This window comes from Delphinapterus leucas, chromosome 7 (assembly GCF_059928025.1).
Source record: "Delphinapterus leucas isolate spDelLeu-1000000601 "Yukka" chromosome 7, BTC_Dleu_Yukka2, whole genome shotgun sequence".
Lineage (NCBI taxonomy): Eukaryota > Metazoa > Chordata > Mammalia > Artiodactyla > Monodontidae > Delphinapterus > Delphinapterus leucas.
In genome coordinates this window covers 6,387,987-6,629,101 of record NC_143135.1, presented here as the reverse complement: position 1 = coordinate 6,629,101, position 241,115 = coordinate 6,387,987, and the positions used below count along the sequence as shown (strand labels likewise).

Here is a 241,115-nt window from a genome sequence, read left to right as displayed (position 1 = left end):
TCCCAGCGATGAAAGCCCTCAAAGGGCTCAGTGTCTGTCACCAGTAGCAGACAAGGCAAAAGTTTGTGATAGGACTACTAATTGTTCCACAAATCCATTCTCCTCCTCTTCCTGGCACGTGGCCTCCCAGCTAGAGATGACATTTCCCAGTGTGCCTTGCACCTAGGCGTGGCCAAAGGGTGAGAGCAGAAGTAATGTGAGAACTTCCAGGTCTTGGGTTTAAAGCACTGGGCCGGGAACCTCTGTTTCCCACCGTTCCTATAGGCTAGAGCGTGGATCAACAAGCAGACAGGATCGATATTCTAGGGCAGAGATTTCTGCGTTCTGCAAAACCACGGAATTAGCCTTGAGATCTTTCTAGTTTACGGATTCTGTCTTGCGACGAGAAAAAAAAACACCTCAGCATTATTTTTGAAACTCATGTGCTGTGTGATGCCAGCACTTTCAGTGAGGGACAGTAATCGAGCAGCCTTGGAAACCATTTGTGAAACGTTGTTCAGCCCCGTCTGCAGTGCTCATTGGGTGGGGCCTTGCTCAGTTTTCAGCGTGAGATCAGGAAGTCTGTCGATCATGTGTGAACACGGTATTGCCCGGATAGGCGGTGGTAAAGAAGGTGACCTCAGCCTCGCCCTCCTGGTTACCTCCCTCCACCTCCCCTTAGGCGCAAATGACTGACTCACACTCTTTCTGGTGTGATGGAAAATCAGAGGAAATTTTTCTTCTAAGGAAATCATTTTTGCCTCGACGTAGCGGCCTCCCTGCCACTTTGCTGTTGATGCGAACACTATAAAACATGAATTATGCAGGTTAGAAGTGAATTTCAGCATGATTTCATATCTTGTTGCAAGTTTCCTGTTTAGTTATATATGATGCCCTTCTATTGTATGTCTTATTAGTGTTTGTGTTTTACAAATGTGTCTAGCGATTCCACGTGATGCTGTTTTATCATCAGGTGTGAAGTGAAAGAGGAGGAGCTTAGGACTGTGGACAGATCTGGTAGGGTTAGCGATGAAGAATTACAATTTACAAGTGTAGCAATGGCTTCAGGAAAATTGAAGAGAACTAAATTACAAATTACAGCCGTTTGACAAATAAATGTGCTAATTTTTAACCTATCGTATCTCAAAACAAACAGGGTAAGGCTTTTATAGGCTACATTTAGTACAAAGGCTCAAAGAGCAAGTTATTTGTAACAGACCAATTGTCCAGAAAAAGAACCCAATAATGCTGGCATGTAAAATTATATGAGTGACGTGTTAGCGCAAGATGCTCAACAAAAGAGTAAGCATTCTACTCTCAGAGAGAGTGACAACACAACGCATTGATGTCACGTGATGCTGAAGAACCTTTTTTTTTTTTTTTCTTGGTAATTAGCTGAAAAATAACAGATTCTTTATCCAGGCTGGTGAGTCAACAGATTTCACTGATAAATGCCACTTCTAAGATTTGTAAATGATGCTGGTAATCAAGACTTTTTTTTTTCTGTGGCAAACAGCTTTTACATAGAAACAGCCAAGATATGATTAATGTTTTCTTCATATCTAGAATCAAAAGGTCTGTCCTGGAAGAACTGTCTTGGCATTTGAACTGATGGTGTTTCCATCAAAAGTTGGCTCCAAAAGAGTTTTCACTGCTGTTATGAAAAAACAAAACCAGGACTTCCCCGGCGGTCCAGTGGTTAAGACTTCACACTTCCACTACAGGCGGGGGTTCAGGTTCGATCCCTGGTTGGGGAAGATCTTGAACGCCCCGTGGTGTGACCAAAAAAGAAAAAAGAAGAAAAATACCAAAACCAACCAAAACCCAACAAACAAAAACCTGTTGTTGCCACATACACTACTTTCCTTACAGGGAGGAACAGGTGTCACAAACTCCTGGAGATGAAAAAAAGAATGATGCTGCAAAATGGTTAACTTGATGCAACAAAGACTTAACTTGAGCATGTTTAAAAAACTGTGGGCTTCCCTGGTGGTGCAGTGGTTAAGAATCCACCTGCCAATACAGGGAACACGAGCTCAAGCCCTGGGCTGGGAAGATCCCACATGCCGTGGAGCAACTAAGCCCGTGCGCCACGACTACTGAGCCTGCACTCCACAGCCCGCGAGCCACAACTACTGAGCCTGCGTGCCACGACTACTGAAGCCCACGCGCCTAGAGTCCATGCTCCGCAACAAAAGAAACCACCGCAATGGGAAGCCCGCGCACCACAATGAAGAGTAGCCCCCACTCGCTGCAACCAGAGAAAGCCCGCGCACAGCAACAAAGACCCAATGCAGCCAAAAAAAAATTTTTTTAATAAAAAAACCCAAAAAACAAAAATCTGTGATTATGGGGAATTCCCTGGCAGTCCAGTGGTTAAGACTCCACACTCTCAGTGCTGAGGGAGTGGGTTCCATCCCTGGTCAAGGAACTAAGATCCTGCAAGCCACGTGGTGTGACGTACGTGGCCAAACCACTCCCCCAAACCAAAAAAACCCCTGTGATTATGATCCAACAAGTCCACTTCTGGGTATGCACCAAAAGAATTGAAAGCAGGGATTCAAACAGGTATTCATACACCCCTGTTTGTAACAGCATTATCCACAACAGCCAAGAGGTGGAAACAACCCAAATGTCCATGGACAGATGGAGAGATAAGACAAATGTGGTCCATAGATAAAATGGAATATTACTGAGCCTTAAAAGGAAGGAACTACTGACAACATACCACAACATGGATGAACCCTGAAGACACTATGCTAAGTGAAATAAGCCAGACACAAAAGAACAAATATCATATGGTTCCACTCAAATGGGGTACCCAGAATAGGCACATTTATAGACACAGAAGGTTAAATAACGGTTACCAGAGGCTGTGGGAAGGGGATGATGGAAAGTTCTGCAGATGGACCGCGGTGAGTGTTACACAACAGTGCGAGTGTACTCAGTGCCCCTGAATTGTACATTAAAAATGGTTAACATGGCAAATTTTATGTTAATGAATATTTTACCACAATAAATTTTTTCTTAGTTAAAAAAAAAAAAAACTGTGTGAAAACCTGGACGAAGAACACAGACATCTCCTATACAGACATATAGAAATCTGGTGGCTTCCCACTTTGTGATCGGTCCATTGAAAAAGCACCAATTTAGTTAAGGAAAGAGGCTGGCTGAATCTATAGAATGGGTCATCTCATCCAATTAGTGAGGACTCCTGCACTGATTACCTTACATTGCATTTACATGGGACATGAGTAACTTCCCATTTTGTGAGCATTTTAAGAAGCCATCCACAGACCTCTTCCCTAGACCATCATGTCGTCAAGTTCCCAGTTGTGTTCTTTCCAAGTCTCTGTAAATGACCAGCCCATCAGATATTGCTCAAGAGCCCATATGAATCTGCACCTTAGCCCCTCTTTCCTTCCACACAAAGTGGATAATATATGTATTGCCCAAAGTTCTGCCTACGGGGAGGATTTTTCTTCACCACCGTCTTTCAGGGTGAACTCTGAATGGGGCTGTCGTGCAGCAACTGTCCACTTCTGGCTGTCGCTGGCTTACTGTACAAAGTCTTCCATAAACCAGGCCTGTCCTTTTTCCTCCTCCCCTTGAAGTCTTTGAGTGTAAACAGAGGGAAAGGAGATGAAGCATTAGAAACAGACATCACGGTAGGCTGAAACACCTGCTCATGTAATTCATTTGTGTCTTCTGGGTCAGACCTCCCTTGCTATACAGGAGGTCCATGTTGATTACCTCTTTTATATGTATTAGCGTGTATTTGTTAATCCCAAACTGCTAATTTATACCTTACCCCCAGTATCATATATACCACTTCAATTTCTAATGGGATGCAACTGTGAAAATCTAATTTCATGATTCTGTGGGTCAGATAACACCCAGTTTATGATGAACATTTGGGTCTGATAATCACTAGGTGTTCCATAAATCAGTCATTCAGTCTTCACCAGGGCCCAGAGGCAAGCCAGAGGCTGCTTTTGAGAGGATAGAATAGTCGTTGGCAGAGGATAGCATGACAAAAATTCCATGGGTCTTAGCTGTGGTCCTCCTATTGGGGCTTGCTAGAGATGTCACATGGCATCTTTGGCTGACACCTAAGTCAGGCACCTGGATCTACTAGGCATAATGCCCAAGTGGTAGGGCAGCTTGCACCACAAGCTGGACTTTTGAAGAGCTTTTTTTAGATCCAGATCGAACATTGTCAGATTTACAGGTTACCCAGAAAATGAGTCAAAGCAGTTTGCCCCAATGGGACCTACGTTGGCTCCAAAATCCAAAAGTCACACCGTACATTGCTCCTGTTTCTTCATGACATGTAGTGTTAAGTGGCAGCAACTTGTCTCTCACTTTATTTATTTTTTATATTTTATTTATTTATTTATTTTGGACGTGCCACGTGGCATGTGGGATCCTAGTTCCCTGACCAGTGATCGAACACACGCCCCCTGCAGGGGAAGCAAGGATTCTTAAGCACTGGACTGCCAGTGAGGTCCCTGTCTCTCACTTTAGAAGAGACATGCAACATTCCCCAGACCTCTGGACCCCTGGAAACTTTCCTGATGTGGCAGGCAATTTGAACTTCCATGGGGTTCATCTCCAGCTCTCTGGCACACATATGTTTAATGCTTGCTGTTTCCTGATCATAGTGTCCAGTTAGCATAATAGCTTCAATTGTGTGTCAAGATGGTATTCTCTGTGTTGTCAAGACTGTCAACGTCCCTTTGGACCTTGCAGTTTGCTGGAAGATGGCATAATCCAGGGACAAGACAGTAAAGGTATACTGTTATCCTTGCTATGTAAATGCAAACAGTGTAAATTCCCATATTCATGGGGATGTAAGAGAAAGCATTTACTAGCTCAATAGCCACATAACAGTTGCTGGGGTTTATACTGAGTTTCTCCAGTAAAGATCTCAAATCTAGAATTGCAGCTGTGATTGGCATTGCCACATCACTAAGCTTGCTTTTCCACCTGCAAATAAGAAGGGGATATGCCTGGAATCACCACGTTTGCATCTCTCAAACCCCTAAAGGTGGCACTAAGCTCTGCAGGTTCTTCAGGTTGTCGTATCACTTGATTTATAACTTCGCAGGGGTGGGGGGACAATTCCAGAGGTTTCCACTTGGTCCTTTTACCATAATCGTCCACACTACAGGGGAAGGGAAGCAACGTGAGAGTCTGCCAGCTACTGAGTACTAATCTCAGAATCAATTCTGGAATGGTGGAACTAACCACAGCGTGAATCTGAGGGCCTCAGGAATGTGACCTTTCATCTCTAAAGGCCTTTAGTGCTAACTGGTCTCCATGGGTAATAATATTCGAATTAACATCTGAAACTGCAACGAATTTGTAGTGTCATTTTAGCTAAGCTGGAACTGCTTCCCAGAATTCCCTTCTCTGCATAGTTCTCTTTAGTGTGGGCCACGAGTGACATTTTGTGTAAGATTTGGGAAGTAGAAGTGAAACAGGAGTTGTATCCTTTTTCCACTAGGAAGGTTGGTGCAGGGGCTCCAGAAGGAGTTGCATCTCCCTCACAATGACCCTCATTTGCTAGCTCACCTTTTTAGCATCGAGCAGTACCTGGGTCCACAGCTTCTCCAGCTTCTGCTACTCTTTTTTCAGGTGCATGTTTAGCTCCCTGGTGGAGTGCCAGCTTCTCCTGTGGGTCATCTTCTTCATTAAAGTTGGAAGCTTAGACGCAGTGAGAGACTGATACAGGTTCTGGTCCATCCTGTGGGTACTAGCTTATTCTCACAGGTGCAAGTTCATTCTTGCCTCCCTCAGCTCACATCACATTCATTCCAGCTCTCTGCCTGCCATCTTTTAGCTCCAGCACCAGAAACAAAGACGGCAGTCTTATATGATCAGCCCTCACAATTATGTAGGGTCTTATCCATATGATACATCTTTACTGCCTATAATCGCTCCCAGTAATTTTGTTTCTCTGATTAAATCCTGGCTGATACAGTAACTTTATTTTTTGAGTGTTTTTTGTTTTGCTGGTGGTGGGCTTTTTTTGTTTTTGTTTTTGTTTTTTTTTTGGCTGTGCCATGTGGCTTGTGGGATCTTGGTTCCCCCCACCAGGGATTGAACATCCTCAGCAGTGAAAGCACAGAGTCATAACCACTGGACCACCAGGGAATTCCCCAGTAACTTAAAAAATACACAAATTGCCATTTTCTGTGTCTAAAGAAACTTACAGCTCGTCTCTTGTCCCTTTGTGCACAAAGGTAAATAAATCAATGTTTCCGGTATCTTCCTTATTGTAACAAAGTGCTTATGACGGGCTGGGTTTTGTTTTGCTTCTTAGGAGTGCTGGATGAAAACAGAATCAGGAGTAAGCTCCTTCGCTTGAAGAAAGAGGGGAAGGTAGTATGATAGGCTGAACGTAAAAATAACCCCAGTTCTCTCCTGCTTCTATCCATAATGCCCCATGAAATGTGACTTTGAAACATCGACTTTCCCACCCCTTAAATCTGAACAGGTTTGGCTAATGAAATGGGGCAGAGGTGATGGAGTGTCTCTTGAAAGCCTCAAAAGAGCTTGCCCGTTTTTTGTTGTTCTCTTGGACCCGCACTTGGGCGATGAGAACAAGCCCAGTCTCCTCTGCTGAAGATAAGAGAGACCATATGGAGCACAGCTGAGTCATATGGGCTGAGGCCATCACAGACTAACTAGCCCCTCCCCGCCCTGCAGTTGATCCTGCACCGCGAGTGAGCACAACTGAGATCAGTCAAGCCCAGCCCAGATCAGCAGAACCACCCAGACGACCCATACTCTAATGAGAAACAATGCATTTTTATTTATTTTTTATGATTAATTAATTAATTAATGGCTGCATTGGGTCTTTGTTGCTGCACGCGGGCTTTCTCTAATTGCACTGAGTGGGGGCTACTCTTCTTTGCAGTGCGTGGGCTTCTTACTGTGGTGGCTTCTCTTGTTGCAGAGCATGGGCTCTAGGCACACAGGCTTCAGTAGTTGTGGCACGTGGGCTCAGTAGTTGTGGCATGCAGGCTTCAGTAGTTGTGGCTCACAGGCTCTAGAGCTCAGGCTCAGTAGTTGTGGTGCACAGGCTTAGTTGCTCCACGGCATGTGGGATCTTCCCGGACCAGGGCTCGAGCCCGTGTTCCCTGCATTGGCAGGTGGATTCTTAACCACTGTACCACCAGGGAAGTCCATAGAATGCATTTTTAAAAGCCATTAGATTTTGGGGTGGTTTGTTACACAGCACATTGGTAACTAATACAGAAGCATGGGAAAATGGACATTTTGAAGAATGGTGAGGAACTTTACAGGTGGATCAGAAAAGAAAAGGCACTACGGGCAAAGAGAAGATCATGTGCCAAGAACAGAGGTGTGAATTGTCCTGACACCTTCAGGCAGTGGTGTGCTGGGAAGCGTTTGACACCTATCTCTCCATGGGTAGTTCTGATGTGAATTTTGGTTGCCATTTTTTGGTTTTGTTAATGAGTAACAGACTTTTTCCATGAAGGACCAAGAGGTAAATGTTTTAGGCTTTCAGGGCCACACAGTCTCTATTGCAATGACTCAGCTCTGCTATTGTAGTACAGAAACAGCCACAGAACAATAAGGAAAAGAATAGATGTGGCTGGGTTCCAATAAAACTTTATTTACACAAACAGGTGGTGGGCCAGATTTGGCCTGTAGTTTGCTTATCCCTGGTCTAGACGATTAACAAAACAATAAATCGATCTGATTTATAGTGTCTGTTGATTTGCAGTGTAACTGCTTGCACCATGGCTGATTTCACGCTACCAGTGTAACGTCGCTGAACAATGTCTGGAAGAAATGGACAATACGGAGCATCCTATCCTCTAGGATTTCCACCAGGCAGATACAATAGACCTACATAACCTTAAGAGCAGAAGTAATAGTAAAATCTAGTAAACGAATTAGGAAGTAGTGAGTTGTATTTATTACCTTTGTTCTTAATATAATTTATTTAATAGTAAGTTTATGTAATCTAATTAAATTTTTAATTTAATTTTTAATAAAATTTAATTGTGTTCAACAACCAGCTGGCAAAATTCAGCATTCTAGATCCAGTAAGAGCCAGACCTGGCATACCACTGCATCCAGGGAATGGTGTGTAATCCAGAGTGACTGGAGTAAGATGGGGGGTGGAGATAGAGGGGCAATGGGAGGTACAGATGAAAGGTTTTTGGAGGGTCAGAGTAGGCTGGGCCTTGTGGGCTGGTAAGGGAGGTGGCATTTCAAACAGTGATGAGATCAGATCAGATGGCTCTAAGAAGGATGCTTGCACACAGAGAGGAGTCTGTTTGCTGTGGGGATCCTGAGGCCGGTGGGTCAGTTAGGAAGCTGTTGGCATGACCAGCAGAGAAACTCTGATGGCTGGGACTACAGGAGATGTTGGGAAAGAGAGGTGGGTTGATGCCAGTTATTCAGGCGCCTGGATCTACAGGATACAATGATGGATAGGTGGTGCTGGGGAAAGGGTGAGGGACACATGAAGGGGACATCAAGGATTGGGGCTTGAGCATCCTCAAGAACTGGGGCGCAGGTCCCTGAAACTGAGAGCGCTGGAGAAGGAGCTGGTTTGGCAGAAGATGAGCATTCGGTTTGCACATAGTGAGTTTGACGATCCCGGGAACACTCAGGAGGGGAGCCCTGGACTGGAGGCCAAGTTGGGAAAGAGGACCCAGGACCTTGCCTCCTGGGGCTCCGGTGGCAGGACACTCATGGGAGTGTCCCCACTCCTGACTCTGCCCTGGCTCCAGGCCGCCTCTGAGCCACGTTCCCTCTCGGGGACTCAGTCTCCCCATCCGTAGTGGGGGGTTAGGGTCTGACTCCTGCACTTCTGTTGCCTGGCTTTTGTGAAAATCCCACGAGATCGGGGTGCGGGTTGAGAGGGCGGTGGAGGACGCTGTTCCTGTCCTGTCCTCGGCCCGCTGGAGGGTGCTGGGGGACTCCTGGGAAGGAGACGATGGCCAGCCAGATTCCTGAGGCCTGGCTGGGTCAGAAGAGCCCAGCTCAGGTCCCCCCATCACCTCCCTTCTGCCCTGCATCCCCCTCTCTGGATGGCCTGGGGGCCTGTCCCCTCTCCTCAGGTTCTATTGCCCTGCAGCCCCTCTCCACTCCTCCCGCACAGGCCCAGACGCCGCCAGCTAATTGCGCTGGCAGATCCCTGCTTTCCTCACCTCCAACACCCAAAGTGTCTCCCTGCCCCTCCCTCCCACTCGAGCCGCTCTCAGGGGGCTTTTATAAAGAGGCTCTTTAACAAGGAGCCTGCATTCTGGTTTCGGTCCTTGCTCAGGCTCTCCCTGAGTGGGTGGGTGAGCCTGGGCACATCACCTTTTTGTACCTCAGTTTCCCCTTCTGTGAAAAGAAGATAAGAATAACATCTGCCTCACGGGGTTGTTGTTAAGAAGCACATAAGTTAAAATGCAGAAAGCATGGAGAAAATCGCCCAGCACGTAGCAAGTGCTCGATAAATGTTAGCTGGTGCCACGTCCCTCCTTACCGTGCCTTCTCCCTGCAGCACCTGCAGCTTATTAAAGGCCTTTCTCTTGCTTCCCTCAGTGGCTCCATCATCTATAACAGAGCTCTCTACCTGGTGCCCTGCTGTGCCAGGAATGGGCTACAGACGGGCTGAGACGGTGACTCCCTCCCCTCTGGGGACAGCACAGCACCCCCTGCTGGTCATCTCTGGCCATTCCATTTACTCCAGTGTCCGGTGCAGAACAAGCCGGACTTCTAAGCGTGAGATTCAAGGCCTTTCCTAACAGGATACTGGCATGCTTCTCCCCACACTGGTAGCCCAGCATTCTCTACCTGGAGCACCCTTCCCTGTCCCTGTTCTCAGCTTTGAAACTGCCAGGTGATGCCTCAGGGAACTCCAAGGGTCTCCGGTTCTTTATGTCTCAGCACAGAAAGAATTCAGTGAGAGGCAAAGTGATAGATAAAGTGATTAATTAGAATAGGACGCTTGTGAGGCTTACAAGCGGGCAGGTGAGCATCCCGCTGCATTGCCCCAAGTACTTAGTGGGTTACATTTTTATAATCAAAGGAAAAGAGGGGTGGGGGAGAAGACCACCTTCTTCCTCGTTCTCCTTTGAGTCTTCCATCATTAACTCCTCCGACATGTCAGGTGGGGTGTTTTTTTGACCCTATATGGCCGATCTGGGACTGTCATGGCACTATGGAAAAATTATTTCGGGTCTCAGTATAATGAGGGTCTTTCACTTTGAAATGTCACCTTTCCCTAAATTATTGTTTTTTATGAGTGCAGAGAGTATGCCCTAGAGGTCATTATCTTGTTGACGTCACTGGGCAGGATGTAGGCATTATTTTTCTACTATTGTTTTATTGTCTTGAGGCATGATTTGTGCCTCCATTGCTTAGCGTTGTTGTTAAGCACCTTGCTCTGCTTCGTGAGTCAAGCAAGCCCACATTGTTTCAGGATTTTCCCATTGCTTTCCTCAGTGATCATTAACTTACTGTGGTCTCCCAAAGCCCCCTAAAGTTCCCTGTCTATCTACAGTCCCCTAGTGGGATTTCTAAACTAACTATTTGATTATCCTACTCTATCCCTATCACCTTCTCCAGGGCGCCTCTCCAGACGGCTCAGGCAGACACTCCTGTCCTCCTCTGCTCCCCATGAAACTGAGCAGGACCCTGTGGGTCTCCTGGCACAGAAGCCTTTCCATGTCCCCCATTTCTTCTCGTAGGGAACAGACTCCAGCCTCCATGACCTTCCCTGAGTTCCAAAGGTCAGATTCAAACAGTTGCTAATCAGGGAAGGGAGGGGATGCGGAGACAAGGGAGGAGGAACCAAGAGCAATAGTGGAGCCTTGGGGCAGGATCTTGGTTCCGCCTCAAGGGACACACATAACAACTTATTTGAGCTCTTTACAGAACTAAAACCCCCAACAACTGCAGTCAGCATTCTTCATTCCAGAGAAGACCACCTGAGACCAGATTCAAGGAACCGGAGAAGCTCATCAAGAGATTACCTGAGGGCTTCCCTGGTGGCGCAGTGGTTGAGAGTCCGCCTGCCGATGCAGAGGACATGGGTTCGTGCCCCGGTCCGGGAGGATCCCACGTGCCGCGGAGCGGCTGGGCCCGTGAGCCATGGCTGCTGAGCCTGCGCGTCCGGAGCCTGTGCTCCGCAACGGGAGAGGCCGCAGCGTTGAGAGGCCCGCTTACCGCAAAAAAAAAAAGAGATTACCTGAGGGCTTCCCTTGTGGCACAGTGGTTAAGAATCCGCCTGCCAATGCAGGGAACACGAGCTCAAGCCCTGGTCCGGAGCAACATGACGCGGAGCAACTAAGCCCGTGAGCCACAGCTACTGAGCCTGCGTGCTGCAACTACTGAAGCCTGTGCGCCTAGAGCCTGTGCTCCGCAAGAGAAGCCACCGCAATGAGAAGCCCACGCACAGCAACAGAGTAGCCCCCCTCACCGCAACTAGAGAAAGCCCACGCACAGCAAGGAAGACCCAACACAGCCAATAAATAAATAAATAAATTGATTTAAAACAAAAAGAGAGAGAGAGAGATTACTTGAGACCAGATTAAAGGAGGGCAGGGCCTGCACACACACTAATCTTATCAGCAACCCCACCCTTCAACCGTTGCTATAAAACTCCTTACCAAATCCTCCCTATAAAACTCCTTACCAAATCCTCCCTATAAAACTCCTTACCAAATCCTCCCTATAAAACTCCTTACCAAATCCTCCCTATAAAACTCCTTACCAAATCATCCCGGGTTGGGACACACAGCTTTCTTTTTTTTATATATATAAATTTTATTTATTAATTAATTAATTTATTTATTTATTTATTTTTGGCTGCCTTGGGTCTTCGTTGCTGTGCACGGGCTTTCTCTAGTTGTGGCAAGCGGGGGCTATTCTTTGTTGTTAGTTGTGGCGAGCGGGGGCTACTCTTCATTGCGGTGCTCAGGCTTCTCATTGCAGTATCTTCTCTTGCTGCGGAGCACAGGCTCTAGGCACGTGGGCTTCAGTAGTTGTGGCACACAGGCTCAGTAGCTATGGCTTGCAGGTTCTAGAGCGCAGGCTCAGTAGCTGTGCCACACGGGCTTAGTTGCTCCAAGGCATGTGGGATCTTCCCGGACCAGGGCTCGAGCCCATGTCCCCTGCATTGGCAGGCAGATTCTTAACCACTGCGCCACCAGGGAAGCCCAAGGGACACACATTTTTCGAGGCAGGAGACCGCTGTGTCCCCTTTGCCTGGTAAAGCAATAAAGCTATTCTTTTCTACTTCACCCCAAACTCTGTCTCCAAGATTTTATTAGGCACAGATGCACAGAGGCCGTCTTTTTGGCATCACCCACATGCTTTGCACATCCTTCTATAATCATAAAAGTCAAAGTTGCTGCTCGTCCATACAGTGCCTTTGAGCAAAAAGCCACCCTTACCTCAAAGTGCTTTCTCCCATCTGCTGGAAAACTCTTGGAGTAGATGTGCCAACCTATAACATCTACAGCGTGAAGGGTGTGTGTCTCGAAGGAGCCCTGACGATGCCAGAGCGGCCACTTTGGGGACATTTCCATGTGTCGGGCACCGCGCTAAGTGCCTTATCTCAACCACTGTTCACAAAGCTCTGGAGGGTTCATTTCACAGATGAGGAAAGTGAGGCTCAAATGCTAAGACCAAGGTCATGTAACCAGTAAGTGGCAGAGCCAGGGTTTGAATTCCAAAGCACTGATGGAGGTAGTTGCTTCTGTCAAGTCACTGTCACCCAGGTTGCTGCTTACATATCTGTCCCAGACCTGAGTGTGAGCTTCTCAAGGAGGAGACATGTACAAAGGGCACAGATGGAAGGAGGCTCTCTGCAGGGCACCGGGGTCCCAGGGGTCGGGGCCTGTTCCTCTGGGTTGTGGCTGAAGCTGGAGATGTTCAGACCAGAGTCTCAGCCACTGAAGGCTAATCTTTGATTCAGTGTCTGCTTAGGATCTGCCCTTGCTCCTACCTCAAACAGAGAAACCCTCTCCTATGGCCTGATAATTCCAGATGACTCCAGTTAGTCCCTGAATCCAGATTTTTCTGAGTCCAGAGTTGTGCTCTTCGCTGAAGTGGGGCAAGGTCTATAAAAGAGGCCCACCTGCCTGAGGATGAGGGAAGGCAGGAGAGGCCTATGAAGGCAAACCTTAAAGGCATGTATGAGTTTTCCAGGAGGATACAGGGCACGGTGAAGGATGTTCCTGGCAAAGGTATGACCAGAGGCTAGGGCTGGGGGGAGCAGGGGCAGGGGACAGTAGTGGACAGACATCTTCTTGGCCTGAGGGCCATAGCATGTCTGTCTGATTGTTTCTGGATAGATGGCTTTGAGTCTTGTACAATGCTTTTTTTTTTTTTTTTTTTTTTGCGGTACACGGGCCTCTCACTGCTGTGGCCTCTCCCGTTGCGGAGCACAGGCTCCGGATGCGCAGGCCCAGCGGCCATGGCTCTCGGGCCCAGCCGCTCCGCGGCATGTCGGATCTTCCCGGACCGGGGCATGAACCCGTGTCCCCTGCATCGGCAGGCGGACGCCCAACCATTGTGCCACCAGGGAAGCCCAAGTCTAGTACAATTCTTTAAAGCTGCTTAACACCAGAAACCTAATTATGTCTTTGCAGGTCTCTAATTATTGTCTTTTGCCTTTTCCAGAGTGCCACTGTAAAAAGTGCTGTGTTTTCAAGCCCAGGGAGAGTCATATAACCTGCCAACTAAACCTTGCAATCTCCATTGCCCAACCAGGCCAACGATTGTCTCTGTGAAAGATAAAATGAAGAGGAGCTGACAGCCATGTCTTGGTTTCTTCACTTATCATTCTTTTGGGGAAGATCCTGGGCATCAGCCTAGCCTGGGGAGTGGGAACTTCTTTATTCTAGTGGCAGTGTGAGAGCACTTAGGACTAACTATCAGTCTGGGTTCAAACTCTAGCTGTGTGACCCTGAGCATCACTTAACCTCTCCCAGTTTCAATTCCCTCATCCATAAAATGGTACCTATCTCATTAATTAATACACGTGAAGCCCTTCAACAGCAGCTGGCACATGTTAGCTTTTTGTGTGTGTGTGTGGTACGCGGGCTTCTCACTGCTGTGGCCTCTCCCGTTGCGGAGCACAGGCTCCTGATGCGCAGGCTCAGAGGTCACGGCTCACGGGCACAGCCGCTCCGCGGCATGTGGGATCCTCCCGGACCGGGGCACGAACCCGCGTCCCCTGCATCGGCAGGCGGACCCTCAGCCACTGCACCACCAGGGAAGCCCAAGCTATTGTTTTTATTGCTTGTCCAGATGTGTCAATGTAGCACTGAAGAAAGTAACAGAAAAAGTCCTGATCCTCTGCTGGTCTTAGCCGAGGTTCCGTTTGAAAGTGCTGGGTGTATTACTGCGCTAAAGGACATTGGAGGCAGGGAGTGGTCCTCATCTGAGTCAATGTTGTCTTCTTGTGGGGAAGGAAGCCTCTCCTGACCTGAAACGATCCTCCTTCCAGCCTCTGCTCTGCCCAAGGAGGGGTTGTCAGTGTTTTCCCATGAGGATAAAGGTCCTATCTGCCTTGTTCCCCTTTGTCCCTAAGTTAGGGGGATGACGCTCAATACATGGTGCTGAAATGAATGAAAAGGCATGATTTAGATCTTCTCAAAGAAAAGTGAGTGGGGCTGGGGTGGCCAGTCTGGTGAATCCAGTCAATCAAGGGCTTGATGAGTGTCGTGAGCCTCTGGGAAGGGCAGTGATTGAGCCTGGTGATGCCGAACACTCAGCCTCCGTGCACTGGTGCCTAATCGAATCTTGGAGACAGAGTTTTGGGGGAAGTAGAAAAGAATAACTTTATTGCTTTGCCAGGCAAAGGGGGACACAGCAGGCTCCTGCCCTCGAAAACTGTGTCCCACCTGGGAGGATCTGGTGAGGAGTTTTATAGCAATGATTCAAGGGCGCGGTTGCTGGTAAGTGTGTGTGCAGGGCCTGCACTCCTTTAATCTGGTCTCAGGTAATCTCTTGATGAGCTTCTCTTGTTCCTTCTAGCCTCAGGCAGTCTTCTCTGGAATGGAGAATGCTGACATCTTCCATTTATTGGGGGTTTTAGTTCTATAAAGCTCAAAAGATATTGTTATGTGTGTCCCTTGAGGTGAACCAGGACCTGCCCCAAGGCTGCACTATTGTTCTTGGCTCTCCTCCCTTGTCTCCGCATCCCCTCCTTTCCCTGATTAGCAACTGTTCGAATCTGCCCTTTGGAACTCAGGGAAGGTCATGGAGGTGGGAGTCTGCATCCCCTACAAACAAGAAATGGGGGACATGAAAAGGCTTCTGTGCCAGGAGCCCTACAGGGTCCTGCTTGGTTTCACTGGGCCCCCATCCTCATGGTAACAGCCACACCTATTCTTGGGCATCTGCCTCATCCTCAAAGGTGGGGAATCTGGCTTTTAATGAGTGACATGCAATCTGTACATTTTAAAATGTTTTATTAAAAACAAGGAAAACCAAACAAACAAAAAGCTCAACCCAAGAACTCTGGGTTCTGGGGGTCTGGGAGCAGCTTAGGTCTGCGGGAAGGGTGGAACCTGGAAGACGGACAGTGTGGGGGGCCTCTGACCCCTGGCAGGAAGAGCAAGAGCCGGGGAGGCTGACAGGCAGCGCAGCCTTCCCCAGGGCTCAGCCCCTTTCTGTGGCATGGGCTCATCCACTTGGGGAAGACAGGTGGGGGTCCTCAATCCCCATAAAAAGGCAGGGTGGGCGGTTCTGCACGGGTCTCAGACCTCTTGGCAAAGCCACCAACCAGTTAGGACAGAGGAGAGGGTGGCCCGGGGCTCGATCGGGCCTAACAGCACCCTCCCCGAAGGCGGGGTTCAGCTCCCCCTCGGGAGATGGGCTCAGACAGGACGCTGCGCCCCCAAGTACTGCTGCAGCCCCTCTCAGGAGAAAGGGCTCCGATGGGGTGGGACCTGAAGGCAGCCCTAGGCAAGATCCTGGTGGGCAGGGCAGGGTCCAGACTCCCATCCGGAGCTCAGTGGCCCCGGGGCAGCGCCCGGATGGGCCGAGGAGGGGGATTGTCCAGGACCGGTTCGGGCCGGGGGCGCACGCCACCTCGGCGCTTCTGCTTGCGCAGCAGGTAGCTCGAGTACTGCACCTCGGGCATGGCTAGCTTGAGGCAGGCCTCGGTGGCCGGGCCGGCGCGGCCGCTGGGCAGGTCGTAGCCCATGATGTCCACCTTGCGGCTGGGCTGCCAGGGTTGCAGCTGCTTGGTGCGGATCTGCGCCGCAGGCCGCAGCACAGGTTCCTCACCAAAGCAGCGCCGCAGCAGGCGCTCTCGGGCCTCTCGCAACTCGCGCGCCTCGCGCTCCACGCAGGCGCGACCGGCGAGCGCCACGCGGCGCCAGAAGGTGGCGTTGAAGTGGTCGTAGAGGCCGGCGTCGAGCGCGTTCCAGGCGCGCGCGGCCCGCGCGAGAGCCGCGGGGATGGCGGCGAGGCGCGAGCTAGCGGCGCGCGCGTTGAGCCTGGCGTAGAGCACGTCGTCTAGGTCCCAGGCCAGCAGGCGCCGCAGCAGCACGAGCGACTCGTCGAAGTACTCGGCGATCATGACGAGCGAGAAGACCTCCTCCACCTGGCGGATGAGGCCCGCCAGGTAGGCGGCGTCGTCGCGCGGGCTGCGCTCGTTGTCGCCGCCCAGGTCGTAGGCCAGCGTGTTGTGCGCGAACATGGCGAAGTGCTCGCCCGCGCGGTAGTAGGCCTCGGGCGCGCTCAGGAAGGCCTCGAGCGACGCGTTGGGCACGCGCCGGAAGGCGGGGCAGTACTGGTTGTAGTAGCTGAAGAGCGACTCGAACATGGCGGCCGGCTCGCGCAGGATGGTGACGTAGACGGTGCCCGGGGGCATGAGGCGTTGCAGCTCCGAGCGGTCGAAGCGCAGGTGGCTGGCCAGCACGTGCGGTGGCCGCGTGGCCGGGTGCACGAAGTGCGCCGAGAAGTTGCGCGGGTAGCAGAACTGGTGCTCGCAGCTCGGGTGTGGCAGGGCCACGGTCAGGTTGTGGCGCTCGGCGAAGCGGAACAGGATGTTCTGCACTGTCGTGCCCGCAGTCTTGTGCGTCTTCAGAAAGGCTACGGTCATGTGCTTGGGGCGTGGCGGAGAGTCCTGCAGAGGCGGGCAGCTCTGAGGGAACAGCTTGGGGTACCTGCAGGGTTCAGGGGGTGTGCAGGGAGGAGGAAGTGAGAAGGGTGCGGCTTGATCCTGTTTCTCCCCAAGGATGGTGGGGATGGGCCAGGGCCCATCCTGGGCTTTACCCACAGAACAGTAGAGGCGTGTGGTGGGCAGCCTCTAAGATGACCCCCAGTGATCCCTGCTGACCTCCTGGCATTCACACTCTTGTGTATTTCCCTTCTCTTGAATATGAGTGGGACTTATTGATGCCTCTTAGGGAGTAGAACAGGGCGGAAATAGTGGGATGTCACTTGTGAGATTACATTATAAAAAGATTATGTTTTCTGTCTTGGTATCTTTCACTCTCTCTAGGGCAGCTCATGCAGGGGACAAGGAGGTACCAGGTGGGAACAGGCCCCAAGGAACGAGGCCCTCAGTCCATCAGCCTGCTTGAAGAGCTGAAGGCTCCGCCACCAACCACTTGAATGGACTTATAAGTGGAGCCCTTCCAGTCAAGCCTTCAGATGAGACTGCATCCCCAGCAGCCAACTTGATTGCAACTCCATGAAAGACCTTGAGCCAGAGGTATGCAGCTAGGGCACACCTGGGTTCCTGACCCACAGGAGTGAGATAATAAATGTTTAATGTTTTCAGCTGCTAAGTTTTGAGGTAACTTCGTTACACATAAAAGATAACACAAGGACAAAGGCCCTTGGAGATCCTTGAGGAATTCCACTTCACAGATGTACAAACTGAGGAACAGAAGGAGAAGAATCATTTCTATAAGTTTGGCAACTCAGATTAAGTCACCAAATCCTCTTGCTCTCTGTCTTCTTTCCACTGGCTACTCACATTGTAGGTGAGTGGCATGGGCTTTGAAGCAACCTGTTGTTATGTGATTCTATTAAGTCCTCTGGAACCTTATTCATTTATTCAAGTAGTTTTTTTTTTAAGCATCTACTATGTGCCAGGTACCGTTCTAGGCTCAAGAAATATGATAGTATAAAAAACATAATAATCCTAGCCTTCATGAAGCTTTCATTTCTGTTTCCTCATTCCTGAAACAAGGGCCTTCGGGATTACAGGTGACCTATGAGTTCCCTTCAGACTTTGAGTCACTCTTCTGTTTCTTTTCTGCCATCCTAAGCGTCATGTAACAAGGACAACTCGAAGCAGCTTTGAGAATACCATTGACACTTCCTATCAGTGGCTGGTTTGGGTTCAGGATAACGTCTACATGGATGCTCCTGAAGACCAGCAAATCATCTGGCAAGAGGGATGGGGCCCATTCACACTGTTCTCATGGGCAGACCATGTAGCAAATGGCGAAATTGAGGCCCTGAGGGGGTGCAAGGATTCATTGGGTTCACAGTGAGCCAGGAGCAGGGTCAGGGTTGCTACTAGTCATCACATGGTATCCTGTATCAGGGTGACTGGCTGGGTCACACATACATCATTCCCATTTTATAGATGAGCAAATGGGCTCAGAGAAGTGAGGAGGCTTGGCCAACACTAGTGAGAAGTTGTTTGCAGTTCTCTAGGAGTGTGTGGCTGAAACACACTGTCTCCATCTTGTCAGCTCCATCGTAGGGCCACAGTCCTACCCCCTCCCCTTTCTGCGAAACTGAGCTTTAGTCTACGAACAAGGGGTGCGTCCAAGCCCGATAAGTTCCCTGCCAACCTTTACGCTTGCCTTCATCCCACGTGAAAACTGCAAGAGTGTCTTTTGCTGATGCAGATGGTTAATGGCCATGAGACCCACCCCCCGGGGGCGGGGAGGAACCCCGTCCTTCCCATCCACGCGGATGTCCTTCTCCCTAATAGTCAGATTCTGTTTTTAGCTCTGGCCCCTTTAAACCCCCCTGTACCCCTTTTGGTGCCGCGGCGAATGCGGCGGAGGCCTCTGGATTGACTGTCCAATCGTTCTTTCCTGCCTGTATGTAAGTTACCCACAATAAACTTCATAGTTGCAGTTTATGGAGTCGCCCACTTCATGTTTTGGTCTTAAAGTTCCTTCTCACTTTGGAGAATATTATTCAACATCTCTGCCTTCTGACAGGGAGGCACTCAGAAGGAGATGCCGAGGGAAGACTCGAGCTGGAATAGAATCCCAGATTACTCACTCAACCCTTTCAGTGAAGTCCCTGCCCAGGGAGGTTGTGTGAATCTAAAGAGAATGTATGGAAAGTGCTTTCAGAACAGAGGGAAGGATCAAAGCCCATCAGAAGATGGACTCTTCTGGCAGCTTTAAGGAACGAGGAGAGCTCCCGTCTGCTAACGCTAACCAGGCAGCTGACTTCTAGAGGAACCCAACTGCCGAGCCCCGCCCCCTCACCGAGGCCCCGCCCCCTTACCAGCTGAGCTGCGCCCCCTGGTGGATGAGGAGGCTTAAGGTGCTGCATCCTAGCACCAGCAGCAGGATTTTCCTGCGGCTCATCTTGGTGGCCTGCTGCAGGCGCTGGAGGATGGGTGGCATGATGGGGTACCCACCCCTGGACCAGCCAGGGCCTCACTATCCAGGACTCCCTTCGCCGGCACTCATGGGGGCTCCTGGGGCTCTGGTAGCAGGGCCAGTGTTCCTGTGAGGCCTGGCAGGAGAAGGAGGCAAACAGGTTTGTAGCAGGCAGAGAAGATGGGCTCCGAGCCCCAACAGGACTGCTGCAAAGGAGAGCTGCAAAGGGTGGGGTGACCAGAGAGGCCAGGGAAGATCAGATTCCTACCTCCTGTTACCATGACCCTATCTCCACACTGCTCCAGATAACTTAGTCTTGGGTGGAATTACACGCTCTGGGGTCTGGCCAGCCCTTCAGGCTGTAGCCACTCCCTTCCTTGAGCCCTGTCTCTGCTTTTCTGCCTGCCCCTAATTGTCTTTGTCTCATGGCCATTTGTGTCTGTCTCCCCTGTAGATGTGCCTTAGCACCAGCACTTGGCTCAGGGCACAGAAGTCTCAATTCGGGGTTTCCTCTCCTCTAGGACTCCCTGCCTCATTGCCTCAGCCAACGGTTGGTCTTGACTCCCCAGACGCTGAGCTCCTCAGAAACACTGACCAGGTGTTCATTTTCTTGAGTCTCTGACGTGAGGAAGAGGCTTTCTCTACATATTATACTACCACACACTTAATCCCATTTAATCCTCGCTGCAAGCCTAACATAGGTATTCCCATTTCACAGACAAGGAAACTGAGGCTCTAAGAGATGATGTCACTTGTCCGTGGTCATGCAGGTGGTATTAGCAGAATCTGGATTCAGATCTGTTCCTTCTTTCTCCAAAGTCCATGCCCTCAGACAGTATGTGTGCTGCTTCTACAGAGAACTGATTTCCCCATCCCTGCCCTGGACTCTGGCAATCCTGCATGCTTCTGAGCCCCGAGGGCCCAAGACCAATAAATCCACGAGGGAAAGAAAGGAGGACTTGAAATCCTGGAACCCTATCTGGATTCCATCCCCAGACACCTGAAACCCTGGCCACCTCATCAGACGATTGCAGTGAGAGGTGCCTGGCCAAGGGAGGGGGGAGGGGAATACAGAGCTTGCCCTGCTGAGACTCTCCAGGAGAGGTGGGCCTCTATCCCAGCTGAGCGGCAGCAGTGAGAGGCAGGAGAAGGGCCTGGTTTCTGGTCAGTCACCCATCCCCACATGAATGTCTTGGCTCAAGGGCAGCTCCAGGGGAAAGTCAGCTTCAGTAGCAATGACTACCCCCCAGTTAGGGTGGGCTCTCTGTCTCAGCAGCCTCAGTCTCCAGGTTCAGGTTTGGCTTCATCCTCGCACACACCCGTCTCCAAAGGGGAGGGGGAGCCTGGAACCTTATGGGCATGTGCATGTGTGTGGAACTAGGACACCTCAGTCCCAGGAGGGTTGAGGTAATGTTAAAACTCTTTTGACCATGACCTTCCCCTAGGCCCCTGCACTTGGCTTCCAATCCTTCTCCTTTAGCCCCCCCTTCCCCCAATTAATCCTGGATTACATTTAAACCTGTTTGGGTGGAAAGGTGTACTGGTTACGCCTTTCCCTTCTCTCCAGTTCCCATCACCTGATTTCCTCCACCCCTGCAGATAGCCTTAATCCTCCCGGAGCCAAGGGGTATGAAAGGTCCAGCCACAGAGGGCAACCAAGCTAAGGTCCCTCTGTCTTCAAGGATGGCTAGGGCAGAGGAGGGCTGGCGCTGCCCACGTGAGGCTGCCGGCAGGAGGGAGCCACAGCCAAGGCCCTCTCAAGATGCACACCTTCTTTCCCTGTCACTTATCCTGCCTAGAGGACTTGGTGACCAGGCAGGAGTTTCCCAAGGGGGCCAAGTGGAGGGCCAGCCTATTCCCATCTTTGCTCAACTCACTGAAACCACCCTATTTTTCACTGGACTCTGGTTCAGCCAAGGAGAGGTCAAGCCTGGAGAGAGCTGCAGTGGGACTTTCCCTGGGAGACGCTTCAACCAGGCCATATAGAGAAGGGTGATGGGGTGCTTGGTAGCCCCCTCCATCCCACTCCCCTCCATGGCTTAGCCCTGGGCAGCCAGCCAGACCCCAGTCTGAGGCCCACTGGGTACAGGGTATCATCACCACAAGAATCCCCTGGACACCAGCCCTCCAAGGTGGGCACCAGCTTCTGTGTGTTCCTGGTCAATGACTGGATGCTCACCGCCTTCAGATACAGCCTGGTCCGTTTCTGAGCAGCCTTGGCTGTTCAGAAGTTCTCTCTGGGACAGCTGGGATCAGCCTGCCACTGGCGGCGCCCTCCTCCCCTTGTCCCCTTCCACCTCCCACTCTCATGGTTGCTAGTACTGCCCTGCTACACCACACGAACCGTTTTTTCTCCATGACAGACCTTCAGGTATTTCAAAGCAGTAACCCTGTCTCCTCTGGGTGGGCACTCTGCCAGGCTAAACATTCCAGGTCCCGAGAGAGGGTGCTGCTCGGACACTGGAGGAGGCCTCCCTTCCCTTGGCAAGTTCACTCCGCGATGCCTATTCTGGAGATGGAGTCAGGTCACTGGCACCCAGGAAGGGGGCCACCTGGGGCTGGGTTTCTCTTTGTAACCTCCGGGGTGGTGTGGGGTGGGCGGCAGTCTGCTGGGGCCAGAATTTAGAGCAACAGCCCTGGCTCCTGCCCCTCACATGTTTCAGACTACTCCCTGGCATCCCCGGTGCCTTCTCTGTGGAGACAGAGTTTCCCTCAGTCGTCCGAGACAAGTCAGGGTGCCCAGCCTCATCAGAAAATCAGTGCTAATTTTACTCAGAACAATCAACCTCAGGCTGCTGCCTGGTTTTGCAAATTGCTTTCCTTTCTCCAGGGAACCAAAGAAGAAATGGTTTAGCTAGCCAAAGCTTTGAAAACCGGCCTGGATGCCCACTCACTCCCACATAAGCCCTTTGCTCTCTCCCTGTAAGCTCTAGGGCTGATATTGGTGCCTTTGGAGGAGGGGAGGGGCACCCTGGCCTGGACCACCCGCATCTGACCGTCGGATGACCTGGAGACTCTATCCTTACCTGAGGATGGCACAGCCCACTGTGTAGGGCAACTGCCCAGTGCACTAAAGAGGAAAGGGCCAAGGGCTGAGCGGGCTGCAAATTAGTGGCCCAGGAGATCAAATATTTTTCAACCTTCCTCTTTTCCTTCCTTTCTTCCCCCCCAACCCCCGGCCTGCGCCAGGTCAGCCCCCCGACTCCAGTCCCCTCTCCGTGTCATCCACCCCCACGTCATCCCTGCCTCTGAATTCCCTTCATCCTCCTCTCTCCATCACTACTGCCCACCCTCCCAGCCCCCATTCCCTCAATTGCATCCCAGCCTCCCCCAGGGATCGGTCACTGGGATCTGGTCCCCATAAGGGATAGGCCAGATTCTCTCTCTCACCCGCGTCCTCTCCTGCTCTGCAGGGGGCCAAGAGCCCGCCTCCTCATGCTCTTCGGGGACTGGCCCCCACGGCACCCTCCCGCCCAGCCGGCATCCCCCATCCTGGTCCGGTCCACCCCCGCGCCTCCAGCCCCAGGCCGTCCCGCTGCAGTACTCACGCTGAGCGAGCTCTGCTTTGACCCGGGTTGAGGGTGGTCGCCCCTACCTCCCAACCTTGGCCGCGAAATCCGCTGAGGGTCCGAGGGCGCTGGGGGCCCTGCGAGCAGAGTGCTGGTCGCTCGCCTCTCCGCGCCTGGATGGGATCAGGTGGCAGCGTCAGCTCAGCTCCGCTGCTCTTGGCTCTGCCCGCCGCCCGCCCCCCATCGCACACCGGAGGCGGAGGCGGGGCGGGGGCGGGGGCCGGCGAGCAGGGGAGGGGGAGGGGAAGAGGAGTGGGAAGGGGAGGGGGCAGCCCTGACTCGCAGGCTCCCCGAGAACACTCTCCGAGTGGCGTCTTCGCATGCGGGCATCTTCCCTGGGCAGCCTTTGCAGAGTCTGGACACCAAGGTGGCCAGCTGCTTGCCCTCACTCTACAGAAGGGGAAACTGAGGCCTGGACGGTATCTGGATACTCCGGCTTTGCTGGGCCCCACTGGTCACCCTTGGGCGGGGTAGGCCCTGGGAGAGTTAGAGACACAGGTACATGTACAAGTACCTACATGGTTTCCCCCCACCCCCTTCTCCTCTTTCCACCTCCAGCAGAGAAATACCCTCCAGCCGGGGATCTGGTCCCATCTGTCCTCACACCCCTAGGGACCCTTTCCTTTCCAGCCCCTGCTGCTGACCCACTCCTACTCTGCACCGGGAGTCCAGATCCACTCACTTTTGGGCAGAACTGTAGTGGGCCCGGGACCCCTGCCTAGGCACTTGTGTGCTGGGAATCAGAGAACCCAAGTTCAACCCGGGTTGAACTTAAGTTCCGGAGTCAAGAGGCAACTTCCTGGGCCTGGATGCTTCCAGCTCTACAATAGGGAGCTGTTCTTGGAGCTGTTCTCAGGCTGCAGAGATGATACATGTGAAGGCTCTGTGTGAACTCTGTGTGAGGATCCTGAATTTTCTACTGCCTTCTTTGTCCTTAGCTCCAGCCACCTGGGAGCCAAGCAGCAGCAGCTCCCAAAGTCGTACCAGACACCAAGAGCCCCAGCCACACATTTAGTTATGTGGTTCTCAGGAACCCCTGCTTTCTCCTGCCTTCCTGGCCTGGTATGGCAAGGATCCTGGAGCTGGGGTAGCCACCCAAAACTGGGACCTTGCCTGGTATGGGAATGAGGGGACTGGATTCCGTGCTAGACCCACACAGATAGGTATCGTGTGAGGGTCCTTGTTAAGGAGAAGGGAATGGGGACTCTCAGAGTCAAGAGAACTGCTTGTGGTCCCAGTTTGACCCCTTGGGGACATCAGTGTCTCTCTGCCCCTCAGTCTTCCCTTCCGCACAACTGGAGGAGGGTCATATCCTGCCTGGGTCCCAGGGCTGTTGGGAGAAAATGAGGCCCCAATTGGCCTGTCCTTTTCTGGCCCTGGCTACATTGCACCCTCACCCATCGGCCCTTAGTTTATCCTGCCTCAGAGACCCCCAACCTCTTCCCTAGCACATACACATGCTTTGGGGCCTTTGGCCTCAGATGACGTGCAGTGGCTCTCCAGTTACAGGGAGCAGAAAGACACTTCCTCTGGGTCAGGAATGGTGCTGCCTGAGTGGGCTGACAAGCTGGAGGGGAGGGCACTGCTGTTCGTTCTTCTGTCCTTTCTGGGTTTGGCTTCTCTGGGAGTGTCAGGAGACTGGGATGGTGGTAGTGATGAAAAGGGGAAGGTCCAGGTTTGGGTGGGAGCAAAGAGAATTTCCTAGCCTGGGTTAGGATGTGAGCAACCTTCCTGGTCCAGTCCTTTTCTTTGTCTCTCCCAAATCTCACCTTCCCTGGACCTGACATCCCATTCTTTTTTCCCTGCTCCCAGTACTCCTCTGTTGGGGGTGGTTGGTGAAATAGAGCATGCTAGAGAGAAGATCTGAAAGATGTGGGTGTCAGGGGGAAAGGAGACCGTTCTGAGGTTCCCAGCTCTCTCACCCAACACACACACACTCACACAGGACGGGAGCCTGGCTGTCAGTGAGAGAGCAGAGCTAGAATGGGAGAGGGACCTCACAGCTAGTGGCAGAGGGGGGAAGGTTAACTGAATTGACTGGTCAGGACAGGGAGAAGTAGAAGGTGGGCAAGCATGGGGCACCCGCCCATCCCTCCCTCAGGGGCACAGGCCATTGGTGAGGTAGGGGAGCAGCAGACAGGGTCAGCTGCAATGGTAGGCTGGTGGGGATGAGGGAAGAAAAGGTCCTGAGTTTATTTTCTTTATTTTTTTTGGCTGCGCCGTGAGGCCTGTGGGGTCTTAGTTCCCTGACCAGGGATGGAACCCCGGCTCCACAGTGAAAGCACTGAGTCCTAGCCACTGGACAGCCAGGGAATCCCCTGAGTTATTTTCAAGACTAAAAAAGACCCAAATCCTGTAGCCAGAAAGACTGTTACATTTGTTTTTTGTTTTTTTTTCAGTAATCATTTATTGATCGCCTCCTTAACGCCAGGTACTGCGAGCCAGTAAAAACTCCTGTCTTGGGGTTGGAAGTGCGGAGAAAGGGCAAGAAAGAATTCAAAACAAATGGTGGAGGGTTCGACGTGTTACGGGCACTCCAGGGTAGGAAAGGCGGGAGACAGCTTAGAGGAGATGACATTTGAGCCGGCCAGGAAGGTGGAAAAAGGGGCTTTAGTGTGGCCCTTCCCCCAGGTCGGCAGCTGGAGCTCAGCCGGGAGGGCCCACTTCGCTCCCGGCTCCGATCCCCTTTCAGCCCATTCATCCATGCCTGGGCCGGGGGTGGGCGGGCAGACAATCAGACACTGTTTTATCACAGGCATCGGCTGCAACCTCCCGCTTGGCGCCCACAGCGCGCGGCCGCCGGGGGAACGAGTCCCCCCGGAACGTAAGCGTCCGGGCCTCTCACGCCCGTCCAGGGAGTCGAGCCGGAAGGCGGGAGGTCAGTGCTGCGGCCCGTGAGACGATGAAAGCACACCCTCCGGGCAGGTCCATCTTTCCCCGCAGCCCCGCCCCGGCTCCGGCCCCCAGTGTTCCCGGTGCCGTGGCCGGCCACTGTTCTCCCCTCCCGGCTTTTGACCCTCTGAGACAGTGACCTGCGCACTACAACTCCCAGAAGGCTTCGCGACCAGGCCGCTTAGCACCATTGGAGAACGGCAGGGGTGGGCCCTAATCGGAAAGGCCTAATAACCCTCGAGCGCTGCCGGAAGTTCCGGAAAGTGGGCTGGGAGGCTGGCCCGAGCTTCCGGGTTGGTCGCGCGCCTTCCTGCGGCTAAGATGGCGGCCGAGCATCCCGAACCCCCTAAAGGGGAGTTGCAGCTGCCGCCGCCGCCGCCCCCTGGGCACTATGGTGCCTGGGCTGCCCAGGAGCTTCAGGCCAAATTAGCAGAGATCGGAGCTCCGATCCAGGGTGAGGAGCACGGGAGGTCAAGAGCGGGAAAGTGCAGGCCTGCGGGGAAGCGGAGCTGGTTACCCCGGAGACTCGGGGGCGGGGGTGGAGGCTGGCCGCGGGGGCCTGACTTGGGCCTGCTCCGCCTGACCTACCCCATTGATCCTGTGCTTTGCCCAGCAGGGACTCGCGAGGAGCTGGTGGAGCGGCTGCAGACCTACACCCGCCAGGTAAGTGTTGGTGGCGGGACGTCAGGGTAGGCCGAGCTTTTCGAGGAGGCATTAATGATCCCTCACAACTCGGTCTTCGTTCTTAACGTATCTCCGTACAGCAAGTGGGGTCTTGCTCTTTTTGCCTCTTCTTGCCTGCTCAGATATATCGGTCTTCCTGAGAGCCCAGTCCGAGCTCTGGCAGACAGGCTCTGGGTAAATTTTGTTGAACAGAGCGAATGTTTTTCAGTGGAAGAACTCCTTTTGGGCTGACTCAGAGTCCTTCTCTTTCTCAGACTGGCATCGTCCTGAATCGGCCCGTTCTGAGAGGTGAAGATGGGGACAAAGCTGCTCCCCCTCCTATGTCAGCTCAGGTAAGGAGATTGTCCGGCTTGATAAGATCCGTTTCTACTCACAGTAGCCCATCCTCTCACATGGAATGTACGGGAGGGATGCAACTAGCCGATTGGGCAGGGAGGTACTGTGATGACAGTATTGGGAACTCTTCAATTCTCCCTTGGTCCTGATCCTTGCCTCTTTCCTCGGTGTCAGCTCCTCCAAATACTACATGTCATTTAAGATTCAGCTTAAATATCCGGAAGCCTGATTTACTCCTCCCCCAGTGGAACGTAATCACCCTCTTCTCTGCCCTCCCAGCACACAGTTGCCATATTATTCAGTGAGAAACTGGGGCTTACTCCCTGATTTGATTTCATACTCTCTATATTTAGTGAGTCCTTGGGGGCACAGTGGCTCCAGCTCCTCTCAACTTCCATGTCTTTTCTGATCCAGGATTTGACTCTCTTTCTTTAGAGCAGTGGCTCTGACTTGAGGTCCAGGGACTTCTACGTGTGGGATGAGAAGTTCTTAGATGGCCTTTTGAGGTGTCCCTGAATCTCCTGAAATTGTATGCAAAGTCTGTGTTTGTGATATTTTTCTGGAGAGTGAGTTGATAGCTTCCATTAGTTGCTGCCCCAGAGTTAACATTGCTATAGAGTATTCTTGATATCCTTGATATTGTTGTAGAGTATTCTTTTCTTGAGTGCAAGAATTATGCGTCATTTGACTTCACATCCCAGCACCTGGCTTATAGCGGTTCCCCAGCAAATGTCTGCAGTTAGATAAATGCTGCCTAGTTAACGGTCTTATTTTCCCCACAGCTCTCTGGGATTCCCATGCCACCCCCCCCCATGGGACTCCCTCCTCTGCAACCTCCTCCGCCACCCCCACCACCCCCACCCGGCCTTGGTCTTGGCTTTCCTATGGCAGTTGGACCCCGCCCACCAAACCTGGGGCCCCCTCCTCCTCTCCGGGTGGGCGAGCCCGTGGCGCTGTCAGAGGAAGAGCGGCTAAAGCTGGCGCAGCAGCAGGCGGCGTTGCTGATGCAGCAGGAGGAGCGTGCCAAGCAGGTAGGGCAGGTGGCGGCCTGAGCCTGGATCTCATCAGGGTCCCGAAAGGGGAGTGGAGCCTCAGAGAGAGCCGGATCCTGGGGCCAAGGCTTCTGGGAAGGTCTGAACCAAAGACTTGGGCCCTAGGCTGGAAGAGGACGCCAGGAAGCAGAGTTGTGGCAGACTGGCCTGTGGGGTATTGGTGCCGGTATGAGCTTGTTTTCTTTTTTAAGCAGGGAGATCATTCACTGAAGGAACATGAACTTTTGGAGCAGCAGAAGCGGGTAATGCCTCCCTCATCCTAACCTTTGACCTCAGGGTCCAATTCGTTGTCTGTCACTTCTAGTGCTTAGTGTCTAAAACGAGAAGTACCATTCAAGTTCTCCATGGAGGGAATTCCCTGGTGGTCCAGTGGTTAGGACTCTGCGCTTCCACTGCTGGGGGCCTGGGTTCGATCCCTGGTGAGGGAACTAAGATCCTGCAAGCCGCATGGTATGGCCACAAAAAAAAAAAAAAAAAATGTTTTCCGTGGAGGTTATCTCATCCTCATCTAAGTTCCAGTATCTCCTAAATAATTCTCTCTTTCATGTAGCCCAAGGGTTGGTAAACTGTGGAGTACAGCCTGTTTTTGTATGGCCTGTGATGTGAGAATGGTCTTTATATTTTTGAAGGATCGTTTAAAAAAACACAACAAAAAACAAACGGAGAATACACAACAGAGTCTGTACAGACAGCCTGAAAAGGCTAAAATATTTACTGACTGGCCCATTACAGAAAAGGTTTCCTGACCCCTACTAGTCTTACATGATATCATTTGAGGTACATTGGAGAGAACTCTGGGCTAATTTAGTTGTTTGTATCAGATTTAGTTTAAACGTGATGGCTCTGAGTTAGGGAATGATACATAAGACATTCAGCCACAGAGATGCATTATATCAGTTGTTACCCCATACGTTACTCAGGAGTATTAGAAAATAAGCATTAACAGCAACAAATATGGAAATATTTACAGAGTCCTGTCTTTGCCCAGATTGTGCTAGATCTTGAGGGGTAGGTACAAGAAAAGAATTCAGTGTTCCTTAGAAATAACTTAATCTCTTGGGGAAGAAAAGTCTTGTTAAAAAACAGAAGGTAGTGTTTATTAAGTATCAAATTCTCTATTAGGAACCAGAAGTTTCTCAGGGTTTTTATTGGTGTAATTTCCAGGGGTTTTCTTTTGTGGTGAGAGGGCTCCTTCACTTGGATCAATAGCCTGGAAGTGTGGGTGTGGCGAGGATGTCAGGACACGGGTGGTACCTGATTCATCAGTTCTCCTTGGGCCAGTTTCCTGGCTGAAAGGCTGCATTTGCCAGGTGCTGCCTGCCCAGTGGATTTCCAAAGCAGTGTCTCCAACTCCTACTTCCCTCTCATAGGCAGCTGTGTTACTGGAGCAGGAACGGCAGCAGGAGATTGCCAAGATGGGCACGCCAGTCCCTCGGCCCCCACAAGACATGGGCCAAATTGGTGTTCGCACTCCTCTGGGTCCTCGAGGTAAGACCGTGGAAATGGAAGGGAAGGGCAAGGAAGATGATGACAATTTTTAACTTAAGTATGTATCACATAAAAAGGTGCACATATTGTAAGCGTACAGTTCAGTGAATTTTCACAAACTGAATACATCCATACAACTAGCACTTGGACCAAGAACCAAAACTACCAGCACCCTAGAAGCCCTGCACCCTTCTAGCCACCCCCTCTCCCAAGGGTAACCATTACCCTGACTTTGAAGCAAGGAAGGTAATTTTTATGTTTTGATTTTTTTTTTCAAATCATTCTTTTTAAAAAAATTTAGTTATTTTATTTATTTTATTTTTGGCTGCATTGGGCCTTCATTGCTGTGCACGGGCTTTCTCTAGTTGCGGCGAGCGGGGGCTACTCTTCTTTGCGGTGCGCAGGCTTCTCATTACGTTGGCTTCTCTTTGTTGTGGAGCATGGGCTCTAGGCATGTGGGCTTCAGTAGTTGTGGCACGTGGGCTTAGTAGTTGTGGTTTGCAGGCTCTAGGGCACAGGCTCAGTAGTTGTGGCACACAGGCTTACTTGCTCTGCGGCACGTGGGATCTTCCTGGACCAGGACTCGAACCCATGTCCCCTGCATTGGCAGGCGGATTCCCAACCACTGAGCCGCCAGGGAAGCCCCAAGGAAGGTAATTTTTAAAATGTGTGATTTGTCTTTGCTGACTTGAGATTTTGTTTTTTCTCCTCTCAGTGGCTGCTCCAGTGGGTCCCACTCCCACTGTCCTGCCTATGGGGGCCCCTGTTCCTCGGCCTCGTGGTCCCCCACCACCTCCTGGAGATGAGAACAGAGAGGTGAGATTGCTGATTTCCTCCTAGGGACAGGAGAGTGTGTTTTAGAAGGGGACTGTTTCTAGATTTTTTGAGAAGGATTCCAGAGAAGATGGGAGAACTTCTGGGGGTGGGGTTGGGTGGGGGGAGCCATATTTACTTAAAACATACTTAGGTAGGGCAGGAAGTAGGGTCTGGGAGACGTTTCTGGGGTAGGGTTCTGGGCTTCACTTTGAGGGATGCTGAGGGATGGTTGAATTCAGTTGGTGTTGTCCCCTATCTGCTGTTCCCAACACCTGGCCAGCAGGCTTTCGAGTACAAGAGGTAGGAGTCGGAGGAAAAAAGGCACTGTGATCATCCCCTCTGCCTGGGTTGTCTCTGGCAGATGGATGACCCCTCTGTGGGCCCCAAGATCCCCCAGGCTTTGGAAAAGATCCTTCAGCTAAAGGAGAGCCGCCAGGAAGAGATGAACTCTCAGCAGGGTGAGTGTGTCACCGTGTCCCAAGGGCTGCAGGGACAGAGCCTGCAGAGGTGAAGCCAAGTTTGCTTCCCTCCTCCCTCCCCCGAGGAGGATTTGAGAGAGAAACTGGCTCTTGGTAAAGAGGGGTTACCGTGAAGAGACTGATGGCCTCCTTCCTCCCTTACAGACGAAGAGGAAATGGAGACAGATACTCGCTCGTCCCTGGGCCACTCGGCGTCAGAGACTGAGGAGGACACAGTGTCCATATCTAAAAAAGAGGTATGGATGGAGCTGGATCTGGAAGGGATGTCAGAGGGTTTGGGCCCTAAAATAACCCCTATTCTAAGTGTTCAATAAGCAGTAGCTGCCGTCTCTTGCCAGTTCTTTGTCCAAAGCATCTTACAGGTATTTTTTACTCAATTGGCTAAATCCTTTGAGTTCTGAGTGTGATGCCTGCCTCCATTTTAGAGCTGAAATAACTGAGGTTCTGAGAGATGCAGTAATGTACTGAGAGGCACACAGCTTGAGAGGGGCAGAACTTTGTGGTCTGACTTCAAGGCCTCTTTTCTCAGTCACTTGGGGAAATTGGGTGAGATTGGCGGTTGGGAGGCAAGCATGGTGCTTGGATTCCCTGACCCAGTTGGTTTTCCATGTTTTGGCAGAAAAACCGGAAGCGTCGGAACCGAAAGAAGAAGAAAAAGCCCCAGCGGGTGCGGGGGGCATCATCTGAGAGCTCTGGGGACCGAGACAAAGAGTCAGGCCGCTCCCGCGGCTCTGACTCCCCAGCGGCTGATGTGGAAATTGAGTACGTGACTGAAGAGCCTGAAATTTATGAGCCCAACTTCATCTTCTTCAAGAGGATTTTTGAGGCTTTCAAGGTACAAGGAGGAGCGCCCTCGGAAGGGGCAGAGCTAGCAGAGTAGGGGGCAGGGATGGGGCAGGACGAGGTGAGGAGGGCACCTCTTCAGTGCCAGCTTCAGGAACTGGGGAGGGGCCCAGGGCTGGGGTTTCCATGCTGTCTGCCTCCTCAGCTCACTGATGACGTGAAGAAGGAGAAGGAGAAGGAGCCAGAGAAACTTGACAAACTGGAGAACTCTGCGGCCCCCAAGAAGAAGGGCTTTGAGGAGGAGCACAAGGACAGCGATGATGATAGCAGTGATGACGAGCAGGTGAGGCCCACGCTCTCCTGTTGGGGAAACAAGGGCTCTGGGAACGAGTAGCTGAGATGCATCCAGCGAGGGACCATGGGGAACCCTTGCAGGGGAGAAGTCCTTTGGTGGCTTTAGTTTCAGGGTAAGCTGGGCGGTCTGATGCACACCTAAGAATCCTGCTCACAAGAGATGATTGTTCTGGGACTTCCCTGGTGGTCCAGTGGTTAGGACTCCACACGTCCACTGCAGGGGGCATGGGTTCAATCCCAGATTGGGGAAGTAAGATCCCGCAAGCCGTGCAGTGAGGCCAAGAAAAAGAAAAAATGTCCTGTTCTAGGAAAAGAAGCCAGAAGCCCCCAAGCTGTCCAAGAAGAAGCTGCGCCGAATGAATCGCTTCACTGTGGCTGAACTCAAGCAGGTGAGAGCTGAGACGCTCCATCAAGGCCTGGAGCCCAGCTGGGAGAGCACACGAGGAACTCCCGGAACCTCTCAGGGGGTTTGCTCTCGGGGTGGGGAGGAGGGCTTTGAAGGAGGCCCGGGACGGGCCCTTTGAGGAAGAGCAAGCAAGCAAGCTTTAGATCTGAGAAGTTCAGGCTTTCCAGAGGGGTGCTGCTGTGTTTTCCAGCTTGTGGCTCGGCCCGACGTTGTGGAGATGCATGACGTGACTGCGCAGGACCCCAAGCTCTTGGTTCACCTCAAGGCCACTCGGAATTCTGTGCCCGTGCCTCGCCACTGGTGTTTTAAGCGCAAGTACCTGCAGGGCAAACGAGGCATCGAGAAGCCCCCCTTCGAGCTACCCGACTTCATCAAACGCACAGGCATCCAGGAGATGCGGGAGGCCCTGCAGGAGAAGGTGAGGGCCTGGCTGGGGTTCAGATCTGCCCTGGGGGATCCACGTCCTTAGCAGCAACCGGCTTCAAAATTGCAGCTGGCTCCCAAAACCCACCTACACATTAATTGTCTGATTATTTATTCTTCAGTTTAGAAGTCAGCACTGCATGTCACACATGGCAGGGAGGGCAGGAGGGGAAGGACATCTCACGAAAGGCAGACCTCACCTGTATGCTCAGAGCTCGCTCTCTTGCCCCCGCCAAGACTTCCGGTTCTGTGCGGTTCGGTTTGCCCCTTTGTCTTCTTGTCCCCCTGCCCGCACTTTGCCAACTCTCTCATTTGCACACGGTGACTCCTCCCTCTGCAGGTTGCTGTGTCTGTAGTTCTCTGCCCCCTGTGTGAACCTGATGCACTTGTGGCTAAAAATGTATGGTGGTTGTGTAACTTCTTGAATTTAAAATTTTTAATTAAATACTCTCATTAGGTAATAGTTGCGTGTAGTGCAGAAATTAAGGAGGCACCAAAGCACATGGTGAAAACTGCCTCCCGGTTAGATTCTAGTCACCTAGCTCTCTGCAGAGGCAGCTGATGAGCTCAGCCTCTTGATCAGACGGCTTAAAAACAATTGACCTAGACAGCTGAGGCGGATTTCATATGTTACATCTGTTTTGTTCGGCGTGGATCATGTAATTTTGAGGGGCTTGAGCAGGAAGGGTTTTGGTGACTTTCGGAATGAGCCAGATGAGGTTTCCCTCTATCTCTTTTGGGAGTGGGGATTTAGACCTACCAAGAGTTGAACTTGGTGAATACCTTTTACGGTGTGTCTTCTGCCATGCCCCACAGGAAGAACAGAAAACCATGAAGTCAAAAATGCGCGAGAAGGTTCGGCCCAAGATGGGGAAGATCGACATTGACTACCAGAAACTGCATGACGCCTTCTTCAAGTGGCAGACCAAGCCAAAGCTGACCATCCACGGGGACCTGTACTACGAGGTCCGGGAGGGGGCGGGGAGGCAAGGCTGGGCCTTTGGTCATGGCTGTGTAACTCTTGGTCAAAAGGGGTTTGGAAGCTGGAAGCGGGTACCGGGCCCCTCCCCTCAGCCTTAGAGTTTGGAATGAGGTAGTTTTCTGAAAGAGAGATGCAGACTATGTCTTTGAGGTGATCATTGTTTATTGTGGGTGGTTCAGGAACAGAGGGGCCAAGGGCAGATGCTTTTAGGAAACGTTTAGTATTGAGGGTAGGAGAAAAGTATTTTTTTTCTGATGCTTGAAATAATTAATCACCATGATACCGTGCAGTTTTTGAAGTGGAAGGACCTTGGAGATCATCTTCTCGAACGTCCTCATTTAGCAGATGAGAAAGCCTGTCCTTAGATTTGGCCACGCTCTCACAGTGGGTTAGTGATTGCACTGGGAGTCTTGCCTTTCTCCCTACTTCCTGGCCTTTATTCCTTTCCCTACTCTAGCCAGGGAAAGAAGTGATGAGAATCAGAGTGGGAACTGGGTAGCCCTCAGTGGGACTTTGTGTCTGATGTGGATTGGGACATCTCGTCTTTGTTCTCATGTCCTCTTGCAATTGACCTCCCAGCGTGTGTCTGGTGTCCACAATACAGCATGCTTGGCTTTTTCCTCAGGGGAAGGAGTTTGAGACACGACTGAAGGAGAAGAAGCCAGGAGATCTGTCTGATGAGCTGAGGATTTCCTTGGGGATGCCAGTAGGACCAGTGAGTGCCAGTTATCTGACTGGGAAAGCAGAGAAGGGGTTGGGAATTGGGGCAGGAGAGAGACAAGGGGATAGGGTTGGGCAGATGGTATCCTGTCCTCTTTTTCCTGCAGAATGCCCACAAGGTCCCTCCCCCGTGGCTGATTGCCATGCAGCGATATGGACCACCCCCGTCGTACCCCAACCTGAAAATCCCTGGGCTGAACTCGCCTATCCCCGAGGTGAGTACTGTCCTTTCTTTCATTCTTAGCTGGCTCTACATTTTTTTTTTTTTTTTTTTTTTTTGCGGTACGCGGGCCTCTCACTATTGTGGCCTCTCCCGTTGCGGAGCACAGGCTCCGGACGCGCAGGCTCAGCGGCCATGGCTCACGGGCCCAGCCACTCCACGGCATGTGGGATCTTCCCGGACCGGGGCACGAACCCGTGTCCCCTGCATTGGCAGGCGGACTCTCAACCACTGCGCCACCAGGGAAGCCCTGGCTCTACTTTTTAACTAGAGGATGATTTTCTTTTCCCTTTTCTCATTCTACCATGTGTCCTTTTTTTTTTTTTTTTTAAAGGAGTAATAATGGTTTTTGTTTTAAAAAAGAATCTGAGATGCTTGTCATAAAGTGGTCAATCAGAATTGACAAGTATAAAGATGAAGACACATCACCCACATTTCACCACTCAGAAATAACCAAATTTAATATCTGGTGAATGTGTTTCCAGATAATCTCTCTGATATTATCAGAGAGATAGACAGATATAATTTTATCTCAGGAATGGCAATGAACTTATTTTTATTTTTAAAATTTTTTTAAGGAAAGATTTATTAAAGTGAAAAAGAAGTAATTGTTAAACTTCAGATAAAAATTTCTGTCCCTTAAGAGTAATAGATTCTAAAAGCTTACCAAAGTTAGGAAAAATCAGTAAGAAGTTGGAGTCATGTTTTTTAAAGTGTATGTTTCAGTTTCAGATAGCATGGACTCTGCCACAAAGGCTGAAATTATTAGCATGCTTTCTGCTCCCATCTCCCCATCCTATTACCTCCAGATTTTTATTGTTTACTACTTTTGCTTTGTAATGCTTTATAAGATTTAATTCTTCTCTGAAATCATAATTCCAGAGTTCCCAAGTGTTAGTTCTGTACTTTGGAGCATGACTTTTCTTTAGGGCTTCAGTGTTTCTTTTGGAGCATAGGAGTGGAACTGACTTGCTTTTCCTGTCTTGCAGAGCTGTTCCTTTGGGTACCATGCTGGTGGCTGGGGCAAACCCCCAGTAGATGAGACCGGGAAACCCCTCTATGGGGATGTGTTTGGAACCAATGCTGCTGAATTTCAGGTATGGGCCATGGCTGGCAAGCTTCGTCTTAGTTAAGGTTATGAAGTTCAGAGATAGTTGGTTTATAGCTTCATTAGCAGAGAGCTGTGTGTTCTGAAGTTTCAAAGTCTGAAAAAGGGACATATGTTTTCCTGAGATGTAATGCAAGCTCCCCACTAGCATATGAGCTCTTTGTCGGTAGTGATTATTGTCTATTTGTTTACTCTCATATCCCTCTGTTTACAACCGCTTGACACATAATAGGTATATAGTAAACATTTGTTGAATGAATGAGTGATGTCTTTCAGACCAAGACTGAGGAAGAAGAGATTGATCGGACCCCTTGGGGGGAGCTGGAGCCATCTGATGAAGAGTCTTCAGAAGAAGAGGAAGAGGAAGAAAGTGATGAAGATAAGCCCGATGAGACGGGCTTCATTACCCCTGCAGACAGGTGGGGGAAGCAGAGAGTCTGCCTCTCTGAAGTGGTATGTCTGTCTTTGGGGGCCTTGTCTTTACTCCAGAGCTTGTTCCTCTCTTCACAGTGGCCTCATCACTCCTGGAGGGTTCTCATCAGTGCCAGCTGGAATGGAGACCCCTGAACTCATTGAACTGAGGAAGAAGAAGATTGAGGAGGCGATGGATGGGTGAGCGAACAAGGGAGGGCTGAGAGGGGAGGATTTTCAGCCCCTAGGTGGGCTGGCTGACTTTTTCTCCCGCCCCCCCCCCTTTTTCTTTTTAAACAATTATTGAACACTAGCTCTGTGCCAGGCACTGCTCTAGGCACTGGGACATCTGCAGTGAAAAAGTCAGGCGAGGTAAACAAGTGATCAGAGAACAAGATAATTTCAGATGTGGATAAGACGTGTAGCAAAGGAAACTGAGTAATAGGATGTAGAGGGATTTGGGTGGTGGGGAGGCCTTTGGGAAGGCTTGTGGAGGAAGAGGTATTTGGGCTGAGAGCTGGGGCAGAAAGAACTGTAAGAGTAAAAGAACACTGGAAATGATAATAGACAATTCTTATTATTTAAATCTCTCTAAAAGATAATTGACCATTTAAACAAAAATGATAACCATGTAGTAGCCTTCCTTTTTGAAAGATACGGGATTCTAGGTCGACAGTGATTTTTTTTCTTTCATTACTTTAAAGATGTTGATTCAGTGTCTTCTTTCTTGCATCATTTCTGACAGGAAATCTCATCATCCTTCCTTTGTTCCTCTGCATTTGTGCCGGTTTTCTCTGGCTGCTTTTAAGATGCTCTTTATCACTGTTTTGAACAGATTGTGACGTGCAGTGCAGTGCAGCGTAGTAGTGTAGTTTTCTTCGTATTTCTTTCTTTTGTTAAAATGGTTTGGTGGGGGGTTTTTTCCCTTCTTTTTCTGGCCATGCTGCATGGCTTGCAGGATCTTAGTTCCCCAACCTGGTGAAAGCCAGGAGTGAAAGCAGTGAAAGTGGCGAGTCCTAACCACTGGACTGCCAGGGAAGTCCCATCTTTTGTTTCTTTACTTGGGGTTTGTTAAGCATCTGGAATCTGTGCCTTTATAGTTTTTATTAATTTTGGAAAAATTCTGGCCATTATTTCTCCAAATATTCTTTCCTGTTCCCTTCTCTTTCTCCTCTCCTTTGGGAACTCCAATTATACATCTATTAGATTTCTTGAAGTTGACCTACAGCTCACCGATGCTCTGTTCATTTAAAAAATTTCTCATTTCTCGTTTTATTTCATTTTAGAAGTTTTCTATTCCTATGTCTTCAAGTTTGCTAATATTTTTTTCCACTATTTCTAATCTGACATTAATCCCATCCAGTGTAGTTTTCATCTCTAGAAGTGCGATTTGGGTCTTTTTATATCTCCTGTGTCTCTTATTTGACTTTTGAACATATGGAATCCAATTATAATAACATTTTAATGTACTTGCCTGCTAATGCTAACATCTGTGCCAGTTCTGGGTTGATTTAAGTGGATTGATTGTTTTCCTCATTGAAGATTGTATTTTCATGCTTCTTTGCATGTCTGGTAATTTTTGATTGGATGCCAGACTTTGTGAAATGTACCTTGTCAGGTCCAGAATACTTTCATAGTCCTATAAATCTTCTTTAGTTTTGTTCAAGGTTACAGTTAAGGTACTTGGAAACAGTTTGATCCTTTCAGGTCTTGCTTTTCAGGTTCATTAGGCAGGACTGAAGCAGTGCTCAGTCTTCTTCACTATTGAGGCACAAGACCCTATACTCTATCCAATATCCTGTTAATCAGGAGGTTTTTCAGTCTGGCTAGTGGGACTAGGCACTATTCCCAGTCCCGTGTGAAGAGCAGGCATGTATGATACCACTAATGCTTCCGGGTGGTTCTTTCCCTGGCCTTGGTAGTCTCCTCCCACACAGTACTCACCTGAGAACTTGAGGGGATTCTCTGTAGGTCTCTTGAGTTCTCGAGTCTCTGTGCTGCTTTCTCTTCTCCAGTTCTCTGTCCTGTGATCTCTAGTCACCGTAGTCTCGCTGCATTTTCAGCTTCATCCTTTCAACTCCTAGAGTCCTCTGGGCTCTACAGGAGTTCCCCTCTTTATTCTGTAGCCTGGAAACTCTCAGTGCAGTAGGATGGACAATTGAAGGAATCACCTCATTTGTTTCCTGTCTCTCAGGAGTCACTGTCCTTCGTTGCTTCGTGTCCAGTGACTTGAAAACCACTGTTCCATATATTTTGCCCATTTTTTGACAGTTTCAGGTGGGAGGGTAAATCTGGTCCCTGTTACTCCTTATCCAGAAGCAGAAGTCTCAAGTTTTGAGGAAGAAAAAGAAAGAAGGGTATTGGGGCTAGACTGTAGTGAGCAGGGATTAAGTACGGGACCAGATGATGAACCCTATAGGTCATGGTAAAGAGTTTGGGTTTATTCAAACAATGATCAGAAGCCTCAAAGGGTTTTGAGCAAAGGAGTGACAGGATGTGAATTCGGTTTTTCCTTCTGGCTGCTTTGTGAGAATAGATTTTCACCTCTTCCAGGGGGAGGGGTGGGGATGAAGTCATGGTCTGGGTTGGTATTGGTAGATTTGCTGTTGTATTTCGAGTAGCATTCTTTAAACAGGTGGCACTTCTTCCTCCCATGGGTCTCCATGACTTGCAGAGGCAGCTTGGGCAGAATTTTTCCCCTGGGTATCTTGGAACCTCGCTGGGGAGCTCTGTGGGGATGCTGCCCTTAACTCCTTTTGCTGTCCCTCCTGGAGACCCTTTTATCCTTTCCTTTTTGGGCTTGACCCCCTCGTCCTTTGCAGAAGTGAGACGCCTCAGCTGTTCACCGTGTTGCCAGAGAAGAGAACGGCCACTGTTGGGGGCGCCATGATGGGATCAACCCACATCTATGACATGTCCACGGTGAGCACTTGGAGGATACCGCTTTTGGGGGCTGGGAAGGGGGTCAGGAGCTAGGGCTTCCGAGCTTCCCCTTTGGAGATGACAAGGCTCTGATTCCTCTTCCAGGTTATGAGCCGGAAGGGCCCGGCCCCCGAGCTACAAGGTGTAGAAGTGGCCCTGGCACCCGAAGAGCTGGAGCTGGATCCCATGGCCATGACCCAGAAGTATGAGGAGCATGTGCGGGAGCAGCAGGCACAAGTGGAGAAAGAAGACTTCAGTGACATGGTGGCTGAGCACGCGGCCAAGCAGAAGGTGGGCGCGCACACAGGAGCCTGGCTTCGTGAGCGCCAGGGACCAGGGCCGCCTTTCTCAGTGGGCTGGTGTCCTCTAGTGGTGAGAGGGAGGGAGGACGCAGTGCCTGCTGCCCTGAGCTTCCTTGGGGTTGGGAACCTAGAATCCTCCAGTGGGCTGCCCTCTTTAAGGATGATGAAACAGGCACAGGGAGGGGAGGGAACTCATCCAAGTCTGAGAATTCCAGTTTCAGTACTTTTTCCACAGACGTATGTGGCTCTGTCAGGCTGCCCACTCTTTGTTTTGGGGATCAGCCGGTTGTTTAACCTGTTGTAACCTGTTTCGTTCTCTCCTACAGCAAAAGAAACGGAAAGCTCAGCCCCAGGACAGCCGTGGGGGCAGCAAGAAATACAAGGAGTTCAAATTTTAGGTCCCCTCACACACCTGGCCCTCCTTTCGGCCCTTTGCCTGGACACCTGGGCTTCTTCACATGTGGGTCCCCAAGAGCCAGCTCTCCTGCTCTTCCCAGGGGCTTGTTATTTCATGTTCTTATTTTAGACCTGTTTTGTAAATAAAGCTGTTTCCCAAGGAAAGAGATGAATATGTAACACTGCTCATCCTCCTTCATCTTGTTTTAGTCCCCTCCTGCAAAAGAACGGAAACAGCCATTTTCTACAACCTGAAGTTGCTCCAGTGGCTGGGGGCAGGCACTTGGATCAGATGTTGCAGTTGAGACTGGTGATGAAGCTATTTACACACTGAGATTGTGTGTTTTACCACTGCCTGCTTTTGTAGGAAGGCTCTGGGGGAAGGACCTCCAGGTCTGGTTTGACCTTACTGGTGTGTCCTTGGGGACTAAAAATAGCCAGCTTAGCGCCCTGGCTGGGCTGAGGAAGTACAGTGGGCTTGGGAAGTAGGCCAGGTCAGGCCTTCCTAATAGACCTTGCAGCCAAGAGTCCAAGTCCTTACGTGGGAGAGAGCACAGCTCAAAGTCTGTATAGGTTGTCCTGAGTCCATGTGAGCCCCTGGGTGGTTTCATCAACAAGTCTCCAGGTTTTGGTGGGCGGGGGCTGCTTTCCCAGGTTCTAGTCCCCCTGCCCTGGGAGGTCTTTCTGACAGGCTAGACTACGTTGGACCAATGGTTCCAACAGGCATTTGCCAAGCACTGGGGAGGGAAGTCGCATACTGCTGCTGTACCACTGATGCTGGTCCAAGTCCACCATCTGGGGTGCCGGCATGCAGGAGGCTTCGAGATGGTTTCTGGAGCCGGGAGTGTGGGTGACTCCAGGGAGGATGAGGCAGTTGAGTAAGGCCTCGGGAGGAATAGGATTTTAGAAATTTAGTAAGTGACGAAGCAGAAAAACATCCCAAGTAGAAGAAATTGAGGGTAGAGATGGCTTGGGACTGTGATGGTTCTTTGTGGGAGGGGGACATTAGGGGCAGAAAATAGGTGGTTGGCTCCAGATGGGTCAGGGCTTAACTTCAGATTCACCCGTGCCAAAGGCCTTCTGAACTCTAGGTCCTTGAGCCCTTGCCCACACTGGGGAAAAGCGGGGCGGAAACTGCCCGGCCCACAGGCGCCCAGCCGGCCGCTGGGTCTCCATCGCTCCCTTCGCTGGTCGTGACGGCGAAGAAGCCCCGGAGCCGCAGGGTGGGGGCCAGGGCGGCGGTCGGAAAGCGGGCTTGGGTGGGCAGCGGGTTGGGCCTCTGGTCCACAGACCCAAGAGGGCCGAGGCGCGCTCCCGCGGTAGCCCCCTCCGGTCCGGGGCCGCGCCCCGGAAAAGCGAGGTTTCCGCTGGCTCGGCTGCAGCCGCCCCCGTGGAAAGGACGACGCGAGAGAAGAGGGGGGGGTCAGCTGGCTGCCGCCGGGCCGCGAACTTAAGGAGAGGATCCGGCCGAGGCGCGAACAGCCGACCCCTCTCCTGAAGGGCGAGGGGCGCGCACGCCCACAGGCCCGCCCGGGGCGCGGGCGCGAGCGCGGCCCCGGCCCCGCCCCTCGGCGCTGGGTGGGGCGGGCGCGGGCCGGGCCTCCCCGCCCCCATCCCCGGACACGCCCACCCAGTACTTTGGCGGCGCGAGCCGCAACTGGCAGCGGCGGGCGAGCGCGAGGACCGCGCGCCGCGAGGCCCCGCGCGTGCGTGCAGTCTTTCGCTCGCGCGCTCTGGCGGGCGGTCTGAGCAGAAGAGTCGAGCCCCCGCCGCCGCCGCCGCCGCCGCCGGAGAAGCCTCGGCGTCCGCTCGGCGTCGCCTGATTCCCGTAACCCCTGTGCCTCCCTATCCCCGGCCGGGCCATGGCGGAACGTGGAGGGGCGGGCGGTGGTCCCGGAGGCGCCGGGGGCGGCAGTGGCCAGCGGGGCTCTGGGGTCGCCCAGTCTCCGCCGCAGCAGCCACCGCCGCAGCAGCTGCCGCAGCAGCCGACGCCCCCCAAGCTGGCCCAGGCCACCTCGTCGTCCTCGTCCACCTCGGCGGCGGCCGCCTCCTCCTCGTCCTCGTCCACCTCCACCTCCATGGCCGTCGCGGTGGCCTCGGGCTCTGCGACTCCCGGCGGCCCGGGGCCAGGCCGCACCCCCGCCCCCGTGCAGATGAACCTGTACGCCACCTGGGAGGTGGACCGGAGCTCGTCCAGCTGCGTGCCCAGGTGAGCGGCGGGTGGGGGGGACCGGGCCTTCGGGGGTCGCCCAGCCGGGTCTGTGGCAGGCCCCCGCCTTCCCATTCCTCCCCGTCCCATCGCCCAAGGGGGCACCCCGACCCTAGATTCCCTCTGGCTGCTTTGCCGCCCGGCCTGGCTCCTGCCCGGCCTTCCGGGACTCCTCCCGAATGGACCCCGCCCTCTCCTGGCATCCCCACCTTCTGTCTGGGGCCGGGGCCACCCTCTTCCCCTCTCTGAGCTGGGCCTTCTGGACTCTCAGCCCTGGGCCTTCTCTTGTTGATCTGACCGAATCCGGCCTTCCTGTCAGTTTCCCTGTGAAAGTCACAGACTCTTTTCCCGGCCTTGCCAGCTCCCGTGGGCTGTACATATGTTACATAGATGTGGTATGGATCTGTTTAGATATTATTTCCCAATATACTTGGCACGTGTCAAACTCGGTTGTCACCTTCTGCCAGGTAAAGCCGGTATAGTAACCCTTGGCGCTTCTAGTTTGTCTTCAACACACATGTTCATTTGTACTCCAAAGACACACATTGTGTCCCGGCCTCTACGTCTTGTAGAAGTCCTATTAAATGTGTCTTCAAGTGTATTTTTCATCCTCTCCTCCCTCCTCACCCCCCAGTAACTGGTCACAACTTCTAGCCCTGCAGGGCTACATAAAATTACCGCCTGTTCCTAAATTCAATCCATTCCTCTGTCTGTTGGAACCATCTGGGGACTTTCGTTCCATTGGTAAAATATACCTGAGTTTGGGATATTTTCTGTTTCTGTATTGGCAAGGCAGTCTTTCTCAAACTCTTTGGGGACAGTGTGCAACATCCTACAGTTTACCCCTTGAATAGACACTGTGAAGCTGGTTTCACCCAGGAAGCCCAGAGAAGTGCCTGGAGGTGGTCTTTTTTGTCACCTGTAAACTGAGTTGATTCTGTTGGCTTGGAGGCTGGCTGGCTCCTTACTCTGCCAGCCCTGTCTTGGGCAGATGGACGTGTAAGTGGGGTTGGGGAGCATTGTCTGGTTACATCTTCAACTCTTTATTTTTCTCCATGCCTCCCCCTTTATTCTGAATTGTTTCATGCATGCAAAATTATATATGTCCTAGAAAGGAATGTAAATAAAAATGACAAGAAGTACATCTCTGTACTTGACTCAGCTTGAGAAAGAGCATTACAATTGTGTTGAAGCCCTCGGGGTGCCACTTCCTGATCACATCCCCTTCTTCCCCCTACAAAGGTAGACATTATTCTGAATTGTGTGTCTATCATTTCCCTGTCTTATAAAATTAGTTTTACTGACATATGTGCATCTCTAAGCTATGTTTTTTAGTTGTGGATGTTTTTGGAAGTTTATATAAATGCTATCATACTGTATGTGTTCTGTGGCCTGTTTGTGTGTGTGTGTGTGTGTTTAAACTCAACATTAAGTTCGTGAGAATCATCAGTGTTGTATGGTGGCTCTAAATATTTTCACTAATGGGTAGAATTTCATTGTGTGAATGTATCATAAAGCTCCTTTTGATGAACATTTGGGTTGTTTCCTGTTTGTTAATACAAACAGTAATGCTGTAAATATTTTTGTCCAGGACTCTTGGTGCTCCTTGCAAAAGTTTCTTTAGGATGTCTTTATACGTAGGGGTGGAATTGCTATTTGAGAGATATACGTCTGGAACATTTTTAGATAATGCTGAATTGTTTTCCATTAGCCCCTCTCTACTCTTCGTGTCCCTTGTGTTTCAGGGTTCACTTCACTGATTTATACTTTCTTTTTTCTCTGTCCTTTCTTCAGGGTAATCAGGAGCCACATTAGTTTAGTTAGGTTTGGCCAGTACCTTAACACACACCAGACGCAACTGGGAGTTTAGTATGTGGTGGTTTTCCTCTCTTGGTCCTAAGCAGGCCTGCCTTTCTCTTTCTGTACAGGCCCATCTATAGTTGAAGTATTCTCATCTACTTCTTTCAAACATAAAAGCACTGGGTCCTTTCCTCCATGGGTCCAGTGTTAGTAATGCATGCTTGCCTGTTCTTCCGTCACATCTATCACTGTCTGACTGGTGACATTTGGACAGCTGCCTTCTCTAGCTTGTTAGATCAGAAAGGCGTGAGCCTACTGGCAAGAAGCTGCTGTGCAACCGAGGGGGATAAATAAAAACACTGATTGCTGTTGATTTGCAGTCTGTCCCTATTGGTCACTGAAAGGTCCACACAATAAATTATTAGCCAAAGAAACAGCCAGGCATCCTGATCAAATCAGTAATTGTTATGTTGACTTGGCGTGAGAGCCTTAGACTGTCTTGTTGTTTTCACCTGCAGGGAGCATGCAGTTCTGTCATGTCTACCAACCAATCTTTGGGATTGTCAGCTGTCCTGCTCTGACTTTTTTTTTAACCGGCACCCTTGTGCCTCCCAGCTCTTTGTGGAACACTTGTGCTCTTTGGAGCAGGCTGTTTTATCTGCAGGATGGAAAATAACACCCTGTGGGGAGAAAATGGCCTGCTATTGGCCCTTCCAGTGATTAGAGTCATCCAGTTAATTTGAAGTCTCCTTGGTATGCTTGTTCACATTGTTTGGAATGTATTGGCAGCGAGCACTCTGTATACAGCACGCTGAATATCGTCTAGGATTAACATTCTTGTCTTGTGTAACTCAAATGAGACACAAATGTATGATTTATATGCACTTGAGAAATGCACGCATGATTGTATGATCTAAGGTTGGATGTGTATAAAATGTCCTGGGATTCAGTCTTGTGAAATTGTCATCCTCTTCCTAGTGCAGAGAAGCGAGTTGAAAAGTCGAGTGTTAGGAAGGTCATGCTCCTTTTGTTGATCCCTGTAGGAATATAATTTACTTTTGGGAAAAAAAAAACCAAACTTTTTCCTTTATTAGATGTTTAAATAAAGTTGTTGTTTCTCAGGTATGTACTCTGCTCTGACTTAACAGCTACTAAATTCTCTCAGAATCCGTAGTATTTTTTTTTTTTACTTTTTATGAATGAAGAGCATACCTATAGTTGGCTTTAAAATAACTAAATTGTTCTTTTCATTGCCATTTTTACCAGCATTTTTTAAAATAAAAAGATGGTTTTTTTCCTGATAGTAGATTTTTATTCTCACAAGGAATTTCAAAATTTTAACTGAAATATAGTTGACATACAATATTATGTTGGTTTAATTTGCATTTGATTTGACATTTGCATACATTATGAAATGATCACCACGATAAGTCTAGTAACCGTCTGTCCCCACGCAAAGTTATTACAGTACTATTGACCATATTCCTTATGCTGTACGTTACATCCCAGTGGCTTAAAATAAAAAGATCAATACACGTCCATGATTAGAAATTCAAGCAGTACAGAAAGATGGAAATGGTAAAGGAAGGCCCCAGCCCTGTGTCTCTTCTCACTCCCCAGAGGTAATCATTGTGAAATACAGTTGACTGTTGAGATTCTGTCACCAGCAGGTAGGTCTGTTACAGTTCCATTATGAAATTCACAGCTTTGGAAGTGGACGCTGTTTTCCCTCCACACTAAGGAGTGCTCCCTGGTCTGTGGTCCAGAGTATGGACAGTGGTGTGGCGCTGTCGTAGGTACCAGGTGGCAAGATGCTTGACATTGAAGGCAGGGCTTTAGAGTCTCATTGACCCTTTCTCTTTGGTCTTTGTATGGTGACATTTCCCCTGATGTGCTTTTCTCTTTTTGAGTTGCTTAAGTAGGAGAGACTGAAATATTATTCAATTTCCTAGGTGTACAAAATTTCCTCAGGAGTGTAAAACTGACTGTCAGGAGACAAAATGTGCTCTGCTCTATCACCCACTAACTGTATCACATTTGTCTTTGAGTACAGAGCACATTTGCCTATCCTTATCTGTGTGCTTAGGGAAGGAGTTCAGTGGTTATCAGTCACATTTCTCCTTTAGACCACATTTGGAAAAAAAAAAAAAAAAGAAAAGGGGAGGTGGCCATGGCCAAGTTTGTGTGACTGTCCTGCAATAGAAGTGTTAATTTCATGAAGATACTTGAGGCCAGTTACCCCTCTAACCATGAAAGCACTGGGCAAGCCAGGATGTATTGCTGTATGTGCTTCCTGTGTGCTAGGGCAAACTCTCCCACACCTTAGCATTTTCATCCATTGATTGGGAATACTTTTACTTACTATCCATTTCAAGATGTGGGTGAAATAAATATAAAATAGGACCTATAGATCCACAGGAGAAAGTACTTCTTAAATGATAGATATAAAGTAAATGTAATCGATCAAATAAGAGAGAGCTGTTGAACTTTCTTTTATTTCCCTAGCGTTAAAAGTCTTGGAAGCAGGGCTTCCCTGGTGGCGCAGTGGTTGAGAGTCCGCCTGCCGATGCAGGCGACACGGGTTCTTGCCCCGGTCCGGGAAGATCCCACATGCCGCGGAGCGGCTGGGCCCGTGAGCCATGGCCGCTGAGCCTGCGCGTCCGGAGCCTGTGCTCCGCAACGGGAGAGGCCACAACAGTGAGAGGCCCGCGTACCATAAAAAAAAAAAAAAAAAAGTCTTGGAAGCATATTTGTATCTTAGAAGATTTGAATTTCACATTGTGAGTGTTGTAATAGAATATGCTCTCTATCGGAGTAATATAATCCACCGTCCCTGTGGAAGCTCAGATTCCTTAAGTCAGAAAGAGAATGACTTTCACAGAGTCTGTCTTACATGTATTGATTTACAGATCTTTTGGACACATTAGTGGTTATGTGATTTCCTTTTAAGCTAGATTTCCAATTTCTTAGCTGAGCCAATGAGCTGCCACTGTTATTAAGGTTGGTGCCGTCTCTGTGTGCGCCAGGGAGGTGCAAGCCAGAAAGTGTTTGGGCTGTGTCTTTTCACTGCTTCACCCTAAGAGGCTTGTCCTGTTTTGGCCCGGACTTGAAGACTCAGTGGGTCCTCCGAAATTTGGAGTCGGCTTGGCTTGGACCTGTGGTGTCACATTCTGGGAGTACTTTGGGAATCCAGGGAAGCTGTGGGAATGATTGCAAGAGTTGGTCTTTTTCCAGTGTGAGTTCGGAGTGGTATTAAGGGCTCTTGAGAAAAGACAGAGTTTGAAGTTGGCCTTAAAATGTCTTTCAGAGCCCACTGGGCTGGAATTGGGCAAGGCGGTTTGGTTCTAGATTGGCGAGCCCTGACGCAGTCCTCCCTTCTCCAGGCCTAATTAAAGGAATAACCAGCATAACTTCAGAGGACTTCAGGGAACCAATGTGTGTGCCTGGGCACCAACTCTGGAGTCATTCACAGGGCAGTTATCTGATTAGAAAGCCTGCTGGACCTGCTTTCCCTTTTATGTTATTACAAACCAGAGAATAGCTGTAGTCACAGCTTAGGGGGCTGCTTAGGCAGACACGTGCCTGGCCTCTACCTTGGGTAGCGCAGTAGAGAAGGCCAGTAAATGATGATGTATTGTTGCTGAGCTTTTATAACTTCTAGAAAACGGTTACTTAAAACATTTTCTTTGACATTCAATTATGTCTTAAGATCATAGGCTATTTCATCTTTAAAGCTGTGCTGTTCAATACAGTAGCCACTAGCCACACGTGGCTGTTTAAATATTAATTAAAATTGAATGAAATTTAAAATTCTCTTCCTTAGTTGCACTGGCCACATTTCATTTCACACCAGTCACGTGTGGCTGGTGGCTGCCATATTGGACAGGGCAGATCTAGAACATTTCCAGGACCACAGAAAGTTCTGTTAGATAACACTGTTTTAGAGAGAAAACTGCCTAAGTATGGGCATTTCTGGTATTAATATTTATGGCTTCTCCTTATTTGTTTAATTAGACTGAGTACTCAGTCTGTCCTCTTCCAAGTTATTTTAAAATGTCCCCTTTCTTCGCTATTCCAAGGGCCCATTAGTTTTCTTTTGTTAGTTTTCCCCCTTTAAGTGTTGTTACCGTCTAGTCTGTTCACTTTCTCCTGGAGGGAATTAGCTTCCTGGTGCTTCCCTGTCATTTTTTTCTCACAATTTTAGGTCTTAGTCAATATCTACAGAGAAAACTGTCTGGAGGCATTAACTCCAAAATGGTTTTGGTTGGTAGGATTATGCGTGATACTAATTTTTGTCCTTGTGTATTTTTTGGTGATTTCCAGACTTTCTATGACAGACACGTATTACAGAAAAGACCAGTAAATGTTGTTTTAAAAATATATATTTAGGGACTTCCCTGGTGGCGCAGTTGTTAAGACTCTACCCTCCCAATGCAGGGAGCCTGGGTTCGATCCTTGGTCAGGAAACTAGATCTCACATGCATCCCACCTGCTGCAACTAAGACCCAGTGCAACCAAATAAATGAGTAAATATTAATATATATATATATATTTAAAGATGCATATCAGCTCTTCTCGGTTGTATACGTACCTCAAAGGAGGGAACCTTACAAATTTTATATCGCTATAAAGATGTAAAATATAGGATTTATTGAATGGATGAAGACGTTGGGGGGAGCTGAGGTTTCACTCCACTCACCTTCCTTTCTTGGTTCTAGAGTTGCTTGTTCATCTTTATTGACAGCAAAAATGGTGACTGGAGAATGCTCTAGCCTGCTGCCCACCTCATGGTGTGTGGATGGTGGGGCACAGGTGAGGAGGGGGGCATTGATAGAGGCACATTAGTTATTTGATGTTCGTGTAGCTTCTTTTATTTTATTTTTATTTTTTGTTTTTGGCCACACCGTGCTGCATGCAGGATCTTAGTTCCCTGACCAGGGATCGAACCTGCGCCCCCTGCATTGGGTGCGCTGAGTCTTAACCACTGGACCGCCAGGAAAGTCCCATGTAGCTTCTTTCAGATTGTAAAGTTTTAAAATACATTAAAGGTCAGAATATCTGAGTTTAGTTCTAGCTTCACCAATTTTTCTGACCCCGAGTACTGTTCTTCCTCTTTTCTCCTTGGAAGTAATGATCCTCCACGACTCTCAGATGAACCTGTGTTTCATTCATGCTTTCAGCACTTGCAGTTCGTTCTGTAAACAGAGGCACTAGGTAATATCCAGAGCCTATTTTGGCAAAAAAATTTTTTCGAACTGTGACAGACCTCTTAGCAGTTACACCCTGAGTGGTTTACCCTGTATGTTTTTTTAGTGACCTGGTGCAGGTATAGGTAGGCGTGAAAGGAGTGATGTTTTAAAACTTGGTTCCTATTACAGCACCTGCTCCTGTCTTCTTAGTCTGCAGACTCCTCCGAATGGCAGTCTGCCTCTCAGAGCAGTATTCTGAGCAAGACTCCCCCCAGGTAACAGTTTGGGTGTGGTAAGTGGAATGTTAATTGTCCCTGAGGAAATTCAGCCTGGTTATTGTGCTTAGATGCAGGAAGGTGTTTTTTCTTTACAGTTTTTCTCCAAAACTCTGTGTGTGTGTGTGTGTGTGTGTGTGTGTGTGTGTGTGTGTGTGTGTGTGTATGTCTGTCTGGCTTTGAGCTTCCCTTTGTTCCTTTTTTTATAAGCGAGACAGAGACTCTTTGTAGTGTTTTTTTGTTTTTGTTTTTATAACAGTTTAGGAGAACACAAAAGGCTTAGAACATCAGTTGTCATTTATTTGGTCCCTCCTCCCAGACCTTTTCCTGTCTGTTGTTTAGAAACACCAGTGGCTTCAGGGGTTAGATAGTAGCTTTTTCCTCCCATGTCTGTGATTTACGGTGCCTGGAAAGCACATCGCACTGCCTCATGTGTAATTCTACCCATCCTCTGTGACCCTGATCTCCTCCCAGAAGGTAACCACTAGTAGCAGTTCAGAGTGATATGTTAAAATGAAAATCAGATCATGTCACTCCCCTGTTCATAATCTTCCCAATTAACTCATTTAGCAAATGCTTGTAGACCAGCCGTCATGTGCCACAAACAAAATCCTTGATCTCATAAAGTATACATTCTGTTGGGTGAAGATAAGAGACCCTATCAAATAACTTTTCATCACACTTAGAGTAAAACCCTTTTTATGACCTAGGAGATACTTCGTGGTGGGACTCTTCCTGTGGCTTCCACCTCATTGCTGCCATTCTCCCCATGCACACCTGGCTCTGGGCAAGTTGGGCCCGGGCACGGTCACCCTGCCTTTGGGCTTTTGCACTTGCTGTTCCCTCTACCCGGAATGCTGTGTCCCCAGGTCATTGTGTGGCTGGCTCCTGGGTATCATTCAGGTCTCAGCTGACCTGCTACCTTGGAAAGCTTCTCTCACCTGCCCATTCCATTCTGGGAGTTTATAAATCTTCTTCACACCAGTTACCATCATCTGAAATAATCCTGTTCATTACTTCACATGGCAGTTACTTTATAGGTGCTTGATGGATACATTTGTCAATGAACAGTGCCTGTTTATTTGTAAAGTTTATTGAATGAAAATCTATCCTACACAATTCTTTCATTCAACAAATATTTTTTGAGTATTTCTATATGCCAAACACTGCTCCAGGTGCTGGGGAACCAGCAGCAAACTGGTTGACAAAGTCCATTCTCTCCTAGAGTGAACATTCTTGTGGGGGGAGACAGATAATAAACACGTAATTAGGTCTATAGTGAAGAGTCAGGTGGTGAGTAGTGCCATGATGAAAAACAAAGTGGAGTGTGGACTTGAGAGGGTTGGGTAGTGTGGTCAGAGAAGGCCTCTGGTGAGGTGCTGTTTGGGCTGATGCCTGGGTGAGGTGAACCAGACTGCTGAGCGTTTGCTATGTGCACAGCACCTCCGCAGGAAGGGAAGTCGAGGCCCAGGGAGGTGAAGGCAGTTCTGCAGGGCTCCCCAGTTTAGAATTAGGTGGAGGACTTCCCTGGTGGTGAAGTGGTTAAGAATCCGCTTGCCATTGTGGGGGACACAGGTTTGAGCCCTGGTCTGGGAAGATCCCACGTGCCGTGGAGCAGCTAAGCCCGTGTGCCACAACTACTGAGCATGCGCTCTAGAGCCCGTGAGCCACAACTACTGAAGCCCGCGCGCCTAGAGCCCGTGCTCCGCAACAAGAGAAGCCCCCTGCTTGCTGCAACTAGAGAAAGCCCATGCACAGCAATGAATACCCAACACAGCCAAAAATAAAATAAATAAATAAATTTTAAAAAAAACCAAAACTTGGTGTCCCCTGAGCTCTGTCTGGTTCTCATGGTTGACAAATAATATTTAATGCTTTATACTTTCTAATGTTGGGATTACAGAATGCTGCTTTATTACCAAATTGTTGACAGTGAGAGGCTTTGTAGCACAGTGGCTACAGGTGTCATTTCTGGAGCCAGTTAGCCAGGATTTTAATCCTGACTCTGTTGTTTACTGTTTGAGTGACTTGGCCAAATTACTTAACCTCTCTAATGCTTCATTTTTCTCATCTTGTAAAATGGGCATAGTAATTGCCCCTACTGTTCATTTATTATGAGGATTAAATGAGATTAATACACTTTAAGTGCTTATGTGGCACATAGAAAACACTTAAAAATGTTACTGTTACTCTTGCTGTCTTTATTGCCAGCCTAGCTTCTCTGTCTCTCCCCCACACCCCTCGAAAAACTGCTTTCTGTCTAGAATCAGGGCAACCTTGTTTATATTCTGATTTCCTCAGGGGGACCATTACAAGGTCTTGGGTTCACTTTGGCCACAGATCCTGCCAAACCCCAAGCTTAATAGACTAGAAAGTCAAAGGAAAATATTTTGGTTCTCTGAAGCAGTGGCTGGGTCGGGATCCTGTTTCTACATCCTGCCAGCTTATATGAACGGAAGAGATGGTTCAGGCCCGGCCTGCAAACCACAACTTTGTTTTGAGCCAACTTGACTTGACAGCTTCCCTATTCTACCTGCTGACTTCTTTAGCTCCGCTTTGGCAGCCAGAAGAGCAACTAAACCGGTTTACAGCTAGCCATTTATCACCAGTAAAAGCTGAGCGACTCCTAGGAAAATCAGGATTTAAACGGAGTTGATCTTTTTCTCTTTTCTCCTTAAGCTTTCCTTTTTATGTCTCAAACTATAGAAAAACTGTATTCTACTTTTGTAGGAGAACCTGATAATACATTTAAGGCCTATTGTGAAACATTTGGATCTTGGTATACATGTCAGTTTTCTCCTTTAATAAGCACCAAGACTTTTTATCTTCCCATTTTGGTTAGAAACCCACAAATACATTTATGTGTTTCTGGTTCTTCCTTGAGAATATATAAAACACAGATTTACCGCTTCTCAAGTGCAGATGGTCATGATGAATGGGACCCTCATGGCGAACATCAGGGCTTGAAATGAAGAGTGTGGACCGGTACGTGGTGCGTAACTGTTTTTAAAGTCATATGTTTGCTTTTTTAGTTTTGTTTTTGTCTTCTCTTCTCCCTGTTGCTATCAATATGCCTTCTTTCTGCTTTGTTGCTTCTAATATTCCATGAGCTGAAGGATCATATAGTCAAATATGTTAAGAAGGAATGGGCTCTGAATGTGAGGCTGAGAGTAATGGGCAGTGTAATCTGAGAGCGTGAGATCCACAGTGGGGCTGTTTTGCTCACCTCTCGGTCCAGTTTGTGCTCTAGAGGTAGGCTTGCTGGTGAGTTGAGGGTGAGGGTTTAATCTTCTATTTAACTATTTAATCTTCTATTACTATTATGGATTAGTCAGTAAAGCCCTATATCTAGTGCTTAGTTCAATCTATTTTGATTACCTTTGGGCAAGTCACTTTTTCTCCTGATTTTTTTTACAAGTGGGGATACCCTTTTTGGCCTTGTTGATTTGTTATGCAGAGAAACAAAATATTCGTAAAATGTTTGAGCATCTGTATTCATAGAAATCATTACCTTAACATCTTTGGGTAATGGCAGTGAAACTATGAATATGATGGTATAGTATTTGTAAGCCTGATCTACATCAGTCATCATTTACATTGTCTCTGCGAGTAGGTTTTTGTTTCGCACTTTCAGGTCGTATCCAATAGAATGTGGCAGCGTAACCTACCCTAAGTCTGTTGTTTAATAAAATTGTCTCCTCAAAATTAAAATATGTGGAAAGTAGACTACAGCATTCAGTCATCCATGCCATGTACTGTTTTTGCTGTGGATGAAAACGAATAAGCAACTCTGGAAACCAGCGTCCTCTGGGAACATAAAAGCTCAGTAGCTATTAATGGATTTAATTGTATTTCCACTCTGCCACCAAGATGTGCAATAAATTGTTTATGCCCTTATCTTTAATGGGGAGAATTGTTCATTAACTGTATATGATATCATTATCCCTTTGTTTTTATTACTTGTGGATAATCCCCTCTATCTTTCCTTTCTTTTAAAAAAAAACTTATGAAAAGGAGCAGCTAAACTGTTATTAAACATTGCCCATTAATCTTTTTGGTTGACTTTTCTCTCCGTGGAGGAAAAGGAAAGTGTCATCTCACTGGGAAAACAAATGCTTGGGTTGGAAATGGGACATGACCTGAACTAAGATTTGGCATAGGATTGGTTTGGTGTGCTTTGGACTTAGGCCAGCGATGTGTCTGCTTATGTTCCAGGAGGGCCTCGTTCTCAGGCAGCCTCACTGATGAATGAGTGCCGTGTCTCCGTGTGCTGAGGCGTCGTCTGGTTGGAGTCCATTTAAGAGAACGTTTTACAGAACGTTTGTGATGATGGCTTTATTTGGGTTTGGGTTTTGTTTTGTTTCGCTTTGTTTTGTTTGATGCTCATTCAGGTATTTCCTCCTATTCTTATAACATATCTGGAGGAAAAAAGTCAGCAAGTTGCTATCATCTCTTTAAAACCACGTGCCAAAAATGCTTTGGCTCTAGAATCTGGTTTCTTATTTGGCTTTACCTCACCATGTGGGTTTGCATAAGTCTCTGTGAGTCCTCTCCCTAATAGTAACTTCATTTAGTTGGCAGGTACTCACCGTGCAGAAACCATATGCCTAGTCACCATTTTAGACACCGAGGAGAGAGTGCTTAATAAAACAGGCAAAATCAAGCTCTCCTGGAGGTTACCTTCTAGGGGCAGAGGGGGCAGCAGGCAATAAACAAATGAGTGAGCAAATGTTAGGGTATGTCAGATGGGGAAAATTAAAGCAGGAAAGGGGTATACGTGAGGCAGAGAGTGTTACTTTTTTAAATAAGGTAGTTTAGAAGACCCCAGAGAAGGTGAGTCATCATGTGGAGCACACACTTAGGCAAGTCATTAGAGGGAACAGTAAGTACTAGTAGGTTCCAGGAATATCCAGGAGGCCAGTGGACTGGAGCCAAGTGAACAAGGTGGAGAGTAGTGGGAGAGAAAGTCAGAGAAGTGAAGGGACCAGATCTCGTAGGCCAATGTCGGACTCTGGCTTTGACCTTGAGTGAGATGAGGAAGCCATTGGGGATTTCGAGCCAGAGAAGAGGCATGGTCATGACTTACATATTAAAATAACCACTGGCCCTTGTGTGTAGCATAGCCCATAGGGAAGGGCAAGGGTGAAAGCAGGGAGTCCAGTTAGGAGTATGAAGATGATGTACTGGGAGCTGATGTTGCCTTCGGCCAGGGTGGTAGAGAAGATGAGAAGTCATCAGAGTCGGATATAGTCTTTTCAAGCCTAAAGGACTTGCTTATGGATTACATTTGGGATATGACAAAAGAAAAGGATTCAAGGACAACTTCAAGATTTCATTTAACCTCCTTGTGTCAGTTTTTCACTAAAAAAATGATAGTGATTGTCATCTGTTTATCATAAGTGACATATGAGAATGCGATCTGTGTAACAGAACTATTCAGAGCTCTTGAGGAAGGTTGTTTGTTTCTATTTTTGCCATTTGTGATTAACTGGGAATAAATTTCCTTGGGGATTTACTGGGTGATGGAATAATCCATAGGTTGGCAACTGATTGTGTTAAAAATCTAGATAAATTCTTTTTATGCTGTAGGCCATGGTGAAGGTGTTGGAGCAGCAGAGTCCCAATGTCCCTAATTATTCTGCTGTCACGTTTGCTTGGTCTGATATCTCCTCTGTGATCTTTACCTATTTGATGGCTTTTGGTGAGGGAGCTCTATTGCAGAGGCCATTAACAGCCATAGCACCTACCCTTTGTCACTGACCCAGTGGAACTGAAAAATAAAAAACATCTGTTTTTTTGTTTTTTTTTTTTAAATGACTGGTTTGCTACAGCCGACAGCCTGTCTGTGCTTCCTAGGAGCTGCTCTATAAGGAGGAATCCTGCTGCAGAATGATCTAATTTGTGTAATCTTGAAGGTGGAGCTATTTTTGAAAGAGAACAGAAAAATAATGGAACCCCTTTGCTTGTGAATGCCAAGCTGGATCTTACTGACTTAAAAGGAAAAGGGCTCAGTTAGATCTTGTAGTTTGAACTCTAGTTTCCCTCTTGTCCTGCTCACCAGGTCTAGGCAAAATTTATAATAGATATATTTAGGTAATTGCTCTTGAAAACGGTAGCTGGGTTTTTCTTTTCTTTTTTTCAAAAACATTTTAGATAAATATATTACTTGTGATTTGGATAATGTGAGTAGCATAAAAGAGCATTTACCAAATTCAAGAATTAGAATTCTCTTTACAGGTATTTGATAGACTGATGGTTTGTAACTGGTTCTCAAAACTATCAGATTTTATGGCCCCTTTTCTATCCTGAAATGAAATTCCCAGATAATCAGATTTACCAGCATGTCTACAATGTCTTTTTTTTTTTTTTTTTTTTTTTGCGGTACGCAGGCCTCTCACTGTTGTGGCGTCTCCCATTGCGGAGCACAGGCTCCGGCCGCGCAGGCTCAGCGGCCATGGCTTACGGGCCCAGCTGCTCCGCGGCATGTGGGATCTTCCCGGACCGGGGCACGAACCCGTGTCCCCTGCATCGGCAGGCGGACTCTCAACCACTGCGCCACCAGGGAAGCCCTCTACAATGTCTTAACTGCACTATAAAGGAAGAATAAAAGGAAAGCTGTTTGTAATACAGTATGTGTTTCTATATGTAAATTCTCAGAAGACATGTGTAAGTGTTCACAGCACATTAGAAACCATAGCTGTCAGGTGCTTGCAGGTACACATCGCCTTATCTCTGTGGATATGGCTCCCATAAATAGAGACTGATACAGGTGTACTGCATGAGTGCCTCATGATATGAGGCAGTGCCATCGGTGATACAGTTTTCTAAAATGGTGGATAAATCTTCATCAAATTCTACACAAAACAGAATATAGTCTTTTCTCTGTTTACTGTAGTTACATTCCTGGAAAATCCAGTGTATATTGACTGGTGAAAAAATCAATTAAGTTTCTGTGTAAAATCTATTTAAATCTAGGCTTAAAACATTATAAGCTGCTTTTTATTTACATACGTTTGTGTCTGGCAAGACCAAGGCAAATTTATTAGGAAGCTAATGAAACTTAAGTTTCAAGGTCCTTTATTTGCCTTAAATTCAAAGCAAATTTATTATGAAGCTAATGAAACTTAAGTTTCAGGCTACTTCCATGGCCCTATACCTAATTTTTTTTTAAACTTTTTATTCAAAAAGTATAATATATAGTACTTAGAAAAGGACACATATAATAAGTACAATTGATGACTCTTTACAAACTGAACAAAACTAGCACCCATATCAGGAAACAACACATTACCAACACCCCAAAACATTACCTTGTCTGCTTCTAATCACTGCCTCTGCCCCCACCAAAGATGACTAGCATCCTAACATGTAAGAGCGTAAGTTAGCTCTGCCTTCTTTGGTACTTCATACCGTGTATACTCTTGTATCTGACTTCTTTTGGTCAACATGATGTTTGTGTGAATCAGCCATGTTGTTGCATATGGTTGCAGCTCATATATTCTTGTTGCTGTACGGTATTCCATGTGCGCATGTATCACAAGTTATTTAATCACTGGGCTGGCGGTGGTCATATAGGAGATTTCCCATATTGTGAATAGGGCTGCCATGGACATTCTCACCCGTCTGTCGGAGGTCACAAGCACTCTCGTACAGTTCATTTCGTTTCTCTTGAGAGGACAGCCAGGAGTGCAATTGCTGGGTTGTGTGAGAGTTCCGCTTGGGTCAGATCGCTACCATCAGTTGGGATTGTCTTTTGCGTTTCAGTTATTCTGAGTGGAGGTGAAATGGCTGCTCCAGTGGTGTTAATCTGCATTTCCCTCATGATGTTGGGAACCTTTTCATAAGCTTAGCAGCCATCCGATATCCTCTTTTATGAATTGTCTCTTCAGGTAGTTTTTCTACTGGGTTGTCTGTTTTCATTGAATTGTAGGAGTTCTTTTTCTTCCAAATATCTTCTCATACTCTGTGGGCTTCCTTTTTACTCTTTCAATGGTGTTGTTTGTTGAACACAAATTCTTAAATCTGTCCAGTTTATCCATCTCCCCGTTTATATTTAGTGTCTTTTATGTCCTGTTTAAGAAATCTTAGTCCATTCAAGATCATGAAGAGGTTCTCTAATATTTTCTTCTCAAGCTGTATTATTTTTCTTTCACATTTAGATCTATAGTCCATCTGGAATTGATATTTGTGTGTGGAATGGAGGGTTAAGATACATTCCCCCCACATGGATCTTCCATTACCCCTGTACCATTTACTTAAAAGATCATCTTTTTTGATGGAAATAAATGTTCTGTGTTTTGATTGTGATGGTGCTTACGCCATTTGTCAAAACTCATAAAACTGTACTCTCAAAATAGGTGAATTTTACTGTATATACATTAGACTAAAATTGAAAATAAAACAGAACAAAACTAAAAAAAAAAAAAGATCATCTTTTTCCACTGCTCTGCACGTCACCTTGATTGTAAATCACATGACATTTTACATGTGGGTCTATTTTTAGACTTTCTGTCTGTACCGTTGGTCAGGTTGTCCATGCTTGTACCAGTGTTCCCCCTGCTCTACTCCTTTATCTTTCCTTTATCTTTATAATAGTCCTATTACCTGGTGGTGTAAGTCTTCAACTTTGTGCCTTCATGATTGCCTTGACTTGTTTTTGCTCTTTCATTTCTTTTTTTTGCGGTACGCGGGCCTCTCACTGTTGTGGCCTCTCCCGTTGCGGAGCACAGGCTCCGGACGCGCAGGCTCAGCCGCCATGGGTCACGGGTCTAGCCGCTCGGCGGCATGTGGGATCTTCCCGGACTGGGGCACGAACCCATGTCCCCTGCATCGGCAGGCGGACTCTCAACCACTGTGCCACCAGGGAAGCCCTGATCTTTCATTTCCTTAAAAATTTTAGAATCAGTTTTTCAATTTCCTTAAAAGTTTTTTGAGAATTTTATTAGGATTGCATTGACTCTGTGGATTAATAGGGAGAGAATTGAAATGTTTAAAGTATCGGGTCTTTCAGTCCATGGATGTGTTATGTCCCTCCATTTATTTAGATCTTCTTTCACTGATTTTGCACTTTTAGCATAGAAGTATTGTAAATCTTTCTTTAGATTTATTCTTATATATTTGATATTTTAAAATCCTAGACCTAATTTTGTAACTGTAATTTTGCATGCTTCTCCTATAGAGGACCCTCCAGCTTGTAAAAGCTTTAGGCCCTACAAGACCTGGTTCTGCCCCTGGTCAGAACGTTTCCACTTACGTGAATGTTGGAAATTGTGCAGGAAGCTAGTCATTTCTTAAGTGTGAGGGGCTCAGAGGAATTGTGGGTTGTAGGAGGTCTGGCTTTCTTGTTTTTTCCACCACTGAATGTCAGTGAAGTCTCTAGTCACTGTGACAATCCAGAAAGCCCCCTGGAGGCGTTAGCACCACCATTATATTCCAGTTATGATAGTTACATCCAGATGATATAAGTGTGCTTGAGTATCTTCCAGTGTGTTTGGCTTTTTGTTTGTTTTAGGAAGAGACCTAAAGTAGACCAGCAATTTCAAATGTTGTCATCCCTAATCTGGACCTTAAAAACTAGCAAATGATTAATCTTCACAGACTTCTGTTTGCACAGATAGACTGGTAGAGTGGATTGAACACTGGACTTGGAGCCAGAAGAGTTAAATCCTTCCTTGAACAAAAACTGTGATTTGGGGTTGGTTACCTTTTGAGCCTCCGTCTCATCAGAATGGAAAGAAATAAAAAAGACTGTCCAGCTGACTACCCAGGGTTGTTGGGAAGAACAGATGAAATAATTTATAGATGCCGTCTTAAGTCTTAGAGTACTATAGAAAAGCCATTGATTGAGTCGGTCTATGAGTTTGCTAACTTCAGTTTTTGCTGGAGCTGTAGGCAGAATTACCAAGACGACGTCTCCTAAACGGTATGGATCTGCCCAGTCCGGGGTTCTTTGAGTTTGGTCACTTTAGAGATAACTTATTCATGGAAAGTGGTGTCTGCTTTTTAAAAGCTGTGTGTTTATAGGAAGGCAACAAGAGCACTACTCTGTTGGGGTTCCTGTGTCTTAATTCAAATTCTGGTTTTCAACATGAAAGTAGGCAAACCACTCACTTTCCATTTCCTTCGTCATCTTACTGCTTAGAAGTGCTTTGAGGATTCTGGTAAAATTTAAGCAAATTTTATGTTCCTCAGTGAAAGTTTCCATGTGAATATAGGTGTTACATTATTATAATTGAATTCTCATTCATATTAATTCACTGTAACCCTGGCCTTCCAGCCAGTGGATTGAGAAATCCCTGGCCTCTTACTGGATGAAAAGGTGATAAGATTTTGGAATGTAAGTTGTGAGAGAGGAAGGATACTGTCTCTGCAGTTTTAACATGGAATATACTTAATACTCATATGAAACTGAATTACAATGTGAGCTCCTCACCCCCTCCCATAACTAAGTCTCCGTAGTACCTCTGGAATGCACCTTCTCATACAGACTGATGCTCGTTTGAACTGCATTTTGGTTTCATTTGAAGTTTCAACATTTGGTTATTTTCCATCCTGGTTTTATTTTTTTTACTAGTCCACTTCCCCTTAATAGTTTTCTTCCCCTTGTTGTTGTATTTATTTCTAGTCAAAGTTGTACATATATTTTAAAGAGTCAAGTAGTTCTACAAGGCTCCTTTCAAAAACAATCTTTGGATAGTATCCGGTGAATTCCAAATGTGGAAGATTGTTTGGCTTTTTCACCATCACCTCATTCTCCCAATAAAATTGTAATTTTGGTTGTATTATTATTCAGGACTTTTATTATTATGACCGTAGAAAGGCAAGTCACTGTTGAGCCATGTAGCCAACTATGATTTTCCTTTCCTGGCCAATTTTTAGTTTTTCCAAGCATCCATAATCATCTTTTTAGTTTTGTTTGATTAATAGCTAATGTTAACTGAATACATAATATGTACTAGGTGCTGCTCTAATTGCTGTCCACGTGTTAATTCATTTGATTATCAGATAGGTAGAGGTGTGCAAAGGGGTTAGGTAACTTGCTGAAGAAAGCTGCATTGCCAGAGTTCGGACCCTGGCAGTCTGGCCTCAGGATCTATGCTCTTAACTACTGTGCTACACTTTTTTCACCATCTATTAATATGCACTTAAAACATTTTTTTAACTGAGGTAAAATTTGAATGCAGTGAAATGCACAGATCTTGGGGTTATAGTTGGATGAGTTTTGACAAACATATACATTCATGTAACCAACACCTTAATCAAGAATGTTTTTGTCACTTCCAGTCATTCCCCACCTGTCATAGGCAGTTACTGTTCTGGTTTATATGGTCATAGATTACGTTTGTCTGTTCTTGAGCCTCATATAAATGGAATCATATATATTCTTGTGTTGACCTTCTTTTGCCAGATTCATCCATGTTGTGTGTTAGTGGTTCATTATTTTTTATTGCCAACAAATACTACAATTTTTTTATCTATTCTCCTGCTGATGGACATATGGGTTGTGTACAGTTTTGGGCTTTTCTTTATAAGGCTGCTATGAATGCTCTTGTACAAGCCTTTTGTGGACTTACATTTTCGTTTCTTTGGGGATAAATATGTAGGATTGGAATGGTAGGACTTAGTGTAGGTTTATGCTTAACTTTATTTTTTATAGTATTTATTTAATTTATTTTTATTTTTGGCTGCGTCAGTTCTTAGTTGCAGCATGCGGGATCTTCGTTGAGGCATGTGGGATCTTTTCTCGTTGCGGCGTGTGGGCTTCTCTCTAGTTGTGGCGTGCGGGTTTTCTCTTCTCTAGTTGTGACGTGCAGGCTCCAGGGCGCGTGGGCTCTGTAGTTTGTGGCACGAGGGCTTAGTCGCCCCGCGGGCAGGTGGGATCTTATTTCCCTGACCAGGAATCAAACCCGCGTCCCCGCATTGCGAGGCGGATTCTTTACCACTGGACCACCAGGATGTCTCTATGCTTAACTTTATAAGGTGGTTGTGTCAGTTTACATTCTCACTTCCTGTGGCAGATTCTAAGGTGGCCCCCATGATCCCTGTCCCCTCACATTTATGCTTTAGTGTAATCCCCTCCCTTTGAGCGTGGGCGGGACCTGTGACTTGCTCCTTCCTAACAGAAGATGTCAGAGGTGATGGGATGTACGTGATTATGTTGCATCAGACTGTAGTGCCCACCCTGTGAGGAGACTCCCTTGCTGGCTTTGGAGAAACAAGTTACCATGCCGTGAGCTGCCTATGGAGAGGGCCATGTGGCAGGGAGCTGGGGGCGGCTTCAAGTCCACAGCCAGAAGGAAACGTGGCCCTCGGTCCAGTAGCCCACGAAGAACTGAATGCTGCCAACAAGGAGGTGAGCTTGGACACGGATCCTACCCAACGCAAGCCGCGCGTGAGACCACAGCCCCAGCCGACACCTTAATTGGAACCTTGTGGAGGACCCAGCCCAGCCACGCCTGGGCTTCTAACCCGCTTAAGCTGGGAGATGATTAACATGTGTTACTGTGAGCTGCTCAGTTTGTGGTGAAATGGTTGTGCAGCAGTAGATAACTAATACCAGCAGTATACAAAAGGGCCTGTTGCTCCGCATTGCCACCAACATTTAATTTTGTCAGTCTTTTTAATTTTAGCCATGTGAATGGGTATGGAACGTTCACTCCTTGTGCTTTTAATTTGCATTTCCCTAATTAATAATGACATTGAATATCTGCTGATTGGCCACTTTGGATATCTTCCTTCGTGAGGTATCTATTCAAGTCTTGCCTGTTTTATAAATTGGTATGTTTGTCTTTTAATAATTTATTTGTAGCAGTTCTTTATATATTACAGGTAAGTCCTTTCCGATGTAGGTCTGTGCATGTGACTCTGCGTGTGTGTGTGTGTGTGTGTGTGTCTCTGGTAGATATTATTTTCTTCCAGTCTGTGACTGGGAGGAACTCCCACATCCCTCTCACCTCACCCATGTTCCCAAACTTTTTACATTTTTCCACATTTACTCTACTATGCTAGCTTTCTCTAAATTAGTTTTTCTGAGCCATTTGAGACCAAGTTATGTACATGATGCCCTACCACCCCCAAATAATTCCCTCGAATCAAGTGCACTCTTAAATAACTAGTACACGCCCTCTAAGTCAGGTAATTAGCACCGATAAAACCCTTTTCTCCAATCCATAGACCCCAATCACATTTTGCCAGCTGCCCAGCAATACCTCCTTTTGGTTTTGCTCCAGGATCCCACCAAGGAGCATGCATTGGATTTAGTTGTCATGTCTTTTCTTTTTTCTTCTTTAATATTTCATTTCATTTATTTATTTGGTTGCTCCGGGTCCTAGTTGTGGCAGGCGGGCTCCTTAGTTGCAGCTCGCTGGCTCCTTAGTTGTGGCATGCGAACTCTTAGTTGCGGCATGCATGTGGGATCTAGTTCCCTGACCAGTGATTGAACCCAGGCCCCCTGCATTAGGAGCGCGGAGTCTTACCCACTGCGCCACCAGGGAAGTCCCCTGTCATGTCTTTTTGTGTCCTCCAACCTGGGATAACCTCTTAGTCTTTTCCTGTCATTCATGTCCTCAGCTCGTCGTATGTTCAGTAGGATGATCTGCAAGCTGAATCTATTCGTATTTCCTTGTGACCAGGTTGTGATTTCTTGCCAAAAATATCACAGAAATGATGCTGTGAATATTCTCAGTACATCACATCAAGGAACACATGGTGTTAACCAGTCCCATTACCGGTGATGTTAACCTTGATCATCTGGTCATGTTGGTGTCTGTGACGTATCTCTGCTTTTCTGCAGTGTAAAGTCATTGCTTTTCTTTTTGTAACTGATGGGTATTTTGTGTGGAGACAGTTTGAGATTATGCCAATATTCTGTTCCTCATCACACTTCGAACTTACCAGCATTAGTGTCTTCCCTAAATCAGCAAGCACTATGTGTTTGCCAAATGGTGATTTTTTTTTGTTTCCATTATTCCTTCTACATTTATAAATTGTTCTATTGTAAAGATGAGCCTTTATCATCTCCTTCCTCCCTTCCTCCCTCGCTCCTTTTCTTCCTTTCAGTATGGACTTACGGATTTGTGATTTATTCATGGTGTTGTAATTTACTAGTGTTATTATTTATTTTGATGCTCAAAGTACTCCAGATTTGGTCAGTGAGAGCTCTTCCGAGCTGTTTCCCTTTTATATGTTCTTTGCATTCTTTGAACACTTGTAATTTTCTAGAACAAGATGTTCCAGGCTTATCTTGTGTTTTCTCTGCCCTGGCCCTGGAATCAGCCATTTCTCTAAAGAGTCCTGGTTCTTTTAGTGGAGGATGGTATTTAGAAGCCAAGATTGGAGGTTTGTTGTGCTCATTGTTACAGGATGTCATTACTTCTAGGTGTTCTCAGAAAACAGAGCCTGGGGCTTCCCTGGTGACACAGTGGTTAAGAATCCGCCTGCCAATGCAGGGGACATGGGTTAGAGCCCTGGTCTGGGAAAATCCCACATGCCGTAGAGCAACTAAGCCCATGCGCCACAACTACTGAGCCTGCACTCTAGAGCCCATGAGCCACAACTGCTGAGCCCGCGTGCTAAACTACTGAAGCCCGCGCACCTAGAGCCTGTGCTCCGCAACAAGAGAAACCACTGCAGCGAGAAGCCCGTGCACTGCAACAAAGAGTAGCCCCCGCTCGTCACAACTAGAGAAAGCCCGCGTGCAGCAACAAAGACCCAATGCAGCCAAAAATAAATAAATAAAATAAATAAATTTATTAAAAAAGAAAAAAGAGAACAGAGCCTGGAAATGTAAGTATGTATCTATAGCACATACCCGCCTTCCCCTCCCCCGCCAAAAACACACACACACTCTCTATTTCTGCAGAGAAACCATCTGTTTTTTTTAAAACTGTAAAAGACCCAGGAGTTCAAACTAACACCTTCATTTCCAGTATAATACCTCAAGGTTCTCTCCAGCCCTACCCTTTTCCATGTTTGTTAGTACCTTTTCCAATTTCAAAAATATACCAAAGTAGAGAAAATGTGTAATGAATCCCCGTGAACTCATCACCCAGCTTCATTATCAGCTGGTTGTTTCATCTGTATCCCTACCTCCTACCCTGACTTTCACTCCCAGATAATTGAAGCAAATCCCAGATGTCGTAGGATTTCTTCTATAACAATTTCAACATATACCTCTAAGAGGTAAGGACACGTTTTAAGAGTATATAACGCAATACCTTTATCCCTCCTAAAATAATTTACGTTTTAAGAGTATATAACAGCGATACCTTTATCCCGCCTAAAATAATTAAGTCCTTAATATTAACTACTTACAGCCAGTTGAGCTGAACTTCACAGAGAGAAGATTTAATAGTGGGAGGAAGAGAATTCAGGTTGAGGGAAATGTGGGTAAGTGACAGGGGTTACGAGTCTGGTTTAGGGCTGCGGCAATGGAAGTGGAAAGGAAATGGCAGATATGAGTCATTGTGGAGGAAAAGTCAATGGAATTGTCGCATTGCAGACAGCAGGCGTCTCTTCCCTCTGTTTCTGGTTAACAGTGTTTGAGTGGGCGTTTTGAGCCGTATAGAACAGGGTCAGCAGACAGAGTCCTACTGTCAGCCAGCGTTTGCAAGTAAAGTTTTCGGGCACACGGCCACATCCATTGGTGCACACCTTGTCTACAGCTGCTCTCGCCCTGCAGAGTTGAGTGACTGCAGCAGGTACCCCATGACCTGTGAAGCCCCAGATATTTACTGCCTAGCCCTTTATAGAAAAAGTTTGCTGACCCCTGATCCAGAGGAAACTGGGTCCTGGGTCTAGGGCTGTCAGAAGGCTGTGTTGAATGTACTGGTAAGGAGCAGCCGTGTGTGTGATGTATAGGAGTGAGAAGGCTGGGAGTTTGCTTTGTTCTGTCTTGATCATTCACTCTGTAGCCTGAGAAAGCAAGTTTCTCTAAGAATTTCTCTGCCTGTTTGCCTGTTATCTTATTTATTGTCTTTCTCTCCCACTAGTCAGGGATTTTTTCATATTTTGTTCACTACTCTATCCCCAGAGCCTGGATTAGCGCCAGACACTTAGCAGGCCCTCAGTAAACAATTATTGAATAAACAAGTCAGTGCATTAGTGTTTCTGCTCCTCTTCTGCATTAGACACATTTGGAGCTTCTTGGGGGATAAGAATGATGTATTTTTAGGTGACAATGATGCTATTATGTAAATCCATTATAATTTTCCCCCAACAAAGTTTAGAAAAGTGTTCATCAATACAATGGAGTGTTAAGCAGCAACTAAAACTAGTAATTATGAAGATTGTAGAAATGTGGGAACATGTTTATAATGGGTCAAAATCTTATGCACACTGCCTCTCTAAAATATATATGAATGTGGGCAAAGGCTAGAAGAAAATGCAAAAATGAAATCATTGTTTTAAGACAGTGGATTTTTGGGGTGGTTTTTCTCTCCAGATTTTTCTTTAATACTGTTGTTTTCTCATATTTTCAATAATGATTTTAAAAATATATAATTTTTCTGTACCTCTCCGCCCGCCCCATACATGTACCTCTGCACCATGTCCAGAAATATAACCTTTAGCTTGGGTCACAAATAATGCAATAATCAGAAATTAGAGTTAGTATTGGAAAGGTTGGTGGGCATTATGGCTGAATGGTCCACTTTATCCCATGGTAAACTGCTACAGTATACTTCCCAGCAGGACATGCCTGTAAGCATTCTTGGTTAGAGCCTGATTTGGGTTTATATGTAAGCTTACATTTAGACAAAAGCCCTTTTATTTGAAATGGAACATGAACAGGCATGGTGGGAAGGAGTGGTCTGGGTGAGAATGTCTTATGTTTGCGTTTTCTCAAAGCAATACTTCCGCCTTCCTCTTATTCTGAGATGCACGTTCTGCCTGGCTTTTCTTTTTTCCATAGAAAGGCAGCATTTTCTCGGGGATGCAGTCATTTGGAGCAGTCATGTGGTTTTCTTCCCATTTCATGTTTAGGCTGCCTTTAAAAACATGGATAAATCCTTTCTTTGTACCTCAGTTTCTCTACGTGCAAAATTGTTGTTCGCTATACATCTTCCAAGGATGTGGTGAGTTTATAGCCGTTTTATTTAAATAGGTGTTTGTGTTTGTTCTACCTAACTACGTTTCTAGGTTATATATAGTTGGTGTTCCAGCCGTTGCCTCTAGGCTTCGTCTGAGTGTCTTGTCAGGGGCTGGAATTCTGCACTGCAAAACAAAATACAGAAAGATCCCACGATTTCAGCCTGCTCTTTAAGGGAATATTACCTCTCAGGTTTAGCAAATGGGAAGATGATAAAGTATCTTAGTTAATTCAAGGTAAAACCCAGAGTCCTTCCAGCGGTCTACAAGAGCCTATGTGATATGGCTGTCTGCCCCTCTTACTAATCTGACCACCTGCCACTTCCCCGTAGGTCACTCCATTCTCAGTGGGCCTCTTGCGCTTCCTTGAAAATGTCACGTGACCTGCCTCTTTGCACTGCCTCTGCCGGTAGATACATGTTTCATTCTCGTTCTTCTTCTAAGTGTTTACTCAAGAGTCACCTTCCCAGTGAAGTCTGCCCCAAGCCCTCCTTCCCCCATGTTGTTCCTGCTTCTTTTTGTCGATAGCAGTTGTCAACCTCTAACACACTATATAATTTTCTTATATATTATGTTTGTTGTTTACTGTCTCCTCCCTGCTCTTAACTAGAATGGACGCTCTGTGAGGACAAGGATTTTCGCTGGTTTGGTTCACTGTTGCATCCCTAGTGGTTAGATTCGGGTCAGCTGTATAGTAAGCGCTTGGTAAATATTTGTTGAATATTTACAGTGATTGGGACACTGACTTTCACTTTCCACTTGGAATCTTACTTATGTGGTTGTTACTACCATACCCTCTTGACCCCAGGGATACTCTGTTCCCCTTTAATGAGCAAAGGTGAAAACATCTCTTGGTTCTGCTTTGGCATAATTGAGATAGCCTGGAGAGTTCAAGGAAATGTTTTTGTTTTTGTTTTCATTAGGGGGTGTTCATTTTATTTATTTATTTATCTATTTTTATTTTTGGCTGTGCCGGGTCTTAGTTGTGGCATGCATGCGGGATCTAGTTCCCTGACCAGGGATCGAACCCGGGCCCCCTGCACTGGGAGCACAGAGTCTTACCCACTGGACCACCAGGGATGTCCCCAGGGAAACGTTTTGAGTGTTAAGAACAATGGAGAAATGAGTACAGAAAATGCAAGAAGTGTAATAGTCTAGCTTATAGTGTATGACTCTTGAATCTGCCTTAGCTAGCTGGCTCTGGTATCTTGCATGCCCTATCCTAGTCTACCCATTTATGAGAAACCTAATCTTAGCTTCCAAGGACTAGTACTGACCTTGCCTTGATGTCCTTGCATGTGGCTCCATCTCATAATCTGCTACTGAGGAGCTTCCCCCCCTTACATCTTCACAACTATCAATGAGACCAACAGAACATTCATTTTCTAGTTTGAGTATCAGTCAGCTTGGGCTGCCATAACAAAATACCACAGACCGAGTAGCTTAAACAACAGACATTTGTTTTCTCGCAGTTCTGGAGACTGGAAGTCCAAGATCAAGGTGCCGTCAGAGTTGGTTTCTGGTAAGACCTGTCTTCCTGACTTGTAGATAGCCACCTTCACATGGCCTTTCTTCTGTGTACACTTAGAGAGAGAGATCTCCGGTATCTCTTACTCTTCTTATAAGGACACCAGTCCTATTGGATTAGAGCCCCACCCTTATGACCTCATTTAACCTTAATTATTTCCCTAAAGGCCCTGTCTCAAAACACAGTCACATTGGAGGTTAGGGCTTCAACATATGAATTGGGGGTGGGAGTTGGGGAGAGGAGACACAGTTCAGTCCGTAAGTGTCATCTCTTTTACTGGAACGAATAACATTATGCTTCAGCTGAGATAGCACACAGGTGGCATGGCCTTCATTAGCATTTTAGCTGGCATTTACTGAGAGCTAACCATGTCCCAAAATGCGTGCTGGATGCAGGGGATATCTTGTATCCTGCCATCATGAAGCCCACGGCTCAGCAGAGGAGACAGACGAGGGTGACAAGTACTGTGAGGGTGCATCTGTGTGTCAGGGAAAGCATACTTGAGAAGATTGTGTAATATTCTTGCAGATCTGTCAATAAGTATATCCATAGTTACAGCAACGTAGCATATAGTGTACTAATACGGTAATAATACACATATACAGCAACAGGAAGGCAGTTCCTTCCACCTCTAGCCTAAACCCTCTTCCTTGTCTTCCCCTGGCTTTAGTCCTCCAGCCCCTCTCCCCAACCTTGACCCCCGCCCAACATTTTTCCCTTTTATTTTAACAATCCATGACTTTTCTTCTCATTCGCTATAGAAAGATACTGATTTTTTTTTCTCATTACTTTTCCTTAACAAGTTGAGTTGAACATTTAGTTCTCTGTTCTCATCTCAGCTTTCTGCAGAGGCAGTTCCTGATGCTAAGTGAAAACTGTTCCCATCAGAGCCTATTGTTTGCCATTAATAAATGCTAAAGGAAATTGTCAGCCAACATTAACGCTCTGTTCATAAAATTGCAATTACTGATGCAGCATTTTGTGAAGTTCTTACTATATAAATGGTGCAAGTGATTTGATCCGTTACGACTCCTGAGAATTCCACACATAGTAAGCCAACATTTCTTTTTCCTTCTCAGGGGGATACACATAACATTAAATTAAGTTTGTTTTGCTTGCCATACACTTTAAGCTGAGCTGGCTCTCCTGCCTGTGCCCAGGCGCGTTTATGAGAGTGTAACTGATTTCTCTCACAGCATGGACATCGAGGGAGGAGCCTTCTCCTGCCTCAGTCTCATTAATGCTTCATGGTCTTGAAATAATCAAAAAGCACTTACTACTTGCCTTAGTGCTTTATGACCCTGTGATAGACTACCAAAGCTCCTACCAGACACCTCCTTATTTTGATGGCATGGCTTTACCTCATAGCACACTCCATAAAGTACTCAGTCTAATAGATATTATTTGTGGTCCTTCTCTTTTCTGTTGGTTCTGTTCCCAAGTCTTTGTATATAATGTTTCTAGTCCTTGGGTTGTAAACTTCCCCAGACAGGTGACATGCTGATACATAAGTTGAACTTATTTTCAGTAGCTTTTATAATTGTGTAGTAGAGGCTTTTAAAAAAGGTTTCTTAAAAAATCTTTTTTCTTTCCTATTATCCTTTCCTTTTATCTTTCTGTTCCAATTTTGCTTGTTCATTCATCCATCTGTTCTTCTGTCCCTCTACCTGACATTTGTTGAACATTTACTAGGTGATAGTTGTTGTGGAACTTTCTTGGTCCTCTTGACCATAGCCCTGGCCTTCACATACTTCTTTTGGTCTCTGTAACCCATTTTCCTTTTCCATCCTCACATGGAATATTTTCTGATACTCTGATAGCTGTCGGTTGTAATTAGTGAAGTTAATTTCTTCAGTAGATGATTCTCTTTTCTCTTTTATTAGCTTTAGAATTTTACTGGCCTTGTTTTGTAAATAGGTCTATCACAAAGGCTATTATACAAACAGGAAATAAATGTGATTTTCTCTTTTTTTTTCTTTCTCAGTATTACTGTAACTGACTTATGGTACCTTCATAAATGGAGAAACTGTCACTGTCAAGTAGAAATACAGTGTGAGCTGCAAACGTATTTTTTTAAAAAAACAGCTTTATTGAGATGGGATGCACATACCATACAATTCACTTATTTAAAGTGTGCAATCCACTGGTTTTTAGTGTATTCACAGAGACTGTACTTTAAAATTTTCTAATAGCCACGTGAAAAAAGGGAAAAGAAACAGTTGAAATTAATTATGTATTTTATTTAACCCACTGTATCTAAAGCAAGTGTGATCAATGTAAAAGAATTTCCACTGCTTCCGTTTTTAAATTCATTTAAGTTAATTAAAAAATTTTAATGTCATTTCTTAGTCGAACTAGCTTCCTTTTAAGTGCTCAGCAACCACACGTGGTCAGTGGTTATAACCGTATTGGACCATGGAGCTCTAGAAGGACAATCTTGTTGCAAGATGATACTGCCTCAGGCAACTGTAATATTTATTGAAAATGTAAATTTTCTGACTGTTTGGTAATGAGCCTGTTTTGGAACATGAATCAGAGTTATTTGACTGACATGGTTGAGAGACAGTATGGTTATTTGCTGTTGGACAGTGAGAGAGGAGGTAAGTTGCAGAAGAAAGTCTTGCCAACGTGACTCCGAGAGGAGGCAAGAGTTGGCAAAAGATTTCACTTGGGCTACAGCTTTCCCATTCGTACACACTCATCCTCATACACAGATGCACTTAGTTGATATTAAGCACCTCTTTCTCATTTCTCATAAAGAACTATAACTTTGGCTTTTGTATCTAGTTTGCCCCATGAAGCTTTTCAGTGTTTTCAAGGAGCAAAGGTATAGTGTTCTCTTTTTCTAGCCTTTTAATCTGCTATCTCCTACATGTTTACTTTTTCCTACAGACTCTTTACCACCAACTTAAAAATCATTAAACAATTTTAAAGTATGAGAAGTGGTAGTAACTTCAAGTGCTCCAAGATGTTAGTCAGGTAGGTAGTTACTGTCATTTGAATACTTGGAGCTAACTGTATTGACTGGAAAAGTCTGGCAGTTCCTCAAAAGATTAAACAGTTTAACCATAAGACCCAGCAATTCTACTCCTGGATAGATAACTAAAAGAAGTGAAAACACATGTCCGTACAAAAACTTGTACATGAAGGTTCATAGCAGCGTTACTCATAATAGCTAAAAAGTAGAAACAACCCACCTGTCCATCAGTGATGGGTGGATGAATAAAATGTGTTATATCCTTACAGTAGAATATTTTTTGGCAATAAAAGTATGAAGTACTGATTCATTCTACAGCATGGGTGAACTTTGAAGACATTGTGCTAAGGGAAAGAAGCCTATCACATGCCGTATGATTGTATTTATATGAAATGTCCAGAAGAGGAAAATCCATAGAGACAGAAGGCAGATTAGTGATTGCCTAGGGCTTGTGGGGTTGAAAGAAAATGGGGAGTGACTCCTAATGGGTATGGGGTTTCTTTTTGGGGATGATGAAAAGGTACTAAAACGGATTGTGGTGATAGTTGCACAGTTCTGTGAATGCAGTGACAACAACTGAATCGTACACCTAAGTGGATGAATTATATAGCGCATGTGAATTGCATCTCGAAGTTTGTTTAAAAAAGTGCTGACAGGCAAGAGTTCTCAGCAAGTTCTCAGTAAATGGTAGTTCCTGTCCTCTCCACATTGGTTTTACCTTCTTTCCTTTATTTATTCCCCCTGAGATAAAAGTAAAAAGAAATAAAAGCTGAAAGCCTTTCTGGTCTTCCTGTATCTTAAAAAATTTTTTTTTAATTAAGGTAACATTGGTGTATAACTTTATATAAGTTTCATGTGTACAGCGTCATATTTCTACTTCTGTATACACTACAGCGTGCCCACCACCAAAACTTTGGTTTCCATCTGTCGCTGTACAGTTGACCCCCTTTACCCATTTCACCCTTTCCCCACCCCCACCCCTTCCCCAGTGGTGACCACCACTTTGTTCTCTGTATCTACATATTTGTTTTTGTTTGATGTGGTTTGTTCATTTATTTTGTTTGTTTTGCATATTCCACATATGAGTGAAATCATATGGTATTTGTCTTTCTCCATCTGACTTATTTCACTTAGCATAATTCCCTCAAGGTCCATCTATGCTGTTGCAAATGGCAAGATTTCACCTTGTCTTTTCTTCTCTTTTTTTTAAATTAATTTATTTTATTTTTGGCTGCATTGGGTCCTCACTGCTGTGCACGGGCCCCCTCCAGTTGCGGAGAGTGGGAGCCACTCTTCGTTGCAGTGCGCGGGCTTCCCACCGCAGTGGCCCCCGCCGTTGCAGAGCACAGGCTCCAGAGCGCAGGCTCAGTAGTTGTGGCACACAGGCTCAGCTGCTCCGCGGCATGTGGGATCTTCCCGGACCAGGGCTCGAACCCTCGTCCCCTGCATTGGCAGGCGGATTCCTAACCACTGCACCACCAGGGAAGCCCTCATCTTTTCTTATGACTGAATAATATTCCATTGCAAATATGGAATTGCATATACATATACCACAACTTCTTTATCCATTCATCTATTGATGGGCACTTAGGTTGTTTCCATATCTTGGCTGTTATAAATAATGCTGCAGTGGACATTGGGGTACATGTAGCTTTTTGAATTAGTGTTTTCATATTCTTTGGATAAATACACAGAAGTAGAATTGCTGGATAATATGGTAGTTCTAGTTGTAATTTTTTTAGGAATGCCCATACTGTTTTCCATACTGGCCGCACCATTTTACATTCCCACTAACAGTGTGTGGGGTTCCTGTATCAATCTTCTTCAGCCCAGATTTCAGTGCTTTCCCGACCAATCCTACCAACCACATTCAGCGTTTTTCATATGTAACTTATATTATTTTCTTTTGATACTTATGTCTTGTAGATCTTATTATACAGTGAGACCCTGTAGAGAAAAAATATTGGGGCGTGTGTTTAACCAGGGGCTATGCTTAAGCGCCTTGCCTGTATTCTGTCATTTAACCCCTGCAGTGACCCTGTGCCTCCACAGTTAATGAGCAGCACAGGTGGGATGTGAACCGAGGCTCCGAAGTCCACGTGCTAACAGCTGTGCTGCTCTGCCTTCTTGTGAGCCCCACAGCCTCAGGCCCTGGGCTCTAGTCCATATGTTACATGTTTGCTAATTGATTGTTGTGTATTCGGATACTTGTCCAACTTTTTTCCTGAAATACTCCAAGAGATACATGAAGATGTATCGCTAGGCGTCTTGTGGTATAGTCCAAAGGCTGCCAGCCACAAACACAAAATGGCTTTGAAATCTTATGCTTAATCATGAACAATTGTGTAAATCCAGCATTTTAGTCTTTACATGTGTGCATTCAAATATAAAATTCATCCCTCCCTACCCCCTCACCCCCAAATCGCAGTAAAATTGTTCTTGGAGTCCTGTTCATCTGGTGTGATCCAGGTGCACTGAGGTATATGTCAGAATATTTTCAGAAGCACAATTGTAGAATCTGTTTCTCAGTTTCAGATACTATTCTCTAATACTATCAATATACATCCAGCACTGACTTCTCGTCTTAACTTCAAACTCATGTATCCAAGTGCCTATTTGACGTCTGCATTTGGATGTTTAATCAGCATCACAGCTTCATTCTGGTGGCGATGGCTTGGACTACAGGGAGAGCAAAGAAAGATGTGCAGAATACACTAGACTAGACTAGAATAGAACTCTTGATTCTCCCCACAAGTCTAAACCTCTTTTTCCTCCAATTTTCCCCATCTCAGTAAATGGTACTACCATCCACCTAGCTGCCCAAGCCAAACACCTAGAAATTATCCTAGATTCTTCTTTTTTATTCCTACTACATCTAATCCATTAGCAAGAGCTATTGATTCTACTTTTAAGATATCTTGAAATCATCCCCAGCTCTTCTCTTTTCTTTGCTTTCCCTGTTGTCCAAGCCATCACCACCTGCATCATGCAGTAGCTACCTAACTAATCTGCTTCTCCTCTTTCCCTTTACAATTCTTCTCTACACAGCCAGGGTGATGTTTTTAAAATGCAAATCTGATTATTTTACTCCCCTGCTTAATAGCCTCCAGTAAAACCCAGACTTCTTGGCCCATAAGATTATTTGGCTTGGCCTCTGCCCGCCTCTCCAGCCTCATCTTTTACCCTCATTCACTACATTTCTTTCTTTTTTTTTTTTTTAATTGTTATGGTTATTTTTTAAATTTATTTATTTATTTATTTGGCTGCATCAGGTCTTGGTTGCAGCACACGGGATCTTTCGTGGCGGCACATGGCCTTCTCTCTAGTTGTGGCATGTGGGTTTTTTTCTCTCTAGTTGTGGCACGCAGGCTCCAGGACGTGTGGGCTCTGTAGTTTGCGGCACACGGGCTCAGTAGTTGTGGCGCGCGGGCTTAGTTGCCCTGAGGCATGTGGGATCTTAGTTCTCCAACCAGGGATTGAATCCGCATCCATTGGAAAGTGGATTTTTTACCACTGGACTGCCAGGGAAGTCAGTCCCTCGTTCACTACATTTCTATCACACTGGCCTTTCTGCTGCTCCTAGATGAGGAGAAGTTCAGTCTGTCCTTGGGGCCTTTGCACTTGCAGTTCTCTTTGCCTGGGATGCTTTGATCTTAGATAGTCACATGGCCGTCTCCTTGGTGTCATTCAGATCTCAGCTCAGATAGGCCTTCCCTGGCTGCCGGATCTGAATTAGACACCCATGCTTCTAGCCACTTTCTGAATATGTTACTTTTAACTTTTTCTATTTTGTGTCCTCTCTGAAATTTTCTTTTATTTTTGTATATCTCCCCTTCTGCAGTCCCTCCCCTCAAAAAAGATTCTAAGTTTTACAGAAGAGGGATTATACTGTCTTGTTCATTACTGTGTCCCTGGTGCCTGAACAGTCCCTGGCAAACAGTAGATCCTTAATATATGTTTGTTGAGTAAGCGATTGCTTTTCCCATTGCACATAGGGCCAATGTAAGAATGGGACTTGTGGTGAGCTGAGAGTATATGGACAGTGCTGAGGTAGAAAGTGAAAGGAATGAAAAGCTTCTGGTGCCTTGCCTGTTCATCACAGATTTAGTCATAATAATTCAAAACTGGAAACAACCCAAATGTGCATCAACAAATGAGTGGATAAACAAATTGTGGTCCGTACAGTAGAATATTATTTGGCCATAAAAAGGAGTGAAGTACTGATACGTGGTACAACATGGGTGAACCTTGAAGACATTATGCTGAGTGAAAGGAAGCCAGACACAAAAGAGCACTACTTATCCTTTCATTTCTATGAAATTCTAGAAAAGACAGATCTAATCTGGAGTGACAGAAAAGTAGTTAACCCAGGGTGGGAGTGGATTGACTGGAATGGGACGCAAGAAAACCTTTAGGGTTTTGGAAATGTTTTATATCTTCAGTATGGTGGCAATCACACAGGTGTATAGATTTGTCAAAATGTATTGAAACATAAAATTTAAATGGGTCCATTTTATTATATGTAGACTATATCTCAGTAAAGTTGATGAAAAAAACTTGTGGTGCCTGCATTTAAGAGTACTTTGGATTTCTCTTGTCTTGTTTACCTGCCTGTTTCTTGGGCAGATGACTTTTAAATTTCAAGATCCCCTAGTCACCCGCCGACTCATCCTAGACATGCTGGCATTCCAGTTCATGAATCAGTACCAGCATCCTTTGGGTCTCTTGTCCTCTATCTCTAGTTGGCAAAGTATCTTTTTAATTGTAGTGCTGTTGGTTATTTTCAGATATGCTGTTGGAATTTGCCATCGAGGCTAGTTGGATTTCTTTTTTCTTTTTGGGGGGCACACCCCTTGGCTTGTGGGATCTTAGTTCCCTGACCAGGGATTGAACCCAGGCCCTTGGCAGTGAAAGCATGGAGTCCTAACCACTGGACTGCCAGGGAATTCCCTTTCTTCCCTTTAATTCATAGAATCATCTAGTCCCTTTTCTGTTATTAAGTTTTTTTTAATATACAAGCGATATGTGAATGATGTGAAAAATTTCTCCAAACTCCCCCTCTTCTCTCACCCCCCCGGTTGAAATAATTATTAAGAATTTGGCATGTATTCTAGATCTTTTTCCCAAGTATTTAAGTACAGTATGTGTACAGGTTCACGTAAATGGTTTACGTAAGCAGAATCACTATGAGTTGTTCAGTTTGCTCTTTCCCTGTAACAAAGGTGTCTTGGAGATTTTTCCATTTCGTACTTGGAGGTCTCTCTCATTCTTTTTCATGGCTGTGTACTATTCCATAGAATTGACAAAACACAGTTTATTTAACTAATCCCACTAGGTGGATATTTAGTCTGTTTCTGATTTTCACTTTAACAGTCAATGGAATTTAGACTAATGTAAATAATTTGTGTTTTTAAGGTTTTTCATTTCTTTCTTATTCAGTTATGTAATTATCCATACTACATTTTCTAAGCTTATTGGGGTGAGAAATACCTCACTGATGTTGTAAAGTTGGAACGACACTGTTTGAAGACCTTTACTTTGAAAGAAAAGGTTGAATATAAGTTCTCTGTGCTTGTGGGTTTTATTTATCATTGTTTCTTCAGCACTTTCTTTTAAGGTGTGTTTATAAGGCAACAGTAGTTACAAAATTGTATTACAGTTTTTATCTGGCTATTTCAAAAGAAGCATACATCTCTAAGGATCAGATCTAGGACAATACAGGAAGTCAGCAGTTGGTTATAATGGTTGCTCTAGGTTAATATTTTCCCATTGAGCTGGAGTCAAGCCTACGTGAAAAATGTTTTTGTCTCCCTTTTTCTTCCAACTTGAAATCCTGTTAATACACATCATTGCCGTGGAACTTTCTGTCATTGACCAGCTGTTGCTGGTTTATTAGCACTTGAAATATTAAAAACAAACCCACAAAAACCCCTGTCTCTTCCCGTTTTCTTGCCCTGTATGTAAGAAGATACACATATATGGATAATTCTGATGTTTAAGGAGATTTAGGAGGTTATATTTTAAGCAGATGGGTTTGAGTGTCTCAAAACCCTCATGATACAAGCGCATTTCCTCCGCTCTGCTTTTGGGCCAGCGCTGGGGTTGGGGAACAGGCTGACGTTTGCGTGACCACCCAAGAGGGGCCCAGACTGCCTTCCGGTGAGGTTTTGCCTGCTGCCTAGTTATGAAACAGTCTCAGGACACCGTTTCTGTCATATTAACAGACCTTGTTGTTAACCTCATCTTCCCTCCCCACCTTTCTTTTTCTGGTTTCTGGTTTGCCTTTCCAATCTGTTATCACACTACAGCGTGAAGGCGTTGCAGTTGGTAGAAATTATTACATTTCTCTGGAGCTTCGAGTTGTCTTGGCTCTGAGCTTCCTTCCTCTTAGGACTCTGTGAGACAAACAGCATAGGCAGCCTGTCGTGTCTGAGGGTTTACATTCTTGTTAACCTTTTAATTTACTGTGAATAAGATGAATTAAAAAATTTTTCCCTCTATTTAAGAGTTGCCTTGGCAAGAAGCTGGAAACCCTAGAACCTTGTTGCCAAGGAGAGTGTGGCTGTTTGTTGTGAATGAGTTGTCTCTTATCGTTAGCGTGCAGCTAGATACCTTCAGGGAAAGAGACAGAAGGCAACGCAACAAAAGCTTCAGAGGACAAAGGGTAAAGTGAAGGGAGAGTTAATAAGCAGGAGACCTGGCCCATGGATTTTGTTCACTGACTAACCTGGAGGCATTTGACTTCTCTACCTCACCTCCCTTCTTCGCCCTCAGTCAGTAGATATTAAGTTTATTGTGGAGGCATGAAGTTGCCTTTATAAAAGGTTTCCAGCGCTGCTAAGAAGTTAGTAAAAATGAAGTCTTGTGTATTATCTTGCTTAAGGATGACAGATCCTAGTAGAACTGCCTGTGATTCCTCTGAGAGTAATAGCTCGTAGGAGACAAGAGGTTTATTTACTAATTCAGAATATATTTATTGGGCATCTGTTAGCTACCAGGCATTTTGTAGGTTTTGGAAATAGAGTGGTAAACAAAATAGATAAAATTCCCTGCCCTTATGGGAACGAGGTTCTAGTTGGGAAGACATCTACTAAATAAGAGAACAGAAGTAAAATATGCATAGCGTGTTAGATAGTGACAAACGCTAAGCAGAAAAAATAAAGCAGGGAAAGGAGACAGGAAGTGTCGGGGGAGGTAGTGTGGGCTAATTATTATAACTGGTTTCCTTTTTTAAACTACGCATACTGTCTTATGTATTCGAAAACATTGTTCTGAGCAGGGATCTGCTGGCTTCTCCGGACTGCCAGAGGGACCCCCGGCACAGAGAAGGTTAATGATCCAACAGTACAGGGTCATCCACCCCACCATGTGTGATTGAAATATGTTTGTTTCTCTTTTATGCTTTATGTGATAATGATGAGGTAGACTTTTCCATGTTGATTTTCACGTTATATCTGGCAATTGTGGCTTTTCAGGTTTTCTTCAAACGATTTGAAGCCATCATTCATTTTTATTTATTTATTTCATCATTCATTTTTGAGGCTAGTGTTATAGGACAGTAGCTTTTCCATTTGTGTTCTGCAGACCCCCAGGGTACCCCGAGCCTTTCTGGAGACTCAGTGGTCATTTTAAATTTATGCTTGGATCTTTTTCATGCAGATTAGTCTAAACAAGTTAGTCCGATGCCTGGCTTGAGGGAGGTATAAGCATAGAGAATAGATGGAGGGGTTGGTGCATATTTATAGGGCATGAACAACATAGATTGTTAACAGATACAAAAAGTAGCTGAACCACTGATTTAACTCCTTAGGTGTATGTCATGGAACCACTGTCAAGACTTTGTGCTGATATCTAGCGTCTGTATAAAGATAAGAATTTCTGAGCTTATTCCTTTTTATTTTCCTTATCACCCTTACCCCCGCTATTTTTGAGCATCCACATCGGCTAGGAATACAGATTTAAAAACAAGCAAAAGCATATACAAATGATTGATTGAATATATTATGGTAAGTGTTAGGATAGAGATAGACCCAAGTTTCAGTAAGAACACAAAAGTGGGACACCTCCCCCAAGTGCAAGTGGGGGATGGCCCAAGAAGGCCTCCTGAATCAGTGACTCCAGAACTGAGTCAAGAAAAAGGCCGTAGCCTTGCTTTGTTGCAAACTGCTTTTCCTTTGATCACTTCTGCCTTTTACTTCTTTGTTTTAATGCAGGGTCAGCATATGCCCTCTGGCCCACTGCCTGTTTTTCTATAGCCTGAAAGCTGTAGCTTTTTAAGTAGTTGGGAAAAATCAAGAGTAATATTTCACGGCATGTGAAAATTATATGAAATTCAAATTTTTGAGTCCAAAGATTAAACTTTATTGGAACATCACCAGGCTCATCCGTGTATTGTCTGTGGCTGCTTTTTTTCCTCACTAACGTGCTTTTAATGCCCTACTGAAAGGCAGGAGGCTGCAAAAATGATGGTGGTGGAAAGGAATGCATGAAATCCTGTTATCTTCTGTTAGCTGGTTGCAAGTAATGCACAGGAAATGTTTGAGGCGTCTCTTGTCCTGTCTCCCACGAAAACATGATGCATCCATAGCTCAAGGCACAGTGACAGGCATTTACATATATCATTCTTGTTTTGTCTGTTTTATGGGGAAATTTTTAATATTTCTCAAAAAGAATGTATCTGGTATGAGTCAAAATGATTACAGACTGTGATTGCCTCAGAGTAGGAAATCTGGGGTTCACTCCCAGTTGTGCTGTAAACTAGCCAAAGGACCTAAGTAAGGAAAGTCCTTTACCCTCCCTACAGGTCTCTTTAAATGATAGGGTTGATTGGTGAATAAACCAGATAATCTCTAGGCACCTTTCAGCCCAGTAGAGATGATGCTGCTTGGTGGAAGGAGCATGCACTTCGGCATCAGACAGACCTGTGTGTACATCCTGGCTCTGTCACTTCCTACCCAGCTGACCTTGAGCAATTGATCTAAACTCTCTGTGCCTTAGTTAGCTCATCCGAAAGCGAGGCTGTAAGAATGAAGTGAGCACTTGTTCTTAAAACTCCTGGCACTAATAAATGTTTAATCTGGTATAACTATGATAATTATTGTCAGTCTGTGAACAGTTACTGTACATTATGAGACATTTAAAAAAGCAAAGATCTCCCAGCAGTTTGCTTTAATGATTTATTAATAGCCCATCAGCTGTGACTTAGTACATTTGCATTTTTGCTGAACGGCTTCCGAAAAAACTGAGTTCTTTGAACCAAGACTTTCCCTAACCGATAAAATTTCTGCTCCTGTTTTAACTGGAATTGGCACATAGACTGTTTATCTTTGCCTTGTAAACACACTCAGTGACAATTTCTATGCTGAAAGCAAATGATAGTGGGGAAAAGAGATTTCGTGTGTCATATCATCTTGCCTCTGTCTTAGCTACTTTCTTTTCTTTCCACCCATTCTCAATAATTGATTGAGTTGTTTAATTAATAAGTTTAATTCTCCTTAGGAAGGTTAGTTTTGATGAGGCGACTTAGAAGTTCTAGTGTTTGCTTAGCATAATTTTTGATGGTTTAGAGGTAACGTAATTCTAGAGACAGTATTGGAATATCAGTCAAGACACTGCATTTTCTGTCTCTGAATAATTTTCATTTGATCTTCATTTTAAAAAGTCTATTGAAAAGGGCTTCCCTGGTGGCACTGTGGTTAAGAATCTGCCTGCCGATGCAGGGGACACAGGTTCGAGCCCTGGTCCAGGATGATCCCACGTGCCGTGGAGCATTTGGGCCCGTGTGCCACAGCTACTGAGCCTGCGCTCTGGAGCCCGCGCACCACACTACTGAAGCCCGCACGCCTAGAGCCTGTGCTCTGCAACAAGAGAAGCCACCGCAATGAGAAGCCCACGTACCGCAGCAAAGAGTAACCCCTGCTCGCCGCAACTAGAGAAAAGCCCACGTGCAGCAGCGAAGACCCAACACAGCCGGGAAAAGAAAAAAGTCTATTGAACACTAATTATATACTTTATTTTAAACAATCTCAATGTATGAAATATTTGTGTTTATGATTCGCTTAATGAAAAAGACATGGGATTCCTTAAATAGCCAGCTTCCCTAGTAGGATCAAGATAATTATTTGAATTACATACAACTATATAAGATCATGTCAGTGCACAGTGAGCTAGACAAGGATTAGACTGTGGTTAAGAGCACAGGCTTTGGAGTCATGTAATACAGCTGCGGTTCAGAGCCTGGCTTTGCCATTTACTAGCCGTGTGTGATCTTACCTCCTCGTGGGAGTAATAATGCTCAGGGTGGTTGTGAAGATGAAATTATACATATGAGGTACTTAGCGTGGTGCCTGATGTACAGTGAGCGCTTCCATCATATCCATTGTTATTGGATTATTTTAGGGATCTTTACAACGTATTGCTATCTCTGAATATCGAACTGAATCTTGCTGTCTCTCAAGCTTCATTTATCTCTGTCTGATCTCAGACTCCAGCCATAGTGAGCTCGTAGTTCCCCTAAAATTCCATGGCTGTTTTCTTCTCTAAAGATATACCTAATGCTCTGTCCGCCTAGGACACCCTTGTCCTCAGTTCTTTTCCTCCCAACTTCCTTGTCCTTCAGGGCTCTGTTTGGGGGATTCTCCTCCATGAAGCCTCCCCCACCGACCCACTGTCTTGTGCTTCCATAGAGCCCTGTGCACACCTCTGTCCGCCTCCCGCATTGTGTTGGAAGGGACTGGTCATTTGCAGTCTCTCAGACTGTGAGCCTCTTAAGGGCAAGGTGTTCTGCTCAGCTTTGGAAATGCCGTGTGGTGGTGGACAAGAAAGACCTGTTCTCAGGGCATGTACATCCTGTACATTTGGGGAAGACAAATATTTACATAACCGCGAATATACACAGTGCTTCAGTAGAGCATTGCACGTAGTGGAGTGTACAAGGAGCTTGGGACCTTGTCTGGACACATCAAAGAAGCCTTCTTCTAAGGAAGTGATGTTTCTGTTTTGTTTTTTTTAATAAATTTATTTATTTATGGCCACATTGGGTCTCCGTTGCTGCACGTGGGCTTTCTCTAGTTGGGGTGAGCAGGGGCTACTCTTCGTTGCGGTGCGTGGGCTTCTCATTGTGGTGGCTTCTCTTTGTTGCGGAGTGTGGGCTCTAGGCTCGCAGGCTTCAGTAGTTGTGGCATGCGGGCTCAGTAGTTGTGGCGCACGGGCTTAGTTGCTCCGTGGCATGTGGGATCTTCCCGGACCAGGGATTGAACCCATGTCGTCTGCATTGGCAGACGGATTCTTAACCACTGCGCTACCAGGGAAGTCCCGGAAGTGATGTTTATTCGAGTTGGAACCTGGGTGTAGGAGTTAGCGAAGGGCAGAAAGGGGAGAGTTCCAGGTAGAGAAAAATGCAGGGATGGAGTGACTTTGGCCAGTTACTTAGCTTCTCTGTGCTTCAGTTTTCTCATTTGTAAAATAGGAATAGTGTGACTATTCTCAGAGGATTGTTGCACACATAAGTACTGTATGTAAAGTCATCGCCTTCTAATGAATATTTCTGAAATGAAGCACAATCAGTTCATACAGGCCAGTTTCCGGGTCCAAGTTTATTTATTGAATTGTTAAACGTGTGGATTCACTTACTGTATTTTTCCTCGTAACCTTGCTCTTTACCTGTCCCAAAGCCTTTCTCATGTTTTAATGACAAGAATGGGGTATTTCGTTTTGCTTTCTTGTTTTTTTGTGTTAATTATAGAGATCCAGTTCTGCCTTTCATTGCTGCACGTAGCTAGTGGTGTGCAACCTTTTAGGTCAATAAGTGTCATCGGTTGGAATGCTTTTACCTTCAAGAAAAACAGAAGAGCCAACTCAGTGACTTAAACACACAGGCAATATTTCAGATAACAGGAAGTCTGGAGGTAGGGTGACTCCAAAGCTGGTTAATTCAGCAGCTGGGGAGCCACGTTCATTTTTTTTCTTCCTGCCCTGCCATCCCCAGAACACTGGCTTGCCCTGGCTGCTCCCGTGGTGTCAGGTGGTCTGTCGCCATCCCAGGTGTCACAGATAGACACCAGAATATCCAGCTGAGGAAGAGGGGCCGTTGTTTTTCCTTGTCTGTCTCTTTATTGGTGGACTTCTGGGTTGTTTTGGCTATTATGAGTGAAGCTGCTAGAAGAAAGGAAATCAAAACCTAGGTAGGTTGATTTACCAGCTTCACACAGCCGGCTGGTTTGACGCAGCAGTAGTGGCCTGCAGGGGAAAGCACCAGACCAGGAGTGAGAGTTCCTTGTTTGGGCTTTACTTTGCCCTGGACTGCTAGTAATCAGGGTGTTTCCTTCTCCTGAAACACGTTTGTTAGTCACCACAGGGTTCCCAGCAGAGCACTGACTGGAAACAGACTCAGGACATGCAGCCAGGTAATCCCTGAACAAGTAAATCCCAGTGGAACCAGAAAACTGGGTCTTGCTTTCCTTAATTGGAGCCTGACTTAGAATCAGATATTGAACTGGAAAGGCTGTATTAGCCATTAGAAAAAGAATTTAAATTACTGGTCTGTCCATATTTAGAATTTCTTGCAATCATTTCCACTGTATGTAACACTGAAATCCTTTGTGGTTGTCTGCTGCAAAAATGGATCTTTGACCCGGCAGCTTTAAATGTGTTTGACACCGTTGGGAATTTTGAGAATTCTTAATTTAATCTGTGCTTGTCCAGAGGTGGGGGCCAGGATGAGGGAGAACTCGATCCTTTTGTACTGAAGGTTATGCTGTTTGTAAGCAGAGGCCTGTGCTTCTGGAACTTACGTTACCAGGCAGTAGTTACTGGCACAATAATTATCATATTCTAACTTTTACTTCTGGAGGCAGTAAGAACCAGCCCAGCACGGAGATGAGTAGGAGGTGGCTGGCAGTGGAGGGCCCTGTAGCTATTAGTGCAACATCGTGCTGCAGGTGGCTGAGGGTTTATCAGAGTGGGAAAAAGAGAGAGGCCCCAGTCGTCCTGCCAGTGACTCTAACTTCCTCCACATGGCTCAGTAACAGTGGGCCTCTCCCCTGGACTTGGGTGAGGTTGGAATGTAAACTTGCTTTCCTCTTCCCCATCCCAAATGTCCCAGGTTATCTCTTTAATTTAACTGATTCTTATTCTCTTTTGTGATAACTTAGTTCTTGTCAAGCAGGGACTTGCCCTGCCAAAGAGAGCAGGAAGGTCACTTTACCGGGCCCTCTGGTTCCTTGTGTAAACAGCATCCACAGCCCTTTCCCTCAGAGACTCAGATTGTTTAGACTCACGCATCTCCCTGAAGGGAAGGAGGAGGCATTAAAGTAGAAACACATGCAACTCAGCAGGTTTCTCCGAACAACCAGTGATCTGTGATTTCTCATGGTAAACTTCTACCGATTCACTCTTCATATTTCTTCGCTGCACCTCTGTTTTCTGGTTGGTAAAATCTGGATGTCGCTGGCTCTGGAGGAAGGTTGTAAAGAGCTGATGAAGGAGGCTGGACCTCATCAGGGATAGAGAAGGGCCTTTCCTCAGCGGAGAAGCGTATGGCGGTCACTGTTGCCTGGGTGATACCTGTGTGCAGAGCCAGTGTTGAGGGTGGAGGAGAGGCCACCTCTGCACCTCTCCTCTCGGAGATTAGACATGCGCAGAAGACGGACGTGGCAGCGTGTGTTCAGTGTGTGACTTCAAGTAAGTGATAGGTGGATATGATGGATGGAACCATCTGAGACAGTGACTCAAAGCCTATTTTTCCTTTGTAGGAACACCACAGTCCAGAATCAGTCTGTTAAAATGGGGGTCGATGTCCTATACTTTTACACTTTTCTAGATTATATGAATCTTATAAACTATCATAAATGCTTTTCTTTTCAATTAGTTGAGGAAAAGACTATGGTTTTCAAAACGTGAGACAAAGAGAATATGGGACATGATATGTGTCTCCTGATAGAGGTCCACGATACCGCCCATAATGTAGCCTTGCCAGCTATAACAGAACCTGAATTTGTTACAACTTCTAGATCTTATTACAAATTTATAGGGAATACAAGGGACAGAAACTTGGTAAATGTTTTTTAGGGAAGCAGTCAGCAAATTCCAAACTGCAGGTGCTTTATAGGACAAACTAGTTTCTTCAACAAATAAATTATAAGGGGGTGGGGGAGAAAAGATGGAGGGGACACCTATAGATAAGAAGGGACTTAAGAAATGAATGAACCAATAGTAATATATGGATCTGATTCAGACAAACATAATGAAGGAAAAAATGTGAGGCAATCTGGGAAATGCAGGTACTGATTAATTATTTCATGGTATTGAGAAGCTTATTTTTAATTATTTTAAGCGTGAAAATGGTGTTATGGATATGTTTTAAAAGAATATCCTTCAGAGATATATACTGAAGTATTTACATGTGAAGAGAAATAATGTCTGGGATTTTCTTCAAAATAATCCATGCAGGGGCGTGGGCAGGAGTATAGATGAGACAGGATTGGTCATGCATTAAAAATCATTGAAGCTGAGTGTTGGGTAAATCACTTTCATTATACTCTTCTACTGTGTGTGTGTGTGTGTGTGTGTGTGTGTGTGTGTGTTTTAAATTTTCCAAATATTAAGTGAACCTTTTTTTATACTAGAAAAAATATAAAGATGGGTATCTTGACAGAGGGCAATCAGTGGTTGCCTGGAGCCAGGGTGGAGATGTGGACTGATTGCATAGGAGCATGAGGGAACTTTTGAGGTGATGGAAATGTTCTACGTCTCGATTGTAGTGGTAGCTGCATTCATTTAAACTCATCAAACTGTTCATTTAAAAATGGGTGCAGGCAGGACATACTTAAAGTGATGAAAGGGTAAAACCTACAACCAAGATTACTCTACCCAGCAAGGATCTCATTCAGATTCTATGGAGAAATTAAAACCTTTACAGATAAGCAAAAGTTAAGAGAATTCAGCACCACCAAACCAGCTTTACAACAGATGCTAAAGGAACTTCTCTAGGCAGGAAACATAAGAGAAGGAAAAGGCCTACAATAACAAACCCAAAACAATTGAGAAAATGGTAATAGGAACATACATATCGATAATTACCTTAAACGTAAATGGATTAAATGCTCCAACCAAAAGACACAGGCTGGCGGAATGGATACAAAAACAAGACCCGTATATACACTGTCTACAAGAGACCCACTTCATTCAGACCTAAGGACACATACAGACTGAAAGTGAGGGCATGGAAAAAGATATTCCATGCAAATGGAAATCAAAAGAAGGCTGGAGTAGCAATTCTCATATCAGACAAAATAGACTTTAAAATAAAGACTATTACAAGAGACAAAGAAGGACACTACATAATGATCAAGGGATCAATCCAAGAAGAAGATATAACAATTATAAACATATATGCACCCAACATAGGAGCACCTCAGTACGTAAGGCAAATGCTAACAGCCATAAAAGGGGAAACTGACAGTAACATAATCATAGTAGGGGACTTTAACACCCCACTTTCTCCAATGGACGGATCATCCAAAATGAAAATAAATAAGGAAACACAAGCTTTAAATGACACATTAAACAAGATGGACTTAATTGGTATTTATAGGACATTCCATCTGAAAACAACAGAATACACTTTCTTCTCAAGTGCTCATGGAACATTCTCCAAGATAGACCATATCTTGGGTCACAATCAAGCCTTGGTAAATTTAAGAAAATTGAAATCGTATCAAGTATCTTTTCCGACCACAATGCTATGAGACTAGATATCAATTACAGGAAAAAAACTGTAAGAAATACAAACACATGGAGGCTAAACAATATGCTACTAAATAACCAAGAGACCACTGAAGAAATCAAAGAGGAAGGCAAAAAATACCTAGAAACAAATGACAGAGAAAACACGATGACCCAAAACCTGTGGGATGCAGCAAAAGCAGTTCTAAGAGGGAAGTTTATAGCAATACAGTCCTACCTCAAGAAACAAGAAAAATCTCAACAACCTAACCTTACACCTAAAGCAGTTAGAGAAAGAAGAACAAAAAAACCCCAAAGTTAGCAGAAGGAAAGAAATCATAAAGATCAAATCAGAAATAAATGAAAAAGAAATGAAGGAAGCAGTAGCAAAGATCAATAAAACTCAAAGCTGGTTCTTTGAGAAGATAAACAAAATTGATAAACCATTAGACTCATCAAGAAAAACAGGGAGAAAACTCAAATCAACAGAATTAGAAATGAAAAAGGAGAAGTAACAGCTGACACTGCAGAAATACAAAGGATCATGAGAGATTACTACAAGCAACTCTATGCCAATAAAATGGACAACCTGGAAGACATGGACAAATTCTTAGAAAAGCACAACCTTTTGAGACTGAACCAGGAAGAGATAGAAAATATAAACAGACCCATCACAAGCACTGAAATTGAAACTGTGATTAAAAATCTTCCAACAAACAAAAGCCCAGGACCAGACGGCTTCACAGGTGAATTCTGTCAAACATTTAGAGAAGAGCTAACACCTATCCTTCTCAAACTCTTCCAAAATCTAGCAGAGGGGGGAACACTCCCAAACTCATTCTATGAGGCCACCATCACCCTGATACCAAAACCAGATGAAGATGTCACAAAAAAAGAAAACTACAGGCCAATATCTCTGATGAATATAGATGCAAAAATCCTCAGCAGAATACTAGCAAACAGAATCCAACAGCACATTAAAAGGGTCATACACCATGGTCAAGTGGGGTTCATCCCAGGGATGCAAGAATTCTTCAATATATGCAAATCAGTCAATGTGATACACCATATTAACAAATTGAAGGATAAAAACCATGTGATAATCTCAGTAGATGCAGGAAAAGCTTTTGACAAAATTCAACACCTATTTATAATAAAAACTCTCCAGAAAGTAGGAATAGAGGGAACCTACCTCAACATAATAAAGGCCATATACGACAAACCCACAGCCAACATCGTTCTCAATGGTGGAAAACTGAAACCATTTCCTCTAAGATCAGGAACAAGACAAAGTTGCCCACTCTCACCACTATTATTCAACATAGTCTTGGAAGTTTTAGCCACAGCAATCAGAGAAGAAACAGAAATAAAAGGAATCCAAATTGGAAAAGAAGTAAAACTGTCATTGTTTGCAGACATGATACTATACATAGAGAATCCTAAAGATGCTACTAGAGCTAATCAATGAATTTGGTAGAGTAGCAGGATACAAAATTAATGCACAGAAATCTCTTGCATTCCTATACACTAATGATGAAAAATCTGAAAGAGAAATTAAGGAAACACTCCCATTTACCATTCCAACAAAAAGAATAAAATACCTAGGAATAAACCTACCTAAGGAGACAAAAGACCTCTATGCAGAAAACTATAAGACACTGATGAAAGAAATTAAAGGTGATACAAACAGATGGAGAGATACACTATGTTCTTGGATTGGAAGAATCAACGTTGTGAAAATGACTATACTACCCAAAGCAATCTACAGATTCAGTGCAATCCGTATCAAACTACCAATGGCATTTTTCACAGAACTTGAACAAAAAATTGCACAATTTGTGTGGAAACACTAAGGACCCCAAATAGCCAAAGCAACCTTGAGAAAGAAAAATGGAGCTAGAGGAATCAGGCTCTCTGACTTCAGACTATACTAAAAAGCTACAGTAATCAAGACAGTATGGTACTGGCACAAAAACTATGTTGATCTATATTAAAATATAGATCAATGGAACAGGACAGAAAGCCCAGAGATAAACCCATGCACATATGGTCACCTTATCTTTGATAAAGGAGGCAAGCGTGTACAATGGAGAAATGACAGCCTCTTCAGTAAGTGGTGATGGGAAAACTGGACAGCTACATGTAAAAGAATGAAATTAGAACACTTCCTAACACCATACGCAAAAATAAACTCAAAATGGATTAAAGACCTAAATGTAAGGCCAGACACTATAAAACTCTTAAAGGAAAACACAGGCAGAACACTCTATGACATAAATCACAGCAAGATCCTTTTTGACCCACCTCCTAGAGAAATGGAAATAAAAACACAAATAAACAAATGGGACCTAATGAAACTCAAAAGCTTTTGCACAGCAAAGGAAACCATAAACAAGATGAAAAGGCAACCCACAGAGTGGGAGAAAATATTTGCAAACGAAGCAACTGACAAAGGATTAATCTCCAAAATATATAAGCAGCTCATGCAGCTCAATATCAAAAAGACAAACAACCCAATCCAAAAATGGGCAGAAGACCTTGATAGACATTTCTCCAGAGAAGATACACAGATTGCCAACAGACACATGAAAAGATGCTGAGCATCACTAATCATTAGAGAAATGCACATCAAAACTACAATGAGATATCACCTCACACAGGTCAGAATGGCCATCATCAAAAAATCTACAAACAATAAATGCTGGAGAGGGTGTGGAGAAAAGGGAACCCTCTTGCACTGTTGGTGGGAATGTAAATTGATACAGCCACTATGGAGAACGGTATGGAGATTCCTTAAAAAACTAAAAATAGAACTACTATCTGACCCAGCAATCCTACTACCAGACATATACCCTGAGGAAACCATAATTCAAAAAGCGACATGTACCACAATGTTCATTGCAGCACTGTTTACAATAGCCAGGACATGGAAGCAACCTAAGTGTCCATCGACAGATGAATCGATAAAGATGTGGCACATATATACAATGGAATATTACTCAGCCATGTAGTGAGGTGGATGAACTTAGAGTCTGTCATACAGAGTGAAGTAAGTCAGAAAGAGAAAAACAAATACCGTATGCTAACACATATATATGGAATCTTAAAAAAAAAGTTATGAAGAACCTAGGGGCGGGACAGGAGTAAAGATGCAGACGTAGAGAATGGACTTGAGGACACGGGGAGGGGGAAGGGTAAGCTGGGATGAAGTGAGAGAGTGGCATGGACTTATATACGCTACCAAATGTAAAATAGATAGCTAGTGGGAAGCAGCCACATAGCACAGGGAGATCAGCTTGGTGCTTTGTGACCACCTAGAGGGGTGGGATAAGGGGAGGGTGGGAGGGAGATGCAAGAGGGAGGAGATATGGGGATATATGTATATGTATAGCTGATTCACTTTCTTATAAAGCAGAAACTAACACACCATTGTAAAACAATTATACTCCAATAAAGATGTTAAAAATGTTTTTTAAACATAAAAAGATGCGCTGAAAAAAAAAAATGGGTGCGTTTCGGGAATTCCCTGGTGGTCCAGTGGTTAGGACTCAGCACTTCCACTGCAGGGGGCCTGGGTTTGATCCCTGGTTGGGGAACTAAGATTTCGCAAGCGTGGCCAAAAATAAATAAATAAATAAAAATAAATAAAGTGGGTGCATTTTATTGTATATAAATTATACTGTAATCAAGCTGGCTTAAAAATGAATAAGAAGGGTTTTTCCGTTTTGTACATATAGGGTCAAATGGTCATTTCAGAGGTTAATGCTACCTAGCACTGCCAGGAACAGGAATCATCCGACTTGTGCTGCATCTCTTTTTTTCCCCCACTTAAAATGAACTTTTATCATTTGCATTTCTGATTTTGCTGTAGCATCTCTGAGTTTCCTTGCAGCCATAAAGTCGACTTGAATTCTGTGATATGTTTGTTCATGTGTCTGTCATCCAAATGGACATGCCTTTTGATGCTAGAATAAATGATGCTGGGAGGGACATATAGCCATAGCCAGTGAGCATTAATTGAACATTCATTTAGCTACATTATAACAGTCAAGAAGGTTCAGTTGAGTTCTAATTTTGGTTTATTTCTCATCCAGTCTACCAAGCAACAAAGAGGTCAGCCAGTCAGCATTGACTGAATCTATTCTTTGCAGCAGCCACGGCGCTGAGTCCTGGGTTTATGAGGGTGAATGCGATCTAACGCTTAGGGTGGGAAGCTCGTCATGGTTGCATGTAGTTGCAGTGGTGTGATGAATGCCGTGGTGATAAAGGTGGGTGCAGGATACAGTGGGGCTCCATTTGCACTGTGCCCTGGTGCCTGCCCTCCTCCCTCCCAGCTCCCTTAATCGCCTGTTAAGTCAGATGAGTCAACTGACAGAATGTCAGGCAGTTTGGGAAAGACAGTTGGAACAGATGAACGTTCCTTTTGCCCTGTAAAATTTGTTGTTTTTCCTTTTAGATCTCAAGTGCAGAGCTGAATTTATCATACAACATTGTACTGACATTGCAAGACCCCTCTCATGTTATTATTTCTCATTATTGTCATCTTCCATCTCTTCTCCCATTCCCGTTAACTTCTTCTATAATGTGTTCAGTATTTATCCTTGGTTATGTTTGTATCCTTGTATGATTTGTTTTGTAAATTTATATTAAATAATATTATGTCATACTTCTCATTTTGATCCTTTTTTCATTTAAAACTACATTTTTAAGTTCTGTCCATGTTGTTGCGTTTCTATATGGTGTTTAGCTCCTTTATTGTATTTTATCACTAGCATCTACCGCATATTATTTATCTATTTCCCCTAGTGATGGACGCCTAGTTTGTTCTCCAGCTCCCTGCACCACAAACAAGTGTTCTGATGGAAATCCTCACGTGTATCTTCTTAGGGACTTGAGCAAGAATTTCTTCAGCTAAATACCAACAGGTCTAATTGTTAGGTCCCAGAGTATACTCACATTTAATTTCACTAAGTGTGGCATGACTGCTCTCATTATATTCCCACCACAAAGTGCAGCACGCGGTATCTGACTTTCAGACTTTTGTTGGTTTGGCGAACGTAGCGTGTTATTTTGTTTAATTCCTGTTTTCCTGATTGCTAGTGAGAATGAGAATCTCTGTGTATACTAGTCTTTGGATTTTCCTTTTATGGATGACCTGGTCGTATCCTTTTCCTATTTTTCCAGCGAAGTTCCTTATATGGTCTAGATATTAATCCTAAATCAGTTATAAGTGTTGCAGCTGTCATCTCCTGGCCTTGCCCATCTGTTAACTTTGCTCATAGTGTCCTTTATTCAGCAGAAATCTTGCATTTTATTTTATTTTATTATTATTTTTTTTTGGCCGTGCCTCGCGGTTTACAGGATCTTCGTTCCGTGACCAGGGATTGAACCCCGGGCCCCCTGCAGTGGAAGCGCCGAGTCCTAACCACTGGACCGCCAGGGAATTCCTGAGAAATCCTATGTTTTAGTATGTCATTTTCTTTGGTTTTTCCAAGTATAAAGATTTGTGCTTTTTGATATCTTAAGAAATCTTTTCCCATCCTCAGGTCACTAAGAAATTACCCTATATTTTCTTCTAATTAGAAGAAACACATTAGGTTTACATGTGTCTCTTAAATTTGCATCTTCAGTTTGATTGTTGCATCTCTAAATTTGTATACCTGCTGCCTACCTCATAGATCCATCTGAATATCTAATAGATGTCTCAGACTTAACATTGCTAAAACAGATCTCTTTATTTTATCCCTTTCCCATTAAAAAAAAAAAAATCTCTCCCAGTCTTTATTCATCTAAGTAAAAGGGCACCACCATCCATCCTTTTGCTTAAGCCAGCAACCTAGGAGGCCTCTTTGCTTGTTTCCTTTTTCATGTTCACCCACAGCCAATCCATCAGCAAGTCCTAAACATTCTAACTCCAGAATAGAGCACAAATCTGTCGCTGTCTTTTCAGCTCCACCCGCTGCTGCTGCCCTAAACCACATCGCCATCATCTGTCCTCTGGAGGCCGGCGGTGGCCTTCCCGCCGGCCTCCCTGCTTTCAGTGTAGCCTTCCCCCAGTTCATCAGCAGCCAGAGGAACCTTTCACAAACACCAGTCAGAGGGTGTCACTTCCCTGCTTAGAAAAACCTCTGATCATTTCCAATCACAGAATAAAATGCAAACTCTGTTTACCTTAGCCTTAGGACCAACACGACCTATCCTTGTGCATCCATCTAACCCCATCTCTTGTTCTGCTCCAGCCAAACAGTTCTATTTTTTGTTGCATACCGAGCCTGTTTCTTCCTCGGGGCGTTTGCATGTGACCTGGAATGTTCTGCCGCTAGCTGTTTGCATGGCTGGTTCTTGTCTTTCAGTTCTCAGCTTTATGTTACCCCCTCAGTGTAGCCTTTCTTAACCACTCAGTCTGAATTAGGACCCTTGCCCCATTCTCCTGTCTGTGTCATGTTTTTGGTAGTCATTGTTACTCTCCCATGTCGTGTTATTTGTCTGTTGTATATATTCATTGCATCACTACCTCACCCTGCTTTTCAGCTAGCTTTACAAGAGTAGGGCACCGAGTCTCTCCTTCACGGTTGTATTGGTATTTGCAGCTGTGCTCTAGATATGGTGGCAGTTACGACATCTGTTTTGAATGAATGAATAGGCTTTCGAGGCAGCGTCTCTTGCAGAGTCGTAAATGGCCCATGTGCTTACGGCTGGAGGAGCTGCTCTTTGCTTCTCAGTGAGAGGAAGGCAGCTGTCATTTTAGAGCCTTCGATGAGGATCTGGCTCTACCACTTACTGGTTTTGAGGCCTTGGGTGAGTCACTTGTCTTCCCTAGGTGTGTTCTGTCATTTATAGAATGGAGATAACACGTACCTTATTGGTGTTTGGTGAGGAATAAATGAAATTACATGAGAACACCTAGCAGCCACCTGGCAGTGTGTGCCCCCTACCCTCTGTCTCAAAGTAAAGCTGCCTCCCTGAATTCTGAAAGCTCATTCCCTTCCGTGGGCCAGCTCCTAAACACCAAGCATCTGATGTAAAAACGATATTTCTAAGGAATTCCCTGGCAGTCCAGTGGTTAAGATTCTGGGCTTTCACTGCCGAGGGCCTAGGTTCAATCCCTGGTCGGGGAACTAAAAGGAAAAAAAAAAAGAAAAAGATATTTCTAACATGTAGTTATGTTATATAAGTTTTAAGCCAATATTATTAAAATTGCACAGATGAATAATTATTCCTATTCCACTGCGGGAGCAGGGCAAAGCAGTCAGTACCCAGGGACATCACCTAAATACAATTTGGGGGCACTCTGTGTAGTTTAAACTACTAAACCAGCTTTTGCCCTTTCTGTCCATTTTCTATGTTCTGCATTTTTATACTCTCTTCTCTCCTCTCTGCACGAACCCTCAGCCTTCTTTCCTCTCGGCCTCCTCTTTGGCTTCTCTCGTGGCTGCTGGAGGCCTCACTGTTGACTGACTCTTAGGGTTAAGGATGCTGTCAACCCCAGTACAGATCATCGGAACAGCCAGTATGTCTCATGGTTTATAATATAAAGTAATATAGGTCAACAGACGTCTTGGAAAGATTTTGCCTGGCAGCAGGTTTGAGGGATGAGGACGACACAAAGTAGCTCCCGAAGGGACAGATTTGCTTGTATGTGTTATCCAGGCTCAGATATTTAGCAGACCTTTTTGTTAAATGTATCTTAAAGCAATACTCTCTGCCTTTTTTAAAAAAACAATTGTGAATCTCTGGCATCTAATGGAAAAAAAAAAAAAAAACTGGACCAAACAGTTATACCAGTAATCTTTGTCCTGGTTAAGCGTGATACAGAACGAGACATTTAACCTCCTACTTTTTCAGCCGCCTGTGAAATATACCCCATGTTTATTTGCGTTTCTCAGAGATATGAAAAGCTAGGTTTAACATATCCGTGCAACATACTATTCGCTTAATTCCCCTGCACCGCAGCCTGGGTCTGAGGGGCCTCAGCACGCTGTGTGCTGCCCCGGGATGGTTCAGGGTTCAGAGCATCAGGAGCTCCTTGAAGAAATTTCTCCAGCCTTCCCTGGCATTCCTTCCTTCTGGATACCAAATGACACTATCATTGCCCTTTCTGATTTGGATAAGCAAATACAGAAACAGATGGCAGATAACTGGTTTTGTTTGTTTTAATTTTTTTCTCGATTACCTGGCTATGAAACCATTTGTAAAGCTTGATAGATTAGTATAGCTTTCCAGTTTGGGAATATGCTACAACTATCGGGAAGTCCTGTTAGAGGTGTCTCTCGGCCACCTGGAGCGGCTGAGTTGTCCTGGCTGATGGTGCCCCCTGATGGCCTGTAGAGAAACTTGGCCACGGTGTCATCTTCCTCTTTTCCCGCCTTCGTGGGGGATTCTCTCCCTACTCCTATACACACTTTTATTCTGTCTTGCATTTTAGATAATTATGCTTCAGATAAGCCTTCTTGCCTCTTCTTTGGGCTTCTTATTTACTGCTGTCTTACCTCAAAAGCATCTTATTTCTTGTCCTCACTCATTCTTTTCATTATACTTTTTTTTTTTGCATACTTTAATTTCAGAACAAAATGAACAAAAAGCCATGATACACAGCATTCAACCCTCATGTCAAAGGTGGAAAGGGATAGGGCTTTGAGGCCCTTGTGTCCTGCCTTAGACAGAAGGACTAGCCATCAGCAGAGGGAGCCAGGTGGGCCAGGACTACTGGGCCTGCTTCTGAGGGAGCTGTGGGGATCTTTTCATTATACTTTTGAACTAAAAACTTTCCCCCATCACGGCTAAAAAGCACTCAGTGGCATGTCCTTATTAAGGCAAAAAGCAGCACCAGATTTTGAAGTGAAATTAGATGCCACAGTGAATAAAGACTCACTGTTGCCAACTTCTGGAGCTCTTGAGAGATACATTAGGAGCTCCCTTCAGAACCTTAACACATTTTTGTTCACCATCTCAGCCTTCTTCAACTAAATTTGCTTTGTCTTAAGTATTAGAATTTAAAGTAAATAAAACAGTTCTTCCATTTTATTTTACCTTATAAATTGCTAGTATTCCAGTGGTATTTTCTACTTGGAAAAGGTGCCCATGCTCAATATCTCAGGTACTTTGTGGGTTCACCGTGCATGCACTGACAGGCTGGCCGAGGGATCCGCCTCCTCTTAGCTTTCCTTCTCTCCGGCTCTCCACATTTTTAGTGCTGTTTCAGATTCTACCCAATTGACTTGCAAAACTCACTGCTGGTTTATATCCTGTTTGTAAGCTGAATTTTTCTACCATATTTGTTTGTGCTTTTTAGCTCATAATCAGACTATAGTGAAAGTGACCTTGACGTCGACGTATCTCTCACGGGTGGTGGGTTACGGCTTTTATACGACAAAGAACCACACTAGTGAGACCTTATTCACTCTCTTTTAAAACCCTTCTTTTGCTTTTAGTAATGAAGGAGCAGGAGCACTGAATGAAGAAGGCTTGCCCAACCCCCCACCATAAAACCCTCAAAATACTCCTGAGTACGGAGTCAGGAGTCAACAAATCATTTATACCCTCCCCGCTGTCCCCCTGCCCCCAGAGAACATTGTACTTAAAATGAAGAGTTACGAGTGATAAGCACCATGGTTTCCAATCTTTTTGGAGTTGTGAGAGCCTAACGTTATTTGATTTTGTGCTGTTAACTTTTCCAGAGGTGATGTAATCTTTGGGATAGAATTGCATAATTTCAGAGTTTGATGGAACCTCAGAGATCATGTTGCTTAGTTCCCCATCTTACCTGGTCCTCCCTTCCAAGAATTTCCTAAAATTTGGCCAGTTAGCCTTGGCCTAATTCTTAGAAAGTTCTTCTGTATGTTCAGCTGACATTTAACTCATGGGAATTTCCACCATCAATCCCGATTCAGCCATTTATAGCAACACATGACTCAATGTTTTCACTCTTCCACAAGAATGCCCTTCTGCTATTGGAGGACAGCTCTCAGCCTCCTTAGTCTCTCCAGGCTGAGCTTTCCCTTTGGTGTATTGGGCTTTTTTCTTGATGATTTTGGGAGTCTTTGTACATTAAAGAAAATAGCCCTATGTCTTTGATATGAGTTGTAAAATTTCCCCTACCTGTTGTCATTTTTCTTCAGGTTTTGTTTACAGTGGTGTTTACCATGCAGATTTTTTTTCTTAATGTAATAAAATGTATCAACTTTTTAAAAACAGCCCCTGGATTTTATATCCTTCGGATTTTGTTCATGCTTAGAAAGACCTCACCTACTTTGAGGTTATTTAAAAAATATTTTCCTCGTATTTTCTTCTCATACTTTAATGGATTTGTTTTTATGTTTGAATCTTTGATCCTTCTGGAATTTATTTTGATATAAGATGTGAGTTAGAAGTTCAAATTTATTTATTTTTCCAGTTAGCCACCCAGTTACTCCAATACCATTTATTAAGTGATTCATTTTTCTCCCACTGATTTGAAATGCCATTGTATTAAATTCACAATATACTTTTGGACTTATTCCCAGGATTTTTCATATGTTTTGCTGCCAGGCAAACCATCACACATTTTATACCTTCGTTATTAAAATTTTTATCTGAAATGTCAAACTTATTATATACTTATTATAGTTCAGTGTTCAGCCTGTCATCTGGCCTGTCAAGATGGCCTGATTCTTACTTCTTACACTAGCATCCTCTTGCTTTGTGCCCCCTGCAAGTTAATAAGTATCTCTTTTCTGTCATTATCCAGGCCATTGATTAAAAGAGTGACAAAAATATTGGTCAGTGTAGGGCTGTCCTTTGAACATCAGTGGAAAGCCACTGCTCATTTTCCTATATCAGAGATGCAACATGATGTGTTAGAAAGAGCTTAGGATTTTACTATCTGTTGCAAGACTTTATTTGGGCATCCCTTATTTTCATTGTTTCTCAAACTTTAATATGCATAGGAATAACCTGAGAATCTTGACAGTCTGCAGATTCTGATTCAGTAGGTCCGGAGTTGGGCCAAGACTCTGTATTTCTAACAAGGCTCCAGACCATGCTGGTGCTGCTGGGCCACAGACTCACCCTATACAGGACGGAGGCCAGGGGGAGTCCAGCGAGATGCCCTGGATGCCCCATTTAAGGAGGCATTCTGAGGTTTGCTCAGGTGGCAATCTTGCACTTGGGTAAACCTGAGAATAAGTACTTCCTTAAATTTTGTGCCCTAGGTGCCTTCTAATCCCAGCCCTGAGGCCATATTTCTTAGAATTGTTAGAGTCACTACTGATGAACTAATAGGACTCCTGAGAGGTGAGACCTTGCTATCTTCCTTTGCAAACAAGTTCCCCCGGTGATTCCCAGGTGCATCAACGTTTGAGAAGCACTGAAACAGACATTTAGAAGTTCCGACTTCTAGGATTAATTTCTTAAATAAATCCCGTTGTGACACTGATGCTTACAACCTGAGAACATCATGGAACCATTTGCCCTTAGCATGTCTGACGTGCTGAGCCCCAAATACTGACAGTGGTTGCTCAGGTGGTGCCAAACCACAGACGAAAAAGGCCTCCTTGAATTTGACGAAACCAACCTTCACCTCTTTATTGATGACTCTTGTAACATGAGCTCAAAATCAAGCTCTTATATGGTATTAAAAGCTTAATTGAAAATGTGCTATCGGCCGGTGCATCTCAAACATTAATGTGTATACAGATCTCCTGGGTGTCTTGTTAAAATGCAGATTCTGATATAATGGGTCTGGGGTAGGGCCTGGGATTCTGCATTTTAACAGGCTCTGAAGTGATGCTGAAGCTTCTAGGCTGCAACTACAGAACACAAAAACAGGGAGAGTTTTGACTGGCCTCTAGTTAAGTTCTTAACTTCTTTCTAAAGTATGAGAGGGTTTTGGTTAGGAATGTCTGGAGAAGTTCTTCATGGATTCTACTGCAGGAAACAAGGAAAGAAGCTTAAATTGTTTCCCCTTTCTTGCTGTTATAAACAATGCTGCAAAGAATATGTTCATCACATTCATTATTTTATGTACATTATACATATTGTTGTCTGTTATGCAGCAATGTTATTCCATTTTAGAAAGCCTTGAAATGTATTTATCTTGAACTTTTTATATATTTAATGCAATATTATTATTTTTATACCTTTCAGTTCTCTTTTGGTGGATTTGGAAAGTATTTTCTCATCCCTAATGTTATTAACACTGTGTGTGTGTATATATATATAAAACACTGTATATATATATATGTGTGTGTGTGTATACATGTATATATGTGTGTGTGCATATATATGTGTATATATATACATATATGTGTGTATATATACACATATATGTGTATATATATATACATACACATATATATAGAGAGAGAGAGGGATTGTTTTTCTGTAACCCAGGTAGAATGTGCTCATCTCTTACGAATCAGCATCTTATGAAAAAAGAGGCAGTGGATAATTTCTGTCAGATGTAAACCTGACACTTTCTATAATTCAGATCTGTTAGTTTAAACCAGATGGGAATGGAACTCATGAAGAGAAAGAGCAGGGGAAGTTTCGAGTCAGCTGCCGTCTAACACTGCTTTTCCTGTTAGAACAGCCCTGAGACTGTGTTGATCTGAATGATGTCCAGGGTTTTTACATTCCGTCCCCTTACATGTTAGCCACCTTCACTGGAAAAACCCAAAATCCATAAATGGTATTTGTATCTGGAATGCCATCACTGAGAAAACAGAATGACTCACAAACCAAAGTTTAGCCTACATTGACTCCAGCTGTGTGGCTTGACTAGAAATTCTGTTAGTTATAGGTGGGTCAGGTCATTCTATCCAGTAAAGACCGTATGAGAGGGACTTTCCTGGTGGCGCAGTGGATAAGACTCTACGCTCCCAATGCAGGGGGCCCGGGTTCGACCCCTGGTCAGGGACCTAGATCCCACATGCATGCCACAACTAAGAGTTAGCTATGCGACAACTAAGGAACCTGCGAGCTGCAACTAAGGAGCCCACGTGCCGCAATTAAGGAGCCCGCCTACTGCAATTAACACCCGGCGCAACCAAATAAATAAATTTTTTTTTAAGACCGTATGAGAGGCTGTTCTTCCTGATGCAGCTTTTTAAACTGCAGTCAGGTGGTTCTGTTCATGAAAATGCCAAACAAAAGGAGTGATTTCCCTCCCGAGCAGTATTAGATTATGGTGTTGTCAAGAGTCTTGCAATTGAATTACCTTCTTGTAATCCACCCCACCTTATCAGTTAACTCCAGTTGTAATGGACTGCTGACTTCCAGGGACGCCGTGTGGATTACTTAAAACCTCTTGCTGTCTGGAGGAGACAGGATCTGCAGCATTTCCACCTTCCTCGGGAGGCGTATTCCTCACTCCCACGCTGGTGAGGCTAGCATCCTGGAGCAGCCACTAAGTGTGAGGGGCAGTGGGCGTGTGGTCATCTCACCGCCGATGCCCTCACTGTGTGTCCTCAGCTGTATTGGATCAGGTCAGGCCAGTGACTGCTCTTCTCTCTTGCGTCAGCCTGTCACGTGGTACCACCAACCCAAGAGAAGCAATGAGTGAGAAATTCCCTTTGCCATTATGTTTGCCCTGATTTAACATATAATGCTCAGTCTGGGAAGCCATGTACTGCTGAAGACTTTTGTGAGGAAAAAGCATTTTAAGAAAGTTTCAAAAGCCATTTGCAGTTACTTGAGGGTGGGTCGTGTGGAATAAACGCTCTTTCACAAACTCAGTGTCAACGTAGCAACAATATGGAAGAATGCTTTAGTTTTGGGAGGCACGTAACTGTAGAACTAAGAATCAGAAATTCTTGAACTTTGATTCCTGTCTGCCTCTGACTGATAACTGACTGTATTTAGCTTTTTCTTTTTTTTTAATGTATTCAACTGTTCCTTTTTTATTAATTAAATAATTTATTTATTTGGCTGCGCCCTGCGTTATGTGGGATCTTATTTCCCTGACCAGGGCTCGAACCTGCACCCCCTGCATTGGAAGCAGGGAGTCAACCACTGGACTTCCAGGGAAGTGCCTATTTAGTTTTTTCTTGAGTTGGGTTCTAAGAAAAAGAACAGACAAACAGTAACAATAATACCTGTTTGCTAAATGACCAGATCAAGCCATGTGATAGTTTGCAGTTTCAGTAGGGTAAGATACAGCAATAGGAGCCGTTTCTATTACAAAAAGAAACTGTATCACATTGAGGAAGGAAACAAGGTTTATTAAAGTGAGGGAAAATAAATCCCAGGTTTGTTACTGGTACAAATAAACACAGAAGGCTATCAGGGCAGTCTGCCTTCACTAGAGATCTGGTAACCAGCTCTCAGGAGCCCGGTGACTTGAGATGCCAGCCAATAGAGAGAATGTGTGACTTACAGGGAAGGAAAACAAAAAGTAGCCAAGCAACTTTCTTCCATAAAAGAGTCAAGGTGAAACCTGCTCCTGGAACCTAGATAAGACTTGAGGGAAACACAGGCATTTGGTTTACTTTTAGACCAGGTAGAGTTGTAGAGCCATCTTTAAAAACGTTATATTTTGCTCCTTCTTTGTAATAGCGTTAGGAAGACAGCTGGGCATGAAGGATGCTCACTTTCCTTTATGATCCCGTATTTGACTTATAATGTGGTGTTATGTCATGTGGCCGAGCGGTACACTGAAATGAAAGAAGATTTATAAGTAGCTGAGGACAGAGGCAGGACGTTGGTAAGTGGAGTGAGGAATTCTGCACATCTCTCCTCGAAAAACAATGATAAACTGGACAAAATTGTCAAAAACAACCATTTCAGGCCTGAGGAAAGAGCACACATGCCAACAGCAAATTGAGAAGCATTTGTCCATAAGAAACTGCTGAACTTCAGATAAGGACAGTGGGAGTTTTTGATGTTCTTAGCCTGGGACTACTCCCTGCCACCCCCAACCCATTAATGTAGTAGTTCCATCGTGGGGGGTGGGGTTTGGGCAGACCGTAAAAGCTAGCAACTGGCTGCCAGAGGAAACGCACTTGATTTGGAGCAGAAGGTAAAAAGCCCACGCCCACTGGCATTGTCAGTAAAAGTTATGATCTCGGTGGCAAGCAACAGGCAGCTCTGGTAGCCTATCTAGCTGCCCCACTTGGGTCAAACAACGGACTGTGGACTAGCCAGAACCTTAGCAGAGGTCCTAGAAATGACAGCCACAGACAGGCTTGAAAACTCTCCACACGTTCCTGACCGACTGGAAGCCGTGCACACATGTAAGACTAGACGGGTCCCAAGCTAACCACGCAGCCCTGGTCGGCTGGGCTGCTGAATGGATGTACAGAGGAGATGCAGGAGGCCCCGGGAGAAAGTCACAGTTGGGGCAGACCTGAACTGTGTGTTCTTTACCCTACACAGATCAATGTGCAGAGGTTGGAAGTCTCGCTGACCCCAGAAGTGTGAGCACGACCTTTAACCAATCATTGGCTGATCACTAAACCTTGTAGACACAGGGGCAACCCCTAGGAAGTCAGGTCTAATAACAGAAACAAGAATTGAAAGAAAAGAAAGCACCTGAGTAGAAACATCATGGCTGCACATCACGGAGGAGACAGATTCTGCAGATTTAGTCCAGGAAAATTACTCACATGGAAGGGTGTCCACTTAACGTAAGTTGTAAAATATGAACAACAGGATTTGTTTAAAAAGAGAGAGCAAAAGAAGCACAGAAATATATGCTCAAAGGTTGGTGGACACACATACACACATTTTTTTTCCCTTGGATTTTTAACTGTGATCTTCCTTGGAGGTTTATAGGGATGTTTCTTTCACTTTGCTATATATTTCCAAAATAAACTAAATATTTTTTCTACAGTGTATCGGTAATACTTTGTAAACATACACACACAGACAGAAGTAACTCATAGCATAACACTAACTGTGATTTGGAGTTGTGAGATTTACTAAATCAGGTACTTAGTCTATAAGCAGCACTTAACTGTCTACCTCCCTTTCACCTCCTGTGTTTCTCCTCTTCTGTTTTTGTTTTTTTTCTTTACATGTCTATTTAGTACATCATAAAAATCTTTGGGAGCAAAACTGATCTTATTCACATTATTCACTTCCATCCCATTTCTCTGTTCCTATTACGTATATGCATTGCTTATAGCAGACCATCTGTAAATATTTACACTTTTAGACATATAACATCTCATTATTCCATACAGCAGTTGGAGTCCAGTACAGTAAATGTTGAACAGTTATTCAGCCCACATTCTTTCTCCTCCCCCCAAAATAACCATTGAGACTATCAAAAATAAAGCAAAACAAAACCAAAACAAAAGAAGAGCTTTATTTTTCCCATGTCCTTCATTTGCTAAATGTAGAACAGACTGAGTTGTGGTGACTCCTAGGCAGGAAAAAGATTCATTTTCTAGAATCAGAATTCTAGTTGCTAGCTTCTTTAATTTGGGCCCTGGGCTTTTCTTTTTCTTTCTTTCTTTCTTTTTTTTTTTTTTTCACTTTATGTTTCCTCTTCATTAAAATAGGAAGAACTGCCCCAGGCCTTTTCTGCCTTTGGCTTTATTACATGCAACACATGGACTGCTTGACTTAAATTTTCTAAAGACCATTACGTCTTTACTAGTGAGATTGTTGTTCATTATTTTAAAGCTTTTATTACTTATAAATATTTTGTATAGCGCTATGCTTTTTAAAGGTAAGGTGTTATTTTAAAAAATCTAAAAAGTATATTGAGTTGTAAATTATTCTTAGTTGGATTAGGAAATTTCCAGTAGAGGAGGTAGAGTGAAGTGGTTGCTCAAGCCCTCCCACAGATAATAATTAGAAAATCTGGACAAAATAAAAGAAACTACTAAAAGCACCCAAAAGCAGACAGAAGCTGGAGGAGGAAAAGTTGTAATTGGAAGGAGCAAGACTTGCAAGTTTTTGGGGGGTTTTTGCCTAAAAGTGTGCTTCAGTCCCCATGGTGGCTACAGTGGGTGAAGTGACAGTGGAAAACTGCAGCCTTACAGGTGAGAGGTGACAGAGAAGGGAGGTCAGGGTTGGAGGGCAGAGGAAACATACGGGGAAATCCTGGAAGCAAGAGAGAACTGCATAAAGGGTGAGGCCAAACATCTGAGTAAAAACGCTGCCCAAATCCCTTGTTGACTGCTCTATTAGTCGGGATTCTCCAGAGAAACAACTTATAGGATATATAGATATATAGGAGGAGATTTATTATGGGAATTGACTCACGTGGTTATGGAGGCAGAGAAGTCCCACGATCTGCAGTCCGCAAGTTGGAGACTCAGGAGAGCTGGCAGTGTAATTCAGTCAGAGTTCAGAGGGCTGATGGTATAAGTCCCGAATTGAGTCTAAGAGCCCAAGAGCCAGGAGTGCTGATGTCCAGGGGCAGGAGAAGGTGGATGTTTCAGCTCAAGCAGAGAGAGAAAACAAATTTGCCCTTCATCCACCTTTTTGTTCTATTTAAGGCCCTCGGTGGATTGAATGATACCCACCCACACTGGGGAGGGCCACCTGCTTTACTCAGTTCACCAATTTAAGTGCTAATATGTTCCAGAAATACCCTCAGACACACCCAGAAATAATGGTTCACCACCTATCTGGACACCCCCTAACCCAGTCGAGTGGACACATAAAATTAATCATTACAATTGTTAAATTCCAAATGTGCAGGAGAGACACCAAGGGACCCAGCAAAACAAAAAACAAACAAACAAGTAGAGGCAAGAAAGAACCAGTCCTTGAAAGGCAAACCTATACGAGCTGAGATCTGTAAGTTTGATGCCTTTTCTTTTTTTTTTTTTTTAAGATGAGTTAATTCCTAAACTACACAGCTCAGGAAGGAGAAAGCTGGAGCCTTACTGGCTTGGGGTGTCAGAAGACAGACCCTGAGACTGGCAGAGCAGCTAGAAAATTAGAGGGAAATTACAAAAACACAAAAATTGCAGAGTGTGAGCCCTCAAATCTGAGTATAAGCTGCCCAGGTCTTTGGCTGTCTGCCAAATGACACAGGTACAGGGGAGACCCCAGGGAGCCAGTCTGAAAAAGTAGTAGCCAGAAGCTGTAAGAACTGAGCAGGCTTATCAGGTGCTGCATACCAGGGGAAGACCAATATGTAGTCTGAATCTGGGCAAATTAACTGCCTACTAGAATTTAAAAAACCCAACAATCCTGAAGGACACAGCAGAGTCCGGAATTGCTACAACATCTTATATACATTGTCTAGCTTTCAACCAACAATTACTAGACATATAAAGAGACAGAAAAGTGTAACTCATACTCAGGAAAAAAGGCAATCAATAGAAACTGCTTCTGAGTGTCTTCGTGGGTACACATGTTGGATTTTGTAGGCAAAGACTTCATTCAAACCAGTTATTATACATATGATCAAAGAATTATAAGAAAATATCAGAGAATTAAAGGAAAAATAAGTGAACAGATGGAGGAACTGCAACAAAGAAATGGAAACTATGAAAAAAATGGAAATTTTAGGGCTGAAATGAAAGTAACTGAAATCAAAATTCACTAGATGTGCTCACCAGTTTTGAAATTACAGACAAAATAATCTGCACTTGGAAACAGAGCAATAGAAATTACCCAGGTCAAAAAAAGAGGGGAAACAATATTTAAGAAAAGGGAACAGAGCCTCAGAGGCTTGTAGGACAATATGAAGTAATCTGATATAGCTGTAATTGAAGTCCCAGAAGGAGAGGGGAAAAATGGACAGAAAATAAAATCTGAAGAAATTAGTAGCCCCAAACTTTGTCAATTTGATAGAAAACACTTATTTACATATCCAAGAAATTCAATGAACTTTAAGCAGAATAAACACAAAGAAAAGCACTTGTAGGTACATCATAGCCAAACGGCTGAAACCAAAGATAAAAGAAAATCTTGAAAACAGAGAAAAATGACACATTACATACAAAGGATCAATGTTACAAATATGGCTAACTTATCAGAAACAGCGGAGGCCAGAAGACACTGGAACAATATATTCAAATACTGAAGGAAAAAAACCTATTAACCAAAACCTCAATATCCAGATGAACTGTCTTTCAAAAATGAGGGCTAAAGACATTCCTAGAAAAACAAAAACAAAATTTGTTGCCAGGAGACTTACACTAAAGGAAGTTTTTGGAACGAAGGGAACTGGCAGATGGTAACTCAGATCTACAGGAAGAGATGAAGAGCACTAGAAACGGGAAGTAATATGGTGAATGTAAAAGACTATGTATTTTTTTCTTCTCTAATTTCTCTAAAAGACATATGACTTTATTTTTTATAAGTTTATTTATTTTATTTGTTTTATTTTTGGCTGTGCTGTGTCTTCGTTGCTGCGCGTGGGCTTCCTCTAGTTGCAGCGATCGGGGGTTCCTCTTCGTTGTGGTGCAGGGGCTTCTCATTGCAGTGGCTCTCTTTGCAGAGCATGGGCTCTAGGTGCACATGACTCAGTAGTTGTGGCACGTGGGCTCAGTAGTTGTGGCTTGCGGGCTCTAGAGCACAGGCTCAGTAGTGGCGCACGGGCTTAGTTACTCAGAGGCGTGTGGGATCTTCCCGGACCAGGGCTCGAACCGATGTCCCCTGCATTGGCAGGCGGATTCTTAACCACTATGCCACCAGGGAAGCCCAACAATTACATTTAGAATGGATACACAACAAGGTCCTACTGTATAGCACAGGGAACTATATCCAATTTCCTGGGATAAGCCACAGTGGAAAAGAATATTTTTTTTTAAAAAATGTATACATGTGTAAACAAAACCAATGCATAATCAATTGGGATATTAGTGCCAAATTGCATTAGCCACATCTACTTTCTTGCTCACCCATCAACAAAGCCCTTGAGAATGGCATTTCTTAAGCATCATAGGCCATCTTAGCCTTCCACACGTCCCATCCTTTGCTGTTCACCAAACCATTTTATTTCCTTTGACTATTTTGATCTTTAACTGTATCACCCTCTTTGATGCAGTTCTGAATTTAAAAGCTATGTGACCGACTCCCTCTTGTGAGAACACCAGAATCACAACTAAGTGCTGAGCAATCATCGACAGGAAGACACTGGAACTCACCAAAAAAGATAGCCCACATCCAAAGACAAAGGGGAAGCCACAATGAGATGGTAGGAGGGGCGCAATCACAATAAAATCAAATCCCATAACTGCTGGGTGGGTGACTCACAAACTGGAGAACACATATACCACAGAAGTCCACCCACTGGAGTGAAGGTTCTGTGCCCCACGTCAGGCTTCCCAACCTGGGGGTCCGGCAATGGGAGGAGGAATTCCTAGAGAATCGACTTTGAAGGCTAGCGGGATTTGATTGCAGGACTTCGACAGGACTGGGGGAAACAGAGACTCCACTCTTGGAGGGCACACACAAAGTAATGTGCGCATCGGGACTCAGGGGAAGGAGCAGTGAACCCCTAGGAGACTGAACCAGACCTACCTGCTAGTGTTGGAGGGTCTCCGGCTGAGACAGGCTGTGGCTGTGTCTCACTGTGAGGACAAGGACACTGACGGCAGAAATTCTGGGAAGTACTCCTTGGCATGAGCCCTCCCAGAGTCTGCCATTAGCCCTGCCAAAGAGCCCGGGTAGGCTCGAGTGTTGGGTTGCTTCAGGCCAAACAACCAGCAGGGAGGGAACCCAGCTCCCTCCATCAGCAGACAAGCGGATTAAAGTTTGACTGAGCTCTGCCCACCAAAGCAACAGCCAGCTCTACCCACCACCACTCCCTCCCATCAGGAAACTTGCACAAGCCTCATCCACCAGAGGGCAGACAGCAGAAGCAAGAAGAACTACAGTCCTGCAGCCTGTGGAACAAAAACCACATTCACAGAAAGATAGACAAGATGAAAAGGCAGAGGGCTATGTACCAGATGAAGGAACAAGATAAAACCCCAGAAAAACAAATAAATGAAGTGGAGATAGGCAACCTTCCAGAAAAAGAATTCAGAATAACGATAGTGAAGATGATCCAGGACCTCGGAAAAAGAATGGAGGCAAAGATTGAGAACATGCAAAAAATGTTTAACAAAGATCTAGAAGAATTAAAGAACCAACAGAGATGAACAACACAATAACTGAAATGAAAAATACATTAGAAGGAATCAATAGCGGAATAATAACTGAGGCAGAAGAACGGATAAGTGACCTGGAAGACAGAATGGTGGAATTCACTGCTGCAGAACAGAATAAAGAAAAAAGAATGAAATGAAGACAGCCTAAGAGACCTCTGGGACAACATTAAATGCAACAACATTCACATTATATGGGTCCCAGAAGGAGAAGAGAGAGAAAGGACCCGAGAAAATATTTGAAGAGATTATACTCGAATAACTTCCCTAACATGGAAAAGGAAGTAGCCACGCAAGTCCAGGAAGTGCAGAGTCCCATGCAGGATAAACCCAAGGAGAAACACGCCGAGACACATAGTAATCAAATTGACAAAAATTAAAGAAAAGTTATTGAAAGCAGCAAGGGAAAAACAACAAATAACATACAAGGGAACTCCTGTAAGGTTAACAGCTGGTTTCTCAGCAGAAACTCCACAAACCAGAAGGGAGTGGCATGATAATACTTAAAGTGATGAAAGGGAAGAACCTGCAACCAGGATTAATCTACTGGCAAGGATCTCATTCTTGATTCGATGGAGAAATCAAAAACTTTACAGACAAGCAAAAGCTAAGAGAATTCAGCACCACCAAACCAGCTCTACAACAAATGCTAAAGGAACTTCTCTAAGTGGGAAACACAAGAGAAGAAAAGGACCTACAAAAACAAACCCAAAACAATTAAGAAAATGGTAATAGGAACAAACATATCGATAATTACCTTAAACGTGAATGGATTAAATGCTCCAACCAAAAGACACAGGCTCGCTGAATGGATACAAAAACAAGACCCATATATATGCTGTCTACAAGACACCCACTTCAGACCTAGGGACACATACAGACTGAAAGTGAGGGGATGGAAAAAGATATTCCATGCAAATGAAAATCAAAAGAAAGCTGGAGTAGCAATACTCATATCAGATAAAATAGACTTTGAAATAAAGAATGTTACAAGAGACAAGGAAGGACACTACATAATGATCAAGGGATCAATCCAAGAAGAAGATACAACAATTATAAACATATATGCACCCAACATAGGAGCACCTCAATACATAAGGCAACTGCTAACAGCTATAAAAGAGGAAATTGACAGTAACACAATAATAGTGGGGGACTTTAACACCTCACTTACACCAATGGACAGATCATCCAAACAGAATATTAATAAGGAAACACAAGCTTTAAATGACACTGTAGACCACATAGATTTAATTGATATTTATAGGACATTCCATCCAAAAACACCAGATTACACTTTCTTCTTAAGTGCACGGAACATTCTCCAGGATAGATCACATCTTGGGTCACAAATCAAGCCTTGGTAAATTTAAGAAAATAGAAATCATATCAAGCATCTTTGCTGACCACAACGCTATCAGATTAGAAATCAGTTACAGGGGAAAAAAACACAGACACATGGAGGCTAAACAATACGTTATTAAATAACCAAGAGATCACTGAAGAAATCGAAGAGGAAATCAAAAAATACCTAGAGACAAATGATAATGAAAATATGACTATCCAAAACCTATGGGATGCAGCAAAAGCAGTTCTAAGAGGGAAGTTTATGGCTATACAAGCCTACCTCAAGAAACAAGAAAAATCTCAAGTAAACAATCTAACCTTACACCTAAAGGAACTAGAGAAAGAAGAACAAACAAAACCCAAAGTTAGCAGAAGGAAAGAAATCATGAAGATCAGAGCAGAAATAAATAGAAAGAAAACAATAGCAAACATCAATAAAAGTAAAAGCTGGCTCTTTGAGAAGATAAATGAAATTGATAAACCATTGGCCAGACTCATCAAGAAAAAGAGGGAGAGGACTCAAATCAAAAATTTCTAAAATTAGAAATGAAAAAGGAGAAGTTACAACAGACACCGCAGAAATACAAAGCATTCTAAGGGAATACTTACTACAAGCAACTCTATGCCAATAAAATGGACAACCTGGAAGAAATGGACAAATTCTTAGAAAGGTATAACTTTCCAAGACTGAACCAGGAAGAAATAGAAAATATGAACAGACCAATCACAAGTAATGAAATTGAAACTGTGATTAAAAATCTTCCAACAGGGGCTTCCCTGGTGACACAGTGGTTGAGAGTCTGCCTGCCGATGCAGGGGACACGGGTTCATGCCCCAGTCTGGGAAGATCCCACATGCCGCGGAGCGGCTGGGCCCGTGAGCCATGGCCGCTGAGCCTGCACGTCTGGAGCTTGTGCTCCGCAATGGGAGAGGCCACAGCAGTGAGAGGCCCACGTACCGCAAAAAAAAAAAAAAATCTTCCAACAACCAAGAGTCCAGGACCAGATGGCTTCACAGGTGAATTCTATCAACCATTTAGAGAAGAGCTAACACCCATCCTTCTCAAACTCTTCCAAAAAACTGCGGAGGAAGGAACACTCCCAAACTCATTCTGTGAGGCCACCATCACCCTGATACCAAAACCAGACAAAGATACTACAGAAAAATAAAATTGCAGACCAATATCACTGATGAATATAGATGCAAAAATCCTCAACAAAATACTAGCAAACAGAACCCAACACGCTAAAAGGATCATACACCATGATCAAGTGGGATTTATCCCAGGGATGCAAGGATTCTTCAGTATATGCAAATCAATCAGTGTGATACACCATATTAACAAATTGAAGAATAAAAACCATATGATCATCTCAATAGATGCAGAAAAAGCTTTTGACAAAATTCAACACCCATTTATGATAAAAGCTCTCCAGAAAGTGGGCATAGAGGGAACCTGCCTCAACATTAAATAAAGGCCATATATGACAAACCCACAGCAAACATCATTCTCAATGGTGAAAAACTGAAAGCGTTTCCTCTAAGATCAGGAACAGGGCAAGGATGTCCACTCTCACCACTGTTATTCAGCATAGTTTTGGAAGTCCTAGCTACGGCAATCAGAGAAGAAAAAGAAATAAAAGGAATTCAAATTGGAAAAGAAGAAGTAAAACTGTCACTGTTTGCAGATGACATGATACTATACATAGAGAATCCTAAAGATGCCACCAGAAAACTACTAGAGCTAATCAGTGAATTTGGTAAAGTTGCAGGATACAAAATTAATGTACAGAAATCTCTTGCATTCCTATACACTAACAACAAAAGATCAGAAAGAGAAGTTAAGGAAACAATCCCATTCACCATTGCAACAAAAAGAATAAAATACCTAGGAATAAACCTACCTAAGGAGGTAAAAGACCTGTACTCAGAAAACTGTAAGACACTGATGAAAGAAATCAAAGATGCCACAAACAGATGGAGAGATATACCATGTTCTTGGATTGGAAGAATCAATATTGTGAAAATGACTATACTACCCAAAGCAATCTACAGATTCAATGCAATCCCTATCAAATTACCAGTGGCATTTTTTACAGAACTAGGACAAAAAAATCTTAAAATTCGTATGGAGACACAAGAGACCCCGAATAGCCAAAGCAGTCTTGAGGGAAAAAAATGGAGCTGGAGGAATCAGACTCCCTGACTTCAGACTATAGTACAAAGCTACAGTAATCAAGACAATATGGTACTGGCACAAAAACAGAAATATAGATCAATGGAACAGGACAGAAAGCCCAGAGATCAACCCACACACCCATGGTCAACTAATCTATGACAAAGGAGGCAAGGCTATACAATGGAGAAAAGATAGTCTCTTCAATAAGTGGTGCTGGGAAAACTGGACAACTACATGGAAAAGAATGAAATTAGAACACTCCCTAACACCACACACAAAAATAAACTCAAAATGGATTAGAGATCTAAATGTAAGATCAGACACTATAAAACTCTTAGAGGAAAACCTAGGAAGAACACTTTTTGACATAAATCACAGCAAGATCTTTTTTGATCCACCTCCTAGAGTAATGGAAATAAAAACACAAATAAACAAATGGGACCTAGTGAAACTTAAAAGCTTTTGCAAAGCAAAGGAAACTATAAACAAGACGAAAAGACAATCCTCAGAATGGGAGAAAATATTTGCAAACGAATGAATGGACAAAGGATTAATCTCCAAAATATATAAACAGCTCATGCAGCTCAATATTAAAAAAACAAACAACCCAATCCAAAAATGGGCAGAAGACCTAAATAGACATTTCTCCAAAGAGGACATACAGATGGCCAAGAAGCACATGAAAAGCTGCTCAACATCACTAATCATTAGAGAAATGCAAATCAAAACTACACTGAGGTATCACCTCACACCAGTTAGAATGGGCATCATCAGAAAATCTACAAACAACAAATGCTGGAGAGGGTGTGGAGAAAAGGGAACCCTCTTGCACTGTTGGTGGGAATGTAAATTGATAACAACCACTGTGGAGAAGAGTATGGAGGTTTCTTAAAAAACTAAACAGAATTACCATATGACCCAGCAATCCCACTACTGGACATATACCCAGAGAAAACCATAATTCAGAAAGACACATGCAGGCTTCCCTGGTGGCGCAGTGGTTGAGAATGTGCCTGCCAATGCAGGGGACACGGGTTCGAGCCCTGGTCTGGGAAGATCTCACGTGCCGCAGAGCAACTAGGCCTGCGAGCCACAACTACTGAGCCGGCACATCTGGAGCTTGTGCTCTGCAACAAGAGAGCCTGCGACAGTGAGAGGGCCGCACACCGCGATGAAGAGTGGCCCCCGCTTGCCGCAACTAGAGAAAGCCCACGCACAGAAACGAAGACCCAACACAGCCAAAAATAAATAAATAAAAAAAGACACATGCACCCCAGTGTTCATTGCAGCACTAAAATAGCCAGGTCATGGAAGCAACCTAAATGCCCATTGACAGACGAATGGATAATGAAGATGTGGTACATATGTACAATGGAGGATTACTGAGCCATAAAAAGGAACAAAATTGGGTCATTTGTAGAGACATGGATGAATCTAGAGACTGTCATACAGAGTGAAGTAAGTCAGAAAGAGAAAAACAAATATCATATATTAACGCATATACGTGGAACCTAGAGAAATGGTACAGATGAACCAGTTTGCAGGGCAGAAATTGAGACACAGATGTAGAGAACAAACGTATGGACACCAGGGCCGGAAAGCAGCGGTGGGTGGTGGTGGTGGTGGTGTGTTGAACTGGGAGATTGGGATTGACATGTATACACTGATGTGTATAAAATGGATGACTAATAAGAACTTGCTGTATAAGAAAATAAAATTCAAAAATTCAAAAAAAACTATGTGACCTAATTTTCAAAAATAAAAAGTTAAAAAAAAAAAAGAAAAATAGGAATGTCTATACTGTGGGTGGTAGTGCTAATAAAATGATCCTATTAATCTAATTTCACTAGGCCAATGAATAAATTCCCACTTGAAAGCTCAGCCAGATAAGAAAGTGGAGATTCAATAGGCTACATTTTCTTCCCACAGGAGAACACTTATTTGGATTTAAAAATAGATAACTGGGACTTCCCTGGTGGCGCAGTGGTTGGGAGTCCGCCTGCCAATGCGGGGGACATGGGTTCGAGCCCTGGTCCGGGAGGATCCCACGTGCCGCAGAGCAGCTGAGCCCGTGCGCCGCAGCTGCTGAGCCTGCTCTCTGGAGCCCGCGAGCCACAACTACTGAGCCTGTGTGCCACAACTACTGAGGCCCGCATGCCTAGAGCCCATGCTCCGCAGCGGGAGAAGCCACCACAGTGGGGTGCCCGCGCACTGCAGTGAAGAGTGGCCCCCACTCCCCGCAACTAGAGGAAGTCCGGGTGCAGCAATGAAGACCCAACGCAGCCATAAATAAATAAATTTTAAAAAAAAAAGATGATTCTTTAAAAAAAACAATAGATAACTTAGGAAGTGAGTATTCACAGTATCAAGGGATTCGCTCTTGACTTCCTATCAATAATAGCTTTTCCCAAGTCAGGTTGGATTCTTGGCAGAATATGATGAGTAGCATGAGAGGCAAACATGCTTTATTTTTGGAGCTCAGCCAGATGGATAGTGGTCTATGTCGTGCGTTGAATGGTGGCCCCCGGAAAAGATACATCAGTGTGCTAACCCCCGGCACCCATGAATGTGGCCTTATTTGGAGAGAGGGTCTTGCAGCTGTAATTAAGGATCTCAAGATGAGATCATCCTAAATTTAGGGTAGATTCTCAGTCTAATAACTGGTCTCCTTAGAAAGGAGAGGGAGATTTGAGACACAGAAACAGGAGAGACAGACACAAGGGAGAAGGTTATGTGAAGACAAGAGGCAGAGATTGGAGTGATGTGTCTACAAGCCAAGGCATGCCAGAGACTGCCAGCAGCCACCAGGAGCTGTAAGATGTAAGGAAGGATTCTCCCCTAGACTTCAGAGGCAATGCAGCTCCACTGACACCTTGATTTTGGATTTCTGGATGTTAGAACTACGAGAGAATAGATTTCTGTTGTTTTAAGTCACCAAGTTTGTGGTAACTTATGTCAACCCTAGGAAAGTAATACAGTCACAAATGAAAATAAGACATATTTGAAGTTGTCAGGGAAAATTACTTTATGCAAACACACAAAAGTACATTTTCTAAGACTTGTGCATCTGTTGTATCTTAAAATTTTACAGGCAGTAAATTTGGGATGGGAGGAGTCAAACATATCATTTTAGATGTAAACAATCCTGAAAGGCATTGTAAAATGACCTTTTTTTTTTTTTTTTTTGTGGTACGCGGGCCTCTCACTATTGTGGCCTCTCCCGTTGCGGAGCACAGACTCCGGACGCGAAGGCTCAGCGGCCATGGCTCACGGGCCTAGCCGCTCCGCGGCATGTGGGATCTTCCCGGACCGGGGCACGAACCCGTGTCCCCTGCATCGGCAGACAAACTCTCAACCACTGCGCCACCAGGGAAGCCCGACCCATTTTTATTTAATTAATTATTTATTTATTTGGTTGTGCCGGGTCTTAGTTGCGGCAGCCAGGCTCCTTAGTTGCGGCAGCCAGGCTCCTTAGTTGCAGCTCACAGACTCCTTAGTTGCAGCTCACCAGCTCCTTAGTTGTGGCATGAGAACTCTTAGTTGTGGCATGCATGTGGGATCTAGTTCCCTGACCAGCGATTGAACCCAGGCCCTCTGCATTATTAGCGCGGAGTCTTAACCACTGTACCACCAGGGAAGTCCCAAAATGACCCTTTAAAAAAAAAAAATTTACTTTATTGAAGTATAGTTGATTTACAATGTTGTGTTAATTTCTACTGTACGGCAAAGTGATTGTTATACATATATGTATACACATTCTTTTTCATGTTCTTTTCCATTATGGTTTATCACAGGATATCGATTATAGTTCCCTCTGCTGTACAGTAGGACCATGTTGTTTATCCATTCTCTATATAACAGTTTGCATCTGCTAATCCCAAACTCCCAATCCATCCCCCCCCCCACCCCTTGGCAACCACAAATCTGTTCTGTATGTAAAATGACCCTTTTTATTTGTAGAATTGGAGAGAGAGAGAAGGAGAGATTGAATCAGGTAAACATAAGCATAGCCATTAAATTTGCCATTAGAGAATAACTAAAAAACTGTACTAAAAAAGATACTCACAACTTAATTTTATTTCTTATTAATACAGAAAATTGATTACAGTTCTTCCTTTGAAAATAGTTGTTGGTAAAGTCTGACCTGATTGTCTTCTTATCCCAATATCTCAGTCCCACTCAACATTTGTAATTGCTTTGAGACCAGGCTTATTTGATTTTATTTTTTAGTTTATTGCTTCTAACATTTCTGATCCAAAGCTAAATTCTGATCTTAGGTCTAAAATGTGTGCTTCAGGTATTATGCTCATTCAAATCCCAGCATTCTTCTTTTCAAGGTGGTAGCTCTGTGAATAGAAAACTGTGACGTGCGGAATATTCTTATTTGAAGCTCTATGGTTTCAAACTCTAAGATAATGGTGGTTCCTCTCTGTGAAGTCCTTTATCAAGAATGCCTGAGGATTATCCTGTTACCTCACCTCTAAGAGCAGCTGTTTGTTTCTGGAGCCAAATGTGGGTCCTGCCTTGAGGTGGGATAGATAGAGAGATTAGAGAAAGATGGAATTATCTCTGGAAAAAAAGAAGCCAGCTGGTTATACAGTATTTAAAATATATATATATATATTTGAAGGTAAAATGGCAAGCTGTTTCAGCCCCCAACATGACCTACTTTTTAAAATGTTAATTATCTCTGTAGAGAAAGCCACCTTGAATCCAGATTACACAGTTTTCTTATTTTGTTTGTTTAAACATTGTAAGAATATGTCAGAGGCTGAATGTTGGGAGAGGGGAATAAAGGAAAGAGAAGGCACATGAGAAAGGGAAGGAGCCGCGCTAGCAGTTGGGTGTTTCCTTCCTGGCTCTTCAGATCGTGTGAAGCTGCAGCATCTGGATGGCTGTGACACCTCCATAACTAGGGATAAGAGCAGCGATCTCTGGTTTCAGCCTCCTGCTGTTACTGTGCTTCTTTTGAACTTTACAGAGTTAAAGATTTCTTTCTTGTGTGTTACTCACTTTCTCGGTCAAGGCTTATTACAGAGGAAATTCAGATCAGCTTCTCATCTGTGTGATTTCAAAAATAGTAATGACCCTGGGATAATGATATGGCAGGACACAACTGAAACTTTCTGGGCACTTGTGTGCTATATCATTTTTCCTGTATATAATTCTAGAGTGACACCAGAGCTACTTTAAAATACATCTTTTCTATTTGGTTGACTTATTCCATTTCAGGTCTCCAGTCACCTCTCTTCCCCACATTCTCAGATAAAACTTATTTTCTCTTTTTCCAGGGGAACTCTGAGAACCACAGGGGACCTTAGATGAGACCATTTGGTCCCAACATTTTCCCAAGCAGCTGAATGCTAGAAAATGTGAATTGTTAGACTCACACACTGGTCAGTATGGAGACCAAGTTCCTCTTTCTGTACCATGTTGCTCTCTCTCCAGCTCAAAATTTTCTCCTCCATCCTCAGCTCCATCTACAACTGCTTATATTTCTCAGTAGAAAGGATACTTCAAGCTTTTGTTTTTACTACTCCACTGAAATGACTAATGTGGTCACCAGTATTCTCCATTTTGCTAAATCCAGTGATTAGTTTTCTCTCCTCAGCTTACTCTGCTTCTCAGCAGCGTTTGACACATCTTCTTAGGCACTTTCTTCCCTAGGTTCATGCAGGCACATCGTTTTCCTACTTCACTGGCAGCTTCTCCGTCCCCTTTACTGGACCTTTCTCCTTGCCAGACTTTAATGCGTTGGAACTTGGCCTTCCAAGTTCCATCCTTGGCCTTCTTTCTTATTTGAACTTTCCTCTGGAAGATCTCAACCATTCCCATTGCTTTATGTATCACCTTTATGCCAGGACTCCTAAATCCGTATCTCTAGCCTAATTTTTCCCTTGAGCTCAAGACTCATATAGCCAGCTGTCTAGTTATTGTTTCCACTTGGATATTCAAGCTATCTCAAACTTAACAATGTCCTGACTTTTCGGCCCTATTCACCCTAAAACTTCCCCCCAACTCCCTCATCTCAGTAAACAGTACCACAATCCATCCACCCAAAGCCCAGCTAGCTTATAGCGAACTTACGATGGGCCAGGCACTCTTCTCAGTGCTTTTATGTATATGAATCCTGACAACAACTCTGTGAGTTGGTATTACAATCCTCATTTTACAGATGAGGAAACAGGGGCATAGGAAGATGAAGTGGCTCACCCAAGGTCACAGAGCCAGTGATGTGGCTCCTGGTACACAGGGCAGGAGTTTCTCCAGGAGTGAAAGTGCTAGATCATGGGTTTCACTCATGTTTGGCTTCATAAGATGAAACCCGATAGTTTCCCGAGTGATTTTACCAGTTGAAACTCCCACTAGCAGCATATGAATTCCCGTCGCCCCCACATCTTCAGCCACATTGAGTCTTGCCTATTTTGTGAGTGTAAAATGATATTTTGATTTCAGTTTGCATTTCCCTGATTCATAATGAGGGTGAGCATATTTTTGTGTATTTATTAGCCATTAGTGTTTCCTCTTCTGGAAACGTGAAATGTCTGTTCATATCCTTTGCCCACTTTTCTGTTGATTTGTCAATCTTTTTCATTTTGAACTATAGGAGTTCTTTATATTCTAGACCCTTTTTCAGTATCATGAGTCTCAGATATCTTCTCCAAGCTCATGATTTGTGTTTTAACTCTCTTTATGGTATCTCCTGATGAACAGAAATTCCTAATTTTACTATAATTGAATTTCTCAATGTTTTCAGTGTCTTGTTTGAGAAATCCGTCCTTCAGAGTATGAAAGATATTGTCCCATATTTCTCCTGCAATTTCGCGTTTCACATTTAAGTATTTAATCCACTTGGAGATTATTTTTATATATGGTGTGAGGTGTGGATCTTATTTTTTTTTCCATTTCATAGTTTTTTCTTTTCCCAATTATTGAAATACTGCCTTTTTCTTCTGTTAAATTTCTGTACAATTGTGAAATTGTTTCTGGGCACTCTGGTCTGTTCCATTGGTCTACCTTTCTGTTCCTTTACTAATACCATACTACCTCAACTAACACTGCTTTACAATAAACCTGGATATCTGATAGGCTAATTTACCCACCTCATTTCTCTTCTTCAAGAGTGTTGTTGTTTTTCTTGGTCCTCTTCCTTTTAAATTTTAGAATTAGCATCTATGGAAAATCCTATTGGAATTTTGATCAGTGTCGTATTAATTTTGTATATCAGTTTGGAGGGTGAATTGAGATCTTGATAGTGGGGTTTCCCTTATACATGAACATGGCATCTCTTTTACTTGTTTAATATCTCACAACAATATCTGTGCATGGTCAACATAGCCTACAACTACGTAGAGGCCTTGCCCATCTTGCAGAGAGGGAGACAGCTTGGAGGGGTGCTAAGAGCAAAGGCTCCAGGACCATACTGCCTGGGTTTAACCCTTCACGTGGCTGCTTACTAATTGTGTGATCTTGGATAAATCAACCTCTCTGTGCCTCAGTTTCCTCATCTGTAAAACAGGACTAATAAGAGTTTCTATTTCATAGGGAGACACAATGCTCAGCTATTAGCTCAGTTGTTAGCTTTTGCTATTCCTCTATTTTATCTCAGGTGTCTAATTTTTGTTGCTTTGCAAATGGTATCTTTTTTAAAAATTACGTTTTATTTCTTTGTTGCTGGTGTTTAGAAATGCAATTGATTTTCAGAAATCTAGCAACCTGGTTAAACTCTCATCAATCCTAATAATGAGAAATCTTCTGGATTTCCCAAATCATATCAACCTGCAAATAATGACTTTTGTTTCTTCCATTAAAAAAATATATTTATTTATTTATCTATCTATCTATTTATTTATTTATTTATCTTTGGCTGCATTGGGTCTTCATTGCTGCACGTGGGCCTTCTCTAGTTGCAGCGAGCGGGGGCTACTCTTCATTGCGGTCCATGGGCTTCTCTTTGCAGTGGCTTCTCTTGTTGCAGAGCACGGGCTCTAGGCACGCAGGCTTCAGTAGTTGTGGCTCACGGGCTCTAGAGAGCAGGCTCAGTAGTTGTGGCGCATGGGCTTAGCTGTTCCACGGAATGTGGGATCTTCCCGGACCAGGGCTCGAATCCATGTCCCCTGCATTGGCAGGTGGATTCTTAACCACTGCGCCACCAGGGGAGCCCCTGTTTCTTCCATTTTAATCCTTGTATTTTTATGTGTTTTTTGGTTTTCTCCCTGGGCTGGCTAGGGTCATGACAACAGTTTAGCCTTGAATGGAAGTGGGAATGGTGGACACTGTGTGTTATTCTTGGTTTTAAAGAGAAGGTTCTAATGCTTCACCATTAAGATTTTTGCTGTAGATTTTTGGTACATACCCTTTATGTCAAGGAAGGTTTTTCTATTCCAAGGTTGCTAAGAGCATTTATCACGAATGGACGTTTACTTTCCCCAAATGCTTAATATGATATCATATTGATATAATCATATATTTTGTCCTTTATGGTCATATATCTTGTCCTTGAATCTGTTAATGGAAAGTTGCATTAGGTTTTCTAATGTTAAGGCATCCTTGCATTCCTGTACAAATGGGTCATGATGCATTTTTTAATACATTGTTAGGTTCAGTTTGCTAATATTTTGTTTTGAAATTTTGCATCTATGATCGTAAATGAGATTGGCCTTTAATTTTACTTTCTTGGGTACTAAGGATATGTAAATCTTATGAAATGGATTGGAAAGTGTTCCCTCTTTTTGATCCTCTGGAAAAATGTGTGTAAGCTTAATATTATCTCTTCCTTGAATATTTGATAGAATTTGCCTCTAAAAATTATCTGGACCTGGTGTTTTCTTTTTCAGAAGAGTTTAAATTACTGCTCAATGTCTTTAATGGTTATACAGCCATTCAGCTTTTCTGCAGCTTCCTTAGTCATTTCTGTTACATTGTAGTTTTTAAGAATCTGCCTTTTTCATCTAAGTTTTCAACTTTATTTGAATAAAAGTGTTTTGTGGCATACTCTAATAAATCTCTGCTTTGTCTGGAGTATGTCCGTTTGAAAAACGATTCCAGGTTTCTAAATTTTATTAGTCTACTAAGTGATATATATTTATTTTCTATTTTATGAAATTTGCTTTATCCTCATCATTTTCTTACTTTGAGATTTTTTGGGTTTATTTGGCTGTTTTTTTTGTTTGTTTGGTTGGTTGGTTTGCTTTGTTTTTGCTTTTTTTTTTTTTCCTTCTTATTGGCTGCTTAATTCATTTATTTCAACATTTCTTCTTTTCTAATATAACGACTTAAGACTGTTGTTTCCTCTAAAAAACAACAATAAGATAAAATTTCCTCTAAGAACCTCTTTAGTGGCATAACAAAGTTTTGATATACAATGTCTTAGTTAATTTCTGGTTCTGAATACTTCTGATTTCTATTATGATTCTTCTTCCTGTGTTTCCTTTTTTTAACCCTTTTCCTCTGTTTCCTTTGAATTGGTTAAGTTGGTTTTTTTTTCTCTCACATTCCATTTAAACTACCAATCTGAAAGATAGGCATTCAATTTTCAGTTTCTTGATGATTGCTCTCAAAGTTTGAAAGTGAATACCTAAGAGTTTAACGTTAGTTAGTTTCCATTTTCCTCTGAAACAATTCAGGAACCTTAAAAACATTCTCTGACTTCTGGCAGTTCCTCTTACCAGGCCTGCTGTAACATTTACTGTGGGTAAATTAGACAGTCATTCTTGTTTCATATTAGCAGTTTGTTTAAATTTACCCACATTTTTACGATTTTCTTTGTCCATCATTTCTTTTTCTATCCTTGACCTTGATCTTCTAGGACCATTTTCTTATTTTTATAGTATAGCCTTAAGAAGGCATATTAATGCTCAAGCCAGCCTCTAAGGCGCCCCAGTGATTCACCCTTTCTGGGATTCACACTTAGTATCCCTCCCGCACTGAACAAGGCTGACCTGTGTAACCATTAGGATATCATGGAAATGATGGAGTGTGACCTCTGAGGCTAGGACATAAAATACGTTGCACCTTTGCCTTGCTCTTTCTTGGACCACTCACTCTGCGAAGAAGCCAGCTCCCGTGTCCAGAGGATATCAATCGGCCCTGGGAGAGGAACTGAGGCCACTTGTCAACCGACAGCCAGTACTTGTGAGTGAACCACCTGGAAGGAAAGCAGAGCCTGCCGTCCTGGTCAGGATGATTGCAGCCTTGGCCAACATCCTGACTGAAACCTCCTGAGAGACCTTGAGCCAGGACCACTCAGCTCAGCTGCTTCTGAATTTCTAACACACAGAGAGTGTGAGATAATAAATGTGTGTTGTTTATAGCCATTTGTATTGTTATTTAGCAGTAGATAAAAGTAATACACATAAACTCTCATAAACTCTTGGTAGTAAACTCTCAGGTTTTGTTATCTGAAAATGTTTTAATTAACATGAATGTTCGTGAGGATGTGGAGAAACAGGAACTCCATACGTCGTTGCTGGTGGGAATGGATAATGGCGCAGCCACTTTGGAAAATAGTTTGGCAGTTTCTTAAAAAGCTAAACCTAAATTTACCATATGACCCAGCAGTTCCACTGGCAGTATATACCCAAGAGAAATGAAAGCATGGGTCCACACAAAGACTGGTGTGTGGATGTTCGTAACATTGTTATTCATAGTAACTAGAAAGTGGAAACAACCCAAATATATATATATATATATATATATATATATATATATATATAATTTATAATAGATGACTGTTCGGTAATAAAAAATGAATAAATAAAATACTGATACATGCAACAAATGGATAAACCTCAAAATCATTATGCTAGGTATATATCCTTTATGTACAGCTTTATAGAAGCCAGACACATATTGTGTATTTCCATTTATATGAAATGTCCAGAAAAGACAAATCTGTAGAGACCGAGAATGGATTGGTTTCTTGGGGTGGTGGGGAACAGGGATTGAATGTAAATGGGCAGCAAGGGATCATTTTGTTGTTGGAAACATTCGAAAACTGTATTGTGGCTGCACCATCTGGTAAATTTACTAAAAATCGTTGAGTTATGTGCTTAAAATAGGTGAACTATGTAACATGTAAATTAAACCTCAATAAAATTGATTTTTTTTAAGTCAGTTGTCAGTCTGATTGTTTCTTATTTGTCTTTTTTTCTACAGGAGCTTTTAAGTCTTCTTGTCTTTGGTGTGTTCTGCAGATTTACAGTAATATGTCTGAGTGTGGATTCATTTTTATTTACCCTCCTTCAGATTTGTTGGACTTTCCAAATCTGAGGATGGGTGGCTTTGGAAAATTCTGGAGAATTCTTTGCTATTATCTCTTTGAATAACGTCCCTCCCCTAATTTCTCTATTTCTCCTAGATGTTCATTATATTTCAGATCTAACTTTTCTGTTTTCTTTTATTTCATATTTACCATTTCATTGTCACACTGATAACATTTTGTATAATTTCATCAGATCTGTATTCCATGTTACAAACTCTCCATCAATTCTAATGGCCAGAGGCCATGGTGTGTGCTTGTTAGAGAATATTACTAAACAGAGGCAAATGTCAGCTCCCATTTAGTGCCTAATCTCCCTGAATTTATAAAGTGGAGTGGAAAAAAAATAGTTTCCTCCTGACAGTTTTCTAAAAAATGTTTTTAACCCTTTTTGCACTGGTACCAACTCATCTAGAATAAAAGAACCTGATACTTATGTCTGACTGTGACACCTTTAACCTAAGACCAATTAATGTGTTCTTTATTCTAAAGTCAGCCACTAAGAGACTTTACTTATCCTATTTTCCTGTTTGCCTGGAGTTGACACTGCTTGGTGAAATGGGTTCATGAATAATCAAGTAGTCTGTATAGAAATTCCCACTCATTTTTCAAGGGCAAAATTGTAGAAAGTATGTTTACTTGTTCAACAGTATTTTCACTGAGTGCCTACTGTGTGCCAGACACTCTGTTAGGTGCTTGGATTGCTGTGGTCAGATAAAATAGCTAAAATAGATGTTCTCACTGTCCTCACTGAGCCTAGCTTGGAGACGTATTAATTGAGGCTGAGGGGTACCAGACATGATCAGACTGCTGGTTCAAAAAGATCTCTAACCACAAGGTAAAGAACAAATTGAAGGGAAACAAGAGTGTAGGTAGATTGGTTAGGAGGCTGTTGCAGAAGTAGGTTATGGTGTCTTAGACTAGGTTGGGATTGGTGATAATAGAAAGAAATGGATTTGAAAGCCCTTTCGGAGGTATCGTTGACAACACTTGATAATGGTTTGGATATGAAGGCAAGGGAGAGAGAGCTGTCGTAGGTTACTCCTAGGTTTCTTGTTTGCTTAATAGAATGGACTGTGAACAGTGAAAAGGACGAAGTTTACTAAGGAAAGTTTGGTTTTGAACATGTTGAATTTGAGATGCCATTGATACTTCCTAGTAGAGCTAACTGCCAGCCAGAAAGCAGTTGAATATACAAGTCTGATGATTGGAGGAAATATGTAACCGATAAGTTGTCTCTGTATAGGTCCTTATGTATAGGTCTCCAGTTCTCTGGTAAAATTCTCCATCTTTTCGTCTCCTTTTTTCACCTTTTCTCCTGTTTGTGTTTTCTTTTTTTGTTGTTCCTGTTTGTTTTTTAAACCAGATTAATTATTGTTATTTTTAGGTGCTTTCCAGCTAACTCCTAACATCTGGGTCATCTTTGGGTCTCTATCAGTCTTTTTTTTCCCCCTTAGTTTTCAATTGTATGGTCCTGTCTTTTGCCACGTTTAGTAATGCCAGGCATTGTATACAAAAATAATTGTAGGAGCTCCAGATGATGAGATTTTTCCTCCAGTCAGGGCTCACTTGTCCCTCTGCTTGGCTGATCACCTTAATCCAATCAGAGGCTGTGCTAGACGGAAGTTGAATTTGCAGTTCTGGTGAGGCTCAGACTTTCTAACCTCTGGTTCCCCCCAGCCCTCCGGAGTTTCCCACTGAGACCTCATGTGTTCTCAGGACCCTCTTCCCTGATAGAGACCACATTCTTAGTCTAACAAAACTGCTTTTCAGGAGATTTTTGCTTAGGTTTTTACTGCCTCGTACACCATCAGTATTCAGCAAACATCCACAGAGAAAAACTGGCAGTGTGTTTGAAGCCACCATTTTGCTCATATCTGACACAAAGCCCAGATTCTCTGCCTCCTGCCCATATTCAGAATCTGTAATTTACTGCAAAAGTCAGCTCTCTTCTCAAGATTCTCTTCTCTTGGCCCCTCCAGAAACTCTCTACTACTTTATTTTTTTATTTGTTAAAGGTTTTCTCCCTATTACTTTTTTTTTTTTTTTTTTTTTTTTGCGGTACGCGGGCCTCTCACCATTGTGGCCTCTCCCGTTGCGGAGCACAGGCTCCGGACGCACAGGCTCAGCGGCCATGGCTCACGGGCCCAGCCGCTCCGTGGCATGTGGGATCCTCCCGGACCGGGGCACGAACCCGTGTCCCCTGCATTGGCAGGCGGACTCTCAACCACTGCGCCACCAGGGAAGCCCTACTTTTTTTTTTAAATAAATTTGTTTATTTTATTTATTTATTTTTGGCTGCATTGGGTCTTCGTTGCTGCACGCGGGCTTTCTCTAGTTGCGGCGAGTGGGGGCTACTGTTCGTTGCGGTGCACGGGTTTCTCATTGCGGTGGCTTATCTTGTTGCAGAGCACAGGCTCTAGGCACGCGGGCTTCAGTAGTTGTGGCATGCAGGCTCAGTAGTTGTGGCACACGGGCTTAGTTGCTCCGTGGCATGTGGGATCTTCCCGGACCAGGGCTGGAAGCTGTGTCCCCTGCATTGGCAGGCGGATTCTTAACCACTCTGCCACCAGGGGAGCCCTCTACTACTTTAAAATAGACTGTTCCTGTATTTTAGCCAGCTTTTTCCATTGTTCTTGGCAGGAGTGCTGATCTGCTGCAGCTTCTCCATTCTTCTATGAAGTGGAAGTCCAGCCTCTCTTCCTGTGAACTTCTTAAGGGTGGGGATTTTGTGTATTTTGTATTCCCTCAAAAATTATCATAGTAGTATATGGAGGATGCTTAACAAAAATTTAGTGAATTTACTCCCCATTTTTAGTCTTTAGATCTGCCTCATCTTTTCCAGAGTCTTGAACCAGTGTGATCTCTAGTTGTTCTTATTAGATATTGAGTATTTTACTAAATATTGAGTAGATATTTAAGAATATTTAGAGGAGGTATACTATATAAATATATAAGGAATCATTTTACAACAAACACCCAAGAACCTACTACCCAATTTAAGAAAAAGAATTTAGTCATTGAGTTCCTTATATATCCCTCTTTTTCCTCATCCTTTTCCGTCCTCCTCAGAGGTAACTGCTATCCTCAATACATAACTGTTTTTATCATTCGCTTGAATATTTGTCTTCCTAAACAGTGTATTATTTAGTGTTGTGTTTTGAGCTTTATGTACATAGATTCATGTTGGGTGTTTTCTTACTGTTGTGTATATCTGTAATTTATTCATTTCCACGGATGTGTAAGTAGTATTCCACTGTATTACTGTGTATGCATGTATGTTGATAGACATTTGTGGTGTTAATGAGTTTTTTGTTTGATCTTTGTTTGGGGGTTTTGCGGGCTGGGGGGGGAGTCGCAAATAGTCATGCTAAAGATATTTTTGTGCATGTCTCCTGGTGGGTTATATCTATTAATATTCACTGTACTACAAATTAGAATAGAAATGTTTAAAATGTTTACTTATTATTTAAAAAACAATGATTTTAAAATTAAAATAATAAAATAAAAATTAACATTTTTCTGAAAGAAAAACTGTGGTTTCCAAAACAAATTAATGAGAAATATGACATGGTTTTACATTTTTTTCAAATCTCTTTACTGTCTTAATAGAAAACCACTGATTTCTCCTGTCTGCTTCTGCATTCGATTTGTTACAGTGTCACACATGAGTGGAAAACACTGCATATTTGGGAGAGAATGAGAGTGAAAGAGGAAATAACACCTTGGAATCATTTTGAAAATAGTTTTGACCTTGCATACCTCCTGAAAGGATTCCAGAGGGTTCCAGACCATACTTAGAGAACTACTGCCCTAGGGTCTGTTCACAGACTAAGCCCCAGGGTGTGTGTGTTCTCTGCCTTTGCTTTGTAAAGCCATACTCTTTGCAAAAGTAGATAGACCAAGTTGCCCTCCCACCAGCAGTGTTTAATTGTTCTGATCACCGTAATCACATCACCTGATGTTGTTGTCAGATTTATAATTTTTTCTCCTCCAGTGGAAGTGAAATAGTATCTCCCTGTGGTTTGATCTGCATTTTCCTTATTACTGATTGGTTTGGGCATCTTTTTATATGTTTATTAGCTATCTGCTTTCCTTTCCTGTTAAGTGCCTATCTAGTATTTTTCAGCTGTAATTCAAGTTTCATTCTTCCTTGTAAAGTGAGATAAAATGTTTTTTGTTAAAATACTCATTACAGAGTCAAATTGACCATTCTCATTACATATTTTTATTTGAGCAATAATTTTAACATGTGAGGGAAATATTTGAGATTTAAAACATGGTTTAGGCTTCTCCTTGATTTCTTTAAGTAGCCGTTAAGTCGCACTTTTGCAGGGGAGAACATGTGTTTGTTTTGGTTTGATATAATATTCAGCATTTAGCATCTATACCCATTCTAATTGGAGGGAATGTATTTGGCTGAAGAGGTTTCTATTTTTTATGTCTCATCTCTTTGAACCTGTAAAATGGAAATAGTGTATTCAGTTCCAGTATTCTGGGATTCTAATCTACTTTGTTTAATCTTTACCCTTATATGAGTGGGCTTAGAATTAGTTTTATGGATTTTTTTTCCTCATTTAAGCCATAGATACTTTTTATTTATTTTTTTAATTTATTTTTTGATACTTTTTATTTTTTTATCTTTAAAATTATTTATTTTATTTATTTTTGGCTGCTTTGGGTCTGTTGCTGCATGTGGGCTTTCTCTAGTTGTGGCGAGCAGGGGCTACTCTTCGTTGTGGTGCATGGGCTTCTTATTGCGGTGGCTTCTCTTGTCGCGGAGCACGGGCTCTAGGTGTGCGGGCTTCAGTAGTTGCGGCACGCAGGCTCAGTAGTTGTGGCTCACGGGCTCTAGAGCACAGGCTCAGTAGTTGTGGCACACGGGCTTAGCTGCTCCGCGACACGTGGGATCTTCCCTGACCAGGGCTCGAACCTGTGTCCCCTGCATTGGCAGGCGGATTCTTAACCACTGCATCACCAGGGAAGTCCTGATACTTTTTAAATAAGTACGTTTTAGTGATTGATTATAGCCCTCTGATTTCGTTTTTATTGAAGTATAGTTAATGTACAATGTTATATAAGTTACGGGTGTACAATATGGTGATTCACAATTTTTAAAGGTTATACTCCATGTATAGTTGTTGTAAAATACTGGCTATATTCCCCATGTTGTACAATATATGCTTGTAGCTTATTTCATACCTAATTGTTTGTACCTCTTAATCCCCTACCCCTATATTGGCCCCACCCCTCTCCTCTCCCCACTGGTGACCACTAGTTTGTTCTCTGTATCTGTGAGTCTGCTTCTTTTTTGTTATATTCACTAGTTTGTCATATATTTTAGATGCCACATATAAGTGATATCATATAGTATTTGTCTTTCTCTGTCTGGCTTATTTCACTTAGCATAGTACACTCCAAGTCCATCCATGTTGCTGCAGATGGCAAAAGTTTCACTCTTTTTTATGGCTGAGTAGTATTCCATTGTGTGTGTGTGTGTGTATGTATGTATACCACATCTTTATCCATTCATCTGTTGATGGACACTTAGGTTGCTTCCATATCTTGGCAATTGTAAATAATGCTGCTATGAACATTGGGGTGCATGTATCTTTTCAAATTAGTATTTTGGGGTTTTTTTTTATATATACCCAGGAGTGGAATTGCTGGGTCGTATGGTAGTTCTATTTTTAGTTTTTTGAGAAACTTCCGTTCTGTTTTCCACAGTGGCTGCACCAATTTACATCCCCACCAGCAGTGCACGAGGGTTCACTTCCCTCCACATCCTCACCATTTTTATTTGTGTTCTTTTTGATGATGGTCATTCTGACAGGTGTGAGGTGATATCTCATGGTGGTTTTGATTTGCATTTCCCTGATGATTAGCGATGTTGAGCATCTTTTCATGTGCCTGTTGTATGGCCCTCTGATTTCTGTTCAGCCTGTTTCTTTTACTCAAATTGTTTATTTTTTAATTTATGGATTTTCAAAACTAGGAAAAATAGTATGGTGATCCCCCATGTACCTGTCACCTAGTTTTAATAATTATCACTATTAAAAAATCTTTCTCCTAAAATGTAAATATATTTTTTGGTAAGAAAAATAGATATTTTTAAAATGTAAACAATACCAAAAAACTTAAAGAAGAAAATAAGAATAAGGTAGAATCCCACTGCCCAGCAATGACCACTGTCAGAATTTGTTTGAACGATCTTCCATTTGTGTGAAAACTAAATGTGACTTAACAAAAATGGAATTATACCATAATTATTATGTTTTCTCAATTTAATATATATAGATCTACATCGTCCCTTATAGTAACTATACAGTGCTTTTTATATAAATATAATATTTATTAATCAGTTCCCTATGTGTACTGCTCTATTTATCTTCTTATATAAATTTCTAAAAATGGGATTATACTTTCAAAAGGTATGCATATTAAAATTTTAATACTTATTATGAAAGTGCTCTCTAAAAACTGAAAATTGCTAGTAGGTTTCATTCCTGCCAGCGGTACATTAGAGTGCCTTTTTCCCATATTCTCACAACTCTGGGTCTTGTCACTCTTTCTCATTTTTTCAGTATGGTTGATATTTGTGTTTATCTGATTAGTAGTAAAATTAAATATCTATTTATGTGTTTTTCACCACTCCTTTTTCTTCCTTTGTGAATTGCCTGTTAATATTCTTTGCCAATTTTTATTTTGAGGTATTTGTTTTTTCTGTTGATTTGTAATAACTCTTTGCATATTAAGGATTTGACATTTTATCATATCACAAATATTTTTCATTGTAGTTATTAAAATCTTTAAATCTTTTTGAGTATGTTCAGATTTCTTTTTTTATTATTGATTTTGCTATATAGAAGTTTTTTATTTTTATTTGTATCAGTCAGTTCCTTTATGGGTTCTGATTTGGTGTGATGCTTAGAAAGCCTTTCCCCACCAGAAGATTAGTTTTTTAATTGTCCATATTTTCTTCTGCTACTTTTATGGCTTTCTTTCTTTTTTCTATTTAAATCTTTAATCCAGCTGAAATTTACTTTGGTGTGAGGAATAAGATAGGGATCCATCATTGTTTTTGTTCAAATAGCTAGCCAGTTTTCCAGTGCTATTTATTAATTGAGTAATTCATCTATTTCTTGCATACAGTAAATTCCTATTTATACTTGGGTCTAATTTTGGACTCTGTTCTCTTCCATTGATCTCTTTGTTTATTCTTTTCTCAATACCAAGGTATTTTAATTACTTTGGCTTTAGAATACATGTTAATGTCCTATTGGGTCAAGCGCTCTTCGTTATTCTTTGTCCCTAGAAGTTTCTTGGCATTTTTCTTTCCTTTCTTTCTTTTTTTTTTCTTTTTTGTTACTATGAAATTTTTAAAACCTACAGAAGAGAAGAGAGAGGCATTTAGTGCAGCCCCATATATATTAATCTCCTACCTTGAGCAATTTTTAAAATTTTGTCCTATTTATTTTTTTCTGAAGCATTTTGAAGTTAATTAGGAAATCATTTCCTCCTTCAGTACTGCAGCAAGCATCTCTACCTAGTTTCCAATTATATTTATTATTATTTTTGATTAATTAACTTATTTTTGGCTACACTGGGTCTTCGTTGCTGCCCCAGGCTTTCTCTAGTTGCAGCTAGCGGGGGCTACTCTTCGTTGCAGTGCGCAGGCTTCTCATTGCGGTGGCTTCTCGTTGCGGAGCATGGGGTCTAGGCACATGGGCTCAGTAGTTGTGGCACACGGGCCCAGTTGCTCTGCAGCATGTGGGATCTTCCCGGATCAGGGATGGAACCCGTGTCCCCTGCATTGGCAGGCGGGTTCTTAACTACTATGCCACCAGGGAAGTCCCTCCAATTATATTTAATTATTGGTTAGCATCCGCATTAAGCAGACTTCTGATTTTTATATATTTATTTTGATATTTTCTTAATGACTCCACTAGCTTTTTGGTTGATTCTCTTGAGTTCTAGTGCACAGTCACACACCTGTAGATGGGATAGTTTTGTCTCCTCCTTGCTTCTATATTATTTATTTCTAATTACTTCAGCCAGCTTTTAAGACCAGTTTTACATAAGTAACAGAGATAGGCCTATATATTGTTACTGTCTTCAGAAGGAATGCTCTGGTCTCTCACCTTCAATCCTGATGCTGACTATATGGGAAGTATATATGTTTAAAGTTTATGTTAAGGAGGTATTTTTCTATTGTTCTTTTCCCAAGGGTCTTTTTAAATTAGGAATGCATGTTGAATTTGATCAAATCCCTTTTCAGCATCTAATAAAATAATTGTATTTTTCTGAGCTTATTAATGTGATAACATGTATTACTAAGTTCCTAATATTCAACCATGTGTGCCTTGGGAGTCTCCTTGGATATGATATATTTTTGTTTTCATATATTTTATTGGTTCTTGCCCCTGTTATTTTTGGCTGCACCCTAGAGGGTTTTTATTTGTTTGTTTTTGTCCTTCCCACACATGCCCTCTACCTCTATCACTGAAACACGTGGATTAAGGGGTTGTCACAATGAGGGACAGTAATTTAAGTGACTAGGACTTGTCCGATGCTGACAGCATGTACCCTTTTTGAGCACTTCTGATGTGCCAGGCTCTGTGCTAGGTGCTTTCCCATTTGCTAGTTCACACGGCAGTTCTATTTTATAGATGAGAGAACGTACACTTCAGTCTCTTCTATCTTACTAAGGGGTTGCAGACCTGAAAATTGTCCTGTCTGATTTTAATAGGCAAGCCCCCTCCACACCTCCCCACACATTCGAGGCCTGTTTTCCTATCATCAAGAACTTTGTAAAAGAGGGGAAAATGTTATAAATCTTGTTGGTATGTGCAAGTGATTGGCATTTATACTCCAGAGATAAACATATGCTGAGTAGCTGAAAATTAGGGATTTATTCATAACCTTACATTCCTGTGCTTCGTAGAGTCATATCAGATGGCTGGGGAATAAAACGTGTCTAAGCATCTTCCTGGGTTCTGTTTCTTGTTTGAATCTAAGTTTTTCTCATTCTCTGGTGTTTCTCCATTTGAACAATGCCTAGTGCCATCTGATTTCTTGCGAGACAGTTAGAGACAGGAAATCTTTTTTCCTCTTATCCATTCACTGGAAAATCCACTCTCTGCATCTCATTCAGCCCATCTCTTCCAAGTTGTGCCTTTCCGGATGATAATTTAGTCACTTTACTTTTTAAAAATCTGCTTTAGGGCTACTCATTTTAAAATAATAATGCCTTCGTTAATTGTTTCACAGTGAAAATTACGCTATTTCACGTGAAGTAATAATTTCAATATCTACATAGTCAAGTAACTTCGTAAGCAGTAAAATACACTGCTCAGAAATTTACCTTTCACGTTATTGTTACTGAAGCTCATGCAGACTTCTACAGGCGCCCTGTTAAAATGGAGACCGTTTTAGAAATGGAGTTACTCTCACAAAGAAAAACCTTTCCCATAATTTTTTTCTATTGATTTGCACTTTCTCCTGATAAATGCTGTTGTAGAGGGAAGGCAGAGCTCACTCTTCCCATTTTAGGATTAAAGAACTGCAGGGGAGAAAAGCGAGACTTGCTCACGTGACACAGCCATTTCTTGTTGGGACAAAAGAATGATCCAGGTCACTTGGCTTCTGGTCCAGCATTTATCTGCTCTGGTCCCAAGAGGACTGTCGGTTTGGTTCAGAGACTAGCTCTTCAGTTTTTTATTTCATCCAGATCTTTGTTTCCCCTTTCTTCCCCCTTTTCTGTCTAAAATATGGCCACTTCATTGTTCACTGATACCCTATCAGAATGGGGATGGGGGCTGGGGATGGAATATGAGACTGTTTCTCTCCTGGTGAGCCCCTCTAGTTCTGGTTTGCTTGGGGATAAGTTTGAAACAGTTGTTAAATGCAGATTGGAGATCATTTGTAGATAGCACTTAAGGCTGTTTCTCTTTTATCTTACAGCAAAGCACAAACTAGAATAAATTAGAAGGTTTCAAAAGATTCTTATTATATTTTTGTTCCATTTTATACCTAGTTATCAAGCTTTATTTTTATTCTTTCAGATTTAGTCTAATAAGATCTAAAGAAAACAATTTCTTGAGAGAATTCACTTGGGCTCAAATAGTATGTCCTCACTGAAGCCGCAGCTCAATTACTTGTGATCTTCTTTTATGTAATTTAGTACTTGCATTATGTATGCAGTGTTACATTTGTTGACAAATTGTTCAATATACTTAATTCCCGTCCTCTCAAAAACTGCTCAAAAGCAGAGATTATGCCTCATGTTTCTATGTACCTCACATCTTCTAGCATAGAGCTGAAGTTCAGAGAAGATGTACAGTAATGGTTGATGGAGATCTTGCTGGGCAAAGAGAAGGTCTTTAACCCAATTCTAGATGCCGTCAGTGTTCCTCTGACTTCATCCTTCCTGTGGATGATCACAGTGAGGATGTTCTCCGCAAGGGCTCGAGTGCCCGTGAAGTGGGAGAGAAATGGCTCAGTGCAGAGAATGAGGGTAGAGACCAGGAGCTCCCTCCTCTTTACAAGGGCAGTTGCCTCACCGCTCTTATTGGAAGGAAGTTGATCCCATAGAAGTTGATCCCATAGAAGAGCTAACCAAACACAGGCTTAAACAGTAAACAAGTAAGAGTGATGATGATAATGACAGTGGTAATGCTGATGGGTCCAAGTGTAGCGTTTACTGCATCTCACCATATGCCAGGCCCTGTGCTGCCTTTCAGTCTCTCAATTAATCCGGATCACAGTGTTATTAAGTAGAAAGGGTTATCTTCATTTTATGTGAGAAAACTGAGGCAAAGGGGTCACCAGGGTTACCTAACAAGGAAATAAGGGGTGGGATCAGGAAAAGATCAAGATGCAGAAGGAAGGACCACTTTGAGTAATCAGGGGACCATGATTTGATGTTTTATTATTTTGTTAATAAGGGACTTAACTAAGATTTCCAAGTGGAGTCTTTAAAAATGACAGTAAAGGGCTTCCCTGGTGGCGCAGTGGTTGAGAGTCCGCCTGCCGATGCAGGGGACGTGGGTTCGTGCCCCGGTCCGGGAAGATCCCACATGCCGCGGAGCGGCTGGGCCCGTGAGCCATGGCCGCTGAGCCTGCGCGTCCGGAGCCTGTGCTCCACAACGGGAGAGGCCACAACAGTGAGAGGCCCACATACTGCGAAAAAAAAAAAAAGATGACAGTAAACAAGTCCTGTTATCAATATATTTTCAAAATTCCTTTGCAGAGAGCAAGATTATCTTTGAGCTGAATAACCTGGGATCCTCCTTTATAAGTCCTTTGGATTCCAGCCATCTTTGTGATATTGTTTTACTTTAAACCATTGATTTCTTTGAGTTCTAGTACCTAGAGGCGTGCCTTTCTCTGTCTGGCTTTTCACTGACGTTCCAGAGGTGGACTAGCTGGGGAACCCCAGCCATACCTTCGATTTGAAACCCCCTTTGATTAAGGACTTTTAGCTAGAACTGCCCTCCCACCTCATCCCCAGATGAGGAGGTGGGTAGGAGGGTGGGATACAGAGGGTTCTTCATTCAGCTCCCATATTTCTAAGTGGTGCTGTGGGACCTGCTTCCAACCCTCTGTACCGTGGAGATTCCTAGTTAGCTCTCTGAAGTGCAGAAGACTAGGGATTTGGTTCTTTTACGGATCATGGAAAGAATCTTTTTTTCCTTCAACTTTTGAGAAAACTTCCTTTCCTTCCATAAGGATGGGAGTCGGGATTTCCTCATAGGGCATCACCCATTAAAATGGACTCTAGGAATAATTCAGCTGGTTTTCTTAAACGTATCTGGGAGCTGGTGACTGAAGTCCTAACATCTTGGGAATCTATTCCCGTATATTAATAATAGGTTTACCGGGACTTCCCTGGTGGCGCAGTGGTTAAGAATCCGCCTGCCAATGCAGGGGACACGTGTTCGAGCCCTGGTCCGGGAAGATCCCACATGCCGCGGAGCAGCTAAGCCCGTGTGCCACAACTACTGAGCCTGCACTCTAGAGCCTATGAGCCACAACGACTGAGCCTGCGTGCCACAACTACTGAAGCCCGTGTGCCTAGAGCCTGCGCTCCGCAGCAAGAGAAGCCCACTTCCCGCAACTAGAGAAAGCCCGCACGCAGCAGCGAAGACCCAACGCAGCCAAAATAAATTAATTTTAAAAAAAGAATAGCTTTACCTGCATATAACAAAAAATAAGAAAAGATTTATATAAGATAGCGGCTTATTGCTTTCTCACATAAAAAATAAAAACTCCAGAGGTGAACAGTCCAGGGCTGATAGAGCAGCTCCCAGGGTGTCGTCAGGGATCCTGGCTCCTCTCTTTCTAACTGACGTTCCTGACACATGGATTGAATTATCACAGTTTCCTCATGGTCCAAGTTAGCTGCCAGAGCTCAGGCCATCAGCCTGCATCACAGACCAGAAGAAGGAGAAAGGACAAAAGAGGGTCCTGTCACATGAGTGAGCTCCCTTAAAAAAAAATCTTCCTACATGTCCTACCTAATACGTCCACTTACACATTGGCCAGATTTCAGTCACGTGTTCTCACCTAGCTGCAAAGGAAGCCGGAAAGCGTGGTCTTTTATTTCAGGAAGAAACATGCTCAGCTAAAAACTGGTGCTCTTTTATTAAGTAGGAAGGGGAAGATAGATGTTGGGTAGGCAATTAGCAGACTCTAGCACACTGGGTAGAACCTTCCTTTTAAAACAAAACAGCTTTGGACTTCCCTGGTGGTGCAGTGGTTAAGAATCCTCCTGCTGGGCTTCCCTGGTGGCACAGTGGTTGAGAGTCCGCCTGCCGATGCAGGGGACACAGGTTCGTGCCCCGGTCCGGGGGGATCCTGCATACCGCGGAACAGCTGGGCCCGTGAGCCATGGCCGGTGAGCCTGCGCATCCGGAGCCTGTGCTCTGCAACGGGAGAGGCCACAACAGTGAGAGGCCCGCATACTGCAAAAAAAAAAAAAAAACAATCCTCCTGCCAATGCAGGGGACACGGGTTCAATCGCTGGTCCAGGAAGATCCCACATGCTGCGGAGCAACTAAGCCCGTGCGCCACAACTACTGAGCCTGCGCTCTAGAGCCCGCGAGCCACAACTACTGAGTCTGCGTACCTAGTGCCCGTGTTCTGCAACAAGAGAAGCCACTGCAAGGAGAAGCCCGCACACCACAATGAAGAGTAGCCCCCGCTTGCCGCAACTAGGGAAAGCCCGTGCGCAGCAACGAAGGCCCAATGCAGGCAAAAATAAATAAATAAAATATAAATAAAATTTAAAAACAGCGTTATTGAAGTATAATTGATATACAGTAAACTGCACATATTTAAAGTGTATAATTTGACAACTTTTGACACAAATACACTGAAACCATCACCACAGTGAAGATCATGAACATATCCATCACTCCAATGTACCCTTTGTAATTGCTCCTTCCCGCCCCCTCTATGTCGGGGGTCCCCAAGATCACTGATTCTTTTCTTTTTTTTTTAATTAATTCATTTTTTTGGCTGCATTGGGTCTTTGTTGCTGAGCGCAGGCTTTCTCTAGTTGCGGCGAGTGGGGGCTACTCTTCGTTGCAGTGCACGGGCTTCTCATTGTGGTGGCTTCTGTTGTTGCAGAGCATGGGCTCTAGGCACAGGGGCTTCAGTAGTTGTGGCTCGCAGACTCTAGAGTGCAGGCTCAGTAGTTGTGGCACACGGGCTTAGTTGCTCCGCGGCATGTGGGATCTTCCCGGCCCAGGGCTTGAACCCGTATCCCCTGCATTGGCAGGCAGATTCTTAACCACTGCGCCACCAGTGAAGTCCAGGTTTGATGATTCTTAGGAGAACTCACAGGACTCAGTATATAGTTGTAGTCACAGCTATGATTTATTTCAGTTACAGGATACAAAAGCAAAGTCAGGGGGAAAAGTACATGGATAAAGTCTAGAGGAAACCAGGTGCAAGATTCCAAGAGTCCTTCCCCATTGGAGCCACACAGGACCTAATTCCTCCAGCACTGGATTGTGACAACGCATATGAAATGTTCTTACCAGGGAAGCTCCTTAGAGACGTACTGCCCAGATTCTTGCTGGGGGCTGGCCAGTTGGGTACCCTCTTCCTAGCAGATAGAGGGCAACATGTATTCAGCATAAACCTCATCATTTGTAAAAAACGGTTTAGGCACAGAGAGCCACTCTTACCAGTTCTGGAAGCCCTCCCAAGATCCAAGTACCAAATATCAGGCAAGGGCCCATCCTGTAAGCAGGCCTTTTCTCGGGCCTGCTAGTTAATGCTTTTCTGTACACCGCCACCCCATCCCCATCCTAAGGTAACCACAGGTCTGCCTTCTGTCACTAAAGGTTTGCATTCTCTAGAACACTTTGTACCTCTTTTTTGGCTTCTTTCACTCAGAATTATTTTGAGTTCATTCATGTCATGTGCATCAGTAGTTCATCCCTTTTTATTGCTAAGTAATATTCCATTGTGTGGATATACCAGTTTGTTTATCCATTCGTCTGTTGATGGACATTTAGGTGGTTTCTAGTTTGGGGCTATTTCAAATAAAGCTGCTGTGAACATTTAGGTACAGTTCTTTGTATGGGAATATATATTTCCTTTTCTCTTGGGTAAATACACAGGAGTGGAATGACTGGATCATATGGTAGGTGTGAGTATAACTTTTTAAGAAACTGCTAGGGCTTCCCTGGTGGCGCAGTGGTTGAGAGTCCACCTGCCAAGGCCCGCGTACTGCAAAAAAAAAAAAAAAAAAGAAACTGCTGAACTGTTTTCCAGAGTGACTGTACATTTTACATTCCCGTCCACAGTGTGAGTTTCAGTTGCTCCACGTCCTCACCAACAGTGAGTAATGACCAGTCTTTTAAATTTCGATTTTCAAGCAGGAAGGTAGTGGTCTCTCATTGTGATTGTAATTTGCATTTTCCTAATGACTGGTAAGGTTGAGCATCTCTTCATATGTCTTGCCTTCTGTATACCTTCTTTGGTGAAGTGTTTGATCAAAACATTTGCCCATTTTTTTCACTGGGATGTTTGTTTTCCTAACATCAAAATTTGAGAATTCTCTACATATTCTGGACACCAATCTGTTATCAAATAGGTGATTTGCAAGTATTTTATCCCACTCTATGGCTTGTCTTTTCATTCTCTTAATAGCATCTTTCAAATTCATTTTGACAAAGTCCAGTTTTCTCATTTTTTTCTTTTAGGGATTGTTCTTTGGTGTCCTGTCTAAGGAATCTTTGCCTAACCCAAGGTTCCAAATATTTTCTCCTGTGTTTTTTCCTTAGAAGTTTTATAATTTTATGTTTACATTTAGATTTGTAGTCCATTTTGAATTAATTTCTGTAGACAAGGTATGAATTGAAATTCCATTTTTTTAATTGGGTATCCGACTCAAACAATCTATGTCTCTCTATTTAGGTCTTCTTTAATTTCTCTCAGCAAGGTTTTATAATTTTCAGTGTGTAGGTCTTGTACGTTATTTATCAGGTTTATCCCTGTATATGTCATTTTTTTGGATGCAGTTGTAAATTGTATTTTTTCAAGTTTCAATTTCTAATTATTTGTTGCCAGTATATAGAAATACCATTGATTTTTGTATATTGATTATATTGATCTTGTTTCCTGCAACTTTTCTAAACTCACTTATTATTCTAATATTTTTTGAAGATTACATCAAATTTTCTATATAGATAATCACATCATCTGAAAATAAATTCCAATCTTAGATACCTTTTTTTTTCTTAATTTATTTGGTTGCACTGAGTCTTAGTTGCAGCAGGTGGGCTCCTTAGTTACGGCATGCAAACTCTTAGTTGCAGCATGCACGTGGGATCTAGTTCCCTGAGCAGGGATCAAACCCAGGCCCCCTGCATTGGGAGCATGGAGTCTTAACCACTGTGCCACCAGGGAAGTCCTGCATTCCTGAGATAAAACCTACTTGGTCGAGGTATGTTATTCTTTTTACATATATTGATATTTTAATATATTGTTTATAATATTTTGGATATATTGAGTTAAATAAAATATATTACTAAAGTTAATTTCACCTTTGTTTTTACTTTTTAAAAAATATGGCTATCAGGAGAAGTTTAATTACAAATGTGGCTTGTGCTATATTTCTGTTGGACAGGATTCGGGGATAGAGCTAAGATTGAAACAGATTTGCTGTCTCCCAGTTCCTTTCCTCCCATTCTCTCTTAAATTTATTCCAGTTTGGCTTTCGTTTTCACTCTTCCAGTGAAACCCGCCCTTGTTGAGGTCCTCAGTGGCTTCCATATCGCTAAATTCAGTGATCAGTTTTCAGTGCCCCTCTTGACCCATCAGCAGCAAGTGATACAGCTGACCATTCCCTCTTGGCTTCTAGAATATTGCGTTCATTTGATATTCCCCCTGCCTCACTGGTTAATTCTTCTTCATATCCTTTGCTAGTTCATCCTCTTCATCTCTCTGTCTTAATGTTGAAATATTCTTGGGCTCAATCCTGGTCCTGTTCTCTGTATACTCACTCATCCTCCTGATTTTAAATTCCATCTTTACGCCGCACTTCCGTCTTGATGTTCCCAGCCCACAGGCAGGCAGACTTGTGTATCTTAACTCTCTGCTCAGCATCTCTACTAGACATCTCAAGTTTAGAATGTCCAAAATTGAACTCTCAATCTTAAACTCCCAAAACCAGCCTTGCCCAGAGTTTTCCCCATGTCAGTTAATGATAACCCCATCTTTCCAGATGTTCAGGCCCCAAAGCCTGTATTTTCAACAATATATCCAGAATCCAAACCACTTTTCACCACCTCCACTGCCCCTACCCTCCAAACCTCTGCCGTCTGTTGCTTGCACTACTGCGGTTGCTTTCTCTCAACCTTTTCCCCTTTTCCCTTGGCTTCCCTCCATTCTGTCCTAATAGAACAGCTAAAAGAATCCTATTAAAATGTAAAACAGGTCATGTCTCTCTCACTTAAAGCCATTGGCTCCCCATTTCTTGCAGAGTAAGAACCAGATCCTTACTGTGGTTTACAAAGCTCTGCATGACTGGTATGGCTCCGCTACCCACAAAGCATGTGTTTGACCTTGTCCCATACCACTGTCACCCTTGCTCCCTCTGCTTCAGCTCCACTGGCCTTAATATTTCTCAAACAGACCAGGTGTGCTCCTTTGCACTTCTTTCCCTTAATCTAGAACTTCTCAGTGAGGCCTACCCTGACCACCTTACTTAGAACTACAACGCTCCCTGCCCTCCTCTGCCTCACCCTCACAGTCCCCCTCACCTAGCTCTATTTTAACACAATCTAACATACTATGTAATTTATTTAATAATTATGTTTATTGTTATTGACTGTTTTTTCTCTAGAATATAAATTCCATGACAAGAATTGTGTCTGTTTTGTTTACTGATGCATCGCAAGTGACTGGAACAGTGACGAGCTCAGCGTAGGCTGATGGATGACTGACAGAGTAATATGACAGAACTGTAATTCAGACCAGGTTATGTCTGACTCTAAAGCCTTCATTCTGGTCTTAAAAATTTTTTTTTTGATGTGTAGTTTGTGTACAGTGTGGTGCCTGGGTCTTGAATATAAAGCAGCTCTGTGGATTTTTGCAGGTGTGAATATCCACGTGGCCACCGTCGTGGGTGTCTCAGTCACCCCCAAAGGGTTCCCTTATGACCCTTCCCAGTCAGTGACTCCACCTGCCTCAGTTACTGAACTGGCTCCTATCGCCATGCATTGGTCTTACCTATCCTTGAACTTCATATGAGTGGAATCATATAGTCTTTTGTGTCTGCCTTTTTTAGCTTAGCACAGTGTTTCTGAAGTTTGTCCATGTTGTCCCATGCATCAGTAGCTTGTCGTCTTTGTATGCCACAATTCGTTGGTCCATCCTGTTAGTGGACACTTAGGCTGTTTCCAGTTTAGGGCTGCTCTGAACATTCTGTCTTTGTGTGGCCTGTGCCCTCATTTTTCTCGGCTTCTCTTGGGACCTGGGCAGAGGAATAGGCATATATTTAATATCTATTAATAAGCTACCAGGTGGTTTCTCAGATATCTGTCTGACGTTGCACTCTTACCAGCCACGTATGGGGCTTCTGGTTAGTCCACACGTTCACTAGCACTTGGAATTACCAGTCTTTATGATTTTAGTGTAAAGTTATTTTCTGCTGTAGAAAAACTGATTAAAGGTGGAGTATGGTCAGGGAAGGACTCTTCTTTCAGGCCTTGGGTACTGTATTTTTACGGCATATGAAGTGCCCAACCGATAAAACATATGGTAACAAAAAACCCTAGGATCAGCATCTAACTTCTTACTTGTTGAGACACCTCCGTCGGAACATCTTGCCAGACTCAGTCATCCTCAGAACTATATCTGGGACTGTTTCAATCAGTACTGTGTGAGTGTGGGTTTAAGGAGAAATGTGTCTTATTTACTCAGAGTTTTTCCATTGTATTAAGAAATATGTTGGAAATATTTACTTGTAATTAAAGTAATTTCTTCTTACTTTCAAATAAGTGCCCTGTACTAATTTTAATTGGGTTCTGACCTAAGATAAACCTAAGTTTGCATCTTGGCTCAACCACTTTCTTGTGTGACCTTGGGCAAGTTTCTTAATCCTTCTCAACATCCTTATCTGTAAGCTAGGTAGAGTACCCCACCTCTTAGAATTATTGTAAGACTTACATGGAATAGTGAAATGTATCTCAAGCAACTGGTACATGGTAGATGCTTAATGAGTCACATTTTCTTATGCTTTGAAGAACCAGAATACATTTAAGTCCCCACATCCCCTTGAGTGATACCATTAAAAACAAACAAAAAGACCTGTTGAACTGATTGCCAATAGTATGGAAATCAATGTGGCATGTCTGGTTTCTGAGCAAACACTAAACACATCCAGTCTTGTTATTATTTTGTTACCTAAGGTACTAGATCATTGTTGGCTTTCTTCTTGACATAAGGTGCTGTGGCCTAAAGGTTTGTTTATTTATTCACCAAATATTTATTGGTATATGATGTGTTTTTCCCTCCTCACAAAATTCCACCATATTACCTATTACAATATTTCATATGTTATGTAAGAGGAAAGATGGTCCAGAGCCTCATGGGGCATAGAAGAGCTGAGGACAAGAAGTGTCGTGTTAAGTCGTTGCTTGTCTCCTCCACCAGACTGTGTAATCTCCCTGAGGCTGTGGACTATGTCCTCTAAACTCCCGCTAACCCAGTGCCTGGCGTACAGGAGATGCTCTCTCAACATGTGGAATGTGTGAGAGGGTGAAGGATCACAAGCAGAGGGGAAGAAACACGCATGTTCCCAGTTTATTCCTGTGACTCTTTTTTTCTTGCAGTGAGTTTATTCAGCACCAGCGCATCTGTCCATAGGTGCTTTGGAAACAAACAAAAACCCAACTTATCAGAAGCATTTGTAACCGGCAGCCTTAGCTGAACAAAATTGGGCATATCCAGTCCTTTCCATCTGCTCATCCCAGTTGTGTTCCTTCCCTTTCCCCTCCAGCAAGGCTTGAAAATCAGCTGAACAGTGTAGTTAGTAACATTTCTGAGTAGTCAACTATGTGAAATGTAATAATCCCTTGCGTGCTGGCAGAACCAGAGTTCCTTTTGGGCCAGCACGTTTCTACTCTGAAGGGAAAGGAGAAACAAGTGATGCTGTGGGTAGCTGTTGATGGGCGGGGAGAGGGGGCGGCGAGCATGAACCGTGCTGGCTCCAGTTTAACAGACCTGAGCGTGTTTTAGGAGCACAGGTGCGGGAGCTCCAGTCATTGGCTGAGGAGGCAGCTGTGTAGTGGAGGCCTCAGGTCTTAAGAGGAGAAGCGTATTAGCTCCTACAGCTGCTGTAACAAATGACCACGGACTTAGTGGCTTAAAACAAAACACACATTTATTTTCACAGTTCTGGAGATCAGAAGTCCAAAATGGGTTTCACTGGGCCAAAATCAAGGCGGTGGCAAGGCTGCATTTCTTCTGGAGGCTCCAGGGAGCATCAGTTTTCTTGCCTTTTCCAGCTTCTAGAGGCTGCTTGTATTCCTTGGCCCCTGACCCTGGGGTTCTTCCATCTTCAGAGCCAGCCACACATCACTCCGACTTCTGCTTCCGTGGTCACATCTCACTCTCTGACTTGGGCCCTCCTGCCTCCCTCTTATAAAGACTTGTGATTGTAGTGGACCCATCCAGATAATCCAGGATCATCTCTCCACCTTAATTTAATCACATCTGCGGAGTCCCTTTTGCCCTGTAAAAAGTTTACAGGTTCTGAGGATTAGGAGATATTATTTGCCTACCACAAGGAGATTGGAGTTAGAATCTAGCTCTGTCACTTACTAGCTGTGGGAATTTAGCTGAGTCACTACTCTGTTTAGAATCTGTTTCCCAGGGGACATGGGTTCGATCCCTGGTCTGGGAAGCTCCTACATGCCGTGGAACAACTAAGCCCATGTGCCACAACTACTGAGCCCGTGTGCAGCAACTACTGAAGCCCGTGCGCCTAGAGCCCGTGCTCCGCGACTAGAGAAGCCACCGCAATGAGAAGCCCACGCACCACAACGAAGAGTAGCCCCCCGTTCACCACAACTAGAGAAAAGTCCACGTGCAGCAACGAAAACCCAACGCAGGCAAAAATAAATAAAATTAGAAAAAAAAGAATCTGTTTCCTCTTCTGTTATACGAGTAGAGCAGTGGCCCCTGCCCCACCCCACCCCGCCCCCTACACACACACACACACACACACACACACACACACAGAGTCATGTTTTTGAGGTCTGGATGAAATAATGTATATGCAAAGACTTGATAGGCTCTCTTTTAGTTGATTTTGATTGTGACTTAAAGCAAAAGGAAAGAAAGAGTTTTATTTGCTTCGTGTCAGCAGATCTTAGCAAGTGTTTGGGGTGAGGGTGAATTCAAAATTAGAATTCAGTTCTGTGGATCTGGATTTGTCCCCCTTTTTTCATGAATTACATGAATTTCTTCAACATGTATTCTTGTTCACCTGGTTTTAGCTAGAGGCCGTTTTAAGAAAGTGTTAAACTTCATTAACAAATATTTGCCGAGCAGCTGTACTGGGCCCTGCCCTTTGGAAGAAGGCCCAGAGGTGAGAGAGTGGGCACACGAGGAGCAGAAATGAATTCGGGGCGACTGGAGCTTAGAGAGTAAGGAGGAGGCCCAGAGGTGAGACCGATGGGAAACGGGGAAAATGAGCCCCAGACCAAGTCGGGGTCTCAGGACCTGACTCGGGTCGGCAGCATCCCACCTACAACTTTCCATTCTCCAGAACCTCACCGGGGAAAAGGATGTTTTAAGGACTTGAACCACTCAAACCAGAAGCAGAAAGGCAGCATCTGCAGTTTCCCTCCCAGCTCCTCCTAGAAGCCCGGGGTAGCCCTGCCTTGGGAGGCCAAGGTCGCGTCACATTAGAGATGCCAAGACTCCAGAGTGAGGGACAGTCCCATTGCTTTTAATTAAGGGGAACTTCCTCATTGTGGCACTGAAGATTTTCTGCATGTTTGAAGCAAAGTTTGGCTGAAATCGAATTTGTGGTCATTTAAAGCATTTCCTGCCAAATGGTTTCTGTTTTGTTTGTGTGGATTTTCTCTTTGTTGCTACAGATTTACGTCTGTAAATGTTTCAGGTGTGATTAGACATAAGGTGGAACTGGAACTGGGCAAGCAAAATAAACACTGATGCCCCTCCCTGGTCTACTCCCCGCTCCCAGAAACTGCTCCCACATATTAGGAGTGAAAAGGCATCTTGGTTTTGGCTGGAGATAAAGGGGCATCCACAGACATTCATGGAATAATGTACCTTTTTGACACTTACCAAGTACAAAAGTTAAAGAAGAGGGATGCTGTTTTACTGATGGTAGACACAGTAAACAGCATTCTAACATTCTTCCTTTAGGTAAAGCAGCGTTTCCTCAACAGACTGTCTGTCACTTTTCTCATAAGTTCCTTGTATTTGACTCGATCTTCTTTCTCAAAATTTTTCTAGGCTGTTCAGCTTGACCCTGAAGAAACTTGTCATGCTAAAAGAAATGGACAAAGACCTTAACTCAGTGGTCATCGCTGTGAAGCTACAGGTGAGTTGAACAGGATTGTTTGTTCAGGACCCAAGGAAGCTAGATAACCTTGTGCCCACTGTCGGGGCTTCAGAGATGCTGGTAGGGGACCAGCTCTCTCGTCCTTCACTCAGCAAAGCAGGTGCAATAGTGGGAAGACGATTGAGCTCATGCGACCTACTGGGTCCCAGTTCTGCATCTTAGTTAAAGCACTCGGTCGCTTTAAACCTTAGTTTCTTTGTCTGAAGGATAAAAGTGGCTCTCCCTGCCCTGCCTGTCTAACAGGATTAGCATGAAGATCCAGAAGTTCATGCTTCTGGATCTAGAAATTCAGAAGTTACTAGGGTGGCTAGAAATTCAGAAGTTACTAGGGTGGCTTGTGTAGGTTTCGGTCTTATTCCTGGGATTTCTGGGTATAAGGAGATGTATGGGTTGGGGAAGCAGCTTTGGCAGTTTTCTATAGGGTGGAAGAAACTTGTAGGTTATTATTTCAGACTTGACAGTTTAAAATTTACTGGGGTGTTTTGTCTTCTGAGTCATCCCCACGTTTAATTCCTTGAAATTACCTCAGTGTCTCCAAGGGACCCAAAGTATTTCACAAACATTCATATTCTAAGCATTCGGAATTTCAGTTTCAGGAGAAACTGAACTCCAGAAAGGTCAAGGAATTTACCTGTTGCCAGGTGATACCAGGTGGCAGAAGTGGGACTAGAAACCAGAGAGCCAGTAACGTATGTAGACATTAAACTCCGACACCAGGGCTTCCTTAACCGATCAGTCCCTTTTAATGACGATCCCTAAAGCGTACTGAGAGTCTGAAGTGCCTCTGGAACCATTAAACGATGGAATCCTTCAGCTTAAGAATGGTGTATTTACTGAGTTCTATTTCTTGGAAAAATAGTGAGCTGTAAGGAAACTCACTACTAACCAGAACATTTGATTACTGGCTCACCTGTTTGTTGTGCAGCAATTTCTTGGCTTCACTAAAACCCACGTCTGTAGCATTTTCACAGTATGTGAACCATATGCTGAGGTCCTCAGTTCTCTTTCTGAGATAAATACATTATGTTAATTTAGTCCTCAAAACTTGAAACACTTGAATTACTCCTTATGATTTCCTGTGTGTCCCTTATATTCAGACTCCCTGTTCATCTTTGTGCATAATTCCTCTCGATTCTGTGAAACGTTTCCAGACACTGTGGGTTGAAAAAACAAGTGTGGGACCATGATGGGCGAGTGGAAACTTGCGGTTCTTTTCCTCCTTTCCCGATTTCGTACCTGTTTCTAGGTCACGGGCAGTGTTCCAGTTTTCAGGAGTTATTTGCATAGCTAAAAGCAGTTGCTTTCCAGTGCAAACACTGTTGGTACAGTTTTGAAAGTTCCTTGCTGCTTTTGCATCCCTGCAGTTAAATGCCTTTGCCAAAAGAAATAATGCCTTTTATTTCCTGATTAAATATTTAGCATTCTGTAAAATTTTAAATTATACGCAAAAGCTACAAATATCCTAAAATTTTTATTGCTTGACTTCCAAGCAGCTGAAAGTAATTACAGATGTTATCCCATTCCTTTATCCAGTCACTTATTTATTCATTTACACATTTATCTAATAAATATTTATTGAGCACCTGTTATAGGCCAAGTATTGTTCTAGGCACAGGGGATTCAGCAGCGAACAAAACACACCCAAACCCCTGCCTTTAAGGCCCTTTACGTGCTGATAGAACAGCAGTTCTCAAAATGAGGTCTGCAGAGCCTGGGCTCCCTAAGACCATCTCAGGGGATACGTAAGATCCAAACTGTTTTCACGATAATACTGCGGCTTTACTTGCCCTTTCCACCACGTCGACATTTGCATTGAAGTTACAAGAGCAATGACTGGTAAAATGGCTGGCTGGCCCTTAGTGCAAATCAGGACAGCTGCACCAGAATGTCAGTAGTCATTGTATTGCCTACCATCGCAAACTAGAAGGAAGAGAGGAAAAGCCAGTTTTGCTTAAGGATGTCCTTGGAGAAGCAGTCAAAACTGTTCATTTATTTTGTCTCAACCTTGGAATACACATCTTTTTAATAGTCTGTGTGATGAAACGGAAATGCGCATACAGCGCTCCTGCTTCACAGAGGAGGCTACCGTTGTCTCGAGGACAAGTCCTCATACAACTGATCTGTGCATTGAAGTAGCTGCTTTTTCATGGAACACGATTTGTACTTGAAAGAGGGGCTTACAGACAAACTGGTTATTCAGACTCAGGTATTTGGAAGACACTTTCTTGAAAATGAACAGAGTAAGCCCGTTCAGAAAATGAACAGTTTCCCACTTTGAGGGAAACAACTGAGAATATTTTTGGCCAATAATAAATGACATTTGAGCTTTCAAGTGAAAACCAGAATTTTGGAAAACTTGTCTTTGTCACTGTAAGCTTAACAGCTTCCCAGTTCTTTTTATTTATTTATTTATGGCGGCGTTGGGTCTTCGTGGCTGCGCGGGCTTTCTCTAGTTGCAGCGAGCAGGGGCTACTCTTCATTACGGTGCACAGGCTTCTCATTGCGGTGGCTTCTCTTGTTGCAGAGCACAGGCTTTAGGCACATGGGCTTCAGTAGTTGTGGCACATGGGCTCAGGAGCTGTGGCTCATGGGCTCTAGAGCGCAGGCTCAGTAGTTGTGGCTCATGGGCTCTAGAGCGCAGGCTCAATAGTTGTGGCTCATGGGCTCTAGAGCACAGGCTCAGTAGTTGTGGCACACGGGCTTAGTTACTCTGAGGCATGTGGGATCTCCCCAGACCAGTGCTCGAACCCGTGTCCCCTGCACTGGCAGGCGGATTCTTAACCACTGCGCCAGCAGGAAGTCCCAGCTTCCCAGTTCTTAAAGACTTTCCTAAAAAGGTCTGTAGTGATAGTAACTGTCGTGATTTTTTATATTGTGTAATGAGTAACATTTGAAAGATTCGTGTAACTCAGTGAACCAGTATTTTCCAAATGACCAATGCATGAGGTCACAAAATTGTGCTGCGTAAAGATCCAATCAAAGAACAAAACAGGTCAATGGATTGGATTTTATTTTTTACTTTTTGTTTAGAAATCATTTTAAATTTACAGAAGAGGTGCAGGAGTGGTACATAGAGTTCCCATATACCCCTCACGCAGCTTCTCCCAGTGTTAACATCTTTCTTAACCATGGTATTTATCAAAACTAAGAAATTATCATTGGTACAACACTATTTACTAAATTACAGACTTTATTCAAATTTCCCAGTTTTTCCAGTGATATCCTTTTTCTGTTAATTGACTGGATGTTAATATATAACAGACTATAAAACCTTATTGATACGGTTTCAGGCTCTACTTTGCGACTGACCTTTAAGAGACTACCACTTGTAGAGTTTTGGTATACTATCAAAGAAAAATAGTCCACCATTATTTGAAAAGGCTGTTAAAACGTTCTTCCTTTTTCTAACTTCGTACCTCTCTGAGTCTGGATTTTTTTAATATACTCAACCAAAACAATATTTTGTAACAGATTGGTTACAGAAGCAGGTATGAGAACCTGGTTGTCTTTTATGCCAGATGTCAAAGAGATTCACAGAAGTGTAAAAGTATACCATCTGCCTCATACACAGCTGTTAGGTGTGTACAGTGGTGCAGACACTGTGGAAAACAGTCTGGCAGTTCCTCGAAAGGTTAAACACAGAGTTACCATATGACCTAGCAGTTCCACTCCTAAATTTACCCAAGTGAGATGAAAACATGTCCACACAAAACTTTGCACACAAATGTTCATGGCAGCATAATGGCTGAAAAGTGGAAACAACCCAAGTCCATTAATTGATGAATGAATAAATAAAATGTGATATATCCATACAATGGAGTATTACTTGGCAATAAAAAAGAATAAAGTACAGGGACTTCCCTGAGGGCGCAGTGGTTAAGACTGCTCGCTCCCAGTGCCTGGGGCCTGGGTTCGATCCCTGGTCCGGGAACTAGATCCCACATGCATGCAGCAACTAAGAGTTCTCATGCCACAGCTAAGGAGGCCGTGAGCCGCAACTAAGGAGCCTGCCTGCCACAACTAAGGAGCTCACATGCTGCAACTAAGACCCAACGCAACCTAATTAATTTTTTTAAAGAAAGAATAAAGTACATTCATGCTACAATATTGATGAACCTTGAAAACATACTAAATGAAAGAAGCCAGTCACAAAAGACCACATGTTATATGATTCCATTTTATGAAATGTCCAGTATAGACAAATCCATAGAGTCAGAAAGTTAAATTAGTGGCTGCCTAGGGGTAGAGGGATGGGAAGGTTGGCAGAGTGACAGACAGCTAATGAGTATGGGGTTCCTTTTTTGGGTGGTGAAACTGTTGTAAAATTGATTGTGTTCCTGGTTGCACAACTCTGAATATACTAAAAGCCACTGAATTGCACACTTTAAATGGGCAGATTGTGCAGTATTTGAATTATATTCTAATAAAGCTGTTATATACATAAAAAAATGATGCCCTCTCCTTAATAAATTGTTTTTGCTTTAGAGAAGATATTTTTCATAAAAATATTTTTATGTAAACACATAATAGGTTCATTACAGTTATTTTTAAATGAATTAATACATATTTTTAATATCTCAGTTTTTTGTTTTTTGGTTTTTTTGTGTTATGCGAGCCTCTCACTGTTGTGGCCCCTCCCGTTGCGGAGCACAGGTCCGGACGCGCAGGCTCAGCGGCCATGGCTCACGGGTCCAGCCGCTCCGCGGCATGTGGGATCTTCCCAGACCGGGGCATGAACCCGTGTCCCCTGCATCGGCAGGCGGACTGTCAACCACTGTGCCACCAGGGAAGCCCAATATCTCAGTTTTAATTCCTAGTGTGGTAAATATTGAAAGATACATGTACATAAACAAAAGCTATTTGGGGTCCTCAGTAATTTTTAAGAGTGTAAAAAGATCCTGAGACTGAAAAGTTTAAGATTAATCATTGTAGTGGAAGGAAAGAGACAATAAACACTAATTAATTAATTATTTTAAAAAAAGATAATTTTGAAATTGGACTCAAGTTGGTAGTGCCTGGCACCTGGAAGAAGCAAATACTGGGACCCGTGAAGAGCTAAATCTTTGGAGAAGTTGGCAAAGATGAGAATAGCACTGTGCCATGCTTCGAAAGCGCGTGAGCTGGCCATGATCCTGAGGCTGCACCGCAGCTACATCCTGTACCCGCATGCGCAAGTTCATGTTCACAAGTTTGCAATTCAGATAATGCGTTTGGGATAGAAATGTTTACAGGTATTTATAGCATATATTTGGATAGTGAGAGTTCAAATAGTGAGGGCCGCTGCTGTTGGAAGGTGATATGTCCCGGCGGGGGGGGGGGGGGGCGGGGGGGGTGGCGGGGGGCGGGGGATGTCAAATAAATAAAATACGGTGAAGAGGATGGAGCATGCCATGCCCTGGGGTGGAGGAAGTTACAAATCGTATGTGGTGGTCAGGCGTGGCCTCACTGAGAAGATGACTTTCATGCAAAGACTTTGAAGGAGGTGAGGGAGGAAGCTGTGCAAATATTGGGAGGAAGAACTCTGCAGGCGAGGGAGAAGCCAAGGCAAGGCCCTGAGGCAGGAACCTGCTGGCAGGCTTACATCTGGCAGGGTGGAGAGGGGGTGGGGCAGCAGTGAGGCTGGAGGGGAGTGAGAGGAGGAGATGAGGTCAGAGAGGTAGGGGGAAGGGTGTGCGCAGTAATGGCAAGGTCTCTGGCTTTCATTCTGTGTGAATTGGAGGGTTTTGAACAGGGAGGTGATGAGGTCGTTCTGGCTATGGAAGACAGACTGTAGGTGGGAAAGAGGAATCAAGAAGACCAGCTAAGGGGCTCTGACAGTGATTCTGGCAGGAGATGAGGGCGGCACCAGAGCTTTGGCCTCAGGGACTAGAAGGGAGGAAACGCCATTAAGTGAGATGGGGAAGACTGGGGAAGGCAGGTTTGCGGGGAAAGATCCAAAATTCAGCCTATCATATGGTGTTTGAGGCGGCTGTTACACATGCGAGGGGAGACAGTGAATAGACAGCTGAATATGTGAGTTCGGAGTTCAGGAGACAGGTCTGGGGGAGGGAAACAGTTTGGGGAATCATCAGCATATCTGAGACCATAAGGTGGATGAGCTGCCCAGGAGTGGAGGGAGCCGTTCCAGAGAAGAGAACAGGTCTAAGGATTGAGGCCACAGGCTCCCCAAGACTAGGATGTCAGGGAGGAGAGGAAGGACCTGACACGGAGACCAGGAAAGAGCAGCTGAGGGTGAGAGGAAATCCAGGAGAGTGAGTGTCCAGGAGGCCACATGAAGGGAGAGTTGCTGGAGGCGAATGAAGAGGAGTCCTCCCCATGGAGGTTATCGGAGACCCTGCCAATGGCAGTCGTGGCGGAGTTACGAGACAATGAGAGAAGCCTTCAAGAGCAAAAGTAGACAGCTCGGGGCTTCTCTGGTGGCGCAGTGGTTGACAGTTCGCCTGCCGATGCAGGGGACACGGGTTTGTGCCCCGGTCCGGGAAGATCCCACATGCCGTGGAGCGGCTGGGCCCGTGAGCCATGGCCGCTGAGCCTGCGCGTCCGGAGCCTGTGCTCCGCAACGGGAGAGGCCACAACAGTGAGAGGCCCGCGTACCGCACAAAAAAAAAAAGAAAAACAAAAACAAAGTCAGAACAGTTAGCTGATTGTATGATTCTCTCCAGGCATGTTCAGCTGGGGCAGCTGGATTTGTACAGGGTTGTAATGTACCAAGTGAGCACAGAGAACAGCAGCAGGCAGAGGCGCGAGGGTGTGTGCAGGGGCCGCTCGTCCAGACTGACGGGGGCATTTAAGCTGAGTGAGGAGGAAAGAGGGGACAGCGGGCATGAGGAGGAGTGAAACATGGTGGGGGGATCAGTGGATCGTAGGCCTGGTGGGTTCAAGGGATTATTGTTGTTGACAAACAAGCGAGAGTGTGCTGGAAAGTTGGGAAGTGGAGATCAGAGAGTGGGGTGCATGACACTGAGATGAGGCTTTGGTCGTCATTATCGGTAACCATAAGGCCCAGAGTGTGACCATGTGGGTGGAGGGGCTCAGACAAGGGTGAGGACGAGACCACTGGGAGAGGGAAACCACGGGGTTTAGGGGCCAGGACATTGGAAAGCACATGTGTCGAAATCACGAAGAGGGACTTCCCTGGTGGCGCAGTCGTTAAGAATCCACCTGCCAATGCAGGGGACACGGGTTCGAGCCCTGGTCCGGGAAGAGCCCCCATGCCATGGAGCAACTAAGCCCGTGCGCCACAACTACTGAGCCTGCACTCTAGAGCCCCCGAGCCACAACTGCTGAGCCCACGTACCACAACTACTGAAGCCCACGTGCCTAGAGCCCATGCTCCGCAACAAGAGAAGCCACTGCAATGAGAAGCCCGCGCACCGCAACGAAGAGTAGACCCCACTCACCACAACTAGAGAAAGCCCACGAGCAGCGACGAAGACCCAATGCAGCCAAAAGATAAAGAAATTTAGACAAGGATGCTTTCATCAGTAAGTGACATTATCGTTAAAAAAAAAAAGAAAGAAATCATGAAGAGTTACGGTGGGAGTAGTGCTGGGGAAAGAACAGTGCGTGAGGAGCTAAAGTCAAGAAATGAGCAGGGATGCTGGCAGGTACAGACAAGAGCCACAGCCAGGAAGAGAGGCTAGACTAGGGGCATCCACTCAAAGCGGGAGTTTGGGGGAGGTGGAAGGGAGGATGTTCTGGAGCTGCTGACAAGGAACAAGGAGGACCCTGCCCCACCCCCAAGCCCAGCAGTCAGCCCAGGCAGCAGTGTCTTCAGGGCGGAGCAGGTTTCAGCTGTGCAGGGTTTCTCAGCAGTGTTGTGGGGCTGTGCTGTGCCTCGTAGACTGGTCAGCAGCAGCCCTGGCCTCTACGCTCTAGAAATATCACGCACGCACGCACGCACATACCCCAGCTGTAACAATCAAAAATGTCTCTAGGGCTTCCCTGGTGGCGCAGTGGTTGGGAGTCCGCCTGCTGATGCAGGGGACGTGGGTTCGTGCCCCGGTCCGGGAAGATCCCGCATGCCGCGGAGCGGCTGGGCCCGTGAGCCATGGCGGCTGGGCCTGCGCGTCCGGAGCCTGTGCTCCGTGGCGGGAGAGGCCACAGCAGTGAGAGGCCCGCGTACCGCAAAAAAAAAAAAAAAAAATGTCTCTAAATTTTGCCAAATGTCTCCTACCCCTGGTTGAAAACCACTGCTATATATCAACCACGTTTTGGATTCTCAGCATTTCTGAGATTCATTGTCCAGAGACTTCTTAAATCCTAAGAGCCTACCTATATAAATTCAGGTGAAAACTTTGCCAAGACTCTTGTTTGTCATAGAGGTTACAGAAAGCATTATCTAACGCATGAGGCAGAGCGGCCTTTATCATTTTTAATTGGCATAATATAATGCTATTCTAATTTTAAAAGCATTGTGAAATACTACATTTAGGAGATTTTCCTTCCTGCATTATACAAAATCTGTATTTTATAAAAGCAAAAATTAGAAATGGATAAGAAACCTAAAAGTTAAAACTAAATTTTTTTCATTCCTAAAGGAAAACAGAGTGGAATATCTACTCTAATACAGCAGAATAACTTCGTTACTTGGAGTAGGCAAAGATTTCTTAGCTAGGACCCAGAATGCATTAACCATAAAGGAAAAAAATAATAAAGTTGATCAGATCAAAATTAAATACTTCATCAAAAGATACTATTAAGAAAATGAATAGACAAGAAAATATGGTGCATATATCTGACAATTTCTTATATAAATAAAAAACTTATGCCCGAATAACAAGATAAACAAAACAAAGAAGTTTGATCAGTCACGTCATAAATGGAGATTTACAGCTGACCAATAAACAGCTGAGAAGGTGCTGCGTGGGCTGAGTCCTCAGGGAGATGCAAACTGCAGCCACAGTGATGGACCTCTCTGCACGTGGCCAGTAGAATCCACGGGTCCAGGACAGACCACGCCGGATGCAGCTGCAGGTGGAAAGTGGTACTAACACTTCGGAAATCAGTCTGGAGGTTTCTCATGAAGCTACATATGTGTCTACCCTAAGTCCCAGCCATTCCTCTCCTAGGTGTCGGCCCAAGAAAAAGAAGACACATCCACTTGTGTGGATGACTTGTACAGGAATGGCAGCTTTAACCATAATGGTCCCAAACTAGAAACACCCCAAATGTGAAGTGTTCAGCGACAGGAGAACGGAAATCACATGTGTACATTCATGGGACAGAATTCTGCTCAGCAGTAAAAAGGAACAAGCTTTTGATACACTCAACAGCCTGGATGAACCTCAGACACATTATAAATGTTGGGCAAAAGAAGCCCGACTAGAATAGTACACACTGTATGATTCCATTTATATGGAATTTTAGAACAGGAAAAACTGACCTATGGTGAAAGAACTCAGAACAGTGCTTTCCTCTGAGACAGGAGTGCAGGATTGACTGGGAGGCATCACAAGGGATTTTTCCAGAGTAATAACAATGCTCTACATCTTGATAGAGATGTGGATTACACGGGTATATACATTTACTAACTCATCGATCTGTATACTGGAGATCGGGGCACTTCACTGTGTTAAACTCAATTTTTTTTTAAGTAATTTTTTTTTTTTTTTTGCGGTACGCGGGCCTCTCACTGTTGTGGCCCCTCCCGTTGCGGAGCACAGGCTCCAGACGCGCAGGCCCAGCGGCCATGGCTCACGGGCCCAGCCGCTCCGTGGCATGTGGGATCCTCCCGGACTGGGGCACGAACCCGTGTCCCCTGCATCGGCAGGTGGACTCTCAACCACTGCGCCACCGGGGAAGCCCTAAAGTAATTTTTATAAATGTACTGGCATTCCTCAGGCTCTCCTGCTGATCTCTTTTTACATTGAGGAACAGTTTAGCCCAACTTTACTTTTAAGAGCTAAAAACACTATGGTGTTTAACCCAGCGTTAGGTTTGGTGGAGCGGGGGTGCTGGGGGGCACGGCAGGGGAAGCGGGGGTGGGGGGAGCCGCACTAAAAGGAAGAGTTCCTGGAAAAAAATTATACCAAAGCTGAGACTGGGAAGGTGAGTTGGTTAGCTGTGTACAGAAGCATGAAAGAATATCCAAGAAGAGAAAACAGCATGTGGAAACGCCCAGAGACAGGACAGTGTGGCCGAAGTGTCAGTTAGATGGGAGGAGGGCGGCTGGGGTGCCATGGGGAGAACTGCCATGCCTTGGGGTGCTACACCACTGCCTCTCCCTCAGGAGCGGTGGGAGAGGAGAACTCAGATGCAATAACAAATCATTTTCCTGTGAAAACCCTTTGCAAACGGACAGCATAATACATGTAAAATCACATCTATGGTAGTGGTTTGATTGTGATCAAGTACAACAAAAAGACTGGTGGAATACTTGAACTGGTAAGAATCTTTGTAGAGTTTAGATGTTGTTTGCAAACAGTATTTCTTTTGGTCTGATTTTTGGTGATACAGCTTTGACCTATTTTTTCTTGGTTTCAGGGTTCAAAAAGGATTCTTCGCTCCAACGAGATCATCCTTCCAGCCAGTGGATTGGTGGAAACAGAGCTCCAGTTAACCTTCTCCCTCCAGGTGAGAACCTGCTCAGTCTTAGGTCATTAATATGCCATGTCCAGCCCAATCCCGAACAGTCCTCTAATCTGGAGACTGTTTTATCCGAAAACAGCCATAGCCCAATGATTTAAAGTCACCTAGAGCTTCTGTGGCCGGCCTGGAGGACCAGAGCAATCACCCAGACAGCCACAGCAAGGGCGCCGAGACCCAGATGGGCTGCTGAAAAGCACATCACAAATCGTTCTTTTTCTTTTTTTTTAATTGCAGTATAGTTGATTTAAAATGTTGTGTTAAGCTGCTGCATAGCACAAGGAGATCAGCTCAGTGCTTTGTGATGACCTAGAGGGGTGGGATAGGGAGGGTGGGAGGGAGGCTCAAGAGGGAGGGGACATGGGGATATATGTATACGTATAGCTGATTCACTTTGCTGTACAGCAGAAACCAACACAACATTGTAAAGCATTTATACTCCAATAAAGATGTGAAGTAAATAAATGAATGAAAAGCACTAAAAGAAAAATAAAATGTGTTAATTTCTCCTGTACAGCAAAGTGATTCAGTTATACATATATACATGTGTGTGTGTGTATACATTCTTTTTCATATTCTTTTCCATCATGGTTTATCACAGGCTATTGAATATAGTCCCCTGTGCTCTACGGTGGGACCTTGTTGTTTATCCATCCTGTATGTAACGCTTTGCCTCTCATTCTTCTTCCCCTTTTCCTCAGACAGAGCTGTTAACCCCACCATCCCACCACACTCGGCCCCGTCTCCTCTCCTTAGTAATCCACACCGTGCCCCCCAGCAGAGGCGGATGCTTCAGTCTTGTTTTGCCCCCATACTGCAACCTCCATCCCTTCCCTTCTCCTCCTTATCTGTCCCGGTATGTCTGTCTCTCCGCCTAACACCAGTACCCCAGGTTGCAGTGCACGGACACCTGATTATCTGGCAAGGGAGGAGGCTGTTTTCTGAGCGTGTGTGGACCACCCCGCTGCGGAGTGGAAACCAGGCGCTCCCCTCGCCCCTATCACCCCCTCGTGCAGCTGGGAGCCAGTGAAGCACAGGAAGGTGGCACGTCCTCTCGCAGCACCAAGACCCACCGAGGACCCAGTTGCTGATTAACTGTGCTCGGCTCTGTTTTGTGCTCGGCAGTACCCTCATTTCCTGAAGCGAGATGCCAACAAGTTGCAGATCATGTTGCAGAGGAGAAAGCGGTACAAGAACCGGACCATCCTGGGCTATAAGACCCTGGCCGTGGGGCTCATCAACATGGCAGAGGTGAGAGAGGGCGGCCTCTGGACAGTCAGCCTTTCGGAGCCTACGAGAGACACCGGCCCAGCCAGTGATTTTCCCAGCCTGCTGTTTGGGTGTTTTATTCTGTGTTACAAATTAATTCTTTTATTGGAAATTCAGGACGCACTTCTTTTTATCGAGAACTTTCTCCCTCATGAAAAGTTTTTTCTTTAACCTTTAAAAAAATGTCAAACTTAGAGAAAAGTTGTAAGAATAGTATAAAGAATTCCCATCTACCCTTCACCCAGATTCTTCAGTGTTAACACATCTGCCTTATTATTCTCTCCTACATACGCGTTATGCATGTTGTTTTCTTTTCTGAACCACCGAAAGTAAGCTGGTGCCCCATCACACATAGTTAATACGTACTGTGTCTACCATGAAGATCAGGACATTAGCACCGACACAGGGTTGCCGTGTAACCCGCAGTCCCCACCCAGGTCATGCCAAGCGACTCAGGGATGTCCTTTGCAGGCCCAGGGTTTCATCTGGGATTAAGGGCTGCACTTAGCTCTTGTCTCATTAGTCTCCCTCGACCTGCAGTCCCTTGGATTTTCTTTGTCTTTCATGCCCTTGACATTTTTTAAGAGTACAGGCTCTTTATTGAATGTATCTCAGTTCAGATTTGTCTGATGTTTTCTGGAGATTTACATTCAGCTTCTGCGTTTTTGGCAGAATTATTGCAAGCAGTAATGCAGGCAGCACTCTGTGTTGATTTGTTCCGTTACTGGTGAGGCTAACTCTTATCGCTTGGTTAATTTAAGATGATGTGTGCCAGGATTTCCAGTATAAAGTTAAGTAATACATATTTTGTTCTTACCAGTGAAAAAAAAACATTTTATAGGGAGGAGATATTTTGAGACTATATAACAGTTTCTTATCCCCTCATATCTTCACCAAGTAGTTTTAGCCTCTATTAATGATTCTTACCGGAATCAGTCATTACTTGGACGTTTGCCAGACAGTGAATTTCCAATCCCACCATTCCTTCTCTATTTATTAGTTGGCCGTCTGCTGTAAGATACAGCTTTCCCTTCTTCCCCACTTACTGATTGATTCATTTCTTTGTATCAGTTATGGATCTGTGGATTCCTGTTTAATTCAGTGGGGCTTAGTCTGCTACTATCATTATTTATTTTGATGCTCAAATTTTCTCGAATTTGGCCAGTAAGAGCCTCTTCAAGCTGATTCCTGTATCCTTTTTTATATGCCTCATCGTTCTTTACATGCTTCTTTACTTGCTGGTACAAAATATTACAGGCTCATCATGTACTTTCCCTGACCCAGCCTCAGAATGAACTGATCCTCCAAAGAGCCCTGGTTCCTTGTAGTGGAGAATGGTATTTAGAAACCAAGATCTGGATGCTAGAGGTGCTCATTTTCCCAACTGGGGTATCATTGCTTCTCCTCCCTCTCAGCAGATGGAGCTAGGAAATACATGTATACATATGCATATGCACGTGTATATACATGCATATCGTATCTATTTCCACTTCTGTATCTATCTGATCATGAGCTCACATTCCAGTCAGTTCCAATCAGCACCTTTGGGGTTCCTCTAGCCTTTCTCCTTTTCATGTTTTTAATTCCCTTCTCAGTATGTTTGCTCATTTGTGCGGCTTCCCTGTATGCCTGGTGAATCTTCTCAGCCCTGACCAAGGGGAAGAGGAAAGGGGCCACAAATCAATTTTAAAACCTATTTCTGTATTTTAGAACATTAAGTAAGAAACATTTTGTGTCCATAGTAAAAAGCGAATAGTCCCAGCCCATCTTTCTGTCCTCTTCATGTTTTGTGTCAGAAAGAGGGCCTGGGGGGAGTGAAGTATGTGGATGGCACGTTTTGCCAGCTGTGTCAAGCCCTTATTGCCTGGCACAAGTGGCCTGGTACAGGTGGCCACGGTCTGCAGGACAGCCTCACGCAGCCTTGAGAGCTAGTTTCTCTGTGAAAGACTTAAACTAAAATGCAGTCCTAGAGATTAGCAGTCATTTTCAATCTCAGGCCTTGATTTTTATCTCTAAGCACGTGGCCTGACCCGTGGCTGACACTTCTGGAGGTAGTTTTAAAGTGAGACCGGGGACTTCCCTGGCGGTCCAGTGGTTGGGACTCCGTGCTTTCACTGCGTGGGCCCTGGTTCAATCCCTGGTGGGGGAACTAAGATCTCACAAGCCACGTGGCACAGCCAAAAAGGAAAAAAGAAAAAAAGGTAAAGTGAGACAGGCAATAGGAGAACGGTAGGCGTGAATCTGAAAGATAGTGAAAAAGAAAATGTGTTAGCAGAACACCGTTCCCAGTGGCTCGCCTGTCCGTTGGGATTTGTGAAAACGGGCTGCTCTGCAGCACTGTCCGTAGTGAGGTGTGTCCGTGGCCACCCCGTGCTCGTAGGTGATGCAGCACCCGAACGAAGGCGCCCTGGTTCTCGGCCTGCACAGCAACGTGAAGGATGTCTCCGTGCCTGTGGCAGAAATAAAGATCTACTCCCTGTCCAGCCAGCCGATTGACCATGAAGGAATCAAATCCAAGCTGTCTGGTAGGACATGTGTGGTGTTGGGAAGCCCTCCCCGTCACCTGATCTCCATCCCAGGAAAGCCTAACACGTTCCTAGGAAAGAGGAGCTTAGAGCTCCCTGGAAATGAAAGGGGGTCGGGGCCCTCTCCTCCACCCCGGCCGCGTTTCCACTTGAGGAGAGCATGATTCCAGCCAGCCAAAGCCTCTTAGACCAGATCTTCACCCTGCGAGGTCATCTTATTAAGGTGTCTGTTTCCAGACCGTTCTCCTGATATTGACAATTATTCTGAGGAAGAGGAGGAGAGTTTCTCATCAGAACAGGAAGGCAGTGATGACCCACTACACGGGCAGGTAACTTTCCACAGCCCCTCAATAAAGCGGCCGAGAAGCAGTTACAGACCTTCCTAGGGTTTCCCAACCTCATTCCATCCCCCTACCCACTTAGGACCTGTTCTATGAAGATGAGGATCTTCGGAAAGTAAAGAAGACCCGGAGGAAACTAACCTCAACGTCTGCCATCACAAGGGTGAGCCTCCAAGGTCCGGGGAATGTTCTAGCAGAGATTTGCAATCTGGGGGTAGGATGGGAGTGTTGTATGCAGACTTCCTGGGGGCTTTTTAACATCTGCACAGGGCCATGCCCTCAAGGCCGTGACACACCCCTTGGTACCTCCACCTCCACCACCAGCTAATTAAGCACCACTGTTGCAGAGAACCAGCGTTCCTGATAGGAGCGTGTTATATTCTTCAGGTTATCTTAGGGTAGAAGAAAGGTTGAGAAACCTTGTTGTAGACTTTGGAACAGATGCTTCCTTGGGGAGCAGAACCCCTCAGACACCCTCCCTCCCTTCTCCAGGTGATTACTTCAGGTTTCGTACTGTCCACCGCACAGATAAGTCCAGTCCTCTCTAGGAGCATCTCCATTTGGAATCATTTGTTGAACTAACCCAGAAATAGTAGGCTAGTGCTTGGAACTGTGGGCTCGATACAGTGCCTGCCTTAATGGATCCAGAACCTTAGAGACCAGAGGCCTTTAGATTGTGTCTCCTGCACGCGATCTCCTCAGGAGTCACTACTTTTGGTGAAATTAGAGTCCTGGACTGAGATGCTTAATACCTGAATTTCTAGGTTAACTTTGACCTCTTCTGGGGTTCCCGTGCCAGAGTTCGGGGGAGTCAAAAGTGCCAGGAGCTTTTTGGAAGAGAAGTTCACAGTTTCATTTGTCCCCAGAGGCATCCTGATTCTCTCTAGCGCAGAGCAGCCCAGGGACCCCAAGAGCAGAGATTCCCGTCACCTTCAGGAGTGAAATAAGTGGAGGCCAGACCTTCCGAACATGTCGTATCTGAGCCTGGTCCACCGTGAAACACGCTGTCCTCTCTCCAGGCATCCTTGGGTATCCCTGGGCTTCAATGTATAATAAATCCTCAAGGCTGAGGCCTTGATTCCCCCACCGGATGATGACTAGAGCGCGTTTGAACTGTTTCATCGTCCTCAGGCTTCTAATCCTCGATAGGCGCTCCTAGGCCGGGTAAGGCCCATCCTGGCCTCCAGCCCACCCTGTGCTCTGATGATGGCAGAGGCTGGAGGTCACTCTCTGTTGTGGCTCCTCCTGCTAAGTTTTTCTTTTTCCTGTGCTGTAACCACAAAGAGGCCCCGTTTTCTTCCCAAAGGTGCCCCCGGGAGCTATATAAATCGCCTCTTCTGTGGTCGCCTCCGTAGCTTCACCGGTTATACGACCAGAGCTCAGTGCTCCTTTGACACCCACTCCCCGAAAGGTGTTTTTATTTTTTGTGTTAACTGCAGGCACTTTCCAATCAGATTTCCAGAGTAATTGTCCTTTCACTCCTGCCTCCCGTGCACACGAATCCTTCTCTCCCTACCAAGAGCACTTTGTCCTAGACATGTTAATTGACTCGGCGTTCTCTGAACCGTCTTCTGCGTCTCGGTCGCTGTGGCTCTCGTTCCTCCTCTGCTGTGGGTGCCCTTCCACCTTGGGGAGCCCCGCCCTTTCTTGAAGGCCCAGCTCAGTCTCACCCACAAGTTAGTCTCCCCCATCCCCAGGCGATGAGTCTGTCATCCAGTCAGGAGGTGCTGAGGGCCACAAGCTAGTCGCCGTGCCTTGGGTTGGACACGTAGAGATAAGGAAGGCCCGGTCCATGCCGTCAGGGAGCTCACAGTGTCCAGTGACACAGACACATCTACACAAGTGACCGTAACCCCGTAGGGCAGGCGCCAGACGAGCTCTGCGTCAGGGGCAGCGATGGTCCTAAGGGGAAAGTGACCGGCTCTGAGCAGGACAGCTTCGCGGGCAAGATGCCAGGAGATGGGTTTTCTAAGAGTAAATAGAACTTCGCCAAGTAGATCTGGGGACATGTTTAGTCAAGGCAGAAGTTACCATGTAAATGGCCCAGAGGGGTGCCAAGTCGTAAGCAGTTAGTTCCCACCTAAGTGGGGTGTGAGGAGTTGGGTGGTGGGTGAGGCCAGGGTCAGGCAGAGCCAGCCCTCAGCAGACACAGGGTGACACCGAAGTTCTTGAGGCTCTGGGGCCAGTGAAGGCCTTTCATCTGGGGAGTGACGATGTGAGATCTGCATGTGGAACAGTCGCAGTGGACTCTGGAGGGAATGAGACTGGAAGTGGGGTGGGAGGAGCTAGTTGAGGGTGGTTGGTGGCCCCAGAGAGGGGCGAGGAAGGAGGCCGGACGGAAGCAGTGCGGTTTCGGGTGGACAAGAGGGTAGGAGTCAGCACCCCTGGGCTGAGGGTCGGGGGAGACTCCGGGTTCAGATTCGGTGACTCCTCGGTGCCTGGGTGACCAGGAGGGGGGATGCACAGCGCAGAGGGTGAGCTCTGTTTTGGAAACCTCGAGTTTGAGGAACCTGTGTGTATACAGGTGGCTCTCACCGTGGTTCTGAAGTTCTAGAGAAAGGGATGAGCGGGAGGTGACCGTGGGCAGTTACTGGGCTGGGGGCGTGGCCCCGGTTCTTCACCAAAGCCGGCCCTCGATCACTCTGCCGACTGGGCTGCTGACTGAGGACTACTGTGGCTTTGTCCCTACAGCAACCTAACATCAAACAGAAGTTTGTGGCCCTCCTGAAGCGGTTTAAAGTTTCAGACGAGGTACGACCCCTTACTCCCGAGCTGGATGGTGAGTAGAATTCCCAGAGTTTCACCCTCATTCCTCGGGCACAATCTGGAGTCAAGATTCCAGGAACCCCACGTGAGGGGGTAGCTAAAGGAGGGCTTTCCGCTACTTGAAAAGAGAAGGAAAGATTTACATGTAGCACCCAAGCTTCCATGGTATTCGAAGCAGGGGCACATGCTTCTGCGCAGCTTTCGGGTGTGGGGTGTCCAGCACAGATCCAGTTGCTATCGTTCAGTTTTCCCTCCTGCCCCGAGGGGAACATCGTGAGTAGCAGCCTGTGAGGTGGGGGCCTCCTCCATGGCGTCAGGGACTGGCCGCTAAGAGAAGCAGTGCATTCCCTGGGCTCGCAGGCCTAGAGCCAGTTTTCATGGGCTCTCTTCTCAGTGGACTGAGACAGGGATGGAGATTTGTCCCCTGCGGGCTCTAGAGGAGGCCAGCATGAGCCCGCCAGGGCCCCAGGCGTCTGGGTTTCCCTGCGCCAGTTCATCGGGAGAAGTACCGTCTGAGCCCCACTCTTCTTCCTGACGCCAGGCACTAGTGGGGAGCACTAGGGAGGCTCTGAGCAGGGACGGTGGCCTCACCACATCCCTGCTCTCAGGATCAAATCACAGAAAGCACACCAAGACCACCCTGATGAGCATGAAACTATGGCACGTCCCTTAAGGGGACTGGGTAGGGAAGCCAGTGGGCCCTGCCCAGGAGGAAGGAGATTCCCGTCTGCCATGTTGTTAATAGGGGTAGCCCCAGACTCCAAGGTTTTGTTTTCTCCCACAGGTGGGCTTTGGGCTGGAACACGTATCCCGAGAACAGATACGAGAAGTGGAAGAAGACTTGGACGAGCTGTATGACAGTCTGGAGATGTACAATCCCAGCGACAGTGGTCCCGAGATGGAGGAGACAGAGAGCATCCTTAGCACGCCAAAGCCCAAGCTCAAGTGAGGCCCACACCCCCTCTGTCACACTGTCTCTCTAGGCCGTGGCAATCTCCTAGACTCCCCTCCCTCACCCCGCCCCCCCCAACCATTACCCGGGAATCTCGGTTCCTCACCTCTTCTGAACCGCCTGCCGTCTGGATAAAGCTCGCTGCTTTAGCCTCTAACCGACAAAAGCCCCGATAGGACTCTCCTGAAGTCCTTCGGTCCAGGTCCCTACTGGTCCAGCCTCTGCTGTGTCCTTCCTCGCCGGCATCCTCGAAGCCCGGGTTGTCGATCTTTCTTGAACACCAGCCCTGCCCGGCTGTCCGTGAGCTGCTGCTCTGGGCCCTGGCGGCCACTGACCCTGGCTGTGCTTCTTTGCCACAGGCCCTTCTTTGAGGGGATGTCGCAGTCCAGCTCACAGACGGAGATTGGCAGCCTCAACAGCAAGGGCAGCCTCGGCAAAGACACCACCAGCCCTGTGAGCAAGACCAATGGCTGTGGGGTGTGGGAGTGGGACCAGGGGAGAGTCAGGGCTTAACACTGGGCCCTGTGCTCCTGGCTCATTTGGGACCTACGGGCCATCTCATCTTGTTTCAGCCTCGGTTGTCATCTCAGTCCTGCTGGGCTCTTAGTGCTCTGACGATATTGCTGTGGCCAGGCGGGTGTTCTTTATGGTCTGTTCCCGCCATGACCTGGCGCCTTCCCTCCCGGAACACGCAGTGCCTCAAGACCTCTCCCTTAACACCCGTCATGCGGTAGCTGGGAGTGTGGCACCCAGCCAGTGGTGGCGATTCTGCATCCAGGCTGGGGAGAGGGTGGATGCAAAGGGGCAGGAAGGCCCCAAGGTCTGTTCAGGAGAAATTACATGGGCTTGATTCAGAAAGTGAGCAGTGCCCTCGAAGAATTTAGAACTCGGTGGGCTGATTTCCATTTTGCCTGGCGAGCCAGAGGGAAAAGGAGCTGTCTACTGCAGCACCCCAGAGCCCCGCATGACCCCAGGACCACGCTCTGTCCCTATTTGGGAAGGCTCTCCCCAGCAGTGGATCAGGGGCAGAGGCCCGGGTTGATGCTGTATCCGCCTCGGGCCCTAGGAAGCTGCCCTCCCCCTTGTTTATGACCAAAGGCAGGATGACGTGTCTGATTTTTGTGGTTTTCGGTTTGCTTTGAAAGCCCAGTGTCTTCTCTGTAGATCAAAAAAACTGAATCCTTTAAGTCCTTCTGCTCTTGCCGCTTTAACAGAGGGAATATAAAACTCACCCTGCGCGTAGGTATTAATTGTGAGGAAACGACCTGAGGCCTGTGAGGCTCTCCATCCCCTGAAAAGCGCTGTCTATGGAAGGGCTGCCTGCCGCCGGTCCCAGGTGTCTGCGGACCGTCAGCTCATGGACTGCCTGCTGCCACCAGGTGGCGCTGTCGTCCACGTACTCCCTCTCCCTGCTGAAGGCGCAGCAGGGTGATCCGGCCCTAGAACAGCGGCACCACGTGGCCTTAGCGAGTAAACGTGGGATGGGAAATGGCAGCCCCCACCGAGAATCCCTCCACCGAGAAACCTCAGGCCCGCCACTTGCAGACCGGGCACTCTCAGCCTTTCCAGCCCAGGTTCATATGATATGGGGCTGAGGAGGCCTTACCTGACTAGTTCTGCACAGGATGTGGCTTGGGGCTGCTCGTTCTCACAGGGGGCTGCTGGATGGCCCTGCTGAAGCATCACTGTCCATGTGGACAGATCATTGGTCCCTGGAGCCAGATTCCATAGCAAGTATAAATATAAGGGATGACTCTTCTAGAGAGAAACCTGGGACCTGGCCAGGGGAGGACTGTCTTACGGTGTCCTAGGAATGCAGAACAAGGGCCCTACTGTAACACAATGCAATCAAATTTTAAATGAGATTAATACCCCAGAAATGCTAAGCGTGACACCTAACATGTGGTGACCGCTCAATAAATTTTAGGGATCGTCGTTACTAAATCAGTAAGAGAAACTACTCTCTACTAATGAAGCTGTTTCTGGGTTGATAGAATTTGTAGGTTCTACATTTAGTCTCAGCTGCATGGCTTACAAAATTTAAAGAGAAAAATCACCTTGATGCTCTGGGCCTCAGGTGCCTTATTTGTGAAGTAAAGGAGTTGGCCCAGGAGCCCAGTTAGCTCAAAAGTCAATGGAGTATCAGTCTTTACAGTGTGATGGCCTAAGGATCCCTGTTCAGGCCAGACATTTCTTTGGGGCAGGGTAGGGCTGGTTTGAGAGCACATGCTCTGGAGTCAGACTTCTGGGTTTGAATCTTGACTCCATCACTCCACTGACTGTGTGATCTGGGCAGTTACCCAGACTTCGTGTCCTCATGTACAGATTGCATGTAAAAAGGACATGCCTTACAAGGCAGTGTGAAGATCCAGTGCGAAAATGCAGCTAAAGCCTCCAGCATGGCGCTTGATTGATGGTTGGATTGATTTATGGCATGGGGAGCATCAGTAAATGGAAGCTGCTTTGCCATTGTTATTACAGACCCTGAGAGCCGTTCCAGTTCTGGACTCCTGAAATTGATAGAATCTAGATGTCTTTTTAGTGAGTTCTTCAAATTCTGGTTCCCTGGGCCAGATTTCAGACTTTGCTGGTTCTCTGTGATATTTCTATTTTGAAGAGCCCCATATGTCTTGATGTGGGTGTGGAACTTTGGAATCCTTTAGTATGAAAGACACTTTGGAAACTACAGAGCGAGGCTGTGCTCTTACACAGAGAACTTCTAAACGTATTAGGGAAAACATACGGGGATGGTGCATCCATAGGCAGGCGTGCACATGCTGCCCAGCTCTTGTCCTCTCTTCCCTGATTTCCCAGCCTTGTTATTCATTTATTTTTCTTAACCTTCCTTTTTGTTCCCCAAGTTTCAGAGGATTCAGTTTTATCACTAGAACCAGAAGGAATTTCTGCTGATACAAATTATTACAGCTGTTGAGTTTTCCCAAGACTTGAGCACACAGTAGCAACATAATTTTGTTCTTGGAGCAGATAACAGTAGGCCCCGACAGCGCTTCAGTTGGGGCGGCCAAGAGATGGAGACTTTCTGCCAGGACTGCCTGCTGCTAAAAGTTGCTAATTCCACAGCACTGTAACTAATGGTGCTACAGACCAGTACTTGGTAAAATTGAGAGCCTAAAGTGCCACCGCGCTCTGCCCCCTCCACGTGTGCGCACACGCGCGTGCGCACGCACACACACACAAGCACGTGCACCCCCTGCAGCAGCAGCCAGCGTCGCCCCCAGGCACAGCGCCTTGCACCGCCACACCTGCCTCAGAGCCACTCAGTTAGGCAACACAGCTACTGCGCTGCTGGGGTGAGAAGAGCCTAAAATATTTATAGAAGCAGGAAGAAGAACTGGGAGAATCGGGAGTTTGCTCCCGGTGGGGCTGACTGAAACATGCAGAAGAGTCAGTGCACAGCCCGCAGGTGCCCCACCCCGAGTCCACCTTAGAGCGCTCGGCACATCTCAGCACAGCGCTGTGCCGTGAAGCACTGCTCTCCTGTCGGAGGGCCGACCACAGGGCTGCTGCCTGAGAGCCTTCCAGTAGGACGGTGTTATCGCCCCGATTCCTTTTCTTTAAAACGTGTTTAATTCACTTGTCATGCTGAGGTCCCAAATTGAGTGAAACCATCTTCAGTCTTAAGTCTGATGAAGAGTTCTCTGGGAGCGTGGACTCTGTTATCGTCGGTTATTCATACAGACAATGTGTAAATGAGCTAGTGGTGCAATCCGGAGGCAACCTGCTGTGCGTGGCTCTGAGCAAACCGTCTCCCCCTCAGGGGTCACAGGGTCTGGATAAAGTGTGTTAGGTTAGTTTTGCAGACGGCTCAGAGCAGTGGTCCTCAACCAAGGGTGATTTTGCCTCCCAAGGGACATTTGGTGAGGACTAGAGACATTTTGGGTTCTCACAGCGGGGATGATAGGGGATAAGGGGCTGCTCCTGGCATCTAGTGGGTGGAGGCAGGGATGCAGCTCAAATCCTGCACACGATGCCCCTGAGCAAAGAAAGACCCGCCCCAGATGTCGGCGGTGCCCACGTGGAGAAACGCTGGTTTAGCGTATGGTGTGGGCCTACTTTTGTGGTCCTTGTTCATTGGTTTGCTGAGTGGCCCCTTGAGCTTATTAGGCCATTTCTCTGTACTCTGTTATTTACTCAGAGAAAAGGCTTTGGGTCATTGGGAGGAGGTGGGATATCCTTGATCCTTTCTGATTCCCTGGTTCCCCACAAGAACCAGAGACCCACTGAGGCCAGGACCTTCCCCATAGCTAAGATCCACAACCCGCAACTGCTTATGATTTTGACACTGGTGTCTGCACAGCCAGAAGCAGCATTAGCAAGTGTGAAAAATCTGGTTATGTATCTGTATTTGCAAAGTACATTTTTAATATTTATGAGAAATGCTAATAAAAGTTGGGGACAAAGGGAGAATTATTTCACACCTAAATGGCTTAGTATATTCTGTTTGAGGGTTTTCCAGATGTTTCTACCAAGCAAAAAGCATTTGGCTACCATGGATGTCTTTAGTCTCGAAATCAAAGACGTGAACTCTGAGATTCCCCTTTCTTCTGAGCAACTCTGACAGCAGAATAGGCCCTGTGTGCCCCTCCTGGGCAAGGGTGTTTACCGAACCCAGGGTTAAGACTGACAGATCCCACAGCCATGCCATCTGAACGTTGAGCTTCTCTTTCCCGGTGACATCTTGTGAGAGTCAGAATTTCTGGGTTCCGCATCTCGCTGTGTTATTAATTTAATGATCGCAAAATAACTGACTTTTCCGAAGCTCAGTTTTCACAAAAATATGCTCCTAGTAGGATGAATTGAAACTCCCAAAGATTTTATGAGGTCTTCAGATTAAGTGAAAGTATTTTAAGCTTCCAGGGGACCTAGAAAACAGGTTAGAGTGGTGGTTATTTGGATTGATGATGACTAATTATTATAATTTTTGCAGATGGAATTGGCTGCTTTAGAAAAAGTCAAATCTGCTTGGATTAAAAATCAAGATGACAGCTTGACTGAAACAGACACTCTGGTATGTATGGTTTGGGCTCCTGTTTCAGCTGTTTAAAATAGTCTTTGGTACCTTTAGAAACAAAGGCAAAAAGATCCTGATGACCACCCTGAAACTTTGGCTTAACTCTGTGCACTTGTGAATGTCCTGCGTGCCCTTCCTCCCAGAATCCTTACCTGTGGAATATAACGCTTTTCCCCAAACTAGTAAACTAGAAATGTCCCCATTCTGCCCTTTAGTTAGATCTGATCAAGTGCTAATTTAGATAATTTCTCATTATCTGTCACCCTCGTTTACTTCTCAGATACGATGACCAGTATCTTCCCCCGAAAAACCATCCCTTCCTCCAGGTTGCTTTTACAATGGCCAGACAGCCCACAGCATTAAGTCTCCAAGTGATTACTAGTCAGCTCCTCTAGTCAGCTAAGAGATGTTGGAGCTGCTCAGGGGTGCATGGGATGGATCGGCTGGGGTGCCCAATTTAATTACACACAGGTTGAAATTCCACACACATACACATGTTGAGCGCTGAAGGTGCAAAAATGAGAACACCATGGATCCACCTCCGGGAGGAAAGCCAGCCGGGGCACACCTGGCGCAGAGACTCTGTGGGGCCCGGGAAGGACAGAGCCATTCACCTGGGGGGAGGGCGTCTGAGCTGGGCCCGCAGGTTCTGCCACAGTTCAGCCGGTGGGACTGGAGGCCGGACCCAGCAGATGGGAGGGAACAGAGAACTTGACCGAATACCATCTGGGGGTGTGCTGCACATCCGCCTTACGGTGGGAGCTGCTAACTGAATGGAGTCCGAGGAGGAATTGTTTCAGGCTTATGTTTCCTATAGTAAATAATGCTGCATTAAGGATCTGGTGTCTGACAAAGCCTTAGGTTGGATTCAACATTACTGTAGTTCACCCGTAATCCGAGTAACCCATCTTCCACTTTGGCCCATACTGCACAGCGGTTGTTTCAAAATGAAGTTCCAGGGGCTTCCCTGGTGGCGCAGTGGTTGAGAATCCTCCTGCCAATGCAAGGGACACAGGTTCGAGCCCTGGTCCGGGAAGATCCCACACGCCGCGGAGCAACTAAGCCCCGTGTGCCACAACTACTGCGCCTGCGCTCTAGAGCCCGCGAGCCACAACTACTGAAGCCCACGCGGCTAGAGCCCGTGCTCTGCAACAAGAGAAGCCACCACAATGAGAAGCCCGCCCACCACAACGAAGAGTAGCCCCCGCTCGCTGCAACTAGGGAAAGCCCGCGCGCAGCAGCGAAGACCCAATGCAGCCAAAAATAAATAAATAAATTTTTATTTTTTAACTGAAGTTCCAGTCATCTCACTTCCTGAGTGAAACACTCTCCTTCCCACCTAGAGAAGCTAGATCATCAGCCCAGGTTTGTGGGCTGTCAGTTCATAAATGTAGGGTACAGATTGAATAGCAGGAGATGGTGCCCGGTACAGCGGGTACACTCAGCTAAATTAAAGTCACGGTGTCCTCGTCGGGTGGGGAAGGAGTTGTAGAACCCTGTGCTTCCCGGAAAAGAGAGCAAGGGACTGACTTTCTCGTGACGGTCATGGGCCCTGGCAGGAACCACAAGGCTCCCGTGGTCACCGAGGGGAAGTAACCCTCACTGCTTCCTTTCCTCCGTGGCAGGAAATCACTGACCAGGACATGTTTGGAGACGTGAGCGCAAGTCTGGTTGTGCCAGAGAAAGTCAAAACCCCGATGAAGTCCAGTAAAACGGACCTCCAGGGCTCTGCCTCTCCCAGGTACTCAGGGTTGGAAGAAGCTCCTAAAGCGTCGGGTAGAACGAGGGAAGCCCAGCAGGAGGGCCCTCAGGAAGAGGGGGCAGGCCATGGCTCTGGGTCAGGGGGCTGTTTAACCGCCTCCTTCCACGTCTGTGGCAGCAAAGTGGATGGGGTTCACACCCCCCGGCAGAAGAGGGGCACTCCCCTGAAGGAGCGACAGCTCTCCAAGCCCCTGAGCGAGAGAACCAACAGCTCCGACAGCGAGCGGTCCCCAGACCTGGGCCACAGCACGCAGGTACCCCGGCCTGTCGGGCGCCCCTGGACCTTGGTCTCTGTTCCGTTGTCTCCTTGGGCGGTTGGGTGAAGAGGAGCGGGCAGTACTTTGAACGGCTCTGAATGAAGCCTTGAAGACAGACGTAAAGGGGGACGTCTAGCATGCTTCTTATTTGCTGCTGCTGAGGAATTGGGGGGGGAGCCGGGGACGGAGCAGGAGACTCTGGCTCGTTCTGCCCCCATCAGACCTTAGTGGAGACTGTGCGGGGACAGTGGTTCTAGGGACAGCAGCCATCGGCTCTCACGGGACGTCTGCTCTGAGCTCTGATACCCTTAGTGCTGCTGTGGGCCAATTAGAGTGGTTTCAAGCTGGCACGTCAACAGTATTAAAATGTTTTGATTGAGGGCTTCCCTGGTGGCGCAGTGGTTGAGAGTCCGCCTGCCGATGCAGGGGACACGGGTTCGTACCCCGGTCCGGGAAGATCCCACATGCCGAGGAGCGGCTGGGCCCGTGAGCTATGGCCGCTGAGCCTGCGCGTCCGGAGCCTGTGCTCCGCAGCGGGAGAGGCCACAACAGTGAGAGGCCCGCGTACCGCCAAAAAAAAAAAAAAAAAAAAATGTTTTGATTGAAAGACCTAAGAGTGGCTGGGGCAGGCACAGAAGGAACTGGCCCTCGGGAGTCCTGTTCCCTCTGAAGGTCAGTCTCCCGGGGAAGGATTCTCCCTCGACAGACCTCCTGCTCTCCTGAGGTCAACAGCAGGCCTGTTCATTTCCCTGATACCTATCATTGGAAGGGAAGTTTGTGTCCATGTGGCTTCCTGAGCTGACGCTCTTATAGCTGAAAATGAACCCGGGACTAGAATAGCCCGGTGCCTGGGGCGAGGTATTGTCCTTCTTGTTAATCACTGTTCCTGAAATACCTTTGTTCCCTGTGCCGGGGGCGCTCCCCACACAGCCTCCTTGCTGCTCTCATTAGTTCTCTCCCCGGCGTTGCCCTCGTTTTCCATCCTGTGAGCGCATGCTTGCTGTCTTCCTCCTCCTCTCCTGCTGCCCTGCTTCATTACCCTTCGGGGCCCTTCCTGCTCTGGTGCCCCTGGCGCACCAGCCTGTGTTCTGAGGCCTCGCTTTGCTTGTCCCTGATCCCCCTCCTTCCCCTTATGCTCTGGCCGGTGGGATACCGGGTCTCCCGCACAAGTCCCTGGTAGCTGTTCTCTGAACACCCCTGCCCCAGGAATTCTCAGCCCTCCCCTCAAGCTCCCTGGGGACTGCCCAACAGACGCTTTTGTCCTTGTAGATTCCGAGAAAGGTGGTATATGACCAACTGAATCAGATCCTGGTGTCGGATGCAGCCCTCCCAGAAAATGTCATCCTCGTGAGCACCACTGATTGGCAGGGCCAGGTAAAGCATCGAAGGTCGCAGGGCTGTGGAGGAGAGATTCTGGGGAGCAAGAGACAGATTTGAAAGGCAAGGTGTGGGGAAATAGGAAATCACCCCCCTTTCTCAGGCCCCCCTGCTCCGAACTTAGCCCACAGTTCTGGACTCTAGTCCCAGTCCCGTCGTCTTCCCACCTGTGGGGCTTAAATCACCAATTTTCCGTACCTCGGTTTCCTCAGCTTTAAAAACACGGCGGTATCACCTGTCATGCCCGCCTTCCTGGCCCTGCGTCTCAGGCAGCATACCGGAAGGGAGGTGCCTCGAGGAGCACCAAGTGCTGTGAGATGCCAGAGGCGCCCTGGTTTCCACAAAGTCCGCTCGGCAGGGGCAGGGCAACAGCAGCCCCTGTCCCTCCCGCTCCCGTCGTCCACCCGGTTAGATCCCGGGGCCACCTAGCATGTGGGCGACAGAGGCCGCGTTAGAATCTAATGTGCCCTAGGTCTTCCCACATTTCCGTATGAGCCCATCTACGTGGGGTCCGGCCCCACCTTCTCCTTGCTGGCTGCCAGAAGCCTGACCTTTGCCCGGCTGTGATCTGAATGACAGAGGATGGGGCCCCGCAGCTCGGTCTGGGCCTCGCTGCCCTCTTGGCCTGTGGGGAGGCAGTGCCCCTGCTGCGTGGCCTCACCTGTGTCCCTGCTCCTTTCCCTCCCCCACCCCACACAGTACGTGGCAGAGCTGCTCCAGGACCAGCGGAAGCCCGTCGTGTGCACGTGCTCCACGGTGGAGGTCCAGGCCGTGCTGTCCGCCCTGCTCACCCGTATCCAGCGCTAGTAAGGGCTCGGCTCTTCTCCTGCCTTTTGGGGTTCCCTCTGACCTCATCCTCCCACCCTGATTTCTAAGCAGTGAGAGGACCTCCTGGCCTTATCAGACCAAGAATTCGTAATTGGTACCTGGTTGGGCAGCGTCAGACCGCGGTGTTCTGATGCCCCTGCTGGCCCCAGAGGGTTGGAGTGAAAATGTCACCTTCCTGCCTGCCTGCCTCCCCGCCTGGCCCCCTGCCACACCTTGAGTTGCCTCGTCCTCTTCTTAAGCCTATGACGAAGAAGGCCGGGCAGAGAGAGCCCAGGGTTTTTTACAAGACCTTTTACTCCCGTCCCTCCGACTACCCAGAGTCGGGGCCTTCCCTCCGTGGGAAAGAGCTGCGGGCGTTCCCGGGTGTCTGGGCTCATGCCCACTGCCAACCCCAGGGCACTGCTGAGTTGTCTTCCCGTGAGCCTCAGCCAATTCTGCCTTCCTTCTAGACAGTTCCCTGTCCTCTCTGATCCTGGGTTTCTCTCTGTTTGCAAAAGCGCTGTGGTTTATTGCCTCTCCCTGTACTATTTTGTTTATTGGTTTGCTTTTTCCCGTGGGCTGTTGAGATCAAGTGAAGTCTGAGCTTGGGGCCTTCCTCTGAGCAGGACGCAGGCCCACCTGACCTGGCCATGCCTCTCCCCTTGCTTCCCAGCTGCAACTGCAACTCCTCCATGCCGAGGCCGGTGAAGGTGGCAGCGGTGGGCGGCCAGAGCTACCTGAGCTCCATCCTCCGCTTCTTCGTCAAGTCGCTGGCCAGCAAGACCTCCGACTGGCTGGGCTACATGCGCTTTCTCATCATTCCCCTCGGTAAAGGCTCAGCAGGGCCCACTCCTGAAGCGGGGTGGTGGCGCTGGGTCCCAGGAAGTGACGGGCAGGGAGACCGTCACCGGGCCATCATTCACCCCCTCACCAGCTCTCCTTGTCTGGTTTCCACCTCCCAGGTTCTCACCCGGTGGCCAAGTACTTGGGCTCCGTCGACAGTAGGTATAGCAGTACCTTCCTTGATTCTGGCTGGAGAGATCTGTTCAACCGCTCAGAGCCCCCGGTGTCAGGTAACAGCCCCTCGTAAGGGACCAAGACAGAATGTGGCCTGATTTCCGGAGAGCCAGGGGCAAGGGGCGTGCTGCTTCTCCTCCCTGTGGCGTGTTCGTTTTTCTCAGTACTTATTAAAAGGAGGCCCATTAAGCGCAGCCCTTCCACTCTGGATGTGTTTAGTCTCTGCCGTTTGCTCTGCACAGCTGGAAACGAGGGCTGTGAGGGTGGCAGGGAATATGAATAACGCTCCTGAAAGACAGAGGAGAGGTGGCAGGGATGGGCGCACAAGCTTGGGCTCTGCGGGGCCGGGAGGTGGTCAGTTCTCCCACAGGCCTTGCAGGGAGTGCCAGGCAGACGTTGGATGGGGAGGGCAGGCCGCTGCAGTGGTTCCAAGGCTGCTGCAAGCAGAGACGGAGGCGGGGGCGAGCCGAGCCTGGGAGGGGCAGGCTGGGGAGGACAGCACGCAGATCGGATGGGAGGACGGCTCTTTGCTCCATGATTCGTTAGGTTCAAGCCAGCGGGTCTTTAGAGCCCTTTCTCTGCCTCAACTCCTGGGGTCTTCTGGTGGGACTCAGGAAGGGGGCTCTCGGAGAGGGTTTTCGGGCTCACCTGCTGAAATGTTGGCGTTTGTCTCTTGGCTTCTCTGCAGAGCACCTGGACGTGGTCGGGCGGGTGATGCAGTACGTCAGCGGCGCAGGCGTGACGCACCAGCTGCCCGTGGCGGAAGCCATGCTGACCTGCAGGCACAAGTTGTAAGTTGACCGAGGGGTTTCTTAAAAACAGGTTGGGTGGGCTAGATAAATCTTAGGTCTCCTTTGCTTTTTCATACTTTCCTTCTCCCTACCCTATTTCCCTTGGTAAGAACTCAAGAGGATATGAGAGTGTTTTTTGCTGCCTCCCCCCAAGGCGTTCCCTTCCTTGCCTGGGCCTCCCCACCCGTGTGGGCGCCCCTCAGTACAGACACGGGAGCAGTGGTAGAGTGTGCAGAGTCGGAGCTTTTGCCTCCATTTGGTGGCTCCTCGCGCCATCGGAAGATGTTGTGTAGTGTCTGGACTCCCTTAAAGCCACAGTAAAACATGGAAAGCTGTGTCCCCGTCTCTCCACGAAGTCTCACCCCCCAACTGTAAAGCTTTCCTGTTTCTCCCAACAGCCCTGATGAAGACTCGTATCAGAAGTTTATCCCCTTCATTGGCGTGAGTACAACTCCCCTGTTCTCCGTACCCCACCCACCCGTTCTCCTGGCCTTCCTGTCCTGCGCGTGCACACATGCGCGTGCATGCACACACACACACACACACAGAGGACTCATCTAGACAGCGGTTCCCATCCGGAGGCGATTTTGCCCCCAGGGGACATCTGGCAGTGTCTGGTCTGGAGACAAGTTTGGCCGTCACAGCTGGGGACGGGGGTGGTACCGGCATCTCATGGGTGGAGCCCAGGGACGTGCTAACCATCCTGCAGGGCACAGGACAGGCCCCCGACAGACAGTGATCCAGCCCCGAGTGTCAGCAGTGCCGAGGTGAGGGAGCCCCAGGCTGGGACAGGCACCAAGCTGTTCCTTTCAGTGTCCTTTCCCGATCAGGGGCCATCCCCAGCTCACCACGGGTATCTCATGTTTATTACACCAGGCGCTGAACTTGGTGCCGTGGCCTAGGGAGTGATGTCCAGGGCATTGGTTCTACAGGCTCCAGGGAAAAGAAAGCTGCCTCGGGGATAACGATAGATGATATTCGTAGAAGTCCGAGGAGTCGGTAGCCTTCAGAGTCGTGTGGACACCAAGCGGAAGAGGCTCTTTCCTCCTCCTGCTTAGTCAAGGCAGAGTCTCTACACGAGCGGATCTTGAACATGAAAGGAAAACCTCTTGGGTGTCTTTGGTGTCAGGTGGTACCGGCCTTTGCTGCACAAAGGCCTAGGCCACAAGGCAGAGACCGACCAAGAGAGGGAGCGCAGAGGGGACAGAGCCGATGCCCTCCCGGGACCAAAGCACGACACAGACACATGGCTGAGAACTCTGATTTCCATTTGCAAGACAATTGAGTTTCTCTTCCAAACCAGCTGGTATCTTTTCCTACAGTCTCCCTGAGGATCCTCCCAGCTTCTAGGGGAGATGGGGCATGTGTGGGTGAGGGGCCCAGCTCCCACTGTCCCTGTTCTCTGTTCGTCCCAGATCCTGGGCATCTCGAGAGATCTTGGGAGAGGCCTGATCCTGGGGAGATCCTCCGTAAAGCCTCCTGTCTGCCTGGTCCAGTCAGTCCCCATTAGCCACTGGGGCTGCTCCCACAGCCCCGCTGGAGGCCCGGGGCCGTGGCCTGTAGCCGAGGCTGGCAGTCTGACCCACATCTTTGTGGAGCTGTGGGATCTTCATGGAGCTGGGGGTCACTGCCTACTCCAGCCTCACAACAAGACAGAGGGATAGAAAAAATTAAAAATTCAAACAAACAAAGGAGCTGGCAGCCTCGTGCAATGTCAGAGGAGCGAGGGGAGAGGAGTCGTGTCCAGAAGTTCAGAGTATCGATGTGTTACTTTCTGGGAATTAAAATCAGGATGTGTAGAGGATCGGGAACAAATTTCAGTGAAGGGCAGCATTGTGCTCTGATCCGTGTGTGACCCCTGCTCCCTGCCGTCCCCGGGGCCCAGCTTCCATGACCTCCCCGCCCTGCTGTGCCTCTGCCGGGTGCTGGGATTCACCTGTCACCTCAGGCCCCAGCCCTGACCTTCATGGTCTGTCTCTAGCTGTGCCCTTTGCTGGCCACTGGAGGGCCCCCTTCTGTCCTTCCCAGAATTCTCTCAGAGGAATCTAAAATTCTCTGGGGAGCTGAAATGGACACCACTGCCTTGCGGGGAGGGAGTGGCGGTACTGGGGACCCCCTCCTCATTGGTGTTCCTCCAGATTCCAGGAAGTCTGGAAAGGAGGGGCCTGCTCCCAGCATGTCAGCGTGTTCCAGCTGTTCGCTGGGCCTGGTGCAGCACACGCGCCCCCCCCAAGCCCCCGCCGCACCCCGCTCCTGTCTGCCGAGACTTTCTCCCGGTCCTCCCCTCTCTCTGACATGAGACGACGGCCTCCTGCCCAAGTGGTCTTAGAAGAAATGAAATCAGGATACGAAAGTGCTTCCCACCCTCCAGGTGGCCTTGCCTGCATCCCCAGAGAAGAGCTGCAGGTCTCCTGTGCCCCTGACTTATTGTTTGCAACTGGGTTTTTTCACATCTCTTTAACTATCCGGTCTGCTCGGGATCGGCAAAGAGTTTTAAAGCCTGCGATCCAACAGTGTGCAGTGGCGGCCGCCGTTTCCAGCTGATCAGAGCGCATCCAGCTTTGGTAGGAGGATCTAATGCGGCATCTCTTCTCCCTCCCAGGTGGTGAAGGTGGGTCTGGTCGAAGACTCTCCTTCCACTACAGGTGAGCCTGGGGCCCCTTGGCCTCTACAGGGTGAGGGTGGTGCCTTGCCATCTCCTTCCTATTCAAACAGGCCAGAGGGCGAAGACTCAGGGGGTCCCAGGCCAAAGCAGAGCTCGAACCTCGGAGCGAGGCAGTGGCCGGGGCGGAGTGGGGAGCAGGCTGCAGCCGAGACAGGGGCGCCTCGACTCTCTGGCACCAGAGGGTCGGGACGGCTTCCCCTGCCCAACTGTGTCTGTCTGTCCCGCTGGCAGGCGATGGTGATGACTCACCCGTGGTCAGCCTTACTGTGCCCTCCACGTCGCCGCCCTCCAGCTCAGGCCTGAGCCGAGACGCCATGGCCACCCCTCCTTCCTCCCCGTCCATGAGCAGCGCCCTGGCCGTCGTGGGGTAAGCCTGTCGCCGGTTCCTGTCTTTCCTGCCACGTCCCTCCATCGGGGCAGCAGCCCGACTGATTTCCCTGCTGCCACAGCGTGTAGGACGGTGACACTGAGCTTGGAAGGTGGCGGGGGGGAGGGAACGAGAGCAGTGGAGCTAGGTCGCTGGCCAAGCAGGTCATCACACAGCTCTGCAAACGCAGGCTCCCGTCTGTCCTGTCTGCCTCACAGGTATAAGGTCGAGTGAGACAAAGGGCAGAGAGGCCCTTGGTAGCCTGTAAAGTGCTGTGCATGTGTCTCGTTGTAGGACTGCCCAGTGTGTTAGAGGGAGTGTGGGCGTGGGCGTCACACACACCCGGATTTGAGTCACGGTTTGTGTTACGTCCACTGTGTTAGCTTGTGTTAAAGAACAGATCACTCAGTGACACCTGTTAAAGCAAGAGAGACTTTCTCCGCGTTGGGAACAGTCGCCATAGGTGTCGGGACCACCTCGATGGGATTTTGCAGTGAGAGAGGGATGGGACTTGACTCCAAACCCTTGAGCAGCTGGGTTTACAGTCCAGGAGCAGCGTGGGGGCAGCGGATGGAAAATCACCAGGAGGAACGTCGGGAGTGAGGAGGGGTGTGATTCCGGCTAAACGGACCTGACAGGAGCCTTGCTGGCGACACTCCTGAGGGAAGGTGGAGGGTGCGGAGCCTGATCAGAGATCCAGGGTGACCAGAAATGCGGGCCGGGGGCTTCTTGCAAGAACTGGATTTTCCAAGGAAGTGCACAGGTGGGCCCGGGAAGAGGTGCAGGAGCCTGACTAAAGTTTGGTCAAGCAAAGAATCTTTGTCACTTGGGCAAGTTACTAAGCCTCATTTCAACTCCGTGAAAGTGAAGGTGAAATAGCCACATCGGTCTTGCTGTGAGGCAGAAGTAAGAGCGTGCATTAGTGCCTGGCCCGTGGGGGTGCGGCCTCCTTCCAGGCACTCAGTCTGTCCATCACTGAAAGTCTGCCGCGGCCAATGACACGGGCAGGACCCTGTTCCAGAGCCCAGGCTCCTGGGCCCCAGCAGTGCCAAAGCCACCGGGAAAGTGCTGTGGACAGTTAGGGAGGGGTGGCTACGAGGGGCGGGAATTTCTTTAGGATGTCAAATATCCAAAGTTTAGACCAGGCAGGCAGGGAGGCCTCCGGGAGCTGAGCAGAGCGGGGGTGGGCGGGAGGGCAGTCCCACAGCGGGGCTCAGGGAACAGCCTTCGAGGTGGGAAAGGGCTGAAAGGAGCCCCTGCTCCTTCTTCCTCCCCGTTCCCTTTCTTCTACCCTCACCTTCCTGGTCTTCTGGTGATGGTCCCCATGGAGCAGAGAGGGTAGGCCCTGGCCAGTGGCTTTTCCAGAACCCCCAGTGACAGAATACAAAGTGTTCTCAGGGCGGAGCCCAGACCCCAGCCCTCACCCTCCCTTGCCCTGTCTTCCCCCTTCGCTTCCCATCGAGGGTCTGCCGCTGACTTGCCGAAGTGCATGAAAAGGAGGAAATCCCACCGCAGGTCACATCGTGACCTCACGGTCCAGGCTTCCTGGGTGCCTGGGGGCCAGCCTTACCCCGACCTCCTTTCCCATCCAGTTTAAGCTGGTTTTTTAATGGAACCACTGAATCCAGGCAGAAAGAAAAGCGTCAGATGACTTTTGTACCCTGTACCTATTGTGTCTGGCGCCTCCTTTCAAGAAAACATCAGCTCTTTTTCCCCTTCGAACTAAAATTATCCCTGAGCTAGAAGTGCCATAAACGGGAGAAAGCCACAGGTCGGCATCCGTCAGCTCTCCCGGGGCTGCTCCGGAGCCGCCATGGTGCTCCCGCCTCTGCCCCACTTAATCTCTCTCACGCTTGGCGGGGTTCTGCCCCGGCTCTGCTCGTGGGGGGTGTGCATGTGTCTGTGTGTCCTTGTGTATGTGTGCACATGTGTGCATGCACACACTTTCTCCCTTCGTTCCCTCGTTCCCGTGTGACTTTTTATTCGGTTCCCTCGTGCGGACTCGGGTCTTCGCCCTCTCGTGGCTGTGTCCTCGGATCAGCCTGATTCTCCACTCCCACACCAGCCAGTGCTGTGAGGCTGGAGGGAACCCGGAGCCACTTAGCGGGCACCTCCCCCGGCCCCTCCCAGAGCCTGGCGGGGCCCTTTCCACCCCGTCTGCCCTGTGGTCGGGAACTGAGCCTGCTCTCTGGCGTTGCCCCTTCTCCAGGAGCCCCAGCAGCCCGTATGGGGACGTGATTGGCCTCCAGGTGGACTACTGGCTGGGCCACCCTGGGGAGCGGAGGAGGGAAGGTGACAAGAGGGACGCCAGCTCCAAGAACACCCTCAAGAGCGTCTTCCGCTCAGTGCAGGTTTCCCGCCTGCCCCATGGTGGGGAGGCCCAGCTTTCCGGCACCATGGCAATGACCGTGGTCACCAAAGAGAAGAACAAGAAAGGTAAGTGACATGTGAGGCCACAGGCCATCAGGGCCACCAGGCCTCCCCGTCTGTCTCGGGGGCTGGGACAGGACGTGCTTCTGGGAGACTGTGGACGAGGACAAAGGCAGCACACGTTATCATGTGATCCAGCCTGGGGTCCCGCGGGGGTCCCGCCTCACCTTGTGGGACGAGGCCATTCCTTCTGTCACAGAGGAGACCGCGCTCCCTAGGGGGTCACTGGTCCCTGCCTGCAGAGCATCGGCACCTGAGGGGCTGAGGCAGTTTGCGCTGCTGTAAAGAAGGGAGGCTTTCTGGCCACCGCCCTCCGGGATGGACGGTGTGACAGGGGAGGACATGTCCCCCTGCCACAGCCCCACGGAGCGGAGCACTTGCACCCAACCCTGGAGGCCACCCACGCCTTTGTGAGCAAAGGGCATGGCTGTTGTTAAGAATCCAGGAGAACGGAGCCCAGCCCAGAGGAGAGGGTGGCTTCAGCACCAGCAGTGGCGGGGGAGCGGGTCCCGTGCACTGGGAAAGTGAGGCAAGAACCGCCACGACCAGCCCACCGTGGGGACGTCACTCGCTGCTGTCGGTCCCCGTCGGGAAGCCACACAGCTGGCTCTGTGCCTGCAGAAGCCAGCAGGGTGACTCTGGGGCGCTCGGCAGCCTCCCAGCCGTCAGGAAGGGGCTTCCTTCACTGCCGGGCCCCGCCTTCCTCTGGGCACATCCAAAGCAGCTGGGCCTTTCCGTTCATGCCTCTCTGGAAGAGCTCCCCTGGAGGGCGGCCAGGGCCGTGCCAGACCCGCAGCCAGGAGCCGTCGGGGCACCCAGAGACCTGCCTAGGGCGTCCCGGGGCGGAGCTCACGCAAACCCTGCCGCAGGGCCTCCCCGCGCAGGCGCATGAGCTGGTGGGAAGGAGGCACCCGACAGGGCAGCAGAGCCCCTGCCCCACAGGCTGCCGGAACGTTCGAGCTGGAAGGGACTCGGAGACCATCTGGCCCTGGGTCCTCGTTATTCAGTGAATATATCGAGGCCCAGGGAGAGCAGGAGCTCGCAGACCCTGATACGTAGCCCGGAGCCAGGGAGCAGGGGAGGAAGAGTCGGCTGTCTGCCGTTCACCTCCCTTCCCTTGGGGGGAGAGGGCAGTGGACGGGGGAGAGTGGTGGCCGCTTTTCAGGGGCTGTGACAAGGCGGTTCCTGCTTGCTTTCCAGTTCCCACCATCTTCCTGAGCAAGAAGCCTCGAGAAAAGGAGGTGGATTCTAAGAGCCAGGTCATCGAAGGCATCAGCCGTCTCATCTGCTCTGCCAAGCAGCAGCAGACCATGCTGAGAGGTGTGGGTGGGGAGAAGGGAGGGGCAGACCATGCTGAGAGGTGTGGGCGGGGAGGGGGGAGGGGGGAGGCCATGCTGAGAGGTGTGGGCGGGGAGGGGGGGAGGCCATGCTGAGAGGTGTGGGCGGGGAGGAGGGAGGCCATGCTGAGAGGTGTGGGCGGGGAGGGGGGGGAGGCCATGCTGAGAGGTGTGGGCGGGGAGGGGGGAGGGGGCAGACCATGCTGAGAGGTGTGGGCGGGGAGGGGGGAGGGGGCAGACCATGCTGAGAGGTGTGGGGGGGAAGGGGGGAGGGGGCAGACCATGCTGAGAGGTGTGGGCGGGGAGGGGGGAGGGGGCAGACCATGCTGAGAGGTGTGGGCGGGGAGGGGGGAGGGGGCAGACCATGCTGAGAGGTGTGGGGGGGAAGGGGGCAGACCATGCTGAGAGGTGTGGGCGGGGAGGGGGGAGGGGCAGACCATGTTGAGAGGTGTGGGCGGGGAGGGGGCAGACCATGCTGAGAGGTGTGGGTGGGGAGGGGGGGAGGGGGCAGACCATGCTGAGAGGTGTGGGCGGGGAGGGGGGAGGGGGAAGACCATGCTGAGAGGTGTGGGTGGGGAGGGGGGAGGGGGCAGACCATGCTGAGAGGTGTGGGCGGGGAGGGGGGAGGGGGCAGACCATGCTGAGGGGTGTGGGCGGGGAGGGGGGAGGGGGCAGACCATGCTGAGAGGTGTGGGCCGGGAGGGGGGAGGGGGCAGGGGGGCCGCGGCCCTCCCCAGCGGCCCTGGGAAGACGGCCTTAGCAGCCCCGGTCACCCCCTCGCCTCCCCTGTCACCCTCAGTGTCTATCGATGGAGTCGAGTGGAGTGACATCAAGTTCTTCCAGCTGGCAGCCCAGTGGCCCACCCACGTCAAGCACTTTCCAGTGGGACTGTTCAGTGGCAGCAAGGCCACCTGAGGGCACCGTCTCCTGGCTACTCTCCCTCCTGGCACTGCCACCAGCCTCACCGCCTGCAGGCAGGGGGAGGCCAGCAGGCCCAGGCCCAGCGTCCCCTTTCCTGGCCCCGGGGCCTGCATCTCCCTGGCCCGGTCCTGAAGGCCACTGCCACCGGGGAGGCTGCTCCCCACCCCCACACCCCCGCCATGCTGGGTCCCATCCGTGGGCAGCCCCCGCCCTCCCTCTCTCCTTTTTCTCCTCTTCCTCCGTTCCAGGCCCAAGGCATGTTGATTTTGCCTCTTGGCGGCCAACCCTGGTCCCTGGAACTGAGTCCTCCGGGCCTTCCTTCGCCTGACTTCCAACCTCTTTCTTCTCCACGTGGCACCAGTTCCCTTCCCGGAAACAGGAAACCCAGGGTCCTGGCCCACAGCAGGGGCTCCAGCCTCCCCCATCTCCCCCAGGATCTCGTTTTCTAAAGCTCAGCTGCCAGATGCCACTCAGCCGGCCCCCCTCTAGTGGGGCCCAGAGCCAAGGCCACTTCCCACTGCTGTGGGCTGACGGGGCACAAACCCTCCCGCCCACTCATCCCAGGACAGCATTTCTGAGGCCACGCGTGGGTTTCTGGGGTGGAGAGGGCTCCGTGGTCTCGCCCGTGCAAGGATTCACCGTGCCCAGGTCCCCTGTAGGTGCCGCGCGTGTCCCTGAGCGGTTCTTTGGTTGTCTGCCCAGCCAGTCTCTCGGTGGTTCTGTGTGACTCACCTGGGCGCTGGTCCCTGTCCTTGGGTCTCCCCCTGTTGATGGCTCTCCTCCCCAGCCTCCTCCCCCACACACCCCCCCGCCTCTGCCTGCAACTCTGCACCCGGAGAGATGAGAGGCAGCCCCATCCAACGTGTCGTCTGTGGCCCCAGTCCCTGCGGCTCCCTGCTCCCCGTGTCCATCCGTTTCCTTTCGCCGGTCTGTCCTCCCCTCCTCACCTGGACCCCTGGCCTGGACATGCCCCGTCCTCCTAGCCAAGCCTCCCTCTCTCCACGGCCTCGGGGGGCCTGAGCCCCTCAGCCCGCACCATCGGCCTTGGCCTTCTCCGGGAGACGCGGAGCGCGTGGGTGGAGCTCCAGCTGCAGCCCTCCCAGCCCGTCAGCGCCTCCGGAGCTTTGCCGTGGCCCTCTCACCCCTTCTAGAAGTTTTTGCACAGAACTTCATTTTGAAAAGCGTTTTTCTCATTCTCCATACCTCCCCCAAACTCCTCCAGCCCTTCCCCCGGCTCAGCCCTGCTGTCCAGAGCGTCCCTGGGGCTGTGCTGCTCACTCAGCCGGAGGGAGGGGCGGGGTGGGAGGGACTAAGAGGATGTTGGATTTTTCATTCAATAAACTGGTGATTTCTTACCAACGAGCGAGCCTTAGGCTTCTGCGCCTCTCATTGTGACACAAGATCTGTCCAGCCTCGTCCCCACTTTACGCCGCGGCCACTTCACTCAAAATCAACTGGGGGGACTTCCCTGGATGTCCAGTGGTTAGGACTCCGCACTCCCACGCGGGGGCCCCAGGTTCGATCCCTGGTCAGGGAACTGGGCAAGCCGCGCGGTGCAGCCAAAAAGGAAAAAAAATCAACTGGGAACTGGCTGGAAAGAAGCAGTTTCCTATTTGCTTGATGATAGAAACAGAGGCGTGAAGGTGTGTTGCCCAGTATGAGGCAAGCCGAGGTCAGGAACAGACATCACACCATTCCCACTCCGAAACCCCATTTTTCTCTGGCACCTGCCGTTCCCAGATCCCACCTCCCAAGGCAATGACACATCGTCGGCAGCTTCCACTCTTCCGACTGGAGATTAGAACTCGGCTTCTCTCCTGCTGCTAGGCTGACGTCCTGCCACGGTTTCCGAAAGTTGGTGAAGTCTGAGGCCCAGGTGGACGGGGTGAGCTGGGGTCCATCATCAGGCTCGCCTTCCTGTCCGCCCTTAACCTGAGAGGTGACGGTCAGAGCTCCTGCTTCCTGGAAGCCTGGCTCTTCACGCGCTCCCGGGACAGAGGCCTGCACGCCAGTGCCCAGAAGTGGGAGCTTGCGTGTCCCACCCCCCCACCCCCGCCCCCGCCACCGCCTGCAGGACACAGCCCCAGAGGAGCGGACGGCCAGGTGGGGCAGGCTGTCCCTGGCTCCCCAAGTCCTGCGGCCAGGTCACCTAACAGAGGGAGGCCCTGGGACCCAGCAGTGCGGCCACCCAGGCTCTCTGGGCCTGGAAAATGGAAACAGTGCCCGTCTTCCAAGGGTCAGAGTCTAGTCAGGTACCGGAAGTTGTCCCAGAAACGCAGTCTGCGCGCGTTACTTCCCGGATGAGGGGTACAAGCCGGCCAGTGAGAGGAAATGCCAGGAGAGAGCGAGGCTGAGGTGGGCTAGACGGGGTACAGAGCCAAGGCGCCCACGGAGGCTCCGGCAGCGCAGGGGCCTGGGGACCTGGGCGCTGCTGGGGGGCCCGAGAGGGACGGGCGTGGGACAGGTGGACTCAGGTCCCAGCTCAGAACCGAGAGGGGAAGCAGACGACGGAGAGACGAGCGTGAGGAGGCGGCGTGAACTCCCTGCCGACCTGACTCCAGCCTCGGCCTCCTGCCCGCGGAGACCAGCACCCTCCCCTGCCCCTGCCCTGGCCCAGGGTCCCTCCCACCTTCTCCAGGGCTTCCTCCTGCTGCGCCCCCTCTCCTGCATCATCGGTTCCCCCACTCTACCAGGTGGTTCACGTCCACGTGCAGACGCGCAGTAATAGCTCCCTGGTTCTAAATCCCCTCTGGCTGCCACACCACGTCTCTGCTCCCCTTACAGCGAAAGTCTTCAAAAGGGGGTATTGCAATGTAAATAGAAGTGAGAGTTTTCTTTCTTCTGAGAGCAGGGAAAACAAAGGGAACAGCGAACAGGCTAGAGAAGAAACAAAACCTGGCCTGAAAGAGTTAATCACTCCTTGGTTTACTTTAACTGTCACTAATTGGTAGTTAACTAGATTTGTACTTTATAAAGCTAACCTCACTCCCTGACACTACGTAATTTACATTCGGCACCTATCACCCCTAACTCTTATGTGACTTACATCCCATGCCTCTCACTCCCTAACCTTATTACCACCCTGGCACTCACATTCTGTACGCCCCTGGTAACAACTCACCCCCTATAGTTTCCGCATTTCAGAAACAGGATCACCGGCTGATAAACCAGAGGCAAACGGATGCAGTTACCAGACTGCCAGACCCCAGTTAGCAGGCGGCCTGATGCCATCTATGACTGCTTTGAAATAATGCAAAGGAAAAAAAGAATGCAAGACCTTCACTACTTTGATCCTTATACCCCGGACTGCAAGCCCCACATATAAAATCTTCCCTGATTCCCAAGGAGGGAGGGCAAAATTCTTGAGGCACTAGCCTGCTGTGTCTTCCCTTCTGCCTGGCAGAAAATAAAGCCATCTTTCTCTTCCTCCAAAATCCCTGTCTCCGTACTTCTGTTCGGCCTTGGTGCACAGGGAAGCCGATATTTCGGCAACAGGGGCTGTTCGGGTTCCCTGTCTCCAGTCCTCCCACTCCTCGGGCTTGTTCCTCACTTCCCCATCAGGAGTTAGGAGTTCCTTTGCCAAGGTCACTGATGACGTGGGCTGCCAGGTCCAAGGCTCAGTTTTCTTGTCTGACTAGGAGCATCTGATGCACATGATCACTCCTCGCTCTGCCTGTAGACGGCGCTCTGCTCTCCCCGCCCCCGCCCCCGGCCCCCACCCCTCCCCGCCTCTTCTCTGGCTGCTCTTTCTGGGCCTCCCTTGTGTCCTTCTCATCTTCCCGACCTCTGGCCTCCCCTCTCCCCTCACCCAGCCCCAGGGTGGGAGACTCCCTGTGTTCAGACTTCCTGACTCTGTAGTTGCTGAGGCCGGAATCTTTAAAATCGTCCTCGACTCCTCTCTCTTACACCCAGCATCCAGTCCCCCCCGGCAAATCCTATAGGCCTTCCCTTGAAGACAGACCCAGAGCCCTGCAGCTCCTGTCCTCTTTCACTTGCTGCTCTCCTCTCTTGTCTGGATGTCATAATACCCTCCTAATTACCTCTGCTTCCATCTACTCTTCCCATAGCCTATTCTCCACACAATGGCCAGAGAAAGCCTTTTAAAATGTTAATTAGATCGTGTTAAATTACTGATCCAAACTGTCCAATGGCTTCCCACCCTACTAGGAATATAATCCAAAGACCTCCTCACAACCTCCAGGGCCTCCCTGATCTGACCTGCCTGGGCTGCTTATCTGATATCCTCTCACTCTACCCCTCACCCACTGGCCTCCTCTGCATTCCTCAGACACACAGTGCACATACTGCCTCAGGGCCTTTGCAGGAGCCATCCCCCCCCTGCCCATCCTGCTCCTGCCCCTGGATCCATATGACTTGCTCCCTCACTCTGGTCTCGGCTTAAATGCCACCTCAGAGAGGCCTACCCTGTTCAGCCTCTCTAGAATAGCACCTCCCTTTTCTCTCACCCTTTTGTTTTTCTTATTAGCACTTCTCACTCCTTGGCATTTAATTACTTGTCTCTCCCCACCAGCATGTAAGCTCCAAGAAAACAAGAACTTTATATTTTTTTTCTGCTCTATCCTTGGCACCCAGGATACCGCCTGGCTCATCATAGGTGAACAAATACATATTTGCTGACAGAATGAATGAAAAGCCTTTGCGCTGCTGGAACGGATGGGACTCCTCATCCACAGTTGCTACTCAGACCCTTCAAGGCCTCAGCCCCAAAGGACACCTGAGTTTTCTCGTAGGCGTGGAGCAGCAACATAGACTCTTACTCTGAGCAAAGAGGAGGTAGAGGGTTGTTCAGGAATGGTTTCCAGGATTCCAAAGGCGAGGCAGCTCTGGTGGAAGATGCGCCCCAAGACGACTCGCCAGGCGCCAGGCCAGAGCACAGCCGCCCACGGGGCCGCCAGAACAGAAATGTTCTTTAAAGGCAAAGGGGTGGCATTTTGGTGCAGAAGGTAGAGGAGCCACTATCTGATCTGCACACCAACTCCGGACTGGTTTTATTTTTTAAATAAATTCATCTATCTATTTGTTTATTTATTTTTGGCTGTGTTAGGTCTTCGTTGCTGCGCGTGGGCTTTCTCTAGCTGCTGCGAGCGGGGGCTACTCTTCGTTGCGGTGCACGGGCTTCTCATTGCGGTGGCTTGTCTTGTTGCGGAGCACAGGCTCGAGAGCGCGGGCTTCAGTACTTGTGGCACGTGGGCTCAGTAGTTGTGGCTCATGGGCTCTAGAGCACGGGCTTCAGTAGTTGTGGTGCACACGGGCTTAGTTGCTCCGTGGCATGTGGGATCTTCCCAGACCAGGGCTCGAACCCGTGTCCCCTGCATTGGCAGGCGGATACTTAACCACTGCGCTGCCAGGGAAGCCCCCAGGTTTTATTTTTTATTTAAATAAACTCTTGGAGAACTCCCGGGAGGTCCAGTGGTTAGGACTCCGCGGTTTCACTGCTGAGGGCCTGGGTTCAATCCCTGGTCGGGGAACTAGGATCCCACGAGCCGCCTGGCGCGGCCCATATAAATAGATACATAAATAAACTTTTTATTTTAGAATAGTTTTAGACTTACAGAAAAGTTGCAAAGATAGAAGCAAGAGTTGCTGTGTACCCCTCACCCAGTTTCCTCTATTGTGTATGCGTTCCATTGGCATGTACATCTATCATAACTAATGATGATGGTTAACTAAAGTCCACATTTGACTCAGATTCCTTAGTTTTTCCCTAATGTCTTTTCTCAATTCCAGAATCCCATCCAGGATGCCACACTACGTCTAGTACTTGGGGCTATGACATTCTCTCAGACTTTCCCTATTTGGGGTGACCTTGACAGTTTGGAGGAGTCCTGGTCAGGCATTTTGTAGGATGCCCCTCGACTGGGATTTTTCAGCATGCCATACCAAGGGTACATGCCATCGGCGCGATATCCCCGATGATGTTAACCTTGATCGTTTGACTAGTCAGGTGTCACCCTCTTTTCAAACTGTGCTCTTCAGAAGGAAGTTACCAAGCACAGCCCACACTTAGGGAGTGAGGAGTTTTCCCTTCACTACTTGGAATTCTGTACCGCAGATTTCAGATCAATGCGTTCAGCTACTGTACTTTCATCACCCACTGCTGTGTCCAAGGACTAAGGGCAGAAATCGCCCTGTCACGGTCACTACGGACATTTTCTTTTAGCCGGGCTGCTGCTGAGTGCTTCCCGTGGTTTACTTCACTGAATTCTTAGAGCAGCCCTAGGAAATTGATTCAGCTGATATTTCCTTTTATTTTATTTATTTATTTTTTTTTGCGATACGCGGGCCTCTCACTGCTGTGGCCTTTCCCGCTGCGGAGCACAGGTTCCGGACACACAGGCTCAGCGGCCATGGCTCACGGGCCCAGCCGCTCCGCGGCACGTGGGATCCTCCCGGACCGGGAAACGAACCCGCGTCCCCTGCATCGGCAGGCGGACTCCCAACCACTGCGCCACCAGGGAAGCCCTGATATTTCCTTTTTACCAAGGAGGATGCCAAAGGTCAGAGAGCCTCGCCTCCCAATTCTCAACTCTCATTTCTAACCATTTACTTGACTTGAATACACCCAGCCATCTCGAACCTCATATGGCCAATACAGAACTCTCCATGTCCCTCGCTCCTCCCCAGTCTTAGTAAGTAGCACCAGCATCCCTCCTATTACTCAAGCCAGAAACCAATGAGCCAGCCTCTGTCATCTTGGCAACTCCTGTCCATTCTGCCTCGCAAGCGCCTCACTCCCTTGCTAGAGGCCTTCAGCGAGTGGCTTCCTAATGCCTTTGAATACAGCTGCCCAACACCACGGTCCTTCAGCCAGCACGGTCTCCCCACCCCACCTCTCTAATTTCACTTTGAGTAGCTTCGCCCCCCCCCCCGCCCCCCCAGTGCTCACCACCCTCGGGCCATACCTGAACTTACAGTAATCAGATCCCTCCTCCTCTCTCCACCTTATACGCTCTCCCTGGCCTGCTGAGTGTCCCCTTTTCCTTTAGGATGTAGCCTGCACATCACCTCCTCAGAGAGGTCTTCCCGACTGCTCTGCCCCAAACCCCACTGTTAGTCTCTACCTCGGCCCTTTCTTCAGTCGGGACGTCCACTGTCACCTGCAATAAACGTCTGTACCATGTTAGAAGGAGAGCTTCAGGGAGGGCAGGGACTCAGGCTGCCTCATTGCTGTGTCCCCAGCCCCCATCACTCTGGCACAAGGCAAACGCTCAAAGGCCAGATAAAGGAATGAGCAAGGGGGAAAGTGACTTGTCTGACACACTCAGAGTGGCCAAGAAGGAGCCAGATTTCTAACCCAGGTCATCGGACTCCAGGCCATCTCTCAAGGCCCTGCTCAGATCCCAACTTGCCAACCCTCCATCTGTCCTACATGTATTAAGTTCCTACCGTGGGCCAGTTCCTGTCCTAGGTATGATGACACACGGATGAATCTAGGGCTGGGTCTTTACCTATACCTATAAGGAAACTCTGAGCCTCGCAGGGGAGACAGACAAATAGACAATTGTCACAGAGCATGAAAGTTTGCTTGGGAGCACACAGGAGGGGCAGCTAAGCCAGCCTGGGAAGGGGTGTACAAGAAGATGTCCCAAAGGAAACGATGACCGACATGACAGGTGTTCTGGTGCAGGAAATAGCAAAACTAGAGATTAGACAGAGTCTGGCCTATCCTGAGACTCACACGTGCTTTAGTGGGGCTGAAAGCAATGGTGAGTGATGGGGCAGAAGAGAAAGGAAGTGGCCAGAGCACTGAGGAGCCTTGTAGATATTATTGTTACTACGCTGAGCCAGAGCAAGGACTGTGTAATTTATCGTGAGATCAGTGGGAGCCAATAAAGGATTTTAGGCAGAAAAATGAGATGACAGAATTTGTTTATTTTTATTTATTTAGGTTGCACCGGGTCTTAGTTGCAGCAGGCAGGCTCCTTTAGCTGTGGCTCGAGGGCTCCTTAGTTGCGGCTCGCCAGCTCCTTAGTTGTGGCAGGCGGGCTCCTTAGTTGCAGCAGGCGGGCTCCTTAGTTGTGGCATGCAAACTCTTAGTTGTGGCATGCTTGTGGGATCTAGTTCCCTGACCAGGGTTCAAACCCGGGCCCCTTGCATTGGGAGCGCAGAGTCTTAACCACTGTGCCATCAGGGAAGTCCCTGAGATGATAGAATTTAGAAAGATCACCTTGCTACAACATGTTGGAGGAAATAAGATGAAAAATGAAAACAGGAGGAGTTCGAAGGGTGTGGCAGCAATTTAGAAAAGATGTGATGAAGACATAGACTAAGATAAGGGTAGAAGAGGAGATGGAGGAAAATGGAGACTTGAGTCCTATTTAAGAGGCAGAATCGAGGTGTAGGTGGCTGGTTAGAAAACTGGGTCGAAGGAGAAAGAGTCGAGGATGGGGACTGGCCGTCTGCTGGGTGAACCGGCCAATGGTGGAATATCCCTGGAGGAGAGTTGGGTGGGAGATGGTGGGTTTAGGGCAAGGTGGGCGTGTGCTATTCAGAGGTGGAGTTGAACATGTAGGTCTGGATGGAGTGCAGGGAAGTTCTCCGGGCTGGATGGAGATTTGAGTACCCTTAGCATGGGGAAAAGCCGATCTCAGGGAGACGGTGAGATGGGTCCTGGCCGGGCTGAGCTCCCTCTGTCCTGACCACACAGGGCACCTCCTGGCAGCACCAAACATCTCAGCACCCGTTATCTTCAGACTCGCCTATTTGCTGCCTCATTTGTTCCTCACTTTCAATCTGAATGTGTTTTCCCTCCAACGACACCCTAAGCAGAGACTGCCCTATATTTCATGTATACACTACATGAAATATAGGGCTCTCCATACACTAGCACAGGGTCTGTCAAATAGTAAACTTGATGATACTAATGATAACAACTACTAGTAATAGTGTCTGTTATGTAGAGGGCATGATGTTAAGGTCTTAACTCTGCTACTTTATTCTGTTCTCTTGAGGACCCAACAAGGTAGGTATCAGGAACCTCATTTTACAGATGAGGAAACAGATGAAGTTGCGGCGCATGCCTAAAGCTCCCTGGCCAGCAAACGGAGAAACGCAGCTCTGGACGCAGCTGAGTCCGCCCCCAAAGCCTGTGTGCCCTCCCGCTAAGCAGGACACGGACCCTTCCAGTCTGGCTGGGAGGCCACAAGGAAGAGAGGGTGCAGATTTGCCCCATGGCTGCCAGGACAGGAATCAAAAGCCTCTCAGGGGAGCTCTGAGCAGACTTGATTCTTAGCTCAGTGGCAGAAAAACTGGCAACCACAACCAAAACTGGCACCTTGTGTTCAAGGTGAAACAGCTCCTCAGGAAGTGGTGAGCTGCCCGTCACGGTCACGGAGGAGGGGTTGCGTGAGACATGGTCTTTAAGGAACCTCCAATCTTGAGCGCTTATGGGTGAACCTGCTCGTGTTTCTCTTTTTCTTGGCTGTGCCATGCAGCATGCAGGATCTTAATTCCCCGACCAGGGGTCGAACCCGTGGCCCCTGCAGTGGAAGCGTGGAGTCTTAACCACTGGACCGCCAGGGACGTCCCGACCTGCTGATGTTTCAAGGGGGATGATATGCTTGGGAAAAGCACCCACCCCCACCCCCACTTCAAAGAAAAGGCAGGAAGCTAGCCGAAGGGAAAAGATTGACTTAAGAAAGCAGATTTCAGTGCTTCCAAGGATCCAAGGGAAAGGGGTGGGAGCGGTGGGAGTGATTTTCAGGGAGAAAACAATGTTGAAAGTAGTGAGAACGACTTCTGCAGACATGGGACAGGCGGAGGCAAGCTGATGAGCTCCGTGGAAAATGGCGTAAGAATCACCATTGGGCATGGACTCCTTCCTTTCTTCTCCATTAACTGAGCACCCATCAGCAGCCTGGCACCAGACCAGCAGCTGCGGGGTGGGGGGTCGGGGAGTGGGGAACAGAGCAGGGTGAAGTAACAGTCCCTTCCCTTGGGAGAGCACAGCGTAATCCTCAGAGACAAGATAAAAAGCCGAGTGGCTAAAAAGATTGAACACATGCAAGTTTACGAACTGAAAGCAAGATAAGAGCCTGAGAACCCGGCAGGGAAGGCCCAGCCTTCCCTCTGCGTGGCACACAGGGAGAAGCAGGGCCAGATGCCTAAAGAGAACCACAAAGAAACCACGGAAGCCTAAGGCTAGCAGAAAAGCTGGAACAGGAACCCAGCAAAAGTCATAAAAGGAGATTGAAAAATCTTCTCTCCGTTTACCTGGAAAAAGGTGATAAAAGGAATGTGCTCCTTTTTTAGATGGAGAGAGAGCACAAGGTTAGAAAGCTCGGGCTTTGTGTTTGAGTCCAAGTATGTGTGGTGTGCATGCATGTACGTGGGCCTGTAAACCCATGCACGTGGAGGTGTGAGTGTGGCACATGGGTGTTCAGTGCCCCTGGGTGAATCTGCCTGAGGCTGTGTGTTGAGGGTGCGTGCGTCTGTGCTTCGTGTGGCAACAAGCAACATGACCTCGGTCCTCTTGACCTCTACTCTATGGGGTCAGTCTCCCTTACACACTGGGACAAAATGACGTGGACTCTGGATTGGAGAAGGACACAGTGGTCACCTCGTGCAGCTGCCTTCTCCTCTTTGGGCCTCACTTTCCATACTTGTAAAACAAGGACATTGAAGCATTGGCTTTCAACCCAGGGAGCACATCATGGGCACCACTGAAGTTTCAAAATAATAAGAGATGCCCAGGACCCACTCTGGCACTACTGAATCCTGATCTCTAGGAGAGCCTTCTAACAAAGTTCCTTCCCAAGAGGTTCTGAAACCTAGCCTTGTTAAGAACAGCAAAGGTGCCCTGGGCTCCAGATTCCATTTCCTCCCCATGAACTTGACAGCGAGCTGGGCGTGCATTCATGGTATGATGGAGTCTGTTTGCACAAAGGCAGGCTTATCACACCGCAGCCAGTGCAACTGTGGGAAATAGGGCCGCTGTGTAGGCTAAAGACCTCGAATGCAAAAGACTCCAACCTTTAGGGTCCTGGATGAAAACTGACTCGATGAAACTAACAAAGATAAACACAAGCTCTGGACTGAGGCAAACAAAGTAATCGGCAGACACAAGAAACTGGTAACAGCAGGTGCTTCGGGGGAAGGCAGCTGCATGACTGAGGACAGTGGTCAGTGAGAAGGAGCTACATCTCACTGTAACTTGTATATGCCTTTTGAATGTTGCATCATGTGAATGTATCAACTGTCTTTAAACATCACTGGGAGGGACTTCCCTAGCCTTCCAGTGGTTAAGACTCCGAGCTTCCAATGCAGGGGGTGCAGTTTGATCCCTGGCAGGGGAACTAAGAGTCCACATGCTGTGTGGTGCAGCCAAAAAAATAATAATAAAAAAAATAATCCCTGGGAAAATATCACTGGCAGAAGCACAGAATCGGCAGAAGAACCTGGCTGGATATAAGTGGGGTGCATGCAATCTAGGGTTTTAGCTGACAAGCTTACCCTGAGCAGACACCGTACCGTGGCTGTCAAAGTCAACCTGACTTTCAGCTTCACGGTGGACAGGTGGTGTGCTCCTTAGGGGGGGACTCTCCCTCTGTGATCTGTGCAGTTCACTCCCTGTCTGTACCCCTGCGCCCTGGACTGAGCACCACATTCGGAGTAGTGTCTGGACTGACATGCTAAGCCACACCCAGAAAAGAGAAATCGGGAGGGGGAAGGGTCAGAAACTGCACAGAAGTGGGTAAAGGGACCCAGATTGTCAGCCCAGGCTGGGGGAACACTGTATGGGGCACCATCACTGTCTCCAAATATCTTCATTGGCAAAAGGGAGCAGACTGTCCTTCCTGAGGACAGAGCTTCAGTTTGGTGTGGGCAGGCACTGTGGGCAGGTCCTTTGGGGGCTAAGGAAAAGCTTGCTAACTTTTAGAGCCATCTCACAGCAGAATGTAGTGGGCTCCCTGTCATAGGACATGCTTGAGCTGGCGGGGTGCCGGACCATCTCTCTGTCAGAGATCATGCCGAGGGGATTCTCACATCCACAAGGACACTGAACCGGGTACAGTCTGAATCTGAACCCACCCTGACTCATGAGGAACGCCCCAGGCCCCTGGATACCAGTGCCAGGCCTTGCTTGGCACGTTTTGTCTCTCAGGGTGGTTAACTTGCTGTTACCCACTGGGATGTCGACCTAGAAGCAGTGCAGGTAGAGCTAGGGTAGCCAGAAACCCAGGGCTGCAGAGCACCAGCCCCAAACCTGGGCCAATAATAGATGCGCCCTTCTGCCTTTTAAAAAAAAACAGCATTTACTGAGTGCTGCTATGTAGTAGCCAAGAGCTACTCTGAGAGTGAACAAGACAGGCAGATCTTGGCCTGCATTCTAGGGAGGAGACAGAAACTGACAAGGAAAATGTTAGAAGGAGTAAATGCTACAGAGAGAATTAAATGTGTGCTTGAAATGGGCTGGAGGGCTGCTCTACATAGGGGGTGGGGAATCAGGGAAGGGCTCTGGGAGGAGATGACGTCATTATCACCTTGTCCTGATCATCCAGCCCACAGAATCTGTGGTGGTGCTCACCCACAGGGTCACGAGTCTGTTTCGGCCGATGCCCAACTGCCCCTTGCCGTCCTTTTCTCCCTCACGCCCGGAAGCCTCCGTCCCTTCCTCCCAAGAAGCAGCCCTAAGATGCCGAGAATCCCCTACTGGGACAAGGACAGCCCCGAAGGATTTGGGTGGGGCATAACCACTCTCTAGAGACAAATGAGCCTGGGGTCAGATCCGCGAGGTTGGGATAATAGCAGTGCCCGCTTTATCCGGTCTTTGCAAGCATTAAATGTGTCATCGCACTTAAGGCATCCAAGCGCCCCGCACACAGTAAGCGCTCTGAAAGTGGCAACTACCTCAATAAATGTCAACTGTCTCTTTCTGGACTCTGAGGAGGCCGGGCCTTCTCCCTGGGCTCGTTTCTTCCGCCGCCCTCTCCGGCAGCGGTACAGGGCAAGTTCAGGTGCACATCCTCCCCAGGCGGTGCACATCCTCCCCAGGCTGTGCACATCCTCCCCAGGCTGTCCACACCGCTGTGGCCTCGGGGCGGGTTACAGCGGAGGAATCCGAGGCCGCAGGAGAGTGGGAGGTGGCCGCTACGAACCTAAGCCTCGGGCAAGCCCACGCCCGGCGCCTCAATGACCACGCCCCATCCCCGAGAGCCGCGCCCCCGGATCCCTTCCCTTTGCCTGGAGTGGGCCCAGCCGGCGTGCTCCTTTAAGGCAGACAGCGGGCCGAGGAGTGTTTAGCCCCCTCCGACGCCGCCAAGGTACAGGCTTCACCTTTAAGGCGGCGCAGGGACTGCTGGGAAGGCCGGCGGGATGGAGGCGGTGGAACCTGCTCACGGCTGCTGGTCGGGGTGAAGCGGGGCGGGAGCCGGAGCTGGAGCGGGAGGCGGGCCCGAGCGGGAGACGCAGGTCCACGCGGGCCGATCGGGCCGGGAGAGGGGGGGCTCTGGGTCGGCCTAGGGGAGGGGTCGTCTTGGGCGCGGCCTGTGAGAGGGCCCGGCCAGCCCGCGGGGAGGGGGCGCGGTCCTGGGTGGCCGGGGGCGGGAGCTCGGCCTTTTCAGGGGAGGGGTCCGCATGATGTCGTGCTGGCCTATGGGGCGCGTCCTGGGGGGAGGGGGGGACGAAGAACCCGAGATCTCAGCTCCTTAGGGGAAGGGTCTTCCCAGGGTCGAGCTGCCCAAGAGGAGGGGCTCTGTGGCTCGGCCAGCCTGTTGGGAAGGGGGCTGCCCGAGGGGGGCTGGGGCCGGAACTCCCAGAGGGACGGTGTCTCCGCACGGGAGTGAACCCCCCAAGATCCCCGTAGGTCCGTCCTCTGGCGCGCCCTGCTCTGGCTAAGGGAGTCTCCAGGGAAGCCCCGAGACTGGGTCGCCTAAGCCGGCCTGAGCCAGTGGTCTGGGCCGAATCCGGGTCCAGCCTCGCCGGTCGCACCGCATTGCGTCTCCCGGGCCAAGACGAGCCGGGCGCGCCCCCTGTAGGGCGAGCGCGGGCACGGTGCGGGCTGCTGCCTGGGGGACGGGGCACCCCGGGGACCCAGGCGTCCGGGGACCCTAGGTGTTTACCTAATCCGGGGCGGACGGCGGCGTGGCCCCAGGCCCGGCAGCCCCTGCCCGCCCTCTCGTCTTCACAGGCGGCACGGCCATGGCCACGATGGTGCTTCCTCGGGAGGAGAAGCTGAGCCAGGATGAGATCGTGCTGGGCACCAAGGCCGTTATCCAAGGGCTAGAGACCCTGCGCGGGGAGCACCGTGCCCTTCTCGCTCCCCTCGTCGCTCATGAAGCTGGTGAGGCAGAGCCTGGCTCACAGGAGCGCTGTGTCCTCCTGCGCCGCTCCCTGGAGGCCATCGAACTGGGGCTGGGGGAGGCCCAGGTAGGCTGGTCTGGGGTGCTGAGGAGGGAGGTCATGGGAGGGGTGGAGCCTTCCAGAGGAATCCTGGCAATGTAGTAACAGAATCAGAAGGGAAGGAAGAATCTGTCCCCTGGAGCCTCATGGTAGGATCCCAGTAAATATCTGTTGAAGAAATGAATGGGCTCTGGAGATCCCGGCCGTGCCTGGCCCCAGGAGAGCCTGATCATCTGGCTTCTCTGCTAGGTAGCAGAGACTGCATGGCCTAAAAAAACAGAGGAAATCCTTAAAGATCCCCCCACTCATTCTTCTATTAATTTGTTAACAGGTAAGTTATCAAGTGCCTACTATATGCCTGGCAATGTGTTAGGTGCCAGGGCCACAGGTCCAACAAGACATGAGATCCCTGCCCTAGTCCAATAGGAAGAGAGTCAGAAATACACATATATTTATTCAATATTATGGTAAGTTCTCCAAAGAAAAAAACAAGATCTTGTGACAACCTTAGCTATTGGTCAAGCAAGACTTCTGAGGAAATGACATTTAAATCAAGACCTGAGGAAAGGAATGAACCAGCCTCCAGAGAAAGGAGGAAAGTGAGAGGTTGCATGTACAAAGGTCCTGAAGTGGAAAAGATCTTGTTGTGGAGGGAGAACTGAGAGACCTGTCTAACTGGAGCTTCGTGAGGAAAGAGAGGGACAGAAAAGGCCTGCGGAGAAGGTGGGGACCAGATCATGCTGTGCCTTATTAGTTTGGGTTTTATTCTCAGGAAACCAGGAAGCCTTTGGAGGGTTTAAGCAGTAAAGGGACACAGTCTGGCTTAGATTTTAAAACTCTCTTTGGCTGAGGGGTGGAGAATGAACGATTGTGGGTCAGGGTGGAAGGAGGTAGCAGGTGTTAGGAAGCCACTGCTAGAATTCCAATGAGAAATGGTGGGTTGGGCCATGAGGGTAGTAAGAAGGGGGTCAGTCCTAGACGTTCTGGAAGTAGGTCCAGTAGGGCCTGGGGATGGACTAAAGGAGACAGAGAGGGGCAGGGAAAGTCCCAGGTTTGTGGTTTGAGGAAATTGAGGAGAGAGCCTGGATGGGTCAGGAGTTCTGTTTGGGCCCTCTTAAGTTGGGGCTGCCAGGATGACATGCAGACAGAGCTATCCAGGAGGTGCTGGGGTGTACAAGGAGTTAGACTCTCGGGCAGAGAGTCTTGGCCCACTCAGATCTTGGCTGAGACACTGCCTGGCTCTGTGAGTCCTGGGCAGGTGGTATCCCCTTGGTTTCCTTGTTTTTAGAATAGGGGTCGTGCCATCTGCCGTAAATACTGACAGGCTGTTTAGGATATTTTTAAAAATAGCTAGTGGTTGTGAAAACACCTGTCACTTAGGCGTTTGCTAATCAACCAGAAAGTACAAGGTCCCAGACTGCCTGGCTCTCTGGGAGGGCAATGTGTCGGGCATTCACTCCTCGGCCGGCTGACTGCCAGGTGCGGAGGTGAGCACACCAGGGCCCCCTCCCAGTGTGTACAGGCACAGATGGACAACAGGATGGCATGGAGGTGGGGGAGGTGCCATGCTTTCCGGGGGCTGAGGGCATAAGAGGCTTCACTGCAGAAATGACCCTGACCATGAAGGACGGAGAAAGGGTAGAGTCTAGGCAAGGCCCCAAGGCGGGAAGAGCCTGGAAGCTCAGGAAAGGAGTCATGGAGTTTGGAGAGAGGGATGGGGGCTGAGGCTGAGGCCTCTGGATCCCCTTACCTGCCCCTGTGGTTTTCCAGACACTGGGGGTTTAGGACACACACCCCCCTCCCTCCCTGGGAGCTGCAGGAGGACAGGGGCTGTCCTGGCTCTCTGGTAGAAGTCAGGATGGGGTCTTTCGGTAGCCCTTCAGTCGTCTATCAAGGCCTTTGGGAAAGCGCTAGCCCTGGGCCAGGGGCAGCGGTATAGTGGCTCTGGCTACAGGGCTTGAGTACAACTCCTAGGAGAGACGGGGAACGAGTGGACAGCTCGGGGAAGGGGCAGCACCCCAGCTAGCGCTCTTAATGATCCGAGCACCCCAACAAGGTGGGAACTGGACCATCGATGTGGAGGACTAGCTGGAGGCCCAGGAAAGGGGATGGGCTATTTCAGAGTCCAGCACAGCCAGCCTGGGTCCTGACCGCAGAAGGAAGGACTGAGGAATCCCCAAGCCTCCTGGTTTCAGGTCTCAGGCTATGTTGGTCTGTTTGGGGCCCTGGGGCAAAACTCCCTTGATGAGAGGAGAACTTCAGGGTCCTCAGCCCTGCAGCTCCTCCGGGCCTGGCTCTTCTCTGGGGCCCAGGCTGGGGCGTCAGCAGGGCTCTGACCTCTGTTCCGGCTGGCTGCGCAGGTGATCTTGGCGCTGTCGAGCCACCTGGGGGCCGTAGAGTCGGAGAAGCAGAAGCTGCGGGCTCAGGTACGGCGCCTGGTGCAGGAGAACCAGTGGCTGCGGGAGGAGCTGGCAGGGACGCAGCAGAAGCTGCAGCGCAGTGAGCAGGCCGTGGCCCAGCTCGAGGAGGAGAAGCAGCACTTGCTGTTCATGAGCCAGATCCGCAAGCTGGACGAGGACACGTCCGCCAGCGTAAGCCCTGCCATGGCCACTGGGCGGGGCGGGGGCACCTGGGAGCAGGGAGGGGCGGCAGGGAGCAGACGCTGCTCCGACCCAGCCCGCCGACCCCTGGGCCGCCTGCTTCCCTGACGCCCATCCCGTCTTCCTCCCCAGGAGGAGAAGGGGGACGTCCCCAAAGACTCTCTGGATGACCTGTTCCCCAGTGAGGAGGAGCAGAGCCCAGGTGCGGAGGGGCAGCTGGCTCTGGGGGCGGGAAAGGAAGGCTGTGTGAACTCCTGGTCCTTGGGACCCAGAGGTCACAGAAAACAAGGTCTGAGTGGCTGCCGTGTTCTCTCCTGCCTCGTTTCTGATTATAACATCCCAGCATTAGAGCTTAAAAGGCAGGTTTTACATGTTGCTTTTCTCATCTCCCAAGTTCTGTGAGGAGCAGGCATCACAGTTCAGAGCTTTGGAGCCGTCCGGCCTGGGTGCGAGCCCTGCTCTGCCTGCGTTTGCGCTGTGGCCACTGGTAGAGTTTCTTTCCCCTCTGAGCCTCCTCTGAGGGTTAAAGGAGGACGCATGCACAGTGCTGATCCGCGGGCCAGTACTGGCCTTGCTGATCGTGTGGCCTGTGTATCAGAGCCTCTCTTCTGCACGTGACGAGGCTGAGGCTCGGGGGTTAGGCGACTTGCCCTGGGACACACAGCTTGAAGCACTGGAGCTGGGACTCTACCCACTCTTCTTGTGGGGTGACTAGACCCACTCTACAGATGGGGAAACCGAGAGCTAATGGTGACTTGCCCAGGGCCACGTGTGAGGTCGGTCAAAGGTATGGCTGGCGTGTGCCGGCCCAGCTCAGGAGGCACTTGGCACATCTGACCTCCCGCCCTTGGCTTTGCAGCCCCCAGCCCTGGAGGAGGAGACGTGGCTGCCCAACACGGGGGCTATGAAATCCCAGCACGGCTCCGCACCCTGCACAATCTGGTGATCCAGTACGCCTCTCAGGGCCGCTATGAGGTGGCTGTGCCACTCTGCAAGCAGGCCCTCGAGGACCTGGAGAAGACGTCAGGCCATGACCACCCTGACGTGGCCACCATGCTGAACATCCTGGCGCTGGTCTATCGGTGAGGGCTCCTCCGGCTTCGGTCACCCATGGGAGCATTCTTCCTGAAGACTCCAGCCCTGGTCACAAATCCTCAGTGCCTGCAGTGGGCCAGGACTCGGGTTCCACCAGGCAGTTGGGTGACAGAGAAAGAAGGATCTTGTCCCTGGAGAGGGCCAAGCCCACAGGGTGCCTGAGCTACAGACATGAATATGCCTCAGTCTAGTGGTGGGCAAAGGCTTGGACATAACCAGGGAGGGGAAGGCACACGAGGACGCGGGGGGCACACCTTCTCCAGGCACCAAGGCTTGAGGCGGGCCTTTGGTGAAAGTTGAGTTTGCCCAGAGCACAAGAGGGTCGGAGAAGGTCTCCTTGGCAGAAAGGACACCATGAGCAGAGGCCCTGGGGAACAGAGGACAAGGTGCACTGGGCATGGGGCAGTGAGGGTGGGATCTGGGGGAGTCTACCTTGTACCCCAGCACTGCACGCCCTTCCTGCACAAAGCCCCCCAAGCCAGAGAGCAGGGGCTGACCACGTCTCCCCACGCTCTGGGTCATGCCCCATCATTCTCGCTCATTAGCAAGTATAGGAAGAGTGACCACAGGGATCTTGGGCCACTAGGAGGAGGGCCTTGGGCTGGAGGATAACCCTCATCATGCTCCCACCTGCCCCCAGGGACCAAAACAAGTACAAGGAGGCTGCACACCTGCTCAATGATGCCCTGGCCATCCGCGAGAAGACGCTGGGCAAGGACCACCCAGCTGTGAGTGAGGCTGGGTGGGAGGTGGGGCTTCCCCTCCCCCCTGCAGCTCCCAGGTCCCGGGTCATGGAGCCTCCATTCTCCCACCCCCTAGGTGGCGGCGACACTGAACAACCTGGCGGTCCTGTATGGCAAGCGGGGCAAGTACAAGGAGGCTGAGCCCCTCTGCAAGCGGGCACTGGAGATCCGGGAGAAGGTGGGAGCAGGCAGGGCTGGGCAGGCCAGGTGGGCTGGGCAGACGGGGGACGTAGGCCGGCCCCGAGCCCAGCCACCGGCTCCCGCTCCTGTCCCAGGTTCTGGGCAAGTTCCATCCAGACGTGGCCAAGCAGCTGAGCAACCTGGCCCTGCTGTGCCAGAACCAGGGCAAAGCCGAGGAGGTGGAATACTACTACCGGCGGGCACTGGAGATCTACGCCACACGCCTTGGGCCTGACGACCCCAACGTGGCCAAGACCAAGAACAACCTGGTGTCCTGGGCTAGAGGGGGCTGGAGGAAGCAGGGGGTAGGGAGGAGAGGAAAAGGCTTGACTCCTTGCATCCTGCTCACCCTCTGGGCCCTGCCCCTCCAGGCCTCCTGCTACCTGAAACAGGGCAAGTACCAGGATGCAGAGACCCTGTACAAGGAGATCCTCACCCGCGCTCATGAGAAGGAGTTCGGCTCTGTCAGCGGTGAGCATGGCTGCTGTGTGCCCCAGCTCGCAGGCCCGCTCAGCTGTCAGCATCTAGGACGAATACCTCAGCCGGGCAGGCCTCACGCCTAGGGTCTGGCTGGTCCGCAGCCACTTGTGTGCACACGTGAGCACACACACCCAACTCACACAGCCCCCTGGGAGGTTGTACCTGTGCAATGCCCTCCCTTTGCATACCCGTGCCCTCGGCCCAGAGCCTCTTCCCCTTTCTCCACTGGGCAACTCACGCTCACCATGAGGGCCCAGCCCAGATGTCTCCCACTCTGGGAAGCCACCTTCTGGTCCTTCACGGTCAGTCACTTCCTCCTCAGGGACCCCTCGGCCCGGCCCATCATTCAGGCCTCGCATCGTCTCGCACCGTGGGCCTGAGGTTTGTAAGGGTGTGCTCCCCCCACCCCCCAGTCACAGGCCCCTCAAGCACAGGCCTGTGCCACAGGCATCTCTGTTCCAGAGGAGCGTCAGTCATGTTTTGGGTCTGTTTCTTGTCGATTCATTCATTCAGTGAAGCCCAACCCTGGTCCTTCTTGAGTACCCCTGACCTCCCCCCAGACCCCAGTCATGTGTCCAGCCCAACCAGCAGAGGCCCACATGAGAGGCTGGTGACAGCCCCCTCTCTCCCTACAGGGAACAACAAGCCCATCTGGATGCACGCAGAGGAACGGGAGGAGAGCAAGGTAGCTCTGCGGGGCAGGGCCGGGGCAGATGTCTGTGGAGGGAGGATGAGGCTGGGGGTGTGTAGAGGGGAGGGTCTTCTCCTACCTTCCGCTTATCTCTCCCCCAGGATAAGCGCCGGGACAGCACCCCCTATGGGGAATATGGCAGCTGGTACAAGGCCTGTAAAGTAGACAGGTGAGGACAGTGGGGCGGGACTGCTGGGCTAGCAGAGAGCTGGGAAGCGGCATCCTGGGTGGGGGCCGGGGCCAGGCTCCACACTCCATACTGCTCAGCCCCAGAACACACACCTCTTCTCTGTCAGCTCATCTTTCAAGGCCCAGGTCACAGGCCACCTGTCCCAAGAAGGTTTTCTGTCCCAGGACAGCCTGATTATCTCACTCCTGTGTTTCCCAGCCTTTAGTCCTGGTGGCAACATCCCACCTAGGGCCCTCAGGTGATTCCCCAAAACAGGGGAATCCAGGCGGACCTAGCACAGGGCCTGACACACAGGAAAGGCTCGATTTTGGTCGGCTGGGCGGTTCCTCAGGGCCAGCGTGGGCTGGGTGTCAGGATGAGCCCTGGCTCCTGGGGAACACGGAGTTGGAGCCCGTCCCGCTCTCCCGTCCGCAGCCCCACGGTCAACACCACGTTGCGCAGCTTGGGGGCCCTGTACCGGCGCCAGGGCAAGCTAGAAGCCGCGCACACGCTGGAGGACTGCGCCAGCCGCAGCCGCAAGCAGGTAGGGCGACAGGCACCAGGGCTGTGGGCAGGGACCTGCGTGGCCCTGTGTGTGATCCAGTCAGGGCCCGTTGCTCCACCTGATGCGCCTGCCCCCCTCAGGGCCTGGACCCTGCAAGCCAGACCAAGGTGGTGGAGCTGCTGAAAGACAGCAGCGGTGGGCGCGGAGACCGCCGTGGCAGCCGAGACATGCCTGCGGGTGCCGGGGCTCGGTCTGAGGCTGACCTTGAGGAGGCAGGGCCTGCAGCCGAGTGGAGCGGGGTGAGTCTAGGGGCTGGACTGGGCCAGGAGGCTGTGTAGCCGGCATGGCACAGAGACGAACCTGTCCACCCCACAGGACGGCAGCGGCTCCTTGCGGCGCAGTGGCTCCTTCGGGAAGCTCCGAGATGCCCTGAGGCGCAGCAGTGAGATGCTGGTGAAGAAGCTGCAGGGTGGTGGCCCCCAGGAGCCCCCAAACCCCAGGTGAGCCGTCCACCCTGGTGAGCCTCTCGAGAACCCACCCCACAACCTACCAACCCCAGCTGAACTTCAGACCCAGGGTGAACTCCCTGTCTCGCTCAAGCTCCAGCCACCACCAATCTCCCTTCCCATCAGCCTCCCTCCCCTGCCCCAAGCTGACCCCTTCCCCCATCCTCCCCCAGTTCCACCGTGGGCAAATCCTGACCGCCCTTTCCCCTCAGGATGAAGCGGGCCAGTTCCCTCAACTTCCTCAACAAAAGTGTGGAAGAGCCAGTCCAGGTACGGGTGGATAGTTGTCGGCACTGGGCAGCTGAGGCCCCGGCCCCAGGCCTGCATGTCCTGTGTACTTGCCGAGCTTCTCAAGCATGTCTGTTCATCCAGCCACACTTCCTGTCTCCATCCCAGGTCTGGCTTTGGGCTGGACCCTGGGGAGACAAATGAGGGAAACTCAGCCCCTGCCTGTGAGCGGCCAGTGGCAGCACAGTAACTGTGGAGGTGGGTGGGAGTGTCAGGACCTCAGGGACTCTGACTAGTCAGGCCCCTTCGGGCCAGGGAAGCACGCACTGGCGGCAGCCCAAGGCTGAGCCACCTGCCCCTCTGCCCACAGCCTGGAGGCACAGGCCTCTCTGATAGCCGCACCCTCAGCTCCAGCTCCATGGACCTCTCCCGACGAAGCTCCCTTGTGGGCTAATCCTGAAGGAGCAGCCGGTCGCCAGAGCCTCCACCCGGCACCATCCCCACCCCAGCCCTGCGCATGGGCCTGCTGCTTGCCCCTCCTGTCTCTCCAAAGGACCCCTGTCTTTTCTGTTCAATCTCAGGGTAACCTCCTCCCTTGTCATCTCAGCCTGAGCCCTGGAGGCTGGGCCTGCCCACTCCAGTTCTACCCCTTATTTATTCCTTCCAGCAGGGCCCCCTCTTCCCTAGGTTCAGGGCCAGCGGAGGGGCTGGCCGGGGTCTCCAAAGGTAGAGAGAGGCTCAGGGGCCCCCCCCTCCGCAGACCCCAAATCCAAGAACACTAAGCACCTGCCGTCCCTTCAGCACCCTGCCCTCCCCCGGCCGTTGCTTCTGTATATAGAGAAATAAGTTATTGGCCGCACTCCTCCCCTCAGTCCTTGGTACTATCCGGCCTCTCACCCCACCCTTCTCTAGTGGTACCGCCCAGGCCTTAATCACCCCCATTCCGCGCGGTGGTATCTCCCAGGCTCCACATCTCAGGGGCGGTGCCTCCCCAAAGGGTTCCCTAGGCATTCTCGCTTTCCTCCCGGCCTCTGAATGGTGCGCCCTGCCCCGTGCCCCAGGACGGAGAGCCCACCCCCTGTCCGTCCTCTCACCGCCGGGCTCTGCCCTGCAGCCCGGTCTTATGCACTGCTCCTCCCGCCCAGCCTGCCCAGGCTCGGCCTGACCCCGCCCCGGGCACCGCCCGTAGAGCCATCCTGCCACGCCTCCTCCCACACCTGCAGCTTCTTGCTAGGGGCAGTGATGGACCCCTGTGGCAGGAGGGGCTGCCCCAGTTGGGAGGTGAGGCGGTCGCTCTCTATTTTCAAATGTTGCTGTAGAAATAAAGACGGTTTGACTCTGAGCTGGGCTTGTTTTGGGGCGGAGCCCGAGGGCTCCTGGCGTCTCTACCTCTCTAGATTGGGGGTGGGTACAGGAGAGGCTGCGAGTGTGTGTGTGTGTGTGTGTGTGTGTGTCTCGCTCACGTCTGGTCCTGCGCAGCTGCAACCCAGATAGGCTTCTCCTATCCCGGAATTGTTCGGGAGCCCCACAGATTCAGGATTTTTTTCTAACAACCTTCATCTCTGAGATTCTGGAGACCACGGGCTTTGATCGAGCTTTGCCCCTTTACCAAGCTGTTTGACCTTGAGCGAGTTACCGAGTCTCGATTTCTTCATCTATAAAATGTGGGTGACACCTTCCTGGGGTTTCTGCTGGGAGTTAGGAGCGCCAGCACACGAAGAACCCTGGATAAATGAACCTTTACTAACGCTGCGGGGAGTGTAAGGATGAATGCCTCTGTCAGACAGACGTGAAACGTGTCAACGCCAGCACTAAATTGAGGATCTAACGCCGGGACGCTGTCAGGCTCCCGAGCGCGGTCCTCAAGCCCAGGTACTTCTAGGGAGGGAACTACAAGCTCCAGAAGGCAACGCGAGGCGATGGTGGGGCGTGGGCTAGGATTACGCCTGCGCAGCGGGGGGCGGGGTGAGTTGCACAATGTAAGGAGACTACAAGTTCCGAGGAGCCACACGGCGAGGTCCCAGTCCCGAGTGTTTGCGCCTGCGCGTCGCGGGCGGGGTCTCTGGGGCGGAGCGGCCACCATCTTGAAACGGGAGGCGGAGCAGAGCCGACTGGGAGCGACTGAGCGGGCCGCCGCTGCCGCCATGAACCCCGAATAGTGAGTGCGCCCCGCACGCGCCGTCCGGCGCAGCCTCGATCCCGAGTACGGGGCTGTACGCTTACTGGGGTTGTCCGGCCCGGGTCAGGACTGCGCGGCGCCCCCACATCCGGGTCCCTCTTCCGCTGACCTCCCCCCCCTCACATCCGGGTTCTGCCCCTCCCCCGGGGGCCCCAGAACCCCGGCTCGACGCCCCGAGTTCTTGCACCCGGGCCCGGAGACTGCGACCCCGAGGGGCACCACTTGGATCCCGAGGCACCGGCACTAGCAGGCCTTGTCGGTCAGGTGACCCCGCAGCCCCGGTCTTTCCAGGCCTCAGTTTCCCCACCTGCTGCCTGAGAGTAGCGGTCTGGGTGCTGACGACGGTCCTGGCATTGTGGAGCCCATCCTCAGAGTTTCTGGTCTCGGTCCAGTTTCGGGCCCTTTAGGTCGGGTCGTATATTCTGCTCTCCAGTCCTCCCGGAATCCGCTGGGTAGCTTTTCCGCAGGTTCTCCCCTCCGGGGCTGCCGCTTTGCCCTTTACCTGGATCAAAATGCCCTGCCGCTCCCAGAGGCTGGTCCCCTCCCGCCCTCTCCTCACCTTTGCGCAAGCCCCCGGCGCCGCCGTCACCCCACTTCCCTTCGCCGTCACCCTGCCGAAGAAGTTTAGATGAATGTGGCATTTGCTTTCTCCCTTCCAGTGGGATTCTTTGTTCCTCAAACTTTCCTCACTTCTTGGTCACTCCCCCTACGGGTAGGTGGCCCACATCTCTGCCCTGACTTCTCATCGACAGTTTTCCCTTAGTGTCAGTTATCTTCTTCCTCTTTTGCCACTTCCTTTTTCTCCTCCAGATCCTGGCCTCAGATTTCCTTGGGGAAGGGTGAAGCTCTGAGCTGGATTATAAGAGGTAACAGAGAAGGGAACCGACATGCTTTCACAGAGACTTTGGAGTCTGAACCTGGTTTCCAGTATTAAAGTTAACAGCTGTGTAACTTAGAGCAAGTCGCTTCTCTTCTCTGGCCTCTATTTCTTCATTAATTGGGAATAACCGGCACTCACTTCATTGGACTGTTGTGAGGCTTAAATGAGATGATGCATTTGAAGTACTTAGCACAAGGCCAGGCACAAGTAGGAAGTGGATACGTTTTAACTGCTATTATCATTGCCGCTTGTTGACCATGTCTTTCTGGAGGCTTCATACCGGGCTCTTTACATAGGTATTCAGTGAAGTTCTAGGCTGGGCCCTGGCTTCCACTTCTGGGGCCTCCCCTGCCAAGTCAGGTATGGCACAGGGCAGTGTAGGAGGGTTTCCCTAAATAGCCCCTACTGGACCCGAAACCATGGAGTCTATCAGGAATCAGGGTAGGATACCCAGCTCTGTCACCTAACTGATGTGATCCTTGGCAAGTCACGTTCCTCTCTGTGTCTCCGTTTCCTTCTCTGTAAAGTGGGAATTCAGATGCTCCCCTTTGGGCCAGCTGTGTTATGAGGAGTGGTCAACCCTCCCCATCCCAGGACTTGTGGGAGGATCTTGTGAGTGCTTTAATACTCTAATCCAAGGCACACCTCACAGTGTGGGAGAATGCTATAGTTTTGACTCCAGGATAATGGCGGGTGGGCTCCCTGCCTCCCTTCACACCTTCCCATCCTTTCTCTCCAGTGACTACCTATTTAAGCTGCTTTTGATTGGTGACTCGGGCGTGGGCAAGTCCTGCCTGCTCCTGCGGTTTGCTGTAAGTAAGAAGCTTCCCCTACCATCCATCTGGGGTCCTGGCTGGTGGCCGGAGGGAGAGGGGGGCAACCCAGAGAATAGTGGTTGCAAGACCTGGGAGACCAAGGATGAAGTTGCAGGACTTGCCAGCAACATATCTGACTGAACTGGGGCATAGCGCTGGCAAGTTGGGGTGCTGAGAACTGGGGCTCAGCAGTTAGGAGCTCAGCTGGGGCAGGACACTGGAGGGAGGTTTTCCAGATGGGCCTCAGACCTGTTCACTCAGGCCATTTCACTGGTCCCTGATCTTTCAGGATGACACATACACAGAGAGCTACATCAGCACCATCGGGGTGGACTTCAAGATCCGAACCATTGAGCTGGATGGCAAAACCATCAAACTTCAGATCGTGAGTGTTGCTCCTCCCAGAATCTCTGGTGCAGAGACATCTCCCTTGGGAGGGGAGGGGCCCTGGGCATGGAGCCCAGGGCTGACCTGCCCCCCTCTCCTGCTGTCTTGTAGTGGGACACCGCTGGTCAGGAACGGTTCCGGACCATCACTTCCAGCTACTACCGGGGGGCTCACGGCATCATCGTGGTGTACGACGTCACCGACCAGGTACTCCTGGGCTCACCGTCCCCCACTTTGCCTCCTCAGCCTCAGGTCTTTGGCTTTTGCTGCTTTTTACTGTTCCCGTTCTCTCCTTCTGATGCTGCCCGGAAAGGAGACTGTTCTCGGACTCATTTCACAAGGAGGGAAATAGCTGCAGACCTGGATCCTCCCCAGGCCCCGCTGCAGGGCCTTGGCAGAACCAGGCCTCACCTCCCTGTCAGACTTGCCACGTTATTCTAGACCTTCCAGGCACCTGTCTTTTGTGGGGGGGTTAGTCAGCTGATTGGTTGCTGTGCTGGGCCCGTGGCCTCCTGGGTAAAGACACTGTGGAGAAGCGATTGGAGGGCCTTACACAAGGAAGTGAGGGAGCCCTGCACTCTGGGCCCAGTGTGAGCAGAGTTCTGGGAGCCCTGTGTCTGCTGTGGCAGTGTTAGTCTCGTGTCATTGGCATCAGTGGTGATGTTAATAGCGGGAAACAGTCCTGTCACGCGTTAGAGTTCACAGGTTCTGTCACAGCCCTTTGATGCTTGTACCACTCCAAAGAGGTGTGTGTTATATTCCCATTTTACAGATGAAGAAATGGGTCGGGGTGGTAGGACTTTCTTAGGCCCTGCAGCTAGTTAAGTGGCAGAGACAGAAAGCCCAGGCCTACTGATTCTACCCACTTTGTTTTTTTTTAAAACTTTGTTGCTTCATGGGGGTCAGGCCCTGGGGACATGGAGGTACTTGTATCAGCCCCAGGCCAGGAGGAGTCCCTGCTCTGAGGGGCAGCTGGGCTCTTCAGCTCACCAGGGACTCGTGATGCCTCCTGGACAACAAGCTGTGGGTGAACTTTGCTCCACTCAGAGGTCACCAAGGACCTCTAACCGCCAAAACTTGTGACTTCATTTCAGTTTTTGCCATGATTGATCTCCCATGGCTTTTAACTCTGTTCTCTTCCCTCTCTTTGAAAAAGTTACTGTCTCAAGCTCTGCCATCTCCTGCTGCAGCAGATTCTCTTTTCAGTGACTTCTTACTGGTCCGTCGTATCCTGCCCCGCTACAGCCCCAGGTTCTGTGCCTCTTGATTGCCCCAGGCCGCCTCCTGACTCTCCCTGCACAGTTCTGACCACCTTGTGGTTTGGCTTCTTGTTTTGTGATTTCTACGAGTAAAGGGCTGTCACTGTGGATCGCCTCCTGAGTCCTGCGCTCTCCTGGCACTTTATGTCTGTGTTAATTCCCATGTTCACAGTAGAACCCAGTGAACTCAATGGTGGCATCCCTCTTTTCCAGATGAGGAAACACACTTAGACGTATGTTGAGTTACCTGCCCATGGCTTCACAGTCAGGAAAGGCAAAGCCTGTGTTTTGAACCCAGGGTTCTTTGCTTCCCAGCACATCCTTTCCTGCCTCTAGACCGCCTTCAGGCCATCTGCAGAGCTCCAGACCATCTGCAGAGCTCCAGACCATCTGCAGAACTCAGCTTGTCTGGTGCTGGTCTCCCCATCTCTTCTTGAACTGGCTTCTGCATCCTCATCTTTACAACAGAGTCCCTGTTGGCCTGACCAGAAAACTCTTCCCTCCCCCATCCTGTCAGTCCCTGGGCCCCTCTGTTCTCCCCCATCATCTCTCCCAGATCCGTTCCCTTGTAATAATAGCAGTGATGAGGATAATGGCAGCTCTTGCTAATTAAGCACTTGTTAGGAGACAAGCCTGCATTCATTATCCCATGCTCACAACAGCCCCACCAGGAGGTACTGTTTTATAGAAGTGAGGAAACTGAGGTTCAGAGAAGCCAAGTGACATATCTAGGATCATACAATAAGTGGCAGAGGTGGGGCTTAACCCAGGGTGGTCTGACTCTAAATCCTGTGCTCTTGCCTGCCTCATTCCCTGGCTCAGGGCACATCTTCTCTTCCCTGGATTATGCCAACCATCTCCCAGTTGGTCTCCGTCTCCTTGCTGGTCTGATCTGGCCTCTGCACTCCTGCCAGGACTATCTTCCCAGAACACAGGTGTGCTCTTGCTGCTTCCTTCCTAAGAAAACCTCTACTGGCTCCTGGTTGTCTAAGATTTGTCCAGGCTAAGACCCTCCCTGCTTGGGCCTGCTTCCTCTTCCTTTCCTTCCCTGCTCAGGGACTGTGTCCCAGCCGCTTTTAGCTTTTCCCCCTCCCCAAAGACAGCACGCCCATCCCATCCCATCCCGTGACCCGGCATATGTCTGCTTCTCCCCTTGCACCTTGCCCCGTCCCTCCACTGGCACCCACACGGGGGTAGTTCGTCCCTGCAGGTGTAGGTCGGCTGTCATCTCCCCAGGCAGAGATGATCCTGGAGCTCCACCTGCTCCTGCCTTCTATCCCTGCAGCGCTTGGTCGCCCTGTCTTGCCGTTGTGTGTGCCCTAGTCTAGTCCTCCATTGTCCCCTGAGTGCTTTAGGGCAGGGCCCAGGCATGATTCCATTATTTGAACCCAGTGCCCAGCACAGGGCCCCCGCCTGGGACATGGCAGGAGGTGTACATTTGAACCCAGTGTGATATCACCAGACCTCTGGCTCCTAAGAAGGGAAAGCGGCTCTAGCTCAAGCATATTCCTAAAAGTTCTGTCCTTTGTCGGCGTGCCAGGCGTCGGGGGGTGGGGCGCAGCAGGCTGCCGGGAGAGCCAGGCCGAGCTCGGAGGCTGTCAGTGCCAGAAGTAGGACGAATGTCAGGCCCTGTTCCCAGGATACCTGTCTCCCCTGTAGGCCAGGGTCTCCTCTGTGAGGATCCTCCACCTCCCACTGGGCTCCAAGGTTTCAAACCTTAAAGGGATTTTAAGGCCACTGTGGGGACTTTGTAATTCTTGCTAACCTGTTATCCTTTGTTTCTGTCTTTCCTCTGGCCTCTCTCCTGATGCCATTTGCTCCCTCCACGTGGTTAGGCCTTTTCTGTGTCTTGGGTAAACACGAGCAGCTGCAGGAAGCAGAGCTGGCTGGCCCTTGGTCTAAGCTGCTGAGGTGTCGGGGCTGTTGGTAGACAGCCGGGGCTCTGCTGGGCCTGGCTCTTGGGGTCTCAGACAGAGGAGGGCAGGAAGGAGCGCTAAGCCTGGAGGAGCTTCCTCTGGGTCCCTGAGCCCAGGGCGCCTGCCTTTCTCAGGAGCCCAGGACAGCCATCTTCCCCTGAAAACCCCTGTTCTCCAGGCCTGGCGTAGGGGCGGGAGGTGGGAGCAAAGTAACTTTTGATCTGGTCCCTCTAGGAATCCTATGCCAACGTGAAGCAGTGGCTACAGGAGATCGACCGCTATGCCAGCGAGAATGTCAATAAGCTCCTGGTGGGCAACAAGAGCGACCTCACCACCAAGAAGGTGGTGGATAACACCACAGCCAAGGTGAGCAGGCCTGGGCCAGGCCGCCCGGGTGGGCTGGGGCCTGCTGCCCCTCACCTCCTCTCCCTTTCTCTTTTCTCCTCTCCCCTTATCAGGAGTTTGCAGATTCTCTGGGCATCCCCTTCCTGGAGACGAGTGCCAAGAACGCTACCAATGTCGAGCAGGCGTTCCTGACCATGGCTGCCGAGATCAAAAGGCGGATGGGGCCTGGGGCAGCGCCAGGGGGTGAGCGGCCCAACCTCAAGATTGACAGCACCCCTGTGAAGCAGGCTGGTGGCGGCTGTTGCTAGGAGGGGCTCGTGGGGTGGGACCGGAGGTGGCACCTTCTCCAGATGATGCCCCTGGAGGGGGCAGGAGGTACTTCCCTCTCCCGGGGCATTTGAATCTGTGGCTTTGGGGTGTCCTGGGCTCCCCATCTCCCTCTGGCCTGTCTGCCTGCCGCCCTGCGCCCCGGTTCTGTCAGGGCCCCCAAGAGAGGACACCCAGGACCTTTGGCTGGGGTGAGGGTGTGGGCTTGCTCTGCTGCTGCCTCTGGGTGACTTTAAAAGATACCCCACCACACACCTTTGGGATGAGGGCTCTCCTCTGTCTGTCTCCCTCCCCCTGCCCCCCGTGTATGCTGCAGTGGGTTTCTCTCCTTACTCTTCTTCCTCCCCTCCCCTGCGCCACCCCCCTTCCCCAGGAGCCGAGGGCCTCCCTGGCCTCTACTGCCCCTGGCTGTAGTCAGCACCTGGGGCCAGGAATGGGACCAGGGGATCCAGGGCCCTGGAATGCAGGGCCCTGGGCTGGACCTCAGGACGGGCATGGGGCCACAGGGGCCCAGCAGCCCACTTTCCTATCCTCCCTGCCTCCCCGCCGACACACACACTCACAGCTCGAGCCGTCCAGCTGCGGTGGGGTCTGAGCACATCTAGGGCAGGTGGGTGGGCAGCCGCGCTGGGCCTGTGTCTTGAGCCCAGAGGGAGCCTGCTCCTGCCACTCCCTGCCCTGCCAGAGCCAGGCCCGTGTGCTGCCTGCCCACCATGCCCCTTTGTCCCCAAGGCAGGCGGAGGCGGAAGGCCCACCGTGCCAGAGGCTGGGCACCAGCCTTAACCCTCACTCTGCCAGCACCTCCTCCCTTTCCCTGAGGCAGCACATCTGGCTTATTCTCCCCCTTCCGTCCCTTGGAGCCTATGAGGGCGGATCCTCATCCCCTGTCGCTACTTCTCTGGGAATGTGGGTGCAACCCAGGGTGGGGGGGGCCTCTCCACTTAACTCCCTCCCACCCAGGATGCTAGCCCCCTGCCTCTGACACAGCTTCTTCCTGCAGAAAAACAAACCTTTGATCTCTACTTGAGAAGCCATGTCCCTTGTGCTGTCTCTTGCCTGTCCCACCTGTGCCCTCCCCTCCAGCTTGTATTTAAGTCCCTGGGCTGCCCCTTGGGGTGCCCTCCCAACTCCCAGGTTCCCCTCTGGTGTCATGTCAGGCATTTTGCAAGGAAAAGCCACTTGGGGAAAGACGGAAAGGACAAAAAATAAATAAATAAATTTCCACTGGCCCTCGGGTGAGCCGAGGGTTTTTGCAAGGAAGTTGTGGTGGCTGAGTGTGGTCTGTGGTGGGAGCTGCCTTTGGGTGGCAGGGAAGGAACTGGAGCCGTGGTCTTGGTGGGCTGCACAGGGGGTCCTGGCTTGGGCTGTGTGTCCTAGGGTTGCTGTTGAAAGGCCTTGACCCATTTCCTGAAGCCAGGAGAGCTGCCTGCTTGTGCTTCTATAGTCTGTCCCCACGGGCCCAGCACGGTTCCGGCCGGCCGGGAGGGCGGCTGGCGGCCGTCAGTGAGCACCTGGTGAGCCGCCGCCGCCGCCGCCGCCGCCGCCGCCAACACCCACACAGGCGGGTCCGGGATGGGGAGTTGGGCCGCAGACCTTGTGCCCCGCTGTGTCTGGCCCGCGTCCCCTTCAGCCCCCTGGCTCAGCCCCCTCTCCCGGCTTTTTCTGGGTTCAAGCCAGGTGTCTCTGACCCCTCGGACGGTGACAAGTGCTTTGCACTTAAGACCTCGGTCCGACCTCCGTGGCCGGCGAATGAGGGCAGAGGTGCGGGCACCCGTCCGAGTGGGCCGAGTGTGGCAGTGGTGGGCTCGTTGTGTGACGTTGGGGGGGGGGTTATGCCAGGGATGTGCGTCCATGCTTACGTGTCCCTGAGGTTGGGGCGGGGGTGGCGCCCGGGCCGCGCTGGCGGAGGGGCGCACAGAGACCCAGCCCCGCCCGCCCGAGGCTGCTCGCACGGCGGCCCCGCCCCCGGCTCCGCCCCGCCGGCTTCGCGGGCTGGAGAGCGAGGGAGCCGCGGGCGAGGGATCGCAGGATGAGCGATTGGGGCCCGGGCAGCCGGCAGCGGACGCGCCCCCCGAGCCCACCGGCCCGCGCCCCACGGCCCCGCGGCCCCGATCCCGGCCGCGCCGCCCGCGTCCCCCGAGCCCGCGCCCGAGCCCTGCGGGCCATGCCCGGCCGGCCCTAAGCGCGGGCCGGGGGGGCGTCCCCTTGCGCCCGGGACCCGCGCTGGCGCCCCCCGGGCCGCCGCCCGGCGCGGGGGCCATGGCGTTCACCTTCGCCGCGTTCTGCTACATGCTCACCCTGGTGCTGTGCGCCTCTCTCATCTTCTTTGTCATCTGGCACGTAAGGCCGGGCTGGGGCTGGGGCTGGGGCTGGGGTCGGAGTGGGGGCAGGGGGCGCTGGGAGCAGGAGGGGGACGGACGGATGGTCTCAGGGCCCGGAGAAACTTGGAGCCTCCTCTCCGCTATCCCCCATCAGTCGGCTACTGTTCGCCCCATAAACACCCCCCATCATCGGCTTCCTTCCCGGCCCCCCCCCTTTCTCCGCCGCCCCCGACTGTCTGTGGGTATGTCAGTCGGTCTCTGACCCCCCTCCCCTGCCCCATGGCAGCCTTGGGGTGTGGGGCGGAATTCTGGGATTCTTGTTCCTTTCCCTCCTATTTCCCCACCCCCCAACCCCCGCCATCTAGTCGCCCCCGTTTGTCCGTCGGGCAGTTTGTCTGTCTACTCTCCCCACCCCCTTTGTGGGTTTTTCCAGCCAGAGTGATGGAGCCAGTTGCTATGGCAACTGCATCTGTTTACAGGACCCACAGATCGCAGAGCCCATTAACCCTTTCCATTCCCGCCCCCCACCCCCACTCCCTGACCCAGCAGTGATTGGCTCTAAGCAGCCCCAGAGACCTAACCCCGACCACCAGCTCACCTTGGGTTTCCCTACCCGCTCCTGTTCGGGCTTCCCCCCACTAGGTTTCCTCCCCACTTTCCAGCTTTCCTCTTCTTCCTGCCCCCACTTTCCTCTTTGTCTCCTGTTTCCTTTGGTCTGTCTCTCTCTCCAGCCTTGCCTCACACCTGGTTCTTCAAAACGTCCATTTCTCATCCTTATCCTGATCGCCTCCCTTTAGAGAGGGTCCCTCTCCCCCACTGTCTGGGGCCTTCTCAGTGGTCCCCTGCCTGTCTCCCTTCTACTCACTACAGAACTATCAATCAGCCTCCAGCTTATTTTTTGGGACCCTTGCCCCCCACCCCCTTTACTGCCCTCTCTTCTCCTATGTACCCTGAGGTTTCAGCCACCACCCTATCCCCTCCACACGGCCTGTGCATCTTGGCCCTGGCCCGCTCAGCTCAGCATCCTCTGCTTGTGCGTCCAGCACACACCTCCTTGATCATCGCGTTATCCCCCATCGGTCTCTCTGTACCCGCTTCCTTCCTCTTCCTCCCCATTGCCTCACCTGCTTCTTTCTTGGTCTCCCCACTTCATCACTCCTTTCTTTTCCTGGGACCTGCTGCCTGCCTGCTCCGTGGTCCTCCCTGGCCCTTGATCAGTCTCTCCCTTCATCCTCCCCTGCTGTCCCCTTGCTGTCTGTCTCTTTTACATCAGGATTCCATGGACTCTGACTGCGCCCCTTCTGTGTGAGGAGTGAGCCCCCATAGACACCTTCAGACACACACACCCCATCTGCAGCCCTCTCTCTCTTTGGGTCTCTCAGTTGCTTTTTCTTTTCTCTGCCCCCTTCTCTGTTTCTCTTTCCCTTCTTCCATCTCCCCTAGGTCCATCTTGGTCTCTCTGAGCCTTCTATCTCATCCCAGGGCCTTGGAAAATCCTGTGGGGTGGTGGCAGGAGGGCTGGAGTCCTGAGGACTGGAAGGAATTGAGAGTCACGGGCTGGGCACACAGAGCTAACCAGCTCCTGGGAGGAAGGCTCCTGGAATTCAAGAAGCCCCTCTTTGGGCTCCTCCCCACCCAGAGGCCTCCAACAGCCTCTATGGGGGTCCCTGTCCTCAGGGGATGCTCAGAGCAGACCTCCATCCAACACACCTGTCGATGCTCCTGAGAACCAGGCTCTGGGTGGCTTTGGGAGTGACAAGGATGAATAAGACTCAGGCTTCGCCCTTCTGGGGCTCCCAGGCTGGGAGAGAGGGCCCAAGTGCTCCCAAAAAATACTCATTGAGTACCGACTACGTGTCAGGCACTGTGTTCGCTCAGCCGTTTAGCTGGGCGATCATAGCAAGTCTCTTGTCCTGAGTCTGTTTCCTCATCGGTAAAGTGGGCTTGTTGTATATACAGCAGAGTGTATATAAGCCCAGAGCAAGGCTTGCCAAGGGGTGTGCAGGTGGGGAGAGGAGGTGTGGTCCTCAATCCAAATTGGTAAGAATTAGATAGCACCTTACAGGGCAGGACCCCAGATCCCACCACAGACCCTGAGCCTAGGCCCCACTGGTCGCTAGGCAACCCTGGTGGGGAGTGACGCGTGTCTGCTGTCACCGTGGGGGATTGTTTGTTCCAGGGGGCTGAGTCAGCGCCAGGCAGCCTGGGGGGTGGGAGGTGCAACACTCGCCGCCTGCTGGTGGTGCCAGCTCTGGGGCAGACAGACGGCACCCTTCCGCTCCCTGCTGGACCCTGTTGCTGTGCCTGACAGGCAGGCGGCTGCCCAGAGTCAATGGGGAGTTGGTGGGGCTGCTCCAGATGGCCCCAGCTCCCTCCAGGAAGCCCGTGTTCTCTCCCTTCGAGCCTTAAGGGGTCCGGGATGCTTGGGGGTGGTGGGCCCGCTGCTTCATCCTAGGGCTGGTGCTCAGGGGAGGGGACTCCAGAAGGCTCCTCTGCCAGCCTTTCTCCCGTGCCAGCTCCCCCCAGGTCTGTCCCATCATCTCAAACACCTGCTCCCCCCAAGAGTTTCCCATCCCAGTGAGGACAGTGCCGTCCACCAGATTCCCCAACACCCAAAGTCACCTTGGGCCCCTTTGCCTCCACTTCACTGCCATTCAAGCCCTCTGGGTTCTGGCTTCTAAATACCTCTGGAATCCATCCCCACCTCTCCATCCCCACTGTCCCTCTCTTCACTCAGATCACCACACCTCCCCCCCGCAAGCCCCAGCCGCAACACTCCCAATAGTCCCCTGACTGGTCTGGCCTGAGTGTAGTAAAGTGGTTAAAATTTTAACTCTGGAATCTAACGGGTTTAGAAACCTGGCTTGCCACTAACTGGCTATGTGGCCTTGGACAAGTCATTTAATCTATCTCAGTTTCCTCATCTGCAAAATGGAAGTGATAATACCAGCACCTACGTCATCAGGTTGTTGTAAGCATCAAATGAGTTAACAAACATAAAGCCTGTTGGCATGGAGGAAGCATCATGTATGTCTTGGCTGGGACCGTTAGCCAGTTTGTACTTCCTGTTCGGTCAGTCCTAAAACATCAACCTAACCACCCTGCTTTGCTGCTTTATACCCCTCGATGGCTCCCCTTTACTTCTGTGTTGAAGTCCAAACATCTGGTCCGGCCTCACAAGGCACCTACGTCTGGCGCTGCTGACCTCTCCAGCCCATCTTTCACCATTCCCGTCTTTCTTCCCGCTCGCCTCACACTTTCACTTTAGCCATATAGAACCTGCAAGCTTCCTGAATGTTCCTTGTTCTTTCAACCCTCTGCCTTGGTACCTGCTGTTCCTGCTGTTCAGACTGCCTTTCCCGCATTTGTTCACCAAACTCCTACTCAAGAGTCCAGCCTGAACTCCCCATCCCCACGCTACGCTGGATCAGGCACCCACCCCAGGTTCTTCCTGCACTCCACAGCCCTGATCACCCTGGATGTAGTTCACAGTTTTTCTCCCAAGTCTGGGGTTCCTCCCGGGCAGGGGCTGTGTCCCAGGCTTCTGGGACCCTAGTGTTCAGCACGGGGCCCAGCGGAGAAGACAGTATCTCTTGGGATGTTTTGGATGGAGGTGTAGTGGACATGTCCTGAACTGGGCATCAGCACACTAGAGTTCCATTCCAAATTGTTGTGTGACCTTGGGCCAGGCTCCACCCCTCTCTGGGCCTCAGTTTCTCCACCTTTGCAGCACGTCCCATCTGGTCCGATCCCCATGTGTGAATCTTATGCCACAGAAGAATGCGTGGGGGGCCATAAGCTGCTGCCCCAACCCTGACGGGCACACGCCCCTCCCCCAGATCATAGCCTTTGACGAGCTGCGGACCGACTTCAAGAACCCCATCGACCAGGGGAACCCAGCGCGGGCAGTAAGTGATACATGTGTTGTGCCGAGGTGTGTCCGTCCGTCTGTCTTGCCATATGTCGCGGGTGGAGGACGGCGGGGGGACAGGAAGACGGAGGTAGAGGGGACGGTGGCCGTGCCCCTTCCTCTGCCTTGTTCCAGCCCCCAGCAAACACCTGGCTCGGGCTCAGGGCTCGGGTTCCTCCTGGCGGGGCAGCCGTTGCCAGGCTCTGGGCCGTTGCCATGGAGACGCGGGTGAAGATCCCTCCATGGTGACGGTCGCTATGGGGACGGCGCGGCTGCTTTGTTGCCGCGCCGCCGGAAACGCCGCAGAGCCTGCTCTGGCGCCCCCTGGCGGCCACGTGCAGGGAGTGGGGGGCGTGGGAGGGGGGCGGGGCGCCCCCAGTGCCCGCTCCTTCACCTCCACCATTGCGGTCTTTTCCTCTCCCTACAGCGCGAGCGTTTAAAAAACATCGAACGCATCTGCTGCCTCCTGAGGAAGGTCAGTGTCAGGGTTAGGGGCAGGAGGCTCCTAGCCGAGCTCAGCGCCACTGTAACCCAGAGCCGGGCCTTCCCCCTCTGCGGCCTGTTTGATCTGCACTGCCACGTGGGAGGGAGTGGGAGGCTAGAAGCCCTTTCAGTCCCCAGAGGTGATGGTGGGTGGGCACCTCCCAAGTGCCCTTGAAGCTTGGATCTGTCCTAGCACCTGGCCGCTGACCTCTCACCCTCACTCCCCAGCTGGTGGTCCCAGAATACTCCATCCACGGCCTCTTCTGTCTGATGTTTCTGTGTGCAGCAGAGTGGGTGACCCTGGGCCTCAACATCCCCCTCCTCTTCTACCACCTCTGGAGGTGAGGGTAGCAGCTGCCTTCGAGAGGGTGAGATGGGAGAGCGGGGCAGGATGTGGGTGGGAGCCTTGAGGGTGGGCACTCAGGCCCCTCTCTCCCCCCAGGTACTTCCACCGTCCTGCGGATGGCTCTGAGGTCATGTATGACGCGGTCTCCATCATGAATGCTGACATCCTCAACTACTGCCAGAAGGAGTCCTGGTGCAAACTCGCCTTCTACCTGCTCTCCTTCTTCTATTACCTGTACAGGTGAGGTCCTGCCCATGGCGGTCAGAAGTCAGGGAAGGGATGCTCCAGGCACCATCCCTCCAATCCCAGGAATGGCTGGGCCCCAAGTTCCTGCCCTTTGCCCTTGATGACTGAGGGCAACCTAGGGCGCGACAGGGTGGGTGGCCAGTAGGAGGCATGCTCGCGACTTGGCTCACTGCCTTGTCTTCCCACAGTATGGTTTATACGTTGGTGAGTTTCTAAGGGGGAAGCCGGCCAGGGAGCGAGCCCAGAACGGACCGGACGCCTGTGCACCCCCAGCCCTGCCCCTGGGCCGCAGAGGCCTCAGCCCTGGGGAGGGAGGGGGCACTGGTGCCCCCAGCCTCCTCTCCCCCACCCCCAAACTGCTGCTGCGGGGACTTCCCGCCTTCAGAGCCTCCTCCCCTTGGACTAGGGCTGGGCAGAGCTCTAAATAGGGGCAGGAGCTCCTCTGCCAGCCTGTGGGCATGGCAGTCAGTCCTGGAAGGGGCGGGACCTCCGGCCTTGTCCACTTCAGAGGGCATTTAGGCCCTGCCACGGGGCAGGGCTTGACCCTGGAAGTTCTGGGCCGCCCCCTCCACCCCCCCCCACCCTGGGGCTCCCCCTGCAGGTGGGGCGGTACCCACACCGGGAATGAGCAGGCTCAGCAGGGGGGCAGCCCCACCCCTAGTCTGCCCTCCCCCCTCCCCCAGGCTTTCTCTCCAGACCCCTCCCTGTCCCCCCTTGCCCCAACCCCAGCCACCCTGTCTCTTGGACCTATTTTCTATGTTGCCTGGAGGAGTCCGGCACCCCCTCCCCGGCCGTTTGTGACAAAATATGAATAAACTACTGCAAACACGTCTGCTCCTAAAAGGCTTAAAGAGGTGATGGGGGGAAAGGGACTGCATAGGGGGCAGTCCTGAGCTAAATCCTTAGCACAGCTGGCCTCACGCCACTAGCCTACAGACCCCACTAGGGACCTCCTCAGATGGATCAGAGCCCTTTGAGGTCTCCTTAGCAGCTGCCCACTTCCATTCTCACTTTCTCAGCCACAGATAAACAACTATTTCTGCTGAAACACTTCCATCTGCCTTCCGAGGCAGTATCAAGGCCACCAACTCCAGGGAGCCCTCCCTGGATCCCCCTCCTTGGAGAAAGCCCGAGCCTGGTCCCCTGGGCAATGCAAAGGCCCACAAGTGTTGGCAAATCCCCCCATAAGCCCCAGAAACAAGGCTCAAACAAAATCAAGGAAACCAAATCTTCAATGTATGGAAAAATCAGTGCCAGTGGGAACCGGGGGTCACCGGACCAGGTGGAAGGTCAGCCAGTATATCATGAGGGGCTGAAAGGCTGCAGCTCCCAGAGTCAGGTAGAGCTGGAGACGTTGCCGGGGGGTCGGGCCCCCCATGCTGTCGGGGCCCAGGGCTGCTGTTCGCAAAGAGCGCACCTGGAATAAAGGAGAGAGCTGAAGCTGGGCCGGGAAGGGGAAGCTTGTCCCCAGCTCCGACCCCAGGAGAAGAGGAGCCAGCCCCAGACTCACGATGAAGTACATGAGCGCGGATGAAGTCCAGGCCAGCGCCACGTAGTAGCCATCGCTGCCGAAGAGCAGGCCCGTGAGAACACTGAGGATCATCCTGCAGCGGGCAGGGGGGAGGGAGGAAGAGAAGGCTGGAGACCTCGCAAGGGTCCAGGCCTGAGACTGCCCCAGAGCCCAGCCTAGACCCCGCCTACCATCACCAGGGCGCTTTCCCCCTAACCAGTCCCCCCAGAGACCTAGACTCAAAATGAATTGGGAGGGCCAGGACTCAGCCCTAGGACCTAGATCTGAGACCCCCTTCACTACCCCAGCTCGCCCCTCTCCCCTGTGCTCCCAGGGTGACTCTCAACACATTCCTGACCTCCTGAGCAACACCGCGCAGTCCCTGAGGAGGCTGCTGAAAACAGGCGCTCCCTCTAGTAGAGAGGAGCTAGAGGGGGTCCAGGGTCACAGTTCGAGGCTGTAGTTATGCAGGCCGGGAACCCAGAGCGGTAGGTACCCCCGACCCAGGCGAGCCTCCCTCTCGGCCCACAGGTGCTCACCCCACATATTTGTAGCCGCTGTAGGCCAGCAGGTGGAAGGTGCTCAGGTCGCTGCGCACGGTGGCCAGGTAGACGCCCAGGAGCAGAGCTAGCACCTCCATCACAACCCACACCAGTGCTGTGCTTGCACACAGGCCCAGCACCTCTGGGGAGAACCTGTGGCCGTGTGGGGGTGAGGCGAGGGGAGCCCCAAACCAGCCATCCCGTGGCAGGTGCAAGACTGGGGGCACGGGTGGACTTGGGAGCTGGCACAAATCCCCTAGGGAGGTGAGGAGAGGAGTCAGGAGTGGGGAAGTGGTGGGAATGGGGAAGGGGTTGGCACTGACCTTTTCTGAATGCCCAGCGCCATCCCAGCCAGCAGCACGTAGGTGATGAAGGCCATTGCTGCCAAGAGCCAGAGAGATGCCATCAGCCTGGTTTCCTCAACCAGAGCCACCCCCCACTAGGTATTCAGAGCCACTGACACCCCCGTACTTCCTTCCCTGCATATCCCAACATGCTCGACCTCCACACTCAGCTCCCCAGTGCCCTGCCTGGGATGCCTTTTCCTGCTCAGCCCTCTCCCACTGTGTAAGTGCTACCTGACCCTTCTCTCAGGACCACCAAGCCACCTCCTTCCCCGTCCCTGTACTAGGAAACTCACCAAAGTGTCCTGCTGTGTCTCAGAAACTACATCACAGGCCAGAGTCACCTCTGCTATTTTCACAAAAGCTCAGACGGCAGCTGGGTTTTCACAGCAATTTCAACTCCTCAGTCCTGTCCTCTGCCCCCTTCAAGCACCAGAACTGATGTGCCCACAAGAGGGCACAGTGTCTGGAGACAGCAAACCAACTCTACCACCCATAAGCTGTGTATCCTCAAAGATACTCAACTCTCTCTGAGCCTTGGCTTCAACGTGTAAAACATGGATGGCAGTTCCTGCCTTACACAGTGACTATGAGAGGGAAACAAAATGAAGGAGGGAAGAAGAAACTGTGTCTCTCCCAGGGCAACTGGGCTGTTCGGCTGCCCTCCTGGTAGCCCTTCTGAGGGCTGGCCCGGGTATACTCACCCCTCCTCCAGCGTGTCCACCAGGGGCCTCGCCTTGTGCAGGCCCCAGGACAGAGAGAAGTCAGATGCAGAGTCTGCCAGCCACTGCACAGTGTGGGCGGCCTGACCCATGCCATGTAGACAGGCAGTTGTGGGAACCCAGAAGGGAGTGACCACCTCCTCAAAGAAGGGGATACTGAAGCAGGCCTTGGAGGACACGTAATAACAGTGATAACGGCTAATATTTACTGCGTGCTTCCTGTGTGCCACGTGCTGGCTGAGCACACACATCCCTTCGCTGAATTTCCAAAACAGTCCTCTGTGGTAGGAGCTGTTGTTATTCCAGTTTTTCAGGAGCATGAAAGTAGCCACCTGAGGTCCCATAGCTGGAAGTTGCAGGGCCAGGTCTAAACCCAAGGCTCCAGGCTGGGGAGGGACATGGTCTAAGTCAAGTGGCAGGAAGGTCTCAAAAGGGAGTACCCTGAGAGCACACCCAGGAAGCTGCTTACTGGTCACCCCACTCTGTCCACCTGGTCTACCCGGCACCTAGGGACGCCACAGAAGCCGCACACAAAAGCACCAAGAGCAGATGCTGAACCAACACGAGTCTCTCTCTTCCTGTTGGCGCCTCAAGGCACAAGTCCCCCCGTAACCCCTAGCCCAGGTCAAAGACTCACTGGGGATATAGAGGTCGGGGGCGTTGAGGTCTTGCCGCGGAGGCAAAGGCACATCACGACTGTACTGCACTTCCCAGCTCTGGTGGTGGCAGCAGCAGCCAGGTTAGGAGGAAAAGACAAGAGGAAAGAAGGGGGGTGAGATCTGGGGGCCAGACTCTGGGGCAGGATGAGGGAGGCAAGGGGGTCCACCAGCTCACCTGGTGTGTGTAGGGGAAGACCAGTAGCCCTAGCTTCTTGGCCACATAGGCTGTGTCCACAGCGAAAAAATACTTGAGTTTGTTCACAGACACAAAACGGTGCAGCTGGGAGGGGAGAGAGGAGGCTGTGGGCAAGCTGCACCCCAAATCTCAGGGTGCTCCTCTATGTGCTCCTTCCCTGAGGGCTGCTGTGAGGATGAGGTGGGATCCCTTGATGCCCCAGCCCTGGCCAGAAATCCTGCCACCCTTGCCCTGGGGGTGGGCCACACCTCCTTGTGCACCATGTCCTTCCCATGGGATGCGATGGAGCCGCCATAGGCCATAGCCATGTTGGCCATTGGGTCCCCAATCAAGTGGTTGACATTGAAGGCCACGTCGGCTCCTGGGGCTGGGTATCCCCCCGGCTGGCTGGAGTAACCACCGCTTGTGTCATCGAAGAGGGGAGGGGGATCCGGAGCTGCCCGGGCCCTGTGCTTGGAGCCTGTGGGTTTGTAGGTACCAGAGTAGGTGACAGGAATACCAAGCATGAGCCCAAACCACTGCCCCTTCCCCAGGCTGGGAAGCCCTGTATGGGTCCTGGGAGCACCAAGCAATCAGTGCGGGAAACTAGCTGGATGAGGAGTAGCTGACCCAGAAAGAACTTTGATGAGGGATCCTTTTGGAGAGGTGCTAAATGTGGGCAAAGAAAGAGCTGAGGCAGCCCCTGGAAGTGGTTGCCCGTCTGAGGGTTCCTGGGGGCCTCCTCAAGGGGACTGATCTCTGAACTGAGCCTTGGAGACAGAGTTTGCTAGGTGAAGACAATTGGCAGGGCATCCCCGCATGAACAAGGGTGGGAAAGGCGACTGCTGGGTACGCGGAGGCCCTGGGCAGTGGTGAGAAACCCTACCAGGGTCATGACAGGGAAAGGAAGTTTGGGAGGCAAACCCCATTCATGCCCGAGTCGGGCACGGGGATCCCAGCAGTGCTGTCACCGCCCGATCTGATCTCAGGTTTGGACCGAGAGGGCGAAGTCCAGGACGCGTTGCAGAGTCTCACGGGGCAGGAATCCGAATGACATCCGCCGCCCTGGGCAGCGGTCACGGCCGCCCCTCTCCCTCAGGGTGAGCGGGCCGCGCAGCCGACACTCCTCGGGCCGGTCGGCCCGCGCCCCCGCCCACCCCGCGCCCCACGCACCGTGGGCTCCGTAGCCCGAGTGATAAGCCATGGCCCCGACGCTCGCTCTTTCCGAGGGCCCGCTGCGTCGCCTCGTGGTACGAATACTAGTGAGGCAGCTGCTTCGTTTCCTGGGCACCGACCGAGGTTACCGAGCAGCCAGACACGTCCCCGTCCTGTCCGACGACAGCAGCATGTCCGCAGCGTCATCCTCTGCCGCCTGCCATTGGCTCCTCGGCGGCGCCGGCTCGCCCATCCCCTCTCCCAATTGGTTACTGGCGTGCCCTCGCCGAAGCGGATTCGGCAATAACCAACTTCCGGGCGGGGGAATAGGCGGAGCAACTTGAGGCGCTCTCGGATTGGATAGTGCCGTTGTTAGTTCGCGGCGGAGCAGCCAATAGAAGGGTTAAAGTAGGAGGAGGTTGAGAAGTATTTCCGCGCCTGCGCACTGGAGCACTTGACGCTCTACCTGCCACGACTACAGCGGGAAGAGACCCGGCGGAGGCTGACGGCAGTTGGAGTCCGGGAATGAAGTTTCGCTCGCGGGACGTACTCCAAGAGGGAGTGGGACGGTGGGGCTATGACCAAACCCTGTCCCTCGGGGCTCTTTCCCCTCCTTCTCAATGCTAGCTTTCCTTCCCCGTCCTCCATACTTTCCCCAGTACTGGCGCGGAGCCCGGGCAGCCGGGGCGGGATGCTGGTAGGAGCCCGGGCCGAGCAGTGACTGCGCGGCCCAGCGACCTCCGGGATGCTGACTCCTCCTCCCGCCTCCCACCACTCCTTTCCGCGCGGGTGCTGTCCGCTGTCTGGTGCTGAAATTCCCTACCGCCACTGCCGCCATCCTGCAGACTCCGAGGGCCTGGGCTCTCGACACACACACACACACACACCTGGGCTCTCTCTACACACACACACACACACATACACACACACATTACATGTATTGAAAAACCGAGGTCCGGGTCTGAAGTCCCAGAAATTGGGTGGTAATAAATTGGGTGGTAATAGTTGGGATAGGATCCTGCACCAGGCTTGTCCCGTCGACTCTCCCGTGGTCCAGATGATTTGTGGGTGGAGGTGTGCCGATTCGCCTCCTGAAGCTGTGGTTGCAACTCCTGAGTCATTGCCAGCCCTTCAGTCATCTCGAAGTGAGACCCCCAAGCCTCACTCATGACCTCAGGGGCTCCTTTCTCTCCACCTTTCTCTCATTGCCACCTTCCCCGGAGACAGTCTTCGGGGCCTCCCTTCACACAGACCTCCAGCCACCACTTTCTACAGAGCAAGATCAGGTCCTCTTCGACCTGCCTCTAGTTAGCTACCCAGTGTCCAGTTACACCAGGTGACCTTCCTGCTCTCCGAACTCAGTCCACGTGGTCCAATTGCAGTGCCTTTGCCCAGAAGTCCCCTCCACCTGGGATGCCCTTCCCCCTCATATCCACTTGTCCAAAACCTAATTATCCTTTAAGAGTCAGTTCAACTTGTGCCTCTCAGACAGAGGGAAGAGTCCTGGCTTGGGACGGAGGCCAGAGGCCAGTCTCTAGGCTCCCTCTGGGTGCAGTAGTTTGCCCTGGATGTAAATTCCGTGAGGACAGGGACTGTGTCATTCTCCACTTCTACACTTGTCTTCGCGATGCTCGTGAATGCTTCACAGTACTTGCATATAGAAGACACCTAAGAAACATCTGCGCCTAATAATTTTTTTTTTTTTAATGGATGAAACTCTGGTTCGGTCCTTTTTTCTCTCTACCGTTCGGTTACTTCATCTTTAAATGGGTAGGGGTGTTGAACAGAATGGTCTTTGAGTTGCTCTTTGGGAAAAAAAAAAAATCACAAAACAAACCCCACCTAGCATTGCAGCTCCCTATGTCCCACCCACTGATTGCCTACCTTGGGGGCTAGGCCCTGGCCCGGGGCAGATGTGAAGGTCTGAGGCCCCTGAGGGTCAGAGAGCAGCACTGGGGCCACCAGTACCTGGGAGGGGGTCCTCTCATGCAGGACGAATCCCACTCGCCTGGACAGCATGATGAATGTGCATTGAATCCAGCACCTTTCCATCCCCATTCCTCCGGTGGGAAAACTGAGGTTGGGGGTGAAGGGTGCCGACTCAAGATCACAAAGCCTAGGGCCCCGGGTGTCCTGGCCTCGTGCTTGCCTGCTCTAAGTGGAGCCCAGCTCCTCTGTCCAGCTAACGAGGCTCACCACAGCTTTCAAGGCTGTAACTGCCCCCTCCACCACCACAAGCGAGGCTTCAGGTGTGGGGTCTGGGTGAGCTCAGGCCTGGGCCTACTCAGAGATAGGACCCCGCGGGTACCCACCCTCTTCGAGATTCATTTTACAGCAGGGGAGGCTCAGGCCCCAGAGAGCAAGGACTCGTCCAAGGTCGCAAGCTCGATCGCGGCAGGAAGGGAACCCAGGAGTCCTTCCGCCCAGCCTGGGCTTCTCAGGGGTGGGGGCAGCACCCGCGGTGCCAGGCGCTGCCGGCGGCGCAGAGGGTGCTGCGGGGGCGGGGTCAGCGGAGGGCGGGGCGCCGGGCACCGCGGCTGCCAACGCCACCGCGGCTGCCAACGCCTCCGCCGCGCTAAGGCTCTAGCTCCGCGCACTCCCTCCGCGGCCGCTGAGCCGAGCGGACGCCCTCCGGGGCCGCGCCGCAGCCCTCCGCGCTCCCCCCTATCATGCCCCGGGCCCAGGCGTGGGCCGCCCAAGCAGCCAGGACACCATGCCCGAGGGCGGCGGTGGTGGCGACGGCGGGGAGGTGCCCGCGCTTATCCCGGACGGCGAGCCGCTGCGGGAGGAGGTACCGGCTCTGTGTGGTGGGGGCCGGAGCCGGGGCTGGAGCGGGAAGAGGGGGACAAGGGAAGGGGCGACCCCCGAGGCGGGGGCTGAGGAGGGAAGTCCGGAGACCCTGTGGCCAATGACGTCACTGGGGTAGCCTGCGTCCTGCAAGAGGTCCTGGGACCTAGGGGCCCACGTGGGGGTAGGGGTGGGGTTGGCTGGGAAGGGATATGGGGGCAACTCCCGCCCCCGACGCCCCCTCATCCCGCCTCGCCTTCCTGTGACGTCAGCACCTGGCCCCTGCGCGGCCCCATTCTGCAGCGCTGCCCCTCACCCCCAGAGCCCCGGGGTCAGGCCCCCAGGCACTCACGAGGTGCCGGGGCAGCGCCTGCAATGCAGCAGCGGTAGCGGGGACTCGGGGGGGGCGGGGAGCGGAGGGAGGAGGGGAAAGAGGGAGGGAGGTGGCCTTTGGTACCCCTTCTCCCTCTCCCTGAGGTGAGGCCCCAGGGCCCATCATGCTGGTTGGGACCCTCAGAATGGCCCCTCCTCAGTCCTAGCCACGAAGAGGGTCTGCAGGGCTGTGGGGCCCAGTGTGGGGTGTTGGGGGTGGTGGGTGATGAGTAGATCTCTGTGTGTGTTTCGGTGGACAGAGGTTGCTTGTGGGTGTGTGAATGTCAGTGCGTGCTCCGCACACCTCGAATGGAATATACGTGCCCTATAGGCAGGTGAAGGTCTGGTGGCTTGGGTGAAATGCTCACGTGTGAGTGCATGTGAGTGTATCGTCCTGCGGTGTGTGGGTCTCTCCCGGTAGTCTGTAGGGTGTGGGTGTCAGGTCGCAGTAGGGGTGGGGGCATGTGCACCGTGGTAGGTAAGGGGCTGCCGTGTCCCTGCGCTTCAGTGAATGTGTAACATTTATGTGCATCTGTGTCCTGTGGTGGGTGGGTTGGGGGAGGGGATGCGTGTGCACCTGTGCGCCAAGTTACAGTGGGGGAGGGGGGTTGCGCCCTGGGCTCTGGTGAGGGTCTGCTGCGTGCTGGATAGACAGGCAGTGGTCACATTCCCGGTGGGAGGTTCTTCCGTGAACTTAGGGTGGGGTGGGGTGGGGTGGCGGTCGCAGATGAGGGTAGGTGCATCCCTCTGGCCCCGCAGGTCAGGGTAGTGGTATGCCTCTGTGGTGGGCGGCTGCTCTGGGCTGGGGTGGGGACAGTTCCTCTCCTCCTGGGTTTCTCACAGCCTGGTGGGGGTGGGACTGTGGGGCAAAAGGTGGCCCCTTAACCCCCCACCCCCACTGCTTCCTCCAGACCACGTCTTCCTTCTCCCCCTTTTCACCCCTTCTCTCTCCTTAGGCACCTGGGGATGAGGCGGGAGCCAGGCTGGCAGCCCGGGCCAGGGAGTGGTCCCTGCTGCCCAGCAGCTGTGTCCCGCTCCACCCCCAGCACAGACGGGGAGTGGAGGATGGCACTCCATCTGCTCCCCACCCCACCGCCCAGACTCACACCTCTCCCTCTCTTCCTCTTTCTCGTTTACTTGAAAGCCTCGCCCAAGTCTCCTGCTGTCCCTAGCGAGACCAAGGGACCAGAGGCAGTTGCAGGGTAACGGTAATAATATTTATTCCCATGGCCAGACCCTGTGCCAAGATCTTCACACATTATGATCTCGATGAATCCTCACAACAACCCCAGTTTACAGAGGAGGAAGTTGAGGTCCAGAGAGGATGAGGGAACTGCCCAAGTCATACAGTGAGTGGTGGAGCCAGCACCCAATCCTGGGCTCCTAAGCCCATGCTCTTCACCCCTAGGACCCCTGCCACCCTGGCTTCCCACACCACCAGGTCCAGGAATCAGTGCCCAGAGAGGGCAGGGATATGGCCACAATCCCACAGCAAATCGGGAGCAAAGTCAGGACCCGAGCTCAGTTTTCTCAGTGGCCTGTCGTGGGGGAGAGGGGGGTCCTCTCCTCTTTTGGCAGAGATGGGTCTATTTTGTCCTACATGCCCGTGACCAAGAGATGACAGGGCACGGTGGAGGATAGGCTTGGGGCAGACAGGCCTGGGTTTGAGTCCTGCAGCTCGACTGTCAGTTGACTAGAAGGGTGAGGGCTGGAGCAAGTTGCCCCGTCCCTCAGAGCCTCAGTTTCCTCCTCTGTAAAGTGGGGGCACAGCACCACCACCTTCAGTGGCTTCCGCAGAGCAGCAGGCACAGCTGATAGCCGCGTGCTGACCCACGCCTCTCCTCTCTCTGCCCACTCTGCAGCAGCGGCCCCTGAAACAGTCCCTGGGGAGCTCCCTGTGCCGCGAGTCGCACTGGAAGTGCCTGCTTCTCACGCTGCTCATCCACGCCTGCGGCGCCGTGGTAGCCTGGTGTCGCCTGGCCACGGTGCCACGGCTGATCCTGGGGCCCGAGGCGGCCCTGGCCCAGGGGGCTGGGGGCCCGCCGCCCACCTACCCAGCTAGCCCCTGCTCGGATGGCTACCTGTATATCCCACTGGCCTTTGTCTCCCTCCTCTACCTCCTCTACCTGGCCGAGTGCTGGCACTGTCACGTGCGCTCCTGCCAGGCGCCGCGCACCGACGCCAACACGGTGCTCGCCCTGATCCGCCGGCTGCAGCAGGCGCCGCCCTGCGTCTGGTGGAAGGCCACCAGCTACCACTACGTGCGGCGCACCCGCCAGATCACCCGCTACCGCAACGGCGACGCCTATACCACCACGCAGGTCTACCACGAGAGGGCCGACAGCCGCTCGGCTCGGGGCGAGTTCGACTACTCGGCCCACGGCGTCCGCGACGTCTCCAAGGAGCTCGTGGGCCTGGCCGACCACGCGGCCACACGGCTGCGCTTCACCAAGTGCTTCAGCTTCGGCAGCGCCGAGGCCGAGGCCTCGTACCTCACGCAGCGGGCCCGCTTCTTCAGCGCCAACGAGGGCCTGGATGACTACCTGGAGGCCCGGGAGGGCATGCACCTGAAGGACGTGGACTTCCGCGAGTCCCTCATGGTCTTCGCCGACCCTCGCAGCCCGCCGTGGTACGCGCGCGCCTGGGTCTTCTGGCTGGTGTCGGCGGCCACGCTGTCCTGGCCGCTGCGCGTTGTGGCGGCCTACGGCACGGCTCACGTGCACTACCAGGTGGAGAAGCTCTTCGGCGCCAGCTCGCCTGCACCCGGGGCTGGGCCCAGTGGGCCCCCGCTCTCCCGTGTGGCCACGGTGGACTTCACCGAGCTCGAGTGGCACATCTGCTCCAACCGGCAGCTGGTGCCCAGCTACTCAGAGGCCGTGGTCATGGACGCCAGCTCGGGCGCCTACCTCCGTGGCTGCCAGCGCTGCCGCCGCTCCGTCAGCAGCAACTCGCTGCCCCCCGCCCGGCCCAGCGGGCCCCGCCTGCCTTTTAGCCGTAGCCGCCTCTCGCTGGGAGCCGGGGGCCGCGCCACGCCGGGGGTCTTCCGAAGCCTAAGCGGGGGGCCGCTGGGGCGCCGTGGAGAGGACACGGAGCCCCTGGAAAGCCCACCATGCTACGAGGACGCCCTTTACTTCCCCGTGCTCATCGTCCACGGTGACAGCGGCTGCCAGGGGGACGGGCAGGGTGCGCTCTGAGACCCACGCGGCCCCCACACTGGCCCTCCCCCCACCATCCCACCACGGGGCTTCCATGCCTGAGTAATTGTTATCCAGAACAGGAGGGAAGACAGACCAGCACACAAGGGATGGGGTGGGTTTGGAGCCCTTAGACAGGCTAACATGCAGGGACCCACGGTCATTTTGGGGGCGATGGGACACCACCGCGGTTGGGTCTACGAACCATCCCAGCATGGCTCCCCTCCAACCACCACCACGTCCCACCCCCTGCGATGGCAGACGATCTAGCCTGGGGGCCTCTCAGGCTGCGCAGGGAAGGAAGTTTCCGGAAAGCGTGGGCTGGGGGAGGAGTCCCAGGGACAGCTGTTGCCTGCAGCAGAGGGCTGCCTATGGACTCTTCCCTGCATGGCTGAAGCCACGTCGGGGGCCCTCGAGCAACCCAGAAGCACAAATCGGTGGTTTGGGGCCGTCCAGCTGGGCTGGCATCCATGAACCTGAAGAGCTGGCTACGGCAGCACCACGGCCTCGGCCCCACTACCCTCCCAAAGTCCCCATCCTCCTTCCCTGGCAGGCCCGTCCCTGCCTGCCCTCTGGCTGCTGCTCAGGGCCAGTCCCTGATCAGACCCTGTGGCGCGGCCCCTCTACCAGGAGCCTGGTTCTTGGAGCACAGCCCTGTCCCACCCCACCCCCCTGTCTTCCCTGGTCCACCCTCCCCTGCACATCCAGTCACCCCTGTAACCCGGGGTTCTTTCCCAGGGCCCCATCTCAATTCCATATTCCCTGGTCTCTGCTCCTGGCCCCAGAATTCCATGTCCGCCTCTGTCAGCCGCGCACATGCCTTCCAGGCTGTGTCCTCTCATCGCCCCCTGACTTCTCTGCTCTTTACCTTCCTGATGACCCACGGGGCTCAGGGCTATCGGGCATCCGAGGGGCCTTGGCCCCGGCCACAGCCTCTTGGACGATGCCCTTGCTCTGCCATGGAGGCCCCTGCTTCCCCCGTCCCTGGGGCTTGGCCCAGGGGACACCAGCCCTCCCCCAGGGAGGAGAGAGTAGTCCCTTCCCTTCCAACTGGGGCTTCCACCCGCTCTCATGGGCCGGTGGGGGAGGGAGGAGGCAGAGAAAATGCAGATAAAATAAAAGGTATGAAATGGAAGGTCTTCTCACGTGCATTCCTGGGTGGTGGGTTCAAGGCTACTACAACAAACACAATGGGCCATGTTGGGTCTGGGAGGGGATGCAGGGTGGGGCTGCAGCACCCCCAGGAGAGGGTGAGCTCCCTGCCTGGCCTGGGGTCTCTGAGACTCAGATTTAGGTTGCTCTGAGCAGCTGACTCCACCCGACCAGTGTCTGGGTCGCTTCTAAGAGACTGTCCAAATGGCCCCTCTTCCAGCCCAGCAGCGGTTTCCATTCTGCTGCTGGGTGTGCTGAGGACTAAGGGAGTGTGGCTGGTCCCCAAAGTGGGAAGGAAGAGGTATGGCCTGTGGCGCAAATTCAGTTCCCCCGATGGCTGCTGGTGTCATGGATCTGGGGGAATGGGCACTGAGCAGGTCAGAGGACGCAAAGCTGGAAACAGCCAGCCCCAAATCAGGGCATGGGGTCTGAAGATGGAAGAGGGCAAAGGAAGGGCCTCCCCCAGTGGTGGAGCTCGAGCGGCCCTTGGAAGTGACATCTTTCTGTACAACTGTGCAGGGTGTTCACTGTGCAAGAGGCAAGTGTGGGTGGAATCCCACCTGTGGGCCACTCCTCAAGCCCTGGCACGAAGCTGCATCCACTTGGATGAAGGGCACCCTTTTCTAATCCATGCAAAGGCACCATAAGGGCCAGTGGTGGCCCTAGAAGAGTGCAGAGAATGGATGGGATTCCCCCAGGCAGAGACAAGGCGAAGGATGCTCTGGGCAGTGGGAGCTGCCTGCACAAAGGCTTGGGTGCAGGGCATGAAGCAAGGGTGGAAGCAGAGCTGTGGAAGAGGTGGCTGAGGCCTTCAACACCAATCCCTTAACTGGGGGATTGCCCTTAAACTGGGGCAAACTGGAGCCCTGGAAGGTGGTTGAGCAGGGAAGTGACAAGCTCAGGACTGCATATCAGGATTTTTAGCAGAATTCCAGCTGCCTGCTGGCCACATGGGGAGGGTGGAGTTAGAGACCAGAGCTTTCCCTGTGATTCAGCCCACTGCCTCACAGTGGGTGAAGTCAAACCTTTGTTCAGAAGCAACTTAGGTGGAAAACTCCGTGGTGCCCAAACATTCAAGGAGGCTGCAGCAGGCAGGGGGGCAATGTGTGGCTCCAGCTCGTCCCCATGGGGAAGATTTCCCTCTTCCATCATCCTGCTCTAACACCTCAGTCACTAATGGCCCACCAACCACTATCCATTCTCCCCTCCTCAATACCAGAACCCCAGTTTTACTTTAGATGGCGATGAGCCCAGCTAAAAGGCAATATTTCCAGCCTCCCTTGCACATATGGTGTGGCTGTGTGACCTAATTTTAGGGTATGAGATATAAGGAGAAGGTCTTGGAAGGGATTTCTAAAAATGCTCCTTGAAATAGAAACAATATTGGTGAAGGCTGGTTCTGTCCTCTCCGCTTCATCCTGCATTCCGCCTGGAGTGAAGATGTGATAGTTGGAACTCCAGTAGCTACTTGGGACCTGGAGATGACCTTGAGAATTGTAGCCATGTGCTGAGGATAGCAGAGAAGCAAGATAAAAGACCTGGGGCTGGGAATTCCCTGATGGTCCAGTGGTTAGGACTCTGAGCTTCCACTGCCGGGGAGCACAGGTTCGATCCCTGGTCAGGGAACTAGGATCCTGCATGCCATGCGGCGTGGCCAAAAAAACAAAAAAGACCCTCAGCTTCTGATGACATCATAGGTGTGTCCACATCATCCCTGGGTTGCCTGCTTTCAAACCCTCTCAGTGAAAAAGAGAAATAAACCATTAGTTTGTTTAAGCCACTGGTTTTTCTTGTCTCAATTACCAGCAGCCCACATTATTACCTATTTACTGCTGCATCACAAATTACCCCCAAACTTAGCGGCTTACAACGTCAATAATCATTATTATCTCTCCTGGTTTCTGTGGGTCAAGAATTCAGACATGGCCCAGTGGGAGTGGCTTATCTCTGTTCCATGATGTCTAGGGCCTCTGCTGGAAGAATCAAAAGCCGTGAATCATCCATGAGGCTTGTTCATTCATATGTCCGGTAGTTGATGCTGGCTGATGGCTGAGGGCCTAACTAGGGCTATTGGCTGGAACACCAAAAGAGGGCCTCTCCATGTGGCTTGGGCTTCCTTTTAACTTGGTGTCTAGGTTCCAAGGACAAGTGTACCAAGAGAATGGAGGCTGTATTGCCCTTTGCAATCTAGCCTCAGAAGTCACATGCATCACTTCTGCCCCTTTCTATTGGTTAAAGCTATTACAAAGGTCCACCCAGTTTCAAGGTGAGGGAACATAAGACCCCACCTCTCACTGGAGGCTTGTCAACATCGCATTGTAAGATTAGCATGTGGGATGGCAGATATATTAGTGGCCATCTTCAAAAATGCAATTGGCCAATGAGCCAAATGCCATTTCTAACAAATCAACATCTATAGACTGGTCTGAAAAATTAGCACCAACCGTTTTTTTGTGTTTTGTTTTGTTTTGTTTGTTTTTTGGGGTTTTTTTTGGCTGCACCATGTAGCTTGTGGGATTGACCAGGGGTTGAACCCAGGCCTCGGCGGTAGACCGCCAGGGAATTCCTGAACACCAACCATTTTATAATGTTTGTTTGAGGGAGAAGGTGGTGGTATATCAGATGTGGGCCTACTAGGGGCAGAATGACATGCTTAGGTCATTTATTTGGGCCCTCTAGCCTACAGTAGATTAAATATGGCCACAAACTCTTTGTAGCTCATCCCCTCAAGAGGTGGAATCTATTTCCTTGCTGTCTAAATCTGGGCTGGCCTTATGACTTGCTTTGTCCAGTAGAATGTGGCAGAAGTGAGGCTACACAGCTTTGGAGGCTAGGCCTCAAGAGGACTTGCAGCTTCCACCTGTGCTCTCTTGGAGCCCCGAGACCACCAGGCTGTGAAGATGTCCAGCCTAGTCTCCTGACAGATGAGAGGTCACATGCCCCAGCCAAGAGCCCGGACATGCCAGCCCAAATGGAGCCACACATGACTGTAGCCACAGGAATGACCCCCAGGTAAGAGTAGCAGACTAGCAGACGAACCACTGAGCTGATCCCAGCCGAAATTGCTGACCTACAGAATGGTGAGAAATAAGAAATCCTTGTCGTTTCAAGCCACTAAGTTTTGGAGTGGTTTGTTACATGCAATGGATAGCTGATACAGGCTCTGAACCCATTTCCACCTCTTAATGAAGGGTCACTGGTCCTGCAAAGCCTGGTGAAACTGGAAACCCCAGTGTCTGCTGGACAGCTCCCATCTGGTGGTCTGCTGTCTCTTGTTCGTGTTTGGTCTCTATTTGAGCCAGGATACCCCATTCTAAACCATTCTCAAAGGAGAAAAATGGCTGAGGAAGGGGGCAGAGCTTTGTCCCCAGATCCCAGAGACCTCTGCCTCTGCTCTCTGATCGAGGCCTGACTCAGCTCCACACAGCACAGATGAAACAAGGTGCCCGATCCCCACACCCCCAACCCTGCTTCTCTCGATCTTTTCCATCTCAGGAAATAATGTCACCACTGTTGCTTAAGCCAGGCGCTTGTATAGCAATCTTCTTCTTCATAGTTTTTCTTTAAAACTTTGTATTACATAAAATTTCAAAGACCACAAAAGTAGAGAGATTGGTGCAACAAGGCCCTTTGTCTCCAGCACCCAGTGCCGCCGCCATTGCCCACCAGGACCAGTCTTATTTCACCCACACCCTCTGCCCCACTTCTCCCCGCTCCAACTGGACTATCTCGAAGATCTGGAAGTTGTAACATTTGATCCATGAACACCTCCCTCACCCCTGACGTGACGTCTACACCCAGGATTCTGCCTACAACACATCTCTCTAAACACCCCCAGTCCTCTCCAAGCCACCACCTTGCTCCAGGTCCCCCTAGGGGGTCCTCTTCCAGTGACAACCTTGGACTCCAACAAGCCTCCCCTTCCTCGCATCCCCTCCAGCCCATGCAGAATCGCCTTAAAATATAAACCAAATCACATCTTCACCTCACTCAAAATATACCAGTGCCTCAGGACTTCCCTGGCGGTCCAGCAGCTAAGACTCCGTGCTTCCACTGCAGGGGGCACGGATTCCATCCCTGGTCAGGGAAGGAAGATCCTGCATGCCTCGTGGTGCGAAAAAAAAAAAAAGAAATATATATATATATATATATATATATATATATATATATATATATATATCAGTGCCTCAAGGAAAACCCAGACTCCTGCCCTGGCCCTCAGACCCCTGTGAGGTCTGGCGGACATCCCCAAGCTCCCCTCTCCTTTTGGAGCTCCAGCCACTGTGGCCTCATGCCTGATCCTACAACAAACCAGGCTCCTTCCCGCCTCGAGGTCTCGACACATGCTGTGCTAGCTCCAGGAGCCTTCCTCATCCCCAGCTCTTCCCGAGACGCCCTGACTGCTCTGTCTGAAGCCATCCACTGTTCTACCTCAGCTCCCTTTGCATTTCCTTTCTGCCACTCACCATAAGTGACAATTATTTTTATTTATGTATGCATGAGGTTATTATTTGTTTCTTCTCTTAGAACTAAGCTATGGGAGGCAAATGGTAACAGGTGCAGACCTTTCAGTCTGACGGAATTCCAATTGAGTGGAATTCCTGGGCAAGTTACTTACCTGAGTGGCCCTGGGCAAGTTACTTACCCTCTCAGCTGCAAAATGGGAGATAATAATAGAATCTTCTGACTTCCACGGGTTGTCATGAGGATTAAATAAGATAATATGCCACCATCACAAGATTGTAAATCAACTATAAAAAATAAATAAGTAAATAAAATCACAACAGTACTAAAAAAAAAAAAAGATAATATGCCACCATGCTAAAAACAGGGTTTACAGCATAGCAAGTGCTCAATAAATTTAGCTATCATCCTCATTTGTACTATTATTGTTATTAATTATAAATAGGTATTCCAGGGCTTTCCTGGTGGCCCAGTGGTTAAGAATCCACCTGCCAATGCAGGGGACACGGGTTTGAGCCCTGGTCAGGGAAGATCCCACATGCCTCGGAGCAACTAAGCCCGTGCGCCACAACTACTGAGTCCACATGCCACAACTACTGAAGCCCGCGTGCCTAGAGCCCGTGCTCCGCAACAAGAGAAGCCACCGCGATGAGCAGCCTGCACACCACAACGAAGAGTAGCCCCCGCTCGCCGCAGCTAGAGAAAACCCACACGCAGCAACGAACACCCAATGCAGCCAAAATAAATAAAATAATAAATAAATAAATAAATATATTAATAAATAAATAGATAAATAGGTCCATATTGCGCATGCGCACACACACTTACCAGCAGCCAGCACAGCGCCTGGCATACAGTCGATGTCCAGTGAACATGTGTTAAGTGAATGATTCCACAGCTTCTACCAACACCTCTGGGGTTACTGGGGCTACAAGGTCCTGAGGATTGGCTGGTGGCCCACTTCACCTTATCCTGTGGCCCAGACCTGCCAAAGGAGATTTGCATCACTCAGCCTCACTGGAAGTGGGCCCATGGGCCCGAGAAGGGCAGCCAGGGAAGTGTGTGCTGCCTCCCCAACCCAGAGCAGCCCATGAGGTTTTGTGTCCCCTCTGTGGATGCAGACCCAGAACTACCGGACCCCTAGAGCACCCCCAAGTGGAAGGCCCGTGCACTTTTTGTGAGTTTCATCTTCCTTCCCAGGTCACACCCACTGCCCTCTGTCCTCCAGAGCCCCTGAATATGAATTTATCACTGAAGTGGCTGGAAAGGACAAGGACACGTCCTTGAGTCAGGGTGGAAAGGCGAGCTGCTGCCCCGCTGGGTGAAGGCAAAAAGCCCCTGGGAGTCAGATCAACAGCAACGAAGAAAAGCAGAGCGGCCAAATTGATAACTGCACACAAAGTGCCAGAGGCTGTGCTGGCTCTGCTCCAAGGAGGAGTTTCTGTCTGGTATGTCAGCTGAGACCAAAATCGGCTAATTTTCAGTAACCTGTGGTTGCCCAGGAAAAGGCAGTTGTATTTTTCTTCTTTTTGGCTGATGTCTGTAAAACTTATAAAATAAAACTGACCAAAATAAAAATACTGATTTTTTTTTCAGTAGAAGAGTTAAAATTTTTGTGTTATAAAACACAATGTGGGTGGACTTCCCTGGTGGCGCAGTGGTTAAGAATCCGCCTGCCAATGCAGGGGACACGGGTTCGAGTCCTGGTCAGGGAAGGTCTCACATGCCACGGAGCAACTAAGTCTGTGCGCCACAACTACTGAGCCTGCGCTCTAGAGCCCGCGAGCCACAACTACTGAGCCCACATGCTACAACTACTGAAGTCCACGCGCCTAGAGGCCGTTCTCTGCAACAAGAGAAGCCACCGCAGTGGGAAGCCCGCGCACCGCAACAAAGAGTAGTCCCCGCTGGCTGCAACTAGAGAAAGTCCGTGTGCAGCAACGAAGACTCAATGCAGCCAAAAATAAATAAATTAATTAATTAAAAAAAAAAGACCCAACGCAGCTAAATAAATAAATATTGTAAAAAACCACAATGTGTTATAACTAATATTTTAATATTAGACTAATATTTTAATAAAAATCAAGTTCAAAACTCTAAAAAACACTTATAAAACAAACGTAAGATCCTTGAAAATTTCAGACTCTGTGGACAGTTATGAAGTTAGGAGTTGGAGGGGAATTCCCCGGTGGTCCAGTGGTTAGGACTCGTTGCTCTCACCGCCTGGGGCCCGGGATCAATCCCTGGTTGGGGAACTAAGATCGCGCAAGCCACGCGGTGCAGCCAAACGAAACAAAACAAAAACAAAAAAAGCGCATCGCTCGTTTGTTTGCTGGGAAGGCAAGGGGTGGAACGTGAAGGACTCACCAGTGAAGGTGGCAGCTCCGGTGGTTTCAGGGACCGCCAACTGTGGGGTAGAAAGGAAGCTCCAATCTCCATCTTCAACCTGGCCCTCTTCCTTGAGCTCTGGATTCAGGCATACAGGTACCTTCTTGAGTAGCCCACCTGGGTGACTTCCAAATACGGCAAACGCAGTAGAGCCCACACTGAATAGCACCCATCTCTCCAAAGTGGCTGCTTCTTCCATGTCTCCACCTCCATGAATGGCACCACCAGGGGGAGCCAAAACCCGGCGGCCACAGTCCTCCTCCTTCACATTCAGCCGGTCACTGGATCCGGTCCAAATCCACTTGCCAACCACCTCTCAACTTTACTCTCTCCTCGCATCCCAACTCTGCTTCTGCCTCGGTTCAGATCACCACCCTCTCCTGCCTGGGCAGGGCCCTGGGTGGTCTCACCTTACATATTCCTCTTTTTCCCAGTATCATTGAGATCTAATTGGCATATAGCACTGTATACATTTAAGGTGTACAACATAATGATTTGACTTACATTAAAGTAATAGAAAAAACTTTTTCCTTGTGATGAAAACTCTTAGAACTTATTTACTTAACAACTTTCATATAATACATACAGCACTGTTAATTACCTTGTCATGTTGTACATTACATCCCTAGTACTTATTTATCTTATAACTGGAACTTTGTAGCTTTGACTACATTCATCCAGTTCCCCATCCTCCTAGCCCCCACCTCTGGTAACCACAAATCTGATCTCTTTTTTTATGAGTTTGTTTGTTTTTGAAATATGACTGATCTATGACACTTTGTTAATTCCTTGTATACAACATAGTGATTCAATATTTCTATACCTTTCAAGATAATCACCATGATAAGCCTAGCTGTCATCTGTCACATACAAATATATTACCTAATTATTGACTATATTCCCCACACTGTACATTTCATACCCATGACTCATTTATGTTGTACTGAAAGCTTGTACCTCTTAATCTCCCTCACCTATTTCTCTCCCTGCCCCTCGCCCCCCTCCTTACCTTATGTACTCTTGCTGCTCTCCTGTCTGGTTACTTTTGTAACCCTGATCCCTTGTGGAGTCTCTGATGCATAGTACAGTCTTGATAAATATTGGACAAGTGAGTGAATGGTTTGTTGTTTTAGTGTCTGGGGGGGTTCCAGTGGCCTCTACTTGACCCTTCTCCCTGTAATAGCCCTTGTTCCCATGGGGATATGGGGCTCTGCATGTGTCAAAATGTCCTAAATTACACACAGGAACGAGGAAAATAGTCCGAGGTGGGTCCTCTGTGAGCGAGCTCTGTGGCGGAGCCTCTACTAGGGAAGAAAATTAAAATCTACTCTTTAATTATTTCCTTATTAGTGAGAGAAACTGCCACTTAGAGGTTGCCTGCCGCTTTAAACCAGCTGGTGGCTCTGTAATCTTCCCCTCCTGAAAGACTTCCCCTCCTCTTCAACCAACACAATTGCAGGCCCATGATCCAAGAGAGGCCAAATGGATGCTTGGAATGTAAATTTTAGGCAAAGTCTCAAATATTCTGAGCCTGGCTGGGGACAAGCATCCAGCAGTGGCCTGATCACGCTGCTCCTGAATCCCCGCTCCAGCCTCCCAAGCTACCCCAGCTTCTGCTTGTTTCCAGGTCTGACTTTCAGCCCACATTAACCCCTAACCCCACGGCTCCCAATGTCCTACCAAAGATTCCCTTCTATTTTGCTTGACATCGAAGTTTGCTGACTGCCTGGGGGCCAAGGTGCCCCTGGGAGGACAGCATTTGAGACCTCCTTTCCTTCTGAGGTTTAAAGTGATTACATAGAGACTTCCCTGGTGGCACAGTGGTTAAGAATCTGCCTGCCAATGCAGGGGACACGGGTTCGAGCCCTGGTCTGGGAAGATCCCACATGCCTCGGAGCAACTAAGCCCGTGAGCCACAGCTACTGAGCCTGTGCTCTACAGCCCACGAGCTACAACTACCGAGCCTGTGTGCCACAGCTACTGAAGCCCGCGTGCCTAGAGACCGTGCTCCGCAACAAGAGAAGCCACCGCAATGAGAAGCCCGCGCACCACAACAAAGAGTAGCCCCCGCTCGCCACAACAAGAGAAAGCCTGCACGCAGCAACGAAGACCCAACGCAGCCAAAAAATACATAAATAAATAAATAAATAAGAAGCAACAACAACACATAAAGTGATTACACAGCCCCAGATGCTGGTGATGGACTTGAACTGAGATCAGATGGCAGGAAAGAACCCCAAGGGCCCCCAAGAGGGGGTGGCTAGACATAAGTTCAGTACGAGGGTCTGGATACAGACCAAAGCTGGAAACATCTCCTGATGCAGCCCCTCACTCCCAAGGCTGTGACAGCTGTGGCAGCACGCTGTCCTCTCCAGCGCCATGGCCACATGACCAGGAGTGACTGTTGGGTGAAAATTGGCAGCTAACAGCACCTCTCCCAGCAGTCTGCCTGCAGCTGAAAGTGGCTGGCAACCTCTCACTAGTAAACAAGCCAACAACAAAAAGAAGATTTTATCATCTGTCCTACTGGGCGCTCCACTGCAGGACCTGCTCGCTGTGGCTAGAGGGACCTCACACCAACCCAGCACTGTTTTCCTGGTCCCTAAGTGTGGCTGTCAGAACGATGGCCCCAAATATGCCCACATCTTAATCCCCTGGAACCTGTGAGTATATTACCTTACATGGAAAAGGGGATTTTGCAGATATGATTAAGGTTAAGAACCTTGAAAGAGGGAGATTATTATCCTGAAATATCCAGGTAGAGCACCCATTTTAATCAGTCCTTCGAGGGCTTCTTTAATCAGCCTGTCTTTTTTTTTTTTAATGTAAAAAGTTATTTATTTAT

The 241,115-nt window shown here is 48.7% G+C and overlaps 8 protein-coding genes and 2 long non-coding RNA genes across 29 annotated transcripts; 6 read left to right on the top strand and 4 right to left on the bottom strand.

Annotated features, from left to right (window-relative positions):
- Nucleotides 1-15,479: 15,479 nt before the first annotated feature.
- Nucleotides 15,480-20,559, bottom strand: GAL3ST3 (galactose-3-O-sulfotransferase 3). Its single transcript, XM_022591405.2, has 2 exons — nt 19,465-20,559; nt 15,480-17,144 (listed from the first exon to the last, which is right to left on the bottom strand). The coding sequence occupies exons 1-2, from the start codon at nt 19,584-19,586 to the stop codon at nt 15,983-15,985; spliced, it is 1,284 nt and encodes a 427-aa protein (XP_022447113.1). The 5' UTR covers nt 19,587-20,559; the 3' UTR covers nt 15,480-15,982.
- Nucleotides 20,560-26,292: 5,733 nt separating this feature from the next.
- Nucleotides 26,293-40,070, top strand: SF3B2 (splicing factor 3b subunit 2). Of its 3 annotated transcripts, none has more exons than XM_022591402.3 (22): nt 26,293-26,477; nt 26,637-26,686; nt 26,962-27,039; nt 27,826-28,074; nt 28,287-28,337; nt 29,466-29,583; nt 30,299-30,399; nt 30,761-30,857; nt 31,023-31,114; nt 31,498-31,713; nt 31,867-32,004; nt 32,324-32,404; nt 32,612-32,839; nt 33,661-33,810; nt 34,452-34,541; nt 34,654-34,761; nt 35,756-35,863; nt 36,151-36,293; nt 36,385-36,486; nt 39,108-39,207; nt 39,313-39,498; nt 39,836-40,070. In XM_022591402.3, exons 1-22 carry the CDS (start codon nt 26,345-26,347, stop codon nt 39,905-39,907), a joined length of 2,691 nt encoding a protein of 896 aa, XP_022447110.1. In that variant the 5' UTR covers nt 26,293-26,344; the 3' UTR covers nt 39,908-40,070. The 3 variants fall into 3 exon arrangements, with proteins under 3 accessions (XP_022447110.1, XP_022447111.1, XP_022447112.1); XM_022591403.3 differs by having other exon boundaries at nt 26,294-26,477; nt 26,640-26,686; XM_022591404.3 differs by lacking the exon at nt 27,826-28,074 and having other exon boundaries at nt 26,294-26,477.
- A 1,454-nt stretch (nt 40,071-41,524) lies between these two features.
- On the top strand, nt 41,525-183,167 carry PACS1 (phosphofurin acidic cluster sorting protein 1). 2 transcript variants are annotated; one of them, XM_022591399.3, is made up of 24 exons: nt 41,525-42,114; nt 144,524-144,611; nt 155,118-155,207; nt 156,345-156,470; nt 158,869-159,013; nt 159,251-159,342; nt 159,437-159,517; nt 162,046-162,105; nt 162,905-163,065; nt 163,432-163,525; nt 168,021-168,101; nt 169,730-169,845; nt 169,984-170,119; nt 171,392-171,496; nt 172,199-172,305; nt 172,980-173,134; nt 173,269-173,379; nt 174,012-174,114; nt 174,513-174,555; nt 176,717-176,759; nt 177,011-177,146; nt 179,356-179,582; nt 180,777-180,896; nt 181,713-183,167. In XM_022591399.3, the coding sequence occupies exons 1-24, from the start codon at nt 41,768-41,770 to the stop codon at nt 181,826-181,828; spliced, it is 2,883 nt and encodes a 960-aa protein (XP_022447107.1). In that variant the 5' UTR covers nt 41,525-41,767; the 3' UTR covers nt 181,829-183,167. The 2 variants fall into 2 exon arrangements, with proteins under 2 accessions (XP_022447107.1, XP_022447108.1); XM_022591400.3 differs by lacking the exon at nt 41,525-42,114 and adding an exon at nt 144,017-144,433 and having other exon boundaries at nt 181,713-183,166.
- Nucleotides 104,436-108,538, bottom strand: LOC149748675 (uncharacterized). Its single transcript, XR_016393759.1, has 2 exons — nt 107,101-108,538; nt 104,436-106,233 (listed from the first exon to the last, which is right to left on the bottom strand). It is a non-coding gene; the product is annotated as an uncharacterized LOC149748675 (long non-coding RNA).
- Nucleotides 183,168-194,928: 11,761 nt separating the features above from the next.
- KLC2 (kinesin light chain 2) lies at nt 194,929-204,734 on the top strand. 7 transcript variants are annotated; one of them, XM_030763495.2, is made up of 15 exons: nt 195,440-196,222; nt 198,556-198,786; nt 198,928-198,997; nt 199,655-199,877; nt 200,531-200,618; nt 200,710-200,811; nt 200,909-201,082; nt 201,185-201,284; nt 201,929-201,978; nt 202,086-202,153; nt 202,589-202,697; nt 202,799-202,957; nt 203,034-203,158; nt 203,377-203,434; nt 203,763-204,734. In XM_030763495.2, the coding sequence occupies exons 1-15, from the start codon at nt 195,995-195,997 to the stop codon at nt 203,844-203,846; spliced, it is 1,869 nt and encodes a 622-aa protein (XP_030619355.1). In that variant the 5' UTR covers nt 195,440-195,994; the 3' UTR covers nt 203,847-204,734. The 7 variants fall into 7 exon arrangements, with proteins under 7 accessions (XP_089770620.1, XP_089770619.1, XP_089770622.1 ...); XM_089914494.1 differs by lacking the exon at nt 203,763-204,734 and adding an exon at nt 194,929-195,117 and having other exon boundaries at nt 195,948-196,222; nt 200,909-201,284; nt 203,377-203,746; XM_089914493.1 differs by lacking the exon at nt 203,763-204,734 and adding an exon at nt 195,162-195,265 and having other exon boundaries at nt 195,948-196,222; nt 200,909-201,284; nt 203,377-203,746.
- Nucleotides 196,630-203,274, bottom strand: LOC115803710 (uncharacterized). Of its 4 annotated transcripts, none has more exons than XR_016393756.1 (4): nt 203,019-203,274; nt 200,562-202,138; nt 200,145-200,257; nt 196,630-200,053 (listed from the first exon to the last, which is right to left on the bottom strand). It is a non-coding gene; the product is annotated as an uncharacterized LOC115803710 (long non-coding RNA). The 4 variants fall into 4 exon arrangements; XR_016393758.1 differs by lacking the exon at nt 203,019-203,274 and having other exon boundaries at nt 200,562-200,739; nt 201,250-203,012; XR_016393755.1 differs by lacking the exon at nt 203,019-203,274 and having other exon boundaries at nt 200,562-203,012.
- A 695-nt stretch (nt 204,735-205,429) lies between the features above and the next one.
- RAB1B (RAB1B, member RAS oncogene family) lies at nt 205,430-212,760 on the top strand. Of its 2 annotated transcripts, none has more exons than XM_022591395.3 (6): nt 205,430-205,550; nt 207,191-207,263; nt 207,556-207,651; nt 207,765-207,860; nt 211,063-211,194; nt 211,287-212,760. In XM_022591395.3, exons 1-6 carry the CDS (start codon nt 205,537-205,539, stop codon nt 211,479-211,481), a joined length of 606 nt encoding a protein of 201 aa, XP_022447103.1. In that variant the 5' UTR covers nt 205,430-205,536; the 3' UTR covers nt 211,482-212,760. The 2 variants fall into 2 exon arrangements, with proteins under 2 accessions (XP_022447103.1, XP_022447104.1); XM_022591396.3 differs by lacking the exon at nt 205,430-205,550 and adding an exon at nt 205,957-206,283.
- A 622-nt stretch (nt 212,761-213,382) lies between these two features.
- CNIH2 (cornichon family AMPA receptor auxiliary protein 2) lies at nt 213,383-224,225 on the top strand. Its single transcript, XM_022591397.2, has 6 exons — nt 213,383-213,840; nt 217,661-217,729; nt 218,159-218,206; nt 218,443-218,555; nt 218,657-218,800; nt 218,995-224,225. Exons 1-6 carry the CDS (start codon nt 213,760-213,762, stop codon nt 219,020-219,022), a joined length of 483 nt encoding a protein of 160 aa, XP_022447105.1. The 5' UTR covers nt 213,383-213,759; the 3' UTR covers nt 219,023-224,225.
- On the bottom strand, nt 220,021-224,070 carry YIF1A (Yip1 interacting factor homolog A, membrane trafficking protein). Of its 7 annotated transcripts, none has more exons than XM_022591387.2 (8): nt 223,932-224,070; nt 223,028-223,239; nt 222,759-222,863; nt 222,562-222,640; nt 221,182-221,239; nt 220,856-221,011; nt 220,317-220,410; nt 220,021-220,247 (listed from the first exon to the last, which is right to left on the bottom strand). In XM_022591387.2, the coding sequence occupies exons 1-8, from the start codon at nt 223,960-223,962 to the stop codon at nt 220,077-220,079; spliced, it is 906 nt and encodes a 301-aa protein (XP_022447095.1). In that variant the 5' UTR covers nt 223,963-224,070; the 3' UTR covers nt 220,021-220,076. The 7 variants fall into 7 exon arrangements, with proteins under 7 accessions (XP_022447095.1, XP_022447097.1, XP_022447102.1 ...); XM_022591389.3 differs by having other exon boundaries at nt 220,021-220,223; XM_022591394.3 differs by lacking the exon at nt 220,856-221,011 and having other exon boundaries at nt 220,021-220,223.
- A 16-nt stretch (nt 224,226-224,241) lies between the features above and the next one.
- Nucleotides 224,242-232,066, top strand: TMEM151A (transmembrane protein 151A). The gene is made up of 2 exons (XM_022591380.3): nt 224,242-226,704; nt 228,935-232,066. Exons 1-2 carry the CDS (start codon nt 226,627-226,629, stop codon nt 230,264-230,266), a joined length of 1,410 nt encoding a protein of 469 aa, XP_022447088.1. The 5' UTR covers nt 224,242-226,626; the 3' UTR covers nt 230,267-232,066.
- Nucleotides 232,067-241,115: the final 9,049 nt, after the last annotated feature.

Excerpts from the sequence above, each read along its gene's own strand:
- GAL3ST3 (XM_022591405.2), bottom strand. The coding sequence starts at position 19,586 with ATGCCACCCATCCTCCAGCGCCTGCAGCAGGCCACCAAGATGAGCCGC. Across the intron at positions 17,145-19,464 it reads CAGGGGGCGCAGCTCAGCTG|GTACCCCAAGCTGTTCCCTC; the intron begins GTAAGGGGGCGG and ends TGAACCCTGCAG.
- SF3B2 (XM_022591402.3), top strand. The coding sequence starts at position 26,345 with ATGGCGGCCGAGCATCCCGAACCCCCTAAAGGGGAGTTGCAGCTGCCG. Across the intron at positions 31,115-31,497 it reads TGTCCATATCTAAAAAAGAG|AAAAACCGGAAGCGTCGGAA; the intron begins GTATGGATGGAG and ends ATGTTTTGGCAG. Across the intron at positions 34,542-34,653 it reads TGGGGATGCCAGTAGGACCA|AATGCCCACAAGGTCCCTCC; the intron begins GTGAGTGCCAGT and ends TTTTTCCTGCAG.
- PACS1 (XM_022591399.3), top strand. The coding sequence starts at position 41,768 with ATGGCGGAACGTGGAGGGGCGGGCGGTGGTCCCGGAGGCGCCGGGGGC. Across the intron at positions 163,526-168,020 it reads GCAAAGACACCACCAGCCCT|ATGGAATTGGCTGCTTTAGA; the intron begins GTGAGCAAGACC and ends TAATTTTTGCAG. Across the intron at positions 168,102-169,729 it reads TGACTGAAACAGACACTCTG|GAAATCACTGACCAGGACAT; the intron begins GTATGTATGGTT and ends CCTCCGTGGCAG.
- KLC2 (XM_089914494.1), top strand. The coding sequence starts at position 195,995 with ATGGCCACGATGGTGCTTCCTCGGGAGGAGAAGCTGAGCCAGGATGAG. Across the intron at positions 196,223-198,555 it reads TGGGGCTGGGGGAGGCCCAG|GTGATCTTGGCGCTGTCGAG; the intron begins GTAGGCTGGTCT and ends CTGGCTGCGCAG. Across the intron at positions 201,285-201,928 it reads GGAGTTCGGCTCTGTCAGCG|GGAACAACAAGCCCATCTGG; the intron begins GTGAGCATGGCT and ends CTCTCCCTACAG.
- RAB1B (XM_022591396.3), top strand. The coding sequence starts at position 206,204 with ATGTGGCATTTGCTTTCTCCCTTCCAGTGGGATTCTTTGTTCCTCAAA. Across the intron at positions 207,652-207,764 it reads AAACCATCAAACTTCAGATC|TGGGACACCGCTGGTCAGGA; the intron begins GTGAGTGTTGCT and ends GCTGTCTTGTAG. Across the intron at positions 207,861-211,062 it reads TGTACGACGTCACCGACCAG|GAATCCTATGCCAACGTGAA; the intron begins GTACTCCTGGGC and ends TGGTCCCTCTAG.
- CNIH2 (XM_022591397.2), top strand. The coding sequence starts at position 213,760 with ATGGCGTTCACCTTCGCCGCGTTCTGCTACATGCTCACCCTGGTGCTG. Across the intron at positions 217,730-218,158 it reads AGGGGAACCCAGCGCGGGCA|CGCGAGCGTTTAAAAAACAT; the intron begins GTAAGTGATACA and ends CTCTCCCTACAG. Across the intron at positions 218,801-218,994 it reads TTCTTCTATTACCTGTACAG|TATGGTTTATACGTTGGTGA; the intron begins GTGAGGTCCTGC and ends GTCTTCCCACAG.
- YIF1A (XM_022591386.3), bottom strand. The coding sequence starts at position 223,285 with ATGCTTGGTATTCCTGTCACCTACTCTGGTACCTACAAACCCACAGGC. Across the intron at positions 222,641-222,758 it reads TCTTCCCCTACACACACCAG|AGCTGGGAAGTGCAGTACAG; the intron begins GTGAGCTGGTGG and ends TGCCACCACCAG. Across the intron at positions 220,248-220,316 it reads CCGCGCTCATGTACTTCATC|CTTCAGCTCTCTCCTTTATT; the intron begins GTGAGTCTGGGG and ends TTCCCGGCCCAG.
- TMEM151A (XM_022591380.3), top strand. The coding sequence starts at position 226,627 with ATGCCCGAGGGCGGCGGTGGTGGCGACGGCGGGGAGGTGCCCGCGCTT. Across the intron at positions 226,705-228,934 it reads GCGAGCCGCTGCGGGAGGAG|CAGCGGCCCCTGAAACAGTC; the intron begins GTACCGGCTCTG and ends CCCACTCTGCAG.